The 268,108-nt window shown below is 63.1% G+C and overlaps 12 protein-coding genes and 2 long non-coding RNA genes across 31 annotated transcripts; 8 read left to right on the top strand and 6 right to left on the bottom strand.

Moving 5' to 3' along the window:
• Positions 1-624: 624 nt before the first annotated feature.
• TRAPPC2L (trafficking protein particle complex subunit 2L) lies at positions 625-5,919 on the bottom strand. 3 transcript variants are annotated; one of them, XM_080827591.1, is made up of 5 exons: positions 5,756-5,919; positions 4,192-4,362; positions 3,361-3,489; positions 3,076-3,155; positions 625-2,212 (listed from the first exon to the last, which is right to left on the bottom strand). In XM_080827591.1, the coding sequence occupies exons 1-5, from the start codon at positions 5,786-5,788 to the stop codon at positions 2,167-2,169; spliced, it is 459 nt and encodes a 152-aa protein (XP_080683717.1). In that variant the 5' UTR covers positions 5,789-5,919; the 3' UTR covers positions 625-2,166. The 3 variants fall into 3 exon arrangements, with proteins under 3 accessions (XP_080683717.1, XP_080683718.1, XP_080683719.1); XM_080827592.1 differs by having other exon boundaries at positions 3,361-3,456; positions 5,756-5,916; XM_080827593.1 differs by having other exon boundaries at positions 3,361-3,448; positions 4,190-4,362; positions 5,756-5,829.
• On the top strand, positions 5,854-30,336 carry GALNS (galactosamine (N-acetyl)-6-sulfatase). Of its 2 annotated transcripts, none has more exons than XM_080827588.1 (14): positions 5,854-6,046; positions 11,313-11,436; positions 11,911-11,985; positions 12,477-12,579; positions 14,967-15,110; positions 16,089-16,155; positions 16,235-16,362; positions 16,682-16,821; positions 18,819-18,922; positions 21,783-21,919; positions 22,639-22,741; positions 25,905-26,026; positions 27,717-27,834; positions 29,577-30,336. In XM_080827588.1, the coding sequence occupies exons 1-14, from the start codon at positions 5,927-5,929 to the stop codon at positions 29,661-29,663; spliced, it is 1,572 nt and encodes a 523-aa protein (XP_080683714.1). In that variant the 5' UTR covers positions 5,854-5,926; the 3' UTR covers positions 29,664-30,336. The 2 variants fall into 2 exon arrangements, with proteins under 2 accessions (XP_080683714.1, XP_080683713.1); XM_080827587.1 differs by lacking the exon at positions 5,854-6,046 and adding an exon at positions 8,358-8,470.
• Positions 30,337-30,441: 105 nt separating this feature from the next.
• Positions 30,442-33,019, top strand: APRT (adenine phosphoribosyltransferase). Its single transcript, XM_080827590.1, has 5 exons — positions 30,442-30,866; positions 30,962-31,068; positions 32,017-32,150; positions 32,385-32,463; positions 32,647-33,019. The coding sequence occupies exons 1-5, from the start codon at positions 30,787-30,789 to the stop codon at positions 32,787-32,789; spliced, it is 543 nt and encodes a 180-aa protein (XP_080683716.1). The 5' UTR covers positions 30,442-30,786; the 3' UTR covers positions 32,790-33,019.
• On the bottom strand, positions 33,018-37,844 carry CDT1 (chromatin licensing and DNA replication factor 1). The gene is made up of 10 exons (XM_080827589.1): positions 37,561-37,844; positions 36,877-37,098; positions 36,645-36,799; positions 36,044-36,241; positions 35,802-35,947; positions 35,563-35,663; positions 34,924-35,112; positions 34,544-34,672; positions 34,258-34,459; positions 33,018-33,832 (listed from the first exon to the last, which is right to left on the bottom strand). The coding sequence occupies exons 1-10, from the start codon at positions 37,789-37,791 to the stop codon at positions 33,669-33,671; spliced, it is 1,737 nt and encodes a 578-aa protein (XP_080683715.1). The 5' UTR covers positions 37,792-37,844; the 3' UTR covers positions 33,018-33,668.
• Positions 37,845-38,043: 199 nt separating this feature from the next.
• LOC308358567 lies at positions 38,044-41,876 on the top strand. Of its 3 annotated transcripts, XR_013968321.1 has the most exons (4): positions 38,044-38,203; positions 39,844-40,045; positions 40,506-40,636; positions 41,076-41,862. It is a non-coding gene; the product is annotated as an uncharacterized lncRNA (long non-coding RNA). The 3 variants fall into 3 exon arrangements; XR_013968322.1 differs by lacking the exon at positions 38,044-38,203 and having other exon boundaries at positions 38,887-39,997; positions 41,076-41,876; XR_013968323.1 differs by lacking the exon at positions 38,044-38,203 and having other exon boundaries at positions 39,595-40,045.
• Positions 41,877-51,297: 9,421 nt separating this feature from the next.
• Positions 51,298-103,505, top strand: PIEZO1 (piezo type mechanosensitive ion channel component 1 (Er blood group)). 3 transcript variants are annotated; one of them, XM_080827834.1, is made up of 51 exons: positions 51,298-51,631; positions 76,397-76,492; positions 80,631-80,753; positions 81,547-81,589; positions 81,689-81,827; positions 84,230-84,398; positions 84,522-84,735; positions 84,845-85,010; positions 85,098-85,211; positions 85,294-85,387; positions 85,958-86,058; positions 86,973-87,233; positions 87,684-87,795; positions 87,884-88,062; positions 88,140-88,288; positions 88,367-88,549; positions 88,837-88,940; positions 89,025-89,179; positions 89,277-89,453; positions 89,801-89,926; positions 90,005-90,205; positions 90,627-90,831; positions 93,403-93,507; positions 93,904-94,057; positions 94,208-94,451; positions 94,532-94,628; positions 94,718-94,889; positions 95,151-95,240; positions 95,317-95,411; positions 95,690-95,758; positions 96,267-96,367; positions 96,900-96,996; positions 97,091-97,150; positions 97,230-97,402; positions 97,484-97,590; positions 97,787-97,978; positions 98,068-98,326; positions 98,393-98,581; positions 98,727-99,027; positions 99,152-99,248; positions 99,336-99,483; positions 99,557-99,771; positions 99,847-100,005; positions 100,086-100,233; positions 101,666-101,854; positions 101,973-102,065; positions 102,155-102,327; positions 102,403-102,525; positions 102,599-102,678; positions 102,758-102,947; positions 103,033-103,505. In XM_080827834.1, the coding sequence occupies exons 1-51, from the start codon at positions 51,568-51,570 to the stop codon at positions 103,280-103,282; spliced, it is 7,545 nt and encodes a 2,514-aa protein (XP_080683960.1). In that variant the 5' UTR covers positions 51,298-51,567; the 3' UTR covers positions 103,283-103,505. The 3 variants fall into 3 exon arrangements, with proteins under 3 accessions (XP_080683960.1, XP_080683961.1, XP_080683962.1); XM_080827835.1 differs by having other exon boundaries at positions 88,837-89,179; XM_080827836.1 differs by having other exon boundaries at positions 102,155-102,525.
• CTU2 (cytosolic thiouridylase subunit 2) lies at positions 103,478-110,969 on the bottom strand. Of its 2 annotated transcripts, XM_080827833.1 has the most exons (16): positions 110,815-110,969; positions 110,222-110,296; positions 107,828-107,906; positions 107,593-107,652; positions 106,430-106,490; positions 105,869-105,978; positions 105,645-105,716; positions 105,421-105,458; positions 105,209-105,344; positions 104,930-105,061; positions 104,510-104,601; positions 104,291-104,385; positions 104,053-104,206; positions 103,872-103,938; positions 103,720-103,778; positions 103,478-103,626 (listed from the first exon to the last, which is right to left on the bottom strand). In XM_080827833.1, the coding sequence occupies exons 1-16, from the start codon at positions 110,877-110,879 to the stop codon at positions 103,506-103,508; spliced, it is 1,416 nt and encodes a 471-aa protein (XP_080683959.1). In that variant the 5' UTR covers positions 110,880-110,969; the 3' UTR covers positions 103,478-103,505. The 2 variants fall into 2 exon arrangements, with proteins under 2 accessions (XP_080683959.1, XP_080683958.1); XM_080827832.1 differs by having other exon boundaries at positions 105,421-105,716.
• A 154-nt stretch (positions 110,970-111,123) lies between these two features.
• On the top strand, positions 111,124-118,348 carry RNF166 (ring finger protein 166). 2 transcript variants are annotated; one of them, XM_080829218.1, is made up of 6 exons: positions 111,124-111,340; positions 115,292-115,448; positions 116,249-116,361; positions 116,649-116,763; positions 116,854-116,961; positions 117,350-118,348. In XM_080829218.1, exons 1-6 carry the CDS (start codon positions 111,186-111,188, stop codon positions 117,413-117,415), a joined length of 714 nt encoding a protein of 237 aa, XP_080685344.1. In that variant the 5' UTR covers positions 111,124-111,185; the 3' UTR covers positions 117,416-118,348. The 2 variants fall into 2 exon arrangements, with proteins under 2 accessions (XP_080685344.1, XP_080685343.1); XM_080829217.1 differs by lacking the exon at positions 111,124-111,340 and having other exon boundaries at positions 114,473-115,448.
• Positions 118,349-123,712: 5,364 nt separating this feature from the next.
• On the top strand, positions 123,713-133,373 carry SNAI3 (snail family transcriptional repressor 3; the record flags this gene model as incomplete). Its single annotated transcript, XM_080828319.1, has 3 exons — positions 123,713-123,788; positions 126,926-127,534; positions 129,537-133,373. The coding sequence occupies 3 exons, from the start codon at positions 123,713-123,715 to the stop codon at positions 129,716-129,718; spliced, it is 867 nt and encodes a 288-aa protein (XP_080684445.1). The 3' UTR covers positions 129,719-133,373.
• A 1,566-nt stretch (positions 133,374-134,939) lies between these two features.
• On the bottom strand, positions 134,940-148,040 carry LOC308358200. 7 transcript variants are annotated; one of them, XR_013968296.1, is made up of 8 exons: positions 147,706-148,038; positions 146,708-146,808; positions 146,305-146,449; positions 145,441-145,610; positions 143,104-143,301; positions 141,771-141,856; positions 141,490-141,636; positions 134,940-137,019 (listed from the first exon to the last, which is right to left on the bottom strand). It is a non-coding gene; the product is annotated as an uncharacterized lncRNA (long non-coding RNA). The 7 variants fall into 7 exon arrangements; XR_013968301.1 differs by having other exon boundaries at positions 147,608-148,004; XR_013968298.1 differs by having other exon boundaries at positions 146,305-146,808; positions 147,755-148,004.
• Positions 148,041-148,307: 267 nt separating this feature from the next.
• MVD (mevalonate diphosphate decarboxylase) lies at positions 148,308-156,518 on the top strand. The gene is made up of 10 exons (XM_080828868.1): positions 148,308-148,439; positions 150,927-150,997; positions 151,443-151,557; positions 151,913-152,059; positions 152,732-152,931; positions 153,127-153,201; positions 153,390-153,608; positions 153,951-154,066; positions 155,152-155,260; positions 155,808-156,518. The coding sequence occupies exons 1-10, from the start codon at positions 148,370-148,372 to the stop codon at positions 155,886-155,888; spliced, it is 1,203 nt and encodes a 400-aa protein (XP_080684994.1). The 5' UTR covers positions 148,308-148,369; the 3' UTR covers positions 155,889-156,518.
• A 1,250-nt stretch (positions 156,519-157,768) lies between these two features.
• Positions 157,769-165,359, top strand: CYBA (cytochrome b-245 alpha chain). Its single transcript, XM_080828870.1, has 6 exons — positions 157,769-157,912; positions 162,245-162,314; positions 162,799-162,873; positions 163,097-163,180; positions 163,725-163,806; positions 165,080-165,359. Exons 1-6 carry the CDS (start codon positions 157,855-157,857, stop codon positions 165,284-165,286), a joined length of 576 nt encoding a protein of 191 aa, XP_080684996.1. The 5' UTR covers positions 157,769-157,854; the 3' UTR covers positions 165,287-165,359.
• A 1,546-nt stretch (positions 165,360-166,905) lies between these two features.
• Positions 166,906-171,768, bottom strand: IL17C (interleukin 17C; the record flags this gene model as incomplete). The annotated part of the gene is made up of 7 exons (XM_080827779.1): positions 166,906-167,167; positions 167,529-167,857; positions 168,149-168,208; positions 168,423-168,588; positions 168,671-168,754; positions 170,200-170,287; positions 171,714-171,768. The coding sequence occupies 7 exons, from the start codon at positions 171,766-171,768 to the stop codon at positions 166,906-166,908; spliced, it is 1,044 nt and encodes a 347-aa protein (XP_080683905.1).
• Positions 171,769-172,838: 1,070 nt separating this feature from the next.
• Positions 172,839-233,186, bottom strand: ZC3H18 (zinc finger CCCH-type containing 18). 3 transcript variants are annotated; one of them, XM_080827887.1, is made up of 19 exons: positions 233,013-233,186; positions 225,306-225,904; positions 215,060-215,144; positions 214,320-214,391; positions 204,354-204,502; positions 203,937-204,029; positions 202,827-202,984; positions 197,118-197,235; positions 195,660-195,928; positions 181,881-182,072; positions 180,885-181,010; positions 179,076-179,180; positions 177,726-177,869; positions 177,330-177,389; positions 176,365-176,525; positions 175,942-176,138; positions 175,371-175,467; positions 174,288-174,384; positions 172,839-173,727 (listed from the first exon to the last, which is right to left on the bottom strand). In XM_080827887.1, exons 2-19 carry the CDS (start codon positions 225,888-225,890, stop codon positions 173,514-173,516), a joined length of 2,922 nt encoding a protein of 973 aa, XP_080684013.1. In that variant the 5' UTR covers positions 225,891-225,904; positions 233,013-233,186; the 3' UTR covers positions 172,839-173,513. The 3 variants fall into 3 exon arrangements, with proteins under 3 accessions (XP_080684013.1, XP_080684014.1, XP_080684015.1); XM_080827888.1 differs by lacking the exon at positions 233,013-233,186 and adding an exon at positions 226,721-226,749; XM_080827889.1 differs by lacking the exon at positions 214,320-214,391.
• Between the last annotated feature and the right edge of the window lie 34,922 nt (positions 233,187-268,108).

Genomic DNA, 268,108 nt, shown 5'->3' on the forward strand with positions numbered 1-268,108 from the left:
CGTCTTGAGGCGCTCACCACGCATGCTGGCTTTTTTGCAAGGTCCTGTGGGCAGTCTCCCCACCCCCCAGCGGGTTCCTTTTCAGTGTTTTCCTGACCCCTTCTGTGTGGCCGCTCTGCGGAGTGACCCAGGAGTTCCTCCTCTCCCGTGGATTTCAGGCCGAAGCCGACCAAGACGGAGAGGGGATGAAGAACGCTCCTGACTTGGTGGCCGCACGGGTGGTGAGGGCTCCAAGAGCTAAGAGCTGCTGAGGGGACTCACGTGGCTGTGCCTGGAGAAGGCCGAGACACACAGGCTCCCTGTCTGGTCCGGGGCAGAGGGAGGACGGGGAGCCACCTCCCAAGCAACGGCAGCGCAGCGGGCTGACCCGGTGCAGCCCAGCTCCAGGCTGGGGGGACGGGCAGGCGGTGGCCCCCAGGGAGGCTGGCCTCAAGGCAGAGGGCTGCAAAAGCCACCACAGGACGGTTCCACGGACAGCGAGCTGGCCAGCTCGTTGCCTCTGAGCCCTGCTTTTCTCAGGCTTAAAATGGCGCTGCCACCCAACCGCGTGTGGGAAAGCGCCTGACCGCAGAGCGCGCTGAAGGGCGCGTCTGGCCGCAGCTACAGAAAGACCCGAACAGCGGTGCCTTCCACAGGACGGCGGGTTACTTTATTTCCCTCTACAGAATGCTGACTGTGAGAAGTCCAGGCGCCAGTCAGCAAAACCCACGTTCCCTCTGGCTTTCTGCTCCCCGTCTGTAGGAGAGAAAGCTCTTCCTCGTGCATTCGAGAGGGCTGCCCTAGCGTCAGCCATCACATCCGAGACGCAGAAGGAAAACCATGTAGGCCGGGTACTCCACCGGCTGGCTGTGCCCCTTCCAAGTATCTCCCAGTACCATCCACTCACATGCTGTAACGACCCCCCGTGGGGGGTACGGAGAGGAGGGAGTATCTTCCGTTAGTCAACTGTAGCCAACAACGCTGGGGCTCTCTCAGCAGGGAAGCAAGCCGGCAACGTGCGGGCCGCCCGAGGCCACTACCCAGGCGGGAGTAAATACTACGAAGTGCGGCCGAGGGGGTACGGCTGGCACGAGAACCAGCGCCCGTTGGTCGGTGCCTCTCGGCCCTTCGCTAGGCCTCCCGATCCACCTGCGGTGGGAGGCAAGGTCGGGGACTTGGGTTTAATACCCGCTGCTGAGTTCTCCCTCTGCTTCTGGAACTGCGAGCACGAGTCCCGGGTTCCGCAGACGGGAAGGGAAGGCGATGCAAAGGTATCTGGCTTCCATCCGGACGCAGACAGCCTTCCCCATCGCCCAGGGGGCCCCGAGCTGCCTCCCTCCTGTCAGGGGCCTTCTCTGGCGCACTGAGGAGGAGAGGGAGGGACTCGACTCGCAGCTGTCTTGGGGCCCGTGACTCAAAGCCAGTGTGCTCACCAAGTGACTAAGGGGACTAGAGCCCGGGCCAACCGGGAAGGCGCCGTCACGTGCACTTGGCCGGGCAGGCCTCTGGGGCAGCAGAGTGCAGAAATCCAGTCACCTTCGGCTCCGTCCCCAGCGGGACCCCTCCCCCCAGCTCGGGGGCCTGGCAGGGCAGCGAGTGAGCGGGGGCTCCTCTAGCCCAGCCGGGCCCCAGCCGAGGAAGAGGCCTCTGGGACTCGCTCCACCCTCAGAAAGCCACCTGACACCCCGAGTCAAAGCTCCCGGGCTCTGTGAGGGGGGCCTCCCGAGGCCCGGTGCAAAACCATGCAGGGGCAGGCGTGTGGGCTGGGGCGGGGGTCTAGACCTGGCTCTGGCCACAGAGGCCTGCCACACCTCCCCGCCAGGTCAGCCCCCGGAACACAGGCCCACCCCCCAGTCTCCCTGCACCTCCGTCAGCTCCCCTGCAGCAGCAGCGTCTTTAGGTCCCGAAGCGCTGTGGGCTCCCCCACCACCCTCCCTGCCCCTCCCCGAGCCGCGCGGTGTCCTCAAGAGTCCCGCGCTACCCCCTCCAGCTAAATCCTCCACTGACACAAGGAAAACGCCAAATCCAATCCCAGAGGACGTTTAGTCTGCACGCAGCGCGCCTGAGACCGTGCCCCCGGCAGCACGTCTGCGAGGCTCAGAAACAGGCAAGCGATCGCGGATGTCTGCGCGACGATACGGTTGTGTTCCCGGGGCCTCTCCCCCACGACAGCGGCAGGGCTGTCGCTCAGCACACCTGGACCATCATGGACGTCACCATGCTATCGAAGGCCCTGTGGAGAGAAACAGCCATCAGAGCAGCCCCACTGGGGACCCGGGACCGGGACAGTCCCTCCGCAGTCATGTACGCTCGGGTGCGAGGCCAGCGCCCCGCCACCCCGGCAGGGGGAGGCTAGGTCTGTGCCGTTCCTGCAGTCCCACTGCAGCTGGATCTCTGGGGAGGGAGGGAGGGGCGGCGGCTGTCCCTGCGCCAGGCAGCCTGGGAGACACAGGATTCTCCGTGCCAGCACCTGCTTCTCTCACCCAGGGCCCAGGATGAACTGAGACACAGAATTGTGGCTAAGGGAAGGCACCACGGGCAGGGGTGACCCTGCACTGGGCCACCGCAGGATCCTCTCACCTGCTGGCTCTGAGGAGCCCCTTGGGAACCACGTGGAGGAATGTAGGGAGTTCCCAGGAGCAGATACGGAATGTGTGCACGAACGCCTCCTTGTAAGATCTCTGTGAAGTCCCCACGTCATGTCTGCGTCTATCGGAGGACTACGTGCAAGATCCCTACAATCCAGTTTCCTAACCATCCAAGTTCAACACCAAAGACAAAATTGGGCGGGAGCAGGAAGGCATTTTCTCACAAAGGTCCGGTAACATGCCTGGGCCCCTACTGGGTTCCGTGGAGGCCCTGGGACTGACTGGGCACACCTGGGAAACCGAGAGGGCAAGGTGTGTGCCCTGCACCCAGTCCTCGTCTGTTTTATGTGTCGGACACCCGCTTAAGAGTTTTTTTGAAAAACAGGGTTCTGCTGCGTCAGCATCACTGCTTAGAGGAACGACGCCCAGCACTGACACAGACCTTCCCTCCCGCACGCAGGGAACCGCGGCTCTCCGCAAGGGAGGGGCTGCACCACAGTCGGCTCACCGGGACTGAATGCGGTCCCCGGGGTTGTAGAAGGGGTTGCACATCACATCCGTGTACGAACTGTGCAGCTTCCGGAACATCTGCGACAAGAGCCAATGGCGTCGGTTCACGGTACACACGGCTGCTGCCAACGTTCTGACTTCTCAGCATTTAAAGTGGGAAAGAGAAAGGGCGCCAGCCCAGGCACTGCCCGCAGACCCCCCCACTTACACTGCAGGTCTCGTCCCACAGACACCCCCCCCACTTACACTGCGGGTCTCGTCCCGCAGATCCCCCCAAACTCACACTGCGGATCTCGTTGTCCCGCAGCGCCGTGTTGGAGGAATCCACCACCATGACGAACTTCACCTTGGAGTTGGTCACATAGCCGTACCTGCAGAGCTGGTTAGGGAACATGCGTTTCTCACAGGGACTCTGCGACAGCACAAGATACGGCATCACTGTGGAGAATGTATGAGCCAAGGGCCATCTGTGCACAGCCCCTGGCTCCAAGGCCGCTTTGGAAAAACAAGGACCCCAGGCTGGACCTGTCCCACAATACCAGGAGGACCCCACGGGACCCTGCCTAAGGGACCCACACCACGAAAGCCCACTTTATCCAGTAGAACAGTGGCTCTCGGGCAGATGTCCCAGAGGGCAAGCGACAACACTACTCATGGAACCGTCTTTGCGCTCCATGGGTTTCATGCCATTTATCCCCAGGGACTGGTCAAGTTGTGATGGTGGCCTGTGGGGCTGGGCCTGGTGACAGAAGAACTGTCCCTCCTCAGAGGCGGTGGCCCAGAGGACAGAGCCTAGAAAGCCGTCCTCATGGGAATGAAAGCGGAGAGCCCCCAGTTCTTCCACCAGTGTGCAGACTGCTACACTTCTCCAAGGAATTCGTGCCCAACTTTTCCCACATTATCCTCCCAAATAAAGTAAAAAATGGCGTGAAGTCTCTCAAGGGACCCTAATTCCCTGTTGGCTGAAAGCTCTTTCTTTCTAAGGGTTACTGCATCTTTCAAGGTCACCTGATCCTAAGTGCCCTTCAAAACCAGAGGCGGGATCTCCAAACGTGAAACCCTGCTGGGGGAGACCGCCTGCTGGCAGGCCCCCCACCAGGTATGAAGGATACACCTTGTGGTCCTCCGTGGGGTACAGCAGGCCCAGGTAGAGCTCCCTCTGGTCCACCAAGGCCTTCCCCATGGCAGAGATCTTCTCGTCCACCACGTCTAGGGACGTGTGCACCATGTAGTGGAATTTCAGCTCATTCTCGGTGGGGCTGCTGCGGATGTAAAGAGGGTAATTCTGCAAGAAAGGATGCCAGAACTGAGGTGCCGAGAAACCACCCTGGGTTCACAGGCCTCGAGGATGAGGCCCCAGTACACTCAGGACAGAGGACTGGCCAAGAACCAATTAGCCACAGAGGGACACACTCTCATTCTCTAAAACCTATTGCTTACTTCTCCAAACTGCTACAGGGGGTGTCCCTGGGGAACCCAGTCTACCCTGGAGGTTTACCTCTTGCCTGCACGGGGCATCACTGGTGGGCAGAAACAACGGGTTTGAGCACAGTGTGACAGTGGCTCTGTGGCTGGCAGTCATTCAGCTTCTGTGCAGGGCCCAGTCCCAGCCCATGCTCCCCTCCCAGCCCGTAAATACTAGCTACTCCCCTACTCCTGCCTACTGCAACGCCTTCACCTCAGCAGAGGCATTGATCTGCGCTCACTAAACCTCGCCGGAGCTCAGCTGGAACCTCCCTTCATCTCTGCATGGCCAGTTCTTTCCACCCTAACGCCACGGGTCAGTAGGGTCTTCCCAGGTCTCCCACATGCCACAGTTCACTGATTCTGTCCCGTACCTGGTGCTACACAGATACCATAAACACGATGCTGTCCCTGGTCTAACGGACAGTCCACGAACCCGCCAAATAAATAACACGTCACGTGCTAATACCGCAGAAGACGGCCCTTGAAGAACTTCCGTAAGGACCCCCTCATGAGCCCGGTCTTAGAGAAGACTCGGGACACCACCGCTTTGTGCTGCAGGAAGCCGTGTGCGTGGCCACCCAGCTCAGTCTCAGGGTTCAGAAACAGCTTTCTGGAGGAAATGACACCCACGGCGGCCAGCTAAGAAGGCGGCAGTGGGTGTCCAAGCGCACAGGCCCAGAGGAAGCAGAGCCCGTCGCGGGAGCTGCCGTAATCCCACTGGGTCGAGTGGCTGGTTAGGGGAGAAGGGGATGAGGCGACTGAGCTATCCCGACGCCACCCTAAGGCCATGGGGAGCCACCGCGGGGAGCCGGGGCCGGGCCGGGACACGCTGCGGCTTCAGAACGGCACCGCGGCCGCTGCGCGGAGAGGAGGCCGTCAGCCGCGGGGCGGGCGGCGGCGTGGCCGGACGGGAGCGCGCGGCGCAGCACGACGTGCACGAGCGGACAGCCGGGCTCGGGAGCCGGACGCAGCGGGGCCCGCGGACGGACGGCGGCGGCGCAGGCGGGGTCCGGGGCGCTGCGCTCGCTCGGGGCTGACACTGCAGCCGCGGCAGACGCGGCCTGGGCGGACCCCCCACCCCGCGCCGTCCCCACCTCGGCGCGGCGGAGCCCCCGGGGCAGGGGGGAGGCGGGGGCCAGGGCGGGGGGCCCGGCCCGGCCCGCCCCGCCCCGGCCCGCCCCCAGCCCCTCGGCGGCCGCCCGCGGACGCACCTCCTTCGCGATCACCGCCACGCACACCGCCATCTTGGAGGCCCGGCGGCCCGCGTCACGTGACCCCGCCGCGAGTCACGCGGCCGCCCGGGCCCCGCCCCCCGGAAGAGCCGCCGCGCGCCCGCCGCTTCCTGCCGCTGCGCGGGCTCCGCGGCTCCCGCAGCGGTTGCTATGGCGCCGGTCGCCGCGGGGACGGGACGGCGGCTGCTGCTGCTGGTGCTGAGCGCCGCCGGGCTCGCGGCCGTGGGCGCGCCCAAGCCCCCCAACATCGTGCTCCTGCTCATGGACGACGTGAGTGCGGCCGCCGGTCGGGCTCCCGGGGACGGGCCGGGCGACGGGGGCGGCCGGCGGGGCGGGGCGGGGCGGGCTGGCGGCGAGGACCGTGCGGGGGAGGGCGGTGAAGAGGTGGGGCTGGGGGCGCGCGGTCGGGGCAGGGGAGCGGCGGAGGGCCGTAGGCGGGGCGGACGGGAGGGAGGGGCCCGTGCGGCGCCCACCGGCCCCCTAGATCCTGGTCGGGCCATCGGCGGTCTTGCCCCGCCAGCGCCGGACTGAGCTGGGCCCCGCTGGACTGCCCAGGGGACGAGCCCTCCAGCACTGCGCCGTCTCCCAGGGCGGACCAACAGAGGGATGGCCCAGACCAGTTCCCCAGCACCCCCGGGTCCCCTTGCCTTCCCCCCAGGTACTGGGTGCAGAGCTGACCGGGACCCAGGCCCGTCTGCCGGGACGTCCAGGATGTGCCCTGCCCGGGGCTGTTGCTGTCTGCCCGGTCAGGCTGCTCTGGGTGGCTGGGAGTTCTGGCCATGGGTCAGGTTTGTTTGGGTCCGCTGCTGGGTGTGTGTGCAGCCCCGGCGTGGGCTCACTCTGGTCACTCTGGCGGACCGGCCCTGTAGGGGTTAGCGGGGTGCCTGGCAGGGGACGGAGCCGTCCCGCTGTGTTTGTGACTTTGTCACCCGCGCTCTTGATCACAGAGGTTGGCAGTGAAGTGCAGATTTTGAACTTAGCGTGAGGTGTCGGGGTAGAACGGGAGCACAGAGGCAGGCCCCGGGCACTTGGTGCCCCTCAGGGCCTGTCTCCCGTGCTGGCCTGCTCTCCTCAAACCCTTGGAAGGACCCCGCCACGATAGCAGAGCTTCGGCGTGCCTGGGTGGGTAGTGGAGGCCCCTGGAGAGGTTCAGGACGGGTCTGCAGAGAGCCTGAGGCCTGGTTCCGCAGCAGTTTTCAGCTCGGCCCTGACCTCTGGGGAAGGCCGCGGGCTGGGGCTTGAGTTCCGTCCCTGAGGGCCAGTGACAGGATGAGTTCTGCGTCTGTAGCCAGACGTCCACGAAACCCTAAGGAGTGGCGTTTGAGCGCTTCCAGGTTGGTGAACTCACAGAGGTGCTGGCGGTGGGACCTCCCCTCACCCTCACCCTGGGCGTCTCCTCCGTCTGCTGTTCCTGCCGGACGTCCCTTATGACAAACTGGTAGTAGGAAACATGGCGCGTCCTGGGGTGCACAGCAGATGGTTGAGCTCCACCAGAGGTATGGACGCCCGGGAGGCACTTGGGTGGCCAGTCAGTGAGGCACCCGCCTTTTGGTCTCAGCTCAGTCTTGATCTCAGGGTCGTGAGTTCAGACCTTACATTGGGCTCCATGCTGGGTGTGGAGCTTATGTACAGAAAAGGGAGAAAAAAGAAAAAAGGAAGAGAAGTACAGAGGCTTGGGCCTCCCAGCCAGCCTCTGCAGCGGGACTGGTGTGGCATCGCACCCGGCCGGTGGAGTCCGGTGCTAGCCCCTGGTAGCTGGGGTAGAACTGGACCATGGCAAGTTGAAGAAGTGGTTGCTGTGGAAACGCCCACAGTTAGAGTCAGAAGTATTTTCAGTAAAAATTGCTCAGAGTTCCCCCAAAAGGCCAGCAGAGAGCCTCATGGGAGCCTTTGGACCAGGGCCACGAGCCTTGCTCGGCTGCTGGGCTGTCCTGGGGTTAGCACTGAGGAGAGCTGCCTGTGACTTAGTTAAGCTTAGTTAAGCTGCTCTTAAGACTTAGTTCAGGAAAGTGAACGTAGGGTTTGTCACTCAGTAACTTCATTATGGGAGGGGGGTGCCTGGGTGGCCCAGTCAGTTAAGTGTCTGCCTTCGGCTCAGGTCATGATCCCTGGTCCTGGGATCAAGCCCCACCTTGGGCTCCCTGCTCAGCGGGGGACCTGCTTCTCCCTTTCCAGCTTCCCTGTGCTTGTGTTCCCTCTTAGATTGTCTCTTTCTCTGACAAATAAATAAGAATCTTAAAAATATGTAATTTTATCATTAAAATAACAATATGTTATTGTGAAAAGTTAAGGGTTCTTAGATCACGCTGAAAGATGCCAGACATCTGTCCGTGGTTCTGTTCTCTTGGGAATGACCGTAACCATGTTTCTCTAATCCCATGTGCATGCTCAGAGGGGTGCTGCTTCCGAAGCCGGTGCCGGGGCCCTCAGACCCCGTTCCGGCAGCGGCCGGGCAGACCTTGCTCCCCCGCAGATAGCCCGTCTTGGACGCGTGTGCTCTCTGGCTCACGGTGCGGCTTGTGCAGGCTGAGCCCGGAGGAGGCCGCCTTGAACAGGCTCCTTGCGCAGGCCAGACCCTGCCAACTGCTCGGCCCTTCTGATGCCCGCCCTGTCCTCCCATCCGCGGTGACCGCGGGGCACACAGCCAGCCGCCTGCTGCTTCCTCACCGGCGCCAAGAGCGTTTCGTCTTGAAGGTGTGTTGAGAGGATCGTGTTTCGAGTACACAGAGTCAAAATACACTCAGCCTTCTTCCGTTTCTTTTTGCCTCTTGGATGGGGCTGCCAGAAAGGGCGAGTATATGCAAGTGGTGGTATTTCTGTTGCAAGCGTTGGCTCAGGCCAGAGAGGTCCTGTGCGGTCGTGCGCAACCAGCACCGAGGGTGTGCTTCTCGGGGGCTTTGTGGGGAGCCCCCCACCCCCGCACCTGGGCACCCCACGCCAGGCAGCAGAGAACCGGAACAGCTGACCGGGGGGCCAGGACTGGAGCCAGGCCTCTCTTGTACAAGTTCCTCCTTGTGGCTTGGGGGTTGTTCGCAGCCGAAACACAAGGAAGTCACAACAGTTTTGGTCCTAGCTGGCAAACGCAGGTTAGTTCGGACATCTTGGTGACAACCGACAGGAAACACACTCACGGTGACTCAGGCAGAAGCAGACACCCTGGCTCTCCTGCTGGACGGGCCGGGGCCGCCGGGGCTTTGGGGTCCGGAGGCCCTTCCTGCAGCTGCGGCCTCACCCACCCTGCCGGGCCCCGGTGCAGGGCCCCGCGTGACGGCGTGGGTCGCTCCAGAGCCGGGCTCACCAGGGAGGGCCGGTCGGGGGGCAGAACGGGGGCAGTGGCGACGGGGCTCACCAGCCCCTTGACTTTCCTGGGGGCGCCTGTCAGAGGCCAGGACGGCAGCTGTCTCTCCGTTCCTCAGCGCGCTCAGGACCGGACGGGTCCCCCACGGATGTGTGCTGAGTTTAGAGGATGCTGGCACTGGTCTCTCCAGTGGAGCTGACTTTCCTCCCTTCTTCGTGGCTGGCAGGGCTGGGTTGGGCAGGGGCTTAGAGGCCCGCTCCCGAGCACCTGGACGCTGACTGTGTCTTGGTTCTTTATCTGTACGGCTGGGGGAGTGCAGTTGGGCTGAACAGAAGCAGCTCCGGGGGGAGTGCGGCGGGCCTGTAGGCGGGGACCCCAGTGGGAGCCGCTGGAGCCACTGAGCAGACCACGCGTGTCATTCCACGTGTGTTGATGTGAATCTGAGGGCCCAAGGTGACTCCTCATAGTCAGCAGTTAGCAGCTCTCGCAGAAGTCTCCGAGTTCTAGGGGAAGGGAGGCCGGGCCCCAGGAAGGGAAGTGAGTCCAGTGGCCTCGGGGCGGAGACGGCCGTGCCCTCCGCCTGCACTGTGGGAGGCTGGGTCAGGCTCCAACAGCTCTCGGGCCCTCCCGCACCCGACTGGGGCATGTGGGCCCTGTCCCTGCGTGTGCGGCTTTGTGCAGGGCCTCGCAGACTTTTGTCACTGAGGGACATCGTCTGCCCCCGGCTCAGCCTCCATCCTTCCTGTACCCGCGCCTCCCTCGGGGGCTTCCTCCCTGCTAGCGCCTGTGGCCACCAGACAGAGCAGCCATTTCAGAGATGTCAGACTAAGCCGTGCCAGGGGAATCCAGAGCTGAAAGGCCAAAGGAACCAGCTGCTGGCGGACTCGGGAGAGCAGGCCACGGCCTGCAGGGGCCTGCACTTTGCTGACAGCTGTGCGGGGACGGTGCGCGGGCTGCCGGTCTGGTGTCACGGGCTTAGCTGGGCAGGTCCGTGGGCTCTCGTGAGCTCAGTGCACTGTCCGGCCACGTACTGTCCACTTGAGGCCGTGTTCGTCGGCCCCTTGGCAGGTCTCTGCCTCCTCTCCCCAGCTCCCACGACCCACCTCCCGGCCTTCTGGACCTGCCTCTTCTGGCCTTTCCCGGAAACGGAACCCCACAGCGCGCGGTCCTTGTAGCTGACCCTGGGCCCCAGCGTCCTGATTCCCGGCTCAGCCGTGTCCAGTGTGCCTGTGCTGCTTCCCAGGTCATCACCACTGACCACAAACAGGAAACTCTCCAGCCCCCGCTCTGAGGGCAAGTGTGAAATCAGGGCGGCGGCAGCACGGGCTCCCGAGGCTCCGGAAGAAAGCCCTTCCTGCCACCGCCCGCTCCGGCGGCTCCCGGTGGTCCCAGGGTGCAGCCGCGTCCCTCGGCCCCTGCCCTCCCGTGCTCCCCTGTGTCTGTGTCCCGCCACTCCCTGTTCTTCTGCTTTGGCTGTCAGGTCTGCCTTAGTTCCATGAGTCCACATCCAGGCCAATCACACCAGCAGCATCTGTTTTTTTTAACGTGGGCTCCGCTAGCCGGATGCCCAATGCGGGGCTTGAACTCACGACCATGAGATCAAGGTCTGAGCTGAGATCAGGTCAGACGCTTAACTGACGGAGCCACCCAGGCACCCCTACACCTGTGTTTCCACATATGGGGCCGTGGGCAGGTTCTGAGTGGACGTGACCTTCAGCCCGGACCGTGCGGCTAGACTGCGGTCCGTGTGTCCACTGAGCGGCTGTCGGGTGCCTGGTGCGTTTGCTCTGGGCTGTCGTCAGTCATGCCTCTGTGGACACTCGTGTGGTTTGTGGTATCGTGCCTGGTGCTCGTGTCCCTTTCTCGCGGCCAGACCTGGGAGTGGAACATCCAGTCACGTGGCCGCGTCGCCCTGGGCGGGGGGGCCTCACCGTGCGTTTTCGGTCTCAGTTTGCGCACCAGCTCTTTCTTGGGGTGTGTTGGTTTGTATCCCAAGTTACCGGTTCCCCGGCAGCCGCAGGTGCTGGCGTCAGAGGCTGAGGAGCAGCAAGCACGTGGCCGTCCCCGCTAAGCCAGGCACAAAGCTGCTGACGGTACCCACAGCCCACGCCGGGCACCGGGGTGTAGTGAGAGCGCTGTGGCTTGTGGGGCACAAGGCAGGCAGCTCCTGGCTGAGCTCTCACGCCTCCCCCAAGACGAAAGGAGGCCTGTGCCACCTCTCCATGCTCTCTTCTGCAGATGGGGTGGGGCGACCTGGGAGTATATGGAGAACCTTCCAGAGAGACCCCAAATTTGGACCGGATGGCTGCAGAAGGGATGCTTTTCCCAAACTTCTACTCAGCCAACCCACTGTGCTCGCCATGTAAGTGGGGGCTGGCCCATGGGCACAGGGAGCGGGGACCAACACTCGGGCGCCTCCCGGCTTCCAAGCAGGCGGGTGCAGCAGCCCTAGTCTTTTCCTGTCGGGGTCCCAGCACTTTGGGGCAGCTGGACCCCGTGCTGTCACAGGCCGCGAAGGGCAGGGATCGTGTCAGGGGTTTGGAGGCAGAAGTTGCTGCCAGTGGTACCTGCTTTCCTTCTCTCCCAGAGTGGAGCGGCTCTGGGTGGTTCCGGACAAGCACCCCCTCCTCCCAGGACAACCGCTCGTGCTGGGAAGGTTCCTTACATGCCCCCCGAGGAAGGGAAGGAAAACCGGTGTTGGGGGGCGTGCTGTGCCGTGCACGTAGCCCGCTAGGCTGTCACTCTGGAGATGCCAACGGGAGTAGGAGCGTCGCGAGCTGGCCATGGGTCTGGCGTGGGACAGCACGCTCACGGCGTTTCTGTTTCCTCGGTGCAGCACGGGCAGCTCTGCTCACTGGACGCCTGCCCATCCGCAACGGCTTCTACACCACCAACGGGCACGCCAGAAACGGTACGTGGTGCCGCCGGCAGCACCTGCAGCACGGGGGACGAGGGCCCGGGCGGGGAGGGGGTGTCTGCCACCATTCTCATGCGTGACCTGGCGGCCACCGGCCAGCTCTGTGAGCGCCAGCTGCTTGCCTGGGCTCAGAGGCTGTGTGTGGGGGTAGCCCGTCCTTCAGAGCAGGCCGCCGTCAGAAACGCGCATCGGCGTCAGTGGAGAAGAAACAGGCTGGGTGCTGGTCCTCCCGGGGACTTGGTGGAGCGTCTGGGCTCCTTCCTGGCCACTGCTCTGCCAAGGACGGCCTGGGCAGACACCGCTTACGGCTCCTTCCCTGCTGCTTTCCTGTGCCCGGGGCAGCCCAGCACCTGCGGCTCTGAGCGGGAAGTATGCCAGGCCGGTCGTGCCCCGGGGTAGGAAGCGGAGGGAGCCCGTGCCGGGCCGGTCGTGCCCCGGGGTAGGAAGCGGAGGGAGCCCGTGCCGGGCCGGTCGTCCTCTTGCAGCCTACACGCCGCAGGAGATCGTGGGCGGCATCCCGGCCGAGGAGCGCCTGCTGCCCGAGCTGCTGAAGGGGGCCGGCTACGCCAGCAAAATCGTGGGCAAGTGGTGAGTCCTGACGCTCCTGCGGGGCGTGCGTAGCTGGTGGGCGAGTGCAGGGTGCTGTCTGCGGGGGGACACGGAGGGGCAGCCGGGAAGCGGAGGACAGTCCCTTAGTGGGGGATCGTGAGGGCCCTGCGGTCGTGGCGGCAGAGGGCCCCGGGGTATGCGTGCACGCCGTGCCTGCCACTGGGAGCAGGTTCCACAGGGATCCCCAGGTGTGCAGCCCGGGAGGCAGATGGGAAGGTCACAGGGTCTCTGCTCCCTCTCCCGAGCTGTGGGGCTCATGGAAGAGAGCCAGTCCACCCTCCCCGGGGAGCCTTTCCGATGTCCAGCCGTCCGTGCCTGTCCTTCATGGCACCGTGGCCCCTCTGCCCTTAGTTCTTCTGCCACTTGCTGGCACTGCCTTCTCGAGGATGGGCGCCCCGTGCACAGCACTGTGGTCACGGCAATGGGAGATCCATGGAAACCAGGACGCTGAGCGTCAGAGAATCCCGGTGATCCAGGGGCTGCCTGACGAGTGCTTTCTCACTCCTGAGTCTTGTCGGGAGCCATCCTGCCGAGCGGTGCTTGGAGGACGTGGTGGCAGAGCGCAGCTCTGGGGGTGCTTGTCACCAGCCCAGTCCTGGGCAGTGCCCGGAAGGCCTGGGGAGACTGCCAGGGCCATCTCTGTGGGGAGCCCATGGGAAGGATGGGCCCTATGATGCCTGGTCCGGCAGCTGTGCCCTGGGTCCAGCAGGCTTCCTGGGGGGGAGCAGGGGGAGAGTCGCAGTCTCAGCGGGGTCCATCACAGGGCTGTGGCCTGCAGTGACCTTCTTCCTGCCAGCCCAGTGCCATGGAGCCAGACTTCCGTGGCTTGAGCGAGTTTGGGGGTGGGTGGAGGCTGGATTCACACGAGAGCCCACTCCAGCTGCCTCGGTCCCGGGGGACTGCGGGGTCCCGGGGGACTGCAGCCCGCTCGGGCTCACCGGCAGGCCGCGCTGGCCCCACTGCTGTCGGGAGTCGACAGCCTAGCAAAAGCGGCCCTTGGGTTGGTCGTGTATGTCAAGTGGAGGCCGCCTGAGCTGGTGGGTGTGCGCGTGCAGCCGTGTTGGCCCAGCCAGCGTGTCCCCCCTCTGGGCCAGTGCTGGTGGGTGTGCGGAGACGTGACCATGCCGGAGCAGCGGCCCAGGCCGACCCGAGGCGCAGAGGGGGAGCACAGAGGGACGTTAGGTTTCTGCAGCGAACAGCCGCTGTAGCGCCCGTGCCCCTGCCCCCAGTGGAGGGCCCTACAGAGGCCAGAGCCGCACCGTGGCCACGGCAGCCAGGAGGCAGAGCGTTTGAGAACCGGCTATGGGAGCCAAGGCCCCGAGAGACACACTTACCGGCACCCTCTTAGACCCTGGCCCTGGGCACCCCGGTTCTGGCCCCACGTGGCCTACATACCCCCGCCACGCCATGCCGTGCCACACCCGCCTTGATCAAGTGACCGACCAGTGCCTGGGTATCTGCATGGGCCACCAGAGCACGTCTGAGCAGGCAGCTGGGTCTCCTGGCCGCCTGCTCCAAGGCCTCCCCAGGGCAGCAGAGGAGGGAGACCCTGCTTTCCAGCTTGTGTGGCCGTGAGAGGCCCGTAGGAGCCCGCTGGCCCCGTAGAGTTGCTGTGCTCCCCAAGAGCCCACGGGCAGAGTGGAAACCCGTGTGCCTACACCGTGCACTCTGAGCAGCAGACGGCTCTGGCTCAGGGGCCGCTGGGTCCTCCCTCGGTTGGCAGAACGGACAAAGGGAGGGTCGTGATGCCCGCAGTCCAGAGAGCCCCGGCTGGGGAGCGTCTTGGCCCTGGTCACCCAGCGGGCACACCCACCTCCGAGCTGGGCCCGGGCGCTGGGTCAGTGCGCAGCATTGGCAGGTCCCGGAGCGTCCCAGTCTGTGATGAGGCCAGGCCGGGATGGTCAGCTCCCCCAGGGCCGCGCGCATGGTTATCCGTAGCTGGGGGAAGAGACTCTTGGAGACCTTATCGTGAGGGGCTGGTGACTACCTCACCGGGGTATCGCCTTCCTCACAATCTTGGAGAAGGCGGAACCTATAGAACCGTCCGCAGAAAGGAAGAAGGAAGAAACCGGAGTGCGGAGAGCTCTGGGTGGCTTCTGGCCGGTGTGAGACAGCTCGCCGGGTGTCTCCCCTGAGCCCTCGCAGCACTCCAGAAGGATGCTTGAGCGCCCCTCTGTGCCTGGACACGTGCTGTGGCCAGGGCTGTGGGCTCTCGGCGGGGGTGGGCCGGGTCCTGGCGCCCACCTGGAGGAGGACGTCTCGGGGTGCCTGGGGCTCAGCACACACAAGGCAAGGAGCTGTCCGTGCTCAGGACTTTGGGGTACCCTGAGCAGGGGTCCCTAAAGCGTCCGGGTTCCCGTTTCTAGGCATCTGGGCCACAGGCCTCAGTTCCACCCCCTGAAGCGTGGATTCGACGAGTGGTTCGGGTCCCCCAACTGTCACTTTGGACCTTATGACAACAGGGCCAGGCCCAACATCCCCGTGTACAGGGACTGGGAGATGGTCGGCAGGTAAGGGGTCCCTTCCCACCCCACCCTGCACTCCGCGGGAGCTCAGCCCCGCCCTCTGGTGCTGCTCTGGGGGCGGGTCAGCGGTTCTGGAACGGCCTCCCCGCGCTCGGCTGAAAAGCCCGAGGTTCTGCCGCAGCGAGGAGGACCACGGCCTAGGGCTGCTGCTCGAGCCGCCCACAGGGGACTTTAGCGTGGGAGAGGTTAGGACCCCCCAGGTGTGTCACGCAGCACCGTGTTCCGCTCATGAGCTTTGGTTCCTGAAGCCGTTGGGTGGCCGTGGGCTCCGGCTCCAAGGTCGTCCACCTGCACCAGGCTGGCCTGTGGCCGTGTGCCAGGAGCCCACGGGGCTGCTCCCTTCCTCGGGAGTCTGCCTGGAGCTCTGCTGCCCGAGCCGGGTGGCTCCCCGTGTGCCGGTCTGGCCATGGGCCTGCTTTCACGGTGCCCGCAGTGTGGCCCCGCTTGGTCGCCCCTGCTCTGTCTCCAGCTTCGTCTGGCTGGACTTTCCTCCCTGCCCGCCTTTTGTGTTGCTTCACATTTTCGGTGGAAGTTCTTGCTTTGGGGCCGGAAAGCCGGGTGGGGCCCGTGCGTTTCCAGGACAGCCTCATTGAGGGAGCACGCGCCCCGTTGGAAGTGGGGTTCGGGGGTCCTGGCGCGCTTGTGTGCCCCGTAGACACGGCTGGCTCAGAGCACCTGTGCCCGTGAGCTGCCGCCCGCCGGCCCGGGGTGACCGCGGAGCTGCCTCTGCCAGCCTCCCTGTGTCCTCACACGTCGCTCCTCCCAGGTGGGGGCTGCCGCGGGGCCTCGTCCTCGACCGGCCCGGGGCCTCCGGAACCGTGCACACCTCTGGGTCGTTGACACACACGGGCCGCGCTTCCCTCCTCCTGTGAATGGGGCCGTACCCGCCTGGGAAATCGCGGAAGAGAAGGCTTGCTTGGCTTCCTGGAGGCGGATTTTTGTCTGGGTCTGTGTTATTTTCAGATACTATGAGGAATTCCCAATCAATTTGAAGACCGGGGAAGCCAACCTGACGCAGGTGTACGTGCAGGTGACGGACGCGTGGGCTGGGCGGGCGCGTGGGGGAGGCCGGCCCTCCGGGCGGTTGAGCAGGGCAGTGTCTCCCGCAGGAAGCGCTGGACTTCGTGCGGAGGCAGCACGCGGCTCAGCGTCCCTTCTTTCTCTACTGGGCCGTCGACGCCACTCACGCGCCCGTGTATGCGTCTCGGCCCTTCCTGGGCACCAGCCGGCGAGGGCGGTGAGTCCTTGGTCCCAGAGGCACGGACCCCCACCTGGAGAGTTCGGCTGAGCTTGGTTGCCTCCAGGGGTGGGGCACTCGGCCATCGGGTGTTCAGTTACCCTCACGGGGAGAGACGGCAGTTCTCGTGCTCGCCCGAAGCCGCCTGTCAGCCCAGTCTGTGTGGAGGAGGGTTGCAGCGGTGTGGCGTGTTCCGTCCTCGATTAACTCTGGGAACTGGGCTTTTCCTCTCCCTCTCCTCTGAAGCCAGCCCATCCGGTGTGCTGTCCGTCCCCGAAGTCGTGCCTTCTCTACTCACGGACGCCCTTTCTCCCCTTAGGTACGGGGACGCTGTCCGGGAGATCGACGACAGTGTTGGGAAAATCCTGAGCCTTCTCCGGGACCTGAGGATCGCAGAGGACACGTTCGTTTTCTTCACCTCCGACAATGGCGCTGCCCTCATTTCTGCTCCTAAACAAGGCTAGTGTTCCAAGCACCCTCGCCTCCCCAGATGGGGCTGCCCTTGGGATACTGGGATCTCTGAGGCTCCGTCAGGGCCACTCAGCCCTCCTAGGGGCCCCGTCCAATGGGCGAGATGCCTGCTCCCTTCCCGAGGGCCCTCGTCCAGTGAGAAGACTTTCGCCCAGGAGACTGGCTGGGGCATCTCCAGACCTCCTGGGAAGTGGTGTCTTGGAGGGCAGGGACCCAGCCCCTACCCCAGAGTGCGGACTTGGCTCAGCGAGGGAGCAGCCGTGGGGCCGTGACCCCCCTGGGGCTGCTCAGCAAACTCTCGGGCTGTTGCACCTTGGTGAGCAAGGGGTTCCACCTGGTGTCCTGTAAGCGTGTCTGTCCCTCCTCCCCTGTCATGGTGCCATATCTTTTTGTCCCATTTTCTTTAAGGTACTGGGGCCTCAGCAGGGCCCTGAGTTACTCAAAGGGCTCTGGAAGGAAGGCCACGGGGAGCAGGAAACCCCAGGGGGACAGGCCTCAGCAGGGAGGTGCTAGGGGACCGTGCGGTCAGGGGAGCCCTGGAGCTAGTATGGGTACAGATGGGTTCAGGTGAGAAGGAATCATGCGGGCACAGAGCACTCGCAGTTCAGGGTCTGGGTCTGGCTGGTCTGGGGCCCCAAGGGGCCATTCACGGCCCATGGAGGGACCTCGTCCTCACGCAGCCGCTCCCCGCACTGCTCTTGGTCCCAGAGGTGAGGGTGGGACCCTCTGCACCCCTCCCAGCAAAGACCCAGGGCCTGGCTGGACGCTGCTGTCCCTGCTGTGCCTCCCAGCTCTGCGCCAAGAGCCCCCAGTGCGCGGCCCTTGCCGGGCCCGCCAGCGGTGCCTTATCTTCACGCCCGAGGTAGGGGCCGGTTCCCACGCACGCCATCCACATGCTTGTTTGTAAGAGTGCAGACCCGTGTGCTCGCCTCACTGCTTGCGACGCAGAAGTGGACAAGCAGTGAGGCCTCGTCAGTGTGTCTGAGCCCCGCCAAGCCCCAGGAGCCGCGTCCGTCCGCTCTTCCTGCCGTGCCCTTGCCTGGGCCTCCGTCTGCCCGTGCTCGCTCGCTCGTCGCCCGGATGCGTCCTTCCCTGCTTTCTCTCGGGGTCTGCGTGCACTGATGCAGGGGGCCGGGGTGCGGGTCTGGCGTGGAAGCAAGAGCGCCGCCTCCCCTGTTCCTCCCGGGGGCCGGGCTTGTGGGAGCCCCGGGCGGCAGGTGGGGGTGGCAGCAACCACCGTTTGCGCTGGGCTCTGGGAGTGAGCCAGCCTGGCCAGGGCCCCCTCCAGCACTTCCCACGCGTGTGGTTCAGGAACCAAACCTGCCCTGCCCCCAACCCCCTCCCAGGACCCGGCCGGGGGGGGACACATTTTTTTTTTTTTTTTTTTTTAAAGATTTTATTTATTTATTTGACAGACAGAGATCGCAAGTAGGCAGAGAGGCAGGCAGAGAGAGAGAGAGAGAGGAGGAAGCAGGCTCTCTGCTGAGCAGAGAGCCCGATGTGGGGCTCGATCCCAGGACCCTGGGATCATGACCTGAGCTGAAGGCAGAGGCTTTAACCCACTGAGCCACCCAGGCGCCCCGGGGGGACACATTTTGATTAGACTCCCCACCCCCCACACAGAGTGATGCTCGAGGACGGGAACATGTAAGTCACACAGTCCCTGCAGGCGGCCGTGAACCCCACTGAGCTGCTCCCCAGGAACCTGTGTCACAGCCCCGCCTAAGGGCAGTCGTCACATTCTCCGTTTCTGAGCACTCGTGCTGCGTTAGGGACGCAGTGGTACTGCCTGATCGTGTCCAGGCATCTGACCTTGACCCGAGGCCTGAACTCTGTGGCCGGTCGTTCCAGCAGCGTCACCCCGAGGACCCAGGAAGGTTGGGGGCAGGCTGTGACAGATCCCTCCTGAAAGCAACAGGCCAGCAGGATGGACGCCCTGGGGACTCGGGGTAGGCGTCTGATGCGCGACGACTCTGTCTCCTCAGGCGGTAGCAACGGCCCGTTTCTGTGTGGGAAGCAGACCACGTTTGAAGGTGGGATGCGGGAGCCTGCGATCGCGTGGTGGCCCGGGCGAGTCCCTGCAGGCCAGGTGAGTGACGCTGGCTGCTCGTGGAGCTCAGACTGCCGGCTCCACACCAGGAGGCGGCTGGTGAAGGGCAGGTGGGGCGGGCACCGGGGCCTCAGGGGCGGTGTTAACAACTGCCATCCCGTGACGAGGCTGCCTTGTCAGTGAACATGGCGGTCCCGAGTTCAACTAAGTTAAGCAGGTTTCTTTTTTGCAGGACTTGTCAGAGCTTTAGTGTGTTAATGGACGTCATGAACACCCGGCAGGCATAGGGCATACTGAGTTCCTAAAGGCTTGCTTGGCCATAAAGTCTCCCCCGACCGCTGGTTCCCTAGCACCCTCCCAGACATTGGAGCCCTTTCCTGCCCCAGAGCTCGTTGCTCTGTCCCTGCCTCCACCAGGAACCCACACGCAGGGTCTTCTCTCACAGGGCAGCTCAGTTCAAACTGCTGATGAATACGGGGTCTTAGGGCTCACATTTTGAAATATTCCTCTCACGGTCTCTGAACTGGTCTCTCTCCCCTTCTGATGCCCCCCAGAGAACACTGGTATTGGTGCGGCCCTCACAGCAACACTACAAGGGACGTTGATTCCCCTGTGGTTTCTGTCACAAGTGCCGTGCCCCATGCCTTCCACGACACCCTCTTCCGCTCAGACTGGAGGTCGGGAGACCGGCCGGGCATCCTGGGCCAGGCTCACAGCGCCATGGGGCTGGTTCCTTCTGGAGGCTCCCAGGGAGGATCCGTTTCCTCGTCTTTCCGGGGTCCTCGAGGCACCCACAGTCCCTCCCTCCGTCGTCCAGGCCAGTTGAGTGTCACCTTGTCCCTCTGACTCTGGCCCCCCGGCCACTGCCCACGGCCAGGACCCCGTGCCGACCCTCCTTCCTCTGACTCCGGCCCCCCGGCCACTTGCAGGGACCCAGAATCAGCTCCCATCTTCAGGTCCGCTGCTTGGCAGCCTTGAGTCCCTCTTTGCCACGTGAGGAACACGCACAGGGTCTGGGAAGTGAGACGTGGGCCTCAGTGTGGGGGGCGTTACTCTGTCCCCATCACCATCATCAGCACTCCCATGCCACGTGTTAGCAAACTGTGGTCCAAGGAGAGGAAGTCACTCGTCAGGACCGCTGGCTGTCCCATGGTGGAGCTGGGATCAGACGCCGGGCGTGGGGCGTGGAACCCACCCTCCTGCCCAGGCTGCCCCACGGCTTCACCCTCTGGGACTGTCTCCATGGGGCCCTCTCTCCGCAGGGCCGGCTCCAGCCTTTGGGATCCCCCTCCTCCGGCCCTCATCTGCCTGGCTCCTCACCCCTCAGCCCTGCTCCCTGGAGGCGAGAATCCAGGAGCAGCCGGGCAGCCTTCCCCGCGCCGTGTCCCATGGCACACGCTGAAATTGAGCCTGACGAGTTGTGAGGCCTGTGCCCTGCAGTGACCACGGGAGGGCTTCATTTTAACCACTCTGGTTTGCCCACCGTTTCCGGTATTCAGGCCCCCGCCTGCCTGGTGGGGGGACCCGCTCCTGCGTGGGGTCTTAGCAGTGCCGGTGGCACCAGCAGGGACTCCGTGTGCCCACAGCAGTCTGATGGCGTTTTCTTAAAGACGTGACGCCTGTCGAGAGTGTTTGTCCTTCGGGAAGCTTCTCTGTGTGCCCCCAGCTATTCTGTGCTGACGAGAAGGACGTCAGCTGTCCTGTCCTGCCCCACCATGCCACCCACACGGCAGTCTCTCCTCCCTGTTTATTTTTCTTGGCAGTTAAAGTATTGGGATTTCTTGATTTTTTTTTCTTTCTTCTTTTTTTTGTTGCAAAAAAAGCAGCAGGGGAGAAGCCGTGGCAATGAGATAATGCCATTGGCCACCTGCTCCTGCCCTCTGCAAACCCACGCAGAAGGTCTGAATCGAACACCGGCTTCCCATTTCCCCACACTGGGCTGCAGAACCCACGATGCAGGCGGCCTTGGCCTGTGCGCTGTGTGTCCACATGGAGTCCCTCGTGGCGGGGGAGTCTCACGTGATCCCAGGGCATCCGTGAGGGACCCCTGGGGACCGGGAAGAGCGGCTGGAGGCCCCAGCCAACAAGATGCCCACGGATGCCCACCCCGCCAAGCTGAACAGTGGACTCTCCGGCCTCCCCGAGCCGGCCCTCACCCCAGCTCCAGGCTGCAGACGCCGGGTGGTGGGCTGAACCCGGGGGTCTCCAGATGAGGCAGAGCCGCGTCCAGGGAGCAGATGTGCGTCCATGGACACCAGCATGTGGCCCTCGGCCAAGAGTGCTCCTCTCCTCAGACCCGTTTCGCTGGGTGCCTCGACTGAGACCATCCCGTTTGGGCCAGGGTCGTCCCCAGCCAGCTGCCCCTCCTCCGTGCTGCTCTGGGCCTCGCAGGTCTTCTCTCCACCTGTGCTCTTACCTGACTTGGGAAGCTCACAGCGGTTCAGTGGTGACAGATGGGCTCAGAGAGGCCAGGCCTCAGCAGGCTGGACCCCACCGGTGTCTCCCTGCACCCTCTTCTCACCTCTGTCTCATTCGTAGTCACCACGGAAACGAGGACTCAGGAATTAGGGATGGGGCAGTTTGAATCCCCACTCGGCCCTAACCTCCCAAAGCCACTCTCCCAAGGAGGAGCTCGTCCCTCCCTTGCAGGGTCGTGAGGCCTGAGGGTTCGTGTGGCCGCCCACGCGCCCTGACCCGACCCTCCAGAGCGTGCGGGGCTCCCGGACAGCCTGGAGCGGGGTCAGAGTGCAAAGGCAGGGCCCAGAGGAAGGGGCTGGGCCCGGGGCGTGTGCACCCACATGTGGACGTCGGGCAGAGAAGGCTTCTGTCCCTGTGTGCCCCTGGCTGCCCTCCGGTCAGGGCGGGGCTCGCCAAGTACACCCGCGTCCTGTCTCTTCAGGTGAGCCACCAGCTGGGCAGCGTCATGGACCTCTTCACCACCAGCCTGTCCCTCGCGGGCCTGGCCCCGCCCAGCGACAGGGTGATCGATGGCCTGGACCTGCTCCCTGCCATGCTGTGGGGCCAGCTGACAGACAGGTGCGTGCCCGCCGGGCGCCAGCCCCCCCCAGCAGGGGACAGAGCCAGGCCTGGCTGACAAGGCTGTTTCCTCCCCAGGCCGGCTCAGGGCAGGGGGAGGACCTGAGAAGCGAGAGCCCTGGCGCTCCGAGACCACTCCCAGCACCCAGGGCATCGGGGCCCAGGCCCGGCACTCGGGGTGGAGGGAGTTCTGCCTGAGTGTCCGGCTGTCCAGACCCCTGGGGCCCGGCCTTGGCTTGGGCTTCACTGGTGCCAGACCCAGCTTCTTCCCAGCTTGAGACCAGCTGCTGTTGTGCTCAGAAAGAATCAGTTTCCCAGGCTGCTCGAGGAACAGGAATTGTGAAACGCTGAGTCTCGTGGCTGGGAAGGCAGCCGCCCCCGCCACAGAGCCGCCGAGGCCTGGGTTTGGGGTGGTGAGACAGCGTCAGGCGTTTTCAGCCGTGCTTGTCTTTTCTGTCTTGAACCCTGGACAAGAACTTGTTGACTCCGGGGGGAGGGAGCGCAGTGGTGGTGGTGGCTTAGCAGGCTCTCTGCCCCAAGGTGAGGGCCAGAGCCTCTCTGCCTGCCGCCAGCTTCGTGCCGGGGCCGAGGACTCAGGGGCCCGACCACCCCCGTGGCCTGGTGGACCTGTTCACCACTGTGCCCAGTGGGAGCCCAGCATGGTCGTTTCTGTGACAAGTTTCTCTTGCCTCCTGACCCTTTTCCTCCATCGGCGACAGGCCAGTATTCTATTACCGCGGCAACACGCTGATGGCAGCCACCCTCGGTCAGTACAAGGCCCACTTCTGGACCTGGACCAATTCTTGGGAGGAGTTCAGACAGGTGAGGGGGCTTGGGGCACTGTGGACTCTGCAGGCCCACCACCCTGCTCTTAGGAGGACTCCTCTGGACAGAGCAGGCCTGGACCAGAGGCCACTGCGGAGGACAGGTGGCCTCAGGCCTCTCATGCTCACCACCTGACTTGGCCCCCAGACTCACTGTGGCAGCGGTCCCCAACCTCTTCCAGACCACTCTCAGCACAGGGCATGGCGGAGTCCTGTCTCCCGGCCTACGCGCTTAGCACTGGACTCCCTCAGGCCCACTAGCCCTCCCAGCTCGCGTCCAGGGTCCCTGCCCCTGCTCTCCGTCCCACAGCTGAGCCTGCCTGCCCTTCAGGTACCGTGTCAGACATCCTCGGCACCTGGCCCCATGTGCTATCAGGCAGAGCTGCCCGTGGTTTGCCCTTTAGGTGCTCAGCGGCTAAGCGGTCGTCGGAGCACCCGAAAACCCAGAGCTCGGCTGTGCGGGCTCACTGCTCCCTCCCGGGGCTTTCTGCGGCCCTGCTGTCGGCGGCCCGAGAGTCCAGGTGGCGTGGGAGCGGGGTTCCGGGAGCCGCAGCTCAGGCCTCCCTGCGGCTCCAGGGGCTCTCGGGGCAGGGTCCGGGCAGCCCGAAATGAGACCCGTCCCAGCTTCAACCCAGGCCAAACCGCAGGAGAGCTGGGGGAGCTGCTTTCAGGGGTGTGGGGCCGGTCCAGAAGGTTCTGCGGGTAGAGCCGTTGACTGTGGGACCTGGACTGACCGTGTTTACGGTGGGGCCCGTGAGGATTGGGAGAGGCCGCTCTGCTGCGTGTGTCCTGCCGTCCTCCCCCGACACGTGGCTCCCGCTCCCTCCGGGCTCTTTGCTCGGCACCCTTCCGAGTTCCCAGGAGACAGGGCGCGTGCTCTTCTCCCCAGGGGAGTCCCTCCCTGGGAGGCAGCTGCCCGGGAGGGGAGTGGGCTCACCGTCGGCTGCTCTGATGGCCCTTCCAGGAGGCTAACGTGCTCGGGCCAGCTTTGTTCAGAAGTCACGAGACTGCCCGGCTGGGGCTGCCCAGCCAGGCCCGAGCCGGCTCCCAGCCTAAGGGAGAGGCCCGGGGCTGCGTCCCCACGGGGGCGTGCGGGTCTGTGGTCCCTGGCTTGGGAGTCACCCGCGTGGACCCTGCTAGCTTCCCAACTATACTCTTGTCCCTGGGGCCCGGCCACAACCCAGGTCAGGCTTTTCCATTCCCCAAGGGCTAGCTGAGCGGGGCAGGCCGAGGAGGAGGGATGGACCGGCTTCCCTTTGGCAGCCCGTGGCCCAGCAAGAGTGGGGTACACATGTGCACATGGCCCTCTGCGTTTGGGGGCCGTTCCCAGACTTAGACTAGATGCACGGCTCCAAGGGCCACGGCTGCAGAGGGACAGGTGCACCCTGGGCTCCGAGGAAGAAGGGGCCACGTGGGCTGGCTCGGCTGTGATGTCCCAGGGGACAGCAGTCGTGAGGGAAACCCCGTGCTGGTTAGCGGGGTGTTGGTAAGTAGTATACTTGGCTCGCATCCAGGTGAGGATTTGTGTTTTCTGTCTAGACTGGTGGCTGCCAGCTTTTTTCGTGCTGGAGGCTGTGGGCTTTCCCGTGGTCAAATCCCAGTGTGATCTCCAGCACTTCTACTCCCAGAAGGTCAGGGGTCACCCACTTTGGAACCCACTTGGGCGCGCATCCCCGGCTGTCTTCTCCGGCTTCCATTCTCCTTATTTTTCAGCCACTGGCTCAAGAGTCACAGCTCAGTGCGGATAAATGGAATTTCACGGGTTCCTAATCTCCCTGCTTTATTGAAAAGCAGAACGTTACCTGCTCTGCTGACCAGCTGTCCGTGACAGACGCAGGGGGGTTGGACACGGGGTGTGGTGGGTGCCCGTCGACTGCACTGGCCCCTGCAGAAAGCCTTCCCCGGCTGCCGGTTCTGGGGTTCGTGAGCACAGTTGTACCCCTGTCTCTGTGTACAGCCGTCTCTCCAGACCCTCCCTTAGGCCGTGTCCTGTGTTGGCGGAAGACTGGAGCTAAGCTGCTTGCGGGGCCCTGGGCTTACCAGGGTGTCAGGATTTCCTCGGGGGCACAGCTGGCTTTTCCTGTTCCAAGTCAGGGTCCCACAGCCTGCAGGCCTTGGGGACCCAGCTCCAGGCCGTGAGCGCAGTAGCTTCGGGAGGGAGCCCAGGGCCATCACAGCACCTGAATGGGGCTCTTGCCACACGCTGACCTCAGAGGCTGAAGCTGTCCCGCAGTGTCCCCCCAAAGGAGCCCCGAAGGCAGAGGTGGCCTGGGAAGTTGCAGAACTGGGCCTGTCTGGGGGGCTGGGGCCATACACCTGAGCCTCGATGCACGCAGTCTGCTCTCCGGTGTCCTCGGACGCGTCCGCCGTGGTCTGGTTCAGGCCCCGCTCTTCCCTGGCGTCTGGGCTGCCGCCATGGGCCTGTCTCTTCCTGGCCCCCCGGGCGGCCTGCAGGGAGCGCTGAGCAGCACGCACTGGGGTGGCTTTGCTCTGGAATTCAGTGACCGGCAGGTCCCCCCCCACGGGCTGCAACAGTATAAGTGGTAGCACTTTTCTTCCTTTTTTTTTGGAGATTTCGTTTTTTAACCAGTCTCTACACATAACGTGGGGCTCAGACAACTCTGAGATCAAGAGTTACACGCGTCACCAACTGAGTCGCCTAGGTGCCCCTAAAATATTTTAAAGAGATTTATCTCCCGAGGCGCCTGGGGGGCTCAGCTGGTAAGCGTCAGCCTTCGGCTCAGGTCAGCATCCCAGAGTCCTGGGATCGAGCCCTGCATCGGCCGGAAGTCTGCTGCTCCCTCTGCCCCTCATGCCACTCGTGTTCTTTCTCTCTCTCTCTCAAATAAGTAAAAATCTTAAAAAAACAAAAAATCACTTCCCTGCCCCGAGAAGGGGCTGCCGGCGGCATACAAAACACAGGCACGATGGCTCAGCGGCTCCGGGGCCAGGGCGTGGGAGAGACGCCATCCTACAGGAGGCAGCCCTCCATCATGCTCGGCCCTGGGACACTCGGGGCACGTCTAGGGACGCAGCAGGTGGGAGTGAGACGGGCCGGCTTGCCTCGGGGAGCTCGAGGCCGCTGTCTTCTGGGCTCCTGGGGCACACGCGTGCCCACACGCGCACGCAGCCCTCACCGCCCTCCCGGCCTCCCGTTTCAGGGCATCGATTTCTGCCCCGGGCAGAACGTCTCAGGAGTCACCACCCACACGCAGGAGGACCACACGGAGCTGCCCCTGGTCTTCCACCTGGGACGAGACCCCGGGGAGCGGTTCCCCCTCAGGTGAGCTGGCCCTGAGCAAAGGCAGGCGCTCGCTGGCGGGCTGGGCACTGCCAAGTAGAGGCACGTCCTGAGCTCTTGGAGACGTGGGGGGGGGGGGTTCTCCTGCCCCCGGAGGTGGTCCAGGCCTGTCCCCCGTGTCTGCCTCAGCAAACTGGCGTGCGTGGCCTGCCTCCTCAGGTGTTCCCATCCGCCTGGTCTCTGTCCCTCCACCACGGGCCCATGTGACCCAGTTACGTGACCCCCGCCCTGAGCGGCCTCTGCGTGTGGGGTGGACGAGCCCCTCCGTGCCCGGTGGGCAGCACCGGCGTGAAAGATCCACCCTGGGGCTCCTCCCAGCGAGGCTCTGGGGTGGGGCCTTGTGATGCCAACCGGGATGCTTGAGACACTTCTGGGCCCTTTGCCCGGCTTAGAGGCCAGGGACTGTGGGAAGGAGACAGACGGGCCCCACGCCTGCCCATGCCAGAACCTCACACGCGGCCTTACTGGCAGCGGGGACTTCGTGGGGACAGTGAAGGCGAGGTGGGGGGAGGTCATCCTGGATCAGGGTGGCCCTGCCTCCAGAGAGTAGCTATGGGAGACGGAAGAGGGGACACACACGGGGGGGAGGTCACACGAAACCGGAGGCAGAGATGAAGGGACCCGCACCTCTGCGGGGGCTGCGTTCCTGCCTGGGTCTCGGCCTGCAGCCTCCAGACTTGGGAGGGAAGAGACCCTGGGGGCCTAAACCCTAGTCTGTGGCCACGTGTCTCCGAGGCTCCGGGACACTTTCCGCTGGGAGCTGGGAGCCCCTCGCGGGTATCAGCAGCCACAGGTGTGGAGCCCAGGGCCATGTGCTCGTGGGGCTGGGGATCAAGCTAAACCAGGGGGAGGCTGGGAGGAAGCAGTCCGAGCCCCTCTCCTGTCCCCGGAAGTACCTTCAGAGCCAACACCCAGCGGGGCCCCGGGAGCCGATGGCAGGGCCTGATTCCGGAGAAGCCACAGGCCGCACCTCTGCCCGTGAGGCCTCCCGCAGCCTGACTGCCCCTAGCGTCACCCAGAAGTCACACATGTCCCCAGCACGCTTGTGCCCATGCTTCAGAGGACGAGAGCCAGGCGGACCTTGCTGCTGAGACGAACTACCTTAGTTTAAGCCAGGCCTTCCCAGTACATTCGGCCAGAGAAGGGGAAGGACTCGACACGGGTCGTGAGGCCTGCTCCGAAAAGGCTGCAGGCCGTGTGCGCGGCAAGCACGGCCTGCAGGACGGAGTGGAGAGCCTGAGGTTCTGGGCGACCTGGGAGTGCCGCGGCTGCAGACCCAGGGACCGTGGGGAGCAGGGTGGGACCCCTGCTCCTGCCACACACATCTGGGCCGGAGGGACTGGGAAACCGGGAAGGCCCCAGGTCTGCTTGGGGGCGCCCGCGGTCCTGTTGGTGCCCTCGGTGGTGTTGGCCGGGGCTCAGGCCCCGAACGCTGAGTCAGGGGTCGTGGCCGCTGTAGCCACTGTGCCTGCAGCCTCGTCTGTGGGGCAGTTCCTGAGGTGCATGCCAGCCCTTGGGCACAGAGGGACAGAGGTAGGGGCCACCGGCTGGTGGCTCCACTGGGGTGGTGGACTACTCGCTCCCCAGACCCCTTCCCCCGCTGCTTGGGTGGCCTGTCCCGCTGGCCGGCCTGGGCCTCACTCTCTCGGTGACCTGGTCCTCTTGCCTCTAGCTTTGCCAGCCCTGAGTACCTGCATGCCCTTCGCGGGGTCACCCTGGCCGTCCGGCAGCACCAGGAGACCTTGGTCCCTGGACAGCCCCAGCTCAACGTGTGCAACCGGGCCGTCATGGTGAGTGCTTGATATGCCGGGAGGGTGTCCCGGGGGCCGTGGAACGTCTGTGCAGCCCACACCCTCACCCCCCTTCTCGACGGGGAGCTGTCTGGGGTTGCAGAGACTTCCGGCAGCGGAGGCGACTGCTGGGCGGTGTGGCAGGACTCCGGTAGACCGAGGGCCTCCAGAGGCTGCCGGGTCTGCGGGCTGGACCCCTTCCCCTCCTGCTGCTCTGCGCAGACCCTGCAGGGGTGGCCGGGAGTCACTTGGCTCCCGGGCAGGTGTGGGCCAGGGCACTCCCGCATGGGGTGTGGACACCGTGGACTGATGGCCTGAAGGTGCTGTCCCTGGAACTGAGGGTGTCTGGCTCCCTGCTCCGGACATGGCTGATGCAGGTGTCCCAGTATCCGAAGCTTTGGCTTCAGACCCCACCGAGCACCGTCAGGATGCTTCCCAGCCTGACGGCCCCTCTCCCTGAGCCGCGCGTCCCGCAGCCCCGCGCGGTGGTTCACAGAGTAACTGGGCACCGTTGACACTGCCGTGTGGAGTCTGGTCTGCTCCGAGGGGCCAGGGCAGCATGGGGGGAGCGCACCAGGAGCAGGGTCGGGCCTCAGCCGCGTGTTCCGGGCGCTGAGCGTGACCCTAGGGCGGGCAGGGCTGCCTCGGTAGCCAGGGCCTGGGTGGGGTGGCCTGTCGCTGCTGTCCACGCCTGCGGCTTCATGTCCTCAAGCTCCCCACAGAAGGACGTTCAGAGCAGAAGCCCCCAGGGCTGCCTCCCTCCCTCCCTCCGTGGGGTGGTCTGCCTTCTGAACGCACAGAGTAGAGCAGGAAGGTACCCGTCTCAGGACCACCAAGGTGCCTGGGGTCCCAGGAGTCTGAGAGTCCCACGTGCCCACTCCAAGCTCCGTCTTTAATCTCACTGGGAAGGCGAGCTGTCCCCACCCCCAGCATGCTCTCTGTCAAGCAGTGCATGTGGTGCCCGCGTCCCTTCCCACTGTGTGATGTAGTGGGGGACGGGGTGGAGGGAACTGGCCGGGGCATGACCACAGCCACCTGACCCCTGGACCCACCCCCCCCAGTCCCGCAAGTGAACTGAAGGCAGCCCAGAGCAGTGTGGACCGGCCTCCAGAGTCGTGTGCTGGCTCCCCCCACCCCCAGTCCGGCTGGCTGGGCGGAGTCTGTTCTGCACACACCCTGTGCTTTGCTCTGTGTCCGAGGTCGAGAGCAGCTTCCTTCTCCAAAGCCTGGCCAGCTCCTCCTCCCCGCCTGGGCAGCCACAAGCCAGGTGATGCCATCCAGGGCAGGAGAGACCTTCAGCGGGCTTCTCACTGCCCTTGATAATCTGATTCAGGAACAGCCTGTGAGGCCCACTCGGGGCGGGGTGGGGGGGGAATGCCTCCAGAGTGACTTGGAGTCTCCCTACGGAGGCGCAGAGACCCCCGTGGGCAGTGAGAGGCCATGGCGAAGCAGGGAAGGCCCCTCCTCCGGACCATATGGAGGAGTGCGGACACTGGGCCGAGGGGCCGTCCGTGCTCCACTGGAACAGACCAGCTGTCCCCGCAGCTGACCATCAGAGAGCTCTCCTTGGATAGTCTTGAGCAGGCTGTGAGGGCCCTCCCGGGTCAGCCCTTGCTGAAGTGTGGCTCTGGGCCGGGGCTGCACCCTGAGGCCAAAGGAGGAGATGGGGCGGGGCGGGACTCCGGCCACTGCGGAGCCCAGATGTGCTCATAACCTGCTCTTCTTTCAATTCTCACTGTCAGAACTGGGCGCCCCCGGGCTGTGAAAAGTTAGGGAAGTGCTTGACGCCCCCGGAGTCCGTCCCAGAGAAGTGCTCCTGGCCCCACTAGTGCCTGCCGCCAGGAGGACTCTGGCCTCAGGGCTCCCTGCTGGACGAGCCCTGAGCCCTGGCTGCCCTCGGGCCGTGCCCACCCCGGACAGACCTCATCCGCAGCCAGCAGCGGGACCTGCTGACTCCTCGTGCCGGAGACCCAGCCCTGGTGTCCCTCGGCCCTCCTGGTCGGGCTGACCCTGCCACGAGGACCCACAGCCTCACAGCCTGAGAGCCGAATGCTGCCCTCCGACCTCCCTCTGCCGGCCTCCTCCAGGGCCCTGCCTCCATCCCGGGACCCAGAGGACAGGGCTGTGACCTGAGTCTCACCGTCACAGTTGGCCTCGCCAGTCCTGTGTTGGCCCCTTGGCCCCTTGGCCCCTGCGCCCCACTGAGAGGGATTGTGAAGGCGGAAGGGGATCCTGACAACCGCCAAGGAAGGCCTCCCTGGGCCAGTGGGGCCCTTGCCCTTCTTCCTTAGGGATCCTGACCCCCGGACCCTGTGGCGAGTCGGTGCCTGTCGGCTGCCCTGCCAACCCTCCTCCCCGGGGCCCGGGGCTCCTAGTGTTGCCTGGCGCGGGGAGCCTGAGCGAGCCGGTGTAGACGCCAACCGTACTGCGCCGCTGTAAGACTTGGGAAATGACGAAGAGGAGTTTTAGAATAAAGGATCGGGCGTTTGGCGGTTCCTTTTTAAGAGCTACGTTTTTGCGGAAGTCGGCCAGAGGGGAGCGGTGTGCCGTGTCCCGCCCCACGGCGGCCGAGCCGCCGCCCACCTCCGCGGACGGGGCGGTGCTCTCGGGTGGCCCGGGCCCTGCCTCTTCCCGGACTCTCGCGGGGCCGGCCCCGCCCCTCGGCACTTCCCCGGGAGCCCGGCCGGGCCTGCGCGGACGCCGCGGTCGCCCCCCGGCCGCGCAGCCACCCTAGATGCGGACGCGTTTGTTCAGGCTGCAAAAGAGCAAGCGCGTCGGAACAACCTTGGCACCTAAGATTCGGAAAAATACGGTAGCCCCGGCGAGCGGCGGGGGGTCCGCCCCACGGTGCGGCCCCGCCCACTGGCGCCCCGCGCAGGCGCAGAGCCGCCGGCCCCGCCCCCTCGCCGCTGAGCTTCGCTCCCCCGCTCGCCGACACGCGCCGGCTGCTCGATGGCGGACCCCGAGCTGCAGCTGGTGGCGCGGCGCATCCGCAGCTTCCCGGACTTCCCCGTCCCGGGGGTGCTGTTCAGGTGCGGCGGGGCGGCCGCGGGGGCGCGCGGGGCGGGGCGGGGGCGCGGGGCCCACGCCCGACGCCCGGCCTCACCCGCCTGCTCGCGCGCGCCAGGGACATCTCGCCGCTCCTGAAGGACCCCGCCGCCTTCCGCGCGTGCATCAGCCTCCTGGCGCGCCACCTGAGACAGACGCACGGCGGCGACATCGACTACATCGTGGGCAAGTGAACCCGGGGACGCCCCGCCCGCCCTGCCGCGGCCGCGCCCTGGGGTGTCCGGGGGCCGCGGGGTCTGCGCTCCTCTGCGAGCGGACGCGGGACGGACGCGCACGTTGGCTTCGGAGGGGCTGGGGGGCGGCCCCCGGGGGCACGCTGGACGCCGCACCGGTGTTTGGGTGGTGACCCTTGCGTGGGTGGTAAGGACGGACCCGCTGCGCCGCACGTTGCGGCCGGAGGGTGGGTCCAGCCTTAGGTGGCCCGGCAGACGGTAGCGTCCCCGCCCCCGCCACAAGTTCCTGGCCTCAGCTCCGGACACGTGGGGCCCCGCGGCCCGGTTGCCCAGGGAGTGTCTGACCAGAGTCCACGGGCCAAGCACGCCGGTGTTCTACTCTGGAGTGCTCTGAGCCCTGGGCCGCGCCCTTTCCCCGCGTCACCCTGGCAGGTCTGGTCCCTGTGCGAGTGCCCTCGCCTGGGGCTCCCAAGGCTCCCCAGGGACCACAGCTTTCCACTTGGCTGAGTCCTCCCGGCCGGGAAGCCCACCCCCGCTGCACCCCTGGACGGCGTGGGGACCCCGCTCTGCCTGCTCCAGACAGATGCTGCTTTTAAGGATGAAGAAAGGCGCCTGAGTCCCTGTCACGGCCCCTGCCAGCTCCGCTAGACCGGCAGCGGCACTGATGGGGGGAAGTCAGGTCACTTCCCCGAGGCCCAGCTGCACGTGCGCGCCGTGCGGGGCACACCAGGTCCTTGACCCCATCTCCCAGGGTCCCTGTGCGAGGCGGGGCTGCATCAGCGTTGCTGAGTGTGATGTCGTTGGTCTTCTAGCTGCAGCCGACGGCCGGGAGCCTTTTGCCTTTGCAAAGGCCCCGTGTCACTTTCCAGCACTGGCTCACGGGGATCTCAGGCTGCTGTGCCACACAGCTGCCCCTTGACACCCCAGCTCTCGCCAACAGGCCTGGACTCCCGAGGCTTCCTGTTTGGCCCGTCTCTGGCGCAGGAGCTTGGCTTGGGCTGCGTGCTCATCCGAAAACGAGGCAAGCTGCCTGGCCCCACTGTGTCTGCCTCATACACCTTGGAGTACGGCAAGGTGAATGGGCTGGGCGCCGCAGCCTTCCCCGCTTGGGGACCCCCCCCCCGGAACAGTCCTGGGGTCGGGGGGCACTGCCATGGTTGGTGCTCAGCCTCTGTGTCTGAGACACCAGGCTGGCCAGGAAACCGCTGGGTGGGTTGAAACGGGGCCCAGACTGTCGCATCCTGTCCGCATCCCCTCCCAGGCCATGTCCGGACACAGGCGGACCTCGCGCCTGCTTCCCCTTTGCAGGCGGAGCTGGAAATCCAGAGGGACGCCGTGGAGCCGGGGCAGAAGGTGGTCGTCGTGGACGATCTGCTGGCCACTGGCGGTGAGGGTCTCCCCACCCACTGAAGGCGGGCCCGGCGGAGGGGGAGGGGGCTAGGGCCGGAAGAGTGTGCCTCACAGGGGCGCGAAGCGGGTGGCAGCACTGTCCCGCTTACAGCGAGCTGCGGGTCTCTGCGCGGGCCCCCGGGAGCCTCCTCACCATACCGATCCCTCTCCCCACACCCAGGGACCATGCGGGCAGCCTGTGAGCTGCTGGGCCGGCTGCAGGCCAAGGTGCTGGAGTGCGTGAGCCTGGTGGAGCTGACGCAGCTGAGGGGCCGCGAGACGCTGGCGCCCGCGCCCTTCTTCTCCCTCCTGCAGTTCGAGTGACGCCGCCGCCAGGGGCGCTGGCCAGCTGCATGGGCTTTTTTTTTTTTTTTTTTTTTTTTTTTAAACGGTTTTGTGCAGTTGCCTTTCCGAAGTGCCTAGGCCGTCGTCGCGGTCCTTCCTGCGGCCTCTGGATCTGGAGGTGCCAAGGCCTGGAGCTAACAGTTCAGGCCGGGGCCCAGCCCCCTACGGGTGCACTTAACAGAGAGACGTGAATAAACTGTTTCGTTAGAGTGGCTGCTCTCGGTCCAGGTGCTGGGGTGGGGCCGTGGGACAACGTGCAGGAATCCCACCTGGCCGGCTGCCCGGGCCTCCTGTGGCCCAGAGCAGGCAGGAGACCAGTGCTGCCCGAACTGCTATCCAGTCGTGGCTCCGACAGGTCACACTCCTGGGCAGCTCACAACTTTGTCTCAGGTTCTAGATGCTGAAGTGCCCGTCCGTGTTGCTGGGGCTGGTTCCTTCTGGGGGCTCCGGGGAGGCCGTGTCCATGGCTTTCCCGGCCTCTAGAGCCTCAGGGCCGACCCTCCATCCTGAGCCAGCGGCGTGCTGCCGTCCAGGTTTGCAGTCTGCTGCCCTCCTGCAAGGGCCCGGGGGGACACCGAGCCCACTGGGCCATCCAGGATTCCCACATGGACGTCCCGGGGGCATTCTGCCCACTGCCTGCCTTCCTGCCCCACTTCCCTACACCCCAAACACTGCAAAGACCAAGTCCCCAACAGAAACCAGTTTAATGACAAAGTGCTGCCCCAGGGGAGGCCTACCACCCACGCTGGCCAGGGAGCCTGGTGGGGGGTGCAGAGGGGGGGAAGTGCACCCTGTTCCTAAAGAGTAAAAGAGACACAGCGGGCGAGGGCAGGGACCGGAAGTACGTGTCTGCGAAGTTCACAGCGCCACCTCCGCCCGGGCAAGGCAGGCCAGCCGTGTGAGGACGCCTGCCAGGTCAGCAGCCTTGTCCAGCTTGATGTAAGTGTCCGCACGGACACGGTGCAGACTGAGCCAGTCGGGCAGCAGTTCAGAGAGGAGTTGCACGTGCTTCTCCATCTCCCCTACAGAGGGAGGGGTGCATGAGGTGGGGGCCTAGACCCCGTCAGCAGGCCTGCCTAAAGGCCAACCCTCCCCCTCTCCCCCTGCCTGCCTGTCCATGCCCCCGAGAAGCAAAGGGAACACTGAAAAGATGAGGAACAGCTTTGCCAAGGAGCTGACCCTCCCACTAAGCCCCGCACAGGTCCCAGTCCCCAGGGGGTAGCTACCCTGGAGCTTGGAGGGAGCCAAGGGTCTCGTGGGCCATGGGGCCGTCCGAGCAGCTGCAGGGCACCGTCGGGTTGTGAAGGCAGAAGCTCGAGAGGCGGCCTCCGAGGCACTGTGCCCACCCCGCACACACCACAGACGCTCCACAAGTATGTGGAGTGGCCGATCCCCGGTGCCCACCCTCAGCCGGGAGTCGGGGACACGAGGAGGGCCCCGTACACACCAGGGCTCAGGGCCACGGGGTAGCTGCCCAGCAGCCTGCTGCAGGCCACATCCATGGGCAGCGCCGGCTTGCGCTCCGACACGAAGATGCTGCGCAGTACGCGGGCTAGCTCGGGCAGCCGCTCGAGCCGCTGCAACCGCTGCTCCTGCTCCGGCCGCCGGGTCATCTGTGCCAGCTGCTTCTGTGCCTCCTTGCACCGAATCTGTGGCGGGCCCAGGTCACGGTCAGTGGGAAGCCAGGCCTGTGCTGCCCCTGGCTCTGCCCCACCGGGACCCCCAGCGCTCACCCTCTCTAGCAGGTCCTGGGACACGCCCTTCAGGGCTGCAGGCGGGGTGGCCGCTGGGGTGGAGCCGGGGGACCCAGGGCGGCTGGGCTTGGCGGTTCGCTGGGCCAGGTCACTCAGGGCCTTCTCCATCTAGGGCAGGTCAGAGGGGAGGAGTGAGGAGGAGCCTCCCCTGCCGGGAAAGCCGTGAACACGGTCTCCCCGGAGCCCCCAGCAGGGCCGAGCCTGCTGCCCCAGGACAGAGCGGGCCAGCCTGCGCGCTGCGCGGGAGGGACGGCCCATTCCACCACCCCTGAGGCATGTGCCCCAGGACAGAGCCTACCTATCAGGTGCCCACGTGGAGGCGGGGCCGCCCCACCCCGTCATCCCAGACTCAGTCTCACCCTGGGCGACAGGAGGCCGCGGGCCCGGGTCAACACCTCCTGGGCGGTGGCCGGCTTCTCCACGGTGGGCGGCTGGGGCAGCTCAGCCGGCTCGATGTCGGGCACACTGTCCACATTGAACCGGGGGTGCCAACGTGTGAGCTGGTCCTCGGGCACCACCACGGGAGGGTTCAGGGAGGCCAGGAAGGCCTGTGTGTGAAGGGGACAGGGAGTGTGGGCTGATCCCGGCCACGTCCGTGTTGGGGCAGGCAAAGCTGCGGGGCTCTGGTCCCGGCTGGACGACCGTAGGTCCTGGGCTGGGCGACCTTGGGCAAGGTCCTGCGCCCGAGCTCCGGCTGCTCCGCCGGGCAAGGGCAGGACGCCGCAGCCGACAGCCCCCACTGAGCCTGTCATGAACCTCTAGGGGCCTGGGGCTGCCGTGCCGAGCTCCTGCCCCTCAGCCGGGGGACCAGGACGGGGACCCTCGCCCACCCTGCATCCACCCTGCAGGAGGCAGTCACGGGAGGGGCCCAGGGAACTTGAAAGGTCAGCCTCTCAAGAGGACCTATTTCCTGCAGGCAGGACTGAGCTGTCACAGGACGAGGCGACGGGGTGCAGGGCGGGCTAGGGACAGGCCTCCCGCATGGGCCGGGTACTCACCCTGTGGTGCTCGTGGACACGCTTCACCAGGTTCTGGCTGAAGAGCCGCCGGCGCTGCAGGAGGTGTGAGGCCGTGAGCTGGGGCGCCGTGCTGCCGGCCTCTGCGGGCAGAGTTCAGGGCTGAGCCCCCGGGTCTTGTAGGAGGCCAGGGGCCCAACCCCTCACACCCACGCTCCAAACCGTGTCACTGGCAGGGAGACAGGCTCCAAGCTGCGTGAACTCAGCCACGGCACACTCACCGTGGTCCAGCAGCGGCTCAATGGTAAGCTGGTAATCGGACCTCTTGACGCCGTCCTTGAAGGTGGGGATGTTACGCTCCTGGCGGAAGCGGTAGGAAGTTGGGTACACAGTTCTGATCTGGCCCACGTTGCGCTCTTCAAAGCGCCTACGGGACAAGGTACTGGGCTCAGAGAGTGCCGGGCAGGGCACAGGGCAGTCTCCGCAGGCAGGGGGAGGCCCCCGCCCGCTGCGGGTCACTCACTTGTGCATCACGTCCTGAACACCCTGCTTGACTTTGGCAAATGTCACGGTCTCGGAGCGGTTGTACAATAAGCCCACGATGGCATCCATGCTGCGGAACATCTCCGCCAGCACCTGGTACTTGTAGGGCAGCAGGAGGCCCGGAGGCCCCGGCTGGGCCAGGGTGTGGAAGCGCTGGTAGGCAGGTGCCTTCTCTCCACTGCCATGGAAGAAGCCAGGCGTCAGGGGAAGCACCACAGCCCTCCAACACCAAGCATAGGCAGGCAACGTGGCCCCGGAGACCCGAGGGCCGGGGAAGTCCCAAGCCACCCCCAACCCTGGTTCCCTCATCTCTTAAGAGGCACACGGTGACCACAGGGAGCAAGGGAGGACAGACTGGGCTACAAGAGACATACACCCCATAGCAACATGCCTTCGAAAGTGTCCGAAATTCACAAGGGCTCCCATGGCAAGAGCTGGCACTTCTCACAGATAGAATCAGGGTGCGGAGCTAGCCAGTGGCAGAGCTGGGAACTGAGAGCCCCATCCGTGCCTCTGCCCAGCCCTGTCCTCCTACCAGCCTAGCCTTTCCTTTGGGGCCTGAACGCCCACCCAGGACTCACCATGGCCCTGCTGGGTGCCCCTGGTCCTCCAGCACGCTGGGCTCCCCAGCATCCTTCCTCTGGGCACTTGCCCTCAGCTCCTGGGCCCGGGCCCCTAGCTCCCGTGCCCGCTGTAGGCATGACTTCAGCTCAGAGAATGTGACTTTTGAAGAGGTCTGTGGACACAAGATGCCATCAGCTGGCCAGTCACACCCACATCACTCGACCTCTCCCACCCTGGGTCCAGACTCACTTTCTTCTCCGGGGTGGCCAGGCAGGGCCGCAGACCTGCTGAGAGAGAGGCCTGCTCTGGGGAGCCAGGCACAGCCAGGACAGCTGGGGCAGTGGCGTCAGCCGGGGCAGTGGCGTCAGCCGGGGCAGTGGCGTCAGCCGGGACAGCGGCGTCAGCCGGGGCAGTGGCATCAGCTGGGGCAGCGAGGGCAGTTGGGGCAGCCGGGGCACTGGGACCGGAGACCTGGCGGGCAGGACACAGAAGGCGAATGAGGAACCAGACTGGGTGGTGAAAGATTGATTCCTCCCTCCCTCTCTTAGCTACAAAGGGGGCACAAGGCCCGGTTTTCGCTGGAGTCAAGCCAGAGGGGCCGGCCGTGGCCTGTCTGGGCTTCTTGCTCCTCCCGGGCCTGACCCCTCGCCCAGCCTGGCCGGCAGGCTGGACATTTACCAGCCCACGGAGCCCGGGCTCTCCTCCGGCCCCTCCAGCAGCTCCGTCCAGCACCTCCGCGCCCTCGCTGCGGAGCTCTGCGCCCGGTTCTCGCGGCGCCCACGGCACACCTGCCCCCGCCGTCTGCGGGGACCGGGCCCCAGGCCTTCTCCAGTGTCCTCCAGCGGTTCGGGGCCGGTTCTCCGCACGGCGCCCCGCGGGCAGCCCGCCCCCGGTCCGCGCCCCCGCCCCCGCCCCGGGCCGTCTCCCGCTCACCGCGTCGGCCGGCAGCCGCAGTCTCCGGCGTGCGGGCGGCGCGGGGTGGTCGCGCGCGGGCTCTGCGGGAGGGCGGGCGCGCTTGCGGCTGCTGCCCGGGGTGCGGGCCGGGGCGCCGGGCGCGGGCTTGGCGGGGCTCGGGGTGCGCCAGGCCTGCTTGACCCGCGGAGGCACGGCGCGGAGCCCGGGGCGGCGGCGCGCGAAGAAGTCGGTGAGGCGGGGCTGTGCCATGGCGGGAGCGGGGACAGGGACCGGGCTCCGGGAGGGACGCGGAGCGAGCGGGGACCCCGAGGCGCGGAAGTGGGGCCGCGCGCCGCGCCGATTTTCCCGCCGCGCCTGTCCCCGCCCCCCGCGGGCGGAACCACCGGCGGGAGAGGCCGGGGGCGGCCGGGAAATGGGCGCGTCCGGACGCATGCGCACTGACGCCCTCGCGGCTGCGCCGACGCGCGCATGCGCCGGCGCGCCCCCCCACTTCCGGCCGCCGGACTCCGGCGGGGAACGAGCTCGGCCTGGGGAGGCCGCGGGGCTGGGGCGGTCTCGGCGAAGAGAGCGATGGCTCGCCGCTTCTCTTGAGGTTGACAGCAGTCACCGTGGAGTGACGCTGGCCCTCTCGGCGGCTGCCAGACCCCGAGTCTCTGCGCGGGTGCGGGTTCTGTGTCAGCGACGCTGTTGTACCGGGAAGAGGGTCGGGGGGAGGGGGTGTGAGTGCGGGAGGGGCCGCTGCCGCCGCCGGGGTCTTGCTGCCGCCGGGGGGGGGGGTCCTGCTGCCGTCGGGGGTCCTGCCGCCGCCGTCGGGGGTCCTGCCGCCGTGGTCCTGCTGCCGCCGGGAGGTCCTGCTGCCGTCGGGGGTCCTGCAGCCGTCGGGGGTCCTGCCGCCAGGGGGGGTCCTGCTGCCGTCAGGGGTCCTGCCGCCGCCGGGGGTCCTGCCGCCGTCGGGGGTCCTGCCGTCGGGGGTCCTGCCGCCGTGGTCCTGCTGCTGCTGGGGGGTCCTGCTGCCGCCGTGGTCCTGCTGCCGTCGGGGATCCTGCTGCCGCCGTGGTCCTGCTGCCGTCGGGGATCCTGCTGCCGCCGTGGTCCTGCTGCCGTCGGGGGTCCTGCCGCCGTGGTCCTGCTGCCGTCGGGGATCCTGCTGCCGCCGTGGTCCTGCTGCTGTCGGGGGTCCTGCTGCCACCGTGGTCCTGCTGCCAGGACCAGGGCGCGCTGGAGGGGGCCTCTCAGTGAGGGAAAGGTGCCCAGAGGCGGCGGTTCCCGTCCATGAGCGGAGTGGGCAGCCCCAGAACAGCAGCCGGCCGGGGAGCAGGGTGGGAGGCGGCTTTCGGCGTGTTTAAGGCTCGGTTCTGTGACCGGCGTGTGTGCTCAGGGCCGCACGCTGGAGGCAAGCATGGACCTCCGTGGGAATGGACCTTTCCAAATTTAAGGCTGCTGTGCGTTATAGGGCGGAGCCGTGCGGGATCCTGGAACTGTAGTGACAGCCTCTTCTTAAGACCAAGGGCGACGAGGGGCTTTGTAAATCTTCCAGCTCAGAGCTGCTCATCGGGAGGGAGGCAGCCGTCTTCTCTCCCAGATACACCGCGGTTCCCCATCTAAAAAGTAAGGGAGCGCTTGGTCTTGGAGAGTACAGACAGCTAGCTGACCTGAACACAGGGGACATCAGGATCTGGCTCCCAGCCCCTGCCCTCTGAAGGTGCGCCGGTGAGCAGGAATGCCCCTCCCCGCCCAGAGCCTCCAGAATGCTGCGCTGTTTCTGCCCGCGTTACCTTCATCTCGCCACCCCGCCACCCACCAGCCTGGAACCACGGAGTGCTGGCTAGGCTCCAGCCCCCCAAGAGAGCTGAGTGAGGTGACGGATGGCCGGCTCTCCTGGCTGTGTGACAAGAGCACGCACTCCCAGGCAGTCCGTCTGCGGGGGACTCCTGGGAGGGAAAGAGTCACGGATTGCTGTGTTCTGGCTAGCTCCCCAGGGGCACTAATCTAGAGGTGGCAGCGGGCACTAGGAGGCCCTGAGTGGCTCTGGGGATAGCCGAGGGGTCTTGTAGGATGCAGAGCATGAATCTAAAATGTGTCTGTCCCGAATGGGAAGAGGCAAGTGTGTCTTCATTCAGTCCTCACGAGCAGCCAGTGGGCAGGGGCCTGGGGACCAGCTCCCAACACCACTGCCAGTGCCTTTCCAGTGCGCCTGGCCGTACCACTGTCACTTTGCATGTCTCGCCTGGTAAGTAGGTCTTTCTGGGGTGACTTCAGCCTCTGGGGAAGCTCCTTAGAAAATTCTTTGCCCACTTACAGTGACGGAGCTCAGCAGCCACCTCTACGAGGTGGGACCCCTACCTTCTGGTCACTGCTAACGAGATGAGAGACGCACAGCCGAACCAATCAGCTCCTCTCCTGGGATCCAAGACTGGAATTGGAACCACCATCCTGTCACGTCTGGTTGTGAGAAGTGAGATGGAGTAGGACAGTCGCCTTCCACCCTGTGTGTGGAGACAGGGTGATGAGCAAGGGACTGTGTGGCCTAGGGACAGCGAGCCAGACCCAGCAGCTGACTCAGATGGTTGTGATGGTTTCCACTTTGCTCTCATGGGAGACCCACAGCCTTTCGAGGTGGCCCGGCCTATTAGAAAGCAGCCTCTAGTCCCTCCCATATCTCTGCACCTTTTATCTAAATGGCCTCTGAGTGAATTTCTGTTTTTTCCAACCCCAGGAGGCTGGGGGAGAGCAGGGGCAAAAGGTTGATCCATATGAGGCTACGGTAATAAAGATACAGAGTCAGTAGTAAGGAAAGTGAACGCCCTTCTCTGCTCTGTTCTGCCCAGGCTCCCCCTGAAGTGTCATGCTGGCTTATAGATGTGGAATATTAAGAGAATATAGCCTGGTTAGAATGCCTTCAGGAGAGGGGAGCCAGGTAACAAAGACAAGAACCCTTCTTTCTGGAATCCTTTACCGTGCAGTGCCTGGGAGATCGGGACCTGTGCCTTCATTCGTGTGATTACTGACTGCCCACTGGGAGCTTGGCTGCCGAAGGCCCAGTACAGGCCAGGCCACTGAGGGTCCCTTGTGCACCAGGCTGAGAACAAGACAGGTGAGACCCCGCTCTCAAGGAGCTCACATTCTAGTGGAGAGAGACAGAAACCAGTTTTATTGGGGGAGGGGGTGGAACTTGAGAAAAAGAATATAAAACCTAGTGATGAGCTGGAGAGACGGGGGGCACTTTGGATCGGAGGGCTCAGGGAGGCCTCTTGGAGAGGATCACAGTGAAGGGCAAGAAGAAGGGGCCGTGGGAGCGTCTGGTAGCAGAGTGTGGAGCGCAGACAGCCATCACAGCCACCACCGTCATTTTAAGCACATTCCAAAGAATGACTGGAGTTGAAGTGCGTTCTGAGTTTGAGTTACAGACCTGTCTGCCCACCTGCAACCTCCTTAGAACCCACAAAGCAGTAGCCGGGCTCTGTGAGGTGTGCCGCGTGCAGGCCTGGTTCCGCATGCAGGCAGCTGGAATGCCTTCTCCATCTCACCCTCAGGGCGAACCTCCAAGCCGTAGCCCATCTGTGGATGAAGAAGCCAGGACTTGAAAGGCATAAAGCCGGCGCACCAGGGAGCCGGCTCTGGTTGCCCACCTCTGTGTCTCATTCTGTCACTCTTTGTCCCCTAAGGGACAGGAAGGAGCTGGAGAGGTGTGGTGGGATTCAGGCCTTACGGGTCCTGTGCGCCTGCAGGGAACCTGCCGCGTGCAGTCAAAGGGGAGATTTTCATGGTCTTGGCTTACAGTGCCGTGTCCCCAGCCAGATCTGGAGGCACCTTGACATTCAGGGAAGACATCTGGGTCTCAGCCATAATCGGCCTGCACCAGGCTCATTGTCCACCAGGCATGATGGGACGGTGGAGAAGCCGCTGCTGCACACAGGCTGAGTGACCTGGGAGGTGGCCTCTACTCCCTAAGCCTCACATCCCTCATCCTTATCAAGGGGAGCTCACGGAAAGTGCTCTCAGCAGAGCCCTGGGAAAGCGAACGTAGCCCCAAGCTCCCAAGCTCCCGAGTGACTGTGGCCCCATCACCGGCACACCTGCTTGTAGAGAATGTCGGGGTGGGGGTGGGGCATACTGTGTCTCATCCACGTGTGAGTGTCCAGCAGCCCCAACAAACGTGGCGGGGGCCACGGGCCTCATTTTACGCTTTCTCGTGGCTACGTTAAGAAAGTAACAAGAATCAGGTACCTGACAGTCGTTTTAAAGTAAATCCTTATTTTACCTGTCATATCCCAAATGTTATCATTTGAACAAGTAACTGATGAACTTTATTAATGAGCTATTTCACGTGGTTCACCGCCGTCCAGTCAACCATCACTAAGTCCTAGTACTGGTCACCCCAAGTGCTGTCCGTCGCGCCTCGCGGCACGCTCGATTCTCGCGAAAACGCCCGGTCTTTGCTCGGGTTTCATGAAAGCCGCCGCGGGAAGCGCACTGGGCCCGGGTTGTTCTGACCGCGCGACTCTCCCAGCAGTGCCCGGGAAGGGCCGGGCCCCAGCGGGCTGGAGGCTGCAGGGCGGGGTCCCCACGACCCGGCGGCCGTCGAGACGCCACGCACCCCTGGGGCTCCCAGACCCGGCCCGCGCAGCGCTGCGCCGTCAATCACGCGGCGGCACGGGGCGGGGCGTAACTCCAGAGGGGGCGGGGCCAGGCCTTGTCGGCGTGGCGCCGGGGGCGGGGCCGGGGGCGGCAGGGGAGGTGCCGCCGGTGGGGGCGGGGCCCGAGGTGAGGCCGAGCCCCGAGTTCCTCCACGGAGCGAGGGGGCGGGCCCGCTGCAGCGCCCGCGAGTGGGGCCGTCGGGGTCGCCTGGGTCACCTAGGCCGAGGGTCCTGCAGGCTCCCGTTCTGACCCCCGCTGCCCTGTCCTCTGTGGGAAGGTAGGAGCCCACGCAGAGCCCACCTGCGGAACGGTCGGGCCGGAACCCAGGGCCGTGCTCCGGGCCGAGCTCGCCGCCCTCCTCCCCGCGCCGTGGCCCCGGACCCCCGTCGGGAGGCCTGTGAATGTCCCTCGGCTGAGGACTTTGGGGGCTTTCCACAAGCCACTCCCGATCCAGGTGGGTTGGCCGGCAGTGCCCTGCGCGCCGGCGGCTCAGCCCTGCGCTGGGGGGGCGGGTGCTCCGCGCTGCAGAGCGGAAGGCATCTGCCCTGCACCCCGAGGGCTCGGCCGTGCGGACGGAAGGCTCCCCCGGAGCTCAGGAGCGCACTCTGCGGTGAGGGAGGCCCATTCGGCAGCGTCCGTTGCGCTCGCCCTGGTGCTGGGCACTGTGCGGGGGCCGGGGGACGTGCCCGTACCCACTGACGCATGTGAAACTGAGTCAAGGGAAGCCCTATTAGAAGGGGGCGGGCAGGTGGGCAGGGGGAGCGCTCCCGCCGCGCCGCCGCCTGTCAGTTGCGGACCCGTCAGGAAGAGGGACTCGACCTAGCGCGTGGACACTACTCTGCTCCTGGGGCCTGCGGAAGGGACGCTCGCTCATCACCTGTCCCCCCACAAGCACACAGGCCCCCTCCAGCCGTGGGAAGCCGCCGCACTCCAGTCCCGGGTCACCCGCCCGACTTCCAGCTCATGACGGCGCTCTGGACCTACCCTTTCCCTCCTCAGAAAAGCGTGTCTCCCCTTGGTTCCTCACACTCGCCTGTGGTTTTTCCACCGCTCGTTGGTCCCACACCGCAGTGCGTTTTTATTCCCCAGTGCACCCATCTTTCGCGGGTAATAAGGGGCGGGTCTAAGGCCGCACACCTTGCCCAGGTCTGTAAACAGGGGCCGTGAAGTCAGCTACCCCTGGGCCAGCCTTTCCCGCAGAGGTAGGCTGCGTGGGAGTGACGTTTCCAGGGGGACCTGGGCCACCTTCCTGCCGCCTGGCAGGGAGGGCCTGTGCTGACAGGAGAGGGCACGCAAGGTCACTTTGGCCTCACAGAGCGCTTTGGTCTTAGGGCCACGGAAGCCTCCACTCGGGAGTGGGGAGACCAGGTTTCGCCCGGACGGAAGCCTGAGGGGTGGGAGCCAGAGGCAGGCGGAGGCCGTCGCTTGGAGACACCCATGACTCTGGGGCCATCCTGGCTCAGTGGAGCGTGAGACTGGTCATCTCAAGGCTGGGAGTTCGAGCCCCACATTGGGTATGGAGATCACTTAAACATAAAATCTTTAAAAAAAAAAAAAAAAAAAAAAAAGTCCTCTGACTTTGGTTTAGAAGAGGTGAGCTGAAGATCAGGTCAGATGCCGGCCCATCCACCAACCTGTGTGTGCGGTCACGGGCTCATGGCTGCACGTTCCGGCGACACGGGTATTGCCAGGGCCGTGGCCCGTCCCTGGAGCAGGCTTGCGTGCAGGAGCGCTCAGGCAGCGAGACCCGGACGGTTCTGAGGAACAGCAGTGGGCGGGTGGCACCCAAGAACAGGACAGGCAAGGACCCCGGGCTGCGGGCGGGGATGGGAGGGACCGCGTGGCTGTGTGGCCCCGCAGGAATGGCCCGCAGACCGCCAACAGCCGGGGCACCGCCGAGGAGTTGCTCGGGCAGGCGCGGAAGGAAGCAGCAACCAGAACGGTGTGGACAGTAGTCCGTCGGTCGCTGTGGAGGGCAGGTGAGGGTCAGGAGGCTGTGAGAGGACAGACACGGGCAAGGAGGAAGGACGGAGTGCAGCCCAGTGGGGCCGCCAAGTGACCACACAGAGCCTTGAGTGTCTCTGGCCCGTGGTGAGGAGGTGGGGGCCTCAGGACAAGAGAGGGAAAGGGCAGATCCCGGGTCCCATGGAGGCTTTCTGCTTCGACCAGTGAGGGGTGCTGTCAGCCAGGCAAGCCCTGACCACACAGCACCACCCCAAAGTCTCTGGAAGGTGGGAGTGGGAACAGGGGCGAGGTCTGTGCCATTGTCAGATCAAGACCCTTTTCACCTGGATTGACAGAAATCAGGGCCCAAGGCAAAGCCTCGTGCGTGCCTTTGGATGATGGGCCCTGCAGGGAGCTTGTGAGAACAGGACACCGGGGGGATGAAGGGCGGCCATGGAAGACCCATCTGTCCTCAGTGTTGATGGTACAGCCACAGAGGCCAAGTAGATCACACCTGAGGACCGTCCAGGGGGAAAGGAGAGGTGTGGGACAGGTGTCCACACCCAAGCAGAGGTGTGGCAGAGAGCAAGGCATTTGGGGAACCCACGCGGCCCTGCGTGTTTTGCATAGGGTTACAGAGAGTGGGGTGATGTGGCCTGTGCCCCCAGCCCTGGGACAGGATGCCCAGAAACCCTGCAGGACCCAGGATCCTTAGAAGAGTGACGTGGTCAGGCTCCCTGTGCTCAGGACCTCCAGTCTCCTTCCTCTGCTCCCAGCCAGCGCCCACCGGTGCGAGAGGACACCACTCAGCCGGGGCCCCGCTGCCCACTGTCCAATTGTCGCAGGGAAGGGGATGGCTGACCCCTTCCCTGTCCCTGACCAAGCTGGTGGGAGACCTCGATCACCCCCGGGGTGGGGGCAACCCCCCCCCCCCCGCCAGGAGCCCTTGGTCAGTTCCATTCCAGTGACAGTAAAGAAAACCAGCTGCGCCTGAGGGCCAGAGCGGGACCGGCCGGAAGCTGGAAAGCACCCGGGCCGGAAGGGCCAGGGACCTCCTCGGCTGAACCTGCTTTGGGAAGTTTCCTGCAAAGGAGGAAGGCACGGGCTGTGCCCAGCTCCTGCTCCACCCTCGAGCTGCCCCAGCGGTCTCGAACCCAGAAGTGCAGGCAGGGAAAGGGCCAAGGGTAGGGGGCAGCCAAGTCTGCACACGGGCCAGGCCCTCCTCCTCCAGCTCCCACCAGGCTCCCAGGAGAGCCATGGCCCCATAGGAGGGCTCGGGAGTCGGCAGGGCTGGTGGCACCGGCGAGTGCCAAGGGAGGGGCGAGTGGAGCGCTGAGGGAGGGCGGGACAACCCCTGTGACTGGGGCCAGGACCTCCTGCTGCTCCCCCCACCCCACAGGCCAACCTTCCCGGGGGTTTGGAAAGCGCACTGCCCCGCCTGCCCTGTGCAGCCCCCCTGGGTTTGCCGTCCCTGGCTTCCTGCTCTGTGTCGCTGGGGGCAGTCAGGTCTCAGAATTTCCACCAGGAGCAGGACAAGGTGGAGAGTTTAGGAGCTGGGCAGCCTGCTGGGTGTGGAGAAACTCTGTGTCTTCTCCGCCTTCCCTCCGAGCTCGGTGTGATGGAGCATGTCCCTTGAAGGAACGAAGCTCCTGCCCAGAGAGGCCTCGCATTGGCCTGGCCTCCCTGCTGTGAGGGGCTCCCCGGACCCCACAGGGACGGGAAGGTCTGCCGCGGAGTCAGGCACTACTCTTCCCTGGACTCAGTTTGTTTTTTTAAAGATTTTATTTTATTTATTTATTAGACAGACAGAGAGAGCGCGCGCGCGCACAAGACAGCGAACGCAAGCGGGGGAGTGGGAGAGGGAGAAGCAGGCTTCCCCCTGAGCAGGGAGCCTGATGCAGGGCTCGATCCTAGGACCCTGGGATCATGAGCTGAGCCGAAGGCAGAGGCTTCCCCAAAAGAACCCCCAGGTGCCTTTTCTCTTTCATTCGCAGTTTTGTGCAGCGTCTGACGGCAGGTGTTTCTCACAGCTGCTCTTCCCGCCCTAAAAACCGGCTGGATGGCGGAAATGATCCCACTTCATGAGGTGGGAACATTGTCCCCAAGGTCAGCCCACCCTCTTCAACGCAGCATTGGTCTCTGCCACTCCTTGCCACCCCCTCTGCTTGGCCCTGTCCCCACTGCTGCCGGAGACAGTCGTCCTTCCTGCAGGCAGGCAGACAGGAGAGGCACCAGATCCTGTCGTGGGACAGGCTGCAGGGGTCTGGGCAGAGCCATCGGTCACTTCTCTAAGGCCTCTCGCTCGTGCCTGCCTGGGGATCTGTCAGCCCCAGGGGGCACCGGGCGCTGGTCAGACTCATTGCCGCTCGGGTCCAGGCCATCGGCCCCTTGCTCGGTCTTAGTCCCGCCCATCATTCCGTCCAGCCGTAGGCAGTTTTGCGGCTGAGATGGGGTAAGGAAAGTGCTGACGGAGCTCTGAAGGTTCACGTGGAAAGTGCCAATTACTCATCAGGTGACGTTCACCAGCCACAGGTGTGGGTTTCAGGACCTATTTGATTCCTGGTAGAAGTTTGTGAAGGGCTCTTGGCTGCACACACCTGTGGGCACTTCTCTGTGTCGTGGGCTCCAGTTCGGCCGATCCGTGAGGCCAGCAGGTGGTTTCCAGACCCGACCTGGTGTCACTGCTGACTCTGGTCCGGTCACGTCCTGATCAAGGACAAAGCTGAAAGGCGGCAAGGACGCAGGCCAGTTCTGGGTGGGCGGGGGGACGGAGGGGACAGTTCTGCGAGGCTGGCTCTGTGCGGCAGCTGGGTGGGCCCTGACCCTCCCCGGGCCGGTTCCCGTTCTTGGCTTCCAGGAAAGGGGGGACTGCGAGCGAATGTCCTCGGGGTAGTAGCTCCGCAAAAGCCCGTCAAGTCCTTGGCCAGCCGTCAGGAAAACAACGTTCGGCAGAAGGAGAGAATGGGGTTGGTCTGGGGAGCCTCCAGGGGTGGGGAGAGGAAGACTCGGGGTGCGCTGCTGAGAAACCACCTTAACCTGGAGTGTGTGTCCTCAGTGAGCTGCTTCTGGGCTAAGAACGCGCAGCGGCAGACTTACCGTCCTCGCCCTCCGGGGCTGCCGCTCGGCACCGCGGAGCACAGTCACGCGGTTGCACAACTCACCACCGTTTCCCAAGCTTTCTCATCAACCCAACAGAAACTCTGGCCCTGTTAAGTAATAACTCCCCAGTCCCTCCCTCGGGCCGGGGGCCTTATCGTCTAGTTGCCGTGTCGTTGTCCTGTCCCAGCCATTGCGAGCGAACGGGATCACACGGTGTCTGACATCTTCGCTTGGGACGGTGTGTTCATGGGTCATCGGCTGGGTGGTGGGCCGGCCCTCGCTCCTGGTTATGGCTGGGTAACCTTCCCAGGATCTGTTCATCGGCTCGTGGACATGTGGGTGGTGTCCTCCTGACGTTCGTGTTTGAGCGTGGGCAGATACAACGCCTGTATTATCCCTGGGGAAGAGTGAAGCCTGAGGGGTCAAGGCCCCTGCGATGGCCCGCGCATACCCTGGTCCTTTGTCCCTCAGGGAGCTGACCGCTCTTGCTCTTTCAAGACAAGATTATGAATTTCACAAAGAACAGTGACCTTAGTAGGACTGAGTTGTGGGGTGGTGGGACTTCAGGAAGGCTGGACTCAGAGCCTGGCGTGTTCTGTGCCAGATGACACCCCACCCGGGCCCCAGCCCCTCTGTCCTCACCTGCAGGGTGACGGTGGTGTGGCCAGACGCTTCCCACTCCCTGCTCCCCTGCCCAGCAAGGAGGCAGGTCAGAGCTTCTTTTTCTGGGGCCCCTGGGTGGCTCAGTGGGTTAAAACCTCTGCCTTCAGTTCAGGTCATGATCTCAGGGTCCTGGGATCGAGCCCCACATCGGGCTCTCTGCTCGGTGGGGAGTCTGCTTCTCCCTCTCTCTCTCTGCCTGCCTCTCTGCCTACTTGTGATCTCTCTCTGTCGAATAAATAAATCTTTAAAAAAAAGTTTTTTTTTTTCTGAAAAGCCATCTCTGGTGTGCTCAATTTATTTTATGAAAGGTGGTATTACACGCAAATAGCAAAAAAATCTAAGTAGTGCCAGTGACCATTACGTTTCTTCCCATCCTGACTGTGGGGCCTCGCGCCTGTGCTGTCTCTCCCCACCCCCACCTTCTCTCTCCTGCCTTTCCTCCCTCTGTGTCTTTACCCCGACCCTCTCCCTCATCCTCTCCCTGTGTCTCTCTCAGCCTCCTGGGCCTCCTGTGCCCTCCAGGGGCTTTCTTAGCTGTAACTCTGTATCTTAGACGCTCGCCGATACAGAGTTGCAACTCTCCTGCAGGGTACACTAATTTCTCTCCCCTCTCCTGTGGGCGCGGAGTTGGGTTACGCCCAGGCTTTTCCGCTCCCAATCCTGGGACGTGGGCATTCTGTTCCCCAGGGAGCACACCTGCTGCACAAGCTCTGAGGCCTCCCCTTTCTCTGCAGCCGCCGTGTGGGAGCCGGACGGGAGGGGAGGAGCACGGGGAGCCGGTCCCCGAAGCTGGGTGGGGGCTTTGGGCCTGCCTACTCTGGGACTCCCCTCCCCTGACCCTCATTCTCTGTGTCCTCCTGCTTCCACGCCTCAGAGGCTGCTCTTGGGAGACGGTCGGAAGCCTCGTATCCTAAGCCTTTGGAGGACTTAGCAAAGGAGCGGTTTTTGAACTTTTTTTTTTAAAGACTTTATTTATTTGACTCAGACAGAGAGAGAGAGTGAGAGAGGGAACACAGCAGGGGGAGTGGGAGAGGGAGAAGCAGACTCCCCGCTGAGCAGGAGCCCGATGTGGGGCTCGATCCCAGGACCATGGGACCGTGACCTGAGCCGAAGGCAGACACAGCGACTGAGCCACCCAGGCCCCCCTCCTTTTTCTTGTTTGCATTTAAACTCTTTATACAAATAGGGTTATCTCATGCCCCCCATATGGGAAACAGCTGGTCCCCCTGAAGCACTAGAAGGGGCAGAAGGGCCCACCCTGGGCTTCCTTCCTAGGCACAGACTTCAAAATCCCCGGTTTAAAGTACTCCTAGACCCCTCCAATGTCCGGGTGGAGAGCCTGCTCTCACACCTTACTGACCTCAGTTCTCTTACGGCACCCTTGCGGGCAGAGCCCAGAGAAGGGCAGGGGTGAGCCAGGACTCACGGGCTTGGGGGTGCCAACCTGTCCGCTTTAGGGGGTCTGCCTTCTAACACCGTGAAGGTGGTCTGCTGGGGCAGGAGCCCTCTGAGAAGCTGCGGGAGAGCTGGGTGGTTGGGGCCGTGGCCGGCAGACCTACAGACTGTCCCTTGGCGGCCTGTGCAGGTGGACGTCAGTGTCTTGAGTGTGGGGACCCCTACGATCACCCCCAAAGGCAGACCAGGCAGAGGAAAGAGTGAGGCCTCTCTCCAGCTCGTATCTGTTCTGCCCATTTCCATGGTGTTCTGGGGGGGCACTTCCTCTCCATCTGCCCTCTTCACTCCAGCCCGCGGCCCGGTGAGGAATGCCCATGGGAACTGAGGGGACCGACGATAGTCCTGCCTTCTCAGTCCATTTCGGTGTGGCTCTGAAATCACAGCCCTGCTGCTCGGGGCCACACCCCTGTGTCACAGATGCTCTGTGAGGCACAGAGAGGAGGGAGGCCTCCCAGGGTCACGTAGCCGGCAGCTGGCAGCACCAACGTGGGCTGTTTAGCCCTCTCTGTTGAGGTTGCCACTGCCACTCAGAGACCTTGGCCCCAACCCCTGCCAAGGGATGGCCCTTGCTGGCTTCCCTTAAGGTTGGCACCAGCTGTCTCCACTAGAGCCTGGGACTAGCCAGGATTTTCGGGTGGGTCCTGGACTCCCACACAGCTGGACCTTATGTCCCCAGCCTCCCACACAGCTGGACCTTATGTCCCCAGCCTTGGGGAAGAACCCCAAGGTTCTAGAAAAAAGCCAGGGTCAGACACAATGCCAGCACGAATTAAGCAGGCAGAAGAGGCAGGGAGAAAAACCGGTCAGCATTGAACACCAGACTTCTGAAAGTCTGTATTTCTCACTTTTTTTTCTTTTTTAAGGTTTATTTGTGGGGCACCTGGGTGGCTCAGTTGGTGAAGCGTTTTGCCTTTGGCTCAGGTTGTGATCCCGGGGTCCTCGGATTGAGCTCCGCATCAGGCTCCCTGCTTCTCCCTCTGACCTTCCCTCCCCTGTGCTCTCTCTCAAATAAAGAAATACAATCTTTTTTTTTTTTTAAGTTTTATTTATTTTTAAAAAAAGGGTTATTTATTTGGGAGTGAGCAGTGAGGAGGGGCAGAGGGAGAGGGAAAGGGGGTCTTAAGCCGGCTCTGGGCTGAGCGCCAAGCCCCAAGCCCCAGGTGGGGCTCCGTCCCATGACTCTGAGATCAGGACTTGAGCCCAAACCAAGAGTCAGAGGCTTAACGGACTCTGCCACCAGATGCCCCAGCATTTCTGGCCTTTGAAGAGTGGTCTGGGCCTGAGTTGGGGCTGTCACCAGGAGGCGGGTGTGGGGTGGGTCCGGGTTCGCCGCAGGCTCCCGGGGCCCCAACCACACCCGCCAGCTTCACTGACGCCCCTGTACGCCCAGGCTGGGGCCTAGGACCACACTCACGTGGGTTCTGCCCCTTACACCATGGGCCCTCCCCTTTCTCCTCCCCAAGCTCACCTCGACGGTGGCAAAGGCCAAACGGAGGGTCTGGTGACCGGCACAGCCCGGACGCAGACCTTATCTTCTACCGCAGGGGACGCCGGGCCCAGGCGGCGCTCCCGCGGGGGTCACTGTCCCCCTACAGCAAAGGGATCGGCGCAAAGCCGCTGGTGGGGGCCCCGGTACTGCAGCCCCGACCCCCCCCCACGGTCCCCAGGGGGCGCTGCGCGCTCACGTGTGCGGGACCAAAGCGAAAGTCGCTCCGGCCACGCGGGGCGCAGTGGGGCGTGGGGTGCCGCCCGGGAAGCCCCGGCGCTGCGCAGCCCCTCCTGCGCGCACCGCGAGCGGCGGGACCAAGCCCTTCCCCGGGCGTGTGCGCGCGGGGCTCCCGGGCGTGGAGGGCCGTCGGAGGAGCGCGGAGGCGGGCACGCCGCGGAGGGCGGGCGGGCGGGGGCCGAGCCTATAAAGGCCCGCGGGCCGAGGGGCGGGAGCCCAGCCGCCGTCCGGCCCTGCTCGGCCTCCGCGAGCCCCGAGAGCCGCGCGCTGCGCTCCGCCGCGGGGCAGGGCTGGCACCGGAGCGGGCTCGGCGGGCCCCGGGCCGAGGCGGAGGAGAGGAAGGCGGCGGCGGCGGCCGCGGAGGCGCCCGGGTCGCCGCCGCCCAGCCGGGGGTCCTGGCCGCGGGGCGCGGCACGTGCGACGACCCGCCCTGCGCGCCATGTCCCCCTAGAGCGGCGGCGGCAGAGCGACCCCCCGCCGGCCCCGCGGGCGCCCCGGGCATGGAGCGGCACGTGCTCGGCGCCGCGCTCTACTGGCTGCTGCTGCCCTTCGCGCTCCTGGCCGGTGAGTGGGCGCGGGCGCGGGGGGCTCCGGGCTGGACGAGGGCTGCGTCCCGGCTCCCGACTTGCCGGGCCGGGACGCGCGGCCCGCGGCGCCCGCATTCCAGAAGCATGAGCGCGCCGGGGAGGCCGGGAGGGCGGCGGCGGGGCGGGGGTGAGGTGGCACCGGGCGCCCTCGGGTGCGGGCCGGCGAGCGCGCGGAGAGCGGCCGGGGCCTCGGGAGGGACGCGGGGGAGTCGGGGCGCCGGAGGGGCCGGTGTGCTCGGGGGGAGGCTGGAACGCCGAGGAGGGGGGCATGAATCTCTTTCCCTCTTTCGTGTTAAAAAAAAAAAAAAGGGGGGGGAAAGAAAAGCGCAAACTTGCATCATGACTTCCTGACCAATCTGGGAGAAGGCGGGCTTCCTGCCTGGAGCTGTTTAATCCGGAGGCTTGGGAGCAGAACTAACGTCCGTCCGTCCGTCCGCGCCCCGGCCCGGCCCCACCCCCGCGGCCTGGGGCCGGCCTGTGCTGCGGGAAGGGTCCTGCAGGCTCCTCCCTGGCCTTCCCTTGCCCTGGCTCAGTCCCCAGGGCCTGCCCGGCGCTGGGGGAGGAGCAGCCCCCAGAAGGCTCTGGGCATTAGAGCCCAGGACCCCCAACTCTGGCATCACAGTTCCCCGCTTGCGGTGGGCGGCAGCGTCCCTGGGTTCTGCGGGCTCTTAAGCCCCACCCCCGCGGCCCTCCTGCCTCGTCAGTGCCCAGGGCAGAATGCCCGAGAAGGCCTTTCCCCCTTCCCCTGGTCCCCCGCCCCCAGCCCCTCCACGTGGGGCCGTCTCTGCCGGCTGGGAGCTGGAAAGCAGTCTGAGTCAAGGCGCTGGGAGAAACGGGGCATGGTTTGCCTTGTGGACGTCCCTCCGTTGGGTGGAAGTCCATCAGAGCGTGCTGGGTGGGGTGTTTCTTTTCTGGAAGCTCTTCCAGGGCCTCTGAACTCGCTCCAGGTGGGCCTCTGCCAACCTCCGGGCTAGGTGGGAGCCGGCCTCCCTGGGGGCCGGGGCGCGGGAGCGGCCTGCACTTGGGCTCCCAAACAGACTGTGTTTTGATTTGTAGCAGCGAAAGACGGCGAAACGGGGGACTTTTCGGGACAGGAATCAATGGCAAGCATTGAGGTCGGAGAGGAGAGTTTGAGTCAGCGGTGTGTGGACAGGGCGGCCCGGGGTCAGCTCAGGGGAGAGCGCAGGGTCACCTGGCCTGTTCGCTGTGCTGTCTGGCTTTGCTCCTCCCGCCTCTAGACAGCCAGACGGACGGACAAGCAGCCTGGACCTAGCTGGGGGTGGGTGGGTAGGGGAACAGTAAGCTTCTCAAAGGGCAGCTTCCCCTCTGCCCTGCAGTGCACCTGTGGCTGCCTTAGCCTGGCCTTGCCCGAGAGGAACCTGGGAGGCTGGGGGAGGCCGTGTGGAGGTGGTGGAGACCCCTGGTGCACGATGGTAAGCTCCTCCTGTCATGGGGCACAGAGTAGATATTTTCACATCTCGAGCTCTTCTGATACTGTTTCCAGCCGTGCAAACACGTAAAAGCCACAACTGGCCTGCGGGGCCGTACCAGGACAGGCGGTGGAGCCAAGGGGGCCCCGGGGCCCGGGTATATTGGCCTGATCATTAGTCAGGGCTCCTGGGCTCTCTGGCCCCTGGCTGGTGCCCATGTGGGTGCCGGGGGGACCCTCTAATTCTCTCGCTGCTTGTGGGCCCTACCCAAGGCAGCTGGGGAGCTTTTCAACTGCGGGTGACTAGTTCACTGCATCCTGTCCTCTGTTTCTCTGTAAACACAAAACTGCCCTCGGAGAGTCTCTTGCAGACACTGACCCAGGCCGTGTCCCGTGTGGTTCTGTGTCCGGGTGTGGTGCTTGGCTTCGGGGCTGATTCTTAAGCTGGGGGAGGGGGGCGGCCGGTGTGGTACCGACCGAGGCCGGCTCTCCCGTCCTGGGCGTCGGCAACTCCCTAGGGACCGTCCTGCTGTCCCGCTGGTGGGCAGGGAGCCATCGACTCTGCCGCTCTCCGTGCCCCTCCTCATCCCGTGATGGGCTTTGGCTGGAAACGGGTAGTTCCGCAGTGTTTTGAAACGAGTGTGTGAATGCTGGAGAAGGCATCGGGCTGTTAGTCATGAGTGCCCTGGGCCAGCTCCCGCCATGGCCGTGATGAGGGCGTGAGTCATCCCGGAGTGCCCCCCGCTCACCCCATGCCACTCCCTGGACAGCCTGCCTGCCTCTGACCCGTGCCGGAGACCCCCCAGCTCCCCGGCAGGGACGGTGGCCTCTCTGTGCCCCCTTGTTGTCTGCGCAGCCCTGGGGGCAGAGGACCCTGAGCTGGGAGCTTCTAGGGAGATGGGAGGAAGTTTCGTGACTGCCTTAGATGGGCCACGCCCCCTGACCTAACGGGGGCGACCAGAAACTGCCACCGTGGTCTGAAAGGCAGGTGGTAGAGCGTGGTAACTGCCACCGACTCCGGGAAACCCTGCGGCGGGGCAATATGGCTTCTCTCTGTCTGACTCCCACTGCACCCTGGGGCGTCACCTGTGCCACGCTGTCACTGAGAAATGCTCAGAATGGGGACACTTCCTTCTTTTCATCATGTCTGTCTGCACACCCTTGTGATCAGGCAGCGAGGCCGTGAGAGGATGGGGTTGCAGGGGGTCACCATGGAGCTCGTCCCGTTCTGCGGCCCGGCTCTGCAGGTGCCCAGAGCTGGGTGGCCGTGGAGCTGGGGGCGGCGGTGGGGACAGGGCAATGAGTCAGCCAGTCTGAGTGAGCCGGTGAACGGGACCTCAGGTGTGTGCGTGCACCTGTGTGCGTGTTGAGGAAGGGGCGGGGTCCGCCCAGGAGCTGATGACGGGTCACTCGTGGTCACCCCACGGGCAGGGGGACGCGGAGAGCCCCTCGCTGGCCCAGTACGGTCCTGCAGAGGAAGTGTCTTCTCTGGGGGTGGGAGGAGTCCCCGGCTCAGATCCTGGCCCCGAGGGCTGCTTCCTGGGCGGCTCCTGTTCTGACCCAGCACTAAATTTGCTGCTGGTGCTCAAAGGCGGAAAGAAGGAAGGGCGGGTCTTCTTGACTCTACCTTGATGGGCCCCAGAGCTGCTGCAGGGGACCGCCTCCTGGGGTGGGGTCCCCAGACGGGCCGGCCCACCAGCGGGCGGCGGAAGCCCCTTCACCACCGCCACCCCGGGGCTCAGGGGGAGCGTCCGCCCCCAGGAAGCCTCCCCCGGCCACTCTGGTTCTGAGACCCCCTTTGCCTTAGAATTCAACAAAATGCCGGTCTTTCCTGGGTTACCTGTTTTAGAAATACATAAACGTTGTTTATGTAGATTCTTTTTTTTTTTAACGTTCTATATTTTTTGGAAGAGAGCGAGCGAGCACCAGGGGCCGAGGGACAAGCAGACTCCCTGCGAGCGCAGAGCCCTGGGAGGTTGGGGGTGGGGGTTGGTTGGATCCCAGGATCCCAAGATCCGAAACTCAGAGGCGGACGTTCAACTGACTGAGCCACCCAAGTGCCCCCACGTCGCTTCTTTGTTTCTAACGTCGCTCTTTTTCCTTCTGGTTTGCAAAGCCCGTCTGGACTTCCTGGAGGCAGACACTTGAGGATTCCAGAAGCGATCACTGCGGCCGCACTCGGCTGTGCGGAGGGCCGGCTGCGGCCTTTCCGGGGGGCGGGCCGAGTGGGCGAGGCTGTCGGGGCGGTGGGTGGGGCCTGGTAGGACCACCTGCCTTGCACCCGAGCTCTTGACTTTTGAACTTCCCTGAGTTGTTTTCTTGATGAGGAACGGGGCGCAGTGTGGGGGGGGGGCGCTCACTGACTCACCTTACATCCCGCAGGTAGGACAGGAGGAAGCTGGGCTAGAAACGTCTTCTGTCCCGGAGCAGGTGAGCGCCACACCTGCTGGCGCGTTGGTCCCTTGGAGGGGACGTGGGGGCGGGGCGGGGCTGGGGGGGGGTGTCTCTGGGAGGTGGAGCTGACTCTGCGGGATGGGTCCGTGTCCTGCTCCGAACCTGCCAGGCCCTCACCACTCTCTGGGCTCCAGCTTCCTCGCCTATAAACTAGATAATAAAAGCTGGAAGGCGGCTCCCAGAGAGTCTCTGATCTCTGTGGTGTCTCGGGCTCTGGCGGGGCCGGTGGCAGGCCTCCCACACACAGTCCCCACGGGCCAGGAGCCCCAGAGCACTTTCCCACATGTGCCGGCGGTCAGCAGCCCACTTGGGGGTCTGGGGAGCTGCGTGGAGGGGCCACCCTCCCTGGGGCTGCCCCACCAGCCGCAGGTGGTTCCCAGGAAGGGGGGGGTGCGGTGTCCAGGGCAGGCTGGCCCCCAGCCACCGTGCGGTGCCCACCTGCGCCGGTTCTGGAGCGTTTCCCAAATTCATTCAAGCATTCCCTCATGCGGGTCTCGTGGGACTGAGCTCTGGGCAGGAGCCAGGAGCCTAAGTTCTGTGTGGGGCTAATGGTGGCGGTGGGTGGGGGGCAGGGCTCATTCTCCGTTTCTAACGAGGCTGTGCTTTCCTTGGCTGTCAGGGGTCATCTGGGGGTCCTCCCAGCGCCGGTGGGTTGGTCTGTAAGTGGCTTGCTGGATTAAGCACAGCGGGGAGGGAGACCGAGCAGGAAACTACACGGTAGGAAACAGAGTCCAAGCCCCGGCAGGGCAGGACTCTCGGGCTGAGCAGGGGCTGGGCAGGGCTGGGGGTGCCGAGGACCTGGGGAGGAGGGAAGTTGGCAGCCAGGCCGGGGAGGTGGTCCCCCGTCTGGAAGGAGCTGAGCAGCCGGCAGTGGCCTGGTGGATGGGGGTGCTGCGGGGGCGGGGGCTGCGGGGGTGGGGGCTGTGCGGTTTCCAGGCTCTCATCCCTTGATAGTGGCCGGTAGGAGGTGGGGGTGGGGGACAGTCGGGGTGGAGGCTTCCCGTTTTGATTTTCTGTTTGCTTTTAATTACACAAATCTTACGTGACTGCTTTCCATGGAACGGTGACATTTCCATCAGATAAGGCAAAGCTCCCTCCCTAGCCCTGAGCCTGTCTCCCCCGGGTGCTTTGGAAGGAAGCCTCCCTCTGCTGGGCCGTGTGTGGTGTGCTCCCATCCAGGCATAAACAGATGTGCCCTGGGGGGCCGCACCCCGTGGCTCCGTGTCCCCTCTGCCCCTCCCTGCGAAGGAGGCCCTCGGTTCCTGTGGCCCCTGATTATGGGGCGTATGGGTGCCTCCCCAGTCTGGGGAACCACACCCGCGCTGTCCTGGGGAGCCCCTCTAGGGGACGGAAGCCACGGAGCTTCTGTCCGGGAGCCGTGAGGCTGTGACCAGGTGGCAGCCCTCGGCCCTGGGGGGAAGCCACCCACTCAGGGATGCGAGAGCTGCCCCGCATGCTGGGGCCGTGGTCCGGGCCACACCGGCCCCTGGGTGACGCCAGGGCACCCTCAGGCCGACGTGCGTGGCCTCCTGCCTCCCTGCAGCCGGCTCGCAGGGACTTTGCTGAGTGGGGTGGGTCAGTTTTTCTGGTGTGTTTTAATGACATGATTATAGGGAGTATTTTTAGGTTCCCCCTAACGGGCTGGCTGTTTACCGGGCTCGGCGTGCGCGCTGTTTTTCTCCGTAAGTATATATAGTCAGGGTCACTTGTCCTTCCTTGGGCTCAGGCCGAAGAGGGACCGGCGGCCTCAGCCACCCTGTGGTTTCCTCTGCCAGCAAAGGGCGGCTGAACCGGCCCTAGAGCCAGCCAGCTGCGCAGGGGGACTGGGGCCTCCCGGTGGGGGGCACCGCCCCTCGGCTGGGTACCGGGCTCATCCCGCCAGCTCCCTGCCCGGCCAGCCCGGCCCCGCGGGGCCCCGGTGGGAGCTCGCTCATCCCTCCCCAGCTCGGAAAATGGGGCTCACTCTTCAGGCCTGTGGGAGCCACCAGAGGCCAGATGGGGGGTCCCCGGGCGGGTGGCCCCCAGGAGGAGCCTCAGCGGCCCAGGTCTGGATCCCTCGCCCGTTGGACCCAGCAGGGCCTGTGACAGGCAGCCTCTCCTTCCCCTGTGCGGACATTTCCACCAGCCCCTATGCCCCCTGCTCGCGGATCTGATTTCTCCTCACGGCTGGCGCGCCGTCTAAATGCATCACTGTAACCACATGAGAGGGAGCCTTTTTTTCCTTAGGATTTATTTATTTGTTTGAGAGAGCGCACGTGCTGGCAGGAGAGCCAGGCTCCCGTGGGGGAGGGACAGAGGGAGGGAATCAGGCAGACTCCCCACTGGGCCGGAGCCCCATCCCGGACCCTGAGATCCCCACCAACCACAGCCGGAGCCACCCAGGCGCCCCTAAAGGGAGCTTTTAAAGGGAAATGAAATGGGCCATTGCGGTGCCCCGCTTCGCTGGTCTCTGCTTTTCCCTTTCTGTGTGCGGTGGCCTGGGACCCGGATCCTTGAAGGCACTCCCCAGGGCCAGGCTCTGTGCGGGGGCGGGTCTGTGTCCCCAGGCCTCGGGCTGCACTCACACTGTCCCACGGAGGAGCAGCTCGCCCGGAGCCCTCCTGATTTTAGTCTAGCTGCGGCTCCACGAGAGCAAATGCCCTGGGGCAGCAGCTGCCTGGCCCCTCCTGCTGGCGGGTCCCTCAGGCACAGACGCCTGCACCGAGTCTCCGACTCACGTGCCCGCGACCACCTCTGCTCGTGTTCCTGGGTTTGGCCATGCACGTTCCCGCTCCCGTGGCCGCCCATCCGTGGCTGTGACGTGTGTCCCGTGGCTTCGGTCTGTGTCGCCCTGACACCAGGTGACCCTTGCCCCCTTCAGGGTCTCCTCTTGGGATGTGCCTTGAAAAGTCTCCTGCTTAAAGACACTGGGGTGCACGTCTTATCTCTGACTCGCGGGCGTGCTTTTGGGGTCTAGACTCTGGACTCTTCATCAGCGGGACGTGCTGCAGGGTTGTCCTGCCTACGGCTGTGCCAGTTCTAACCCTTCGACGGGCGGCGGCTGAGAGCGGGGGTCTGTGGCGTCCAGTCCCCGGAGCGGCCCGCATGGCTGGGCCTCAGGGTAGCCCGGCCTCCCCGGGGCTGCCTGGTGGATGCAGGGCGCGTCCTTCGGCGGCTGGAAAGGGACACTGCTCTGACCAGGCAGGCCTCCCGTGTCCCACAGACGCTGCCTTTCTGCACCGCCTGTTTGTTGTTCCTCCTCCCGACTCTCCCCAGGGGTAGCGTCCCTGGAGTCACGGTTCTGAGTCCAGGACAGGGCGACCCGGGGCCTGCAGACGCTGCTCACAGCGCACCCCCTTCAGTCCTCCTGCCCCCTGCCCCGGCCCCACAGGCTCTGAGCGCTCCCGGCACCTGTTGGCAGGGGAGTCCTTGCCCAAGGCTGCCCCGGCTCCGGCCCCCTCTTGTGCCTCGTGAACTGGCGCAGGCCTGCGAGCAGGGGTGTGTGAGCAGAGCCGCTGGAGCCCTGTCAGATGGGTGCCGTTTGAGGGTGCCCTCAGATGCCCCCGGTGGCGGGGGTCACACCTACCCACTGGCTCCGGAGCCCTGCGTGGTGACACTTCCTGTCCTCCCCGAAACCGTGTCCCAGACCTTATCAGCGGGCGCACCTTGCCAGCCCGGGGGCGGTGGGCGGGGTGGGTGGTAATCTCTGAGGGTCAGGAGCCCGGGCCAGTGGGGGGCCAGCGCAGGGGCGTGTGGTGATCCAGGGACCGTGGCCTGGGGGCCCCGTGGGGACCTTCCACAGTGGGCAGCAAGCTTGTTGCTCTGACCTTGGCAAGGTCACTGTCCTCATCCTGGCGACGGGCGAGTGTGACCTGCTGAGAGTGATTCTAGCCAGCATGGAAGCCACGGGTGGGCGCCTTGTCTGGGCTGGCGGTCCCACGCGGGATCCTGGACATTGGGGGTGGGTGGAGAGCCGTGGTCCTGTGTCCCTGTGTCCTGTGCCTGAGGAAACAGGGAGGACGCCAGGCCCTCCTCCCCTGAAGACCCGGCACCCACCCATCTGTCCCGCTCTCTGAGATTGCGGGGGGGGGGGGAGACACCCCGGGGGTGGGGCCGCCCTCAGTCCTTCCAGAGTGAGGCAGGCTCATGCTTTGCGGTGGTGGGGTGGCCCCTGGGGGAGGGAGCCTGCACTCCGCTCCCCCCACCCGCCACCGCTCCTGGCCTGGGAGGGAGGCTCCTCTCCTCCTCCTCCCCCACCGTTGCCCCGAACTGAGAACTGGGTGTGCAGAGCTCGTGCCCCGCGCTTCCCCGTCCTCCACGGTCAGGGCCTTTGGTCTCGCCATCTGTACTCCCAGGCTCCCTGTGTGGAGGGGAAGCTGAGTCACATGCCGGAGGGGGACACGCTCCTCGGGGGGCTCGCTGGGAGTGGAGAGGCCTGTCAGGCTGTAGGCCCGATGGGTCGGACCGTGACTGAGAGACGCTTCTGGCATCCTGAGGGGCCGGGAGCCACTGCGCCCCCCTTTGTGTCTGCAGGGGCTGGGAGCAGGGCCCTGTGGCCCCTGCGGGGAGGGCGGTGAGGCCAAGGGGGCCAGCCAGGAGCAGGCATGTCCCAGTTGGTGGCCTCAGGAGCTCCTGCCTTTGCCCAGGGTGACTTCTTGAGGCCGTGGGCGGAGCTGCGGGTCATCCTGGAGGGAAGGAGGCGGCTGCGGGGGCCCTGGGACCCGCTGACCGGGGAGGAGCTGGAGCCCTGCGGCCTATGGGCTCCCTCCGGCAGGGGCCTCGAGGTCCGGGCACGGCTTCTGGGGACACGGGGCCCGCGGCCCATCCAGCAGTTCCTGTCACTGGAGGCCGGTTTCCTCGTCCGGCTGCTGTCTGTGCTGGTGCTGGCCGGAGGCTGGGCCGCGGGAGCCCATGCGACTGTCCGGGATGCCAGGCGAGGGGACACGGTCCAAGCAACCTGGCTGGCCACCCTGTGCTAGGGTCCAGGATTCCTGCCCCCTCTTCCCAGTTCTGACCACGGGCGTGGCTGTCAGCCCTGGAGCCTCAAGGTGCCAGACCCCAGAGTCTTGGCAGTGGTGGTTTGGTCAGGCCGGTGGCCTTGTGGGGGGTAAAGCCTCCCTCCAGGATGGCCCCGGGGCAGCAGCGTGTCTGTCATGGCTTGTGGCACTTCTGTGCCACTTCTGTCCTGCCGTAGCCCCGCCCCGTGGCCCCATATGTGCAGGTGGAGAGTGGGGACCCCCGCAGGGGTGGCCTTGGGAGGGACCTCAGCTGGCTTCTGCTCCGTCCTGGACACTGTCACTGGGGGGCTCCCGGGAGCAGCCGCTCAGGGACTCAGGCTCGCGCGTGTCTGCCGTGCGTGTTCTCAGACCCGTGGTTCGTGACGCCCCCTGTGAAGCCAGCGGATGGTCCTCCGCGCGGGTCCTGTCGGACCCGGCTCTGAACCTGGCTCTGCCGCTGGGTGCCCTGGGACGAGGGACACAGCCTCTCTGGGCCGCGAATGCCGCTCCTCGGGAAGTGGGGCGTACCTGCCTGATGGGTGCAGGCGGGCCCTGGGGCAGGCGCTCAGCACCAGCAGCTGCCCCTCCGTCCGGAGGCCTCCCTGTGCCCCAGCTGCGAGCTGAGCGCCTGCCCCGCTTGGCCTCGTGGCCCTCTGGGTGACCCGCCAGGTGCGTGGGCCAGGGGAGCCTTGCGAAGTGGACCTGGGAGGCGAGGAGGGTGCCGCCTCCCGCAAGCCCTCACCGCCCCAAGCTGCTTGTGCACCCAGGAGCCCGTGACTCACCCCTGCTGGCGGTCCCGCGCTGGGGGGGCTGCGCCCGCGTCCCACAGAGTCCGGCTCTAATTAGGGCGCTCTTCACCAGGGCCCTCCAAGCACGTCCGTGCTCTCACCGGGCAGGAATCTGGGGCAGCTTGGTGACGTTCCGGAGCCCAGGTGGCTGCTGGTGGGGTGAAGACACCCAGCTTCAGGCCCCCCCTGGGCGGGGACAGTGGAACCTGCCGGGCCTGGCTGAGTCATGGCTGCTGGGCGCTCCCACGGGACAGCAGCGAGGACATGTCGTGGCTGACACTGTGGGCTGCTGGCAGGATGGTCCTTCCCAGCCCGGGGTGTGTGTGGCCCGGGGAGGGAGGGAGTGGCCGGGGCGGGCATGTCTCTGTCCACGCATAGAGCCCTCGCTTGGGGTGGTGGGTGCCCCTGACAGCTGGGGAGTTTTCGGGTGCCCTCCCACAAGGAGGATGCCTGGCCCCGTACACTGGGGACCATTTCCAGCCTTGGCCGGGAAGCTCTAGGACAGAGGGCTTGGCCTTGCGAGACAACTCCCTGCTCTCAGGATGGGGTTCAGAGCTGGTGGTGGGAGGAGCGAGACAGCAGCGCCCCGTGAGCCTGGCCCCCCTCCACCCGCCGCGTGCCCGCCGTGCTCGTTGTCCTCTGAGGTAGCAACCGAAGAATCAGCTTGAAGAGGAAAGCACGTTCCAAGTTCCACGGCTGGAAAGGACGGTGCCTGGAAGTCGGCTCTGGGGCCCCGGGGCCAGTCAGGGGGCATGGTGTGGGGCTGGCCTCGGGGCACCAGGGACTGGGGCCTGGTTTGGCGGGGATGGGCGGCGGGCGGCGCCCATGGCAGGTGCCTGTCGGGCTCTTGCAGGGCCCCGCCGGACCCGGGCTGTGAGGATGGCCTTGTGCCGTGGGGCCGGCGGAGTGGGTGGGGGAGGGAGCCCCCCAGCGGACACCGTGTCTGCTTATGGGTGGGGATGTCCCTGTCCTCAGGCCCCCCCCAGATGGAAACAGCATGGGGGAGGCATGGAGAGGAGGTTTCTGCAGGCCTGCCCGGCCCCCGACCCACTCTCCCCAGACCTCAACGGTTTCTCGCTGTCAGCCGCGGCCGCTGGAGGAGATGAACCTGAGCCCCACGGCCCTTCTGTGTGTCTCTGTGTTAGCCCGGACTCTCGGGATGTGGCAGCCTGGGGCAGGGCTGGCCTGATGCCGCAGCAGCGTCCTCCTCCCTCCTGCCCCGCCCCCTTTAGGAGCAGGGAGGGCTTGGAGCAGTGGTGGTGCTCAGGGGTGGGCAGTAAGGCCTGGTTCTGGCCCAGGGCTTCCCAGGACTGGATAGGAGGCCGAGTCTCCCAGACCTGCCGTCGCCCTGGGGCTCACACAGGCCCCAAGGGGGCATCAGCCGGCACGCTTCGCATTCACAAAGCAAACCGGACTGGTGTCGTAGCCCTCAGCGGCCTCCGGGGTAGATGGGGCTCATACCCGTTCCCAGGCCACCAGGTCAGGGATAGGTCCTTGAAGGCCGTGGCGGCCCTGGCATTTTCTGACCAGCCCATTGAGGGTGATGGCTGCCCCCGGACGCTCCTGGCTCAGGGTCCAGCTGAGGCTGGGGTGGAAACGAGCCGGCCAGCTCCTCGCTGCCAGGAAGGGCCCGTCATCCCCGGGCCTCCCCTGGGACCGAGGCTCTGACCCTCGGAAGTGGAGCTGGGCCGCAGCTGCCCCCAGCCTCCAGGCCGAGTGAGTCCTCCTGCCTCCCAGGCGCCCCTTCTCTGTGGCCTCTCAGGACCCCCTTGGGCGTCTGCCACTGGCTGCGTGGTTAGGAATTAGATTAGTTTCCATAAAAACAGGATGCAGTGGGTGAGCCAGCAGCGCGTCCCTTTTTTTCCAGGAACTGAACGTATAGCTCGGGCCAGGCCAGCCCTGTCCCCGCCTGCCGTCGCCCCCAGGGCATGGGGACCTCTGCTCTGCTCTCACCCAGGGCTCCGGGGTGCTTCCTCCAAGCCCAGGAGCCGGCGCTGCCCCTGGGCCCTGGCTTGGCTGGGCTGCGATGGGGGGCGGTCCTGGGCCCTGGCCTGAGACCACACCAACCTTCAGGCTGCGGGTCCCACTCTGCAGACCTTGGTCTGGTGGGTCCAATGGACTAAGGGGGCCGTGAGGGGCTGGGCAGGGGGCACGATGGTGGCGCTTGCTGTGGGGTTGGAGGCCTGAGCCGCCCTGCAGATTGGCGGGGTGGAGGGGGAATGGTCCAGCCTGATGCTGTCGCTCACTGGCTGAGTGGCCGTAGCCTGTGACTTCCCGTCGCCCCCCACCGCCCCCCCCGACCAGAGATGTGTTAGCTCAGCTCGGCCCCAGCGCATGGCGCGTCGGGGATCTCAGATGTGGGGGGGCGGGGGGTTTCCAGCGAAGCCTGTGGCTTCCCGTCCCCACTGCAGGCTCGGGCTTCCCGCCTCAGGCAGTAGGAGGGCGGTCGGCTGGAGCCTCTGGCTTCTGGTCCCTCAGGAACTGGGGCTTGGCCGCCATGGGCTCGCATTCGCAGGACCCCGCCGCCCCCCCTGCTTGGAGGCTCCTTGTTCCTTTCCCAGACCACAGCCGCGGCCTGAGCGCCCGCCTGCAAGTGACCCCTGATGGAGTCCCGGAGCTCAGCAGGGACCCTTTCTGGGGCTGTCCTGAAACCCACGAGTGTTTCTCCTGGAGGAGGGAGAGGGACAGAAGGCAGCCAACCGTCACCCGCACCGCATGAACCCCCGTGGCAGAGCACACGCCAGCCCGGGGCGCGGACGCCCGTGCTCCAGCCTCTCTGCGCTACCCCGTGTCCAAAGCTCCGCGCGGACGAGGGGGACGGGGGTGTCGGGTGGGCCGGTGGGGACAGGTCACACGCGGGGGCAGAGCCTGGTTGCTTAGGGCAGGGTGGGCCGGGTCCCTGCTGCAGCGGCCGGTTGTCAGGAGAGGACAGTGCTGACTCTTCCCTGGGCCGCGTCTTGAGGGGCTGCGTTTCCAGAGAGCACGCGGGGCCCGTCCCCCCGAGCCCGCAGCCGTCTGGGCCTGGGCGGCGGAGCCTGGCGGGCCGGCCTGCTGTCACCGTGTGGAACGTGACCCCGGGCAGGCCCGTCCAAGCAGCGGGACTGGCAGGACGGGGACGATAGGACGCCCTCCCTGGGGAGCCCGGTCGCACACACGAGGGAGAGACGGCGCGGCGGGCGGGATTCGGGCGGGGGTGGGGGTGTCGCAGTCCTGAGCCCACTTTCCACAGGCCGCCCCGGAGAACTCCTCTCCCAGGGGCCTCCCCTCGGCCCTGGGGGCTTGCATCTGGGTAGCTCCCGGACCGTTGTCTCTCTGCTCACGGTCCGCTGATTTCAGTACCACCAGCTTCCCCAGGTCGCCGCAGAAGCCGCCGCACCCAGCCCCAGCGCCCGTCACACACGCCTGTCCTGAGCCGGCACAGGACGCGGCTCTCGGCACACCCCTGGCCTTTCTGCCATGTCCCCTGACGTCCTGCCTTGTGACGCAGACTGGAGACCGTTTCTGGTCCTCACACTGGCCTCACAAGGGGCTCGTGCCCTCCTTTGTGGCCTGCGCTCTGGGGACAGGCTCCACGCTGGTGCGGGGGAGGGGCGTCTGCTGGGGGGAAAGGTGGTCATGGGGCTTTTGCCCGTTGTTGTCCCGTTTCACTAAGAGGGAGACCAAGGCCCAGCATGGGAAGGTGAGGCCAGGACCTGAGTCAGGCTCCCGCTGGACAACCATCCTCCCTCAGCCCCGGAGCATACCCTCCCCCACCTGGCCAGTGACCCCGCCCCCGCCCGGCAGCAGGAGGTGGCCAGGTGGCATTCCTCTGTCCTGCTGGGAAGGGCCCCCAGAGAGCAGGGCCAACCGGGCCCAAGCCGGACTGGACAGGCTGGGACTCGGGGTGCTGTGGGCTGGCTGAGTCATAGGGTGAGGCTCTGAGTCAGCACCCCAACCCTGAGTCCCAGGCCCACAGCTGGGGAGATGTGGCCCCTGGCGAGCCTGGGGTGGACCCCCACGTTTGGAAGGGCAGCTCTGGCCCTGAGTGGGGGACTGCGGGAAGGTGTGGAGTGACCCCGAAGCTGCCCCACAGCCGGGCCGCCACGGTGACCCCTACTGGACGCTGTCTCTGTCCTGGGGCCGGGGGAGAAGGTGCTCGCAGGAAGGCAGCCTGAGCTAGAGGGTAAGGGGACCCTGCCGTGCTGAGGACAGAAGGCCGTTGCCCTTGAAGGGGGCATCCCAGGTCACACTGTCAAGGTGGACACATGCGTCAGAAGAGTGGCATGGGGGCGCCTGGGGGGCTCGGTCGGTTAGAAGAGTGATGCTTGGTTTCAGCTCAGGTCATGATCTTGGGGTCGGGGCATTGAGCCCCGCGTGGGGCTCCTTGCCATGCCCAGAGTCTGCTTCTTTCCCTCAGCCCCTCGCCTCATCCACACTGGCACGCTGTCTCTACAGCAAATGCATCTTTTTTTTTTTTTTTTAAGGATTTTATTTATTTATTTGACGGAGAGACAGAGATCACAAGTAGGCAGAGAGGCAGACAGAGAGGGGGGGGGGAAGCAGGCTCCCCATGGAGCAGAGAGCCCGATGCGGGGCTCGATCCCAGGACCCTGGGATCGTGACCTGAGCCGAGGGCAGAGGCTTACCCCACGGAGCCCCCCCAGGCGCCCCTACAATAAATAAATCTTTATTAAAAAAAAGAGACAGGTGTGGCCAGTCGGTCGAATGGTCATGGTCTTGCTTCTGAGTTGGAAGAAGGATGCGCTGTGCCCTTCGGGTCTCGAGGGAATCTTCTGGAGCGTGGGTTCTGAGTCCATCAGGCGCATTCCCGTCCCCGGAGAGCTGGAGAAATTCCTGGGTGATGCCGGTGGCCTGGCCTGGGAACCCACTTTAAGGACCACGGCTGGACACCGCGGGTTATGGTCAGTTTTGGTGCAGTGAAGGATGTGACGGAAAACACTGCGGCCGGCAGGCCGGGGGAGGGCCCAGGCTCCTTGGCTGAGACTCAGCGTGGGTGGCACGCCCCCTTCCTCGGTCTCCCGAGAGCATTTCCACCCCAGGGCCTTTGCAACTGGACCATCCTCTGCGGGATCTCTGGGCCCAGGTCCCATTAGCCCCCAAGGGAAGGGCTTCCGGGAGGCTGACCTGCTGGCTCCCGCGGGCTTTGCGCTGACCGGTTCCTTCTCGTCCCGTGTCTCTGTGCTCCGCAGCTGTCTGCCGCTGCCCCCGGGAGACCGTGCACCCGGAGGCGGCGCTCCGACTCTCGTGCCCTCGTCCCCGTGCCTGGCTGCAGCCTGAGCCTCGCACGCCACGGGCTAGGCTGGGTGTGGACCCTCGTTCTGACTCGCTGCCCCGGCTGCCGGTGCTCACCCCGGGGTCCCAGCGGCTGCCCATGGGGCCACTGTCGAGGGTGAGGGATGGCGGCCCCCCAGTGCTGGACGGTGGGGTCTATACCTGCGTGAGGGCCCGGGTGGCCTGCATCTGCGGGGACGGGGTGCCCGGCTCAGGCAGAGAGGCCCCACGTGCTGTGGCCTTGTGACACATCATTCCTGTCAATTAGCCTGGAATTCGGGGTGGGGGTGGGGTGGCTGCAGTGTCTGTGTTTACTCACGACTTCCCTCAGTTCGTCCATCTGTCCGTCCGTCCGCTCCGATCAGCTTGGCTCTCGAGGGCTCTGGACTCTCGTGTCAGCCCGAGGGCTTAAGGCCTTGTCTGCGACCCGGGGCCTCACCGCACGCTCAGAGGCCCCCAGGCCTGGGTGACGGGGGGCAGGTGGGACACGTGCTTCCGTTCTGTGGATCGTTTAGTCTGTTATCTGGTTTTCGAGAGCGTGTGAGTGGGGGAGGGGCGGAGGAAGGAATCTGCAGCCTATTCGGCGCTGAGCGCAGAGCCGAGGTGGGACTCGATCCCAGGACCCTGAGGTCATGGCCTGAGCTGCAATCGAGCGTCGCTCCTCTAACCGACTGGCCACAGGCGCCCCTCTTCTCCTGAAGCCCCTAATGCTCTAGAGAGCCCCCTCCCCCCTCCGGAGCTGACCCGCCCATGTGTCCGTGTCCCAGATCCTCGGTCGCCGGCAAGGGCAGGCCTGTAGCTGCTGTCCCGGACGAGTCGCGCCGCCCACCCAGCCAGCGCGGCCCCTCCCGCACCTCTGAGTGCTCGCTCCCACGTGGAGGGAGGGTGGGGGCTCCGGCTGGCACCTGGCACCTGGCACCGGCCTGAGCTGCTGCTCCTGCCCCCGGCTCTGGACATGTCCTCACACTGCTTGGGGCTCAGCGTGTCGGGATGTCCCTGTCTGGAGCTGACTGTCCTGTGACCGGACGCGTGGGCCGGGGGTTGTCGTCCAGGGAGGAACGGGTGAGCACAGCAGTGAGGAGCAGGTCCCCACACGGGCGCACAAGGCCCCTGGCTGGCCTGGTCGGCCCGTCATTGTCTGGGGATGCCGCTCTGCGGGGAGCCCCATTCCTTGTGGCTAAAGGAGGCCAGCCCATCCCTAGGAAGGACTCGGGAGAGCCGTGACCTGGTGAGGGCCCTGGACAGGTCTGACCCAGGTGAAGACCCAGAGGGCTCTAGCCCCCTGTCCCCCGTCCCCCAGCGTGGTAGGGGGCTTCCTTTGAGGGTTGCTGGCCTTGGGGACACCATGGTGTGAGCTCCCCCCTCACTGTGGTCCCTTCCTCGGCCAGGCCCCGAACTCCAGGTGGCCCACAGTGAGGGGTATTGCCAAACCATGTCCTGGCAGACGTGGGTGGGGGCACTATGTGGGGCCGGGTCCAGAAACTTCCTTCCTGGACACCCCGCCCCCCACTTGTTTACCTGTGGCTGCCCCAGGTCAGAGCTCCCCACGGAATGTGGGCCCCACCCGAGGCCAGAGCCGGGCCTGGCCCTCTGCGCAGAGCACTCCGGCGGTGGCCTGTCCAGCAGGGCAGCCAGGTGCGGGACCCTTCCCGGGGACAGCACGTGACGCCCACACGACGGCCCCGGTCCCTGTTGCTCCCCCGGAAAGCCCGGCGGGTCCCGGATCTGCTGTGAAGGGAGCTGTTGCTGGCGGGGCGGGTTTCGTGCCTGTGCCTGGGGCCTTTGCCATCTGAGCACGTGGTGGGGCGTCCAAGCAGCCTCCCAGGGGAGAGCACAGAGATGCTGAGCCCTCCTAATGCCTGCCCGGCCAGCAAGGACGGGCCTGTGGCGGGATCCGGGGGTGACCCCATTTAGGACAGTTTGGGGTCGGTAGGTCTGCAAACAGTCCCCGAGGCCAGGCTGCCCGTGTTCCTCACCCACTGCCCTGCTTCCAGGCGCCCAACCTGCACGGGTGGGGGGGAGCATGCCATCCATTGGGTCCCCAGATCCTGGACCCCCAGGGGGTCACGCCCCCAGCCACACTGACAAGAGGGCAGCGCCACCCCTCTGCCCTCCTCCCCTCTCAGAAGCCATCTGGGACCGGGTGTGGCTGGGAGGGTGGCCAGGCCATAAACAGTCAGGGGCTCCCGGACCCGTGAGGACCGAGGGGCAGGTCTGTGGCTGGTGCCCACGGGCTCCTCGTCCCTCTTGTGGCCACCAGCCCCCCCTTGGGCCTCGTCGCAGCTTCACGGAGCTGGCGGTACGGGGAGGGCCTGGCTGACTGCGCCGGCCCTGGCAAGTCCGTGAGCCGTAAAACCAAACGTCCGGGCCCCCCGCTAATTAAACCCTCGGCCAGCAGCGCGGGGCCCGGGGCTCTTGGCTAGGTTCCAAGTAGGTAACACAGTGTCCTTGGCATTGCCGCCGGGGCCCCTGCTGTGTCCTGGGCCCCCCCACAGGGCCGTGCGGGTTCTCCAGCCCTACCCTCTGCTGACTCCGGGTCGGCTGCCCTCCTGGGAGAGGAGAGGGTCCTCGGAAGGGGCCCGAGTTGTAGAAGCCCTGGGAAGGGCTTCGGCGCTGTTCCTCCGGCGGGCCTGGAGCTCTCCACCCCGAGGCTGTGCCGTGTCCCCCCGGGACTGCGGGGCGTGCTGTGGGCAGGAAGCCCCAAGGCCGGTGTGTGGCCAATGCTGGACTTGCTCGGGGAACGGAGAGGGGACCCGGGTTGGCTCTCTGGGCAGGTGCGGCCGGGGGAGGGTTGGGACTCAGTCCCGGGGGCGTGTGCTGGAAGGCGCTTCACGGGGCGCAGAGCAGGGGTGGCCCATGGGACTGGGGGGCGGCAAGGTGTTCCCTGAGGGCCTGTGGGCCTGGCTCTGGCTGCCAGTGTGGTCGGTGCGGCCCCCAGATCCCTTTCCCGCGCTCTACCTTCTGCCCCTGCCCCCAGGGTGCCCGCCCGCCCACGAGGGGCTCTGCCATGTCCTGCCTTCCTGTCCTCGCCTTCCGTGACCACTGACCTTGTCCCCAGAAGGTGGGGGACGCTGGGCTTGGGGCTGCTCGCTCCCGTGCCCCAGGGCGACCTGCTGGTCATCTTCTTCCAGAAAGGTGGGGGAAGATCCAAACCTTTGGTAACCTCTGGGTCAGGGTCTGGGGTCCGTGTCTATATCCAGGTTTGGGGAAGTGTGGCCACCCAAGTGCCGTGGGGTCAGGAGGCTCTGCTGCGGGGACAGCTATGGTGGAGGGCAACAGACAGCCCCTCTGCCACATTTCTCCCCCCACACCGCCCCTCCACCCGCTGGCAGAAGCTGGCAGGGGTGTTCATGGGTTTCTTCTTCAAGCCAAGCGAGGCAGAGCCAGCGCCCTCCCCGGACACCCAGCGGGCGGTGGAGGCCGCGAGACTTGGACCAGGACACCCCACCCCCACCCCAGCAGCTGTCATCAGGGACTCTGACCTCCTGTCCCTGGGCCACCTGGCCTCCTCGGGGCTCTACCTGGCTGGCAGCAGGAGGCAGGCCTGAAAGGTGCCCACCCAGGTCAGGAGAGGCTGAGCCCTGGTGTCCTGGGGATGTGGGTGACCCGCTCCCCCGACCTGCAGGCCCCGTGGGAAGGAGCCCGGGCCACATGTGTGAGCCTTTCTGTGTGTGCTCTCAGTCATCCGTCTTTGGGGTCGGTTCAGTTGTGACCAAGTGGGGACACATGAGAACATTCTCCTGACGGGAGAGGGGGCCTTACGGCCCGACGCAGCAGCCCTTCTGCGCAGGTGGATACTGGCAGCGACTGGGGAGCGAACCTTCCAGAACCTCTCATACACTTCGGGGCGCGAATCCTGCTTCTGTTTCTGTTGGACACGTGAGGAATCTTCCTGTGCGGGTGTGGGTTCTGGGTGCCCCAGGGCCGGGCCCGTAGTCGCCCTCTCCTGCCCCGCGCCCGGCGCTGTTCCGTGGCCTTGGTCCCTGCCCTGTCGGGGTCCCCGTCCCCAGCTGAGGAAGTAGGCAGAGCGGGGACGGAACCAGCCGACCAGACCCTGGCCCTTGGGCTCCCTGGTTTCGCAGAAGCCCAGAGGAAGGTGAGACCAGTTTGCTGGTCCGCAGCCCACCTCCCTCCGGACCACCCAGCCCTCGGCCTCAGCCCGCGTCCCTGGGACCCAGGGGCCCAGGCCGGGTGCTCAGGGCCTCACCCCAGCGGGAGGAAGTGCCCGCCCTCCCTCTGGGCCCTGCTGCTGCTGGGAGGGGCTGCGGGGTAGGGGGCAGCTCTGCCCCGGCCTGGCGCCCCCCACCCTGGCCACCGATGGCTGCTCCGCAGACCCAGCTAGTCCCGACCGGTTGTCCCCGTCCCGTGTGTCTCCTGCAGGCTATCCTGTCTAGGTCCCCTGGAACTGCACCGTTCCTGAGGGGCGGGGGCGGGAGCCCCAGTCCTGGACTCAGTTTCCTCATTTGCGCATCAAGGCAGCCATCCTGCCCCTCTTAGGGGCCCCGGGACAGTGCTGACCACTGTGTGCCCTCTGCCATCCAGGCCTCCTGGCCTCTCCCGGGGACGCTGTCCTTTCAGCTTCCACGCCATTAGGGGCCATGGCATGACATCAGGGCCACTGCCCCATGTCAGCTGGGTCCCCCATGAGCCCCTGGGGTCCCCCATGAACCCCTGGGATCCCTGAGCCCACAGCTGCCTTTGCCCAGAGCCCTTCCACTCTGCTTCTGCTCCCTGCGGGGTGGCGCTGGCCTGTGTGTCCCGTGGGCAGTGCGCTTCCCCAGCCACACGTTTCCTGGAGCCTCCCTTCGCATGGGCCTGAAGACACGCGCCTGCGTCCCCGAGGACTCTGCTGGCCTGGGAAGTGCCCGCCTGCCCCACAGTCCTTCCGGCTGCACGTGCTGTGTCCAGCCTGCTTTACAGATAGGGGAACTGAGGCTCAGAACTCGGGCTCCCACAGGAGGGCTGGGGTGGGGAAGGTCTGGGCCCACCTAACCCACTGGCCAGCCTCGGGGGACACGTTCCAGGAACTGTGTGCCGAGTGGGGTCTCCCTGGGGGCCATGGGGTCCAGCCCTCTGCAGGGAATGTCCCCGCTGGGCCGCGTGGGGTCCCGCAGGCTTGCCGGCCTCCCGCCTCCCCTTCCTGACCTGGCAGTGGCTGAGACCAGGGGTCCGTGTCTCCCCTGTCCAGACCCCAGTTCCTTCACCTACAGGATAAGGGTCTGCTGGGGCGCTTGCTGGATGGGCCTTCTGGGCTCCGGCATGCTCCGCGAGGGTCTTTAAAGGGTTAAGCATGTGCTCTGGGTGAGGGGTCCTGGCAGGAGGGAGCCCTTTCCTGCCCAGCCGGGCTCTCTCTCCCCACCCCCAACCTATTGTTCCTGGCGCAGGAAAAGGCATATTTCCCCCATGAGGTCACTGGCCGCTCTGGTGGGGAGGTGGGAGCTGCCTAGGCAGCCTGCTCCCCTCCCCTCCCCTCCCCTCCCCTCCCCTCCAGCTCCGCGCCTTCCTTCTCTGCTCTAGCCTGGGGGTGACCAGCACCTCCTCTCACCTCCCCCCAGTCTTAGCTGGTCTTCAAGGCCAGAGGAAAGGCCGCCGCCTCCAGGCAGCGCTCTAATGCCTGGGCCTTCTCCGCAGGGACGGCCACTTCACCGGAGCCCTGGACACTGGCCGCAGAGCCAGGAGCCTGGACCTAAGTCCTGCCTGGACCTCCACAGGGGCCCTTCTCCTCCGAGACATTCCCCGTCCGCACCTGGACGGGGGGGACAGCTGAGCGGGCTGCCCCTGCTCCCCGGCCTGTCCCCAGCCCCTGCTAGCAGGGGGAGGGCTGTCAGCTGGGAACAGGACCGGAGCCTCTTGTGTTGCACCAGCCACACTGCTGCCCTGCCAGCGCAGGGAGCCAGCGGGCCACGGTCCCCGCTCACGCCCCCACCCCGGGCCGGCGTCCAGGAGGGCTGTCTGGGCGCCACCCGCCTGCCTGGTACCAGCTCCCTTGGCTGGGCTGATGACAAGACGAGTCAGGGACGGCTTACAGGCCTTCTCTGTGCGGGATGGTGTGCTCTGGTGGGGTGGCCGGGCGGGCGCCCCCCAGACATCTCAGGGTGCCTCGGAGAGCTGGAGACCTATCCCCTGGGGCACGCACAGACCCTCCCTTTCTTGCTGTGTCCCCATCTGCGGAGCTGGGCAGGTCATGTGTGTTGGGTGCATGAGTGAAGGAAGGAGTGAGGGGCTCACGGGCTGCAGGGTGGGGTCACCTGGCTGTCCCTGCCCCCCCCCCCCGGCCCTGTGACCTCTGACCCTGCTGTTCCCGACTCTTCACCTCTGACCTCCTGCTTTGGGCAGATGAGCTTCTCAGAGATGCTCTCCTGCTCAGGCGGGGTATGGGGCGAGGACAGGGCTGCACGCCTCGGGCTCCACCAGCAGCCGCAGGCGGGCTCGGGCGTCCCCTGCCCCCCGGGTTTGAGTCTCTGACGTCCTTGCTGGTTGTTTGTTTGTTTATTTTGGTAAAACACACAGAACATGGGGCGCCTGGCTGGCTCAGTCGGTAGGACACGCAACTCTTTTTTATTTTTAAATTTTATTTATTTATTCTGGAGTAATCCCTGCACCCGATGTGGGCCTGAGCTCACGACCCTGAGGTCAAGAGTCACACGCTCTTCACCCTGAGCCAGCCCGGCAGCCCCAGCACGTGACTCTGGATCTCGGGGTTGTAAGTTCAGGCCCCACGTGCGGTGTAGAGAGCCTTAAAAATGAAAAAAAAAAAAAAAAAAGATACAGAGCATAAAATTGATCATCTTAACCATTTTTTAAAAATTTTATTTTTTGAGAGTGAGAGCACGGGGTGGGGGAGGGGCAGAGGGGGAAGCAGGCCTCCCGCTGAGCAGGGAGGCCAGTGTGGGCTCCATCCCGGGACCCCTGGACCCTGGGATCGCGACCTGCGCTTAAGGCAGATGCTTCCCTGACCAACCGCCCAGGCGTCCCTGTCTTCCCCGCGTTCAAGCGCGCGTACAGCGACGACGACGGGCTCTCTCAGTATGGCACAGCCGGCTCCGCGCCCCCCCCGTCCCCCCCCCCCCCCCGTCCCCAGAACGTGAAGCCCCGCCCCCGCCCAGCCTTGGGCTGCTCCCGAACCAGGCCCAGGGAACGTGAAGGAAGGAAGCCTGTCCTCCCCTCTGGGCTGTGCGGTGCCTCTGGGAGCCTCCCCGGTGCCCGCACAGCAGTTGCCCTCCTGGTGTGCCCCCCCCGCCCCGCCCCTGTGTGCCAGGTGCCCTCCCCCGCCATGCGTAGCGGCCCCCCCCCCGCCCCCGCCGTGGGTGCTCCCGGAGCGTCACGCGGCCTGGCAGGTCGCGGTGAGTGTCTCAGGGCTGGGCCTACACGGCAGTCCTCAGGGCAGGTTAGTTGGGTGGATGAAGGACGGATGGACACTCAGACGTGTGGCTGGCCAGCTGGGCCATGGGGAGGACAGACGCCGCCTGGCTGGTACGAGGGCGGGGTGCCACCCTCTCTGGGGACAGGCCAGGGCTGGTGGTATGGCGTGGGGAGAGGCCGCACCTGGGCCTGGAGAATGCAGCCCTGGAAGGGACTTTAGAAGCGTTTGCTGTAAATGCTTTTCCCTCTCCCTCTGGGACCGGGTCAGATGGATTTTTTTTTAAAGGAAAATCCTCAGTTGCTGCGAAACTTACTTCTGGTGAGCCGGTTGCAACCCGCGTGGGTAGTGGAAGGAGGCGGCCCCGTCCAGTCACGGGCTCGGTCACCAGGGCCCAGCCCCGAGCTCTGCCCCTCGCCTCACCCTTCCGCCGAGCCCTCAGGCAGGTCGTGTGAACCCCATTGTACTGACATGGAAACTGAGGCCTGGGGCACGGTGCCACGCAGGCTGCAAGGTCAGGGGTCTGCCTCCCTCGCTGGGGCTCCTGCTGTCCCCTCCTCTCAGCTTCTCTGACACAGCCCAGCACCTGGTCGGGGCCAGGTGGGGACAGGAGACACACAGGCAGAGGCATGCGCAGCCCTGCTGTCAGCCTGGGCCCGGGCGTGGGGCGGGGTGTTGGTGGGGTTGCGGGGGACTCCATGGCCTGGGTTCTGGGGGAGCCAGACCCTGCCCCGGCACAGCGGGTCAAGAGAAAAGGTGGGAACAGGCTGTGGGCATGCGGGCAGCGGTCGCGGGTCGGCCAGGAGCCCGGCTGACGGCCACGAGCCCTGCGGGTTCCACTCCAGGGGGAGGTACGGCTGCGAGGCTCACTTGACAGCCAGCGACGTTGTGTGTCCACTGAAGCCATAAGGTTTTATTTTACTCATTTTTTGAAGATTCATTTGTTTTAGGGAGAGACAGCCCGAGTGGGAGGGGCAGAAGGAGAGAGAGTGTCCCGCAGACTCTGCTGGGCGCGGAGCCTCACGTGGAACTCGATCTCACAACCCTGAGATCGTGACCTGAGCCGAAACCGAGTCGGACGCTTCACCGACTGAGCCCCGCAGGCACCCCTGAATCTATGAAATTTTTAAAAAAGGAGGAAAAGTAAGTTAGCCAAGTCAGCCACCTTGTCCCCGTTTGCCCAAGGGCATGGAGGCGGGACGGCATGTGCCCGAGACGCATGGGGCAGAATGAGCTGTGGCTCTGAGTGACAGGTGACTAGTGTTTGTCGGGACACTGTATGACAGCGTGTGAATCCTGGGATGTGACAGGTCACAGGTTAGCGGGGTTGCTCTGGCCGCAGGGAGCTGGCGTCCAGGCGGGAGATGAGAGGTGACTGGGGGGGCGGTGTCGGGGGCAATGCCAAGGGCAGGGTGTTAGAATGATGCTTGGCAGTGATGTCCAGTGGGCTGGGGACCACTGAGGGGCTTGATGTCTGGGGGTGGTGTTGGGGACAATCGGGATAATGTCTGGGGTGATGCTAGGGGTGGTGTTGGGGACAATCGGGGGTGATGCTGGGGACAATCGGGATGATGCTGGGGGAAGGTGTTGGGGATGACCAGGGACTGATGTCCGGGGGTGATGCTGGGGGCGATGTTAGGGACTTGATGTCGAGGCGATGGGGGCGATGTTAGGGGCGATCAGGTGGTGATTTTAGGGGTGATGCTGGGGGGCGGTGTTGGGGACAATCAGGGGGTAATGTATGGAGTGATGCTAGGGGTGGTGTGGGGACAATCGGGGGTGATGCGGGGGACGATCAGGGGGTGATTTCTGGGGGTAATTTTGGGGGTGATGTTGGGGACAATCGGGATAGTGTCTGGGGTGACGCTAGGGGTGGTGTTGGGGACGATCAGGGACTGATGTCTGGGGGTGATGCTCGGGGTGGTGTTGGGGACGATCGGGGGTGATGTCCAGGATGTGGTGTTGGGGACAGTTGGGGGTGGTGTTGGGGACGATCGGGACTGATGTCCGGGGGTGACGCTCGGGGCGGTGTTGGGGACGATCAGGGACTGATGTCTGGGGGTGATGCTCGGGGAGGTGTTGGGGACGATCGGGGGTGATGTCCAGGATGTGGTGTTGGGGACAGTTGGGGGTGGTGTTGGGGACGATCGGGACTGATGTCCGGGGGTGACGCTCGGGGCGGTGTTGGGGACGATCAGGGACTGATGTCTGGGGGTGATGCTCGGGGAGGTGTTGGGGACGATCGGGGGTGATGTCCAGGATGTGGTGTTGGGGACAGTTGGGGGTGGTGTTGGGGACGATCGGGACTGATGTCCGGGGGTGACGCTCAGGGCGGTGTTGGGGACCATCGGGGACTGATGTCCGGGGGTGACGCTCGGGGTGGTGTTGGGGACGATCGGGGGTGGCGTCCAGGGTGTGCCCGCCCCCTGGTGTGGCTGTGCTAACCGCCGTCTCCTCCCTGCAGCCTGCCTGTCCCGCGTCAACGGCCTCTCCCTGGTTTACCTGCTGTTTTTGCTGCTGCTGCCCTGGTTCCCGGGCCCCTGTCGGCGCGGCGTCCCAGGTAAAGGGCTTGGGCGCTGGCTCCTGCCAGGTGGGGGCACTGGGGGCCTCGGAGCTCTTTGTCCGCAAGGACTGGCCAGACACGGGGGGGGTGTGGGGTGCATGTGCCCTCCGCAGAAGCCCTGGGCAGTCGAGTGGCCAGGGGGAAGGATGAGTGGCCCCAGGTTTCGGTTTCCCTTTGCTAGCCCTGGACTAGCTTCAGCACCTCCTTCCTGACTGCGTGTTATAGGGCTGGAGGTAGTGGGGGTCATCGGACGGATCCCCCTTGTTCCCGGGGCGGCCTGTCTCCCTGTGGGCTCCCTCTCACGTTCCCTACCCCGTGCCTGGCGGGGCTCCGGCCGACCCCTTACTTCCGGCTGCAGCGTCGCTCCCCGGACCCGCACCCCCCGCCCCAGGTCAGGCTTCTCCCGTGTTTGCTTGAGCTCTGCGGGGTTTCTCTGTAACCTCCTTGTCTGGGTCTTCCGCTCCTGGTGGGTGGGTGCCGTCGCCAGACGAACAGATGGGGGACGCCCTCGGGGACTGCACCCCCAGGAGGTGCTGAACGTGGGCTCGCGGCAGGGGGCCATCCAAGAAGGGCTGGGAGCAGAGAGGCCGGCTCAGGGGCCCCGGGCCGGAGGGGACAGGGCTGTGCCCTGCTCCCTGCCCCGTGGGCAGGCAGGCGCCCTGTGAACAGGTGCCGACAGGTGAGACGGGGGTGGATGGGGGTCCAGACGTGCTCAAGGGACCCTCGAGTTTGGGCTGCTGCCACCTGCCCGCTCTGTGCTTCAGGGTCCGGTTCCCCGGCTTTCGGGGAGGGGAGTGCGCAGGGGCACGTCCCCAAAGGCTGCTCTGCCCTCTGTAGGCGGGAAGGCCCCCTCTGTGTTTTGGGGGGGAAGAGAGGTACCCAGGCTCGAACAGGGGTCCCTGAGCAAAGCCGGCTGCCCGCAGCAGGAGAGCCAGTGCCTGGCGGAGACGTGTGGGGGAGCAGCCCCGCAGAGCCGAGCACCGGCTTGACCGGCACAGCTGAGGACCCGTGAGCGAGACAGGCCCGCAGACACGGCCTCCAGGAGTGCGGGTGCCGCTGGCTGGCTGCTTTGGGGTCTTGGGGGCTGGGGCAGCACCCCCTCCCCCGCTCAGGCCAGAAGTGGGGAGACCGGCCGGGCCTCCTGGGCCAGGCTCACAGCGCCACGGGGCTGGTTCCTTCTGGAGGCTCCAGGGGAGGATCCGTGTCCTCGTCTTTCCGGGGCCCTCGAGGCACCCACAGCCCCTCCCTCCGTCGTCCCGGCCGGCAACGGACCGTCGAGTGTCACCTCGTGCCTCCGACTCTGGCCCCCATCAGGCTCCCTCCTTGCTGGGGCGCCGGTCTTGCAGTGTAGGTGGGATTCTGGGAGCAGAGGACTGCGGGGGCTTCGGGGGGGCAGGGCTGAGAGCCGCCTGCGCCCCAGGCCAGCCCCTCGCCCAGGCCCGCCTCCCACAGGGCCCTCCCCTCTCCTCCCCTTCCCTTCCCGGAGCCAGCGCCCCTCTCCTGCCATGGGCCGTGGGGGGAGGTGGGCCCTGGCGGGGGCAGGGCCTGGGTGGGGAGACGCCCCTGCCTGACCTCTGTCTGTCCGCCCTCGGAGGCCCTTCAGGAACAGGGAGGCTGCCTGGTTTTTCCGGGTGGAAGAGGGGAAGATGGGAGACCTGCCCGTGCCCGGGAGCCTGCCCTCGCGCTTAGGATGTGTGGAGGCCGGGCCGAAGCGGCGTCTGCTGGAAGGTGTGACGCCGCCTGGGCCCCGAGGGTGCTGACCCCGGCCCCTGTCCCCCGTCCCCACCGGGGCATCCGCAGGGAACACAGCGGCCTGTGCCTGGGGAAGCGTGGGTCGCCTCGGCGCTGCTCCAGCTCTGTCCTCAGGCGGGCAGGGCTGGGGCGGGGCAGGGGTCAGTACCAGCCGTCCCCTTAACACTTAGGGACTTAAGACCCCGTCTCTGCCTTAGAACTCTGCCCCCCAGGAGCTGGTGGCTGCGGCTCTCCCTGGGGCCTGGCGGGGAGGGCCATGTGCTCAGCTCTGTGAGCAGGCGGCACGGTGAGGGTCCCTGTGTGTGTCGCGGGGAGGGGTGTGGGTCCCCCTGTGTGACTGGTCGTCCGTGGGGACACAGGCGTCCTGCGATCTCGGGCCTGTGGGGAGAGCTCCTGACCCAGGCTCTGCCCTGTCCCCCTCCTCCACCGCACCCCCAAGAGCCTTCCTGCTGCGGCTGCGGGCACCCCTCCCCAGCGTCCCGGAGCACTTCCTCCCAAGGCCCCCGTGCGCACCCCGAGAGCCAGGCTCCTGTCGGCGTGGGGGCGTGAGGTCTGCAGACAGCTGGTGTAGACACCACGCCTGGCCTGAAGGAGAGGCCGTGTGAGCGAGGCCTGTGGGGACTGCAGTCGCCGGCTGGGTGGAGGGGGCAGCGTGGGAAGGCCCAGAGGCGTTAGGACGGTGGTCCCTGAGCTGTGGCTGGGAAAGGGGGCCCCTGCGGAGGGGACTGTCAGGCCGGTTTTGGGGGGCTCCAGGATTTCTGCTCTTGGGGTCCCCAGCCTGCCAGCCCCATTCCTGCTCCCCGAGGGCCCGAGTGCTCCTCCCTGCTCCTGCAGGTGGTTTCTGGGCCCCCCGCGATGCCCACAAGGGGCGTGGGCTGCCAGGACCCCCCCAGCAGCCGGAGCCGCTGCTCTGTGCCCTGGCACCCCCTCCCCTGCCGGACCTCCTCCCACCCTCCGGGCCGCCCTTCATGAGTGGATCTCCGGGGGGCCAGCCTGCCCCCCTGAGGTCGCTGTGGAGTTCAGGTGGGCAGCACGGGACAGCCCCCAGCGTCGGTTAGTGGGGTCAGCGGGCCAGATCGGGCACGGATTTCCCGGCCTCCTGCCTCTCCCCCGTCACGCTCACCCAGCCCCTGCCCGGCAGGGAGCCGGAACCACGCAGCCGGTGCTCTGGGCTTGGTGGCGGCTCGTGGTCCAGGACACCGTGTGGCCACCCAAGGAGGGAGTTCAGGGTGAGAAGGAGAGGACAGTGGGGCAGTGGTGACGTCTCACACTTTGCCCCATGGTGTCTGAGAGGAAGCCGGTCAGAGGGGAGTCAGGTGGGGCCCCTCCTGCCGGGGGGCCCCTCCCGGACCCACCGGTTTCCGGGTGTACGAGGAGCCCGACAGCCTGGCACTTGCGGCCTCGGGCCCAGCAGTACTGCAAGGCCGACCCCAGGCGTCCGTGGCCCCAGAGCAGGGTGCGACTGTGGGGGCAAGCAGGGGTGCATGTGCTCCCACCGCACCCCCCTGCTGGGGCTCCCCAGGTCTGCAGGAGCGGCTGAGCCCTGCCCCGCCCCCCGCAGGTAGCCCCCGCCCCCCCAGTTGGGAGGCCTCAGCCTCCCCCCCCCCCCGCTCTTGGCCTGGTGCTCCGAGCAGAGCTGCCCAGCCAGGGCCGAACGCCAGATGTTCTGTTCATTTTCCGTCCGTCCTTCCCAGTGCTCTGCCCGCCCCACCCTGCTCTCCCCTTCGCTCACCCCTGCCCCCGAGGGTTGGAGGCGGGGAGGGACCTAGAAACGAGCAGCCATGAGGCCATCTGAGTGCCGCCTGGGCTGCTGGGGCTCCCTTGCCCTCTCTGAGCCAGGCTTCCCTCTGCAAGGCTGGGGGGCAGGGGGTGAAGGCCCAGCACTCGCGGGGTCTCTCCTGCTGGGCCCTCCCGGGAGAGGGGGTGGAGCAGGGACCCTGAGCCCTGCAGCCTCAGGCGGGAGCAAGTGTGACGCCTGTCCCCCGAGCCCGGGGTGGGCGGGGAGGTGCTCGGTGGCGAGGAAACCATCCACGGCCCGAGTCCTCACGGCAGGTTCCAGAGCTCAGCGTGGGCGTCGGGGTCAGCTTCCTGCACGGGGCGCGAGCTGCCCACCCGCTCAGAGCTGAGGTGGCGACAGGACTCCGCGGCCCCCCAAGCGCGGGCCGGGTGCGCAGACCTCTCCCTGCAGCCACGGCCTCCCTGCTAGTGGCCAAGGCACAGGGGGCCGTTGTCTGGGGCCGCCCCTGCCCACGCTGGGGTCCCGGGGCCCAGCTCCTGGAATCGGTTTCTCCCCCCACAAGTGGGCTCTGGGGGAACTTGGGACCCCCAGGATGATGAAACAAGGGCCCTGTCCCAGCCTCACACCTGCCCGCTCCGCCCGCAGGCCACACCGGCCGCCTCCTCCAGGCCCTGCTGGTTTCCAGTCTCCTCTTCCTGGCGGCCCACCTAACCTTCCAGATTTGCCTCCACACCGTGCCCCGCCTGGACCAGCTGCTGGGACCCAGCTGTGAGTGTCCCTGGGTCGGGATGGCCTTCCCGAGCTAGCCAGGAGCCTGGGGAGACGGGGTCTGCAGCCCTGGGGAAGGCCCCCCGCCCCACCCAGGCTGTGCCTCACCCGGGCCCTGAGTGCCCGTATACAGTTCCCGTCCACCCCACGTGGCCCAGGTTCGTGCCAGTGCCAGTGGGTCCTCATTCCAGACCCCAGAGTCTACCAGCATCTGTCTCTGCAGCGAAGAGACCGGCCGGAGCACCGGTGGCCCTCCTTGCCCTGCCCAGCCCAGCCCTCTGCCCTGTGCCCCGCATCGTGTGGACAGTGTCTGCGGCTGGTGCCCGCCCTCCCAGCTCCAGGCGGGCTCGACCTCAGCCCCGCAGACCCCGCACAGCCTCGGTCCTGCCTGCATCGCTCCCCTGCCCTGCCTCGCCCGGGCTCCCGCTCCCATTCCGCGGGGACGGTGCCCATCCTGCTGTTTAGAAGCTGGGCCATGGAGAGAAGCCAGGCGCCTCGTGGGTGCCCTGGCCCCGGTGGTTCCCGCATAGGCCTCCCCATTCCGGCCCCCACGACTTGGGCGTCAGCTTGCGGCTGGGAGTCCCCGTTGCGCCAGGCAGGACGCACGGGCCTTCGATGCCCCCGGCTCTCCCTGGCTGGGCCTGAGTTCCCCTACTAGTGAAGGCAGCCTTCTGCGAGCTGCCCTGAGCCCAGCCGTGTCCTGTGACCGCGGGGCTCCCAGGGCCTCTTGGCGGCAGGGGGTAGGGCTGCTTGGCGCTCGCTGCCTGACCCCGCTCCGTGTCTCTCCCTGCAGGCAGCCCCTGGGAGAGCCTCTCCCGGCACGTGGGGGTCACGAGGTAAGCGCGCTCCTCGCCCCCCCTGGGTCCCCCGTCAGCCTCCCCTGCCTGGCCCCTGCCTTCCCCGACCCACCCGTGGGCTCTCCCTGCCCTTCCCAGGCTGGACCTGAAGGACATCCCCAATGCTGTCCGGCTGGTGGCCCCCGACTTCGGTATCCTGGTGGTCTCCTCCGTGTGCCTTGGCCTCTGTGGGCGCCTCACCCGGGACGCGCAGCGGAGCCAGCGTGCCCAGGAGCTGGTGAGGGCTGCAGGCGGGTGGGGCTCGTGTGCTGGAGGACGGTGTTCCCGGGCTCTGTCCGTCAGAGGACAATTTCACTTTTTCTTTCTTTTTTTTTAAAGAATTTATTTATTTATTTGACAGAGAGAGATCACAAGCAGGCAGAGAGGCAGGCGGGGCGGGGGGGGGGAAGCAGGCTCCCCGCCGAGCAGAGAGCCCGATGTGGGGCCCGATGCCAGGTCCCTGAGATCATGACCTGAGCCGAAGACAGAGGCTCAACCCACTGAGCCTCCCAGGCACCCCAATTTCACTTTTTCTTGACACAAATATGGACTTTTCGTTGAACGAATGTGTGCTTGCTGTGAAGAGATGAAACATGGGAGGTGTGTGTCCCCTTTCTGGGACGCGGGGCCGAGTGGTGCCGCTGGTGTGCATTTGAGACTTGGTTCTAGCAGGGGTCCATCTCGGGGGACTTTGGGGACCCCAAGTCATGTCTGTGCCTTCAGAAACTGTTCCAGGGGGTCCTTCCAGGTCACAGGGAAGGAGGAACCCATCACTGCAGGGAGTGACCTGCTGGCTGTCGGGGAGCCCCCCTCCATGTTGGGGGCAACTCAGTCTGCCCCTGACCCCGCCTGCTGTCGTGCCTGTCCCTGTCCCCAGCCTACCGGGCAAGGCTGGCACCCCACTTTCAGAGGGGAAAGAGGAGCCTGGAGCTCAGGGTGCTGTTCCAGGCACTCGTGGGGCTTAGGACCACCCTGCTGCCGTCCCTCGGGGCACCCTCCCCCTGGTGGCCCCCGTCCCCTCCCTGGGGAGTGCGTGTGGGCTGCTCAAGCTACGGCTGCCTCTGGTTTCCCTGTTTGTGGAACCAGGGCTTTCCAGAACAGCTCTGCCGCGAAGGGGCTGGCTCGGTCTGAAATCTGGGGTGGGACAGGAAGGGGACAGGAGGGGACAGGAAGGGACAGCCGCTGCGTGTGGCCCTCACAGCCCAGAACTGCCTTGCGTTGGGGGCTGGACCCTGGTCTGCCCCGTGACTGGGACAGGCCACCTTGTCTCTGTCCTCAGTGGCTAATGAGAGCCTGTGCAGTCGTGTTGACCCGGGGTGGCCGGTGTAGACAGCCTCACTCTGAGGACCCTCCACGGGTGCAGGTTTTAAAGCCCAGAGTTATGTGTGCACACACACGACGCCCCGCGTGGGACAGCGTGTGCACAGAGTTGCCCGTCACACGCACGGACAGGCCTGCTCTTGGGGTCTGGTGGGCTGCGGGGGGACGGGGAGGGAGAGAGGAGAAGCTCCCGCCGAGGCCCCTGTGGCGCCGGAGGGAACCGCGAGGCCAGGGCTGGGGCCGGGACACCCCGAGCACCTGTCTTCCCGCCTGGCAGCTGCCTCCGCTGTTCCCACGGACACTGACTTTCCACAGGCGCTCAGATGCCTTCCCAGGGCCGCGGCCAGCTGTGGGCGGGGGTGAGCTCAGGCCTGGCTGCTGTCCTGCTCCCCTCTTTCCCTCGCCTGCCCCTTCCCCTCCTTCCAGGCTCTGCTTAAGGGCTCCTCCCTGGGGCCTCCCCACCCCCCAGGCTCTGTGAGGGCAGGACCCGTCTGGTCCCCACCCCCACGGGACAGAGGCACAGCAGAGGTTAGGGGACTTGCCCAGGGCCGCGCAGCTAGGAGGCGCGAGCCGGGATGGGAGCGGGTCGCCTGGCTCCTGTGAGCGCAGGCTGGAAGGCTGGATGAGGAGCGCCATCCTCTGGGAAGGGCACGGGCGTGGCGCCCATTTAGCAGGTGGGAACTGGGGCGGGGGGGGGGGTGGCGCTGGGCGCCCAGGGAGGCAGCTTCGCTCTGGGAAACCTTGAAGGGGGTTCAGGGAGGGAGGCCCTGACCTTGGTGAGGCCTGGCAGGCCGTCCGCCCCTTGCTGTTCAGGGACCCCACAGGCAGCAGAAAGGAAGCAGGGTCACACTGGGTGGCCTCGGGGTCTCCTCCGTACCCCCATTCCTCCGTGTAAGAGGAAAGTGCTCGTCAGCCCTGGGACCGAGGGGCGTGGACGGAACGGTGCTCCGTGAACTGGGGTACGGGGCTGCCTTGTGCGCGCTGCCTTCCTCCTAACAGGCCCCACTCGGGGCCTCCGGAGCCAGGGTTTCGAGGACACGTGTGGGAACCTGGGGGCCCCCGGGCGAGAAGGGAAGATAAAGAAGAGGCACTTGTGGGGTCTGGAGTAGCGTGAGGCCTGTCTGCAGGGGTCAGTGGTCTCGCATGCCGGGCGTGGCGGGAGCGGCTTGGGGTGGGCGGCCTCTGGGAAGGCTGGTGGCAGGCAGACCTCTCGGTACAGAGCGCGGCGTGGCCCACGCCCAGCCGGCAGCCCATCCCCTCTCCAGCGGGCGGCCCCAGTGCCACGCCCCTGATTTCTGCCCCTTCTCATGACCTTGGCAGGATGATGATGACAGGGAAGTGGACGGTGACTCCCCAGTGGGACCTCAGGGAGCCCCTGAGCCGGCCCCCACGCGGAGGTCACGGCTGGCCACCCGGTTCCAGATCACAGCACACTGGCTGCTGGTGGCTGCGGGGCGGACCCTGGCCATTGTGCTGCTCGCACTAGCAGGTACCCGGGGGGCCAGGGCCAGGGACCCCGGCAGCGACTGCCACGTGGGGAGGGTCTCAGCAGCCCGCCGAGCTCCCCACGGGCCACGGAGACCCCACTGCCTCCCCCCCCCGCCCCCCGCAGGCATCGCCCACCCCTCCGCCTTCTCCAGCGTCTACTTCCTCGTCTTTCTGGCCACCTGCACCTGGTGGGCCTGCCATTTTCCCATCAGCCCCCTGGGCTTCAGCGCGCTCTGTGTCACCGTGGGCTGCTTCGGTGCCGGCCACCTCGTCTGCGTCTACTGCTACCAGACGCCCTTCGCCCAGGCCATGCTCCCCCCTGCCGGCATCTGGGCCAGGTGAGGCTCCCCGCACAGGCCCCATCCCCCCTACGTCCGCCCCGGGCCCTGGCTGTCCGGTCCCCGGGTCCCCCTCAGCCAGCACGCAGCGGCTCGCCTTCCCCGGCAGGGTGTTCGGTCTCAAGACCTTCGTGGCCCACGGCAACTGCTCCAATGCGCTGGTCCTCGATCTGAGCCACGACTGGCCCATCTACGTGAGCCCCGGCGTCCTGCTGCTTCTCTGCTACACCGTGGCCTCCCTCCTCAAGCTGCGCCCGCACCAGCCCCCGGACCCGGTGAGCGCCCGGGGCCAGTGCCTCTGCCGGTCTTCCCCCCACGCGCCCTGTCGGGGGTGGGAGCTGAGCTCCAGCTGGTCTCTGCAGAGGAAGGAGGTGGCTGGGAGCGACGAGGAGCAGGAGGTGGAGCTGACCCAGGTGGACCAGTGGCCCCAGGGCCAGGCCAGGGCTGCAGCCACCAAGGAGGAGGGGGCTGCCCAGGTGAGGAGCCAGGCCTGGGCTGCGGCACGGGAGCCTGCCTGCCCGAGGGCCTGGCTCACGGGGTCTCACCTTGCCTCTGCAGCACATGCTGCCCCCAACCACGGGCTCAGACTGGAGCACCGACAGCGGCACCGTGCATGACCTGACCGGCCACAGCCCCGTCCGCCAGTGCCCCTGTGAGTGCCGTATGTCCCAGGCTGCTCAGGGACACCAACCTCTGCAGGTGCCCTGGTGCTGCCCCCTGGTGGCCAGGGCTGGTCTTGCTCCATTGACCTCAGCGGCCCAGGCCCCCCGCCCCCCAGCATGGGGTCAGGCTGCCTACCCAAGACCCTGCTGGAGGCTCCGGGTCTCCTACCCCCTCTGCACCTGCTGCCTCTCGGGCCGGGCACTTCTCTTTTTCCCTTAAGGCGCGATTTCCGTTTTGCGTGAACTGAGAGATGGAAGTGCTGGTGCTCTCGGGGACGGGCCCGGGCCCGGCTGGAAGGGGTCAGGGCTGTCTTGTCCGACCTGTCCCTTCTTGGTCTTGGAAACCAAGATGGTGAATGGGACTAGGGCCGGCCAGGGGCCAGCGTCAGACAGGAGCCCGGCCCTTTGCTGGCATTGTCTGCCCCTAGCGCCCCCTGCTCCACACTGGCCGCTGCCCTTGAGGGCAGAGTCTGTGGTGGCCGAGGGGCTCCCCCTGTTGATGGTGGAGCTTCCCAGCTACGGTCCAGCTCCCTGGTGACCTCTGTCCCCTCCCCCCTCAGCGCAGCCCAGGCTGGCAGAGCCTCGAGAGACATCTCCGCTACACAGCCTGGGTCACCTCATCATGGACCAGAGCTACGTGTGTGCCCTCATCGCCATGATGGTAAGTAGCAGCTGGCCCAGGCAGCCGTGGCGGGCCCCTCCTGTGGGTTCTCTGGGGATGTTCTGGGAGGTGGCTGGTGGCCCACGTCTCGCAGAGCCTGGTGCCTCGTGGTCAAGAACGGACCTGTGTCCTGATGGGCTGCGAGCTGCGTGGCGTGCGTGGGCATGTGTGCGTGCGTGCGCGGGCATGTGTGTGCGTGGGCATGTGTGCGTGCGTGCGCGGGCATGTGTGCGTGGGCATGTGCGTGCGTGCGCGGGCATGTGTGTGCGTGGGCATGTGTGCGCGCGTGCGTGGGCATGTGTGCGTGCGTGCGCGGGCATGTGTGTGCGTGGGCATGTGTGCGTGCGTGCGCGGGCATGTGTGTGCGTGGGCATGTGTGCGTGCGTGCGCGGGCATGTGTGTGCGTGGGCATGTGTGGGCGTGGGCATGTGTGCGCGCGTGCGTGGGCATGTGTGTGCGTGGGCATGTGTGCGTGCGTGCGCGGGCATGTGTGTGCGCGGGCATGTGTGCGCGCGTGCGTGGGCATGTGGGCGTGCGTGCGTGCGCGGGCATGTGTGCGCGCGTGCGCGGGCATGTGTGTGCGCGGGCATGTGTGCGCGCGTGCGCGGGCATGTGTGTGCGTGGGCATGTGTGCGCGCGTGCGCGGGCATGTGTGTGCGTGGGCATGTGTGCGCGCGTGCGCGGGCATGTGTGTGCGTGGGCATGTGTGCGCGCGCGCGTGCGCGTGCGTGTGGCGTGCGCGTACCTGCACATGCAGAGTGGCCGCATGCCCGTGTGAGCGTGCGTCTCCTGCCCCCGGGCTTTAGGCCGAGGAGGCGCGTCGGCCTCCCCGTCACGGGGCGCGGCTGGGGGAGCAGGGCCGGGTGTGGGCAGGCCCGGCCGAGCAGCCCCGCCCACCAGCCCTGGCCGGCCAGGTGTGGAGCATCACGTACCACAGCTGGCTGACCTTCGTGTTGCTGCTCTGGGCCTGCCTCATCTGGACCGTGCGCAGCCGCCACCAGCTGGCCGTGCTCTGCTCGCCCTTCATCCTGCTCTACGGGCTGGCGCTCTGCGGCCTGCGCTACGTGTGGGCCATGGACCTGCGTCCCGAGCTGCCCACCACCCTGGGCCCCGTCAGCCTGCGGCAGCTGGGGCTGGAGCACACCCGCTACCCGTGCCTGGACCTTGGCGCCATGGTGAGAGTCCCCCCTGATGGGGCTGTCGGCTCCCTTGCCGGCTCCCCCGTGGACACGGCACCTCCGGGAGGGCAGGGCCTGTCCGCTGTCCCGTGGGGTCCCGTGCAGCCAGTGCAGAGCAGCGGCTGTGTGGATGAGTGAATGAGTGATGACCTTGTGTCCTCGGGGGCGCTGTCCCTGCGTCCCTGACATGGCCGCTGCTGGGTCCCACGCCGCGCCTGCGTCTCCGTGGAGCTCATGTCCCGGTGTGAGGCCGGCGTGTGCAGGGCGCCACTGTGTCTGGACGTCTGTGCCCCTGCCGGGCGGGTGGGGTCAGCCGGATTCCATCTCCCCAGGTGCTGGGGGTCGGTCTGGGCCCACAGGGAGGCGGGTGCCCGGCGCTGTCCCCGGCCCGCGTGTTCATGGGGGGTCCGGCCGCCCCCGGTGACCGCCCCCCCCGCCCCATCCCAGCTGCTGTACCTGCTGACTTTCTGGCTCCTGCTGCGCCGGTTCGTCAAGGAGAAGCTGCTGAAGCAGGCGACCGCCCCTGCCGCTCCGACGGAGGTCGCCGTGGGGGACGCAGGTGAGGGCTGGGGCCGCCGGGGGGGCGGCGGCGGCAGCCTCCTGCCTGCCCAAAGCCGTGACCCGCTGCCCCCCGGCTCGACCCGCAGAGCCCAGGCGGGCGCGGACGCTGCTGCAGAGCGTGGGGGAGCTGGTGAGCGGGCTGTACGCCAAGTACTGGATCTACGTGTGCGCGGGCATGTTCGTCGTGGTCAGCTTCGCCGGCCGCCTGGTCGTCTACAAGATCGTGTACATGCTGCTCTTCCTGCTCTGCCTCACCCTCTTCCAGGTGCGGCGCGTGGGCGGCGGGGCGGCGGGGCACGGCCCCCACGCCCCCGGGTCTCACGGTGCCCCCCCCCCCCCCAGGTCTACTACAGCCTGTGGAGGAAACTGCTGAAGCTCTTCTGGTGGCTCGTGGTGGCCTACACCATGCTGGTGCTCATCGCCGTCTACACCTTCCAGTTCCAGGACTTCCCCGCGTACTGGCGCAACCTGACGGGCCTCACGGACGAGCAGTGAGTAGGGGGCGGGAGGGGGCGGGAGGGGGCGGGCGCCGCGGCGGGCGGGTCTGACCGCCGTGCGTCCCGCGCCAGGCTGGGGGACCTGGGCCTGGAGCAGTTCAGCGTGTCGGAGCTCTTCTCCAGCATCCTGGTCCCCGGCTTCTTCCTGCTCGCCTGCATCCTGCAGCTGCACTACTTCCACCGGCCCTTCATGCGGCTCACGGACCTGGAGCGCGTGCCCCCGCCCGGCCACCGCCTCCCGCGCTGGGCCCACAGGTGCGCGGCCCCCCGGGGCGGACGGCGCTCCAGGCGCACGGCGGGGGCTGGGGGCCTGCAGGATGCCCCCCCTCGGCACAGAGGAAGGAAGGGAGGGGAAGGGAAGGAGACCGGTGGGTTCGCACGTGCGGCCAGCCGACTGGGGGGACGGAACATCAGGCGGGGCGTGGGCGGGGCTTTCTTCCCCCAGCACACACCACCCCCTGTCCCCAGGCCAGAATGGGAGGGGCCCGTGGGGATGAGCGTGGCATCTGGGGTAGGAAGTGATGCTTCGGGGCCCATCCTAGGCAGGACCCGGTCAGTGGGACCCCACTGCTGCTGCAGGAGGACGCTGGGGAGGAGGGGCTGATGACCCCGGCTGGCCCCTGCCCAGCCATGCAGGGCCCGGAAGGTGAGTCCCACGGGCAGGCCTGGGGTCCCTCTGCCCCGACCCTTGTGGGCTCCCCTTGCCCACAGCCTCACCCCTGGTCTGCAGCCAGCAAGTGGGGCCTGGTGGCCGAGCGGCTGCTGGACCTGGCCTCCGGCTTCTCGGACGTCCTCGCCCGCGTGCAGGTGCTGGTGCGCCGCCTGCTGGAGCTGCACGTCTTTAAGCTGGTGGCCCTGTACACTGTGTGGGTGGCCCTGAAGGAGGTAAGGACGGGCTGGACACCCCCCCCTTTGGAGCACCGCGTGGGGACCTCCCTGGGGGTGCTGCCGCGCCCGCCCCAGCCCGCCCGCCGTCTCCCAGGTGTCGGTGATGAACCTGCTGCTGGTCGCGCTCTGGGCCTTTGCCCTGCCCTACCCGCGCTTCCGGCCCATGGCGTCCTGCCTGTGCACCGTGTGGACCTGCGTCATCATCGTGTGCAAGATGCTCTACCAGCTGAAGGTCGTCAGCCCCCACGAGTACTCCAGCAACTGCTCCGAGGTGCGGCCCTGGCGCGCCCCCACCTCCCGGGCCTCCGGGCTCCACGGGGACGGCCCTCGAGCTCAAGCTGGTGGGGACTGAGGCGGGCAGGGGGCCTCTCCCTCTGTTCGCCCACCAGCCCCTTCCCCGGGCCGCCTTGTCCCCAGACGTGCTGTCCCCTTCCCTGTTAAAGTCGGTCACAGGCTGACGGCCCACCTATGTCCCTGGTGGGGGTCACCGTGGTCTGGCCTGGACCTGTCCAGAGTTGTGGCTGATGTTGGCTAGGGGCCGGGTAGGGTGGGCCGTCCCGGGGCCACTGTCTAGCTCCCGGAGTGTGGGGAGCAGGTGCTGATTCTCCCCTCCCCCAGCCCCTCCTCAACAGCACCAACCTGCAGAAGACGGAGATCAGGCAGTCCCTGCTGTACCGGGGGCCCGTCGACCCTGCCAACTGGTTTGGGGTGCGGAAGGGCTTCCCCAACCTAGGCTACGTCCAGGTGAGCAAGGGGCCACGGGGTCACGGGGCCGGGGGTGGGGGGAGCCGGGTGGAGCGTGACCCCGGCCCCCCACCCCAGAACCACCTGCAGGTCCTGTTGCTGTTGGTGTTTGAGGCCATCGTCTACCGGCGCCAGGAGCACCACCGCCGGCAGCACCAGCTGGGCCCGCTGCCTGCCCAGGCCGTCTGCGCCGACGGCACCCGCCAGCGGCTGGACCAGGACCTGCTTGGCTGTTTCAAGTACTTCGTCAACTTCTTCTTCTACAAATTTGGGCTAGAGGTGAGGCCCCGTGTCAACCCTCATCCCCTCCCTAGGCAGGGCCGGGGGCCCGGGGCACCCTCTGGGTGGACTTTGCTGGACATCGGCAATGTGTAGGCCCTCCAGGGCCACCTCGGGGTTGGGGGGGCCCAGGGGAAGGACCTCCCAGAGACCGGACTTGCCCTCGCAGAGTAAGGGGTGGGGGTCTGGGACCTTGGCCTGATGCTGCGTCAGGCGTCTCCGACGGGCTTGGAACTTCCTGAGCCGCGGTTCCTCCCCACCCCGCCCCGGCCGTGCATGGTGGAGGTGGCACCTGTACCAGGACGGTATGGGCTGCAGGCGGCTGCCCCCACTCCACCCCCCAGTCTGCCCAGAAGTGGGGAGCGGAAGGTCCTACAACCCCAGCAGCTCGCTGTGCACCCCCGTCCCCCGCCACCCCCAGATCTGCTTCCTGATGGCCGTGACCGTGATTGGGCAGCGCATGAACTTCATGGTGATTCTGCACGGCTGCTGGCTGGTGGCCCTCCTCACCCGCCGGCACCGTGCCGCCATCGCCCGCCTCTGGCCCAACTACTGCCTCTTCCTGGCGCTGTTCCTGCTGTACCAGTACCTGCTGTGTCTGGGCATCCCCCCGGCCCTGTGCATCGGTGAGCGGGCGGCCAGCACAGGGGGGGCCGGTGTGCCGGGCGGCGGCTATGTTATCCCCGGGAGGGTGGGAGGGCTGGCCCCCTTCACGTCCCTTGGTGTCCGGGTGTTTGTTTTTTCCCGGCATGCTATCGGGAACGATTTGGAGCAATCAGGGAAGTTGGAGGTGGCACGTGACGGGCAGCTGTGCCCTCGTCAGGGGCCACGCAAGAGTCTGTGAGCCCCGCACCCTGAGGGTGGGCGCCTGGGTCGGGGCTGGCGCAGCCGTCCATCCTGCTCGGCCCCCGGACCTGGCCTCGTCCTCTGGGGGGCCGTGGTGGTGCTCTGCACCTGGCCGTGCTCTGCTCTCATCCCCTCTGCTCTGGGTGGTTTCTGGCCCGTGGGTTTGCCGGCTGCCCCCGCTGGGGCCGGCACAGCGCATGGGGTATAGCGTCCCTGGCACGGCTTGCACCAAGGAGTGCCATCGTCCGTTGGGTGCTCCTGGGTCCCCAGCCCCCCCAGTGCAGGGGCCACTGCTCCCTGGGCCGTCCGCATGCGCTGTGTCCACGTCCGCTGACTTCTGGGCAGGCCGTGGGCGTTCTCGCTGTCCCAGTGCACTTGTCAGCCGGCTGGTCCTTGGAAAGGTGCGCGGCTTTCTCCTCGCTTCCGCCGCCGCCACACTCCATCCGCGGCTCTGGAAGGCCCATCGCAGCTCCCCGTGGGCCCGGCGGGTCAGACGGGGGTGTTCGCACCCCACATCCCTGCCCCACACGGCAGCCGCTGACGGGATGGTGACCACTGCGGCTTTGTCCGGAATGTCGTAGAACTGACGCCACAGCACATCACCTTGCATCAGGCTCGTCGGCCAAACGCATTCAAGACTCTGTGTCTTTGGGTCTGTCCTTCGCTCCTGTCCCGTGTGCTGTTTTAGAACCGGGCACGCAGGATTGGTACAGCAGGACCTTCCCGAGTGCCCTTCGCCAGGCGCGCTGTCCCGGGCGGCGTGTTCTCCCCTCCGTGCTGGCCCAGCCCCGCAGTGTGCCTGTTAGGGCCTTGGAGCCTTCGAGGAGCCGGGACTGTGACTTGGTGGGGTGTCTGTCAGACCAGGCGATGACACCCTTCAGGCAGGCATGCCACAGCCGAGAACCGTCTGGCTCTACAGGGCCGGCGTGTGTCCTCTTGGGGGCCGTTCCCTGTCCCTCGGGGGCAGTGCTGACTGCGGGTTCCCCCGAGGCCCTGCGCACGTCCTGTTCCTCCCGGACCCCCGGGCTGACTGCAGCCTCCACCGGAGAGCCGCCTGGGGGGTCACTCGCTGGGTTTAATACTGGCGACTTTCTGCTTCTGCAGTTCCGAGTCCTTCATGTCCTTGGCATGTTCTCCAGCCCCTCTGACGTGTCCCCTGTCCCTGCTGGCGTGTCCTCTGTCCCCGATGGGTCCACTTGCTCTTGCCTGTGGGGACACTGGGTGCTGCTGCTTTGTCGTTGGTCCCGGGAGCCCCGGGCGTTGTGGCGAGCCCGCTGCCTTCCGAGCACACCCTCTCTGCACCTGCAGGTGGCCCTGCCCTGCCCGTGCCCTCTGTCCAGCCGGGAGCCCTCGCTGCCCCGTGGAGCGCCCCTTCCTGTCCCCTCAGGCTGAAGCGGAGAAACGAGATCCGGGCCCCCGGGGTGCTCGATGCTTGGAGTGCTTTTTTCAGGGAAAACACTGTTTCCCGGTGGCTTGGGTGGGCTCCTCTCTTCCCCGTTCCTAGGGGTCTGTCACACCCGGGTTGTCCGGGTGGACCCATCCCGCGTCCCCAGCATCCAGGGCACTTTCTGGAGCTCATAACCTGGTCACGTTCATTCTCCGGGTTCTGACAAGCACACGGCGGTTCCCTAAGGCCTCCCCAACACCCCAAGCCTGGGGTCGTGAGGGCCCTTCCCAGCCTGGGCAACCACGGATGTCTGTCCCCGATGTCACGGAGCTAGGATCGTGCCCCAGGGCGCCCCAGTGCTGGCTTGTTGCGCTCGGCGAACGCGGCCGGGGTGCATCTGGGCGGCCGTGGGAGCTGGTGTCTCATGCCGTTTCCCGCGCCGAACCCTGTCTGTGCTGGACGAACGGAGCCGTGTCCTCTCTGGGACCTGGCAGGCGCAGGTTGTCGCCGGCGTGGGCTCTCCACGGGGACCTTGTCGGGAGCGTCCGGCCACAGGCTCCCGTGTGGGTGTAGTCCTTGCTTCTTGGGGCCGCATCCGTAGAGTGTGGTCACTGACGTTCCTGCCGGGGCGGACGTGGGACCTGGTTTCTCTGCGTTCTCGCCGGCGGTTGTGGTGACCCTGTGTTTTGTCTCGGCTGCTCTGGGAGGCGTGTACCAAAGCCACCTCTGGGACCCTCCGTGCCCCCTCCACCGCCCAGCAGGCCTGCCTGGGACTCCCCGGCTGGCTCCCTGGAGGTTCCTTCCCTGGGGCCCGGGCCAGCGGATGCCTGAGGAAGGCGGGAGTCCCTGCTACGTGCTGCGAGCGGGAGAGGGGGTGTTCGGAGATTGTGGGGCACGACAGTGGGGGCGGGAGTGAGGCCCGCGGGCCTGCGGCGGGGTCCTCACGCGCTCCCTGTGCCCGCAGACTACCCGTGGCGCTGGAGCCAGGCCGTCCCCATGAACTCGGCGCTCATCAAGTGGCTGTTCCTGCCTGACTTCCTCCGAGCCCCCGACTCCACCGGCCTCATCAGTGAGTGTCCGCACCTCAGGCCCACGGGCCGCCTGCCGGCCCCACAGGAGGGCACGGAGGTTCTGCACGGGTGGGCCTCGAGCTGAGCCCCACCTTCGCCAGCCGGCCAGCCCACGACGGTGCCCGTCCTCCAGGGACGTCTCCTAAGACAGGCCCACCTCCCCCATGTATGCCCGGCCACACAGACCTGCGCCGTGGGGGTGGGGGTGGGGTGGGCGCGGGCGCCGATGCCTCCGCGGCGTGGGGACAGGTACCGCCGACGGGCACGTCCCCCGCTGTCCGTGCTCACGCGTGGACGTCGCGCTCCTCCGACGAATCCCCGCAGACACAGACGGGGGCTTCCGTCCGGCCGTGCGCTGTGCCCCACGCGGCCAGCAGTCTCCCGTGTGCCCGCAGGCGACTTCCTGCTGCTGCTCTGCGCCTCCCAGCAGTGGCAGGTGTTCTGCGCCGAGCGCACGGAGGAGTGGCAGCTCATGGCCGGCGTCAACACCGACCGCCTGGAGCTGCCGCCCGGCGAGTCCAGCGGCGTCCCCAACTTCCTCTACTGCAGGTGTGTCCCTGCCCCGCCCGCCGGCAGCACCCACGCGGGGCCGGGGCTCACGGGGGCGCCGAGGGGCACGTCCCCCAAGCGTCCCGGGTCCGAGGCGGCCGGGCAGGGGGCGGGGTGGCCCGGCCGCCGCGGTGACGGCCCGTCCGGCAGGTCCTACCTCGACATGCTGAAGGTGGCCGTCTTCCGCTACCTCTTCTGGCTGGCGCTGGTGGTGGTGTTCGTCACCGGGGCCACGCGCGTCAGCGTCTTCGGGCTGGGCTACCTGCTCGCCTGCTTCTACCTGCTGCTCTTCGGCACCGGCCTGCTGCAGGGGTCCGCGCGCACCCGCCTCGTGCTGTGGGACTGCCTCATTCTGTACAACGTCACCGTCATCATCTCCAAGAACATGCTCTCGGTGAGCCTGGTGCCCGCCCCGCCCGCCCCGCTTGCCCGCCCGCCCGCCCGCCGCCTGGGCTGACCTCCCTCCCGCCCCAGCTCCTGTCCTGCGTCTTCGTGGAGCAGATGCAGAGCGGCTTCTGCTGGGTCGTCCAGCTCTTCAGCCTCGTGTGCACCGTCAAAGGCTACTACGACCGTGAGTGGGCCGGGGGCGTGCTGTGGGCCGGGCTCGGGGGCGCGCCCCGCGGCCGGGGCCCCCCGCCCTGAGCCCGGCCCGTCCCGCAGCCAAGGAGATGCTGAGCAGGGACCGGGACTGCCTGCTGCCCGTGGAGGAGGCCGGCGTGCTCTGGGACAGCGTGTGCTTCCTGGTCCTGCTGCTGCAGCGCCGCGTCTTCCTCAGCCGCTACTTCCTGCACGTCCGCGCCGAGCTCCAGGCCACCGCCCTGCAGGCCTCCAGGTCAGCCCGGGCCCCGGGTCCCCCCCGGGCCCCGCGTCCCTGCCCCGTCACCACACGGTACTCGGGGCGCTGCCCGACCCCGGCCCCCCGCTCAGGCGCTGGCTGCGGGGGGCGCGGCCACAGGACGGCCCCCCTGCTCTCGTGCTGGTCCCCCCCATCCCAGCACACAGCAGGGGGCTGTCGAGCCGGGGCCGAGCCCAGGGGTGCGGGAGCCGTGCAGCCGGAGCTCGGTGTCCCCGGGGTGACGCCGTCTCCCCACAGGGGCTTTGCGCTGTACAATGCCGCCAACCTCAAAAGCATCGACCTCCACCGGAAGGCCGAGGAGAAGTCCCTGGCCCAGCTGAAAAGGCAGTAGGTGCCCTGGGGGGGGGGGGGGCCCTAGGCTGTCCTCGTCCCCTTGGTGCTCAGAGCCGCCTCCGCCCCCCAGGATGGAGCGCATCCGCGCCAAGCAAGAGAAGCACCGGCAGGGCCGGGCCGGCCGCAGCCAGCTCCGGGACCCCCCGGACCCCGCCCAGGGGCCAGGTGAGTACGCGGGCTGGAGGGGCCCCCGTGTCCCGGCGCGTCTGTGCCACGTGCTGTCCGTAGGCCTTCCCGCCCGTCTGTCCCGTGCCGTGTGGTCACTGTGTCCCTGCGGGCCACGTGGCCAGCCTGCCACTGTGTGTCTGCCTTTGCGGGCTGCCCTCCACGCCCCACAGCACCGCGAGGCTCCTCCGTGCGCACAGAGGCGGTGGGCGTCGGCGCTGCCCTCGCCCTCCCCGTGCCTCTCCCTGCCGGCTCACGTCCGCCCCGCCCCTCCACAGGGCCTGGCAGTCCAGGGGGCTCCTCCCCACGGAGTCAGTGGTGGCGGCCCTGGCTGGACCACGCCACAGGTACCACCTTAGCCTGGCCTGCTGGGCCCGGGCCCTGCTTTCTCAGCTGCTGCCTGCCTTCTGGACGAGGGGACTTGCTCTGTGGCCGCCTCTGGCTGTGCCCCCGGGCCTTCTGCTCAGGCCTCAGCCCAGCCTTGCAGTAGGGAGGGCCGGGCTGCAGTCCACGGGGGCCCCGCAGCAGGCTCTGTGCTCGCGTCCCCTCGTTCCAACGCCCAGACCCGGAAGAGCTGGTCCCCAGCCCCGCCCTCGTGTTCCTCTTGTCCTGTCTGGCGATGTGTCACTGCTCTGGCTTGTCTCCTAGTCGGCTGACCCCGGCCCACACGGGCTGTCCCTTGGCGGGGGGAGGGACACGCGGGCCTCTGCCCATGGGTCTCGGGATGCCGAGGGCACTCACACGCCTGTCACTGGGCCTGCCCTGAAATGAAGCTGAGAGGCGGGTGGGGGTGGGGGTGTGGAGCCCAGTGCCCTGGGGTTGGGGGGACGGTCCTCAGCCCCGCCCTGCCTGCAGTCATCCACTCTGGGGACTACTTCCTGTTTGAGTCGGACAGCGAGGAGGAGGAGGAGACCCTGCCTGAGGAGCCCAGGCCATCGGCACAGAGCGCCTTCCAGGTGCGGTGGGAGGGCCCCTGCCTTCCCCTGTCCATGGGCCCCTGGGGCTGCACAGCCCGGCGTGGGGAGGACACCCGCTCCCTGGCCGGTTTGCCCAGAACCGTTCAGACCCCCAGAGCCCGCCAGTCAGATGGGCGAGCAGGCTGTGGGAGGCGCAGGTCACGGGCAGCTGTGTGCGCCTCCGTCCCCGGCCTCCTGAGCTCGCCACTCCGACCATCCGGGCCTCGGTGGCCACCGGTGGCCTTGCCCCAGGGAAGGGTTACGCACGTCCGCCGGAAGGACGGGCCCGGACCTTCTTGCCTGTCTCTGGGCCCTTCGTTCTCAGGGAGTGGTAGCCGTCTGCGCGGGCAGGCGGTGTGGCCCGCCTTCCCGCCACAGCCCCTCGGGGCCGTTCCTGCCCCGGAGCAGGGAGCCGGCTGGCGGGCCCCAGGGGCGGCCGGACGCCAGCCTCCTCCTCAGGAGCTCGCAGGTGGGCCGAGCGGCGTCCGCCGTCCCGGGTGGCGGGGCGCTGAGCCGAGGGCCTGGTCCACAGATGGCGTATCAGGCGTGGGTGACCAACGCGCAGACGGTGCTGAGACACCAGCGGGAGGAGCAGGCGAGGCAGGACGGGACGGGACGGCCGCTAACAGGTGCGTGCGGCCGTGTGCGTGGCGGGGGGCGGGCCGCGCCGGGGCCGGGGGGGCTGGGGGGGGCTGGGGGGCTGACCAGCACACCTGTGCGCAGGAGACGGCCCGGGCCAGGAGGCAGAGCCAGCGGCCGGCCCAGAAGAGGCCACGGCAGCTGGTACGTGTGCCCGGGGGGCTGGGGGACTGGGGGGCTGGGGGGCTGGTGCCGGCAGCCTCTGCAGCGTCCTGCCCCACAGGCCGCGGCCACGTGATGCAGCGCGTGCTGAGCACCGTGCAGTTTCTGTGGGTGCTGGCGCGGGCGCTGGTGGACGGCCTGACCGACTGGCTGCTGACCTTCACGCGGCACCACCGCGCCATGAGCGACGTGCTGCGCGCCGAGCGGTACCTGTACACGCGGGAGCTGCTTGGGGTGAGAGCGTGTGCCCCCACCCACCCCCGGGGCCCCGCCCCCCACAGCTGCTGCTCTGAGCAGCCCCCTCGCCCCCCACAGGGCAGACAGGTGCACCGCAGCTTGGCGGACCAGCTGTACCTCAGTGAGGCCGAGGCCACACCTCCAGGCTCCTTGGGGGCCCGAGACGCACCAAGTACGGCATCAAGGTCGGTGCGGGCTGGCGGGGCACGGGGGGCAGCCGGGACCCACCCCACCTGGCCGGAGCCGGTGTGCTCGGGGTTGCGCAGACCGGGAGGTGCGTGGCCTACTGGCCCCTTGTGCGCTGGGGACCACGAGTCCCCTCAGGCCCTAGGGGCAGAGCAGAGGGCAGGCGGCTTCGGCGACCTGCCCTACCTCCCGCAGCGGGCTGGGGGCTGAGGAGCCGCTGAGCACAGCGACGGGGGACACGGGCAGCCCGCTGAGCACGGGGTACCACACGCACAGCAGCAGCAGCGAGGAGGTGGCCACGGAGCCCGGGGCTTCCCTGCGTGGCTCCCGGGAGCTGCCTGTGGGCGCCGTGGCCCGGACGCGCACAGCCAGCGAGCTGCTGCACAGGTCAGGCGGTGGCGGGTGTGCGAGGTGGGGTGCTGGGCCCTCGGAGCCGGGTCTGGGGCTGAAAGGGGGCTGGGCCCGGCTCCCCGCAGGCAGCTGCGCATCGAGGAGCTGGAGGAGGCCGCGCAGTTTGAGGCCGGGCAGGGTCGGGCCCTGCGGCTGCTGCGGGCCGTGTACCAGTGCGTGGCGGCCCACTCGGAGCTGCTGTGCTACTTCGTCATCATCCTCAACCACATGGTCACCGCCTCGGCCACGTCCCTGGTGCTGCCCGTGCTCGTCTTCCTGTGGGCCATGCTGTCCATCCCGAGGCCCAGCAAGCGCTTCTGGATGGTGGCCATCGTCTTCACCGAGGTGGGCCGCGGCCCTGGCGGGAGGGGGCGGGGCCCGGCCCCCCACGCTGAGCCCCCTGCCCCACAGGTGTCCGTGGTCACCAAGTACCTGTTCCAGTTTGGCTTCTTCCCCTGGAACACGCACGCCGTGCTGCGGCGCTACGAGAACAAGCCGTACTTCCCGCCGCGCATCCTGGGCTTGGAGAAGACGGAGAGCTACGTCAAGTACGACCTGCTGCAGCTCATGGCTCTGTTCTTCCACCGCTCGCAGCTGCTGGTGAGCCCCCGTGCCCGGGCCGGCGGGCAGGCGGGCCCCTCCCGGCACACGGCCCGCCCACCGGCAGTCCGTGGAGGGTCCCAGCGTGGGCTGGGTCGTCTGCACCAGCCGCCTCACCTCCGTCCTTCCCTCCCTCTCTCTGCAGTGCTATGGCCTGTGGGACCACGAAGAGGACCAGCTCGCCAAGGAGCACGACCGGGGCGGTGGGAAGAAGGGGGCTGAGGAGGAGCGGGCACCCCTGGGATCCCCGGCTGAGGCGGGCACGGGGCCCCGGGGGGAGTCGGTGGTAGCCCGGGCCCTCACCCAGGACCACATCCAGGCGGAAGTAGGGGACGGGCCCGCAGAGCCTCCCGTGGAGCTCAAGCCCCAAGACACAAAGCGCATCAGCCTGCGATTCAGGAAGAAAAGGAGGGAGAGCGCGGAGCCTGCGGAACCCCCAGTCGCTGGTAGGACGGTGCCGCCGGGGACCCGCCGGTCTGTGCGACAGGGGAGGCCAGCCCTGGGCGGGAGGGGGTCTCGGGCTGCACCCAGCCCCATGCGGGCTCTGGTCAGCAGTGCCCCCCCCCCCAGAAGGAGTGATGGCCTCTGGGAGCGAGAAGAAGTGGAGTCGCCCCCGGGAGAGAGTGACGGCCCTGGGGCTGCGGCTGCGGAGCTCCTGCCTGGCCATGTGCGTGGGTGTGGGCCGCTCCCGGGCGGGGGCTGGGGGGGCCCCTGGGACCGGCACCGAAACCCCTCTCGCCCGGCTCACCCGCAGGGCCCAGAGCGTGTACCAGCCTCTGCGGTGCTTCTTCCACGATATCCTGCACACCAAGTACCGTGCGGCCACCGATGTCTACGCGCTCATGTTTCTGGCCGACGTGGTCGACTTCATCATCATCATCTTCGGCTTCTGGGCCTTTGGGGTGAGTGCAGAGCCTGGCGGCCGCCCCACTGCCCACCCCCAGCTGCCCCCTGACCTCTGCTCTCCCCGCACAGAAACACTCGGCGGCCACGGACATCACGTCCTCGCTGTCGGACGACCAGGTGCCCGAGGCCTTCCTGGTCATGCTGCTCATCCAGTTCAGCACCATGGTCGTCGACCGCGCCCTCTACCTCCGCAAGACCGTGCTGGGCAAGCTGGCCTTCCAGGTCGTGCTGGTGCTGGCCATCCACCTGTGGATGTTCTTCGTTCTGCCTGCGGTCACCGAGAGGTGGGCGTTGGGCCCGGGGGCGCGGGGCTCTGGTCTTGGGCAGGGTGCCCTGAGCCGGCGTTCCTGTCCCCCCAGGATGTTCAGCCAGAACGCGGTGGCCCAGCTGTGGTACTTCGTCAAGTGCATCTACTTCGCCCTTTCCGCCTATCAGATCCGCTGCGGCTACCCCACCCGCATCCTGGGCAACTTCCTCACCAAGAAGTACAACCACCTGAACCTCTTCCTCTTCCAGGGGTGAGTGCGGGCGGGCCCGGGTGCCGGGAGGCCAGGCTGCCGCGCACGAGCCTTCCTGACGGCCGCCCCGCCTCGCGCAGGTTCCGCCTTGTGCCGTTCCTGGTGGAGCTGCGGGCCGTGATGGACTGGGTGTGGACGGACACCACGCTGTCCCTGTCCAGCTGGATGTGCGTGGAGGACATCTACGCCAACATCTTCATCATTAAGTGCAGCCGCGAGACCGAGAAGGTGCCCGGGCACAGGCAGGGGGCGGTGCCGGCCCCTCCCCAGGGGCTCGGGGGATGGTCACATAGGCGAGGCCCTGTCGGGGGCAGGCAGCCAGCAGAGTGGGCCTGACCGCCTCTCAGGCACGAGGGCCAGCCGCTGGGGCGCCGAACGTCCGCTGAGTGCTGTTGGGTGCGGGCGGCTGCAGGGGAGGTAATGGAAACAGGGCCCCCGGGGCACGTGGCGAGTTCAGACCCGTAGCGTGGCCAGAGCCGGTCACGGTCAGCAGGCAGGCCTAGGACATGCGCGCGCTCAAGACCCCGTTCCCACCGGCTCCGCAGACTCGTCTGTTACGGACGGTTGGGTGGCCACGCTGTGTGGCCCGCATCTCGCTCCTTGGTTCTGCAGCGTCAAGGCTGGTCCTTGTGGCCGGTGTCAGAATTGGGGGTTTTCTCACTGAGGAGCTTTTCTTCCCGCGACGGTGCTGCCCTGCGTTTCTCCAGCTGTTACACGTAGCCCGGGACAGCGGGTCGGCTCCTCCTTTCTGTTCGCTGCAGCAGGCGCTGCCCTGGACGGGAGCTTCTGTCGCCCTCGGGTGCGCACCCCGCAGCGGGCTGCGTCAGGGGGCATCTCTGGGTGTCACCGGGCGGGGATGTCCCGACTGTCCCCGGCAGCCGCCCCCTCCCCATCCCTGCCAGCACCCCTGACTCAGCGGGGGGTGGGGGGCTGACTGGGGTTTCTGGAGCTTGCGGGCCGTCTGCTTTGCCCCTTTTGTCCTTGGGCTGTTTGTCCTCTCGTTGAGTTCTACGAATTCTTTCTGTGCTCTGGACGGTCGACCCTTACCACAGGATTTCCAGCTTCTTTGTTCTCTGTGTTGTCTCCGCTTTAAGATTTTTTTTTTTTACAGGTTTGAGAGAGACATAGAGCCAGGAGCAGGGGGAGGGGCAGAGGGACTCTCACGCAGACTCCCTGCGGAGCGCAGAGCCTGAGACAGGGCTTGACCTCGCTACGTGAGCCCCACGGAGCCACCCCATCTCGCTTCCTTGATAGCATCCTATCGTCTCCTTTCTTCTAAGCTACGGTTTCCTTGTTGCATCTGAGCGTTTCCCATCAGACCCAGACTGAGGTCTTGGGGGTCCCGCTGCTCCGGCATGTGGCGGCCATTTGTCCCAGCAGCATCGCTGGAGACGGTCCTCCTCCCGGCGGAATTATCTGGGTGCCACTGAGCGGCGGGTCTGTTTCTGGGTCCTTGGTTCTGGGCCTCTGGTCTCTTGCTCTTGGACCTGCTCCGTCCCAGGTGCTGTAGCTTTGCAGCCAAGTGGGACACTGTGAGGTCTGGCTGCGTGGGCCTCTGGGTGAGGCTCTGGAGCCGCGGGTGGGGGTCCAGGACAGCGCCTGCCTTCAGCCGGGGGCGGGTGGGCAGAGCTGAGGCTCTGAGCCGTGCCCCACCCCGCAGAAGTACCCGCAGCCCAAGGGGCAGAAGAAGAAGAAAGTCGTCAAGTACGGCATGGGCGGCCTCATCATCCTCTTCCTCGTGGCCATCATCTGGTTCCCGCTGCTCTTCATGTCCCTGGTGCGCTCTGTGGTCGGCGTCGTCAACCAGCCCGTCGACGTCACCGTCACCCTCAAGCTGGGCGGCTATGAGGTGAGGCAGCCGTCCGTGCCGGCCGGAGCACAGGAGAGGGCCTTCCACGTGGGCGGCTGGCCAGGGGCGCGGAGAGGCTCCCTGCCCTGTCACAGCCCCCCCCCCACTCCCCCCGCAGCCGCTGTTCACCATGAGCGCCCAGCAGCCCTCCATCGTGCCCTTCACGCAGCAGGCCTACGAGGAGCTGTCCAGACAGTTTGACCCGAACCCGGTGAGTGGGCCCCACCCGGCAGCAGCGGGGGGCCGGGCCGGGCCGGAGGTGTCCAGGGGCCCCTGACTCAGAGGCTGTCCGGGGCCCAGCTGGCCATGCAGTTCATCAGCCAGTACAGCCCCGAGGACATCGTCACGGCGCAGATCGAGGGCAGCTCCGGGGCCCTGTGGCGCATCAGCCCGCCGAGCCGCGCGCAGATGAAGCGGGAGCTGTACAACGGCACGGCCGACATCACCCTGCGCTTCACCTGGAACTTCCAGAGGTGCGTGCCGGGCTGGGGCAGGGCTGCTGTGGGGCAGGGCCGCCGCCGGGGCTCACGCTGTGCCCGGGCGCCTAGGGACCTGGCCAAGGGCGGCACCGTGGAGTACACCAACGAGAAGCACACCCTCGACCTGGCCCCAAACAGCAGCGAGCGGCGGCAGCTGGCCAGCCTGCTGGAGGGCACCTCGGACCAGTCTGTGTGAGTTGGGGGCCCGGGGCAGGAGGCAGCGGGAGGGAGAGGCCGGGCCTGACCGCCTCCCTTTCCCTTGCAGGGTCATCCACAACCTCTTCCCCAAGTACATCCGGGCCCCCAACGGGCCTGAAGCCAACCCTGTGAAGCAGCTCCAGCCCAGTGAGTGTGCGTGTGTGACCGGGGTGGGTGGTGCGGGGGGGCGTGGACCTGGCCCTGACCGACCCCACCGCTGCCCCAGACGAGGAGGCCGACTACCTGAGTGTGCGCATCCAGCTGCGGAGGGAGCGTGGGGGCGCGGGGGCCGCCGGCTTCCTGGAGTGGTGGGTCATCGAGCTGGAGGACTGCCGGGCCCGGTGCAACCTGCTGCCCATGGTCATCTTCAACGACAAAGTCAGCCCGCCCAGCCTCGGCTTCCTGGCCGGCTACGGGTGCGTGCGCGGCCCCTCAGAGCCGGGTGGGTGGGCGGGCCCAGCTCCGGCAGCAGCCCCGCCTCACCCCGCCCCTGCCCCACAGGATCATGGGGCTCTACGTGTCCATCGTGCTGGTCATCGGCAAGTTTGTGCGCGGCTTCTTCAGCGAGATCTCGCACTCCATCATGTTCGAGGAGCTGCCGTGCGTGGACCGCATCCTGAAGCTGTGCCAGGACATCTTCCTGGTGCGCGAGACGCGGGAGCTGGAGCTGGAGGAGGAGCTGTACGCCAAGCTCATCTTCCTGTACCGCTCGCCCGAGACCATGATCAAGTGGACCCGCGAGAAGGAGTAGGAGCCGGGCTCCTCCACCCTCGCGCGACGGAGCCGCCCGGCCCGCTGCTGGGCGCAGACCCCCGGCCCCGGCCGCCACGCCCTGATGCTGCTGCCGGAAGGCAGCTGGGGGCCCGGCCTGGCGCGGGGCCCACACCGCCGGCACCCTGGGCCAGGGGCTCCAGCCTGCCCTTCCCCACGCGTACTGTAGGGTTTTCTAATTAAAGATGTTTTTATTTATACAATCACATGCTGCCCGTGCCTCCTTGCCCTCCTGCTCCGGGGGGCCCCCGGGCTCCACTCCCGCTGGCGGGTGCCTCATCGTCACTGTCCTCCACCAGATACTCCTGGATCTCCGCCGAGGGCCTGTGGGAAACCATATACTGGGAAGCTGCCCTGCGGGGGCTGGCGCCCAAAAGGTCCCCTCCGGCGCTCCCCAGCGGTGGGGCTGGGCCGTACCTCTGGCTTCGGAGCTGGGCCTCGGCCAAGATGTAAGGGGGTAGGGGGTCCAAACTGGGCTGCAACAGAAAACAGCCGTGGGCGAGGGGCTGTGTGGCTCCGAGCCCCTGGGGGGCCTTCCCCGTCACGACCGGAGGCTGGAAATGACTCACCACGTCCTTCATGTTCACGCGGCAGGCGTAGCACAGCTGCTCGATGACATGGGCTCGGGAGCCCTCCCTGTGGGAGCAGAGCGGTGCTTGAGTACCTGCTGGGGCCCCAGGATGACACGCCTGCCCTGGCCAGTGGCATGGGGCCAACCACGGGGCAGCATCGGGTCAGGAAGGGACTCACCTCCTGCAGGGCCTGGTCCCCCGCCAACAGTGTGGGGCCCCGCCCGGCCCCACAGCACAGCAGGGCCCTGTGGGTGCCCCAGCCTCAGCCTGCGGGGTGGGGGGCGGCATCTGCGAGAAATCCTGGGTCTGAGCCCCGAAAGCTGTGGCACTATCTGCAGGCAGAGATAGGCTGCAGGGCCTCTGGGGGCGGCACCCCCGACTCCCACGCCCCAGCGCCCCTCCCCCTCCGCACGCACCAGCACTGTCAACGTCCAGCGAGCACACACAAAGCAGGCAGCGGGGGCCAGCGGCACGGCCGTCCCTCGGGGCCTTGACCAGCTTCTCACTGGTCCTGAGGGGGTGGGGGACAGGGCCCAAAGGCAGCCTGAGGCCAGGCTCTCTTCCCGCCCAAGCGGTAGGGGGTGGGCGCAGCACTCACCCCCTCCACCCCACCGTGGGCGCGGGCGCACACTCACCTGTACACGGTGCTGACCGTGGAGGGGAACCGGGCCTGCAGCCGGAGCAGGAAACCCTCCATCAGCCGGTGGATGCTGGCCTTTTCGGAGGCCTGGGGACAATCAGATGGAGGCTCCAGGAGTGGCGCTCCCAGGCCGGGCCCAGAGGCCGCCTAGCGTGGGGGCCACAGCTTCACACCATCAGCCCCTGGAGCGCTGAGTCGGGGCTGGAGTGGGCCAGAGCTCCCGCGTCGGAGGTTCCCCGTCCCTGAACACAGCTGCTGCTGCACCCTCCCTGCCAGTCCCCTTCGGCTGAGGCTCCCAGCCTGCCGGCCTTGGCAGGGGCGTGACTGTGCTCCCAGCAGCTCTGGCCGCCGAGGGGGTGCCAGCCCCTCTGACCCCACGCCGGAGCTGGCCACCTGCTGCAAGCCCACGGCTCACCTTGGTGTCGATGGCCGGCGTGAAGACGGAGGGAACAGCAAACAGGCGGTTGTAGAAGGCGACCTCCTTCAGCGTGTGCTCGCGCATGGGCCGCACCACCACCACGTCGCCATGCCGCTCGTCCGAGAAGCCCTGCAGTGGGGGCACCTTCGTCACCGCGCCCAGCAGATGGGCTCACAGTCCTGCCTCTCCCGCACTGAGGGAGGCCCTGCCACGGACTCCTGACACGACTTCCGTGTGACAGGGCCCGAGGGTCCCTGAAGGCCTGTAGCCACGTACCGTGTCCCAGGCGAGAAAGGCCCCTCTCCCCAGTGCCAGGCTGGTCATGAGCCTGACAGCCAAGCGCGTACAGCTGTCTCCTGTCATCACCTTGGAGTAGCCGTGGGTCCGGGCCACGTGCAGGATCAGGTGGGTCCTGGAGAGCAGAGTTTAGGGTCTCAGCGGGCCAGCCGAGGCAGGGCCAAGCCCCCAGGGTGGGGCGGTAGACTCACCGCAGGGTCTGCAGAAGCTCCTCTTTGGCCGTCAATGTCTTCACAGAGTCAAAGAGTTGGGACAGAGCCTCAGTCTGGGCCACCGGCGGTGGCCCAGCCGGGTCCTGGGGGTCCTGGGTGCAGGGCTGGCTCAGCTGCTCCTCCCCCTGGGCTGAGCTGGGACTGTCCCTGACCCCCTCAGCCGCCAGCGTATATTGCTGCTGCAGAAAACTGTCCACAGCCACCTTGTAGGTCCCCACGGTCCCCACCGGGTCCCGGGCAGAGCAGCGCAGCACAGATGGTGGCAGAGCAAACACCTGCCAAGACAGGGAGAGAGCGTAAGGCCCAGGGCCCCCTACTACATGCCGGGAGCGAACAGGCCAAGGAGGAGGCCTGCGGCTGACCCCACCAAGTAGGCATGGGCCCCTCGTGCACCCGGCGGCCTGGCCTCAGAGACAGGCCCACCCACCTCTTCCAAGGTGACAATGTGCCACGGGAAGCCGAGGGTCTGTAGGATCTGCCTCACGTCGGTCAGGGTTTTTGCTCTGTCCTCCCGGCTCTGGCCACAAGCTGCTCCCTCTGAAAAACGCAGGCAAGGAGTCATGACGGCAGAGGCGCCCAAGGTGGGACAAGGCCAAAGTCCTATAAGCAAGTCCACGAAGCTCTTCAGCGGAAGCCGCCAGAGCGGGCCTGCTCTCAGGAAGGGCAGTGCTATCAGTGAGAAGTGGGTTTTCTCCTGCAGCACAGGGGAGGGGTGGGGGAGACGTGACGGACCACAGGGGCCCCAGACCCATCTGGGGGCCTATCTCAGGGAGCGAGGTGCAGGCAGGTGAGCGCCTGGCCCCTGACCCACGGCAGCTAGACCGACAGCCTGCCTGACCCCCACAAAGCTCTGCGAGAACAATGGTCCTTCTGTTGCCCCATGTGTTGTCTCCAAGAAGCGGCCCCACCCGGGCCTCATTAAGGTCACAGCATCAGCTGCGTCAGTGGCCTCATCCTGAGCGGCCAGGGCAGCGACGGCTGCACGTACCATCCACATACACGACCCCTGGCACAAAACGCAGTCTTTTGGCAGAATCTCGACTCAGGCCCTGGAGAGAAAAGGGACAGGACTCAGCCCAAGTCAGAAGCCAGAGGACACTCTCCCGGCACAAGCCACTCTCCGTCTGGACTGAGGCCCTCAGCGGGGGATGGGGGGGATGCTCCCCACCCAGAACAGACTGCCCGTCCAGACCAGGCACGGAGCAGGCCCCGTGGGCAGGCCCCACAGCCCGACAGGGCCAAGGTGGCCGCCTGGGCATCTTCACCGCCCCAGTGACACCCGCTCCTCAGTCTGTCCCCCCACCGACCAGTGAGGTGCGGCCTGCCTGAGCACCTCTGGCCGCTAACAGTGCAAGAGAACAACAGACTCATCAGGGCCCCCGGTCCCGGGAAACGGACTCTGGCCAAGGGAATGGGTACTCACACCAGCCCAGGCTTCCAGGGCCACGAAGTGAGGTCAGGACAGCAACACACCAGAGCCCCCAGGACAGACCGCCCTCCAATCTGTGCCCTCGCTCGGAATGCAGAGGGTCTGCGCATGTCCTGGCCCCAGGTCAAGGCCTCCCCGGCAGCCGGGGCCCTCAGGAGAAGCCTAGCGTCCTCCGACACGCTGAGGGACAGTGTGAGTGGGCTGCCGACTGCCGGGAGCCAGCTCCCCAGCAAGCAGCCTCCCCCATACACCTCCCTTCCCCACTTAACTTCACGTCCCCTGGCAGCCCCACTGCTCATGTGGGTCTCCCCCTTAAACTTCTCAAGGAAGCTGCCTGACCCCAGCCAGGCCAGACCCCTCTTGGGTTCCCCAAGGCACCTGCTGGTATTGCACAGTTTTGTGCTAGACCCAGGACCAGGGGGAGGCCTATGAACTCGGGAACACCTCAAGTAGCCCTCCATTGTGCCACCAACACGTTCCCAGTGACTAGGATTCTATGCAGTCAGCCAACGGTGCTGGTCTCGGGCACAGCCGGGTGCTCCAGACTCCGCCTCCGGTTTGTACACGGCCACATACACATCCGACAACCCTCCGGGCCACCGCAGTGGGGAGTGAGCTGCTCTCGCTAGCTGCAGGCGAGAGCCCCTCTCAGTGCTGGGCCCCCAAGCCTGCAACTTAGTGGGACAGCAGCCAGGGCCCTGGAAGACACTGGGGAGACGAACCTCGAGGACCTGCCAGACCATGGAGCTGGATGAAGGCCCCCCCGACCATGCCAGGAGTACCTACGGGAGAAGAAACGTCACTGGAGAACACCGCATAACCCCATGAGCGAGCACACCCTCCCCACCACCGCCGCCCGCACACACACCGGGATGGGGGAGAGGGCGAGAGCCGGGGTCTGAGGGGTTTGGCTTCCCAGCTGGGGACCATGCAGAGGAGTCACCCCCAACACAGTACCTTCTCACCCGGAAAGATCAACCGATTCTTCCCAAGCACGGCTCTAAACTTGTGGATGTAGAAGGCCCTAAAACAGTCCCTGCAACAGACAACCGGCAGCTGTAGCTGCGCTGCCCCGATGGGGACGCGGCCAGAGATGCTGCGGGTTCCATCTTCCTTCTCTTACCAACTTCCATCTTTAAAAGCAGCATCTTGACAGAGGCTCTGGCCAGAAACTGGCAAAGGAAGCCAGGGTTGAGGCATTTTTGCCAGCCGTGTCTGCCCCAGGACCAGCCCCGTGCTGTACAGGGAGTCCCCCTGCCTGGTCCCCAACAACCCTTACTAGCATGACCTGATGTCTGAGGGGCTCAGAGCCCAGGTGCCACCTGCACGTCCAAACACTCAGGAAGGCCCACCAGGCAGAATGGACAGACACAGGAAAGTGCAAGGCAAGGCCAGCCTGACCCTTCCCTAAGCACCATGAGGAGCCCTTCCAAAACTCCCACAGGGAGAAGTACTCTCCCTCGGGGTGAAGGGGGAAGCACTGAGCAGGCAGCAGGGGGACACCCCGTGCCCCAGAGCGCCAGCCTGGCTGACCGAGCTGATACCATGTCCACCAGAAATGCCTGGGAAGTTCATGCAAGGAAGTCCTGGCTTCTTCCCCAGACCCACAAAATGAGAACTTCCAGAATGAGCCCCGAGAATCTGCTTTCCTGAAAACCCTTTCACCTGATTCTCAGGCTCGGCTACGGGTTAAAATCACTCAGGCCAAATACAGCAGATGGAATGCACCAGAGTAAGGCCCAGACATCTGCAATTCAAAGCTTCCCGGCAACCCCAGCAGGGAGGTCAGGGTCAAGGACAGCACCCTGAACCATGGGAGAAATGCGGCTCCCTGAGAGCTGTCCCACACTGGCAGCTGAACCCCTAAATCAATCTTTGAAAGGAAAAAAAAAGACACAGCAATTCCCCTGCTCCCCATGAAGAAGCACCACTATGAGGAGTCAACCAAGCACCCCATATTCCTTTGTGGTCAGTAACTCAATGCGGTGTTTAATAAAATGCCACGCTCCAGGTGACCAGCCTCAGGAAGGGAGCCCCAAGAACTCACTCACAATCAGGGAGTGGGAAGGCCCCTAAAACACGGAAGCTTGCACGGGGCACAAGAGAGTCTGTGGCTGCCCCAGGCATGGGGAGCTCTGAGCCCAGGAGGAGCTGCTGCAGCCTCAGCCTCTTCTCCAGGACACTCATCACTGCCGATGCTCTAAGAGATGAAAGCCACAGCTGCTCCACTTACGACGTTCACTCTAGCGGCACACACCACGCTACTGGGCTCCCAAAAGATGGCTGGGGAGGAGAAAGCTTGGGGGAAAAAACCTCAGTCCCTTCAGTTTCTCTTTGGGAACACTCAGGGTGGTACCAAGACTCATGGAGACTAATTATAAAACATGAGCTGGGGGGCACCCGGATGGCTCAGTCGGTTCAGCGTCTGACTTTTGGTTTCAGCTCAGGTCATGATCTTGGGGTCGTGGGACAGAGTCCCGCACTGGGCTCTGCACTCAGCGCAGAACCTGTTCGAGAGTCTTTCCCCCCTCCGCCTCTGCTCCTCTCCTGCTCGCTCTATTAAATAAATAAAATCTTTTTTAAAAAGGGGGGGACCCCTGGGTGGCTCAGTCGGTGAAGCGTCTGCCTTTGGCTCAGGTCACGATCCTGGGGTCCTAGGATTGAGCCCTGCATCAGGCTCCCTGCTCAGTGGGGAGCCTGCTTCTCCCTCTCCCAGTCCTTCTGCTTTTGTGCTCTCTCGCTCTCTCAAATAAATAAATAAAATCTTAAAAAAAAAAAAAACAACAACAAGGGGTGCCTGGGTGGCTCAGCTGGTTAATCAGTTGGTTAAGCAACTGCTTTCTGCTTGGGTCATGATCCTGGAGTCCTGGGATGGAGTCCCACATGGGGCGGGGGGGGGGTCTCTGCTCGGCAGGGGGTCTGTTTCTCCCTCTGACCCTCCCCCTTCTCATGCGCTTTCTCTCTCTCTCTCTCTCTAATAAACAAAATCTTAAAACAACAACAAACCGTCCCCAGAGCACCTGCCCAAGATCTCAGAATGCTCTAATCTGCTCCCAGACGGGTTCCAGCTGCCCCGAAATGCTCATGCTGCCTATGCCTCACCTCACCCTCACTCTGGCACTTTCCCCTAAGTGCCATCAGATACCCTCCTGCCACCGGATCCACAGTGGGACCATGGGAGAATTAAGGGGCACCCACGCAGAAAACCAGGACCCCACACATGCACCAGAGTCACTGGGAGCGATGTTAGAAGTAAATGCTTCCAAAAGCAGGAGATAAAACCACAGACACGAGGCACACCCGGCCGCTGGGCGAGACGGCCTGTGCCTCCTGCGCACGTCCAGGCCTCACCTGCAGAAGGCGTCTCCCGCTCGGATCACCACCACCGGCGGGCCTTCCTTGCACTTCACACACTTCAGCTCACGGCTGTGGAGACAGGGAGGACAGAACACGGACTGCAGACCTCCCTCTGGGGACCCTGGGGAGGGGGCACCGCCGCTGTCGCCGCAGCTTGTGCACAGCCCGGAACCACCGGTATGAGGAAAGACACGGGCCGCGGGGCGATCTGAGTCGGCTCAAGCCAGCTCCGAAGCACAGAACGGCCACCTCTCAGGCCCTCAACGGACGCCAGGCCGGACGGACAACTCGCTCCGCGCATCGGCCGGAGCAAGCCACGGGGAGGCCGACTCCTCCTCGACGGAGGGCACAGCCTGCCAGAATGACAAGCGGCGGCGCGCAGAGGCGGCCCCTCCCTGGGGTGCTCGCCCCGGCCGGACAGGCACCCCCCCGGGGCTGCGGAGCAGGCTGCAGCCCCCCACCGGGACCCCGGGGCTTCTGGGCCCCGGGCTCGGCGGCCTCCCGGCTTCCGCAGCGCGGCGCCGGGCCCTCGGGACAGGGCTGTGCCGCGGGTCCGGAGCGCCGGGGCGTAGAGGGGCGGCTCTTACCCAGGCCGCGGTGGCGGCGGCCCCTCGGGCGCTGCGTCCCCGTAGTCCTCGCCAACCTGGCACATGCCTGCTCGGAGTCGCACGGGAGCAGTCGGCGGCGGCTGCGGCGGCGGCGGCGGCGGCGGCGAGACGCGCCTTAATAACGTCAGCGGGACGCAGTCGCTCCCGGCAGGTTGGGGGCGGAGCGCGCGCTGATGACGTCAGCGCCGCGGCACCGCGGCCGAGACGAGCGGGGCGGGGCGCTCCTTAATGACGTCAGCGCGGCGCCGTCGCGGTCCTGACGCGCGGACCTGGCCCGGCCGGGCCGGAACCGGGGCAGCGGCGGCGGCGGCGGCGGCGGCGGCGGAGGCGGCGGCAGGCCCGGCCCGGGGATGGCGATGTTCCGCAGCCTGGTGGCTTCGGCTCAGCAGCGACAGCCGCCGGGCGGGCCGGCGGGCGGCGACAGCGGCTTGGAGGCGCAGTACAGCTGCCCGATCTGCCTGGAGGTGTACCACCGGCCTGTGGCCATCGGCAGCTGCGGCCACACGTGAGTGCGCCGGCCTCCGGGAGGCCGCGGGGCCGGCACGCCGCTGCGGGGAGGGGGCCGCGCCCGCCCCGGAAGGGGCCCGAGGCCCGCGAGCGCCCGGCGCTGCCTCGGAGCCAGGCGCGCGGAGGACTCGGGCGGGGGCGCCGGGCTCCCTGCGCCGCCCCGGCCGTGTCCTCTGGGCGCGTTCCTCCGCGTCCGCCCAGCCTCCCGCCCGCCAGTCCCGGGCGAGCCGAGCACCCCGTCGGCGCTGCGGGCGACCTGCAGCCCAGTCTGGCCCCGGGCCCCCTGGGATCTGCGGAGGGCTTCGGCGGGCCTAGCCGGGTACCCGGGCTGGCAGGCGACCTCTGCGCCGGCCGCCTGCCGTGCGGTCCCCTGGAGACCAGGGTGGGCGTTTGTAAATAAAGGCCTCGTGGCTCTTGCTCTAGCTCTTCCTCGGACCCGCTGTCCGCTTGTGTTGGCCGGAGAGGAGAGGAGTTCCCTGAAGTTAGGAGAGAGACTTGTCTGGAGTCTGGTGCTGTTTGTTTTGATGGCGAGACCTTGAGTCATACCCGTCATTGAGCAGCCAGGCGGGCTGGCCCTGGGGACCGGACACCGAGCACCCTGCGAGGGTTTCCAGCTGAACGCGAGCCTCCGGGGGGTCCTGCAGGGGTGTTTCAGCCACAGAAGCCTGAGGACGTGGCTCTCCCCCCAGCGGAGAGCTGCCCGAGAGTCTTCTGGGAGCTGCCAGCCTGGCTGGACAGGGCCGAGCTCAGTGTCTGCTCTCCGGCCGCTCCTGGCTGAGCAGTACAGGGCTTGAATGCAATGAGCAAGGTGGGAAGCGAGGTCAGGAGGGCCCGGTGCCAGCAAGCTGGGCTCCTGAGGGGGCGGGTAGGTGCCCCTAGAAAGTCTTTCAAAGAGCAGCAGCTGACTTGGGAGGTTCCGGATACAAAGCGGGGGCTGGGTAGGTGTGTGCCTGCTCCTCAGCCCGGGTCGGCGCCCCCTCCTCCTCCCGGGTCAGCCAGCACAGGCACCTGCCCACACTAGGGGAGCACAGCCCATGTCAGGAGGGGCCCTGTGCCTCACGCTGCTGCTGACATCTTGTCGGGGGCAGCCTCTGAACGGGATCCCTTTCTTGGAAGCGCACACCGGTGGGCGTGCTTGGGGGTGCTCTGCTGTCTTCGGTCCATCACTGAGAGAACTGTAAGGCTTGACCCAACTGCAGAAAGCCCTTCCTGGTTTCCGGATGGCTTCCCCTTGGCACCCACACTTACCCAGCCCTGGGCCACAGCATTTCCAGCCTCCGGGTGTGTACAAATCTGTACAGATTTTTTTTTTCCAGATAAGTCTTTTCTTAAAATGTGGTCGTTAGACCGCAGCACCGCGCAGAATTGCTGTGAAAGCGCCATGTTCGCTAAACCCTTTCCCCACCCATGTTTCTCTTGGCAGAATCCGACCTGTCTTGTTTCTGAGGCTGGTCCCACAAGAAGCTCCTCCAAGGCGTCCTCCTTCCCAGCTCTCTCTTCTGTCCCTGTTTCTTACTTTTCCCCAGTGTCTCGTTTGATGTCCTGAAGGCACACGTGCACACAAGCACAGAGGACTTAAGGGCTCGCACTTTTCCTTAAAAGAGCCTCTGGCAGTGTCGGTGTTGGTCCCGGGTAGCCGCCTAACCGTAAACAGTCTGCCTCCACGAGACAGTTTCTGGTGGTGCGAGTGGCCGTGCGTGGGCAGCACCGGACAGAAGAGGAGAGAGGGCGTGGTGGGGGGTTTTCGGTCAGAAGGCCGTCAGTGGGGCTTGTGGAAGAGCCCCCAAGAGCTCCCCGGGAGCCCCAGAGGAGGGCGATCATTTCTCATCTTCGGGGGACATATGGAAGCAGAGGCTGTGTGGCTACGGACGACCCTCTGTGGACCTTCCCCTGAGGGCCCGTGTGTGTTGGGGCCGGCTCAGCCTCGGGCTCCCCTGGCCTCCGTGCTCCTTTCGTGCTCTCTCTTCAGCGCTGTCCCCTGGGGCCTTCCGTGCCCCTGTCCCCACATGCAGTCAGTGAGCCGAGATCATACAGAAATCAGCGCTCACGTCTTGGGGGGAACGTAGGGAATGAGGAGGACAGGTGTGTCCTGTGTGCTCAGTGTGCCACTGCCCCGTCAGGTAGGTGCTGTCACTATTTCCTTTGTACAAGAGGCCACGTTTCCAGGGGTCCCAGCAAAACCGGAGCTAGAGCTCTGGCAGTCGGGCGGGCTGGCCTCTGAGCCCCCCGCCTCCCCCCGCAAGCGCCCTTGCAGCAGTGACCCTGGGGACCACTGAGCCTTGATGGCCAGACACACAGACCCACAGGGCTGCGGGCAGGTGCTTCCGGGTGCAGAAGGGAGTCTGCATGCACCTTCCCAAGACCCCCACCTCTGCAACTCCCTCCTGCTGGCAAAGAGGTGCCTTTTGCCTTGACCTGTGCCTTTGTCGTCAGAGATGTGGTCCTGAGGCCAGCACTGACGATGTGGTAGTCCGTCCCCTGAGTGCTCCCGGGGCCGTGCTTTCTGCGTGTGCGTTTTACAGCTTTGTGGAGATAGACTCTCCTTGTTTGAAGCACACACGTCGGCGTCCACTTAGTGTCTGCTGTCAAGCAGGCATCCCCATCGCAGACACAGCCGCAGCCGTGGACCTGCGCTCCGTCCGTGGACGGGTCTGTTCTGGATTTTCCATGTCAGCGCACGACCTGAGCTTGGTGGTCCCGAGGCCCCAGTGGCCGTGTCCGGTAGTAGCTCTCTCGTGCTGGGGACAGGCCGCATCCATGTGTCCCTTACCCGTGGCTCCTGCGGCGGCACTGCCGTGCACACCTGCGGGACAGCAGCACACTCTCCCCCCCGTGACTGACGATGTCAGAGACTAGCGTTGGCCGATAGGCCGGTCAGACCATTGGAACGGCAGGAGAGGCATCCTGGAAGGCTTGTCGGAGCTCCGGGGGCTGGGTGCCGGAGCACCTCTGTCCCACGCCTGCCGGGGTGCCCTGCGGGCCCTCCCCCAGGTGAGGATGTGACTCGTGGCCCATCCTCCTTCCCCTGGAGGACAGAGGCTCTTCCGAGGGTCCTCGTGCCAAGCCGGGCCTTCTCCCGTGCGCACGCTCCTGCAAGTGGTGACCAGCAGGTGGGGGTGCACCGGGAGCTGGAGGGAAGGTGGAGGGCCTGGGCAGCGGCTCTGCTGGTGGCGGAGAATGCCAGCCGCTTAGCTGAGCGGAGCTGAGTGGCCCCCACAGCATTTCCTAAGAAGCTGGAGCGAGCGGGTCCTGGGATCAGGTTCCCGCTTGCTGGCTGCCGGGTGCTCTCCAGCCTGGTGTCCGCACGGACCGAACGCCGCTCGTTTCTCTGCGGCACTGGCGGTGGGGCTCGGGGTGAGGGGGGCTCGCTCCTGCAGCCCAGGTGCGTCTGTGTCCGCTGGCCGGCCTCTTGATATGTCCTCTCCAGGGACGGCGCCAAGAGCCTCAGGCCCCTGGGGCCGTGGGTGTCCCCACTCAGCAGTCAGGGGCCCAAGCAAGCCCACTGCCATCATCACGCCTCTGCCCTGGCACTGTCCCGAGGCTGGTGACACTCAGCCTGGAGCTCTGTGGTTTCCTCTCCCAGCACCGTTGGTGATCTTGCTCTCCAAAGCTTTGTGCATATACGGTCTCCGGAGGCCTCCTGTGTCCCCCGTGTCCCCAGAGCACCTGGGGCGCTGGCATCACCGCATGGCTATAAGATGGGCAGGCCGAGCCTCGGGCTGGGCGCAGGGCCGCAGGGCCAGCACGGCTCCTGGAGAGCCCCAGCCCCAGCTCCACCAGCCTCCTGCACATGGCAGCAGGCCCCAAAAACCCACAGCCCAGAGGGGACCTGGGGTCGTCGTTTAGCCGGAGGAGCAGGAGTGACACTCTCCAGAAACGACAGAGGGGAGCTGCCCGTGAGGCTCAAAGCAGCCGGCAGCCCTCAGGCCTGTGTCCCGTCCCCCTGCAGGTTCTGCGGGGAGTGCCTCCAGCCCTGCCTCCAGGTGCCGTCCCCCCTCTGCCCGCTCTGCCGCCTGCCCTTCGACCCCAAGAAGGTGGACAAGGCCGCGCACGTGGAGAAGCAGCTCTCATCCTACAAGGCGCCTTGCAGGGGCTGCAGCAAAAAGGTACCCGACCCCGGGGCCCCCCGAGGTGGGGGCGATGGTCTGCAGCCTGGGAGACGAGCTTCTGCTCCCCGCTCCGAGCTCTCCCTAGAGAGGAGCCCGTGCTCTGCCCCTCCCCCAGGGCCTGCCCACCCCCATCACCCCCGCCCTGGCCTGGGCTCTGGCTCTTAGGTTGTTGTGGGGCTCATGGGGGAACACGGGAACTGAGCCTCAGCCCTGCCGATGGCAGGGGCAGGGAGGGAGGCAGGGTCCCAGGCAGAATTGGGGGCCCTCTAGTGCTGACCGCCACCACCCACCTGGCCTGTCTCTCCACCCTGCCTGGAGCCCCTCGCAACGGCCCAGCCCCAGGAGCTGATTTTGACTGCCATCCCTCAGCTCAGTGCAAACAACACCGTAGAAGGGGCCCCCTGGTTGCTGTGTTCTAGAGCTCAGGGTCTGGACATCCTGGGGCTACCCTGGGCTCTGCAGGGAGGCCGCTGGCCTCCTTCCCTGGCACACAGGCTTTCTCCCGATGCATCTCTTCTGGCTTCTTCGAGGACTGCCCAGCCCCTCTGCAGCCCCCCCAGGGACCCCAGCTAAGGTACGCTCCAGTCCCGTAGCTGGTGGCCAGAGGCACCTGCCGACGGTTGTGCGGAGTCTGCGTTGCCTTCCCTTGGTGCCTCTTTCCTGGCAGGGCTGCGAGGCCCCTGCTTATGCGGCACCGCGGGCCGTGAACGTCAGGGGCAGGGACCGGCCTGCTTCCCGGTGGTCCTCGCGGCCTCTGGAGCCTGACCCCGATGCTGCCTCTGCCTCTCTCTTCCTAGGTGGCGCTGGCCAAGATGAGGGTGCACGTCTCCTCCTGCATGAAGGTCCAGGAGCAAATGGCCAACTGTCCCAAGTTCGTCCCCGTGGTGCCCACGTCCCAGCCCATCCCCAGGTAGGCCTTCCCCACCCGCGTGCTCAGAGCCCCTGTGCCTTGTAGGGGCGGCTTGTGCCTGTGCTGCTGTCCCTGCAGGAGGCTGTTGCGTCCCCTCCGCGGACAGCCTCGCTACCCTGCACGAAGGGGACCCCAAGGAGGGCCCGTACAGGTTGCGGAGTCACCTCGCAGCAGGGGACTGTGGGGGGAAGGGATGGGATCCAGAGTGTGGGGGGAGCCGGGCAGCCACACCGCGGGTGGGGGGCGTGGGCAGTGGGGCCCCCACTCACCTCCCGCCACCGCCCCAGCGCCGTCCCCAACAGGTCCACCTTCACCTGCCCCTACTGCGGCGCCCGCAACCTGGACCAGCAGGAGCTGCTCAGGCACTGTGTGGACAACCACCGCAGCGACCCCAACCGCGTGGTGAGTGGCCCGGCCCCCGGGGGCGGGAACGGGGGCGGGGAGCGGGGCTGGCTCCCCCGAGCGTCGCTTCAGCCCGCGCCCGTGTTGCAGGTGTGCCCCATCTGCTCGGCGATGCCCTGGGGGGACCCCAGCTACAAGAGCGCCAACTTCCTGCAGCACCTGCTGCACCGGCACAAGTTCTCCTACGACACCTTCGTGGTGCGTGCCCCGCCCCGCCCCGCCCCTGCCGCCCCGCCCCGCCCCCAGGCCGGTGGCCCAGAAACCATGCCCCCCGCCGCCCCCACCCTGCAGACCCGCCGCACCCGACCCCATCGCCCCGGCCCTAGTTGCTCCTCTGTCCGTCTCAGGCTCCGGGCCGTGTAGCCTGAGGTGAAGGAGGCCCCTCCTCCCAGACCCGTTCGTGCTCATCTCCAGGCGGGAGTCAGCCGGGCGGTGCCCTCGGGGAGGAGCCGGCTGTGGATCCCAGGCGTGGGCAGCCCGTCCCACCACCCCATGGCCCTGGCCTGACAGCACTGTGCCGTTGGGGGGGGGGGTCTGGCCCTGAGAGGCGCCCGCGCATCCCCCGCCATCCCTTCCTGCCCTCCAGGATTACAGCATCGACGAGGAAGCCGCCTTCCAGGCTGCCCTGGCCCTGTCTCTGTCCGAGAACTGAAGGCACAGCCCAGCCCCTGGACCTGAGCCCTCGGGCCTCCGGGGACTGGGCCTCCCGCGCCTGCGCGGGACAAGGGGAGCCTCCTGTGTTGCGGGACAGGTGGTCTCCGAGCCCGCCAGGGCCGAGGTCCTCGGAGGGTGGACGCCCGTGCTCCTGGCCGAGCGCGGCTGGCTCCCTCGGTGCTTCAGGCTGAGCAGGTGGCCCTCGCTGGGCCCGAGAGCGGGGGCGGTCTGTCTCCAAGCCATGCTGTCCTCCTCCGACCCAGTGCGCCCCCGCGGGGTCCCGCAGGCCTGTGCGGAGCAGGAAGCGCGAGGGGAGCCCCGCCCGTCGCGGGGGGTGGCGCCTCCAGTTCGGCGGCTCGGGACTGGCTTTTGTGATACTTAGAATTCTGGCATTTTTCTATACTATCCTGCGTGATGATCTTTCCACATTTTATAGAGCAAAGACCGAGCAGTTACTGCTCGTACTGCAATACCCGTGTTTGACTAGACAATAGTATTTTTATGGAACATTTACAAAATTATATTTTTTAAAAAAACAATCAAAAATAAACAGTTGTGGGGTCTGCGCGGGGGAACGAAAGGCGTGGACGCCAGAGCCAGAGCGCGCTCCGGGGCTTTGCTCCGACAGATCCTGGCGCTGCTCTGCTGGGTTCCCCTTCCTAACTGCCAGGAGGAACACCCCCGCCCCGGGCTCCCAGCTGCTCGCAGTGGCTCCTGACTGCGCGGTCGCCCCAGCAGCGCCGGCCTCCTCCCACCGGGGTCCTGGCCCCAGCCCTGGCCCTGCTGTCTTATCCCCAGGCAGACCCCGAGCCTTGTCAGTAGGCCACCCCTGGGGATGACAGGTGGGGACGGAAGACGCCGTCTTACTCTTTGGGTTCGCGGCATAAATTATTGCTCTTTTAGAAAAACTTCAATAAAACATTTCAAAGCATCTGTAGTGACCTTGACCGCTGGGTTTCATCTGGGAGGGTGAAAAGCGGGTGGGGGCTGGGGTGCACCGTGACTTCCCTTTGCTTGAAGTCTGCAGGCGTGTGTCTGTCCCCAGGCAGCTCAAGCACTGTGGGGGGACAGTGCCGCCACCTGCCCAGGCCCCTCTCTGTGAGCATGGTGCCTCCCCAGGCTGCCCTCAGCCCCAGGCTCCCCCCAGAACACGTCCTCTCTCTCGAACCACAACAGTTTGCTGGTGACACATCTTGGCAAAAGTGTGCCAGGGTGGTGGTTTTCACCTCCTTCCTTGTCAGGAGATGGGGTCGCCTGAGGCCAGCACACTGGACTCATTGAGGCCTGCTCTGGGGGCCGGAGGGCCACCTTTGGGACACCCTCAGAGTAAAGTCCTGAGTCTCTGAGCAACAGCCCCTCTCCCCACGGCTGGTTCTTGCCGCTGGGCAGCTCTCTGGGCATCCTCCTAGTGCCCCAGCATGTGACCTCGGCTCCCCAGCCTCCCGTGGGGGCTGGCGGGCGGAAGGAACCATTCAAGCAGGAGATGTCCGGGGCGCCTGGCTGGCTCGGAGCCTGTGCTCCTGGTCTGGGGGTTCTAAGTTCCAGCGCCATGTTCGGTGTAGAGATTACTTAAAATCTTTAAAATTACTTAAAAATCTTTAAATGTGGGATGTGCAGCCAGAGGTGGTGCTCTGGGCCGCCAGAGCGGCTTCCCCAGGCAGGGCTGTGTTCCGGGCTGTTCCTCAAGGCAGGCGGGACTCCCGAGCTTGAAGCCACGGCAGAGCCAGGCAAACCGGTCCCACAAGCAGCCACTCAGAAGAGCGGTGACAGGCTGGTCACCCTCTTAGGACCCCCTTCATTAGGGGCCTCCAGTCCCACCCTCCCCTCTTCAACCCCACTGGTCGAGGGAGCCGGTGTGGTGGTGGGTCCCTGCTGCCACCCGAGGACACCTGTGGAACTCTGCCCTCTCCATAGAGCCACGGGGTGACAGCCACAGGGTAGTGTCCACACGGGACCTTTCATCCCCAACACCTCAGGCCCAGTGACTCGGAGTCCAGGGCAGTCTGCCCAGGGGAGGGCATCGAGTGAACCCCAACACAGCGTGGGGGGTGCGGGTGAGCTGGATCTCAGCAGACCCCATGGCGTCAGGGTGGGGGCGCTCTGGCTGAAAGCCACGGCGCAAACAGCCTCCCTTTACTTCGAATGAATCCTGGCGACAGTGGGGCTGTCCTGCCAGGCCTCCCCCTCAATCCGCAGGGCCGCCTCCAGGGCTTCCTGCCGTGTGTGTGCACACGCGCACACACACACGCACATGCACACGCACACCCATCTCCCGCATGGCCACACAAGGCCAGACAGCGGGGCGTCCTGGTGCCCCACCCGGAGTGCACACTTCCCTTTCACCCAACGGAGTCCACACGCATCTGCGGCCTAGAAAGCATGTCTTGGGGCGCCTGGGTGGCTCAGTGGGTTGAGGCCTCTGCCTTCGGCTCAGGCGTGATCCCATAGGGCTCTCTGGTCGGCAGGGAGCCTGCTTCCTCCTCTCTCTGCCTCTCTGCCTACTTGTGATCTCTGTCTGTTAAAAAAAAAATTTAAAAAAGAAAGAAAGAAAGCACGTCTGGATCTCAGGCACCTACAGCCTCCTACAATAGCAGGCAGGCAGGACCCCTGGAGGGCACAGCCCTCGCCACCCCCAGGCCCCTGAGCGCTGGTGCCGTCCTCAGCCCGGGGGCCTGCGGGAGCTGAATGCCTGTGAGTCTGGCCCACTGCCTGACCTAGCCGGGGGCACAGCCAGCGGGGCTCCCATGGGGGCCTCCTGCCGACTGTGCGGGTAGCCACCCAGGCCGCAGAGGAGGCGCTCTGGACCCAAGAGGCCGGCTGCGGACTCCTTACAGGCTGGAGGACACTCCAGGCCCTGCAGTCAGTGGCTTCCAGAAGCTAGGAATCCCGGACCTGGGACCCAGGAAGTTCCTGTCTGGCCTGGCCGGTGCACCCCCCCCTCACCCCCGCCGAGCGCCTTGCAGGGAAGTTGCAACAGAGAATTGAGCCGACAGACACCTCTCCCGCAAGCCTCCAAGGACAGGCCGTGCTTGCTGGCCTCTGCCCCCCGGTGGCTGGTGTGAGAAGCACAGTGTGTGCTGTGGGCTTGGCTGGGGGCTGGTCTGCAAGACGGGGACTCCAGCCTCTCCTGGTGACAGGCAGCATCATGCAGGTGGCCCTCCCTTCTCCAACAACCTGCTGGGAAAGAGGGGCCAGCTCCATGGTGCAGGGAGGAGGCAGTGAGGTGCTGAGTGGGGAATTCTGCCGTGGACCCAAGGGACCCCTCTCCTTGAGGCCGCGGGCATCCTGCTGATGCCTGACACCCATACCACTTGGGAACAGCGCCTGCGGCCTTACAAACACACGTGTGCACACACATGCTTCATGTGTGCACGCGGCAGGCCACAGCCCAGCACGTGCACACACCCCCGCTCAGCTCCCCACTGCTTTCTTCCCCTGCCGCCCCTAGAAACCCTCCTCAGGGCCCAACACTGTGCTCCCCAGCATGCCTAGGACACCATGTCTAGGACTCTCCTGCATGCTATGTGCATAAGCTGTGTGCAAAGGGACAATGTCCCTCCCTGTCTCACACAGGACATGTCTCCCAGACCCTAGGTTAAGAACCAGCCTCAGCTGTAACAGACCTCAAAATGGAATGAGCTCCCCTTCTCTGGGGGTAACCAAGCACACATCGGCCACCAATCTGACCAGATGTTGGGAGCTGGAACATTAGGTCTCAATTTCCACAAGGCCATGACCTCGGACGGCCACAAGGTTGCCCCAAGTCAGGACATGGCGGCCACAGCCACAGCCCAACAAATATGCCCTACGCTGGGGCAGGGGCTCTTCGTCCCTGCGGCTGGTGCCCCAGTGTGAGGGGCCGCCCCTCTGGGGTCCTGGGACAGCTGAGCCCCAGCTAGGAGGTCCAGCTCCAAGCACTGTTCCAAGAGTCTCGGTCCCGGGACTCTTGGGGTCCCCTCCCCAGAAGCTCACCTCTCCTTCAAGCCCCAGGGGTGTGCATGCCCAGGGCTACACTGTTTGGGGGTTCACAATGCCCTTCCGTCTCACCCAGCAAGCGCTGCTGGACCCCGCGGTGCACACGCAGGCACTGCACAGGAGTGAGGGCTGGCTCCCGGCTGGGCCCCCATCGGGATGCAGTCTGATGGGGAGCAGGGCCCCCCACACTAGGTCGTGAAACCCAACCAGTTAAAAAGTGAGCACGCGCTGGGGATGTATGTGTACAGATGTACGCAGAGTCAAGCACAACCTGTCTTACTGTTTGTAAGGCAGGAAAAAAGACTATAAAAACACATTCACATGAGAAGAAAAACTATCGAACCAGAACTACAGCAATGGCTCCCTGGTGCCTACCCTAACTGCCAAGCGAGGCCAGGCACCTGATAGAGGCAGATGGGAGGGCCAAGCCCCGCTCCCAGCCAGCTGTCCTCCCCAGGGTCTTGGAGATCAAGGGAAGCCTGCTGTGATTTCTACTGGAAGGCAAGGACCCTGGTCCCTGCTCTGGTTGAAAGAGGGGCCGTTCCAGGAGACTGGAGGGAAGCGGGTGGGCGTGAGCCCTAATTGCCAGGTAAAGCGGCCATAGTGAGGATAAAAGGACATGGACCAAGAACAAAGGGACAGCGGCGCCCCTCCCTGGCCCTGCACAGGTGTGGACAAGAAGATGCCCGCGTCTTCCTCTGTGGGTCCTTCTTGGGTCCAGCCAGACACGACCCTGTGAGCCACAGCCAGTGAGTCTGCAGGACCCCAGAAAGGGCTGAGAAGTGGGTGCGGGTCTTTTGTTGTGGGATCCCAGGGGCCATTTCCAGGATGAGATGGGGAACACTCATTTCCCTAAGTAGTGTGGGCCTCTCTCCGGGGATGAGGGACGTCACCTTGGCTGATGGCCCACAGTGGATGACCGGGTGAGGAGGGGCAGTGTGGGCGGAGGGCTAGCAGGTACCTGCAAGCTTTCTCTACATCTGGGAGAGGGAAGAAGGAAGAAAGGGTATAAATAGAAGGCTCGCGAGGCCACAGAACAGGCGAATAAGCAGAAAGCAGCCGCGTGTCCTCTGAAATCCACACGCACAACTGCACAGGGCCAGGCTATGGCCCGCAGGAGAAAGGCGTGCCTTCTGTCCACGTGGCACCTGCCCCTCCTTGCTCTCACCAAGCCACAGACAGGGGAGCACACGCCTCGTGTGAGCCTGGGTGGGTCCCTACCCCGCACTGGCTAACCTCTCAGAGCCTCTCTCACCTGCAACACTGCGTGCATGTAAGACCCTGGGGGACACGGCCTTTCCCCCTTGCTTCTCCCGAGGTCCCTCTACCCGCTCACCATCAACTCCACCTCGTCGCCCCCCAAGCCCACAGCTGGCATAGAGCACCCGCCGTCACCCGCCACCCGGGCCTCCAAGGAAGGCAGGCGTGCTGCAAGGCCATGGGAAAACCCCACAGCTGTTGGGGGCAGGCTTGGCGCTGTGTCCCCTCACCCAGGGAACGCCCCATCTGACCCCCAAAGTCCTGAAACGTCCAGGGACCAGACACTCAGACGCGGCTCGTCCCGCTCTTTGTGGCACTGAAGGAGGGACACGGCTGCCCAGGGGCACAGACTGGTCTGGGCACAGGGCCCGCGCTTTCCCTCCCGGAGTGAACGTCCGTAACCGCAGCTCAGATCCCCTCGGAATCCCAGAGTCCCAGGCTGTGTCCTTTCTCCCCAGGAAAGGAGGCTCTGGAGGCGCGGCCCAAGTCCTAAAGCCTTGTCCTCGGACGGAAGGAGCGCTCCCCGGCTTTCACCCCCTGGGAAGGGCCACTCTCCCCCCGGCGGCTGACCCCCGCCGCCACCACGGCTGGCCGGCTGGGTCAGCTCTGGAGTCCGGGGCCCGCGCTCGTCGATCCCACCGCGGCCGGTCTGCGCGGGAGGCGCGGCGGGTGCACCCAGCTGGAGCAGGGGTCCAGCGCACGCCTCCACCGCCGGGTGGACGGGAGCCCCGCTCGGCTTCCGCCCAGCCCTGACCTCCGCCCTGTAGTCCACGGTGAGTGGGTGCGCCAGGCCCCAGGGGTCGGTGTGACTCGCGGCGCGCGCCAGGGCAGTCCCGTGGGGAGGACTCGGCGGCCACGCGCTCCCTCCCCCGCGGCCCGCGCACCTGTCCTGGGCGTGGCCCCGAAGCCCCGCCCCGCGACCCCGCCCCGGCCGCGCCTCGCGCTGGTTGGCCCAGGCGGCGCGCTATGCTAATGAGCCAGCCCTCCCGCCACCTGCCCGCCGCGCTGCCCGCGGGCGCCCGGCGGACGCGTCGGGGGACCCGCGTCCGCAGGGGGGACCATGCCGCGCTCCTTCCTGGTGAGAGCGCACTCCAGCCACAGGGTCCCCAACTACAGGCGGCTGGCGACGCAGAGAGGTAGGGGCTGCCGGGCTCCTCGGACTTCGTCCCCGGTGGAGGAGGGGGTATCTTGCTGGCAGAGCTGCAGCGAGCCCCCGGGCGCGTGGGTGGCCTGCGGGCGCCCCGTCCGCTTCGGGGGGCCTCGGCCCCGCGTCGGGCTGGACAGGCGCGGACTCTCCCCACCGAGAGAAGTTTCAAGGCCCCCAGTCCCTCTGGGGCTCTCCGCCTGGGGCCTGGTGAACCCATCGCAGCTGAGGGAGCCCCGGAGCCATCTTCCCTGGGGCAGGAGGTTTGGGTGGGTGGGTGATGGGGTCCCGCGGATTGGAGGGGAGAGAGACTGGGAGAACTTGGGGAGGCGGTCCAAGTGCTCCCCCAGAGCATCCAGAGGAGACCAGAAGACTGACCCATGGGCTCTGTGCGCCTAAGCCCAGCTTCCTCCCGGCCCCTCCAATGCCTCCTCACACCTCTCCCGTGGGTCACCTTCCCCCGGGCCTCCCTTCACCCGCGTGACGGTTCCTCGGAGCAAGCTGTGAGGGGTACTTAGGGGCTGCAGTCCTTCCCCCAACCCCAAGGGTGGCTCAGCAGGGAGACGCACGTCCGGGACCCAGGACTGTCTATGTATCCCCATTCCCTGCTAGGCATAGGGACACAAGAAGGTCCCAGGACAAAGGTCTCCCTAGAGTGACCAGAGCCATTCCCCACAGCTCGGCTGCTTCTTGGGGGGTGAAGACCCCCTCCCCTGGGGCAACTGCTTGGTGACTCAGACAAAGAGGGGAGGAGGGACACCGTGGAGGCCTGCGAGTGGAGGCCACCGCACTGATCCATCCTGGGGCCCACGGCCGCCAGGGGGTGCCTCCTAGGACTGGTCTCCTGAACTCTGCATTTTGAAATCTGTTTAATGAGTCACCACCCGTGGTTTTCATAAAATGAAACAGAACAGAAACCATCAGAGTGCAGGGCTCAGGGGAAGGAAACCTGTGCTTCAGATATATGCGTGTCTATGATGAGAGACGGACCTGACACGGGCCATAGTAGTGTTTCAAACCTGTTGTCTAGAGCCCGGCCTTAGCACGCACCTGGCTTTACCCTTTGTGCAGACCGTGCAGACCAGGGCAGCCAGTGACAAGGGTCAGACTCAGCCACCTCCCGTCCTCCTCCCTCCTCCTGTCACCCCCCCCCCCCGCCTGTGGAGAGCTAGGTGACCACTGTGAGCCTCCTCCTGCTAGGATGTTGTCTGGGGCCCCTCACTCTCTGATTTTAAGTAAGTGCCTTTTCAGGCCTCTCCCAGGGAATGTCTAAAACCAGAAGGAACTTAAAAGTCTCTTCTCCCAGGAATTTGAGTCCCAGGACCAGTAAAAACATCCAGCAGCCCCAGGAAATATGGAAGGCATTTAAAGGACCAGCAGAGGCGTGTGGCCGTGCCACTAGCATGGCTGCCTCTCTCCCCTGCCCTCCCCCCGGGGCCCCCCAAACAGGGTTTGGCTCTGAGATACCTGGGGCCAGGGTGGTGGCTGCATCCCAGAGACAGGAAAGGTGCCGTTTTTCCCCAGTAGAAAGGCCCCTCATGGCGCTTCTGTGGCGTCTTAGGCCCTCCGGCATCCCAGGGCTATCTTTTCAGAACTTCCTTGGCCTTTGTCTCTTAGCTTGCCGCTGCTACTCTCTCTGGAGGACAGAAATTTGGTGTGCTATTTTATAACTGGAGGATTAGGGGTGAAGTCAGGGCAGAGTGGCGGGTGGGAACCTTCCTTAAAAGTCCTCATTTCTCTACATCCTCACTGACACTTGCAACTGTTTTTTTTTTTTTAAACCTTTTTTTTTTAAATTTTTTTATTTATTTGACAGACAGAGGTCACAAGCAGGCAGAGAGGCAGGCAGAGAGGGGGAAGCAGGCTCCCCGCGGAGCAGAGAGCCCGACGCGGGGCTCGATCCCAGGACCCCAAGATCATGGCCTGAGCCAAATGCAGAGGCTTAACCCACTGAGCCACCCAGGAGCCCCGCAATTGGCTGTTTTTAAATTCTAGCCATCCCAGTGGGCATGACATGTTATCTGGTTGTGGCTTTAATTTGCATTTCCTTGACGGCTAATGGGGGCAAGCACCTTTTCCTGGGCTTGTGAGCCATTTATATCTCTCTCTCTCTTTTTTTTTTTAAGTAAGCTCCACGTCCAACATGGGGCTTGAACTCACAACCCTGAGGTTAAGAGTCACATGGCCTACAAACTGAGCCAGCCAGGCACCCTGCCATTTGTATATCTTGTTTGGAGAAACGTTTATGCAGATCCTTTACCCGTTTTAAAATTCCATCATTTGTCTCTCATTGCTGCATTGCAAGAGTTCTTTGTATATTCCGGATGCTAGTGACTTATCAGGTATGTGATTTGCAAATATTTTCTCCCCATCTGTGGGTTGTCTTTCTCGACCCAAAGCCTTGGCATGAAGGTAGAAACGAGGCCAGAGATTCATTCCATCCCATCTGGAGCACGGAGCGGGTCAGGGGCTGTTTGGACATTTGGGTTTGGGGGAAATGCAGGATGTAACTGCCCACTCACCCGTTGACTCTGGGGGCTCCCGCTGCTCCCATCTGGTCAAGCGTGGGCGTGCCGGACCCCAAGCGTGGGCGCGGCAGCCTGGGGACCAGCTGGCCCTGGAGGGTGCGGCGGGACCACCGAGCACCGCTGTCGACCTGGCAGCGTTGGCGGGAGGCTGTGTGCACCTCCGTCGCCATGGGTGAGGGGTGGCCGGGGGTGACTGGAGGCTAATTAGTTGTCTTATACATTGTAGCCGACTGCCAAGTGTTTGCTCTGAATCAGCGCTGTGTGGGAGCCCGGCGCCGCGGCTCTGAGCTGGCCGTGAGGTGGGACGGGGGTCAGGGAGGCCTGCCCTGCCTGGGTCGTGGGGGAACCTCCCTCGGCCCCATGAGGGCTCTTCTGGGAGCCTGTTGGGCACTTCTCTTCCTTGTTTTTACAGCACTGAGATCGGTCCCGTAGACCTGTGGTCACGTCCTGAGCTGACACCCCGCCTGGTCAGTCCGTTCCCTGCGGACTGAACTGCGATGACCTAGAGGAGGCCTGGGGTCGGACCAAGCAGGGCAAGTCTGAGGACAGAGTGTGGGGGCTCATGTTTACCTGTACCTTCTCTCTCTGTCCTCCCTTGCAGAAGTCAATGGTGCCCGTTCTGCCTGCAGGGGCCTGGTGGTGCCCGTCCTCCTCCCAGATAAGTCGGCCTCTCCCACACCTGCTGACCCTCCCCGGCCCTGGGAGCGCACCTCTGTCATCGCCCGCATCTCTCTGCCCCTTCCCCGCCACGAGGAAGCGCAGGGGGCCCCCGGGCCAGACCCCCTGCAAGTCGGCCCGGTGCACCTTTGGGCCGGCCGGGCCCCCAGCGTACCCCTCAAAGATAGCCTGAACCAGCTTAACCTGCCCCCGCTGCTGGTGCTGCCCGCACGGTGGCCCCCGATCCCGGGCCCCGCCGGGGACCCCGCCGCAGACGGCCGGCTGGGTGCGGCACGGGCCCCCGGCGGCTCCCAGTGCGCGCCCTGCGGCAAGCCCTACCACACGCCGGCTGGGCTGGCCCGGCACCTGGGGCTGCACTGCCAGCTGCGGGCACGGCGCTGCTTCTCCTGCAAACACTGTGACAAGGAGTACGGCAGCTTGGGCGCCCTCAAGATGCACCTGCGCACGCACACGCTGCCCTGCCCCTGCGCCGTCTGCGGCAAGGCCTTCTCCCGGCCCTGGCTGCTCCGGGGCCACATGCGCACCCACACAGGTGCGTGCGGGGGAGGCCCCGGGGGGCGGGGTTCAGGCCCGGGCCCAGACAGGACCGCAGGGGAGAGTCTGCGAACAAGTGGGCCAACACAGCCGGGCTCCCTCCAGAGGCTCTGGGGAGGGTCCGTCCTGCCTCCTCTAGCGCCGGGGAGGCCCGGGTGGCCCTCCACGGTGGCCATGTCCCTCTCCCCTATGCGTATTTGCGTCCGCATTTGCCTCTGTTGTGAGGACACCAGTATAGGGGGCCAGGGTCCACATACCCAGGGTGACCCCACCCTAACCTGGTCGCATCTGCAGGGGCCCTGGGTTCCAGGTCGGGTCACGTCCACAGGCACTGGAGGTTATGACACAGACACATCTGTTTTGAGACACACAATTCGCTCCACCACACCTGGCAAAGCACAGGACGCCCCCGGCTTCTGTGGGTCTGACTTGTCACCTTCCGCGGCCTTCCGGAACTCTGGAGCAGGAGGAGCGGGGCACGGGGAAAGGCGGGTGGCAAGCACGGGGGACACAGACTGCCTGAAGGGTACAGGTGAGAGCTGGGGCTTGATGAGGGCCCGGGAGCATCCCGTCCCGGGGGAGAGGAGGCCCGAACACAGGAAGGGAGAGGAGGGCAGCTGCGGACAGACAGACAGACAGAGACAGACGAGCCGACGAAAGAGAGGGGCATGTGCCCAGACCTGAGGCCCAGAGGCCTCAGCACTTCGACTCCGAGGGCAGGAGGTAGGACCACACCGCGCCCCAGGCCCACCAGGAGAGGGAGAGGGAGGCACAGACAGAGGCCAGGAACGAGACTCGCGGGCCAAGGCCCCGGCTGCCACGCATGCCTCCCGTCCCCGGAGCCTCCCTGCCCGTCTCTGTAACGAGGACTCTTGGAGTCCCAGCTGCGTGGAGGCTCGAAAGAAGAGTCTCGCAGGAGCCGCCGTCTGGGCTGAAATCCCATTTGGTTTTCCTCAGCTCCCCCCGCAGAGACGTCCCTGAGGGCCCCACCCCACTCTCGGGCACTCAGGCTCTGGGTCTGGGAGCCCAGAGGGTGGGAGGCCCCGCAGGAGACGGACCGGGCTAGAGGGTGTCCGGGCTTTGAGCGGCAGGGAGAGATGCTCGGGGGCCGTGGGGACTGCAGCCTGCTGCCTATCGGGACTCCGCAGGGCGGAGGGCTGGGAGTCGCTCCACACGGGCAGAGGACAGATGAGCCCCAGTGGTCCTCTTACACTTGTTAGGGCTGTCCCGGGGGCCCAGCTCCCAACGGAAGGACTTTGTGCAAATCCCCAGGCACCCTGATTGGAGGTGCTCTGGAGCACACAAGGTTCCTAAGACGCTCCTGAATGCCTGTGTCCACCGCAGGGCTCAGTCCTTCCAGCCCGCCTTTCGGCCGGTCTGGGAGCAGCACCGCTTGCCACCCCGTCCTTCCACGGTGGGAACAGCGGCCGGGAGGCCCCCAGGAGGGCTCTGGCAGAAACAGAGAAGGATCTGGTGACTGTGGTGATTACAGCAAAGACCCACGCTAGACCTTTCCTCTTAGGGTCTTAGATGTGCAGTCCTGGCCGGGTGTGACCGTCCACCCTGTTCCCAAGCAGCTCTGACCTTGACGGTGTATGTGGGCCTGTTGGTCCTAGGGTTTCCTCCTGGAGCGGGGGCTGAGGCCCCCTCCATGACTGCTGGGGAAGGCGCTGAAGGAAGAGAACCCCTTAGAGCGGGCACGGACATTTGGAGAAGATGGAGAGCCTTATTCATGTATTTTTTTATTTGAAAGATTTTACTTATTTATTGGGGGGGAGCAGAGGGAGAGGGAGAAGCCCAAGCCGACTCCCCCGCTGAGCCGGGGCTCCGCCCCACAACCCTGGGACCATGACCTGGGCTGAAATCCAGAGGCAGGTGCTCACCAGGGGAGCCCCCAGGCACCCCGGGGCTTGTTCATTTGTAAACACGACCCACGGACCCAGGGCCAGCTCCCGTGACCAGGCAGAGGGACCCTGACCCAGCTCCCCTTCCTCCCCCAGGCGAGAAGCCCTACACCTGTTCGCACTGCGGCAGGGCCTTCGCCGACCGCTCCAATCTCCGGGCCCACCTGCAGACACACGCTGACACCAAGAAGTACCAGTGCAAGACCTGTGCCAAGACCTTCTCCCGCATGTCGCTCCTGGCGCGTCACCAGGAGTCCGGCTGCCGCCCCGGCCCCTGAGGAGGGTGGGCTCGGTGCAGGTAGGAGGGACAGGACGTCACCCCAGGAGCTGACGGCTGACCTGCCGTGCTGCCCGGCCCCACACTCGCTCGTTGGGTGTTTCTCCTCTCTGCCTGCTGCCGCCCACCCCCATCCCGGACCAGAGAAGCCTGGAGGGCTTGTTAGGGTGAGTGACCGAAGATGGTGACCGAGGACTGTCCTATGTTTGACTTGCTCTGGTTTCTGCTTCTGTCCTCCCAGCGTTAAAGGCCGGTGGGGGACAGCGGCCAGCGTGGCCCGCACCTGCCGTGCCTCCGGTCTCCGTGGAGAGAGCTGCCTCAGGGCTCCCCTCTGCCGGCCGCCGGTCGGGACTCCGGGCTCAGCTGTGTCCTGGCAGGGATGCACGCACACCGCCCCCGCCCACCTCCCCAGGCAGCCCCAGACAGAGCGAGGGCCCCACCATAACCACAGGGCAGAGGACAACCACGTGTCCTCTGAGGCTCTGAGTCAAGGGAGAGGCTGAGCGTGGAGCTGTCCCCGAGGGGCCGCAGGTGGATGACGTGGCCCTCCGGCCGCAGAGTGGGGGAGGGACGGCGAGGGCGCGGGGCCGTGAGACGTAGGGATGAAGGGCAGGACTGGTGGGAGGCGGCGGCGAGAGTACAAGCAGGAGGCACCGTCTTCGGAAGAAAGAGGCCAGAAAAGGGAACAGCATTAAACAGGGAGGGAGAGCAGCCACGGGGCGTGGACGTGCCGAGGAGGGTGTGAGCCGAGCTGGGGAAATCAAGGCCCAGGGAAGCGGCAGCCGTGGGCTGTGCGTGTCCGCACCGGCAGGGCGCTCAGAAGGCCGTCTAGTCTGCGTCTGCACACGTCTCTACGGAGGCCACCACGTCGCCCAGGGACTGTGTCCGCGGCCGCCCGTGGCACCGTCACCTCCCCTCTGCCTGCCCTTTCCTGAGGCCGCAGGAGTCCAACAGCTGAGAGGGGGCAGACCTTGACACTGCCCAAGACAGGCCTCTCAGACTCGGATGCCAACAGGAGACCCCTCCCCAGCCTCCCGCCCCCACGGGGCAGCCTCTTCCCACCTCCAACCGCCCGGCGGTCACCTGCTGGGCTGGTCCTCCCTCCTGCCAGCACATCTTGGCGTCTCCGGCTGGCCCCGGGAGGGCGGCCTGCGTCTCACGGGGACTGATTGAGTTCTCGACACCCGGAGGGGACACCTGCTCCTCTCTGCAGGAGGGCTGGCCAGCTGTCAGCAACGCCACTTCTGGCCCAGGCTGAGGGACAAAGTCAGGCACCTTGGTCCTGGCCCCGAATGGGGCCGTAGGGCAAGCGGCAGAGGCCCCCGTCTCAGCCCCAGGCCCTGGGGCCCTGCTGAGGAACATCCACCAGGCCCACCCTGGGCACAGGGCACCTGCGGATTCCACTGGAGGCTCCTCTGGGGCTGCTTTGACGACGGCCATCGGAGGAGACTTGGGGACACCCCAGAGGAAACTTGACCGTGATCTTGGGCTTCTCAGGACCAAGGGTGACCTTGACGAAACTGGCCACCCAGGAGCCCGAGGCTCCAGCAAGTACCAGACTGTATCAGCAGGTGGAAGGAAGACGCCCACTGGGAAAGCCTCGCTCACATTCCCGGCTGCACCGCTGCCTTCCCTCCGCAGGGATCAGCCGTGCCCCGAGGGACAGACAGTGTGAGCGGGAGGCTTAGCTAATATATCCGCGTCCTGGGGCTGCGTAACCAAGTTCCCCACACCGGGCAGCTTGAACCACAGACGTCCCCTCCCCCACAGTCTGGAGGCCGCAAGTCTGAGACCCAGGTGCCAGCAGGGCCGGTTCCTCCTGGGCCCCTCTCTCGGCCCCGCTGGCTTGCCGGCACCTTCCACATCCTCGGCTGGTAGACCCATCCCCCATCTCTGCCTCCGCCTCACGTGGCGTCTTCCTGCCTGCGCGTCGTCTCTGTGTCCAAATCCCCCTTTTCCTGAGGACACCTGGCCTACTGGGTTAGGACCCACCCCGATGATGTCGTCTTAACTGGATCAACTCCAAAGACCCTGGTTCCAAATGGGGCGACATTCTGAGGTCCTGGGGGTCAGGATTTCAACACCATCCACCCCCAACAGCTGACATGAGCAGAGTTTGCCAAGAGACGCCTGGGGTCAACTCCTCTGTCCCCAGTCCACAAAGGTTTGGTGGGTGGGCGCAGTCGATTTAACTGACGGATTTACTGGAAACACTTCCTGTGCCCATTCCCACCGCCTGTCCGTCGTCCCGAGCGGGGCCCTGCGCTCACAGGGCGGCCCTCCCTCCCAGCAGTCTCCCAGAGCGCTGGGCTCCTCGCTGAGAGGGTCAAGCCGGCGATCGGCCTGTGTCCCGCCATCTCACAGGAGGCCTTTTTTTTTTTTTTTTTTTTTTTAAATAGCACCCAGATGCCTGAAGGAAGCTATATTGTAGATTGTGTTCTATTTCTGGGCCCCGATGTCTAAATGAGGCGATGCACCTGTTGGATATGAAGGGAGGGAATTTCGCGGCTCTAAAATAAAGTCGAATGCTTGCCCTTCTGTACTGGCCCATGGAAAATGCTCCTACATTTATATCTGGACTGGCAGAGGGCAGGGCGGTGGAGGCTGGCTTGGCAGACGGGGTGAGGAAAGGCCTGAGCGCCTGCCGGGAAGCCAGCGCAGGATGAATGGGGGAGACGGCCCACCGGGAGCGCGTCGGCTGTGTTCAGACCACGGGGAGGCTGCGCGGCCTGGCCCGGGCAGCTGGCAGCTCCCCTCCCCGTGCCCCTGCCTTTCCTTGTCACTGGTCATCAGCTTCACCTGGGACACCCATTACAAGGTTGGCTTTCTGGAGACCCCATCCCGACACCTACAGAGTGGGAACCAGGAAGGGGGTCCAGGCCTCGTTTGCGTCTGTCCCGGCGGCGCGGGCGTGGCTGGGCTTTCTGCGGGAGCTGCTATTTGGGTCCCTCCGGGGCTTTCTTTTTCCTGCCCAGACTTTGCTGAACACATTTTCCCTCTTCACCATAAAGAAGGCCTTTGGGTCCCACCCCGTCCGAGGCAGGAGCAAGTGCGGGGGTGGCCGGAGGCCCCGGGGCCGGGGAGCTGGGGGCCAGTGCTGTGGCCGCAGTCCGTCCGGTGGACGCTGCACCGGTTCTACCCGGCGGAAAGCAGAAGGCTAAGAGGTCAGGGAGGATTCCGGACAAGAGGAAAACCACGTAACGGGCCCTCCAAGCTCGGGGACCCCGTCTTTCAGCGAGAGAGGAGTCCCTGGGGGGCAGTGTGAGGGTGACGGACAGGGTCAGCTCTAGACACCCAGCCAGGAGAACCACCGTGCTTGGACTCAGATGCCAGCGCCCGGCCTCCGCGGGCTCAGGTCCTAGAAACAGGTGCGACAGGGACACCCAGTCTCTCCGTGGCCCGGTCCCCGCTCCACCCCTCATTCAAGGAAACCTCTCTCCTGAAGCTACAGACACACTAGGGCTAGGCCTTCCCTCCCCAAAGTCCAGAGGGTTCCATAAATATCATTTTGGCCCGGAATATTCGGGGGGGTTCTCTAGAAGTTTGAAAATAGCCTGCTTGTTACTATCTATATTCAGAGAACCCACTCCTGGCCTCCACTTGGGGGCTAAGTATAGCTCGCTGGCAAGGTTCAATGGAACAAAAGTTTCCAGACCTCTGTCACTTGCGCACGGCACGACATTCCAGGGAGGACGCTGCCAAGACTCAGAGGGGGTCCAAGGAGGCCGGGACAGCAGGGCGCCCCCGAGCGGGGGAGTCTATGGGACTCACTGGCAATCAGGGTGTCCTGGCTCAGTCCCCAGGTGAGGAGTTCTGATCCTCGCTGAGTCAATCCCACTGTAAGGCCTTGGCTTCCACGTCTGTACAAAAAGGAAATCATGCTAAACTCGATTTCAGAATTCAGGGGCAGACCAAATACATATAACAGCAAAAAAAAAAAAAAAAAAAAAAAAAAAAAAAAGACACTCAGGATTCCTCAAATAAAACGGAACAGCTAACTTCAGAGAAACCCTTATTGCATGCACCTCCCGGCCAGCGAGTTCTGGCTCCCGCTCTCCCCTCCCAGCTGCCTGCCCAGCTCCCTGCGCTGCTGGGAGCGTCCTCAGGGCCCCGCACACATGGGGCAGGGGCTCAAGGTCACAGCGGGGCCAAGGGGGCTGCTGAGGGGCAGAGGGTCGGGGCCCGTCTCAGCAGCTGGGCACGTACATCTCTGGTATGTGCAAAAGTTCAGGGCTGTGTCCCCCATCGTCCATCTGTGCTACGCCCCCAACCCCCAGGCTGACCTGAGGGCATCCGCCACCCCCCCAACAGTCTCCCCACACCTCTGTCCCTCGGGGCCTCTTCCGTCACGGGTCCTTCGGGAGGACGTGGAATCACTCGGCCCATCTGGCTTCAGATGCCGGTCCCCTTCCCTCCCCTGGGAGCAGGCCTAGGCTCCAGAGGTGACACAGTGACCTCGGAAACCGGAGTGTGTAAGGAAGGCGGTGCCGGAGCCACCGGGGACTGAAACCTGCATGTTCACCGCGGGGTGCAAGCGTTCTGAATCGGCCAAGAAGAGGCTGGGTTAGGGACAGTCCGAGCCCTGATCCCGCCTGAGCGTGAGACGAGGTGCAGCCGCTGTCCCTGTGGCTCTGGTGACCGTGGTGGCGGCTGTGTCTGCCCCCCTCACAGAACCCACCCCGCAATGCTGTAACACTCACAAATGGTCTGCACGCTTCCCTCCACGGCGGCTACGAGGGAGACCCCTCACCGTGAGCGCGTGCTGATGGCGCAAGAGCTGCAGGGCGGCTCGGCGCTGGCATCTCACACGGGCCCGCCAGCTCGCTGCCCCAGGGCCCTGGCATCTCCCCACCACGCACTCGTGGAAATCAGACGCAGCCTAAGGACGTCCTGAGTTGTACTCAACCTCAACCCTGGGGGCCGGCCTCTGCCGTGTTCCGAGTGAAGACACGGGAGGCGTGCGGGGCCCGTCACCGGGGTGCGCGGGTCGTCTCCAAGGAGGGCACGTGCCGCGGAGACGCAGGCCTGTGCACCTGCAGGCATCTTGTCAGAAAAGAACTAAGGGAGCCTGTCACTTCCGGGAGAATGAACAGGACTCCTTGCCCATAACACCTACACATTGAAGAGAAAATGACCATTTCGGAAGCTTTCTATCTCTTGGCAGCTTTCATGCTCAAAGACTTTTCTGATGAGAAAATGATTTTCTTTCTTTTTTTAAAAAAATTTAATTTCTTTTTGGTGTAACAGAATTCATTGTTTTGCACCACACCCAGTGTTCCATGCCATACGTGCCCTCCCTAATCCCCACGGCCCGGCTCCCCCAACCTCCCACCCCCCGAAAATGATTTTTTTTAATTATAAAGTGAAGCGTCAATATATGGACGTTCTGGGTTAAAGAGTGAACCACTGTTTTCCCCACGACCGATGCGGACACTGCGACACCCCGCCAGGCCGGAGACCCCGAGGATGGGGCAGGTTTCCGTGGACCGGAGCGCGGGAGGCGTTCACCAAGAGGTCGGATGCCCCGTCGCAGCTCGCCGGGAGGCCGCGTCACCACAGAGAAGCCGCAGGCGTCTGCAGGAGCTGGAGTGCGTTTCTGTCCCGTCCGTGGGGTCCAGCAGACGGGACAGTCCGGCCGCTCCAGCCAGGACACCAGACACCCAGATTCGCAACAATGCCAAACCACGCCACTGTCCTAAAGCTGCTCTGGGAAACAGTTCCCGTTCGCACAGATGTGTCAGCACCTGGTGGGTTTCTTACTGATGATTCTGAATGAACGTAGTTCAAACATCGTTACATCAACTGAACTCCTAACGCGGGGCAGTGTACGGGCACCGTGTGCACAGCTCTCGGCTGCTGAGCCTGGGGCGTGGGCACACTCGGACAGCCAGCCCGAGAACCGCGCACCCACGTGCGCTCCCAGGTGGGAGCAGGAGCCCGTGGGGGTGCACGGCTGCCGCCCAGCCGGGCGCTGGGAGAGAAGCTCGCACCGGGCACGGCGAGACGCGAGAGACGCCCCCGTCACTGCTCCAGGGGGGGCCTCCTGCTTCCCGGGCCGTGCACGCGCCGCAGGCGCCAGGCTCATCTGCTCTGTCCTCCTGCCACCGCCTCAGCTCAAGCCCCGCGCTCCCAGCCTGACCCGCGAGAGCGCCTCCTGGGCCCGGCTCCCACGTTCCATCCACACCCGCCTCCCCCGCGCCCAGTGCAGCGCCCTGGCAACCTCACGTTCAAGACCACGACCGTAGCGTCCTGTGGGAGGCCACCTTCACCCTAAACCCTCCACGTGCCGGGCCTGTATCTGGCTGGGACAGGCGCTCGGCAAACCCAAGGGAATGAACGAAAGGGCACCTGGCTGGCTCGGGTCACGACCCCAGTGTCCTCGGGTGGAGCCCTGCGTCGGGCTCCCTGGCCAGCGGGGAGTCTGCTTCTGCCTCTGCCGCTCCCCCCGACTTACGCTCGCTCTCAAAGAAAATCTTTAAAAAAACGGGGGCAATAAAGGAACAGACGGGGGACAGGGCAAGGCTCAGTCTAAACCAGCCTTTATTTCTGTTTTCTTCAGTCCATTTGCGGGACTCCTCTCATAGCCGTGGCTTTTTCTCATCCTTAGAAAGGAAGCTGCTGGCCACGGCACAAGCGCAAGGACCACCATCAGGCCCTGGGGGCGGGCGCAGCCGGCCGAGCTCCTGCAGGCCGGCCGAGCTCCTGCAGGCCGGCCGGGCTGCAGACACTGGTGCGGGCGCCGGCAAGAGGGCGGGCGGCGAAGGCGACGGTGGAGACCGTCCCCACCGTCAGCGGCGTGGGCAGGGGGACGCCAGCCGGCCGGCTCCAGCTGACAAGGCTTCTGGCCGGGTGCACGCACGGAGCGAGGACACACGAGCTCACTTCGCAGAAGCAGAGGCCACAGAAGCAGCCGTGTCACTCACTCACTGATTTCAACACCCGAAACTGTTTCTTCTGGAAGGAGGCAGCACTGACCTGTGCGCTTCTGGGGCCAGAGACAGCCAGTACTCACCGTGGACCGCCGCGGACGTGACACCGGCAGGCCCTTCTCCCCCAGAGAGGCCGCGTGGTGTGCTGGCGGTGGTTGCCGTTTACACCTGCGCGCTCTGGCTTCAGAGTCCGTGATCTCAGCTACTAAACCATGCTGCGGCTCAGCAAGACCTTCCGAGCTCTTCTCTCGCGAGTCAGAGACCAGAAACGGGGCAGCTCAGGAGGCAGAAGCTCTAGAAATGGCAGGCCTGGGTGTGCAGAGACGGCTGGAGGGTGGCCGGGCGCGTGCAGGAAGGGGAGCCGCCCTGGGGCCTGGAGGAAAACACCTCGCTGACGGGTCTGGGGCTAGAGCGTGGGAAATGGGGTTCTCCTAACACCTGCCCAGGGGAAGACAAAGGGCCATAAGCAGCGGTGGGGGGCGGGGGGCACCGGAAAACCACGTAAGGACAGCAGGATGCTCAAAATTTCACCGAGCTGACTGGGCTTTTTTTTTTGTTTTTAAGATTTTATTTGACAGAGAGAAAGCGCAAGAGGGAACACAAGCAGGGGAGTAGGAGGGGGGAAACAGGCTCCCTGCGGAGTAGGGAGCCCGATGCGGGGCTCGATCCCAGGACCCTGAGACCATGACCTGAGCCGAAGGCAGATGCTTAATGACTGAGCCCCCCGGGCGCCCCTGACCAGGCTTTGAGGAACAGGACAGAAAGGCCAGGAAGACCGAAGAGGGTGGAGGTCGAAGGATAGTGGCCGGGATTCCAGGAGTCCGAAGGCAGATTCAGGAAGGATTTCCCCTGAGCCAGTGACGCTGCCACTCACAGCTGGACTTGGGGACCAAACAGGTAGCAGGTGACCTGCCCACCACAGCACCGGGCACCCAGCAGGTGCCTGATATCTGGCCTCCACACTCTGGGACTCCCAGCTCGGGTCCTGGTTCACAATGAGACCTTAAACTGTTCCTGCCAGAACACAAACCTTTCAGGGAAAGACCCGCAGGAAGGCACCAGCAGGTGCGGCTGGCAGGCACCTCCCCAGACCAGCCCGACACCTGTAGGAGCAGGTGTGCACGGGGCCGGGTGGGAGGCCCCGGCCACCGTCTAGTGAATCCACAGACTGGCCTGCAGAACGCCCTCTTCCCCAGTGTCTGGGGACGACAACGCACCCCAACTCCAGGACGCCGGGGCCGCCCTTACACACTCCACAGGTGGGGCTGAGAGCGCCGAGACTCTCTCTCCCTGTCCTGGGGCTGCCGGTCCCAGACAAAGGTGTGGGCAGGCTGGTCCCTCTCTACGTGGCCTGCAGACTGGCATCTTCTCCCTACGTCCTCTTGTGGTCCTCCCTCGGTGCATGCCTGTGTCTGATTTCCTCGTGTCCCCCAAGCCCTGGGATCTGGGTCCACCCTACTGACCTCACTGTAACTTAATCAGCTCTTTAATGATGCTCTCTCCAAACACAGTCACATCTTGAGGTCCTGGGGGTCAAGATGTCAACGCATACACTTGCAGAGGGCAACTCAGCCCGAGAGCTCCCTTTCTTTTTTTTTCCCCCCGCTTTGGTTAAAAGACTTTATTATTTATTTATTTATTTTTAATAAACATATAATGTATTTTTATCCCCAGGGGTACAGGTCTGTGAATCGCCAGGTTTACACATTTCGCAGCACTCACCATAGCACATACCCTCCCCAATGTCCATAACCCCACCCCCCTCTCCCGACCCCCCTCCCCCCAGCAACCCTCAGTCTGTTTTTTTGAGATTGAGTCTTTTATGGTTTGTCTCCCTCCCGATCCCATCTTCTTTCATTTTTTCTTTTCCTACCTCCCCCCAACCCCCCCACATCGCATCTCCACTTCCTCATATCAGGGAGATCATATGATTGATAGTTGTCTTTCTCCGACTGACTTCCTTCGCTGAGCGCTCCCTTTCAAAACCATGGATCTTCTATCAACAGAGAAACGCCAACATGCCCCCCCAGGCACCGGTGCGCCGCGAGCAGCCCTCCCCGGAGTCAGACTCCGGGGCTCTGAGGTGGGCGCTGTCCCCACCCCCGTTCAGGGGTGGGTGGCCCAAGAGGTGGACGGAGCTGCTCAGAGGCTCCCGGCCACAACACATGGGACCGGGATCGGAACCAGGCAGCCTCCCCCAGGCCCCAGAATCCTCAGGCCCCGCGCCTGCCGGAAAGCAGCCGTGCAGGGACCCGAGGGCCTCAGGTCAGGCGAGCGTCTCGCTCTCTCCCACGGGAGAGTCCCTGGGTCCGGCTCAGGGGCCCCCACGTCCCTGCTCCTTGTCCTCGGCACCTTCCCCAGCTGCCCCCGCACACGTGCCTCACGATGCATCTCACGAATCCCCCAGACTAAGCCCAAAGCATAAATGAAACACGGACTAAAACCTGTACCCACGGGCACCTGGTGGCTCAGTGGGTGTCCTGATCCCGGGGTCCTGGGAGCGAGCCCCGCGTCAGGCCCCTGCTCAGCGGGGAGCCCGCTTCTCCCTCTGCCCGTCGCTCCCTTCACTTACTCTCTCCATCTCTCTCTCTCTTAAATAAAATCTTAGAGTAAAAACCTGGACACGACGTCCTGTCTTGTGCTCTGCCGATGGAGAAGGGCAGTGAGCACCCGCCCGGTGCCCGGCACAGCCCCCGTCGGCGGCCCCGAGGAACAGGGCTCGGGAGGAAACGGGAGCCCCCAGCGGCCAGAGGGAAAGCAGAGACGCGAACCTGACGCCTCTGCCTGTGTCACGGTGGACAGGAGCACTGTGAGCGGAGTCCCCCTGAGCCAGGGCCGCGCAGACAGGGAGAGGCTCGGGCCGCGGCGCACACAGACACCATTCATCCCGAGACTTCCTGTCGGTGGGACAGACCCTGGTGTGGATGCGGCGTGGGGGGCCCGTGCTCAAGGGGCTGCTCTGCTGGGCTCATCTCAAACTCTTCCAGGTTTTGGACAGGGGACCCACACTCTCGGCTGGCAGAGCCCTTAGTGACACAGCTGGTCCCGTATCTGAGGACAGGTGAAGAGTACACGGACGACTGGATGACTCCAGACGGAGGGAGCCCAGAGCTCCCCGTTTCCTTACTGACACGCTCCCCCGTCCCCCACTATCACCGGGGCTCTGTCGCCCGCGGAGCCGCACACCGTGCTGCCTTCACCGCATCGGACTCTGGGTTTATGCCTGGTTCAAAGAGCTCACCTGGGTTCAGCAGTCGAAGGGCAAATATTTCCGACGCAGGCCATCGAGGACAGTGTGACCCTGACACGACGAGCACAGGAGCTGTCTTCTGACGCTCTGAGAACCCTCTGAGCTCCGTCAATCTAAGCCAGTCCCTAGACCGCTCAGTTCATAACCGCCCACCTGGCAGCTCACACACACGAAATCGGGGCATCACTAGGCAGCCGCAATGAGCAGTGACCGGCCTACGGCCATATGCACAGACATGAGGTGTGGGGGCTGACGGGTCAGGACACCTGTGCACACCTGAGAAGCCCCGGTCTGCTCCCTGGGACAGACACACCTAGCCGGTCTCCTCCTGCCCTCGTCTGTCTCCCCTACCTCAGCCCTTCTCCAGGCAACCACACAGCTGCCTTCTGTCACACAAAAGGCTGCTGGCACTTTCTTGAATTCTTAGCAGTGGGATCTGCCATGATTGTTTGCACATATTGTCTCCTCAGTCCCAACCCCAAGGCCTCAACACACGACACGTTTTCTTCCCAGACTTCTTGAGGCCTGAGACTCCCTTTGCTGACCCTCCAATGCTGGTCCAGAACTTTCATTATAGACCACCATGGTCTGCATTTTAAGAGATGACAGATGTCAGAGAAAGAGGATACAGACAATCATAGTCTAGATAACAAATGACACGGACCGTTCTGGTCTACAGACAACAGAGAACATGGACCATCACAGACTAGAGACAACAGACGACGTAGGCCATTGTGGACTGCAGACAACAGACGACAGGGACTGTCCTGGTCTACGGATGACAGACAACACAGACCATCCTGGTCTACAGATGACATGGACCGTCAAAGACTGGAGATGACAGATGACAAGGACCGTCCTGGTCTACAGATGACAGATGGCAAAGGCCATCACGGACTACAGACAACAGACGACACAGACCATCCTGTCTACAGACGACATGGACCATCATGGACTGGAGACGACAGATGGCATGGACTGTCCTGGATTATAGATGACACAGGCCATCACAGACTAGAGATGACAGAAGACACAGGCCGTCCTGGTCTATAGATGACAGATGACACGGACCTGTCACGGTCTACAGATGACAGACGACACGGACCATCATGGAACAGAAATGACAGATGACGCAGACTGCTACGGTCCAGAGACGACAGACGACACGGGCAGCCCCAGTCTAGAGATGACACAGATGACACAGACCATCATGGTCTAGAGATCACAGACGACACGGACCGTCATGGTCGACAGACGACAGACTATCAGTCTATAAACAGCAGATGCGCAGACCACCACAGCTGTAGATGACAGATGTCGCCGTCTAGGCTGCAGCAGACAGTGGAGGTCACTGACTACTGTGACAACCGTTCAGGGGTCTCCCTGCTCCAGCTCACCCCTGCGACCGATGAGCTTTGCTCAAGATACAGTTATAATTGTGTCAGACCTTTCTCGAGTTCTGTGGGGCCTGAGCATTCCCAGCACCTCCGGCAACACGCCACCTTCTCTGCTGTGTCCTGCTCGCTCCAGCACCCGTCTCACCTCTGCAGGGAGGCTGTGACCTTCCCGAGGACAGGACTCCCCTGGCCTCACCTGGCACCGTGCGCTGCCGGAGGGTCCCTAGAAAGGCTTCACGAATGAACAGAGAGGCGCGCATGTGAACTTCAGCAGAGCTTAGAAGAGAGTCACAGGATTTACAGCCTGCGTTCTGTGACGATGAGAAAGTCACACAGCTGCTTCCTGGGGGGACAGAATGAAGGACAGTTTTGGAAGCTGGAAAAGGTGGCTGGGGGTGACCTCGTGCCAGGCCAGGGCACACCCACTCTTTAAATACTTCCTGTTCCATCTCTGCCCCGAGCCCTGCTACCTCTCACCTTCCTGCGATGTCGGCAGGTGCCAGGAGTCTGAAAGTGCTCGGCTCTAGCCAAGGAGGCCCTGGATCCATGACTCTGAATCCTCCCTGTAAAGGAGAGAGCGGGACCCTTAGAGACGTAACTGTGTGTGAGAAGAGCCAGGCTCAGAAGCCACGCAGTGCCCGCAGCAACAGGACGGCAAGAGAAGCACGGCCCACCCACCAGCCTGCATTCTGGTGAGCAGATCCGGGAGGGAGGGTGGCCCCAAGGAGTTCAGAGCACTGGTCAGGATCCCAGAATGAGTGGTGGAGGCGGGGGAGTCATATTTTGATGCCTCAAGTGACCACAGGACCTGTGCTCTGTGCATCAAACACTCCTTAATAAACAGGAAAACTTTACAAAGGAACAGTGGCTCTGGGAGAAGAAAGAGACGTCAGGAAGGGGGGCCGGTGCTTCCTGGAGCTATCATGGGGCAAGGTCCCATCCCTTCTGCCCTGAACACGGGCTCCTGAAGGTCTCCAGGATGCCAGGAACGGGTGTGCCAGATCGTCCCAGCCAGCCCCCAGCTCTGGCCACTCTGCCTCACATCCATTCTCCAGACGGGACCGCTGGTGAGCTGCGGCAGGTGCCCAGGGTAATTAAAGGATACGAGCATGCCTCACTGAGCTCCCTAGCAATTGGTGTTCAAGACAAGTCCATCATGAGCATAAATGAAACAATTCATGTAAGGACTCAGTCCCCAGTATGCAGCCTGGAGCAAAGTGCCCGGAGATGGGCAGGCCAGGCAGCTGAAGACCCCTGAGAATCATCATGCAGGAGACCCAGGAGTGCTGAGCTCTGGTCCCGCTTTGGTCCCCAAGCAGTGCCCAGGCCCAAATTCCCATGCCAGGCTGTGATCGCCTGCTTCTGCTGACCACACTCCCACACCAGCACCCGGCACAGCACTGTGACACAGGGCAGATCCCTGACGGACGGTGACTGAATGACCAGTGAGGCCCTTCATGCTTTCCTGAAACGCCAAGTGCTCAGGGAAGGTCAGGTCCTGGAGCCTGTGGCCAGGAGGTGACCCTTGGCCCTAATGCCCCACCTTGCATAGGGTCCCCGCTGACAGCACACGAGGACCCCACGTCTTTAGTTCTGCCTCAGGCAGCTCGTGGAGCAGGGATGGGCCAAGCAGCAGCCACTGAGGACAGTCACCCTTTCTTCTGTCTCCGAGCCCTGCACTTGGCAGTTTGCAGTAGAGACCATGCTCTCGGTCCACAAAGGAAGACACTGGGGCCACCGCAGCGAAGAAACTTACATACGTACCCGAGTCAGGTCTGCCCGACTCCGGAGCCAACGCACTTCTTCTCACCTGTCTTTGTGACTCACGGCGCGGCCTTCGGACCAGCGGCTGTCGTCACTGGCATCCCCTGGTGCTTGCTAGAAATGCAGAGGCCGCACTCCAGATCTCCCGAACCAGGATTTCCACAAGCTCCCGAGAGGACTCGTGTGCACGTTAACCCTGGAGAAACACCGCCGAGACTTCCTCTCATCAACACTGGGAGATGACCTGAAATAAGGGGACGTCTCGGAATGCAGACCGGAACCACGACGAGAAGCAACTTCACACCCGTTAGTTAGGACTGCGGTTATTAAAAACAAAGAGGACAAAGAAAATAAGCGCTGCGGTGCCTGGGTGGTGTAGTCGGTTGAGTGTCGACCCTTGGTTTCAGCCTGGGTCGTGGGGTTGAGCCCTGTGTTGGGCTCTGCGGTCAGTGGGGAGTCTGCTTCTCCCCCCTAAATAGAAAATATTTTTAAAAAAAAGAGAAGAAGGGGTGTGGAGCAACTGGGCTCTTTGTGCACAGCCGGTGGGAATCTACGACACGGCTGTCACAGGAGAACACCACAGCAGCTCCTCAAAAAAACTGAGAGAGAATTCCCGTAAGACCCGACAAGTCCGTCTCCGAGTATCTGCCCCAAAGCACTAAGGGCAGGGGCCTGAACAGACACCGGGACACCTGTGTTCACAGCGGCGCCGCTCACAACGGCCGGAAGGGGGAAGCAAGCGAAGCATCCCTCAGAGGCCGACCGGAAAAGCGTGATGCGGCCTGGCCCTGCAGGGGACTGCAGCACTCGGCCTTAGGAAAGGTCATGACACCTGCTACACCGTGTGGAGGGGCCCCAGGGTGGGAGGGGGGTATCACACTGAATGAGAAAAGCCGGACACCACAGGACAAGCACTGTACCGTCCCACTCACAGGCGGTCCCTGGGAGAGTCGGAGCCGTACAGAAGACGGGGGTACCAGGGGCTTGGTACAGGACAGGGAGTCGGTTTAATGGGGACGGAGCTCGAGCTCCAGAAGGTGGACGCGCTCCGTGAACGAGTGGCGGCGCTTGCGTTACCTTGAGTGAGCTCAACATCCCCGAGCTGACCCAAAATGGTTAAGACGGTAAATTTTAGGCTATGTATATATATATTTTTAAGATCTACTTGTTTACTTTAGAAAGTGGGGGCAAGAGAGAGAGAGCACAGCAGGAGGGGCAGGAGCAGGGAGAGAGGATCTCAGGCAGGCTGCGCGCGGAGCACAGAGCCCCACATGGGGCTCAGTCTCGTGACCCTGAGATCACCACCCGAGCTGAAACCAAGAGTCAGACGCTCAACTGACTGCACCACCCACGTGCCCCTGGGCTATGCGTATTTCAGCGCAATTTTTAAAAAATGCTTTAAAATAAAAGAATCTGAGGAGGAATGTGGCAGATGCTTTAGGCTTACAGAAGTACACTCTGCTCTTCATTCTTGGTACTTGGCCTTGGAATGTCAAGTTTTGGGGTGCCTGGGTGGCTCAGTGGGTTAAAGCCTCTGCCTTCGGCTCAGGTCATGATCCCAGAGTCCTGGGATCGAGCCCCACATGGGGCTCTCTGCTCCGCGGGGAGCCTGCTTCCTCCCTTCTCTCTCTGCCTGCCTCTCTGCCTACTTGTGATCTCTGTCTGTCAAATAAATAAAATCTTTAAAAAAAAAAAAAAAAAGAAATGTCAAGCTTTACTCCCTGTTTTCCACATACCTTTGAAACACGTGAATGGAACAGACAGAAAATCAGAATAATGAGGCCTCTGTGGGGTTAACAGGCATTAACCCCACAGCCCATATAACCAAAAGCTGAGAGTGGGAAAAAAATACGTTTACCCAAGAGGCCCTATGAGGGCCATTCAAGGTTCTCCGTTAAATAAGGGAGCCTTTGCCCACTAACATGTGCTCAGACATTTAGGCCCACTTGCCTGAACGGAGTACGGTCTACATAATCATAGTAACAAAAACAAAGGAATACCCATTTCACTATGCGGGGACGATGGGGAGGAAGGGACGTTGTTGGGGTAGAACAGAACCCCTTCTTTTTACTCAGTGGTAACCAAAAGACGCTATTCAAAACTGAAAAAAGGGGGGCACCTGGGTGGCTCAGTGGGTTAAAGCCTCTGCCTTCCGCTCAGGTCATGATCCCCAGGGTCTTGGGATCTAGCCCCACATCGGGCTCTCTGTGCAGCAGGGAGCCTGCTTCCTCCTCTCTCTGTGCCTGCCTCTCTGCCTACTTGGGATCTCTGTCAAATAAATAAATAAAATCTTAAAAAAAAAAACCAAACTGAAAAAAGGGATCAGAGAAATTAGAAAGAAAGAATATGAGCAGGTTATTTAGAAATATGGAGGAAGGGCCACCTGGACGGCTCAGTCGGTGAAGCGTCTGCCTTCAGCTCGGGTCATATTCCTAGGGTCGTGGGATCGAGCCCCGCATCGGGCTCCTGCTCCGCGGGGAGCCTGCTTCTCCCTCTGCGTGCAGCTTCCCCTGGCTGTGTAGTTTCTCTCCTTATTTTACAAATAAGTAAAATCTTAAAAAGAAAAAGAAATATGGAGAAAAACAACAGATCTGAACAGTGGCTGCCTTTGGGGTACCTGGGTAGCTCAGCTCCTTAGTCACCTGACTCCTGCTCTCAGCTCAGGTCATGACCTAAAGTCCGGGGACCGAGCCCCACTTTGGGCTTGGTGCTCTATGCGGAGACTGCTTGAGATTCTCTCTCCCTCTCCCTGCCCCACTAGCGCTCACTGTCTCTTTCAACTAAAAGGAATCTTAAAAAAAAAAAAAAGTGGCTGCCTTTGGGAAGCCAAAACCTGGAGGTGGTAAGTATGCCAGATGGGTCTAGTAACTAAGTTTCAAAATCACGCATATACAACATTATCTTAATCTGTTCAGGCTGCTATAACAAAAAATCCCAGACTGGGGGGCTTACAAACCCCACCGATGTCTCACAGTCCAAGACTAAGGTCCCGGCAGATTCCCCGTCCGGGGAGGACCCGCTTCCCGGTTCAGGAGTCCGTGTCCTCACAGGCAGAAGGAGGGAGGGCACGGGATCGGGGCCTCTGCTGCAAGGGCTCCAACCCCATCACGAGGCTCTGCCCCGCTGACCTCACGGCCTCCCACCGGCCCCCGCCTGACACCATCACACTGGGGGTTCATGACATGAACTCGGAGAACTTCATAAAGGTCCGTGCTGATCTTTCCACTACTACTATGGCAGAACGTACATTCCTGAGGCTCACAGGTGACCTGTCTTCAGAGAATACCCCCGAAGGGGTGCCCAGAACGATCTATCATGAACCTTTCACAACAGTTGTGGCGGCTTTGCATGAAACGAACTCGATGGCAAGAACACCTTCAAATAACAAGCACCTGAAACGCAAACGCAAAGCACGGTGAGATCCCACGCTCCCCGTCAGACGGAGGGGCTGCGTGCGCTGCGGTGGCCGGGTTTCCGCGACTGATTCCACTGCCTTCTGGGAACTTGCCAACAGCTTTCAAAACTGCCTGACACATTCTACGTGGCCTGGTGACCCCAACTGAGGAAGCTTCTAAGGAACACCAACACCGACACAAGACGTCCTACCTGAGAAGCAGCTCGCACTATTAAAAGAATCGGTGACCGCCTACCTGCCCACCAACAGGCGGTGAGTTGGGAAGAAGGCGGCACATCTAGACAACAGAACCAGGGCGCACTCCTCTACGGAGTGGGGGTGATCTCCAAGAAGCACCTACGTGGGAAAAGGCGTTGGCACGTATGTATCACGTGTGAACCGGTGAGGGAACAGGACACAAAACACGAGCACTAACACTCCTGGGAAGAGGAGGGCTGGGGTGGCCGGGTTTGCTCTGGTCCTCCCAACCTGGCCGGCATCTCAGCCACGGCAAGGGTAACAGTGGCGGCTGATACAGGGCGGGGGACATCGGGAGCTGGTGCCGCAATGGCTACGAGCTCCCGTTTAAGACAAGGAAGAGGTCCGGTGGCTATAGGGTGGTCATGGCTGTCAAAGGGGAACCGACTCCAGGCCACAGAACCACACACTGGAAAACAGTTAAAAGGCTGTTTTACACTGCAAATACTTTACAGTAACAACTCGGTGCACCCGTGGATATGGAGATCCCTCTGAACAGCGAGAAAAAACTCCCGGCTTACCCGGAGCTTTAAGAAGAGGGAGTGAGTGGGGCTCCTGGGTGGCTGAGGGGTTACATTGCACCTCCCGGCTTCTGTTCAGGTCATGACCTCAGGGTGGTGGGATCAGGGATCAACCCACCCCCCCCAGTCTGCTGGAGATTCTCTGCCTCCTCCCCTCCCCCATATAAGTAAGTAAGTTTTTTAGGAACCGGGGGCCTGAGGTTTGAAAGGGACTGTCTGAAGCCACATCCCTAGTGCCCGCCCAACCCAGCACAGCTCGGGGTAGGGATGCGGACCCCACAGGGACGCCAGACCGCTGGGGCGCAGGGGACTCCACGAGGGTCAGACCTATGGGCACTATGGGGCACGGGGACCCCGACGGTCAGGCGTGGGGAGACCTGTGCGCCCCGCGGGACGGGGGACCCCGGGGGTCAGGCGTGCGGAGACCTGTGCGCCCCGCGGGACGGGGGACCCCGGGGGTCAGGCGTGCGGAGACCTGTGCGCCCCGCGGGACGGGGGACCCCGACGGTCAGGCGTGCGGAGACCTGTGCGCCCCGCGGGACGGGGGACCCCGGGGGTCAGGCGTGGGGGTGCGCCCCGCGGCGCCCGAGACTCCGGGCCTTGCCCTTCGGCTCCGCCGGCACCCACAGCGCGGTCACCCCGTCTGTCGTCCGGAGCTGCTGAAGGCGTGTGGGCGCCTGGTCCCGCTGAGCCCAGCCCGGCGGGACAGGCCCTCGGGGTGCGGCCCCCCCACCGCGTCCGGCCGCGGGAACCTCTACCCTCAGCCGCAATCCAGAGTTGCTCGGAGGAAGTCCGACGCCACGCGCCTGCGCAGATGCGCGGTCCCAGGTCCTCCAGAGCTCTGCGCCTGCGCGGTCCCTGCTCCTACGCAGAGCCCTGCGCCTGCGTGGAGGGGATGCCCGGACAGATCTCCGCGCTTGCGCAGAGCCTGCGTGTGATGGCCCGCCCACGGGGGCGGGCTCAGAGTCGGCAGTCCATCGTTCGATCCCCTTCATTGGCTGAGAAATGGAGCGGTGGCGGGGCCCACCGCTGATTGGGCGGCGTGCGAAACAGAGGGTTCCTGCGAGCCAATCGCAGGGCGGGCGAGGTGCGAGCCGGGCCCCGCAGGCGGCTGAGGACTGAGTTGCGGTGTCTTGGCCATGGCCTCTGAGAAGCCGGTGGTGGCGGTGACCTGCACCGCGCCGGTCAACATCGCGGTCATCAAGTACTGTGAGTGCGCGGCCCGGGGCGCCGGACACGGCCCATGCGGGACGTCCACCCCCGAGGGGGCGGGGTGGGGTGGGGGACAGTGTCCCCGCGGGGGCGAGACGGGGTCGGGTGACTGTCCCCGCGGGGGCGGGATGGGGTGGGGGACAGTGTCCCCGCGGGGGCGAGACGGGGGCGGGTGACTGTCCCCGCGGGGGGCGGGACGGGGTTGGCGACAGTGTCCACGCGGACGGCGAGCCCCGCGGGGGCGGAGTGAGGGCGGGTGACAGTGTCCCCGCGGGGGCGAGACGGGGTCGGGTGACTGTCCCCGCGGGGGCGAGACGGGTTCGGGTGACTGTCCCCGCGGGGGCGAGACGGGGTCGGGTGACTGTCCCCGCGGGGGCGAGACGGGGTCGGGTGACTGTCCCCGCGGGGGGCGGGATGGGGTCGGGTGACTGTCCCCGCGGGGGCGGGATGAGGGCGGGTGACAGTGTCCACGCGGATGCGCAGCCCCGCAGGGCGGGACGGGAGGGGGGTGGTGTGTGACAGTGTCCACGCGGGACGGGAGGGGGGAGACAGCGTCCATCCGGAGGGCCACGCCGGGGGCTGGGGACCCACGGTGTCCCGCAGCCGGCCCGGCCCCTCCCGTCCCCCTCACGCGCTCCTCTGCAGAATGCTGTGAGCGCCGCCTCTGCGCCTGTAGCTTTGAGGAGTGGCCCTCGTCACTCACCTGGTTCCGGAGACTCCCACGGGAGGCCGCTCACGTCGTTACTGGTCCTTCTAGTGCCGAGTCCTGTTCCCTGGTGGGGCCGCCCCACGCGGTCCTCAGCGGCTGGGCCGCTTCCAGGCCGAGCTTTATTGCGGATGGAGCAGCCGCTGCATCACTGGGAACACAAGTTGTCCCTCTTCCGGGGCGAATGCTGGGTCGTAAGGTGGTTGTATTTCAGTTTTTTATTAAAAAAAATGTTTTTTAAGATTTTGTTTATCTGAGAGAGAGCGTGCATGGACAATGGGTGGAGGGGCAAGAGGAAGAGGGAGAAGCCGGGTCCCCACGAAGCAGGAGCCCCACTCGGGACTCCATCCCGGAGTCCTGGGATGGTGACCTGAGCTGAAGGTGGACACTCTGCCGTGTGAGCCCCACAGGGGTCCCTGCTTCCCCTCTCCGTCTCTCATTCCCCCAAGGTTCTCTGATTTTATCAGGCAGATAAATAAAATCTTAAAAAAATAAATAAATAAACAGAAACGCCCCCGCCACGTTGCGTTACCACCAGCAACGTCTGTGTGATCCCAGTCTTCAGCCGTTGCTGGTGTCCTCACTGGTTTTTATTTGAGTTTTTCTGACCGGTGGGGTGACATCTGGTTGTGGGTTTCCGCCCAGGGCCTGGTTGCTTACCTGCGACCCATGTGTCCCTTTGGGCAGTGTCTGCTCGCGTCCCCGGGCCACGTCCTGCTCGGACTGTGTGCTTTCTCCCCGGGGAGATTCGAGAGTTCGCCATCTAGGCGAGGCTCTAACCCTCTGCTGGACGTGCGCCAGCATCTTCCCCTTAGCTTCTCCTCTCATCCTCCTAACAGGGTCTTTCAAAGTTTTGAGAGTTTTGCCGAAGTCCAGTGTATCAGGTTTTCCGTGACTAGATCATGCTTTTGGTGTCAAGTGAGACTCCTCTGCCTGGTCCTACACCGAAAGGTTTCCTCCCGTGTGTGTTTCTAAAGGTTTTGTAGCTTCTCGTTTTAAAACGAAGTCTGTCTCCACCTTGACTTGTTTCTCTGCGTGAGGTGTGAGAGTCGGTGGCGGTCTGTGTCTGGCCGTGGATGTCCGGGTGTCCGGCAGCATGTGCTGAGAAGACCGCCCCTCCCCTTTGCAGCGCTTCTGTGCTTTCTCAAAGACGAGCTGGGCGTGTTTGTGCAGGCCCCTGTCTGGGCTGTCATGGATCACCTGCCAGGCACAGTCATTACCACCGCCTGTAACTGTCCCCCCTCCCGACACCGCACACGCACTGTGTGTGCTTCACAGAGAGCTCCGCGACTTCCCACCCGTGGGACTGTTCCCTCGTCTGGTGCACTGCGAGAGGAGGCGGTCCCATGTGTCTCCAGGGCCTAAGCGCAGAGAGCTTGCAGGAGTTTCAGTAACCAGGGCACTCCTGCGTGGGGGGGCGAGAGCCTTACCGTTAGAGTGCTCAGGGCCTGGAAGGCCACTCCAAGGCAATTGGTTGAGTGGATGAAACAAGATAAAACATGCGAAGAGCTAGGGGCGTGGACGGGCCTCCAGCTCTGCTCTGGGAGTGGGAGCCCAGCGAAGTGGGGGAGCAATCCAGGAAGACTTCCTGGAGGTGAGGGCCCAGCAGGAAGAGGACGTATCCGATGCCACGAGAGAGCACGGTCCCGGCAGATGGGGGAGCAGTGGGATGGGAGTGAGGGTAACTGGGGAGCACTGGTGGGAGGAGTGAGGGCAGCAGTGTGCTGGTTTGCAGGGCTGGGAAATGGACTGGCCTGGCCTTCGGTTGTCTGTTCCAGGGGGAAAGCGGGATGAGGATCTGGTCCTGCCCATCAACTCCTCTCTGAGTGTCACTTTGCACCAGGACCAGGTTGGTATGGGTCAGCACCAAACACCAAAGCAAATAATCACCAAACTTCTGTTGCGCTCGTGTGTGACGGTCGGTAGCGTCACTTTCCAACGAGTACCAGTTCCACCTGCCCTATTAGGCCTGCTCTTCCCGCGCGCTCCCATCCTCCCTGGTCTCTAGAGGTCCCTGTCCCCTCCTCCTGGAGCCACGCCCAGTGGCTCCGCTGTGGCCTGGAAAAGCATGGGCTGCACCCTGCGAGCCGGAGCCAGGCTGGGCGCCGAGCCTGCTGCAAGGCTCGAGGCCTTCCTCACCGCCTGGCCCGGCTGCCGCGGCCTCAACAGCCCTATTCTCCAGGGAGGCCGTCCTTGCCCCTCAGTGGGTGACCGTGAAGGGCCATGTAGGAAGGCCCTCCCCGGCGGCGCTTAGCCGGCGCCCGCCCTGAGCTGGCCTGTGTGTTCTTTCCCAGCTGAAAACCACCACCACAGCGGCCATCAGCAAGGACTTCACCGAGGACCGGATCTGGCTGAACGGCCGGGAGGAGGACGTGGGGCAGCCCCGCCTCCAGGCCTGCCTGAGGGAGAGTGAGTGGCGTTGCGGGAGGGGCGCGTGCGGCGCTGGGGCCGGGCCGGGGGGTTCCTCGCTCCGCTGTCGGGCTTGGGTCTCAGTGCACAGAAGGTGCTGCTGCCTCTTAGCTCCCCCGACTTCCCACCACAGCCCAGCCCCTTGGGGAAAGGGGGACGCCTTTCGGCGCGGCCGGAGCGGGTGTGGGGCGGGGGCTGGGGTCTGGGCCTTTGCCCCGAGGAGGAGGCCCGCACCAAGTCTGGGGCAGAGGCCCGGCTTCAGCTGTGCCGCTGCCCCTTCCTGACCTGTGGCGGGTGAGATGTCGGGAACAGGTCGGGGTCACTCTGCCTGTGACCGTCTCCCCCGTCCCTTCAGTCCGCCGCCTGGCTCGGAAGCGGAGGAGCGCCGGTGATGAGGACCCAGTGGCCCTCGGCCTCAGCTACAAGGTTCACATCGCATCCGTGAACAACTTCCCCACGGCTGCGGGCCTGGCCTCCTCAGCGGCGGGTTACGCCTGCCTAGGTGGGTGCCCGCAGGAGCCCAGGGCCCCTCGGGGGGGGTGCTGTGGCAGGCGGCACCGCTCGCTCGCCGCCTCCGGGGATCCGGGTGCCCAACTCTTCCTGGGGCTGCGTGTGTAGAATCCTCTGGGTTATTTGTGTCAGAGACCCATCTCCAACTTGCTTAAGCCTAAGGTAGGAGCAGTTTCTTGGCTTAGCTGGCTTCAGGTGCAGCTGGCTCCAGGTGCTCTGACGGACTCCTTGGCAACTTGTCTCCCTCCCTCCAAACCCCTGCTTGGCTTCCCTTTATGCTGGCTCGCTCTCCAGTAGGCCCTCCCCACCTGGGGCAAAGCTGGGCACCATGTGGCAGGCGGCAGGCTCACCGTGTGTGGCCTAGCCAAAACCCGGCTCAGCCAGCTCACGTGCCACTGCCTGAGACGCCCTCGATGACTGGCAAGGCCAGGAGGACACCCAGTGCTGGGGGCAGAGAGCTCACCTCTCGGGCCCCAGCTCTGTATCCTGGTGTCAGCCACTCGGCCAGAGCAGCCCTGCTCCCTGGTGGCCCGCACGGCCAGCTGCCGTCCTCATGCCCGCTTTTCAGGCCTCTCTGATTGGTCTCTGCTCCACGTGCTTTTCAAAGTCTTCGTCCGCACTGCACCCATCTGAGCCCCCTGTGCCCTTCCCCCTGTGCCTTCAGCCTATACGCTGGCCCGGGTCTACGGGGTTGAGAGTGACCTCTCGGAAGTGGCACGCCGGGGCTCGGGCAGCGCCTGTCGGAGCCTGTACGGTGGCTTCGTGGAGTGGCAGATGGGGGAGCGGGCCGATGGGAAGGACAGCATCGCCCGGCAGGTGGCCCCAGAGTCACACTGGCCGGAACTCCGAGTCCTCATACTTGTGGTGAGTGAGGCTGGGGGGGGGGCAGCTCCTCCGGGCCTGTGGGCTCGCTGCGTGACAGAAGCACCTGCCCCAGCTCTGAGTGACTCCCCGCGGCAAAGGGGCTGCCGTTCCCAGGCGGGGGGTGATGGATGGGACGCGGTGGGTGTTTTAGGCTGGGGGCTGCACGTGGGGTCCAGGCCATTTCTCCCGGGGCAGGTGAGCGCGGAGAAGAAGCTGACGGGCAGCACCGCGGGCATGCAGACCAGTGTGGAGACCAGCCCGCTGCTCAGGGTAAGGCTGGCGCCGGGATGGCCCAGGGCGCGTCCCGTACCTCACGGCACACGGCGGGCTCCACCCGCGTCCCTCAAAGCCCTGCTGGTCTGCCCGGCTCAGCCCCCCGGCGGAGCTGCTGGCCGCCCCGCCGAGCCGGGACTCCGACCTGGGGGGCGGCCGGCGCCTCACGGGACCTCGTCTTGCAGTTCCGGGCTGAGGCGGTGGTGCCCGCGCGCATGGCAGAGATGACCCGCTGCGTGCAGGAGCGGGACTTCCCGGGCTTCGCCCAGCTGACCATGAAGGACAGCAACCAGTTCCACGCCACCTGCCTGGACACCTTCCCGCCCATCTCTTACCTCAGCGACACGTCCCGGCGCATCGTGCACCTGGTGCACCGCTTCAATGCCCACCACGGGCAGACCAAGGCAAGGCCGGGCCGCTCCCGCCGGCTCCCCAAACCCGCGGCGTGTTCCCTGCGCTGGTCCTCGGGCCCAGAGCAGCTGCACAGCCGGGCCGCAGGCCGGCACGGGCTGGCCGAGACTTGGGCTTCGCGGCTCCCGCTGGACCCGGCCGTCGGCGGGCGCTTAGTTTCTTGGCCAGCGTGGGGGTGCGCGGCTCCCGCTTGGCACTTAAAGGCGCGGGTCCTGAGCTGGTGGGCAGAGGGGCGGCGGCTTCTCTCCAGGCAGCGCGGGGTCTCCGGGGCCAAGGAGAGGTGGGAGCTGGGCCAGCCGCCCTGCAGACACTCACGCTGGCCCCGGGGCTTCCAGGTGGCGTACACGTTTGACGCGGGCCCCAATGCCGTGGTGTTTGCCCTGCGCGACACCGTGCCCGAGTTTGTGGCTGCCGTGAGGCACTGCTTCCCCCCCGAGTCAAACGGAGACAAGTGAGTTGGGGGTCCCCCACATTTGGGAGGCGCGGGGGGAGGAGCGGAGTCTCCTGCTGAGATCTGGGATGGTGGCCCCCGAGGCCGTGGTGCTCAGTGGGGGGTCCCGTGGGAGTCTCAGTCTCTGACACACCCCGAGCGGTGTGTCACCAAGGGTCCCTCCCTGTGACCATTACGCATCACAGCCTGGTGGCCACACGTGCAGGTGCGAGCGGCATCATGGTTTCTGGGGGTGGAGCCCATGTCCCTTCCAGTCGTCTCAGTGCAGGGACACCTCGCTGCTAGGGGTGCGGGGAGTGTGTGGGGTCGGTGTATGTGTCACCGTTATTGGGGGGACACTGACCTGTAGTGTGTGGGGGCTGGAGGGCTGGCTTCCTCACTGGATGGACAGACCCCATGACCAGGGACAGCCCCCGAGGCAGCCGGCGTCTTCGCGGGAGACTGAACTCATCGCTCCTGTCACCCCATGGGCGGCTTGTGGGTTTGCGCGTCCTGGGGAGCGTGGGCTCCCACTCGGACTGGGGTGCTGCTTCTTCGTTTCTCAAAGACTCTGTGTATTTGAGAGAGCGAGAGCTTGGGTGGGGAGAAGAGCAGAGGGAGAGGGGGAAGCAGGCTCCCCCCTGCACGGCCCGACATGGGCTCGGGCCCGGGACCCTGGGATCATGACCTGAACCGAAACCGAGATTTGGTTGCTCGGCACCCTGAGCCATGCAGGCCCCCCACGAGGTGCTCCCTTTCTGACCTCCGCCCCACCCGGGCCAAGCAGGAGCTGCGGGTGAGGAGTGGAAGGAGGAAACCAGAGTCCCCCACTCCTGATGACCCCAGCAGGCGCGCGCTCGCTCGTGCCGGGCATCGTGCGTGAGGTCAGATACACACCACGGAGCCGTCACCCCTTCCACAGCCTGGGAGGGCGCGCTCCGCGGTTGTCCCCATGCTGCTGTGCGCGCGGCACTGCCACCTGGTTCTGGGGCTTCTGCCTTTCCCCGGAAGGGACCCCCGCCCCACGCCAGCTGCCAGTCCACTTCCTGTCTCACGTCTGCGGCCTCCGCCCGTGGCCTCAGGGCCTGCCACCTGTCTTTCCCCAGGTTTCTCAAGGGGCTGCCTGTGCCGCCCGTCCCACTCTCAGACGAGCTTCAGGCGGCGCTGGACGTGGACCCCACCCCCGGCGGCGTCAAGTATATCATTGCCACCCAGGTGAGGCCCAGGGCCCGGCTGACTGAGGGGGCGCGTCCAGCCCCGCGGGCTCAGCCCCTGCCTGCCACCGGGTGAAGGGGCGCCCTTCAGCCGCCGTCTGTCGTGGCCGGAACGCTGAGACATAGAGACGTGGCCTTTGGGTTTTCAGAGTTTGGTACCGTCTGGCTTGACCCTTTGCTCAGTCACCCTCCAAGTGGGTGTGTAAGGACCCCCGGCGTTGTGAGGCGGTGTTCCCCATGCTGAGGGGAGACTTAGGGAGACACAGGTGCTGGGGGTCCTCGGGGCCTTCCCGGCTCACCCCACTGGAGCGGGTCACAATCCCTGTTTGAAGGCATTAGCCCACATTTAGCACCGAGACTGGTCTGATTCTGATTCCTGTGACCTGAGCCCCCAGGCCCACGGTCTCTACCTTGCACCTGGGACATGCTGTCCGCCCCACATCTGGGTGATGGAGGCCAAGTGACGGGGGGGGCCCGCTGTGGGGCAGGATGCTACCGCGTGTGTTGTTGGCTTCTGACCTGTACTTACCTGCCTCCCCATCGGACAGGTGGGACCCGGGCCTCAAATCCTGGAGGACCCTCACGCTCACCTCCTGGGCCCGGACGGCCTGCCCAAGCCGGCTGCTTGACTGCCTTCCCCGCGGGGAGCTCCGGCCGTCCCTGGAAGAAGGCTGTGTCACTGGGACGGGGGCGCTGGGGGCGGCAGCCGGTTGGTCCGTGCTTGTTGGGGCTCCAGGCCAGACCCCATGCTGTGGCCGGGTTGGGTCTGTGGAGTGACCAAGCCGTTGGGGGAACACTCCCCTCTCTGTCCCCGCCAAGTGCCTCACCTCGCCCCAGCCTCACCCAGTGCTTTGCTGAGAAGAGAGCGGGTGCGAGCGCCAGGGATCCGATTCTGGGTGCAGAGCGGGATGGTGTGGAGCGGCTGGGCATCCCTTCAAGGGGCCCCCTAGACTTACTCTCTGAGGCCACGCCCACTGCCCCAAACGGCAGCTCTGCTGAACGTGACGGGGAGTCGGCACCCCTCCTTAGAGCCAGACGACAGGTCACAGGCCTCAGGGACCCCCCACAAAATCTTCAAGCCTCAGCTAGCCCCCCACAACTCCTCGGCCGGACTCATGCCATGCGGAACAAATGAAATGTTTCTTTATAGAAAGACCCCTGGTGTGTCTCTAGCGGGCGACGGGAGAGCAGTGCCAAGGTGGGTGCGTTACACGGGAGCCTGTGGGCTGCTGGGAATAAAGCCATCGGTGCTGACTGGGACAGATGTGTTTTATTGTGTTCCGACCCTGGCACTCTGGGGCCCCTGCGTCGCAAGGCTGGGAGGGTATGGACGGAGCGCGCGGGAAAGCTGCCTTCTGCGCCTTTCACTGGCCTGGCGACTGCTGGCTACAGGGTGGGCATTCAGCATGTGGCCGTGAGCCACGTCCGGTGGCTGACACGGTCTCTGAGGCTCTGATGGGTGTGAGATGTGGTTTGGGTCTGGCTGTAAGTCCCTGTCCACGCAAGAAGGTGCGACGTGGGTTTGCTGGTGGGAGTGCTGGTTAAGGACTCAATTCCCCGCAGCCCAGAAGTTTCTGCGCTCTGAAGCCATAGGAGTGCCGCCCCGCGCTGTTTCTGAAACATCAGTGCAGGGCAGGGTAGGCTTCTGGGAGGAGGTGGACCCCCGGGGCCAAACCTCCATCCCTCCCGCACCAGGGTCAGGGCTGGGTCTGGGGCCGTGGGGGCGGCTAACGCACCTGCTGGGCTGTGATCCTGAAGGGGAGGGTGGAGGGAGATGGCCAGGACCATCCCTGCCCTCTGGGTTTCCCCAGAAGCTGGGCAGGTCCTGCCCTCCGGACTTAGTCCTGCGAGCAGAGGGTTGCCTGTGGTTAGACCTGAGCTGCAGCATGGCTGATGAGGAAGTAGGGGCTGGGCCTGCCACTGTCCCCCCTGGTGAGGACTGGCGCCTTGCTGCCTTGTGGGGCATCCGTGGTGTGGCTGCGGTGAAGGTTCTAGGCCTTGAAAACCTAGGAACCAGCCTGCCCACACCTCTTTTGGGAGAAACCCCTGCTGCCGCCGGTGGGATCCTCCGACTGGAAGGTCCGAGAAGCTGAGCTTTCTGCCCTCCTAGGCAGGTGCCTCCACCCCACAGCGTGCTCCCCCGGTGGCCCAGCCCGCCGGGGATCACCTTGGTCCGAAGAGGCCAGGCGATGCTTGGGAAGTGGAACTGATGGTGCCTAAGGGGACAGTGGCGGCACCCCTCTGGCGCCTGGAAGGAGCCGGGGGAGGAAGGAGGCCGAGGCCTGGGCCTGGGCGGAGGTGGGCTGGCTGGGGCTGCAGGGAACCCCGCCTGGGAGGGAGGCCCAGCGCCGGCAGGGCCCCCCACGCTCGGTCCCTGCTCTCACCGAGAGCGGGTCGGGGCCGGCCCCAGCGGGGTCCCCACCTGCCCGGCGGGGCGGGGCCTGCTGCCGGGGGCGGGGCCGGCCTCCGGGGCGGGGCGGGGCGGGGCGGGGCGGGGCGGGGCGGGGGCGGGGCCGGCCTTCGGGCTGGGCCGGCGGCGGCGCGCGGCCGGCAGTGTCGCAGGGATCCCGCCGAGTCGAGGTCGTCTCCGCCACCATGGGGCAGATCGAGTGGGCCATGTGGGCCAACGAACAGGCGCTGGCGTCCGGCCTGAGTGAGTGCGCGCCGAGCCCTCGGGCTGCGGGTCGGGCCGGGCCAGAGCGGGCGCCGAGACCCCGGGCTGCGGGCCCGGGAGTGGGGACTGAAGGCTGGGGACCTGCGGCCGCGGGGCGGCCCGGGGTGGGCTGCGACCAGCGGGGCAGTCAGGGACCTTGGCCTGCGGAGGAGGTTTGGAGACCAAAAAGCCCCGGCTCCTGCCCACCCCCCAGCTGTCCCTCTACTCCTCCACCCCCGCCCCGACCTCTACCCGGAGAGAGGAAGTCGCAACCGGGGAAAGAGGCGTTTCGTCGCTGGTGGTTTCCGGGGAGTCACTGCCCCCCCGGGGTTGGGTAAACACAGCAAGTGGACAGCCCGTACCCCTGCTGCCCAGGGCTGGGAGCCTTTGGCCCAGCGGCGGAGAGGGGCTCCCTCTGGTCCTGGGTCCTGGGGGGGCAGGTGTTCAGCTCGTGGGGCCCTGCCCCCAGTTGCACAGAAGGGCTTCTAGGATTTCATAAGGGAGCTGGAAACCCCCGAGAGTGACCCGGTTCAGCTCAACTCCCAGAGAGACTGCTTCTGGGGTGGGGGCAGGGCCCCCAGGCACCATGCCCCGAGTGCGCAAGAGCTCTGGTAAGGGAGCAGTGGGGTGTGCACCCCAGCTCTGTACTCACAAGCAGGAACCTCTCTGGACTGGGTGGGGCAAAGCTGAGTCAAGAGGGGCCCCAGAGGCTCTGCCTGCCCCCCTCCAGGGACCTGCCAGTCCCAGGAAGGGCCTGTGCGCCCAGTGTGGAACATGCAGATAAGGGGGCGTCTCAGCCGCACACCATTCCCCCCGGACCACACCCCACCCCCGGCCTCCTGCACCTAGGGAGGGAGGAGCACAGGCAGAGGATGTCTCCCCTGCCCCACACCGTCAGATCACATTTTAGAGAGCGGGGCCTAGGATGTGCTGTACGTGCAGGCTGGTCCCACTTGCTGTGGGCATCTCCAGTGGCTGAGGACTCAGTGGGTCAGTCACCTGGTGCTCCTCACGGTCCGCAGGCTGTCCACTGCACACCAGCCTCTGGTTCTTTGGAGGCCCACTGTGAGCAGGCCGGCGTCCTGGCCTTGGCTACCGCCTGCGGCGCCGTGGGGCCCACACTTCTCTCGTGTCCGCCGCGCGGATGGCCAAGTCGGGGGTGGGCTCAGCCTTCTCCATCGTCAAGTGAGAGTGCTTGTCAGAAGGTTCCCCAGGGCCTGCTCTGGTCCCTCCCTGGCTGACTTCTCTTCCGGGTGTGAACTGTAGCCTCCAGCGACGGCTCAGGCCTGGTGAGACCCTGACCACACACAGTCACAACCCACAGATTTTTCCATTGTGGGAAGTCCCATCTGACCCGATGGTGGCACCTGCCGCTAAAAGCCTTCCTGGGGTTTTCTAGTACACACACCAAAAGCCAGATTCTGGCTGCTCCAATCCCTGAGTGTCCAGACCCTTGCCCTCTTCGGGACTCGTCCACAGCCTTCTGTTCTGATCCCGGATCCTCTGAGCCGACCCCAGGGCCTTTGCTGAGCCGAAGCGTCTGTGGCTGGCTGGCTTCTGCATTCGTCTCTCAGCTCACGGTGCCACCTGCTTGGAGCAGACTTTCCGGGGCTCCAGGCGGGAAGGAGCCCTAGACATTCCATCCCGTCCCCCTCTTCTAGTCTCGATGTTTATTTCTGTTCCCCTGACAAGACCATGAGCCCCGCAAGAGCCGAGGCCTCATCTGTCCTTGCCGCTGCTGGGTGCTGCACGGAGCAGGGCTCTCTTGGCGATTGGGGGTGGTGCAGCAGTCCTCCCTCCTTCCTGGTGAGTCAGTGGTGTCTTTGCCTCCTCTTGCCGAGGGCAGGCAGCCACACCACCGCTCGGGAGGGGAAATCACACACCCAAACACGAGTGAGCTGGCTGAATGCGGAACAGCGCCCTTCCCCCTCCCAGCTCCCCCAGATGCTGACCGGCCAACAAAAAAAGTTAATATGTACTAGAGCTCAGCGGCACCACTGGTAGGAAATCTGCTGGCAGGAAGCAGAGTGAGGTTTCGAGGTGGTGTATCCGGGCCGAAGGGAGGGGTGCCGGGGGAACGGGGACCCTCTGGGGCTCAGGCTCTTACCTGGTGGGATTTGGGGGCCTCTGTGTGGAAACAGGTGAATCCAGGCTGCACGGCTAGACCTGGCTGGGCCACATGCACGAGAAACAGAGTCGGGAACAGTCCCCTTCAAGGATGCTTGGGACCTGCGGCCAGGGCTGGCTTAAGGAAGCCTGGGACCATGCAAAACCGCGCAAACTCAGGCCTGTGCTGCGTGTGGGGAAGGGCTGAATGTTTTCTACCCTGGGCCAGACCAAGAGATTGCCATGCACTGGGCCCAGGCCTGGAGAAACCCCGAAGCCCCCAGCAGAGGCAACGTGAAAGCTGTCTGCAAGGCTGTTTGCTCCCTGGGGTGCAGGAGACGGCGGCAGGAAGCCGGGCACTGCCAGCCGCCTGCTCCGCCCCCCCACCCCCTGCCCCGCCCGTGGAGGAAGCACGTGGCCCGGGGTGGGTCCTCTGACACTGCGGCAGAGCCGGGGGGCCGAGGCACCTGGAAGACCTGAGAACGTGAGGACGCCTCGATGCCCACCAGTATGTTCCAGACCCTCAAGGGGAGAATAGAGCAGAGGGTACAATGAAACAGGACAAAAAGTGAACCAATGCAGAACGTCAAGAAAGAAAATTCATTAAAGGTTCATGGGTGAGCTGGATGCACTGTAAAGATAAGAGGCCTCGTGGACGCTGGGACTCGGAGCCTCGCAGCATGCCGCGCACACCAGAGACGGGGTTACTGAGGAGAAGCTGAGCCCTGTGCAGGGGTGCAGGGGTAGGGGTGCAGGGGGGCAGCAGTGGAGGGAGGGAACCTGCCCCGTGGGGCAGTGGGGGTGCAGGGAAGACCCTCCCCATGGTCAGTGGGTGGGGGAGACCCTCCCCGTGGGCAGCAGCAGGTGCAGAGGTGCGAATCAGGGCCCTGTAGGGCGAATGCTGGGAAGCAGTACGAAAGGGTAACGGGCGAGCATTTTCCAGAAATGGAGAAATCTCAGATTGAAAGAAAGCAGAGTCCTTTACAGAATAAAGAAAAACAAATCCCTTTTTGGACACATGGTAATGAAATTATAGACCATTAAAGAAAAATCTTAAAATTTTCCAGAGGGGAAGAGTGGCTTCGAGAGTCCGACTGCTGGCAGACTTCTCCAGCAGGGCCGCCGGAAGACAAGGGAATGAGATCTCGGGTGCGGAGGGGAGGGTGCGTCCCAGCCCCAGGCCGACTCACTCAGAGGGGGCTGCTGCCAGGCCTCCCGGGGGGCTCCTGAGGGACACCGGTCAGCGGGGGGCGCGGGGTCCCGCAGCAGGGCTGGCGGCGCGGAGGGGGCCTCGGGGCATGAGCACCGATCGTAAATCATGAAGTAATCCTGCCGCGCGCAGCTGGGGGGTGAGGCTGAGGGGAAGCTGACGTCCACGTGTGATCTGGGAAGAGAAACGTGAGATTTCAAGTTGGAGCGCGTTAGCCGGCGGTGGGAAGGTGACGCCAGCGTCCGTCACACAGCGCGGCTGGACCCGCTCATCCGTAATCGTGCAAGAGCGCCGACTCCCAGAGGGACGAGCTCCCGTGCTTGTAGCCGGAGAAACCTCTGGGAGTTCTGGGGTTGCGCACGCAGGTGTGCGAGGACTTAGGTCTCTGCCTCTAAAATGGCTACGGTGCAACGTTTCGTGTTGCAGACACGTGACCGCAAGAGAACAGGTTGTAACAAAATAGTTTCTGGGGAGGAAAGGTCCAGCCCTATGTCGCCTCCAGCCGGGGGAGGCAGCAGCACGCAGGCTGGGAAGAGCCGACAGATGCCGGGCCCAGGAAGGGGCCGGGGGTATCAGCACCCGACTGCCGCGGTCTGGGTGGGACGGCGGGAGCGCCGTGCGCCCGGGAGAGGTCGTCCATCCACAGAAACACACAAATAACAATCATCTCGAGCCACGGAAAAGCAAACACGAAATGGCCAGGCGTCGCAGAGCCCTGCAGCGCGGGGGCCTGGGTGAGGACCAGTCCCGCCAGCGCTGCCTGGGCTCTGAGCAGCTGCGGGGATGGGGACCGGCTCCGCCCACGCGCAGTGCTCTGCCGGCCCGGCCCTGGCCCCGTGCCCAGCTCACGGGCTACTCCCTGCCCCACACCACCCGCCGTGTCCCCTGCACGGGCAAGCGTGTTGTCCCACCGCAGAGCATCTGTGGGCGACTGCTGGCCTCGCCGAGGGAGGGGGAGCGCACGGGGAGAGCTGGGGAGGGGGACTCCTGCTAACCTGCTTCTCCTCTGTCCACAGTCCTCATCATGGGGGGCGTCGTGGCCACGGCCGGCCAGTTCACCAAGTGGTACTTCGGCGCGTACTCCATGTATCCTGACAGTGTAGACCGTGGGACGGGGTGCGGGGGGCAGTGGTGCTGGGCTCCGGGTGCAGACATGGCTGCCCCTGGGGCCACGGGCACGTCACAGTTTCCCTGGACCCCCGCAGACGTGGGGAAGGCGGGACGGGGCTCAGTCGCAGTTTGGGAAGCCAAGACTGGGAGCGGGGGAGTGACTGGCGTGAGGCCAGGAGGCCTGTGGCCTGGCGAGAGGTGTCAGCAGCCCCGAGACCGGCACTGAGGCCTCGGGAACTCTGGGGAGCCCCTCTGTGCCCCCCTTCTACCAGCTGTCCAGCTGGGCCGGCCTGGGATCTGTCGGCGGTGGGCTGAGCCCCCCTGGCCCAGTTGGGACAGGCCAGTGGGCACCCAAGTGGCCAGACCCGTTGGAAGCCGCCTGGCTGTCTCCCAGCCGTCCGGCCGCCAGCAGGCCCCCCCTCTGTTTTCTGAGCCCGCTGTTCCTTCACGGCGTGTTCAGTGGCGCAGGCGTGTTCGTCTGCCTGCTGGAGTACCCCCGGGGGAAGAGGAGAAAGGGATCCACCATGGAGAGATGGTGAGCACCTGTGCCTGCGCTGGGGGGCGTCCCCAGGGCTGGGCCACCCCACAAGGGAGGACTCGCCTTCTGAGGCCATAAACGCCCTCCTGGGCAAACAGGCCAGAGCCCGCCCTGCTGCTGTGGCCCCTCGGTCTCTGGGAGGGAGGAAGCCGGGGTGCTGGAGGGGCAGGGAGACGGCTGCTGAGCGGGATACAGTCTGTCTCTCTCGCCCTCCGCCTAGTGGACAGAAGTACATGACCCAAGTGCTGAAGGTGTTCGGGCCTCTCACCAGGAACTACTACATCCGAGCCTTCCTGCACCTGGGGTGAGCCTCCTCCCGCCTCCCCCTTCCCCCGGGGACCAGTACGGCCCTGGAGTAAACCCTCCCGACCGCCTGGCTCAGGTCAGCCCCGTCCCGGCCCAGAGGGCCTTCCGGACCTGGAACCGGGGCTTCCCCAGGCCGGCTCCGTGACCTCGCGCCGCGTAACGGCTCCCGGCCACGCCAGGAGCTTACCCGGGAGTCGTCGGGGGCTGATGAGGTTCCCTGGGTGGCTCTGCTCACTGCCCGGGGCGTGCGCCTGCTGGCTCCTGCCGGGGAGGCCCCAACGCCCTGGGGCCTTGACGGCCATGTGGGCATCCTCCTGGCGTGGTGGGAGGGGGCCCAGCCCCAGCACCCCAAGAGTTGTTAAGGTTCAGATGAAAGCAGAGGACAGCTCCAGGGGCCCAAGCGTGCAAGCCCAGCCTTTGGCAGGACCGGGCGCGCCCTCCAGCCGGGGTCCTGGGGGCCACGCACGATGTCTGCCTGGTCCTGGGGGTCCGGGGGTGCAGACCCCTCCGGACCACCTGCCTCCCCCTCCCCGCCTCCCCAGGCTGTCAGTACCTGCCGGCTTCCTGCTCGCCACCATCCTGGGGACAGCGTGCCTGGCCATCGCGAGCAGCATCTATCTGCTGGTGAGTGCTATGGTCTGTGGCTCGCCCCGCAGGCCCTCACCACCTCAGTCCCCAAAGCCGGCTCTGCAGCCTGAGTCCTCACTCGTGCCGTGGCGGGGTCGGTGTGTCCGTGGCCACCGGTCACGGGACGTGTAGCGTGCGCTAGCTCCTTTTTCTGGGCCTTGGCCCTGCTTTGCAGACCAAGAAGTAGAAAGAGAGAGAGGTGACGTGGGTGGCCCAGGGTCACACGGCCAGCCACGGCCCAACCATATTTTTCTCGTCTCGCCCATCCTTGCTAACTTGGGGTGCTGTTGGGAGCACTTCCTGGGGAGCCTGTTAACGGTACAGATGCCACGGGGATGTTTTCCAAAGCTGCCCCATGGGGCCTGCCCAGGGTTGGGACACGTGCAAAGGCCCCGAGGTAAGGCTGCACGTCACCTGGTCTTCCCAGAAGGGCCAGCGGGCTCGGGGCAGGACGGCGTTGGGGGAAGCTCTGCCGGGCACAGGCTCTGGGCCAGATTGTGTCTGAGCTTTCACTTAGAACCGCCCATTTTTTTGAGGGGGCTTTTGTCTTTTCCTGATTAACTTGCAGGAATCCCAGGTTATGTTTTCAGTGTGAGTGTTCTGTGCGTGAATTTCAGACCCTGAAGACTTTCTCTGCCTCGGTGAGGGGCCTGTTAACGTTGGTCTGACACCCTTCCCCGGGCGGGACAGAAGTTTGCTTGCTTGCCTGCTGGTCTGTACCTTTCGCAGACGCCCTTCCCTGCCCGTCAGGCGCGTCTCTGCCCTCTCTCGGATCCTGGAGTTTTCCTTTTCAGGGTAGACAGGCTGGGATTTAACTCAGGAGGCGGGACCACAGGTGCTCATTCATTCTTCTGCTTCCTAAGTGACATCATGTCACAGTTTTTCTCTCAAGGATGGTGAGGCACAGATGAAAAGCACGCGTTCCCCAGCCCTCCTGGCCTGCTGAGGGCTCCGCGTCCAGCAGGAGCCCATTCTTTTCCCTCACCCACCGTGGCTTGTGCCCCGACGAAGCCTCCCGCCCTCCCCGGCTGCCCCCCCCCCCCGCCACTTCTATCCTGCGGCTGGAGCATCCCCATGAAGGGCGTCCGGGTTGCCGTCCCCACTGTGGAGTCCTGCCGGGAGAGCGAGGCAGCCGGAGTCTGGGGTCCTGGCTGTCACCCCGGAATTAGTGGGTTCAGACCCGGGTCCTGCCCGGTTCCAGGGGGCTGGTGGTGGGAGCGGAGTTGGCCTCCGGGAGGCCCTATCAGTCCAGCTCCTCCGTATCCTGCAGGCGGCCGTCCGTGGAGAGCAGTGGATCCCCATCGAGCCCAAGCCCAAGGAGCGGCCGCAGGTCGGGGGCACCATCAAGCAGCCACCCAGCAACCCCCCGCCCCGGCCCCCAGCTGAGGCCCGAAAGAAGCCTGGGGAGGAGGAGGCGGCAGGTGTTTCCAGTGGCCCCCAGGAAAACCCGGTCCCGGTGACCGACGAGGTCGTGTGACCCGCGTCTCCATTTGTCCCCCAAGTAGCCTCCAAAATAAACCAAGGAGGGCAGGCTCCTGACTCCGTGTGCACCCCACTCCCAATCCAGGCTCCTCCTTCCGCATAAATCCCGCATGGGCTGCTTCTCGCCCCCTCTGCCTCCCTGCCTGCCCGTCCCATCGGGCCACTGCCAAACCGCCAGGCTCCCGCAGCCCAGGACAGACGCCACCTGCAGCGCGCTGGTCACTGCCGCCACAGGGATGCCCCTGGGCCTCCTGGACCTTCGGTTTGGAAGGTCCTCCCCTCCCTGTCCCCAGCTGTCGTTCCTTCACCAACAGATGGTGTCGCCGCTGGTTCTGTGTGTCCGTGGCCCGTGGGGCTCTGCTCTCAGAGCCAGCCACGTGGTGGAAACTCAGTCATGCGCTGAGGGAAGCGTCCTCCAGACCCCAGACAGAGGCCGCCCCCAGCTCGTTCGCACACAGTAGGCATTCTTCAGGGGTGAAAACGGCTGGGCAGGCAGGGAGGTGCTGCAAACTTCCCTTAGATGGGCTGGGGAAACCGAGTCTCCAAGGAGGGAGGTCATCGCCTCGCCGGAACTGCGCAGGCTCTGATCCCGGGTCCAGGGGCAGGGGTGCCTGGCCTAGGGACTGTCCCTGGCTGGCCAGGTCACTGCAGGGGGTGGGGGGCAGAAGCCCCCAGGGGGGCATCTGGGCATCGAGACGGGCCTTCGGATTTGTCTGGGTCTCTGGTGGGGCTGCAGGAGAGACTCAGACACTTGGAGGGGAAGGTGGGCTGCACAGGCCTGTCCCCCTGAGCTGACATCCCCGGCCATGGGGCAGGGGCTGGGTCCCCTCGGTGGAGGAGGGCCTGCCCGCATCGTGGCCAGACCGGGAGCAGAGCCCCTCCCCGGGAACCATGGCCAGAGGTGTTGGCAGGCGAAACCCACTAGGGCCCTCAGGGTGCACACGTGTCACGCACTGGCCACCCTCAGGGTTCGCGCACAGACATTTCTGGAAGGATGCAGGATCCGGGGCCAGCGGCTGCCCTGGAGGACCAGCTGCGCTTCGGGCCAGGCAGGGGTGAGGGTGAGGAGGGTGCCTTCAGCCACTGCCCCCTGCCTCCGACGCTGTGCTCTGGGGGCATTTGTCAATTAAAAACACACTTACACTTAGAATAAATGATTGTTTTAGAAATACAAGGGTACTTGTTCTTGGGGGTGGGCTGGGAAGGGGAAGCTTGGGGGCCGGGACCAGCCTGAGGCTGGTGAAGGTGTGAGGGGAGCCCGGGGAACCACCGACAAGGAGGGGACATGAGAACACATTTTGTTTCCGAAGCTCTTGAAGAATAAAATGATTCCTTCTAGCCCAACTGTTTTTGCAGAAAGGGTAAACCGAGTCTCGAGACGGGCCTGACCGGCGCAGGGTGACCCCGCAGGCCCAGGGACACAGCTCTTCAGGGCCCCTTCTCACCCCCGAGGCCTGGAGCCTCCGAACCTCCCCGGGGACCCCAGGGGGCAAATAAATAACCAATAAATACCCATAAATAGTAGGGACCCTCTTCGCAGAGACCCCAACTGTCCAGTCTGTGGGGGAGACCCACGGCCTGCCCGATGCCACCCAAGGCAGCTAAGGCCTCCAGTCACTGTGCCGACCTGGGCAGGACGCAGGTGCAGCCCACGGGCACGCGGATGAACTCCGCGCGGAAGGAGAACGCTCCGGGCGTGGGCGGCCCCGTGGCGTCCCGCGAGCAGGGCTGGCGCCGGAGGACCAGCAGCGTCTGCTGCAGCAGCACGGAGTTGAGCGCCGCCGTCTCTCGGCCCGTCTTGGCGCTGATGCAGCCCCGGCACAGGCACTGGGCGAAGGCCAGCTTCTGCGGGTAGCGGCTCTCATCGGTGTCCACGCTGTGGGGACAGACGGGGTGAGGCCCCTGCCCGCCACCCCCGGCTGTGCCTAGCGCTCAGGGTGCCCCCGGCCCGACGTGGGCTGAGGAAACCAGGCTGCAGGGCAGGTGGCGTGGGGCCCCGTTCCCACCCGCCCGGCTCCCCCTGCAGGGGCTCCAGCGTTCATGCGGAATTGTCCCAGGGGCCCCGGGGGTGGAGGCTCCCGGCAGTCTTGCCAGGGGCTCGGGGGGTGGGCCCTGCCCTCCCGCCGGGGGGTGACAGCTCCTCTAGCTGCGAAGACACCCAGGCTCAGAGAGGGGAGGGACTGGCCCAACCCTACGGGGCAGGGACCCCAGTCCCCCGGGAAGTCCACGGCCCTCACCGGTATCTCCAGGGCGAGATGGAACGCTGGTGAATGTCGGCTTCCAGCACCTCCTCAGGCCGCAGCACCGGGCACTGGGTCCCAGCCGGAGGCCCGTCATGCCGCCTTCTGTGGCCCTCCGCCTCCAGGCTGGCCACCAGGGCTACGGGCAGAGCCTGCTCCCACTTGGCGGCCCGAGCCAGCAGGTGTGGCGGGGCCTGGCCCAAGGGCAGCTCCTCGGCCGAATAGCAGCGTGAGGTCCCGTGGGGGTGGGCTCCCCCCCAGAGCTGGGGGCCGTGGCGGGCTGGGCTGGCGGGCAGCCGGAGCAGAAGCAAGAGGCCGGCGAGGAGCTGGTGGACAGGCATTGGGTGGTCAGGTCAGGGGGTGCCCAGGGAAGGGGGCAGCCCCCTGGCCTCCTAGCTTGCCCTAGATGGGGTGTGGCCCTCCCTCTACAGTTGGGGAAACGGAGACCCAGAGGGAAACTGAGCCCTCCGGCCAGGCTCCCCAGAGCACCAGAGCTGCGGGGTCCTGGCTCTCTCCTGTCCCCAGATTTGGGGTTTCCCTGGACCCGGTGCCAACATCCTCTGCCTGGGGGCTGGCGGCACAGTGCAGGTGGGGGCGTGGGGGGAGCAGCGGCTCACCAGGCTCACCATGGCAGCCGAGGCGCGGGGCTGAGAGAGGCAGGTGCACTCGCTGCGGGCCTGGAGGCCGCCGGGTGCCCTTTATACCTCCAGCCACACCTGGGGAAAATCCGGAGCCGCTTCCTCCTGGGGAAGTGCCCGGCTGCACTTCCTCCTCCACTCCCAGGCCCCACCGTGCCCTCCTCCCACCCCACTCCTCTCCCTCCCCGCCCAGAGGGACCGTGCCTTGCAAAAGGAACCCAGAAGCAGAAGCTCCTTTGAGGACCGGGGGTACCTGCCGCTTGGCCCTGCCCTGAGTGGCAAGCTGGGACGGCTTGGACTCATCTAGGGCTCGGGCTCCTCGTTCCCCAGGCTGGGGACGAGCCGTTGGTCCCGTTTTTTTCTCTGAGATGGTCCAGGAGGGGCCCCGTGTCCGCCTCCAGCGGGGCCGGTGGGAGAGTCTGGAATAGGCTCCGGGCGGGGGGCCGGCCAGCGTTTCGGGTCTGGGCTGGCTTTCTGCGGATTTGCTCAAGGAAACCTCACCCAGAAGCCCGGGACGCGGGGGAGGACGCCTCGGAAACGTCAAAGAAGCTGCATTTGAGGAAGTTCCCCCCCCTAAGGCTGCGGCTGCGGTGGGGGGGAGGGGGCTGCCTGACCACCGTCCAGGCCCCTTGGTTATCCAGAAAGGGACAGCTGGAAGCGATCTTGCGTGCAGCTTTGGCCACCACTCCCTGGGTCCCACGGCCACCCCTAGGATGAAGCGTCCCCCAGCTTAGCAGGGTCGGAGGGCAGGGGAGTGACTAGGCTGGGCACCAGGCAAGCACCATTCCCTAAGTCTCCAAGACCCCCTAGGGGAGCCCGGACCTGCCCTCCTGGTCCTCACAGGCGGCTGCACCTGCGAGGGGGCTGCCCTGTGGCCCTCGCCCTCCCGGGGAGCAGGACGTGGTCAGGGGAGACCCTGCCCCTCGCTGGCCTGGAGGAAATGCTCCTTCCCGACAGATGGCTAGATAGATGCAGAGTTCCCAGGGCTGCTCCTGCCTACGGAGTCCTGGTCCCTGGTCATCAGGGCTCTGCTCGTATACCTTCTGCAATGGGGAGATCACGACCCCTCCCCCCGCTTTAGTTCGTACAATAACGGAAATCAAATTGTGGGCAGGGTCCGGTCCTTCCGGGGTCTCCAAGGGAGGACCGCTCCCCCCTCTCGGAGCTCCTGGGGCTGCTGGTAATTCCGAGAGTCCCTCGGCTCGTGGCCGCGTCACGGCAAGCCCAGCCTCGTCCTCACACGGCTCTCCCCGGGGCCGCGTCTCTCCTGTGCAGGGACGCTGCTACCCTCATTCAGAAAGGTCTGAAGAACCAAGACCCTTCATTCGTCCCAGGGACGGGGGCCAGGACGTCAATGTCTCTTGGGGGGTGCAGAGTAGAACCCAGGACCCCCTCTCCAGGGCGGAGGCTGGAGGCTTGCTTGGTGCGCCCGCGCAGGCCAGCTTTCCCGGACGCCCCTCCTGGGCGCCCGACCGCCGACTGCTGACGACTGACCGTTGCTGCCTCCTGTCTCGGGAGAGTTCTAGTCCCTCTCGTGTCCCCCCAGGAGGCCGTGTGAGCCCCTTGAGGGCAGAGGCGGTGGAGTGGTCCCACGGCCGCCCTGGCATAGAGCTGTGCCCAGCGCCTCGGGCTTCCATAAATACACCGCAACGAGGGGAAGAGGGGCGAGCCTGGTTCCTTGGGGAGTAACACGGGGTGACAGTTTCCCAGTTGCGGGTGCTGGAAGGGAGATGCCCACTGTGCCGTGGTCTCACCTTCCTTTGTGTGTGTGTGTGGGGTCTGCGCACACGCACACGGGTGTCATTTATGAAACGAAAAGTAAGATGGTCCCTTCTGCCGCCACTGCCTGGTGGGTGCGCTCTTGTGGGGGCACCGCAGGCTGCACGGGGCACACACGCCCCAGCCTTGCCCATCCCCCCACGCCAGCCCCCCATGGGCGGGGGCAGTTTCCAGGTCTTCTGTGCCTTTCCAGAACAGCTCACGGGTGGGCACCCTGCTGGGAGGAGGAACCCTGGGACCAGGCCGCGCACCTGACCCGTTTCATGGTGCCGCCACCAGGGGCGGCTCCGAGTGGTCCCGACAGCCGGTCCGCAAGGGGGTGGCAGGGGGGGAGCTGCCCTAGGGGACGAGGGGCAGGGCCCAGGGGGTGGGGGTCCTGGCCGGCAGTACTAAGGCCGGAAGGATGCAGGGCGGGGGCCTGGGCGGCACCTCATTCCTGCGGGTGGCTGAGGCAAGCGCGGAAGTCCGGGGTTGGGCAACACTGGAAAGGCGCCGCCAGAGGAAGACTGGAGGGCGTCCCGGAGGCGATGTCCCAGAAGGCCCCGCCCTCCAACCACGCCCCTTGGACCGCGAGCCTCCTTCAGTCTCCTGCTGAGTGAAGCTGCCAGCTGCCCTGGGGGGGGGCGGCTGACAACTGAAGCTGGGGAGAGCTGGGGGCTGGGCGCGTGGGGGAGGGCGGGGGAGGAGGCCCAGACGCCCCGGCAGCTGCTGTGAACGACCAGAGAGAAACCCACAGAAACCTCACTTTCAGCAAACGAGCAGCCGGGTGAGCCTGGCATGTTCACTCATGACCTTGGAGACTGTATCTCACAGTTGAGTGACAAAATTAAGAAATAAAAACCCCTTCTGGTTTTTTTTTTTTTAAAGAGTTTATTTATTTATTTGACAGAGAGACAGATCACAAGTTGGCAGAGAGGCAGGCGGAGAGAGAGGAAGGGAAGCAGGCTCCCCGCTGAGCAAGGAGCCCGATGTGGGACTCGATCCCAGGACGCTGGGACCATGACCTGAGCCGAAGGCAGAGGCTTTAACCCACTGAGCCACCCAGGCGCCCCTGTTTTCTTTTTCATTATCCACTTAAGAAAGACGAGGAGAGAGGCTGCGGTGGGGGTTGGGGGGGTATTAGCAGGAGCCAGGTGGTTAGGGAAGGCCTGAGGGGACAGGCCGCGTAGACTGGGACCATGAGAGTTAGTGTGAGGAGTTAGGTCAGAGTTCTAGGAACAGGAAAGAGCACGTGCAAAGGCCCTGGGGTGGGAGAAATGGCAAGCAGGTGGGGGTGGGTTGGGGCAGCACGTGTAACGCAGCAGGGCTGCTCTAGCTGTGAAGACTGGACCTGGACGCAGGGGTCAGTCTGGTGGACAGACATGGAACTGGAGGGACGGCCCTTAATCACGGCCACTATTTACATGTTAACCGCAGCCAGGATCTCAGCCATCACGCTCCCCGGAGCGCAAACATCTCCAAGGATCCATTACATAACAAGGCTTCCTTTTTCCAGATGCCTGGGCTGGAATGTTCCTTCCACAAAATTCTTGGCACCCGACTGGGCAGGGGGAGGGTTGGCTCAGGCTGTGCCCCTTACCCCTCCCAGGACAGGTACTACTGAGTCGGGCCCAGAGGCGCCATGGGCCCAGACAGCTCATGCTCGTTCACACCGGGCTGGGTTGAGGGAACCAGGGCCATGGCTCCAGCCTCGGTGTCGGAGGCCCAGGCCAGGTCGGTGGGGCAAGGAGAGCTACGTGCAGACAGGGACGTGTGGTAGGCTCACCTGTGGGCTCCCAGCTGGCCTGTGGGGTGCAGCGGCCCGGGAGTACAGAGCACATGGGGTCAGGATGGCCCCCGACGTGCCCGGGCTTCTGGCTCTGTGTCCTCGAAGGCCTCCCACTCAGAGAATGGGAGTTCCCTTTGTACCCAGCTTTGACCCAAAGGCAGATCAGATAAGCCTTGAAAACCTGCTGAGACCCAGGAGCAAGGTCACTGGCGTAGGAGGCCCCAGACACCCTGCAGGACTTGGTGGCCTCATGGAATGCTGTCCACCCCCAGGCCCCCACGCTCCCACGCTCCACCGGCCACCCAGCCTGGGCAGAGTGCCTGAGTGCAGCTCAGCGGGTCCCCAGTGCAGGAGAGAAGCCCCGGGGCTGCTGCCTGCTGACCCGGCCCAGGGCAGCAGCCTCCCCAGAACCAGGGTCAGGGGGCGGCACAGGCCCCAGGGGGTGTTCTGTCCGCCAGCACTTACAGAACTTGTTTTAAAGCCATCTGAGTGCGGAGGGGTGCTGACACCCCCAGACGGTGTGGGGGCCCCTCAAGGCCTTGGTGCCCCTCGGTGAGCTCACTCCTCCAAGACGGGGCTGCGGTGAGCACCAGGGCTCCTCCTCATTGGTCTTGGTGGGATGGGGCTCTCCAGGGCGAGCAGGGGCTGCGGCGGGCAGGAGGACGGCCCTGCTCAAAGCTCCTCACAGCGTCGGGACCCCAGGGCGGTCCTGGGCTCAGGACCTGTCAAGCCTGCCTGTGTGCACATGGCAGGGGAAGGGGGGGACGACTGTGCACACCAGCTTTGGGGCCGGGGGCCGGCCTAGCCCGACAACCGCCCTTCCTGGCTCCTCTGCTCCGGGACCCATTTGAGGCAAGACAGGTCACCGGCACGAGTAGAGGGGGGCCCCGGTGTTCAGGATGCCCCGCCAGGCCCAGGGCCACCACAAGCACGCCAGGTGCCCGCCCACGGGGGCCGAGGGGCAGAGCAGCGCCAAGGGCGTCTCCTTAGTAGGGCCTCCGGGATGCCCGCATCCTCAGCCTCCATGAGCCGACGTGGGGCGGGCGGCTAACATGCCGGGGGGGGGGGGTGGTGGTGGTGTGTGTGTGCCAGGCCCAGGGAATCATCACCACCAGGGCAAGACGGTGCTTATCAAAATACTTTATTTTAGGAGACCCCTCAAAAAAAGACCCTCCACATTAGACAGACGCCCAACAACACCCTCAGCCTTTTTTTTTTTTTTTTTTTGGTCTTTTCTGTATTTTTTTTTCCTTTTTAGATCAACTAAAACAATCTGAGGCTTAAAATAAAAGACAGGAAGTGTTTCCCGATCGGACTTCAGTCAAGAATATAGATCTATTTTCTGACCCGGGCCGGGCAGGGGTGGGGAGGCGGCCGCTCAGGAGCTCGCGGCGCTCCGGGACGCGTGCGGAGGACGGGGCGCGGGGCAGGCTGGCTGGCAGGGGGGAGGGAAGCCGGGCAGGTGGCCCTGGGGCCCGGGACTGCTCATTTACATGACCCTGACGCCCAGCCCCGGCTCCTGCCGTGGCCGGCCGGCCGGCCTGCCTGCCTCTGTCCGGCGGGACCTCTGCTCTGGGCCGGGGCTGCTTCCGTCGGCCTGGTCGGGAGAAGACCGGGATCCAGCATCCTCTTCATCACGGGTGGCTTCTTTTCCAGCTGAGAAACTTTTTTTCTTTTTTTAATTTTTAAAAAGATTCACAGCCAAAATGAGACACGAACTTCAAAATCCAAGACGGCTGTGCTCGCGCTAGTCCCAAACCCACGAGTCGCCCCCGCGGCGGGGCCGGCCGGCGGGGCCTACACCTTGCCGGGGATCTTGGCGCGCTTCCGCGCGATGGCGTCCTCCACCGCCTTCAGCTGCTTGAGCAGCTCCTCGCGCCGCGACAGCGTGCTGGCCTTCCCCGACTTCGTGCCGGCGGACGCGGAGCCGGCGGGGCCGGCGTCGGACGCTTTGCCAGGGACACTTGTGACCTTACTGGAGCTCTTGGACTGGGGGGACGGCTGGCGCTTCCTGTGTGGGGGGAAGGGAGGCCGTCAGAGGGTCCGCCGGGCGCCTCCCGCGGGGCGAGGACGCCGGACGGCGGCGGCTCCCACCGGCCTTGCTGGCGTGCGCGCCCCCCCCCCCTCCCCGCGCCCTCGGCTGCGGAGAGCGAACGGGGCGCGGCGTCCAGGGCTCGGCTGGTGCCCTGCTGACCCGTCCCTCCCGCTTCTGGTCCCTCTGCGGCCTCCCCTTGCGGTGGGGAGAAACCCCATGCCGCTGACCCAGGAGCAGCCCCGAGAGCCGGGGTGTGTGGGGGGCTCCAAGGTTAGCAGAGTCCGGGACCCACCTGGCCCATGACCCTGAGCAGTGGGGTGGTGGGGAAGGGCCTCCCAGATGACCTCCTGCGAGGAGGAACTCTCCGCCCTGCTTCCGGGGCCGACGGGGAAGGTGGGAGAAGCTGGGAGCACCAGGAAGCCTCGTGCCAGGGGCCCCTGTTCTAGGACCTGCTGCGGGGCAGCAACGCTCTGGCTGGCCAGCCCTGAGGCCCCGGCGCCCGTGGGGTCCGCTCAGGGCACGGGTGGGGCGCTCACCTGTCTGGTGGGGCCACGGGCACCTTAGAATTCTGGCCTCTCTGCCGCTCTGGCTTTGGGGAGCCGAGTCTCCCGCCGGACTTCCGATCCCGAGAACCTGGACGACACGGGCGAGGTAAGACCATGCTCCCAGCCGAGAGTGGGCTGGTGTGTATGGACAGGGCTGGGACAGCCTGGACGGAGGCCAGTGACCCCGGGCCAGCGTCGCTGCAGCTCAGTCCGGCCTGTGCGTTCTCACAGGAAGAGGCAAAGGGCAGAGTCGGTCAGAAGGAAGGGACAGGGCAGCGCCAGTCATGTTGGAAAGCGAAGCTCCGGGAGCCCACGGAGGCTGAGGTCCAGACAGGCCACCGAGCTCCCACTTACCCGACACAAAGACCCTCATCACTCACACCTGCGAACCGGGAACAAACAGGTAGGAGAGGGTAGGAAAAAGAGGTAAAACCAAGAAGCCGGGGTGTTTGCCGCCCCGCTGTCAGGCGAGCGCGGAGGCCTGCGTGGGCGGCAAGGGTGGTCGGCGCCCGCGGAGCACACAGGCTCTCGCGGCAGCCGCCTCTCGGCCCCGGCGGGTGCGCACGTTCCCGGGCTCGGCGGCACAGGCGAGGGGCGCCCCCTCCTGCTCCCGACAGGCCCCCTGCCCTTGCTTAGGGAGGAAGGACGGCTCTGCACCAGCGATCAAAGCCGGCCGGGAAGACGGCCCGTGGACAGCTGGGGTGGAACTGCGGTGCCGAGCCCCCCCGCCCGCCCTCTGCCGCCCCCGAGTGCACGTGCCCCTGCCATCGCAGAGAGGAGGACTGGAGCCTCCCGTCTGTCAGCCGGACGCAGAAGGCATTTTCAGAGACGAAAAAACAAGGACGATCGTTTTTTGTTCGTGGAAAGTAGTTATTTTTCATAAATAATGTTATTAGTTTAAAAATAAAATACTTTGTTACTGTTACCTTACCATTAATAAATGTTGACACCTTCTCCCAAGTTTTAACTTCTAACACCTTAATATTGACGGACAGACCCACACGAGCCCGTCCTGATGAGCGCACGGGCCCCGGCCCTCTGCCCCGCGGAGCCCCGCCGAGGCGGGACGCTCACCTCGGTCTGGGGATAAGTTAGCCCGCTTGGCTGGAGGAGGACTTTGCCTGTCTTTGTCCGACGGTTCATAGCGCTTCCTGCTCCCTTTATCGGCCGCCTGGAACGACAGAGGGAACACAGTGAGGATGGCGGGCCTGACACGCTGGCCACTGGGCGGCACCAGCCCCCGCAGGCAGCAGGGAGCACAGCGGTGCCGGTCCCACCGCTCGAGAGGCAAGGCCAGGATTTCAGGCCTTCATTCTCTGCGGCGAAGGTACCGCAGACACTGTTCCCCGGGGGCCACCAGCCCTGGAGAGCACCCCAGGGAACTCAGCATCTTGCCCTCAGAGTCGAGGGAGCCTTGGGGTCGTCAGCTCACACAGGCCCAGCCACGCGGAAAAGGGCTGGGGAGAGAAGCCACCACCCCCGGACACTCTCATCTCCCAGGACATGCTACTGGGCTTCGTCTCTACCATCAGAGCAGCAGCACAAGTGGGCCGTGTCCAGCCACCGCCGCTCACTGGCCCCCGGAAGTCGGACACCCCCGGGGGCTGGACTTCCGGAGCTGCCACCAGCAGTGTCATGGCCTCACCTTGTTCAACAGCGTCAGTTTGATCTCCTTATGGGCGACAAACGTGCCCTGCTGGGGCTGCCCGGGGGGCACCTGCTGGGGGGCCGTGGGCTGCTGGGGTTTACCGCCGGCAGAGGGCCTCGAGGACTTGGGCAGCTGTGCGGACGAGTCCCTTTTCCGCTTGTCCTCTTTGACCCCATCTTCTTTTTTAGACTTTCCTGCCAACAACAAACGCTAAGTCACAGTCGCCATCCCGGCACGGTGGTCTCCTGTGGGCCTCCTGAGGGGGGACGTGCTCTCAGCCAGGCCGCGTGGCCGTGGGACAGAGCCGGGAGGTTCCTGCACTTTCCCGTTCACCAAGTGAGGCAGTGCGCACACCCTCTTTCCACGAGAGCCTGCCCGCCTCTGCAGCCACAATGCCCAGGACACGAGGACCCCCTGTACCTTTCTCCTTCTTGGTCTGGGCTGGGGTGGGGGACCGTGAACTTGCTGAGGACACGGGGCTGGCCAGGTCTGCGTACATGTCGTCTGAGTCCACGCTGTGCACTGAGCTACTACTCGACGTGGCACTGGACACCGAGGAGACGCTACTCACGCTCAGGGACCTGGACACACACAAGCACGTCTGTACCTATGCGGCCCTAAAGGCGAGACGGCCGGGGGCCAGAGGCCACGGGGGCCGGTCGTGGGTGTCCACGCCCACGTTCCCCAGCCTCCGGTTTTGAGAACATGCACCAGCACACCGGAGACTCCAGGGAGTACAGTGGAAGGATTCAAGGTGCCCCACGGTGAAGGGACGCCCCATCACGGAGTCGAGGGCCCTCGCACAAATAAGCAGCCACCCTGTTTGCTGGGCAGGGACGTATGACGAATGACTAAACGAGAGTGAGGCCGGTGACGACAGGGCCGAGGGCCCAGGTTACGAGGCCCGAGAAGGGGAGGCTTTGCCCTGCAGCCACACCAGACCCCGGAGCGGAGGCTGCCCTGGCCCAGCATGCGGCTCTGGGAAACACAGGGATGGCGGCCGGCTCGCGGGCGCTGCGGCCACGGCTCCCGCAGCGATGAGGATGTGGACTTGGCAGGCCGCGGAGTCCTGGAGGCTCAGAAAACACCGGAAGGCCCGGGGGAGAGAGCAAGGGCCCAGTTCTGTTTAGAGACTGGGTCTTTAAACCTCTCGGAGGAAGCTCTGGGCTGCCTGGAAATGCAGGAGCGTGTCCGCTCCGGGAATCTAAGCACTGGCGGGAGGCGTCTTCGCTTCCGACAGCTCAGGCGCCGCGTTCTTTCCTACTTGACTGGCCGGCCCCTGGGCGCCTCGAGCACGACGGGCGGGCCGGCGGGAGGGCTCCCGTGTGCGGGCCCGAGGGGGAGGCGGCCAGGGTTCAGGGGGCCAGGGAGGGGCTGACAATGACCTGGATCTGGAGCTGGAGCCGCTGTAGCTGCTGCCGCTGCCGCTGCCGCTGACCGTCCGCCTGCAACACAGAGAAGGGCCTCCGTGTGGCTGCCGCGGCCCCCGACCGGCCGGCTCACGGGGCGTGGGGCGCCGCGCGCTTCCAAGCGCGATTTCTCCTCCAAGGAAAGACGCCAGCCTTCTCCTCAGCGTCCCACAACAGCACTGCCCCGTTCTGGGGGAGACCTCGGTGTCGAGGGGAGCCTGCGTCCCGCACGACCACACCTCTGTCGTCGTGATTGGGGGAAACTGAGGCTCGGGGAGGTGCCGTGACAGGAGAGCCACACAGGACAGGGACCGGCAGGCCCCAGCCTCAGCGACTTGCCCCAGGTGACCAGCCTGAAGCCCATTTACTTACCTCCTGGGGGGGCTCCTAGCCGGCCGCTCCCTCCTCCTGGCTTCCCGCGGGTCTCCCGGCTTGGCGGGCTCGGGGGCTGGAGCAGCGGCTTTGGGGGCCTGAGGCGGGGCTGGAGGTGGGGCTGGCTTCTTCACTGACTTTTCTCTGTGACGGGAGACAGGGGCAGGGTCAGAGCCGGCCCCACGGGTGGAGGACAGGTCCACGTGAAGAGCCCCGAGAACCACGGAGCGGGCGCCGTGCTTCCTCAGCCGCGTGCCCTCCCCTCCGGCCGCCGGCCCCACTCGCGGGGCAAACCTCCAAGGCCGCCAGGACTGCTCACGTGTGGGACCCGCACTGCAATATGAAGAATGACCCCAAAAGCTTTTCTGCGCTGTCAGTGTGGGGCGAGGGCCCCGCTGACCGTCCTGGTGCCGGTGTAAGCAGCAGGGATCCGCGTCGTGGGCAAAGGCGAGCCGCTTAGCACGGCGACGGGGGCGGCTGAGACGCGCGCACGTGCCGCCTCCCGTGTTCGCGACGCCCCGTCACACGGCCCGGTCTGGACGGCTGCGAGCCCGGGCATCAGTTACGCCTGCACACCGTTCCCTCCGCGGGAGTGGGCAGCTCCGGGTGCCCACACGCTCCCGAGGGCTGCTGGCAGCCTCCATTCCGGGTGCCCATCGGCAGCGTGGAGCGTTTTGGCGCCGTCCACCTGGCGAGCACCAGGCTACTGGCCGCTAAGTGAATCGCACACGTGAGGACAGGGGACAAAGCAGGGGGGTGCTGGCGCCTCCGACGGGCACCGGCCTCGCCCCCAGGGTGCAGGGTCAACGCCACCACTGGCTGCCTTTCAGCGCTCTGCTCGGGAAAGGAGCCTGCTTTCCCTTTTGGGGGGGGCGTGGGCATGGCTGCAACCGGACGGCAAGCGCCGGGAGTTTCTAATTTGCCACGTCAGTCACAGCTGTTGATGAGGATCAGTGGGACCCCCTCCTGGAGCAGCACGCGTGAACGAGGCCAGTCTGGCAGGCCGGCCCTGTCCGCACACCCTGGACACGGCCCTGGAAGCACGACGAGAACCACCTCCCTCCTGCCCGCTGGGAAAAACAGCAGGGCCTGCTCCTGGCAGGCACAGCGGTCCGACCCCAAGGAGCACGGCCATCAGCACGGTCCACGCAGGGGTGCAGGCGTGCCGAGGTGAGCGTGGCCTTGAAGTCCACAGGCCAGGAAGAGAGAGGCTACGTCTGTGGCCTGTGGCCCCCAAGCCTGATCCCCCGACACCTCTGCCCACCCGCCAAGGGTTCTCCCTGGGACTTCCTCACGGAGGCGACAGGGGAGAGGAGGACAGCAGGCGAGCCTGCCCCACGGGGCACTTACCCTACTTTCCCCGGCGGCGCAGCAGGCTCCCCCTTGGCTCTAACAGAAGGTCTGTGTGGGGACGGCGTTGGAGACGGGGAGGGAGACGAGGAGAAGGAGCGGGACCTAGGAGGACGCAGACGCATGAGGAGGGAGCACCGCAGCGCCCCGTCTGCAGGGGAGCACGTTAGGGATGTCGCCGCGCTCCACAGAGAACGCTACTGCAAGGCTCTCGTCAGCTGCCTCACGGCCGAAACGGCTTCCGGGCAGCTCTTGGTGCTCCCCTGCGGCACACGAGACGGCGAAGCAGTGACAGATCCTGCCGGCGGCCGTGAGGGCGGGGCGGGGAGGGCACACACTCTGCGCTGCTGGGAAGTCCAGCACGGACACGGTGACACAGGCAGGACGGAGGGCCGAGCGGGGGAGCGGAGCCCTAAGGCCCAGGGGGCTGGAAAGTGGGGTGGGGAGGGCGGGGGCGAGCAGCACGAGGGAGGGACCGGCCAAGGCCGGGCGCTGCGCCTGTGGCAGCAAACGGTGACGGGCTCCAGGTTCAGGTGTGGGCGGCAAGGACGGAGAGCCCCAGGACAGGGACGCTGGCTGGGAAGTTCTGGAGGCTGGCCTGGCCAGGCCGACGACTCCTCTGTCCCGGGATCCAGCACTGCACCCCACGGGAGGCAGGCTTCCAAAAGGCCCCTGCGCTGGCGTTTCCTTCCTACTTAGAAACTGTCGCGCACACGGCCCCATTTTCCACCAAGCAATGGCACCGGTCAAATAAGGTGGGGCCCCTGCAGTCACACACCCTGATGTTTTAGAGACAGAGGGGTGCGGAGGAAGTGCCTGGGTCCTCCCGCCTGACGCTCCTTGGCTGGGCTGGGGAACCCCCCCAGGGGACGGACGCCCCCGCTAACTGCCAGACGGCCGGAGCCAGAGCACAACCCTGCGCCCCACTGTGTGCGCGCAGCCCAGGCACCACCTGTGACAACGGGGTCTCTCGTCTCATCCCCGCTGTGGCCTTCCCGGGCAGCTGCGGTGCCCCATGGAGATGGTGGAGCTGGGCGGGGGGTACCGCGTGGAGGCCCCCACACGGGCAGCCCTCCAGTCCCCACCGTCCTCTGGCCTCGCACTTCTGTCCTAACTAAACCCTGAATGGCAGGAAGGGAAAGGAGAGGGGCCGGGGGTCTCCCCACGCAGGTGTGCCCTGGAGGCAGGACACGTGGGTGCACGTGCAGCGTAGGCCACCTGAACGGGCGGCAAAGGGCAGCAGCCGACACAGAGCCTGAATAGGCCTGTTTGTTATGTTAACCGACGACTGTCCCTACACACACGACAATGGAGAATCCTCTAAAACGCCAGTGTCTCTCTTCAGTGGGAAAAACACACGTGTTGTCTGACCTTTCTAGAGGCGTCCACAGAACTTCCTGTGAAGACGGAAACGCCCTCGGAGCCCTGCAGTCAGGGCGCGCACACTTTAAAGTCGTAATTGAATGAGAATACGAATCACCGCCCGTGGCTAGTGGCCCAGTGGACAGTGCAAGTCCACAGGACGTGGCCACACAGTGGCTTGTCTTCTGGCTTTAGCGCACGCACAACACAGGCCGTGGGGGGCCGCTTCCGAGCCGACTCCCGACACGGGCCCCGTGCGCTGAGCCCTCGGCGCCTGCAGCTTGTTATCTGGCGACCTACACACATTTCACACACTCCTCAGAAGCGACCTCGAAACGCAGCTCAGGACGTTCTGAGAACAGCCGGGTGCCTGGCAGGACGCCGGTGCACAGAGCGGCCGTGCCCAGACGCGCCCCCACTGCCCGCAGCGGCCGGCCCCGCACGTACCTGGACCGGCTGCCTGAGAACGAGCTGTGTCTGGAAGACCGGCTGGAGTAGGAGCTGTAGGAGGACGAGCGGGAGCGCGAGCGAGATGAGCCGGAGCCAGAGTATGATGACGACCGTGACGATGACCTAGAGTGTCCAAGGACAGGGATGGGGGAGGGGCCGGTCTTCCTCCACCTCCAGCCTGGCCACCGCGGCTGACCTGCTATCCTCAGGTGCGGACCCAGGTGACATGGCGACACGCCCACCTGCTCCCGCCACCCCCCACGTCCTCCGTCCCTGCCTGTGCACACCCAGCCACCTGGCCACACAACTACTCCCACCCACCCTCTGGACACCTCTGTGGGCATGCTGCAGGCCAATCCCCTTTCTGGTGGGAATAATGTTTAGAAAGCAAGACGTGGGTAGGTGTGTGCTCACTACTGCTGACGGACAGCATCCAGGCCCTGGCTGGACAGAGCCCCCCATGCGGTCACACGTGGATTCCTCTCTACCCATCTGTGTACGTAATGAAAGCCCTGGGTCGGCACTGACCTCCCCAGTCCCTGTCTAGCACGGCGGGCTCCTGCCGGCCTCCCACCCCCACCACAGGCCTGCCTGCTTGTTCACACCCAATCACCCTGCAGCCCATACAGACAGCAGCAAGAGAGGGGCTGCCTCCATGACGGGGCTCATGCCGTCCTCCTAGCCTTCTGCCTCGTGGGGTCTCTCCCAGAGGGACTGTGTGAGCTCTGCCCCCCTCGCTGGCCCCCTCACTGGGTCTCCATTCTGGGTTGCCAGCATCCTGGCTGAGGTCAACCGTTCCTTTTGGGGGTGTGAAGCCTTAGGGAAGTTGTAAGCCTTGGTTCTGTCTGCCGCTGACGCCCCAGCACCCCAGTTACTCAGTGAATCTCTTCTAGACAGATGCCCCTCGAGCCCTGCTGACTGTCCTTGGGCCAGCGTGGTACAGCCCTCCGGCAGCGTCCACGCCCCGTCACCGTGACCGGCCAGGCCCCTTACCTGGAGGAATTGGAGGCGGAGGCCGACGAGGCTGATGTTTTCCGGCGCCTTCGTGCCCGGCTAGGAGAGACGGACACCCCGAGTTTCTTCTTGGGAGACTTGGACCGGCGCCAAGGGTCCTTCCACTCATCTGCTCGCTTCACCTGCGGTCCCGCGGCGGCGGCCTCCTTCTTTGGTGGCTCAGCTTGACGGCTAAAATCAGAGGTGTTAGCCACTCTGGGATCGCGCTCTATGACAGCAGTGCTGTTGGGTGAAGGGAACCGAGAGGCAGGATGGCGGCATCGCGCCTGCTTCAGGGGGAGCCTGACAAGTAACAGGCCACCCACCGGGGCCGCAGAGCTCACACCACGGGTGGTCTCCACGCAAGTGTCCTTCCTGGAGGAACATGTCTTTCTCCTTCACGGAAACGAACCACACCGGTACTCACTTTTTTGGGGGTAACGACTTACAGAATTCCCCACCATACTGCAAACTGTGGGAAGGATGGGGTGGCCTTGTCTACCATGTTCTCTCTAGAGCCAGCACACAGCAGGTGCAAAACAAATTCTTCGTTTAAGGCCAATAAATTACTTGTTGCCCTCCACTGATGGCCAACTCATCTTTGACGAAGCAGGAAAGAACGTTCAATGGAAAAAAAACCAGTCTCCTACACAAGTAGTGCCGGGAACATGGGGCAGCCACACGCAGAAGATTGAAACTGGACCATTTCCTGACACCACACACAAAAATAGACTCTAGATGGCTGAAAGACCTCAACGTGAGGCAGGAATCCATCAAAATCCTTGAGGAGAACACAGGCAGCAACCTCTTCGACCTCAGCCACAGCAACTTCTCCTAGGAAACATCCCCAAAGGCAAGGGAAGCAAGGGCCAATATGAACTACTGGGACTTCATCAAGACCAAAAGCTTCTGCACAGCAAAGGAAACACTTAACAAAACCAAAAGACAGCTGACAGAATGGGAGCGGATATTCGCAAACGACATATCAGATAAAGGGCTAGTATCCAAAATCTATAAAGAACTTATCAAACTCAACACCCAAAGAACAAATAATCCAGTCAAGAAATGGGCAGAGGACTTGAACAGACATTTCTGCAAAGAAGACATCCAGATGGCCAACAGACACATGAAAAGTGCTCCACATCACTCGGCATCAGGGAAATACAAACCAAAACCACAATGAGACGCCACCTCACACCCGTCAGAATGGCTAAAATCAACAAGTCAGGAAACAATGGATGTTGGCGAGGATGCGGAGAGAGGGGAACCCTCCTGCACTGCTGGTGGGAGTGCAAGCTGGTGCAGCCACTCTGGGAAACAGCATGGAGGTTCCTCAAAAAGTTGACAGTAGAGCTACCCTACGACCCAGCAATCACATTACTGGGTATTTACTGTAAAGATACAAACGTGGTGCTCCGAAGGGGCACGTGCACCCAAATGTTTACAGCAGCAATGTCCACAATAGCCAAACTATGGAAAGAACCTAGATGTCCATCAGCAGATGAATGGATAAAGAAGAGGTGGTATATATATACAATGGAATACTATGCAGCCAGCAAAAGAAATGGCATCTTGACATTTGTGACAACGTGGATGGAACTAGAGGGTATTAGGCCGAGTGAAACAAGTCAATCAGAGAAAGACAATTATCATATGGTTTCACTCATATGTAGAACTTAAGGAACAAAACCCATGAACATAAAGAAAGAGGAAAAAAGAGAACAAAGCAAACTGTAAGAGAATCTTAATTCTAGGAAATAAACTGAGGGTTGCTGGAGGGGTGGGGGGGGATGGGGTAACTCGGTGACGGGCATTCAGGTGGGCACGTGATGTGATGAGCACTGGGTGTTCTATGCAAATGCTAGACACCCTGAATACTATATCTGAAACTAATCATGTACCACGTGCTGGCTAACTGAATTTAAAGAAAACATTTTAAAAAACGCCCTAAGGATGCATTAAACTGAAGCATAAAATCCCTGCTATGTTGGCCCTAAACCCCAAGAGTGTTTACCATATAAGCTCACAAGCTTGTATTACTGGAAAAGTAATCGCGGAAGGAAGTGAAACCTGTCCATTCCAGCCTGTCCCAGGCCAGCCCGGGGCTGCCGTCACCCCCTACATCCTGTGCTACTCTCGTCCTAAGAACGCGGTGTGGGCTTCTTCCTTAGTGACCACGGTGGCCCAGCTCGGCCAGTCTGCAGATCCTCTGACAGGGCAGCAGGGCAGAGAGAAAGCGAGGGACAGACTCCTCTTCTCACCATTAACTGTACTGGGAGCTCCGGTAGCAGAGAGGGGGAGAAAGGACAGAGTGCCGCTGCCCCTCCCCTTCACAGCCCGGCAAAGAAATCCACTGAGGGTGCAGTGGTGGCCAAAGCAGGCCACCACCGTCTCTGAGAGTCAACGTTTCCTCCCCAGGGAGACTCTCACACGCACTCTGGGGGTAACACTGTGGGCTTCATGGTGAGCTGCCCTTTCCCCCGGAGGGGCCGCCAGCCCATACACACTGAGCCACCAGCCAGCGCCTCCTTCCCTCTGAAAGCCGGTACCCGGCCTGGTACCCCGCAAAACAATAGATCCCCAAAGGGTGGCAAATGGGGGGCCCTGATTTTAATTAATTTGTACGTAGACAACCATTTTCATTTTTTACTTAATTTCTACAGTTACTCACTAGGACAAATGATTTGGCTTGTTTTATGGAAATGATGTAGTTTCTTCTTAAAATGTATTTAACCCTAAAAAGTAAAAATAACAAAAAATATAAACAGTGTCCACGAGCCCTAGATACAGAAAACTATGCTGGCGGCACAAGAATGAAGCGGTTTAGGGAGCAGCTGAGGGCGGGGTCCCTTCTGCAGACCACCGGACTCAGATACTGCTGAGCTGGGCTGCGGATCTGGGGACCCAGACCAGGGAGCAACAGTCTCCGACTTGGACACAGAACTGGAACCGTCCGCGTTAATGGCAGATGTTTTGGCGAAAACGACTGAACGGACACCCAATGAAGAGCTCCTGGGAAAGCCCGGGCGGAAGCACGTGCGGGCACTGGGGAGGGCCGGCGGAGGCAGGAGGCGCGCCCTCGGACTTCTGCGGGTGGCCCCGTGGGCCGGCGCGGCCGGGGTGACGGCAGCCGCGTCCAGGCTGTCCGCCCTTCTTCACGGTTTTCTTTGTTCTTTACAAAGTTCTCCACACTCTACCCCATCCTGTTTCACGCCTATCACAGAAAACCCCCAAAGGTTATTTAAGAAATGTCTCCCCTCCTGCAGGGGAGAGCGTCTGCTATGCCGACTGGCACACATGCCCGGGAGTTTTACCAATACTCGGTCTTAGCGACGCGTCCTCATCTCCCACGAGACCTCCCTGCGGAAGGAAGGGGCTCCGGGGCTCCGATCGGCGCCGCAGGGCCAAGTGGCTCTTCTGGCCGCGGCTGCCGACCCTCAGCGGCCTCTCAGCCGCACACCGGCAGGGACGGGAGAGGAGATGCCCTGCGCGGGTGACCAGCCGGTAAGGCAGCAGGGCTGGTGCGCCTGGCGTCATGCGGGTGCCCGGCCCCGAGGCCGACCAACTGACGAACGCTGCACCAAATGGAATCGGAAACCCCGTGGGCAGGTCAGCTGATCGACAGTCTGAAGACGAGGGGCGGGAGAGGCGGCGGGAAGGGCTGCGGTCAGCAGGGGCAGCGGGCCAGCATTTGCATAAACCCTGCTCCACAGAGAGGGGAAATAGGCCTCGCTCTGCCCAAGGAAGGGACCTTCCCGAGCCCTGTGACCGCACACTCTTATCTTCCAGGCTCTGACACTCCGCTCGAGGCCTGGAGAGGGACTCCGGGGAGCAAAGGTCAGCTGCAAGCCCTGCCAAACACAGACGCCACAACACAGCACCACACCGGCCCGACAACTCACAACACGCCTTGCACGTCACATCAGGGGTCGGAGGCGTGAGACATCAGCGACATAAGGCAGCGACATCAAGGTGTTTGGAAACTCCGAACAGAGCGGCTGCCAAGTTTGGGGACAAAGATGAAACGAGAGAAAACATAAAGGTGTTCTTCTAAAATCGAAAGGCCTAGGCATTCAATACAGGTCCAGGAAAAGGGACTGAGAAGTGACTGAACTCTTCACACTCCTGTCACAGCACCTTTCATGGGAGAGCCTGGCCGTGACTGCATTCTGGGAGCCTCTGGGGGGCTTTCGATGAAAGCCTGCGCTGTGATCACCTCCCCTAACCCCTGGGCAGAAACCCCCAACGGGGATCCATGTGGCTGGGGGCTGCCACACTCCTCCACGGGACTTCTGGGTGGGCCCCCAGTGCACCCTGCTGAGCACCATGCCCGGGGGACGCCCGCCAGGGAAGAGACTCCAGGTGCTGGCAAGGCACCCCTCCCTCTGGGATGCTCACCTTGCGTGGAAATCCCACTTCTTCCTTGTCTCGGACTGTACTGAGTTTTTACGACCCACCCCAGCGCGCTACAAGCCCTCTTCTAGCCTTGGCCAGGCCATGGGTCCCTCTCGCAACAGACACACAGTAAGAAGCGAGAGAACTTAGAGCGGCTGCTCGCGGTTCTCATTCTGGTGCCCCCCATGCCCTGACGGAAGCCTGCAACGCAGGCCGACGCACGCCCCATCAGTGAGGCACACAGCGGTACCCCGGAACCCTGACACTTCCAGGGGCCGAAGCCGGGTCCCGACCGAAGGGGCCCAAGGGCGGGTCACTGCTGTGGACGGTTCTCCCGGGGCGGGGGGGGGGGGGGCCAGGACAGACAGCCTTTCCCGAGTGAGAGGGCATCCGGTGACAGACCCACCACGTTCACTCTCCAACTAGGAAAACATCCTTGAACTCCATCCGGAGCAAGTCAACCTGAGAGAAACGTGACCGGGAGCAGAGGGGACAGGCACGTTCCCACCCATTTCCACTTTAACTTCCGGGTGAACAGAGAGAAGAAGAGCCTCCTGCTTCGGGCGCTGGGCCTGACCGCGGCAAGGCCCGACGTTGCCCGAGGCTCCTCACGGCTCCCGCCCCCGCAGCCTCCCCCGCAAGAACCCAAAGCTCCCCCTGGGGGCGGGTCGCGCTCGAGGAGGCCCAGCGGCGCGTCCTTCTGCCTCACGGCCGCACCCGTGTCCACGGGCATTTCTCCAACTCCTGCCGACGGCAGATGTGCGGCCTCAGACGCGAGGACACGGGGGAACGCGACCGTCTGCCTTTTGTCTTCGGCAGTCGGGCAACTTCAGGAGCTTTCGGTCGCTTACGCCCCGGGCACAACGACCTTCTCGGAGGCAAGCAGTTCAGCCGTGCCGGGTTCGGACGAGAGGTCAGGACAGTGAGCTACGGTTTACTGCGTCTCCAGACGAGTGCCTTTTGCCCTAACCAAAGACCACTGACCGTGCTGACGCCAGGCGCAAGAGCGGCTCCGAGCGAGCGCCAGCGCCCGGCTCGTCAGGAAGCGTGAGACGCCGCGCGCCGGGGAGCGGAGTGGGAGCCTGGGCCCACCTGCCGGCCCACGGCCTCGGGCCAAGGCCCACCTGCTTCCGTGGGGCCACGCACAGCCTGCCAGGCTCCTGACGGCCATCTGGGTGTGGTCGCCGGACCCACTCAGGGGCAGCAAAGGGTGGGACACCACCACGCTGGTCTAGGGCCGAGTGATGGAGCACAACTCGCCACGTTCAAGTTCATGAAGCCAACAAACCGCAGCGCTGAGTGAGAGACGAGATGAGGAGCCACGATGCCGCGGCGAGGGTGACGGGCAGCTGAAGCGGGGAGCGCCGCTCAGACAACCGGGAGGGAGATTCACCAAACGCAGAGGGGAAACCTAATGTGTAGTTTTTGTAAAAAATACAGCAGACCGGAGCGAGGGTCACCTTCTCTCTAGGGCGGCAGATGGCCGTGCAGCCTCGGACGTGACACACAGGGCAGCGGTTCCGGCGCAGCTCACGTGGCTACAACCGACCTCCCTTGCTTTGGTGCTTCCGGCCTCCGAGGGCGAGTCCGGAGCAGTGGGGGCCTCTGGGAGGGGCTCTGGGAGCCCCGTGGAGACGTGAATGCCTGCCCACCGCCAACCCACCCTGAGCCCCTGGGGGCCTCACACTGGATGCAGGCCCCTGGCACCCTGAGACGAGAAGCCCTCGGCGGAGGCGGCGGGCAGGAACAGGGCTCCCTCATGAGGACGGAGGAGAGCTCAAGCTCCCGGGAAGCGAGGCACCTGTCCTCTTGGCCCCAACGGGCACCAAACCTCACACGTGCATCTGAACATGAGTGAACAGCTTTAAGCAGTCTGGGCAATCCCTCCAGGAAGATCCCAATTACTACCTTTATCTAGAATGAAATTAATTTGCGTATGCCAAAGAGCATTCTAATTACCACCCAGCTCCACCCGGGGCGGCACGCCCACTGGCTCGGCTGTAAAGATTAGAAGGTTTCACAAAAGGGATTTCCCTCTATTTACATAGATGCGTTCTACAGAACTGCTCACAAGGTTCTGCTCAAGGCCTAATTCCAGAAGGGAACCCTAAAGGGGGAGAGAGACCGCTGCCCCGAGCCTTGGCTATCTAGAGGAAAGCTCGTCAGAACCCCCGGAGGGAGATGTTCCACAGAAAACACTTGCCAAGCAGGCCTGTGGGAACGGCCCAGCTCGGGCGGGGCAGGCGGGAGAAGGGCAGGCGAGACGGCAGACAGCGGTGGGGGGCAGGGGGGCTGGGGGGCTAAGACCCAGGGAGCCGGGCACTCTGCCGACAAATGGTCCTCGCCGCGCCTCACCCCACGGTGCCGAGTCTGTGCCCCGCTTCTGGGCCGTGGGCATCTGGGTTTCAAGAGCTCTCGCTGGCCCCAGACAAACCACACTGAGTCGATCCTCACCAAGTGCCATGTGTGCCCGCTGGACTCTGCAACGAGCAGTCCTGGGGCCGATCCGACCCCACTGCAGTCCTTGAGCACCAGCAAAGATGAAAGCTTCCCCCTCCACTCTGAATGCAGTCATGACTGTCTCCTCCTTGAGGCGAGGAAAGTGCTTCCCATCCAGCTGTTGATGTAAAATTCCCACCCCATCCTAGGTGGGTAAGTAAACTGATCTAGAAAAGGGAGCCGACACAAAGGTATTACTGCAGGGAAATTCAGCCGCCTCCTAAAGTGGTCGCGCCAGCTCCGGTGCTCAAAGGGCAGGGAACAGGAGGACCGTGCTGGAAATCCTGCTCTGGGGAAACCCTAGCCCTTCATGCTGGCACAGGGCTGGCGGGGTTCCAGCCAGGGTGATCAAAGACGGGGTTCAAGACTCCCCGGCAGCAGTGAGAGGCTGAATCCAGACCAAGGAACAGGGCGCGCCTGCCTCTGCCCACAGGAGCATGAGTGAGGGTCTAGGGAAGGAAGGAGGGGGATGCGAGCTTAGCAGAAGGAAGCAGACACCCGGGGAGAGCAGGTCTGCCTGGTTTGGTGAGAAAGCTGCATCTCATTTTAAGAAGAATCCACGTAGTCCCGCCTCCTGAACCCACCCCGCTGGCTCAACGGTCCTCCCACTGACCCTGCCCCTCACCCGAAGGCCCGAGGCTGTGCAAATGTAGGGCTCGAGGCTGGTCTTCACAGGGATCTGGTGCTTGGGGGCTAAGCCAGTACATGCTAGTGCCCTTCGAGTGGTCTTTTTGGATTCACATGGACACCCCCTGGAGGGGCCAGGCAGCACTGGAAACACGAAGGCTAGAAGAGCGTCTGTCCCACGAGTTAGCAACAAGCAGAGACGGACACAGCCACTTGCGCAGCTGTCCTCCCTCCAAGAGGTGCTAAAAGCACACGCAGGTGTATAAAAATGTCCCTGAGCTGGACACACAGACACTTGACTTGGAGATACCTGGCTTCTCGGAAACAAGTAGGACATGTGAAGGAGGTGGGGGACGGCAGTTCATAGCCAGAGTACACAGGGGTAAACACCCTCGAAAGCCGTCCAAGCGCTGGAGTGGACCGGCGGATGTGCCTCGGGACACCACAGAGTGACGGGGCAGAGTGACAGCCTCGATATCATTTGCCCATCTTCCCTGTGTCTCTCCTTTCCAGACCAGGCATCTGGATATGCATGAAAACAGCTTTTAGGCATCTGGAGAGCAGAACTCCGTCTGCAATTTCATCAGTCCTACAATGTTTGCTATGACAGATCAAGTAAAAAGGGAGGCTACTACCAAACCCAAAACTTGCTTACAGCACCATCGAGTGTCTGCGGTCTCCAGCTCTGGGCTGGGCCGCGACCAGGGGCCGATGCCGCAACAGTAACATGACAAAGGAGTGCTAAGAGCCATGACGAACTATCTAGCAGGGTGGGAGCAGGCAGGGAGGCCCCTCCGAGCAGCAAGATGTGAGCCACGTCCTGGAGACACGGAGGGACGGCAGGGGCAGGGGATGGCCAGGGCACAGGCCGGATGACCAGCAAAGTCAGTGGTGTGAGCAGAGGGAGCTGGGCCTCCTGGTCTGGCAGCACTCCCAGAGCAGACACAGCCCCACCGTGGAGCCCACACTGGACTTGCCCTGCGCATCTTGGGGAAAAGGGCTTCTATCAAAACGGGGCTTCGGGGACACCTGGGTGGCTCAGTTGGTTGCGCGACTGCCTTCGGCTCAGGTCATGATCCTGGAGTCCCGGGATCGAGTCCCGCATCGGGCTCCCTGCTCGGCAGGGAGTCTGCTTCTCCCTCTGACCCTCCCACTTCTCATGCTCTCTCTCTTTCTCTCATTCTCTCTCTCTCAAATAAATAAATAAAATCTTAAAAAAAAAAAACCAAACAAACAAACGGGGCTTCGACGGCCCAACACCAGGAAGGTGAGAATCAAGTGCTGCCATTCGCACGCAATTATACATTCAGGACAGCGTAAAGAGTGGCCGCCGCAGCCCGGACGGTCATAAAGCTGTCGGAAGATTGAGCAGTCTCGGTGCATCCCGAATATGTGATCACTCTGAATGTTCTTTAAAAACATTATTTTGCCCAAAGTATGAGAAAATACAGCAAATTACTGAGGACAATTTATCGCGATCTGGAGGAAGAGAAGAGTGAAACCCGGAGCTCATGCAGACTGAGCACCCTGCCGGTTCCTGCCAGAAACACAGCTGCACAAGAAAGGGGCTGGTCTGAGCACAGAGAACAGGAGCCTGGCTTCATCCACCAAAAAACTGAAACTAATAAATGAATTCCGTACAAAGGAAACAAAGGATACAAAGTCAACGTTACAAAAAAAAAATCTGTTGCACTGTTATACACTAACAGCCTGAAAAAAACAACAAAGGAAACAATCTCATTAACAACCGCATCAAAGACAGTACACTGGGGGACAGCTGGGCCGCTCAGTCACTTAAGCAGCTGCCTTCAGCTTGGGTCATGATCCCAGCGTCCTGGGATCGAGTCCCACATTAGGCTCCTTGCTCGGCAGGGAGCCTGCTTCAACCTCTGCCTCTGCCTACCAGAGCTCTCTCTGACAAATAAAATCTTAAAAAAAAAAAAAAAAGATACACTGGGGGTCCCTGCGTGGCTGAGATGGTTAAGCGTCTGCCTTCCGCTCAGGTCCTGATCCCGAGGGTCTTGGGATTAAGTCCCGCGTCAGGCTCCCTGCTCAGTGGAAGTCTGCTTCTCCCTCTCCCTCTGCCGCTCCCCTCCCTACTCATGCTCTTGGCCTCTCACTTTCAAATACAAAAAAATCTTAAAAAAATAAAAAATACATAGAGATAAATTGAGCCAAAGGGGTGAAAGAGATAGACACTGAAAATTACAAGACGTTAACGGAAGAAACTGAAGACCATACAAATAAAGGGACATATATCCCATGTTCACGGACTGGAAGAAAGGATACTATAAAAATGTCCCCTAGTACCCAAAGCCATCTACAGATCCAATGCAATCCCTATCAAAATTCCAATGATATTTTTCTTTAGAAATAGAAATAACAATCGTACAATTTATATGGAACCACAAAGACCCCGAAGAGCCAAAGAGCCAGAGCCAGAGCAAAGCTGGAGGCGTCGCGCTTCCCGATCTCAGACTGTATCACAAAGTCTGAGTCATCCCAACTGCACGGTATCATGTAAAAACAGCCACAGATCAGGGCGCCTAGTGGGCTCAGCCCACAGAGTGCAGGACTCTTGGTCTCAGAGTCGAGTTCAGAGTTCAGAGTTCAAGCCCCATGCTGGGTGTAGAGGTTACATACAAAAACCCAAAACTAAAAAACAAGAAGAGACACAGGGCAATGGAACAGAAATGAAAGCCCAGAAAGAAACCCACACATATACAGCCCATCACGACACAGAAGGCAAGAACATGCAACGGGTAAGGGCAGTCCCTTCAATGAACGGTGTTGGGGACACTGGACAGCCACGGGCAGAATGAAACTGGACCCCCATCTCACACTGTGCCACAAATAACTCCAGGTGGATTAAAGACTCAAAATGGTGGGACGACCCAAAACCATGAAGTTCCTAGAAGAAAACACAGAACAAAAGCTCCTTGATGCGCATCTCAGTAATGTCTGTCTGATCAGGACATCTGCGCACAGGAAACAAGATAAAACATAAATAAGTGTGACCACTGTACTCTCCCCCGAAACTAGTAATACAACATGTGTTAATTAATGGAACTTAAATAAAAAATATATATCTGAAGATGGAAAAATAAATTAATAAATAAATAAGCAGAACCACATTCAACTAAAAAGCTTTTGCACAGAAAAAAATAATAATAAAACGAAAAGACAACCTACAAGAATGAGAAAAAATACGTACAAACCATCTACCAGATAAGGGGTTAACACACAAACTATGCAAGAAATTTGTACAATTCAACAGCCAAAAGAAATCTGACTTAAAATGGGCCATTTCCTGACCAGACATTTTGTAAAAGAGGACATCCAGATGGCTAACAGGTCTGTGAAAAGATGCTCAGCACCTCTAATGATCCGGGACACGCAGGTCAAACCCACAATGAGGTATCACGCTCCACCTCTTCAAGTGGCCGAAATCCAAAGGAGAGCTGGTCACCGTGTCAGTGAGGGTGAAGGAAAGGGAAGCCGGCATGACCCAGCCACCACTTCTGGCTAAAAACCCAAAGGAAATGAGAACAGAAAGAGACGTCTGCACTCCCCTGCTCGCCTCAGCATTCTTCCCAACAGGAGCCCGCGGCTGGACGGACGCACAGATCAAGGAAATGTGGACGGGCCGCACGATGGGGTACAGCTCAGCCACGGAAAGGAGGCTGTCCCGCCCTCGGTGAGGACTCCGATGGCGACCGAGAAGTGGGGCTAACTGAGTCAGTCAGACAAAGAAAGCCTCTCTGTTCTCACTGTGCCTGCTCACTTACACGTGGAATCCTTTTTTTTTTTTTAAGAGTATTTATTTATGGGGCGCCTGGGTGGCTCAGTGGGTTAAGCCTCTGCCTTCGGCTCAGGTCATGATTTCAGCATCCTGGGATCGAGCCCCACATCGGGCTCTCTGCTCAGCAGGGAGCCTGCTTCCCCTTCTCTCTCTCTGCCTGCCCTTGCCTACTTATGATCTCTGTCTGTCAAATAAAAAAAAAAAGAGTATTTGTTTATTTATTTCAGAGAGATAAAGAGAGAGAGACAGCAAGAGAGGGAAGAAAGCAGGGGAATGGGAGAGGGAGAAGCAGGCTTCCCGTCTATCAGGGAACCCAACGCTTGATCCCAAGACGCTGGGATCGCAACCCGATCCGTGGGCAGGTGCTGAATGACTGAGACACCCAGGCGCCCCTTCTATGTGGAGCCTAGCAGAGTCGAGCTCGTGGAGACCGACAGCAGAACGGTGGGTGGCACGGGCTGGGGCTGCCGGACATGGGGAGCTGCTCCCACTCCCAGTCAGAAGAGGAGTAAGTCGGGATCTCGTGTAGCCCCAGGGGCTGCAGCGAGGGATTCTGTCTTGTGCACGTGAAAGCTGCCACGAGGGTAGATCTGACGTGTTCTCCCCACGCACGGTGCAGCGGTACCGGTGCGGACGGACGGAGGAGGCCGTTCTGTAGCACGGAGGCAGGGCCACGCATCACACCGTGTATTTTAAGTTTGTGCAATGTCACACGTCAACACATGTCAAGTGGCCTAATAAAGTTGGAAAAAATGTAAAAAAAGAGGCTTTCCCTCAAAAAAAAAAAAAAAGAGAAAATGGACATCATCAAGAAAGCAAAACTGAGAATACAAAGTACGGTGAGGGGGCAGGCACGCGCAGGAGGGTGTTGGACAAGGCGTTTGTACCCAGAACACATCCAATTCAGAATAAAGACAATGAGCAAATAATAAAATAAGGGAAGTGGGGAAAAGGATCTGAACAGACGTTTCTCTAAAGAACATACACCAAGAAGCACATGAAAAGAGGCTCAGGAAAATGAAAATGAAGCCACAGTGAGCTACCAGGTCACACCCGGCAGGACAGCCACCACCACCACAACAAAGGTGGACGATGATGAATCATCTGGAGGAAAGTGGAGCCCTCACACATTCCTGGTGGGAATGTAAACTGATGCAGCTATCTAGGAAGATTCTAGAAATTCCTCAAAAGGTTAAACACAGTTATCACATGACCCAGCAGCTCCTCTCCGAGTTGTATACCCAAGGGAAACGAAAACATTCCCACACACAACTTGCACGCGAATGCTCACGTTCACAATAGCCGAAAGGCAGGAATAACCTAAGTGTCCATCCGCGGCTGAGCAGATAAACAAACGGCCGTACGCACACATCCACACCACAGAGTAGCAGCCAGCCGCAAAAGGGAGCGGAGTATGGGTACATGAACTTCGGAAAGCATCTTGCCAAGCGAAAGGAGCCGATCACAAAAGCCCGCACGCGTGATCCCATTTACGTGCAATGTCCAACAACAGCGAACCTACAGACAGAAAGTGGGTTGCTGCTGCCGGGGCTGGGCGGCGTCTGGGGGTAATGAGTGCAGCGCCTCAGTGCTGAGTGTCCTACACACCGCTGACCCTGCCTGCTTCCAAGAGACGTACTGCGGGGCGTGCACATGTCCTCTCATGAGGCCGCAAACACAGACAAAACTTCTCCAGTTCCATGATTTTCTGAGGACCACCTGTCCCACTCTAGTACTCAAATATACATATGCACGTATTTTATTTTTCAAAGATGTATTTATTTTAGAGAGAGAGAGAGAGAAAGAGAGGGAAAGAGGGAGCAAGTAGTGGGGGGGCAGAGGGAGAGAGAAAAACCTCAAGCAGACTCTGAAGCAGACACTGAACACAGAGACCGACGTGGCGCTTGATTCCAAGACTCTGAGACCACGACCTGAGCCACAATCACCAGCCGATGACAACAGACACCCCGGTGCCCCGTGTGTATTTTAAACAAGGGCTGTCTGAAGGCCCAGAACCTGCCCGGCCTCTTGGGCTGCTGCTGCGCTGCGTGTCATCGGTGGCCACCCCCGCGGTCACCCTGGCAGCTCTCCTGATGCAGAGCGCCAAGGCGAGCACCCAGAGAAGGGCTGCCTGGAGGCCTGCCCTCCACCGGCAGACATGAGAGCCCACACCGTGGCCAGCCACCTCCTACCCTCGCTGCCGAAGCAGGGGCTCTGGGAATTCACAACTTTCCTGATTTAGGGTGACGGGAAGGAGCACCTGGCGTGCGCTCCCACCGTAACACACCCGTTCCGGGAGGGGGCGGCACCCGCCCCTCAAAACACACCAGCATTTCTCAGCAACGATTACGGGCATGGGGCTACGGCCAGCAGACAGGACCCGTGAGCAACTGGCGAGCCCCCTCCTTTCCGGGCCCGGGGCCACAAACCCAGAGCCCAGGGGGCGGATGGCCTACCTTGGCGGCTGCGGGGAACGGGGCTTCGGCTTCTCCTTCTCCTTCTCACGCTCCTTCTCGCGGTCACGGTCTCTGTGCTGCCGGTCCTTCTCGTCCCGCTTGGCTCGCTCTCTCTCCCACTCCTCCTTCCTCCGCTGCCGCTCCTTGTCCCGCTCCCGCTCCCGCTCCCGCTCGCGCTCCCGCTGCCGGCGCTCCCGCTCTCGGTCCCGCTCCCGCTCCCGCTCGCGCTCGCGCTGTCGGTTCTCCCGCTCCCGCTCGCGCTCCCGGTCCTAAAGCCAAACACACGAGCTGGGTGGTGCCTGGCACCAAGGCCACGGGGATCGATCTCAAGTGCTCACCCTGTTCCCAAATTTCTCCTTAAAACACAGCGTTACGTGGTGAGCCGGAGTCCAGCTTGGGCCCCAAGCTAGCGGTTCAACACTACCTGCCTCCCGCCTCAGCCCTGCCAGCGAGGGCTGGACATGACCCAGCAAGGCCTCCGGTGGGCTCTGCCCGAAGCATTCTGCTCAAGGGAGTCTGGTACAGAGGGGGTGCCCCAAAGTGCTGGCCCTTGCTTTCCTAAGCACAACCCTTCAACACCTTTCTGAACTAGCAGTCTGCGCTCATCCACCCACTTGCGCTAATAGTGCAAGTTAAAACGGTAACGCCCGAATCACAGCAGGAAGATGGGTTTCAGGCTCCAGGAGGCTGTGGGAGGAAATGAAGCACATGTCTACCCTTCTCCTGGCCCGAATCATGGACATGGTAAGGGAGAGAGGAGGCAGAAAGGGACTCTAACAGGACTTACCGACCTTCCAGGCTGCCCGGCCTGGCATGAAGCACTGTACGCCGGCAGCCTGGCCCCACGGACACGCTATCAGGGAGAGCAGCACAGGATGGTCGGCCATGGTCCCACCATCCGTGGGTTCCCAGGAAGTCACCACCCTTTGTCCTCAAAGCTCCATCACGAAGACCGCCCTACTGCTCCCGCCCACCCTCTTCTAAGCAGCAGCTTTCCCATCACCCTGAAAACATCAGGGACTCAAAGACTGAAACATCCATCCATCGAAAAATACCAATACAGAATGGTCCTCCAGGAGACCACCACGGCACAGCTGGGGAGAGGCCCAGGTTACGCCAACAGAGGAGGACAGCACAGTTACAAACGGTACCATTAAGGAGCCTGAAGGAGGAATCTGTTCAGGAGCGTGGAACACACTCCATGCCGGTTTATATTAACGTGAATAACCCTAACCACAAACCTAATTTTTAAAATTTAAAATTTCACACCACAGTAGGAACACAAACTAAAAGAGGTCTGTCTGCAGACCACCACCAATTTAATCTCTGGATCTGAACTGCTTCTCCACAGAGAGTTAATCTGGACTTGAAGCTGGTCCACTGGGCCAACACGACTAAGCCCGTCCGAAGTCCCACACAGCGCAGAGGGCTCATCGGGGAGCCACGCGGCCCACTCACCCGGTAGTTATGGTACGGCTCCGTCTCCGTGTACTGCACCCGGAAGTTCTCGTAGTGCCCGCCGCGCCAGAAGCGCTCGATGTCGTAGTCGTAATACGGGTCCGCGTAAGGCTCGAGTCTGAAAACAGAGCCCAGAAAACATAAACCTTACCACTTGGGAATATTAACGCCAGAACATGACATCAAATGTCAGCGAACTGAATCCGACACCACGTTAAGAGAACAGACACCGTGACTCAGGGGGATTTATACCAGGAGTGCAAGGTTGAGTCAACACGAGGAAATTCCTGCCTATACCACACACCGCGACAGACCGAGAAAGAAAAACCATGGGACTGCACTGACGGCTGGTGGCAGCGTCTGGGACGAGAGTGCCCACCCCCGGTGGCAGTCCTGAAAGGAAGCGGTGGGGGCGCTTCCCTGACGTGGCTGCACACACGTGTCCACTGTGGACTCAAGCGACCCCTGGCTCGATGGGAACAGACGGGCACTTCTCTAAGGCCAGGCCACGGCCTTCATGAGCACCCACCGGCGGGACAGGGGCCCGGCCGCTGCAGCCAGGAGGCAGCAGACCCGGCGAGGAGGAGAAGGATCCACACCCGGAAACTGAGACACAGTAAAGCCAACGCAAGCAGCCAGAGGAGCCCCGTGAGGCAGACCGAGACCACATCATCACCACCCAGGAGGCCGAGCAGAGCAGTCTGCGCTTACGATAGTCAGCGCGACGGAGGGTACTGAGGGACAAAGCATGGGTAACGGGAAATGAGCAGAACGTATTTCAGGAAAACTTCACAACACTCTCGAGAGGACGTAAACAAACGGAAAAATGTTCCATGCTCACGGACTGGAAGAGCAAACACAGTTAAAATACGTACACATACAGACAGCCTGGGTTGCCCAGTCGCTGAAGCGTCTGCCTTTGGCTCAGGTCATGATCCTGAGGTCCAGGGATGCATCAGGCTCCCTGCTCAGTGGGGAGCCTGCTTCTCCCTCTCCCAGCACCCCACTTGTGCTCTCTCTCACTCTTTCTCTCTCTCAAATAAATAAAATCTTAGAAATAAGCGAATACGATATCTACACAGTCCATGCAATCCGTACCAAAACACCACCAGCATCTTGCACTGTTGGTGGGAGCGCGAGCTGGGGCAGCCGCTCAGGGACACAGCGTGGAGGGTCCTCACGACATTGACACTAGAGCTCCCCGATGACCCAGCACGTGTACTACCCGTTATTCACCGAAAGGATACAAAGATACAGATTCCAGGAGACATGTACACCCTAATGTTTACAGCAGCTTTATCGACAACAGCCAAACTATGGGAAGAGCCCAGGTGTCCATCGGCAGACGAACGGATACAGAGGATGTGGGGTATACACACAAAGGAATATTACTCAGCCGTCGAAAAACAAAATCTTGCCATTTGCGATGATGAGGGTGGAACTAGAGGCTGTTATGCTGAGTGAAATAAGTCAGAGAAAGATAATTATCATACGATCTCACTCATGTGGATGATTTCACTTGTATGTGGAATTTAAGAAACAAAACACAGGATCAAAGGGAAGAGAGAGCAAAATAATGTAAGACGGAATTGGAGACAGACACAAACCATGAGAGACTCTTAACAGGGAACAAACTGAGGAAGGCAGAGGGTGGTCTGGGGAGGCTGGGAACGGGCACTGAGGAGGGCATCTGTTAGGATGAGCACTGGGTGTTGTGCAGAAGGAACGAATCACTGATTTCTCCTCCAGAAACCAATATTGCGCTGTATGTTAACTACCTAAAATTAAAACAAAAGCACAGAGAAAACACTGGAAAGACACAAAAACACGTGTGAATAGAGATGATGTTCCCTGTGTTCGGCGAGACGACCAGACACTGCCAAGAAGTCAGCTACCTGTCGGTTAATTCCCAGACGCAGGGCCCTCCCAGTACAAACAGTAGCGAGCTGCTGCGTGAGCTAGACGAGCTGGCCCCCGGGGCGCTGCGAGACACAGGCCAGGGAGATTAGTCAAGAAACACACGCCCTCCGGGACACCACGTTAGGAGGCCTTTCTGGGGAGGAAAGGAATGGCCCACGGGAATGTGACAGGAAGTCCAGAGACAGACCCCAGCAGGGAGGATAAAAGGGCCTCCCACAGGGACGAGGCAGGCTTGTCATCGATGGGGAAGGGACCACTGCTAACCACTGGGAGGGTGAGGAGACCACCACCTTACTACCCACAGACCCAGACGACCTGCTCTGGGGGTGCCTGGGACCCCAATGGAGGAACGAGGAAATGTAAACCCAGCAACAGACGGGCGTTCTGCCAGGGATGTCTTGGCTCCAGACCAACTCTCCCCTTTGAGTACGGTGGCGGGGGAAACCGAGGCACCTGCAACCCGGAGACCTGCCAGTCGGGGTAGCCCTCGAGGCCCCCGCCCGATGGCCTCCAGCGAGTAGGCTGCTTTCTGGGAGGCCTCTCCCCCCGGCTCCCCGGGACCCGGCAGACGCCCCCAAGGCTGGCTCTGCGGGTGACGTGGCTCTTTCATTCCAAGCAGCCAGATGTCTTCCGAAGCGCCTAAGCCGCACGCGACCCAGGTCAGATTGAAGACGAGAGTTGGGCGTGGCCGAGGCCGGGATGCAGGCCCCGCGGCGACAGCCCCGTCGCAGCCGGCCGAGGCCCTAGCGAGCACATCCCCCAGGGGGCATGAGGGTGCGCGTGCTCTCTAAGGAGGGCTGTTCTGGCCATTCGTGTTTGGAAAGCGGGGTCCGCAGCGTGTGCGCGGCGGCCCCTGTCCTGCGGGATTGCTCGGCACCGGAGGGGCCGGCCGTTAGGGCCCTGGTCCATGGGAGACAGCGACTCGGAGGACGCCCCCCGGGAAGGGCTCCAGCCCAGGTCCCCGGCTGCCGAGCGGCTCTGCGGCCGCCAGCTCCTGCCAAGGACCCGTTTCCTCGCGGCAGACCCCCGGGGCCCGTGTGCCAGCACCTGCCTCCTGCGAGCCCGGCGCCGCACCCCTGCTCCCCGCCGGCCCGGCTGCTGGGCAGAGACGCTCCTCCGGCCTCCCTCGCTCCTTTCTGAAGTAGCCTCCACGCCCACCGTGGGGCCTGAACTCCCGACGCTGAAATGAAGAGAGGGGGCTCCCCGACGGAGGGGACAGGCCTTCCCGTCGGAACCCAGCACCGCAGCGGTGGGAAGAAACTCGTCCCGTCACGACCTGGGGTCTGCCTAGAAAAGCGCTATTTTTACCAAACGATCCTGCTAGACACATTCATTCCGATACCAGCGTGAAGAAAACACCCGTTTCCCGACCTTTCCGCCGCCTCAGAGCTTCCTCGCGGCGCACACCCCCGCGGAGGCCCATCCGCCCGCACTGAGGCCACCGGCGCCCCCGCGTGACAGCGACTCAGCTCTCCGTGCGCACCGCCGGGTCGGGCCAGGCAGCCCAGGCCCAGGGAACGGGCGTCCGCGGCCTGGGAGCTCGGGGGAGGGCGGCAGAATCAGCCGCAAGGCTTGGCAGTAGCCAGCGCAGTGCCCCCAGCCCCGGGCGCTCTGACGCGGGCGTTTCTGACAACCCCCGCCCTGGTGTGCTGCTGGCCCCGGCCATCCCGGAGCTCAGCCCTCGGCCCTGTTCCCGCCTTCCCTGCCCGGCACGCGTAGGGACCTTGGTCACGGAGCTGTAGCGCTGCTGGCTGAGGAACACCTCAGCCGCGGGCACCCGGGAAAGGGGAGCCGGTCATGCTGGGCTTTTTGAGTTCTCCACGGATGCCCTTGAACTGCTGTGAAGTCACCTGCCCGGTGTCTCCGCCGCCCCGCGCGCTCACTGTCAAGTGCCTTCTGTTCTGCCGGCTGCTCCGCGAGAGCCCGGCCCCCGGCACGTGCCACGGGGGCTGGGGAGGCCGGGGTGGAGAAGGGCCCTCTGCGTCCTCGCCCTGCCCACTGCCCGCACCACTCCCGCAGCCCGGCCTCCTCGCCCACCCCAGAGATGTCAGTGTGGCTGGCCAGCGTCCCCTCCTCAGTGACCAGAGTCCTAGTGCCTCCTCCAGCCTCTCCCCTCCCTCCCTGCAGGGGGTGGGGACGCTGCTTCCAGTCTTCCTGGACAGCAAGTCTTTCGGTTAAATGCTCTCTATTAAAACAGCCGGTGGGGGGCATCTCCTCTACTTAGTGAACCCCAGCTGACGCAGCAGAGGTGGCTTCCCACCTGACCCACGCCGGGACCCTGTTCCCAGAGGTCCTCACTGACAAGGTCTGGTCGGGGCCCGGCACACGCATCACAGAAGCCCCTAGTTCATGCTAAGGCACTGATGTCCAAATGGCCAACACCAGCAAGCACTTGGCTTGAAGGCCCGTCTTCCGAGGCTGTAGAGGCTGAAGGCCCTGCAGCGGGGACTGTCCCCAGCCCAGGGCGGGGCCAAGCACGGCTACAGAACCAGACCTGCCACCACTGCTCCCCAGCAGGCACACGGCGAAGCCCCTGGCTCTAGCCAGGGCTGGGAAACACAGGGTCGGGGTGAACCTCGAGGTTCTAGAGCTCTTCTTTCAGTGCCCAGATGACCACACTGAGGGAGCACCCTCTGCTCCGTGTCGTCCTGTGCCCCGTACACACACGCGAGCTCCCAGGGCTCTCCCCTCCTCCCACTCCCCACAGGCCAAGATCATCACCCGCCTTCGACACAAGGAGAACGTGAGGGCTCGGGACAGGCCGGGGGCCGCACGCCCTGGCAGACTGCTCCCGACTGCCGTGTTCCTGTCCGGGATCGAGGTGCCTCCATGCCCGGAATCAGGAACCCAGAGGTCTGAACTCCATCTTTCAGTCTCTACCCACTGACCTCTGAGCTGTCCCCTGCCATGACAGGCAGGACCGAAGAGCTTCCTCCCCTTCCTTTCTGCATACGGGACAGGAGGGCCCTGAGACAGCCTGGTGGGTGCAGGGCAGGGCGGCGGGGTCCCGAAGCACGAGCGCCGGATGAGCCCCACCCCTCTGCACCACCTCTACCACCGCAGGCCCGGCCAGACCCCGGCGACCGGCCCTTCCCGGCAGCACATGGGAATGCACGTCGCTACAAGCCCGACAGGAGGCTGAAGCCGGAGGCCACACCGTGCTTGGGAGCCAGGCCCACCCTGCGGCGGCTGCTCAGGAGAAACCTGCCTGATCCTGCCCCTCCGAGCGGAGCACAGCACAGCCGGCCTTCCCCCGGGAACCGGAACGCGGGCGGATGAGAGCTTCACCTAACGCTCCACGAGTCCTAAAGTTCTGACTCAGGGCTTTCAACCATGTGTGCCTGGGGAATGAGTCTCTGAGATCCCAGCAGTGGGACATCGGGGAGGAGAAGCAATGAAAAGGGCCATACCTGCCCAGTTCCCGGGCTCTGGCGCCGAGCTCAGGGGTGCCGGGAGGAGGGCGGGCAGAGGCAGGCCGACGGGGCTCCAAGAACGGGTGCAGAAGCTCTCTGAGCTCGGAGAACGCGCAGGCAGCCGAGCCCTCCCCAGGTGCACGGCCCTGCCAGGGCTGACACACTTCCTTCCCAGAGCAAAAAACCAAGGAAAGTTGATACAAAGAGTCCGAAAGGACCTTGGGGACGCCATTCTCAGTCCAGGAGAGGGACACGCATGGGCCCCCGATGCCTGAGGGAACCTACGTGTTGCTGCTCTCCAGAGCCCGGGGCTCACACAGCGGGCGGCAACGCTCACTCTATCGAAAGGAAAGGAGGACGCAGAACTGGTCCTTACACTGTGTCTCGGACATCTCTGGTGATCCGGTAATTCCAATCTCGGAAAACTTCATTCTCCTTGTCAAACTCCCGTTCGTCTTCGCCAATGGTCACCGTAAACCTTTTCTCTTCAAAATCAGGCTCCTGTTCTTTTCGAATGGTTGCTTTTTTTAAAACCTACCATTATAAAAAACAAACAAACAAACAAACCAACCAACCTACCATTATAAGAAGGAAGACGTTAATGCTGGTACTGTCAGGAAAAGCAAAGGGCAGCCTGTCCTGATGTGACCCACGGAGCCCCGGCCAGCAGGGCAGAAGTGGCCCGCGAGAGCGCGCCAGGTGGGGGAGATGCGCCCCTGCTCCAGGACGGGAGCGCGCCGTCTCTGCACCCGGCAGCCGGGACGGGCCCGCTCGGCAGTGCCTTGGAGCTCGCTCACGTTCCAGAAAGGGGAACTGGCATCTCCTGGAAACAGTCCTCACACTGAGCTGGGGAACCCAGACTGTCACTCGGGGAAGAGGCCCAAGTGTGGAGGGGAAGGGGAGGCCGCTTGTGGCAGAAAAGCCACATGAAGCAGTTCCGGTCTCAGAGGAAAGGCAGGATGGGGCGGGGGGTGTGCGCTGAGCGAGGGAGGAGAAGGGTTTTAGTCTGTCACTTCACTGGAGAGAAGTGAGGACCCAGAAAGCAGGCCCGGTGCCGACAGACCACAAGGCTGACAGGCAGCCGGGGCCAAGGTACCGCCCGGAGCCAGAGAGCAGGGACGGAGGGGAGGGTGTGCGTGAGCACCTGGCCTCCTCGGGAGAGGACGGGCTCCTCCGCAGGCGGGGGCCCCCCATGCTAAGTCTCCGGGGAGTGGCCCTGGGCAGCCGGGGGCTGCGGCACTAGCCAGGGTGGGGCCCACGACCGCCCGAGCCACAGGAAGGCAGCGGGCCTGTGCTGTGACCTCGCGCACCTTGGAGAGATCGACAGACATCGGTTTCCATTCACAACTCTACAGAGAAATCACAGAAATAGACCCCTCGCTTCAGAGACTTGACTGGGTTTTCAATCCCTGTCTCTGAATCAAAGCATTGTTACTTTGGCTCAAGGAACTGCTGCTAGCATTTTCTTCTTGGGCTGTCTGGTTACCTCCTTCGCGTGCCGGAGTCCTCGTTCCCAGGCACTCTCCGTGGGGGGCTCTGGAGGGGGTGGAGGCAAAATTTCATCAACTACTGGCCCACCCTATTAAAAAATGAGAAAAGAGAAGTTGAGAAAGCAAGCAAAACTTTAAAATTTATACAGAAATGGGAGCAAAAAGCCCAGCGAGAGCATCAGCTAGCTGCATGGCACCTGCTCCCCAGGCCTCAGTCTGGCCCGACCCGCTGCCCGGCCTGAATCTCTGATTACCTCCACATGGAGACACAGAAGCCTCTGGAAGGCGACTCAGTGACTGTGTGACGTCACAGAAGTGCCCTTCACACAAGCTGCTAACGGGCTGCAAGCTGAAGATTCAGAGAGCTTAGCTGTCCCGCCTGCTGGCAGTCAGAGAAAGAGGGGTTCACGCACCCATGGGTTGGCAGGCATCAGCGGGTGAGGTCCAAGAGGCGGGGCGCCATTAGGCGGGAAAGGTTCGGCTTTGGTGATTAAGGAGTAGTTGCCCTTGTCGTTGACTCCGGGATGTATAAACCTACAGTTCATTCCCCACGTGCAGTTCCCTATGGAGACAAAAGCCAGGTCAGGAAGGGGAGAAGAGAACCAGGGCGCACAGGTCAGCCTCCTGCCTGCTCTGCGTGCAGCGGCAGCCTGGGGCCCATGCCAGGAGCAGCAGCTCTCGGAGGGCCTGGGGGGGGGGGACCCGTGGGTGCTCCAGGGCTCCCTCCGCAGCCCGCGCTGCCTCATTAGCTGTGTGTGCCTGAGCACGGGCAGGCCCCAAGGCAGGCGGCTGCGGCGGCAGAGCCAGAGCTGGGCCTCCCGGGCCCACTCCTCCCAGTGAGCGGAGCACAGCCACCACCAGCCTTGCCCGGCCCCCACCTCCACAGACGCACAAGTTCCGTGCAGGCCGCCTGGAAGGTCTGCGGCCACAGCCCGGGCTGAGGAGCTTCCCGTGAGCAGGACCTCCTAAGGGCCCCCAAAAGGCGCTGGGCTCGTGTGGTCGAGGAACCCGGACCCCGCTGCTAAGTCACTCTGGGAAGAGTTCCTCTCCCCCTAAGAACAGCGAAGTCCTAGAGCTCACCAGACGATCCCAGGCTGCCCCCTGCTCTGTGAGGCGGTCTCCCGCGCAGGGGACGCGGCACCCCCAGAAGGGCTCCGAGGTGCGCGTGCGAGATCCTCGTCCTGACCCCAACACTCGGTCACCGCGGGAGTCCCGCCCGTCTGCTCAGGGCGTCTCTACCAGCTCCGTAAACCTGCACTTCTCGCACCAGAAGTCTCACAAACCCTTCCAGGGTATCTCTGTGCTTAAAAATGCGTGAGCGACATAAGACACGGAGGACTGTAACTCCCTGGCTGTTCACACTTCACACAAGATATTTTACAAAGTCACCTTTTAGAATTATTCCATAACAGAACACCGAGATTATTCAAGGAAACCACCTGACTTCTCAGAGCAGAAGGCAAGAAGTCCAAGTTTTAATTTAATCGTAAGGGAACCACTTTCAAAAAGTTTCACATGGTGGGGAGGACTCCTGCTCGGGCAGTGGAGCGCACAACCTTGATCGCAGGGTCAGGAGTTTGAGCCCCACGGTGGGCGTAGAGATTACTTCAAAAAATAAATAAAACACATGAATAAAAATAAAATTTAATTTTTAAAACATGTAATGTCTAGGGGTGCCTGGGTGGCTCAGTGGGTTAAAGCCTCTGCCTTCGGCTCAGGTCATGATCCCAGGGTCCTGGGATCGAGCCCCACATCAGGCTCTCTGCTCAGCAGCGAGCCTGCTTCCTCCTCTCTCTCTCTCTCTCTGCCTGCCTCTCTGCCTACTTGTGATCTCTGTCAAATAAATAAATAAAATATTAAAAAAAAAACAACATGTAATGTCTATATAAGCACAAATATGGCATAAATATCTGAATAGTTTTTAAAACATTTTCAAGGGGTTCACAGATAGTTAAATATTAAACCATCTTTTAATATATATTCCCTTCTAAATGTAATAGTCCCCTTGAACGTTTCTATCAACAAAACACATTTTTCCTTGTATAATATAAATTAAAGAGAAATAATCATTTGGTATTTGGTATTTAGGAAAGGACTAAAATTTACCTTTAAGGCATCATGAATATTTAAACTTGGATTAAAACCAACCTAATAACACACTGAGCTGAATTAAATGCAAAATAAAGTGTGCTTAAAATTAATTCTCTGGAAATGCAAAAATGACTTTTAAAATTCTTAAGAGCACTGGGGAAATCACACTTAAGTCAGAGGTTAGGAACCACCATACAACGAGGAGTTCAGATCCCAGAGTCGCAGAGAGCTTTACCAAAAACAGACCCTGGATGCAGTCCCTCATGTACATAAGCGATTTCAAACGCTGCCAAGCCCTTCCCTGTCTCACCGTCACAGAGCTCGCCCGGCACCCTCACTGCTGGGAGGGCCAAGACCAGCGGAGGCCTCCTGCAGACAGTCTGCAAGGGCAGGAAAACATTACTAGCCTAAGCCCCGAGTTCCCATAACTTTTTTAAGCTAACATACATACCTGGGTGGTAGATAAATGGGTATTTGGTAATCTCTGTTCTTTTTTGTACGTAAAATATTTTATTGAGACTTTATTTATTTTAGAGAGCGAGAGAGCGAGGGGGAGGGAAAGGGGAGAGGAAAGACGCCCAAGCAGACCCCATGCTGAGCACGGAGCCGGAGTGGGGCTCGATCTCACGACCCTGAGATCATGACGTGAGCTGAAACTGAGAGCTGGATGCTACCCAGGCGCCCCATATGTAAAATATTTTCAAAATGAAAACAAACATCACCCAACGAGCCTCCAGACAAAAAAGATCTTTTCTTGGTGCCACAGGCAGGGGAGAAGAGCGGACGGGAAGACGTCAGGCAGGAGTGCCAGAGGCAGGAGCAGCAGCCGGTGCCCCCCAAGACGTTGTGGGGTGACAGGAGCTTAGCCTCGTGGACCGTGTGCACCTGGGTGTGCAAAGATCCTGGCCGGACGTGCCGTGACTCCTAGCCAGCAAACCCGAGAAGGCTGTGCTCCAGGCAGAAGGTCTTCAAATACCTACCGCCAGCACAGACGTCCAGCACACGCAGGCGAGGGAGCATGAGAGCTCCCAGCAGACTTCTGGTTATTTTACGATTTTATTTAATTTTTCAAAGATTTTATTTATTTTATTTGTTTGACAGAGAGAGAACCAGACAGCACCAGCAGAGGGAATGGCAGAGGGAGAGGGAGAAGCAGGCTCCCCGCGGAGCACAGAGCCCGATGTGGGGCTCGATTCCAGGCGCCTGGGATCATGACCTGAGCCGAAGGCAGAGGCTTAACCAGCTGAGCCACCCAGGCGCCCCTATTTTTTTTTTTATGATTTTAAGTCATTGCTACACCTGATGCAGGACCTCAACTCAAAACCCCGAGATCAAGATTTGCACACTCCGCCGACGGAGCCAACCATCCACTAGCCTTTTAAAAAGTGAATTTTTATCTGTGTAGAAAAAAGCCTGGAAAGAAATACCCCAAACTGTTGGATGGTAAAAAGACTTTCATCTTTTACTATCCTCTCTGTCAGTATGTATTACTTTCATAATCTAAGAAAGCATTTTGTTTAGGGAAAAATATTCTCTAGAAAATGGAGGAAAAATCTTGCTATAAAACTGTATGGTCTTGTACTTCCAAAGGAAGCTTCACAAATACAGAATTTATGCGGACTGTGCCTCTGATCAGGGGAAGAAACAGGTTCCTAAGAATGTGAGGACCCCGGGCAGGGACCTGGGCACAAGCCAGCAAGGAACAAGGAGACACGGAAGCGTGGTCACAGCGGCAGGACAGGGGACAAGATTCTTCACGTTGGCATATACATGGCTTCGAAGGCACTGATCGTGTTTCTTAACTGAATGGCAGGCATCTTAGTAACTACTGGTCTCTATCATCATGTACGCCACTGCGGACAGTGTTATTTTAAATACACGACATATTTATAGGTAAGAAACAGAAGTAACATAAAAACACATCCAAATACTCTAAAAGGGATTCAGCGAACCCTCCAGGCTTCCGGGGCCTTCTGGCAGAGACGGTGAGCAATTTGCTGGGGTGGGTCAGTCAGTCAGTCGACGAACCCACCGGTTTCCCCTGCTTATGTCACACGCCGTGTTGCCCCTGCTTCTCCTCACTAAATCACAGATCTATGAAAGAGGAACCGCGTGCACAACACCCGCACACCCGTGACCAGTGAGACAGGCACAACCTTTGCAGAAAACCTACAGGTTCTTCTGCAGCGATCAGAGGAACTGCACCCAGAGACGACGGGACACCAAAGCCACGTCTCCTGTGTACGGCAGTAGCCCACTGCTCACAACCACACACCTGACAGATCAAGGACCCAACCGGCTTCTCCTGCAGCGCGGAATGTCAGGAGAAGAAAGCCACATGTGCGCGTGCTGGGTCCGGACACGCGAGATGTCTCGCTGTCGCTCGGCCTGGCGGTCAGTACGGCGCAGGGCTCGCATCGTTTACGGGAGCCTCGCTGCGTCGCGAGGGAGTCTGCTACTGTTATCTCTAAATAAGACACGGTGGGCCCACTTCTGGGAGTCTGAGTAACTCAGAACAGAAAATAGCGGGACTATAAAAGTCAAAAGGTTTAAAGTGCTTCATGGTTTTAAGAAATTACCACTGAAAGGAAGGCAGAATATGAAAAAACCGAATCATCCAATATCAAGGACCAACCTAGAATCTACAAACGTGTGTCCTAACGAGCATCAAGTCCACGGACCGTCATGGGCAAGTTCCTGAGAGAGAACACGAAGGAGCACATTCCTTTCCCGTTTCACAGACAACCGGTCACCTCTCGTGGTATCGGAGATAAAACCGTAACTTCTGTAAGGAAACCCTGCACTGCGCCAGGGGAGAGGATTCCAACAGTGTGTGGGCGGCTTCTCTGTAAATGAGGTAGACTTGAAACCAGGAGTTCTTTAACGTTTAGGTCTTAGGAGCCCAAAGAATCACAAATGGGTCCCATCTATCGGTGTTTACTATAGACACGAAGACTGAAGAAGTTTAAAAAGACACAGTACATGCCACGTGTAACTTATGCCAACGATACAGTAACATAAGTACTCATGAAAACCTTTACAAATACTCAGTGACCCGAGCAGCCTTCCCTCCCTTTTGGCAACCCTCTCCAGCTGGCAGGCCGCGGAGACAGCGGCGCTCTCGTCACCTTCCCCTTCCAGTTCGCCGCGACGGCTGGTGTGGCTGGAGCAGGTGAAGGGAAGCCAGCCTCACGCCGAGGCGCAGCGGGGCTGGGGAGGGGACTCTGCCACCTCCGCAGAGACTCTCCCGCGTCCTTGAGGCCACCCACACGTCAAGCAAGGCTTCTCGGCCGTCAGCGGCCGTGCGGGGCCTGGAACCCTCTCGCCGAATGTTTCCGACTGTTGCGCTGGTGCCCGCTGGTCCACCTCGCGCTGCGAGCGGGCCTTCTGCGCGGGTGTGACTCTGTGACGCCACGCACCGGTCACTCGGAAAAGTCATCAAGCACCGCAGGTGGACAGTCAGGCCCTCCAAAATCCCGACTTTCACGTAAGAGCCCGAAGCTCCTGCTTAGCAGCAGATACTGGCAGCTGCTCTCCCGCAGGCGGCAGGCTCACTCTGTTTCAGGGGACACTGAGTTCTGTGTCACCGCAGCGGTCCCTGCTCACAGCGCAAGCCTCGCGGCCTCCCTGGAGAGGCGGCCGGGCCTCCCTGGGCGAGAGAGGGGCTCCGGGGCGCCCCCATCTCGTCGCGCAGAACGTGGGAAAGACCAGCACTGCGGGGTCTTCCTGGGGCCACGGACATGTTCTACTGGACTGTGGTGACGGCCACACAACTTGGTAAATTTAATGAAAGTTATTAAATTGTATGCTTAAAACATGAGTTTTAGGGCATGGATAGTATACCTCAGTTTTTTCTAGAAAACCTGCGCTCAAATGTAAAATTCAAGTATAACTCTTACTGTTCTCTTAGCGCCGCCATTACACGGAACTGCTGGCAGCGAAGCCCGGGTGTGTGGTCGTCAGCCCCAATACCCGCTCACGACCACAGAAGTAGTTTTGACCTCAGGGTCCCTTCAAAGAATTTCAGAGCCCCTAGGGGTCTGCAGACCACATCTGAGGACCTTCTGCTTTAAACATAAAGAGAATGCAGGGATTCAAAAAAGGCAATGAACATTTCTCTGAGGAAGAGACTGTTGGAATGGCCACTGGGCTCATGACGAGACAGTCAGCACCACTAATCACTATGGAAACGTAAACCAAAACCACCGCGAGATACCACTTCTCGTCAGGATGCTCACTACCAAAAAGTCAGATCACACTAAGTGTCGGAGGCGGCCCCGGATCCCCGCGCACCGTGGACGGGGAGCCGACGTGCTACTGCTCCCGCGGAAGAGAGTACGGAGGCTCCTTGAGGAATTAAAAAGAGGATCACCGTATGATCCAGGACTCCAGTGCGGGGTACACAGCTCCAAAATTCCCAAGCAGTGTCCTGAAAACACATGCACACCCACGTGCACGGCAGCAGAAAGATGGACACGACCCATGTCCACCGCTGGATGAATGGATACACAAAGCACGGTGTACGCACGGTGGACCACTGACCCAGGAAAGGAAGAGCGCCCGGGGGGCTCAGGCGTTGATTGTCTGCCTTCGGCTCAGCTCATGATCTCAGGGTCCTGGGATCGAGACCCGCATCGGGCTCCCTGCTCGGCGGGAAGCCTGCTTCTCCCTCTCCCACTCCCTCTCACTGTGTCTGTCAAATAAATAAATAAAATCTTAAAAAAAAAAAAAAAAACTCTGACACCTGCTAAAACACAAATGAAGCCCAAGGACAGCAGGACGAGTGAAATAAGGCAGTCACAGGAAAACAGGAATCGTGTCGTTCCGCTCACACCGGGCACCTAAAGCAGACAAATTCAGGTAGGAGAACGGTGGCGGCCGGGGCCTGCGGGAAGCAGGAATAGGAAGTGACTGTTAATGGCCACAGAGTTTCAGTTTTACAAGAGGGAAAGAGTTCTAGAGACGGACAGGGTGACGGCAACAAAGTGAACACGCCACGAACGTACGCTCCGAAACGGTTAAGATAGCAAACCTCACCTCAGGCATATTTTACCAAATTCTCTGTGTGTGTGTGTGTGAGAGAGAGAGAGAGAGAGAAGCGGTGGAGGGACGGAGAGGGCGGGGGAACGGGAAGGAGCAGGGACAAGGTCTGGCCCACAGAACGGGCACTATTAACGGCCAGCTCAGTCGGAAACCTGAAGTAGGCCACAATTTAAAGAAAATGTCATTTAGGCCTTTACGGCACTTTATATATCTTGATGGTTCAACATAAATACACCAGAGGTAGAAACACCCCGCAAACGAAACACTGGTGCTTAAGAATGTTTCCATTTAGGGGCGCCTGGGGGGCTCAGTGGGTTAAGCCTCTGCCTTCCGCTCAGGTCATGATCTCAGGGTCCTGGGATCAAGCCCCGCATTGGGCTCCCTGCTCAGCGGGGAGCCTGCTTCCTCCTCTCTCTCGGCCAGCTGCTCCCCTTGCTGGTGTTCTCTCTGTCAAATAAGTAAAATCTTGGGGCACCTGGGTGGCTCAGTGGATTAAGCCGCTGCCTTCGGCTCATGATCTCAGGGTCCTGGGATCAAGTCCCGCATCGGGCTCTCTGCTCAACTGGGAGCCTGCTTCCTCCTCTCTCTCTGCCTGACTCTCTGCCTACTTGTGATCTCTCTTTCTCTGTCAAATAAATAAATAAAATCTTAAAAAAAAAAAAAGTAAAATCTTTTTAAAAATGTTTCCATTTTTATTTCCAAGTACATTTCATCGTTCATGGTCACAAATACCAATGTACCCATTTGGACAATTAATGATTAATCTGCAGAAACCTTTTAATAGGAACATAACTAACAAATTTTCTTAGAAAGAATTTTCAAATTAAGATAGATCTCACATACCACAAAATACCTCCATCTACAGAGCGTAATTTAGTGAGTTTCAGTACAGATGCAGGAGGTACGCAGCCATCGCCCTACGAGGAAGCCCAGTACTCCCTGGCCATCACCCCCGCCGCCTGCTCCCACGCCCTCTCTCCTCCCAGGCTCTGCAGCTTAGACAATGACTAACCCCTAACCCAGTTCCTGCCTCGATAGATCCATTCTGGGCGGTTCGCACAGACGAAAACGCACAAGCGGGGCCCTTTATTGTCCGGCTTCTCTAAGTGGCAGAGCGTCCTCCGGGTTCGCCTGCGCGGCGGGGTCAGCTCTTCCCGAGCTCCAGGCTGGCGCGGCGGCCCCCCGTACGGACAGACCGCACCGTGTGGAACCACTCGTGAGCTGGCGGACACCTGGGCTGTCTGCACCTGCCGGCTATTTTGAACACTGCTTCTACGAACAGTCACATGCAAATTTTTGTGTGGATGCACGTTTTCCTTTCTCGTGGGTGGAGACCCAGAAGCAAAAGTGACTGGGTCACCGAAGAGCTCTACCCTCTCCTGTTCTCGGGGCCGCCGCCTGTCCTCCGGCGCCTGCACCGTTCTGCGCTCCTGCCAGGGGGAAGGTTTCAGGTCTCCGCATCTCGCCCAACACAACAAATTCTGTATTATTATATTATTATTATTTTTTAAAAAGATTTTATTTACTTGTCAGAGAGAGAGAGAGAGAGTGAGCACAGGCAGACAGAGTGGCAGAGGGAGAAGCAGGCTCCCTGTGGAGCAAGGAGCCCGATGTGGGACTCGATCCCAGGACGCTGGGATCACGACCCGAGCCGAAGGCAGCCGCTTAACCAACTGAGCCACCCAGGCGTCCCAAATTCTGTATTATTTTTAAAGTGACTTCTCTTGCTAATAAACGGAACGTACACGAACTCATCTCAATTTAATACCAAGCTTAAAAACTGAAGGTAAGCAAAAACATTTTCACCCAAAAAACTTGCATAACTAAGAAAAGAAGCAAGAGATGTGTTCTAGAACCCCCAAAGCATCAACCATTTCTTTTTGTACCGTATCACACTACTCTGTAGAACGAACAAGTGTGGGCAGGAAAGGTAAAAATATACTTAGAAGCAAAGTCTGAAACAAGTTACCGGTTCTGCGCAATCGAGCCGCAGAGAAGGCCGACTGCCGCTAGCCTCAGATTTCCCCGCAGAAAGCCCTGCCTGTTGGCCTTTGTCTCTGAAACCCAAGCTGGGCATTTCACTGGACTCTGGAGGGACCTCCCTCCCGTTGCGAAGTGGCCCTGGGGACCATAGGGTCCACGGAGACGGTGCCCAGTCCCTGCCCACGAGGCAAGTCCTGAGGACGCTGACCTGCAGGCCCGACAGCAACGTCACTTGTATGCTGCTCCATTCTGGAGATCACCTGAGTGCTGCGACCCTGTGCACCACAACCTCCGTGGCACGGACGGGTGGCGCTGCCTCCTGCCGGCGGAGCCCCTGGCTAGTCCTGACGGGCCGGCCCGGATGCTGAGCCACAGTCTGACCACACCACACGTACATCTATGCGAGCACGTATGTACTGGTCTCCTCTGTAATCTAGAAATTTCAGAGGCGCACTGACATCATTTATGCCCACATAATTATGGAAAAGAAGTCCTCTCTTTCCTCCTCTGCGTAAGTTAAAATTTTCTGAAATGTTAACATTTCAAATACCAAAACTTTTTTTTAAAGCAGGCTCCATGTCGAGCGTGGAGCCCAAGGTGCACTTCGAACTCATGACTCTGAGATTGAGAGCTGAGCCGAGATCAAGAGTCAGACACTTAATCGACTGAACCACCCAAGTACCCCTCAAATACCAAAATTTTAAAGAACTGTCAAGAACTGACTTCCTAAGACATACCACACACTTTGCGTTCTCAGGGTGCCCACACTGCCCACAGCATCACCGGCGGCCACGCTCCTGAGGGCAGAACGCACGTGGCCGCACAGCGGAGCTCACCACACGCACGTCTACCTCCAAGGAGTCTCCTCTCGGCAGAAACCGCAGCCCGCGTGTACACGGCACAGGCCCGGAGCGCGCCCCAAAGAGGGAGCTGACCCGGGTCCTGAGCGCATCGGCTCCCTGGTCCCCGCGCCCCCTCTGCACCGCGTCATCCTGGGTGTCGGGAGAGGGCCCTCCAGGGGCCGCTCAAGGGCAGAGCCTGCCCTCTCAGGAAGAAGAGACTCCACCGTCCCCTGCTGTCCCCCCTCCCCGTGCCATCCACAAGGCCCCCGTGAGCCTCCAGTGCCTCTAAGAACGGCGGTCCACGACCGCTCTCTGCCCCTCAGAGCCTCTCCCTTCCTTCTGGCTTCACATCAGAATGCTGGATCCAGGAGAAAGAAGTCTGGCCTCCGGAACAGAGAGTGAGTATCGTAGACTTTGTACCTGTCCCCTGGCCTCTGAAGGGCATGGGATGTGACACTGGCGCAAGAGGAGAGGACAATGCTGCCACAACATCTGGAAAAGAAGTACAGGAAGCCCTTGTGAAATCGCCGGGCCGCGAGCGAGGGCGCCCAGGGCCAGAGTGAGCGGGACCAACACAAGCATCTTCCTACCTGTGCACGGACAGCGCGGAACTACAAGGACCGCGCCCCAACCACTGCCGCGCGGCACGGCGACCCTCGCGGCCCGGGGCTCGCGTGCCATTCCCGGGTCTGCCCCGCTCCGCGCCTCTGCCGCCTGTCCCAGCCACCTGGCTCGCGCCGCACACGCTCCCGGAGCGGAGCGAGCGCCCGTGCTGCACTCAGAGCCGCTCCGTTCCGAAGGAAGGGTGTACTTCGGCTTTGATACATTTAGCAAAAAAGTGGCAACTTTCCTTACAGTTGAGGAAAAATGTCTGCACTGGTGCCTGGGACGTCTGGCCTTAGGGAAAGGGAATGATACTGTCGCCATGAGAGCTATGGTTCTCTAGAAACAGGTGGGCCTGGAACCACAAGTGTGAAAGTGGCGAGTCTGGCCCCCTCCAAGTCAGTCAAGTGAGGCAAAGACCCACGAAGGACTGATGCCAACACTGCCACCAATGGTCACGGTCTGGCCCCAAGAACAGCCTCGCACAGCTTCAGAGCTGAACCACCACCAGAGTCCCGGGAAAAGCCAAGGCCACACCAGGCCCCCTGGACAATTACCTTTCATGAAGAATCGGCAGGTGGGACGCGGCCTCACCTTCCTGTCGCTGGGGTCCTTTACTTCACCCTCCTCCAGATCATCATCCTGAAATAGAGGACAACAGCGCTTAAAAGGGAATCACCTTAACAAGAAAGAGGAGGTGGGGGGGCACCGGCCAACAGGCGCGGCTTCCCCCGACCAGAGGACATTTCTCAAGGCTGGTGTTCGGCCGCTCAACAATTCACGCGCGTCTTCCCAACCCAGATTCCTCAGCTGGCGCGACGGGGCTGTGTCGAGCTCGTCTCCAAGACCGAGGCACAAAGAAGAACACCAAGTAAAAACACCCCGGGACGCAGGCAAGGCAGGGACGAAGCAGGGTTTCACCACGGCTCCCTGCATGAGCAATGCTGGGCAGAAAACGGTTACACTTCAGGTTTTTAATACTCCCAACGTTTCAACAAGATTCACAGAGCAAAATATTTATGCTCTTTTTTAAAGACTTATTTTCATTTATTTTAGAGAGAGAGTGAGAGAGAGAGTGCATCGATGGGGAGAGGGACACAGAGAGAGAGAGCCGTAAGCAGACTCCCCAGCGAGTGCGGAGCCCCAAGTGAGATCACGGACGGAGCTGAAATCAAGAGTCAGACGCTCAACCAGCCAAGCCAGCCAGGTGCCCCAGAAAATGTTATGTTCTTAAAACTAAACAGTGTCGGGGCGCCTGGGTGGCTCCACTGGTTATGTGTCTGCCTTTGGCTTGGGTCCTGATCTCAGGGTCCTGGATTGGCTGAATTCCATGTTAGGATCTCAGCTCAGTGGGGAGTCTTTTTCTCCCTCTCACTCAAATAAATAAAACCTTAAACAAAACAAACAAAACAAAAAGAAACCAAACACTCCAGGGCGCCTGGGGAGCTCCATCAGTGAAGTGTCTGCCTTTGGCTCAGGTCATGATCCCAGGGTCCTGGGATCAAGTTCTGAGTCAGGCTCCCTGCTCGGTGGGGAGTCTGCTTCTGCCTCTCCCTCTCCCTGCCGCTCCCCCTGCTTGTGCTCTCTTTCTCTCTCTCTCACTCATATAAATAAAACCTTAAAAAAAAAAAAAGGAACAAAATGTTCTGGTATATTTCAAAGCGGCTCCTTTAAAACAAAAATTAAACACCCACGTCCTGTAATTTAAAAGCCTAGGGCTGGGGAAGAGGGAGGTCAGTCAGACCCAGGCCCCCCTCTCCGTAGTCCAGAGCTCCTAACCTTGGCTGTCAAGTCTTGACATGATGCAGGGGCTTTGAAAACACGTGAGCTTGGGTGGGTCTCGCCCTCGGGGATTCCCAAGCGCAGCCGGGATCCCGACTACTGCTCTGTGCCCTGGCCAGCCGCCAGTACCCCAGGGCCTCAGTCCCAGTGACCTGCAGCGACACCCGCCTGTGTCCCTCAGCTGAGCCCACAGCCCCAGGGGTCATCTGCAGTCCAGAGCGAGTATGCAGCCACCCCGCCGACATCTCTGTCGGGAGGTCCGAGATGGCGCCCCCGTGTCCTAGTCTGTTCCAGGCCACCCGACCCAGGGGGGTCACACGGGGCAGGCTGTGGGGGTCACGGGAGCATCTCCCCTCCCCCGCAGCATCGCGCTCATCCAAAGTGCGGCCCGCCTCCACCCGGCCTGGAGCCACTTCCGGCCTCGTGCCCCACTCTCTCCTGACTGCCCACACGCAGCGACCCTTCGGACCCCGGCTCGCCTTCTTCCTTCTCCGCTTCTGTTCAAGTGCAGCTCGTCTCATTTTCAGAAGGCAGCTGAGTCTCTGGCCTCGGCTCCCCACCCCCAGCTCCCTTTGTGACGGGTCATGGCCACCACCACGGCCCTGCCCGACTGAACAGGAGCTCTCCCAGGCCGGACTATGTCACGTCCAAGCACAGCGTTGGGCTTGTGGCCAATGGTAAGTATCTGTTTAACGAAAAAATACTGAAGTCAAACCCTGGGTTTCCGATGACTTATCTTTAAAGCTTAGGTATTTGTATCATTTCTGCCTTGAAAATATTTACTTACTACAAAAGCATTTTAGCGGCGCCCGAGTGGCACAGTTGGTTAAGTGTCCAACTGCCGGTTTCGGCTCCGGTCATGGAGGTCAGAGTCCTCGGGCAGGCTCCACGGCCCCTGCTGGGGTCCGTGCTCAGGGTGGAGCCTGCCTGAGCACTCTTCCTCCCTCCCCCCGCCCCTCCCCACTGCACACATGTGCACTCTCTAGTAAGTAAATCTAAAAACAGAACATTTTATAGTGAAAAAAACACCTGTTAGAAAGTTATATCCCTTAAAAAGCAACAGAATGACTTTTCTTTGAAAAAGATTAAATAATTTATTCAAGGACTTTTTTAGTCCCTAGAACGCATTCACCGTCTGACTGAGGCCCGTCCCTTTCGCGCACCAGCACCGCCTCCCCACTTCCCAGCGCAGGACGATTTCCCCACGTCTCAGAGGGAACGCGCACCCTTCACGTGCGGGACAGAGCAGCGCTCTCCTCTGGCCCGCAGCATCTTCTTTTTACGACTGTCCTCACGGAGATGACCGCTAGGCTAACCCTTCCTGTGCGGTTTACACAGGCTCAAACGGAGAGCAGGGTCTTCGATCATTAGGAAAGCGAGCTCTTTTGAAAGATTACAAGCCATTCAAATCTCTCTGCTTCACTTGGAAATTAAGGCACAGGAGCGGAGATGAGGAGAGCAGGTCCGCAGTCAGCTCACAGCAAGGGCACTGGGTGAGATGTAAGGAGATGTTTCTGCAAACCTGGGACTTCCAACACTTGGCAGAGCAGAAAGGAGAACCAGCCACCCATCTCCAGACCGGTGAGTGGCAATGTGAGCCACAGAGAGCAGTTCTGTACGGCTGCTGGAAACGCTCTGTGACAGACCCAGCAAGGCACGGCAGAGCACTCACGATGCGACGTCCCCCCGGAGATCCCCTGCCGGCCGCTGCCCCCCGCCAGCCCCCACACCCGCTAGGATGGAGATGGATGCCTGTCCCTGGTGCTGGGCTGGGTTTGTGGGCTCCCCTTCAGTTAAAAAACCAACGAGAACAATCAATAAGTCACTAGGCAATGTAATATCCTGAAATTTTCAACAAACCACTTAGTAGGATGGCTTTTCAAGTGATGAAACATTAAAAGAAGTCGTTAAACCCTGCAGAGTTTCACGCAGATGCTGCTGAAGAAACGGGACCTCTAGAGTCAGTGTCGCACCGCCCTGCTGCATGCGGCTGTCCCGGCGAGCGCACCACGCACGCGGGTTCTCTCAGAGCACCCGATCGCGCGGCTGCAGGCAGGGACAGCAGAGAGTGGAGGACAGGGAGGGGCCCCAGCAGTTGGGCCGAGCAAACTGGTGGATGTACACACGGGACAGCGCTCCTGAGGCTCTCCGCGACCCCCACCCAGATAGGCTGACACAGCCCGAGCATGGAACCCGGGGCGGGGCGAGGCTCTCCGGGGTCTGCAGGCCTCAGCAAAGCCAGGCTGGCACGCTGGCCTCAGAGCGTCCTCCGGGAAACACACACGGGGCACACTGGACTCCAATGGCTTTATGAGACAGGACTGGGGGGAAGGCCTGGGCTCGCATCCTGACAGTGCGGACAAGGGCCTCCACTTCGAGCCCGGGAGCCCTTGAGCGGAACTGGTGGCCGTGCTCAGGGAGCTCCGTGTGCAGCGTCTCGGGGCACCCTAGCAGCGAGAGCTCAGGACGCAGTCACGACGAATGCGAAAGGACCCAAAAGACGACTGTCTAAGCAACGCGGCCCAGCCATACTTTCTGCTCCGTACAGGTTTTTACTTTCCTTTAAAACAAACCAACACAAACAACGCGTGCACGTTATTTCTCTGACAGGAAGTGGCTTCCACCACGGCAGCTTCCGCACGAAGGGGGGGTGAGCAGTGGCTGGGCTCGTGGGGGGCGGACGGGCACAGGCCCCCGAGGCCACCCACCATCTCCGCAGGTCCTGGCTTCTGCGTGGGCAGGAGGGCGCAACAATACAGACCCATCATCCCTTACCCGAAACCCTTGGGGGCAGACATGTTTCGGGAGCTCAGAAACATTCTGGCTTTACAAAGGTGGTATAAGCAGGGGTCTGAAACGGCTCCCCGTAAATGACACAGACCTCCCTCTGTGCGGAGACACGGGATAAGCCCCACAAGCGGTAAATATAGGACACACAGCCTGGAAGAGCGAGGAAACGCTTCTGTCCTCAGAGCTCTGGGACTCCCGCCGCTCGGGGTGGGAGCTGCGGCCGGTGCGCCCGCGCGAGCCCGTGCTGACCAGACTAAAGGACACGGGGGCGACAGGCCTTCAGGCGGCGGACCTGGCACTCCCTCTTTGCTCAAAGACAGCGCAGGCAGCTGCCTCTGGGGCTTCAGCAAGGCCGCTAAGCATGTGCATGAAGTGACATGGAGAAGAGCAGACGCGACCCACGTGCACCACCTGGAAGGAGCCAGGCCCTTGCGGAGGGGAGACCCTAAGCCACCAGAGGGAGTGTGTTAAAGGGACACCTTTCGTAGAGGATGTCAGGTATCTAGACACAGAAGGAACAGGCAGATCTAAACAGGAGGAAATACAAAATACCCCCTGCAAAGAAAATGTTTAAAGTAGTTTTCGCACAGGTGGCCCGAGAGCGATCACCTATGAGCCAGGGGCGGGCTGTCCGCTCAGGGCTGCTGTCCTGCTGTCCCTGGCAGGCCATCCCACCAGCGTGAGAGTCACCGAAGAAGGCAGGTTTGGAACAAAACACGCAGTCCACCGTTCCCCAAAGGGACAGCACCAAGTTCTACTGACCAAATGACGAAAAAGAAAACCACAGCCAATGAGCAAACAAAGGGAAGGATGTGCGCACCAGACGAGGGGCCCCTCGTCGAGTTGGAAAAGGCAGAATCCAGACCCACAGGCACGCGTCTGAGGGCTCCTCCCACCCGGGCAGGAGGACGAGCTCCGGCAGGACAGCGGGTGCAAGCAAGGACAGGCCTCCGCACGGCAGGAGTGGGGCCACCGGGCTCCCTCCGCTCTTCTGTGAGACACAGACGCAGAAACAAAGTCACGGGTGAGTCTGTGATAAGTTTGGCTTCCAGAACAGGTGGGGGACGACGGATTAACTAAGGTTCCCTGGGGCTTGGAGGGCAGGGACCCTCGGCGCCCACTCCACATACGAGCCAATGCTGTGTGTAAACCCTCGAGGCCCGACCACGGCAGCATGCGGCACTTCCAGAAAGTGTCTGTGTCGGGAGACTGTGCTGGCAGCGCATCGAACATATATAAAGGTCATTCGAGATCTTAGTCACAAATTGTGTGGTTTAGAAAAAAGAAATTCATGGGCTCATGCCCAAATCGATGTCACCATCAGGAAAAATATTAAGAGGGCGGAAAAGCTGGGGCGGGTGGGGTGACCCGGCCACACATCAGGTCACCTATCCTTGGTACCCGAAACCTAAAAGGGAGAAAAAAGGCACGAAGATGTGTCATGACAGAGGAGAAGAGCACTTGGCTTTTCAGACTCTTCCACTCAGCTGTCTGGCAATTCAGGGCCGGGAGGCTGCAGGGAGGTGCGGGTGGGCTCTGGACCGCGAGCCAAACTGCCCGTTTCCTCTCACAAAGCAGCCAGGTATGAGCGGGCTTGAATGCGACCAGCGAGAAGCCCTTTGGGACGTTCGCCTTCCAGGAGGCCAGAGGCTACTTCGCAAGGACTCGGTAAAAGGGACGAAGCGAAAGGACTGACAAAACCAGGCTGTTTCCAGAAGGAAGCGCACACCTCTGGCTCCCTCTCCATCAGGGTCACGGGCCTGGGACAAGGAGGAGGACCCGGCACCAGAACGCTAACGGGGCACCTTGAGAAGGACAGATCTGGGAACGGAACGTCTGCTTGGTGGGGATACGGGGCGACGCTGCAGCAGGGATCAGTCAGGGAGCGATGAAGGGCCGGGATGGGGCCGGGGCTGACGGACATGCACCCTGGGCCCCAGCAACTGTGCTGAGGGCCGGCGCCGGTCACCCGCACCCAGGACTTGGGCTGCTCTCTCTGTGGGAACGGCTCTCCAGGGTAAGCCTCCCTTCTGCCCACGGCCACTACATACTTCAACAGCACTCAACATTAATGTACCCCAAAGTAACAGGGGCTCACCATCTGCTCGGCACGCAGTTTCTGGCTGCCTACAGTGGGCCCGTGCTGGGGAGACCGACGTGAGCCGCCCAGATAGGTTCTGGTCTTCGGGGACTTGCATTTTTGGAGATGGGGGGAGGGGAAGCGACAGGAACAAACACACCAGTGGCCTGAGTGTGTAGAAGTAAACAGAGTCCTCAGCCAGGGGTAACAGAGCCCAGGAGGAGGCAGAGCCCCCACAAAGGAAGCAACATTCATGCTGACGGCAAGGGGTGGGGGGCAGCTGGGAGCGCAGCCGGCGGGGCCAAGAGCGGAATCAGCAGAGAAGCTCCTGGAGGCAGCCGCGCTCCTGTGAGAGGGTCCGAGTCACCATCCGCGACGCCGGTCCTCCCCTTGTTGAGGTCCGCCGGTCTCCAAGGGAGTGGGGGTGGGGTCCTGCTCTGCACGCTCACACCCCGGGCACAGTGACCCTGGCACGCCACAGGGCCCCCCGGGGCTGTGACCAAGAGGCCCCATCTGCGGCGTGGGGAGACTGGGTCCGCACGGCGGAACGAAGCCGCGCTCAGGTGTCCTCAGCAGCACTGTTCCAGCGCGGCGGGGGGCCCCTGACAAGCGGGTGTGACGGAGGGCAGAGCCGGCCAGCCGGCCAACGGTAGGATCTGAGGGACAAGAAAGCCAAGCTAGCTTTTCATTCCACATGCTTCCTCCAGGGAAACTGGCCAACCTCCAGGCAATGGGCACTTTCCAGGGCTGGCTCGGTTCAACCCAAGGTCCCACCACTACATCCAAGTGGTGGCAACCCCACTGGCGCGAGGCCAGCAAGGTTCTCCAGGACCCGCAGGGAGACACCTGACCCCACAGAACCGTGGAAAGGCAGGAAAGGAGCTGAATTTCCCCCAAGACTTATTCCACAGCTGATGCGAGAACTTGCACCTGACCGTCTCTGAGTGGCAAACAGGCTGCCAAGGACCCACAGCTTCCTGGTCACCAGGAGACCTCATTTCCTTAGGACAGAAGCAAGCCACGGCTTTTCTCTCCGTGACTCCGAAAAACCACATTCACACGCAATCTCAACCAGTAACTTCATCTTTTACCTAAAATCTCACCCAAACTGACGAGCCTGAGTCTCACAGCATCTCTTTCGTCGGTAACCCTGTGGCAGAGGCACATTGTCCAAAACCGGAAGGGAAGCGCAGCTCAAAAACCTAGGGGCGCCTGCCTAATCACGTCCTGACAGTACCCTTTAAATGAAGCTCCAAACGAAAACGATCAACTCAGCTGTGAGAAGGTAAGAGATCTAAGATACTCAGCTTACAACCATATAGCAACCCCCCCCCCCCCGTTCTGTTCTTGTGAACCAAAGTCAGACAGGCAGGGTTTAAACCCTACACACTTACCAGGCACAGACACGGGCCACCACAGTTTGAAATGGACGGAGCCCCGCCGCATCAGCAGCTGGCTAGGAAGTGCAGTGCTTACCGTGAACCAATGGCTAAGTACTCCCATAGCAGCAACCTTTTCCCTCCCCTAAACCAGAACGTTTTTCTTTTTTTTTTAAAGATTTTATTTATTTATTTGACAGAGAGAGATCACAAGCAGGCAGAAAGGCAGGCAGAGAGAGAGGAGGAAGCAGGCTCCCTGCAGAGCAGAGAGCCTGACGCGGGGCTCGATCCCAGGACCCTGGGATCATGACCTGAGCCGAAGGCAGAGGCTTTAACCCACTGAGCCACCCAGGTGCCCCCCAAACTCAACTTTTAAAGGTCATGATTACAGAGGCACCTGGGTGGTGTCTGCCTTCGGCTTGGGCCGTGATCCCAGGGTCCTGGGATGGAGCCCCACATCGGGCTCCCTGCTCGGCGGGAAGCCTGCTTCTCCCTCTCCCACTCTCCCTGCTGGTGTTCCCTCTCCCGCTGTCTCCCTCTGTCAAATAAATAAATAAAATCTTAAAAAAAAAAATAAAGATCATGATTATAAAAGGAGCGTCTGGGTGGCACAGTCGGTTGAACGTCCAACTCTTGGTTTCAGCCCGGGTTGTGAGATCAAGCCCCTTGTCGGATCCACGCTCGGTGGGGAGTCTATTAGGACTGTCTCTCCCTCTCCCTCTGGCCCTCCCCCTACCACAAGCGCACGTGTGTGCACTCACTGTCAACTACATAAATATATCTTAAAACAATCATGATTACTAAAGAGGTAAGGATAGACAATGGGGAAAAGTGTCCTCAACAAATGGTGCTGGGAAAACCGGACGGTAACATGCAAAAGAATGACACTGGGCCACTTCCTTACACAATGTCCAAGAAACAAACTCAAACTGGACTGAAGACCTAAATGTCAGACTTGAGCCCATAAAAATCCTACAGGAGAGCACGGGGTGATTTCTCTGACATCGGCTACAGCAACATTTTTCGAGATATGTCTGTAGAGCGGCAAGGGAGACAGAAGCAAAAACGAACTACTGGGACTTTACAAGATAACAAACCTTTGCACAGCAAAGGCAACAGCCGACAAAACTAAAAGGCAACCTGTGGAACGGGAGAAGACACCTGCCAATGATATACCCAATAAAGGGTTAGTATCTAAAATAAAGAGCTTACAAAACTCAACAGCAAAACCCCAAATAACCCAGTTAAAAAGTGGGCAGAAGACATGAACAGACAGTTCACCAAAGACGACACACAGATGGCCAAGACACATGAAAAGATGCTCCACATCACTCATCATCAGGGAAATGCAAATCAGATCCAGAATGAGACGCCACCTCACACCTGTCAGAATGGCTACAATTAGCAAGTCAGGAAACGACAGATGCTGGCGAGGATGCGGAGAAAGGGGAACCCTCCTGCACTGTTGGTGGGAATGCAAGCTGGTGCAGCCACTCTGGAAAACAGCATGGAGGTTCCCCGAAAGGTTAAAAATAGAACCACCCTACCACCCAGCAATCGCACTACCGGGCATTAACCCCCAAAATACAAAACACTAATTCAAAGGGATGCATGCACCCCTATGTTTACTGCAGCATTATTTCCCAGAACCAAGATACGGAAAAGAGCTCCCATGTACATCCATACATGAACGGATAAAGAAGATGTGGTGTAGACACACGATGGAACTCTACTCACCCGTAAAAAAGAGGGAAATCCTGCTATTTGCAACAACATGGAGGGAGCTACAGAGTGTAATGCCAAGTGAAAGAAACCAGAAATAGACAAATACCATATGATCTCACTGGTAGGTGGAATTTAGGGAACAAAGGAGCAAAGGGAGAAAGAGAGACAAACCCAGAAACAGACCGGTGACACCAGAGGGGAAGGGGTGGGGGACGGGTGGAAGAGGTGGCAGGATGACGGGGTGCACTTGTCTTGGGGGGCACTGGGTGATGTGTGGAAGGGCTGCATCATTACGTTGTGCACCCGAAACTGGTGCTACACTGTATGTTAACTGTCCCAGAACTAATTAAAGAATAACAGACCACGATTAAAGTCCTTCGATCGGATGATGCATCATAAAACCCGACCTATCTGCGTCGGAGAGGGTATGTGAGTTACCATCTCTGTAACCTGAACCGCAGAGTATTTAAGTCAATTATAACCAAGTGAAATGGTTTGATCAAAGGCTGAGGTGTTTGGAGACAGCCTCCTATGATCCACTCCTAAGGATCTTTCCGGGGACACCTCCAGAGATGCCTGGCGCAGCCGGCGTCCTTGTCGGAGGACGGGCTCAGGGACAGAGGTAGCCTGGAGAACAGACAGAGCTCAAAGGAAGCTCGGAGCTCGTCGTTTGGAGCGCATCAGTCTCAAGGACCTAACAGAACTGAAAATCCACGATGGTTTCAGTTGAACGTGACCTCGAGTATCATCTAAGGATAGCAAAAATAAAAGGAGGAACGATCTCCACTCGCCACACAAACCCGGAGCTCAAGAGAACATCCGGGTTAGGCGTCTAAATGCCATCCGACAGCAGCAGCGAAGGGGAGGGTCCGCGGAACTGCCAGCTACCAAGCGGGAGACCCAAGTTCTCTGAGTCTAGCCTACTCCTTGTCCTGCCTGGTTTCGGGCACTCCCTCCTCACCACAGGGACTGCTCTCAGAGCAGTCCTGACTTCCCAGCCCTCACGTACCCTGCCCCACCCCAACCCCTGCCAGCCCAGGCACTCACATCAAGCTCCCCATCGTCGAGCTCCCCATCATCATCCTCCTTGTTTTTCTCCTTGGCGGTCTCCAGGGGCTCCTTGTCTTCCACACTGTGAACGCCTGTCGCCCCCTCGTCCCCAGGAGCTCCTTCCCCCTTGTCCTCGTCATCCTCGGCGCCGGCCTTCTCGGCCTCGTCCTCCTGCCCAGCGGGGGCTGGCTCCTCGGGGACCTCCTCATCATAGTCTAACTCATGCTCGTCCAGGTCCCTGGTGACCGACGAGGCCTCGTCCCTCAGGTCGCTTGTGCGCTCTTCCTCCCCTCCGTCCCCCTCCTCCCCAGGCGGGGGGCTCGTGGGGCCCCTGCTCAGACCCTGGGCCTCGGACTCCCGGTCCTGGTCCTCCTCTTCCGAGCGACTCTCCTCCTCCTCCTGGCTCAGTCCCGGGGCGGCACTGTCTTCATCCTCCAAATCAGAAGCCCTCCCCACAGCTCCATCCAAGTCTGGGTCGGACCCACTCTCCCTCAGAATGTCATCGTCCGAGAGCCCCTGCTGCTCCTCCTCTTCGTCCTCCGGAGAGCGAGGGTCCCGTTCAGGGCTCTCGGCCACATCCATCGGTACCCACAGTTCTGCAACAGAAAGAGAACACAGACACGCAGCAGTCAGCAACGCAGAAAGTCCACCTGGGCCTGGTTTTCTTGGCCCCGTGCTCATCCCCGACCTGCAGGGGGGACCAGGACCTGCACCTCTCTCGGTCCCGCACCGCTCCTCCAAACCCCAGACTGCACTCCACAGACCACTGCTGCTGGCGGTGCCGCCAGGGAGGCCACGGGCTGGCCCCGCACACGTGCATCCACAAGGCTGCACGCAGTCCCTAAGCTGTGTGTGCGTCACAGCTCGGCGATCTGGCTGGGACCTGGAGCGCTCCTCGCCACAAGCACACCCGGCAGGTGAACAGAGAGTGAGCAATGAGACAGGCAGGCATCGCAAGGGAAAGGTTTTTGGGTCCTTAAATTACTTTTAAAATTCAAGAAAAGCTGCATTGTGGAATGAGGCAACAAAATTGAAGGCACGCTGGTGTCTTTCTAGAGCCACGCTCAAGGGTCTGGAGCAGAAACCCTGGCCGGCCTTGTCCCAGGTCGCGAGCGAGCTCCTGTTCCTGAACGCACCTCTCCAAGTATGGCCCCAACTGCCCCATCAGAATCTTCAAACACACAGACCTTGGGCCTTATCACCGATCTGTATGCTGGGGCCACCAACAGATGCTCAGAAAGTGGCATCCGTTTGTGCATGCTGAGATGACCTCATGGAAAAGTGGAGAACCACCATTCTAACCGAGCTACGCCACGGAAAAGAACTCTGGCTGAAAATTGTATGCATCTGAGTAGTTTCGTATGTTAGAAGAATGTTGTTTCAGAAGACCTTTTCCTTCCATTTTTACTAACCTAGACTTCATGATAAAGCAGACGTTTTTCGTTTTCCCACCTCCATGCCCAGTGACAGGACATCGTTCCGTCTGTTTAAAGGTAAAGTGCAGAGAGTGGGACAGGAGCACACAGTCAGCATTCACCAGTGCAGCCTGGAGCTAGTCACTGCGGAACTAGTTGGAAATAACGGGACCAGTGAGGGGCTCAGTGTTTACTTGGTTCTTCGAAATTTTAATTTAAAATAATGCATGTCACACATACACAGCTTGGTACTTCAGCAAGATCTGGAAACACACCATATAATTACGTACTTTAAATAGAAAGAATTATTTTGTGCATTCATGTAACTAAAGACTAAATACGTATCTTTCAAGTTTATACTTTTGAAAGGAGAAACTGTGTTTAAAGATGCATATACTAAGAGATAATATCTTAACCTACAGTTAAAGATACTTTTCTTTGCAGTTAATGGAAATTATTACAAGTGAGTACACATTAAGACAAATCACTTAAAATTCACCACTTTATAAATCAACTAAATGGTTAACAATAATAGAAGTTCACGAACCAATCCATTCACAGCCACAGTTTTAAAAATGATTCACTTTTCAGTCTTCCTAACTGCACTATTCAGAGGTAGGATGACTGGTGAGAATTGTTAAAAAGTCAGGCCTCAAGAGGCACCTGAGTGGCTCAGGCAGCTAAGCTTCCGGCTCTTGGTTTCGGCTCAGGTCTTGATCTGAGGGTCATAAGGATGAGCCTGGCACGGGGCTCGGGCTCTGCACTCAGCGGGAGTCTGCTTGAGATTCTCCCTCTCCATCTGCCCCCCAACCCCCCCGGGCTCACACTCTCTCTCTCTCTCAAAAAAAGTCAGTCTTCAAACGATGGACTCTGCTGAAAATCAAGTAGCGCCCTACCCCCGGGGGGCAGAGCCTGTCCCTGTGCACAGCACACCTCCTGGCCACAGTAGCGATGAGCAAGGTGCCCAAAAGCTAAGGGCTTTCTGATCTCAGCTGTTGCACAGGGCCTGGAAGGAAGGGGGTCACAGCAGCCACTCAGGGCCCCTTCCCCTTTACTAAGGAGTAAGATTTTCCTTTGTGTATGAGTCCTATGCCCATCTTTGCATAGTTTTATCACACCATATATAAGAAACCTTCCTCGTGGGAGGGCAGTGGCTTTCGTCTCCCCAGCTGCTGAATCTAGACATGTACCCTGCGGGCAGCCAGTCACTTGGAGCTGGTCCCTGAGCCTCAGACATCCTACTCGAAACCCGACAAATTCTTCTTTTCGCTTAAGCGGGGAGAGGCAGAGAGAGAGAGGGAGAGAGAGAGAATCTTAACCCCATGCGGGGCTTGAACTCACGACCCTGAGATCATGACCTGAGCTGAAACCAACAGCTGCATGCTCAACCGACTGAGCCCCCCAGGTGACCCCCAGCAAATTCTGATTTCCACCTTTTTTAGTCCAACGGCAACCCTAAAAACAAAATGACTTCTTACTTAAATCAATCAAATGTTATCTCAAATTACACGTCCTCTCAAACTAGTTTAAAAATTTGCAACGGACAAGTCTGCTCCTGGACTCCCAACACCCGACCCTGCTCATGGCCACAAGCTCCCCCAGCCTGCGAACAGCCCTTTGCTGGGGCTCGGATGCAGATGGGTTTGCACTTCGGTTTCGGGGTTATGATTACATCCAAACTGCTTTTTATATTCTGCGAAACTGAAATCAAATCCTCGAGTAAGAAATGGAAGAAACAGAGCATCTAACTTCAAATACCTGAACCAGTGCAAAAAGTGGGCCAGGCCAGCGGGCAGTTTACCCCTTGGTGTGCTGCAGTGTAATGGGGTACACAGACGGCGCAACAGCGTGGGCTCTGCGTTAGAGCTGAACCCCAGCCCCCCTGCTTCCCAGCTTCGGGATCCTGGGCCAACTACGTACACTTGCCACACCTCAGTCTGTCTCTTCCCCTGAAATACGGGCACAACAGTATCTACTTTACAAGGCTGTTGCAACAATTAGATGAGATAAGCTTGATAACATGCCTGGCAAGGGTTCCACATATCTGAATTTAAACTGAATTAGTGAGAAGACCAGTAAAGGTAACCCTCACCTTCTAAGAACCAGACCCCTATCGCTCCTGACAGACACATTTCCAGTCTCTGGGCGCACCTGAGTAATTCACTCGCGGTTTCACTCGACAAACAGCTCTCGACTCCACGCGAGACTCTATCATTGCAAGGATGTCTGCAGTGAAGCTGACAGCCATCACCATCCGCTAAGAGACGACCCCTGCATCAGGCACCTGAACGATCCCTCACGTCAGCCTTCCAAATAAGCCATGTTCCCCGTCACGGAGGAGAGCCCAGGCCACACAGCCACTGAGCAGGTATCCTGGGACTGCAAATCAGAGCTGCCCCTAGAGCGTGCAGTTGGGAACAGAGCCTTGCGCTGCGTGTGAAATGAGCCGGTGCTCCCCGCTGGGGAGCCAGCCCCCGCTTTTTGCTATTGTTTCTACAGGAAAATGGAACCTGAGTTCAAACTGATCTTACAAACTCTTTTTTGGGAACAGAACCCACACATACTGGGGACTTCTACTGAACCAGTAGATTCTGCCCGCTTTTCTTTTCTCCTTTTTGACATTTCGTGTTGCTCCGTCTACAGTTCTCTTAGGCCCTCCAGAAACAAGAACATCCTCATCCACACGGAAAAGGTAATGCACCATTTATATAGTCTATTAGTTAAAACAGCTATGAACATATGGAGGTCCGACTTGTGACACCAGCCACTTATTTTAACCCTGTCTGAAGTTTGGATCTTAGGCATGTAAACTAAACACGAATCCAAGAAAAGAAACCGCAGAGGGGCGCACCTTTACACGGGCACCCCGGGAAATGCCGACTGGAATCACAATCCTGAGAGGCCGGTGTACTATGGCAGGGCAAGTAATTTTAAGAAGTACTGAGTACATGCCCCCGCAGTTTAAATTTTGAGTATCACTTCAACATGCCAAGGACACAAAGGCCCTGAACTTCCTGACTCTCAAAGGCAGTTTCCAGTGCTGACCAGAAGGGGGCAGGGCAAAAGGTCCTGGGCGCACCTGCTACTAGGAGGGTGGCCTGCTGTTCTAGGGTGGCGGTGCTTAGCCTTAGTGGAGCATGGGCTGTTTTGAGAATCTGATGAAGGGGATGGGATGGCTTCTCTCCCTAGAAAAACCTGAATGTATGCAACTTATCTCCCACTTTCGGGAGCTCAAAATCCCCTGAGGTTTACCTACTACTCCCAAATTGAGAACTCTTGCCCTAAGTATATTATACGTTGCTCTAGTACATATCCAGACTGACCACGCCACGCCCAACTATCTGTCTGCAAAGTCTGCTGGCAGATCCCTCCCCTCCATAAAGTACCTGAGTAGAAGGCTTCGGACTCACCTCTGTGTTTCCCAAGCTCAGTGAACAGCTAGCCCTTAGCGGCAGTGCTCCATGTAAACTATCGTCTAAACTGGGTCACACCCGAAACTGTAAAGGGTCACTAGTAACAATTACAACAGGCGGCTCAGTCGGTGAAGCCTCTGTCTTCGGCTCAGGTCACGATCCCAGGGTCCTGGGATCGAGCCCCGCATCGGGCTCCAGCCCCGCATCGGGCTCCCTGCTCAGAGTAGAGATGGCTTCTCCCTCCGCCTGCCACTCCCCCTGCTTGTACTCCCTCCCTCTCTCTGATGAATAAGTAAAATCTTAAAAAAACAAAAAACAATTACAACAGGCATGAAGAGGGGCTGCCCTAGGCACAATGGGAAACACAATCACCCTTAGGAGCTCTAACAATTTCCTGAAGAGTCCCGTCTCTTCTCTACCGATGCGACCCTTGGGATTTGACAGTATGAGGCCGCACAGAGGTGAGTACCTTGGAGAGAAAAATGTGCCCGAGAATCTACCTAGTAGAAACAACCCGAGTCACAGCTTGCGGCACAAAAGAGAAGTGTCACTGGGGGTCAGAAGATGGTTTGTGTTTCAGGCCTGGGGCTGGGCTGTTTCGCAGTCTCTCTGGGCATCTACATCCCATTTTGAGATGAATTCAGTCTGGCAACCACCTGAGCGCACACGTGAGGTCCGGTGCTAGGGAGAACACACAGGCTATCGCACGCAGACAATGACACGGAGGGTCCTCTCGTCCCATCTGCACCAACTCCCAGTTCATGGTTTTTACTCAGTTGTTCTTCTCACGTGATCGCCTTGTAACTGAGGATTCCTGGCGAACTTTAGAACTACCTCTTTGGTTCTTTGACCCACAAGATGGTGAACTTGCCCAGAGAACTGAATGACAAGTGTCCGTCTCTGTGTTTCCACTGCTGCATTCAGCAGACGACGTTCGACAAATGCTTGTTGAGTAAGGAGCAAAATCTTGTTACTTGATAAACTACCTGTTGCATCCCAGAAAGAAACCGGAAGTGAGAGCCCTGTTTTTAGAAGACCACCCCAGAACTCGACATGCAGTGGGTGCTGCCTCATGTCCCAGCAGCCACTCTGGAAGGCTGCACACCGATTCCACTGATAATACTGAAGTGCAGACCATTTTGGGAACTTCTCTGCTTGACTGACCTTTCGAACCTGCAAAGTTCTTTCCTGGTGCTCTGGGAGAAGCAGGTATCCCTCCTGTCAAGGCAGGTCACTTTGAGAAATCACAGGAAACCATTCAGAGCCTGGTGTGGTAGTACATGAGGTAAGCTACCGAGCCAGGTAAGACAATCGCTGCTTAAACATGGGGTACGACTATTAATGAGACCAATTTTATCATATGGCTTTCGTATTTATTGCCAATACAGAAGTTAGAAGGCGGTTTAGGCAAAGGAGCACCCATGAAATATAAGCATAACCTTTTAGGACAACAACTTTTAACAGAGCAATCCCTATTTGAATGTTTAAGTTCTGGTACCTCTGGTTAAAAATTCTGATTCATGGGGCGCCTGGGTGGCTCAGTGGGTTAAAGCCTCTGCCTTCGGCTCGGGTCATGATCTCAGGGTCCTGGGATCGAGCCCCACATCGGGCTCTCTGCTCAGCAGGGAGCCTGCTTCCCCCTCTCTCTCTACCTGCCTCTCTGCCTGCTTGTGATCTCTGTAAAATAAATAAATAAAATATCTAAAAAAAAATTCTGATTCATGACTTCACGGATTACAGCATCTAAAGGAGGGACGTTAAAGAAGATGACAGACTTCACCCCAAACTGACTAAACTTGACCCCAAACTCCCCCAGGAAAGCAGCACTCACCTTGAGACCACGGGTAGCTGTGAAAAAGTGAAAACCCTTCTTCCACACAAGCAAGCTCATGGCTTACCTGCTGGCTGGCTGGAATGATCCCACAAAGCTTTCTTACAACATCGGGGCGTTCCTCCCAAAACCAGAGAGGAGTACCAGCCTTTGGCACACACACGCGTGCTCAGACTGTAAAATTCTCCAGCAAAGACTCCAACTCCACTCCACGAGAACAGGAGGGAGGGGAGTCTCAACGAAGAGATGGTGAGACTCTGCTGGGCCCCCAGGCAGCACGGCAGGTACCAGACACCCTCTTCTTCCAGTTCCCCCAGGCGGACGGAACACTGACCTACTCCGGCAGAAGAGCCTGCGGACCAGAGCTCTCCGAAGACGCCCGACCACTCTACGCGGCAAACGCGCTGTCCTAAAGTGCTCGAGAAAGCTTAGGCGGAGTCCTGGGCTCTCCCGGCACGATGGCTACAGTTTGTCCGAAGGACTCGGCATCCTTCGGGCTCCTCGCTAAAGGAGCAAGAAGTTCATACCTAGCGCGGCGCGCGCGCTGGGGCTCGGCCAACACACCCAACCTGTGCGCGCCGAAGCCGAGGGAGCAAGTTCCGGGAGGCTCCCGAGAGCTCAAAGTTCCCGGGGAGCCCATCCCCAGGCCCGGCCGGTCTCCTCGGGACGGTGCCCCTGCGTGCCTCGCCCCTCCACCCCCGCCGTGGGCGGCAAACATGTGCCACGCGAATGTCCCGGAAGAGAAATGACAGCTTCGGGAGAATGGAGTCCACCGCGGGGCGCGGAGCTCCGGGCTCCAAGCGGGTTCCAGGGCCGCCCGGGCCGGCGAGCCGCGGACCGGACGCGGGATCGTGCCTGTTTCCGCGACCCCTGCCCACGGCCTGAGAGCCACGCTCGGCCGGGGACAGAGCCCGGAGCGCTCCCCGGAGGCGGAGGCGCCGGGGCTCCCGGGCCTCGGCTCCGCGCCGCCGCCACGCTCCCCGCCCGGCCGCCTCGGCCTCCTCCCCGCCGGCCCGGCCTCCCCGCCGCCGCCGCCTCCACTTACTTCAGCGCGAGGGCGGGGAGGGGGCCACGGCTCCGCTGGCGTCGGGGCGGCGCGGGGAAGGCGTCCCTCGGCCCTTCCGCTCCTCACAGGCTCCGGCTTGAGGCGCGACGCGGGCGGAACAAACGGGCTCCACTACCCGCGGGGGCCGGCCATTGTGCGACGTCATCAGGCCGCGACGGTCGTCCTGCGGGCCGGCGGGCTTCCCTCGCTCGCCCCGCCCTCCGCCCGCTTCCTTCCGGCCTCCGCGCGGCCGCCTCCGCGCGGCCCCGCCCCCGCGGCGCGCGCCCGCCCGAGCCCGCCACGGCGCAGGCGCCGCCGAAGGCCCCGCCCCAGGGTGTGTCTCCGAGGCCGCGCGCCGCCGGCCGCCTGACCACGCCCGCGGGGGGGGGGCGGGCCCCGCCGCGCGCTCACGTGACGCCGCGCGCCGCCGGTTCCCGCGTGGGGGTCCGCGCTGCGGGCGGGAGCGGCGGCGGCGGGCGGTTTCGGCCCCGCGGCCGGAAGTCCCGCTCCGCCCGCCGCGTGGAGCGCGCGCACCCCGCACGCAGCGCGCGAGTCCGGGCAGCCCGGGCGCGGCCCCCCGCGCTCCGCGGGCTCCGGTCGGTGCCGCCCAGACCCGGCCCCCGGGGAGCGTCGAGGGTGGACGCCGGGGCGAGGCTGGGACCGTCCCGGCTGTCGTGCGGGTCGTCGGCCCCACGCGCTGTCCCTTCGGCCGTGGGTGCGAGGTCCACGGAGCGGCTCCCCGGGGCCGGGGTCCCGCGGGGGGTCAGACGGCGCTTTTTGGGGAAAAAAAATTATTTTTAGGTGACGTGTACCCCGGCGGGGGGCTCGAGCTCGCGACCCGGGGAGCAGGAGTGGACGCGCCACGCGCGGAGGGCGCCTCCGGGTCCGCGGGGGAAGGTCGGGGCGGAGCCGAGAGCCCGATGCGGGGCTCGATCCCCGGACCCCGAGGCCGTGCCGGGCCGAAGGCAGAGGCTCCACCCACCGCGCCCCCGGGCGCCCCCCGGGCTGGGGTCTTCACCGTTCCGGGGAGGGGCCCGTGTCTCCCTTTGGCACTGGACACTGCGAAGTCTGTGGCCGGTCCTGGCGCGGTGAAGGGTGTGGGGAGCCGCGGGGCGCAGCGGGCCGGCCCCGGGGAGCCGCGGAAGGAGCTGCGCCCTGGTCCGCCTGCCCCGCTGCGCCCCGCGCTGAAGCGTCTGGCCGCCCGTGAGGTTGCGCGAGCTCGGAGAGGTTGGCCCGGTGTTACCGGAACGAACGGGCGGGGGAGGGAACGGGGCGCGCCCGGAGCTACCGTGTGGCCCGGCAGGGACCCGCTTAGCGGACACGAGACGGAGCACAGACACCGGCACACCCCCGGGAGCTGCAGCCGCTTTACGCACAGGCGCCGCAGAGGGATGCGCCCCGCATGTTCGCCAACCGGTGACAGAGAACCGCGGTCTGTGCGTGCCGGGGAGGAGGTTCAGTCGGGTAAAGCCGGGAAGTCTGTACGAGAAGAGAGCGCGCCGAGCCCCCCCTCCCCCTCCACGTACCGGGGGGGCCCGAGAAGGGGGCACCTGCTTCCCTAGAGGACGGCTTCCGCCAGACCCTGGCCACACCGGGACCCTGTTCTGACTTCGGCCTCCAGAACGGTGACGGATCTGCCCAGCTCCCAGTCCGCGCTGTTCTGTTTGGGGCGCCCGACCTGACGAATTCATTCCGTGCACGTCCGGAAGAGGCAAATTCCTAAAGTCAGAAAGTGGAGGGTGGTCGCCAGGGCCGGGGGAGGTGGGCTTCGGAGTGACCACTGCTGGGAACAAAGCTTCCTTTTGTAGGGTGACAGAAATGCTCAGGAATTAGTGGTGATAGGCGTGTACTCAAAACCACTGAATTGGATACTTGAAAAGGGTGAATTTTGTATGAGTTATACCCCGACAAAGTTATTGTTTTATTTCATTTTTAAAAAGTTCTTATGTATTAATGTGAGAGGGAGAGAGACAGAGATTGTGACAGAGAGCACAAGCGGGGAGGAGAGGGAGAAGCAGATTCCCCGCTAAGCAGGGAGCCTGACGCGGGGCTGGATCCCAGGACCCCGGGATCGTGACCTGAGCAAAGGCAGGCGCTTAACCCACTGAGCCACCTAGGGGCCCCAAAGCTATTATTTTTAAAAAGGAAAGAAAAGGAAAGTAGAGGCAGACTCGGTGCGGGGGAGGGGGCAACGCTGGGTGGGAGGGAGGAGAGAGAGGAGGTGGGAGGAGGGAAGAAGCGAGGACTGGGGAGGCAGGCAGAGGGCTCTGCCGGAGAGGGAGAGGTCCGGACTCTGTCCACGGTCCTACTTCCTAAACAAATCTCCAGCTACCCTCCCTTTTCTCCATCCACCGTCATAACCTGCTGGGGTTTAGGCCACCACTGCAGCCCCTCCCCTGCTCCCCAACCTCTCCCAGACACCAGGAGCCTCCTGATGGTAAACTCACTACTCCAGCCTGAGGCCCCTCCAGCAGCTCCCTCTGCCCCAAGGTAAGCTCCAAACCCTGGGGCGTGATGCCCCTGCTCCTTAACCTGTCTCCAGCCCTTGTGCCCCCCTCGTGCCTTCAACTGGTTGCAACTTTACTTTGCCCCAGGCCTTTGCACGTGCCGTCCCTGCTGTCTGGGATGCTGCTCCCACATTCCCTGGCTTGAACTTTGATCATTCTTCAGCCTCATCAGGATGGACCTTCTTCCAGAGTCTCATCTGTCTCAGCAGCATGACTACAAGCTCCTGGTCAGGCATTGAGCTGCCAATCACAGTGTGTGAAGCATCTGGGGTGTGTGTGTGTGTGTGTGTGTGTGTGTGTGTGTGTGTCGGGGGCCAGCGTTCAGAAAGACAGAAAATGGCTGAGAAGGGATCAGAACCCAGTCTCTGTGAATCTAAATACCATGGCTCTGGACCACTGTGTCTTGAGCCATAGGCCCCGGGTGTGAGCATAAAAGCAGTGTCCTTGTGAGCCCCAGTTTCCCTGCTTTATAAAGCCAGGCTATTCACACCCGCTGCCTCCTTCTCCCGAGGGAAGGAGGGGGCCACGAGGTGGCAGGCACACATCGTCACTGGATCACAGAGCTCTCTGCTCACGCAGGCCGTGTACGGGGCGTGGCTGTGACATCCTTGGGAGGCAGCCCCCACGGCGATCTCTGTTGTACAGTAGAGGAAATAGAAGCTGTGAAGCGCGGAGCTGGGACCTCACCCAGGGAGTCTGACCACAAACCCCAGGTGTTCTGTGTCTCAAGGTGAGATTACTCTGGCCGTGACCATTCTGAAGGAGAAACACAAATCTCTTATTTGGGGAAACCGGGTCATTTGGAGTCAGCCGTCACTAGTGGTCGCTCTGATGCTAACTGGCAGGCGTGCACCCCTCCACGGCCAGTGTGCTGGCGGGCGTGGTCCCATCTGGCCAGGGTCATGGGGTTGGTCGGAGCCAGCAGGCCCGCCTGAACATCACTTATGGGCCAAGGTAGCTGGTAGGACCCTCCCAAGCCGTGACAGGTGTTTGCACAGTGATCATGGGGGTCACCGAGTCTGAGTTGAACAAGAGTGACAGTCAACCCTGGGCAACAACCACTTTGGAAAACCACGGGCACATAGAGAGCAGTGCTCTGTGACCAAACAAGGCAAGCCTAGACAGGTGTGCTCAGAGTGGAGCCCCTGGACGGCAGCAGAACCCTGTGGACCTGCTAGGAATGCACATTCTCAGGCCCCGCCCTGCGCTGCTGTGCCAGAAACTCTGGCTGTGGGGCTGGCAGGCTGTCTTTTCACAGACCTGGGGATCTGATGCCCCACAGAGGGCCGAGACCACAGGATTGGACTCTCTTGCCTGTGGCCACAAGGAGACACGAGCAAGGATACTGAGAGGACATTTCTTGATAATAACCGAAAGAACAAAGGGGAGAGAACAGAAATGGCCCAGATGTTTATAGCTGAGTGCAACATTGTATAATGTGTTACACATTGCAACAGATGAGTCTCGCCTGCATGTACACGATGTCTATAAGGATGGTGCTGTTTTCTCTCCACTCTGGGAAGCTGCTTCAAGCATGACGTTGACTGCCCCATTGAGGAGTGATGGGGAGCCACAGTAGATCTTGAGCAGGGGAGTGACATGAAGAAAGGTGGCATGTTGGTCATCTTAAAGCTTCATCCGAAGCTCCTACATCTGAGTCACCCGCGGGGTCTGTGGCTTTTCCTCTTGGTGTTCAGTGATCTGGTCATGCTTTGTAGCACACCTTGTACTTCTTGTTGATGTTAGACACGGTGGATACATTTTTACGGGGTGCTGGGATGGCCTTATCTGCTCCCAAAGAGGGTAAAGGTTTATTCGTCCGAGCGGCTGGTTTCAGCAGATCACTGGGCTCTGTTAAGTTTTGCTTCTAGGATTCGCAAGGGCTGCTTGTTTCTGAGAGTGTGGCCCGCCCGTACTCCTGGGAGTGGAGCATCTGCACTCTCAGAGGACGGTCTGCACTGTCCGCAGCAACTCCGTGTCCGCAGGCTTGATCTGCAACCCGCTTCTCCCGCTTTCGTGCTGCTGCCACCCCTCCTTCCGGCTCCCGGTCTCCCCAGCTGCTCGTCTCTGCCTGTTCTCACGGTTTCCCCAGCACCGGCAGCCACCACGCCACGGGGTTGCACTCAGGATGCTGGGCTCCTCTTCTCCAGGCTTTTGCCTCACGTTCCAGATGGCTTAGACTCTGTCCGCTCAGCTCCGCGGGGCCGTGCGTGCAGCTGTCTCCCTCCCAGCCTCCCACAGGGCGGATGCCGGCTTCACCTTGTTTCTCTTTGCTCAGGGGTGATAGTCGCCCAGCTGCGCATGTTGGCGGCCCTCCAAATGTGTACACGCAGGTATTTCAGCACGTCTGGGTTTTACAGCTGTCTTTAGAGGAGGGCGTGGGGTGGGGGTCTGGAGGGGGTGGGACCTACATTCTCACTTCTTCAAGGTAGCAGTGCCCGTGCGAGCCGCTGCTGTTTTCCCAAGATGCCACCAGAGGGCGCGCCAACCCCGGTGTTCTCCGCTCCCAGGCCTGGGCTGGGGGCTGATGGGTGCTGCTCTGGCTGCCAGTGCCCCTCAGCCCTTCTCATTCTCCGGGTGGCCCCTTGGATGACCTCAGGCTCCTGGACGTTCCAGTGCTATCCATTCCCACCTGGCGAGGGGCACATGCGCGCACACACACACACACACACTCCCTTTCGTCTTCATCCAGAAGCTCTTTCTTCAGCTTCATGAGAAAATCGATGGAGAACACATTCCTTTTCAGCCCTTTTATGTGTTTGGGACTCACTTCTGGGAGACAGCTACGGATGCGGCTTGCAGGAAGGGCCCCCTGGTTCTGTGTCGGACCCTGACTCCTGCGGGACCCCTGCCTTCTCCAGGCTTTGTCCCTGATTCCCAAGGGCTGCCCAGCACTGACTCTGCCAGCCTCTTCCCTTCCTTTCCTGGAGATGTCCAGGGATGACCCTTGGTCCCAGCCGAGCCGCGGCTGCCAGCCCCCTCCTCTCTGGTGTGGCCGAGTGAGTCAATGAATGAATGATTGCATGAAAGAATGTTAGTTTAGTTCCCAACTCACAGCCTTTACCAAGAACAAGGACTTCTTCCCCCCGTAACAGCGTGGGCACAGCACTCTCGTTCCATGCTACTGTGCGGCCCGTGGTTTCCCCATCCCAGCTGTCAGGGACGCCCTCTCTAGAAGACAAGGGGACTGTGGTGGCCAGTCTCCAAGATGGTCCCGAGGAGCCCTGGCTGCTGGACTCGTGCTCTGGAGCAGTCCCTTGATCTGGGCTGGGTCATGACGGCTTAAGCTGGCAGGGGCGGGGGAAGGCACTGTGAGCTCTTGGGGCCCTGAGGTGCTGTAGGAACTCCGGCTTCTTCACAGGCACATCTGCATGGAGGGGGCCAGCTTTGCCATCCCGGCTAGCCCAGACTGCTGGTCTTCCTCGTGAGACAGCAGGTGCACAAGCACTGGCCAGGTTGTTGACCCAAGACACCTGAGGCCCCACCATCACCACACACAGAAGACCACCCAGGGGAGCCTGCTGCAGCAGTGTGGACAATGAGGAAGTGCCTGTCCTTGAGGCCCAGCCCCAGAGAACCAAGGCCACAGGGACTGCCGCACCTGGGGCCCGGGCTCTGCACCCACGCGGCCCCCCAGCCCTGTGATGACTTTGCCACCGGAATACGACTTGCTTTCGCTTAGTGCCAGCCTGCCTACATCTCTATGCCGACAACCTCATACCTCCACCCCCAACCCTCTTTTATACGAAAGCCCCCCGAGCTTCCAGAAGCACCTCCCACCTTCAGCAGAACCCACGGCCGAGTACCCGAGCCCGCTGCTGAAGTACTGGTCAACAGCCGGATGGCATGACTGTCCACCAGCCAGAGGGGTCACAGCCGTGGGGCCAGACATGAACCCTTCAGTTTCTGGGCCATGGAAGAGGTCCAGAAGTCCCCAACAAGAGTCCAGCTGGCTGAGGTAGAGGGTCCTCAGTTATGGACAGATGGTATGGGAGTCGTGTGGTCATTTAGCACTGAGACAGCAGGATACCTGCATGCCTCTTTGGGGGCCCGCTCCGACACACACCCTCCCTCGCCGGGGCCCCTGGGGTATGCCCCAGGAGTGCCGTCTGCAGCACACGTTTGGAATACCTCCTTCCCTGAGCCTCCACCTCCCAGCTGCGGGTTTTCACCAACTGCCAAGCTCCTAAGTCTAAGGACTGAGAGGCGACACTCTAGGAAATCTCATTGTGGCTCATCCCCAAATCCTCGCTCCCAAGAGCATGGCAAAGTGGCCTTTCCTGACCACGCCTGCTCTGGTCCTTGGGACCGAATGTAGGAACACTGCCACGAAGACGGCAAATGTTTTTTGTCATTTTTCCTAATTACAGAATCAACCCACCCTTCCAGAGGCAGACCGTTAAAGAAAATAAGGGGATCTGGGACCTGAGTATGTACCAGGATCCAGGCATTTCCAGAGTCTCGGGGAAGGAGTGGCTGCCCAGCCCTGTGGCTAAAGATACAACTTTGTAGAAGGAGAGGTTTGGGTTCAAATCCCCATTCTGCCTGCTACAACCTCACCTTCCTGAGACTCTGCTTTCCCTTCTGAAAAACAGTGGTACTAACAGTTGCCAGCACATGGGGATGGTTGCAACAGCCACACAATACGCCAGAGGCCGTGCCCAGGCCTGGCACATGGCACGCTCCTGGAGGATGGTTGCTGGTAGATGTGAACCCATTCGCGAGTAGGAGGCAACACGCACCAGCTCTTTACAGATGGCTTTGGCTTACTCTGTTACAGACGTCTTGCCATGCCAATCGGTACTTCTTACGACATCGGGTTTTTTTTCTTTTTAAAGTTTATTCATTTATTTGAGAGAGCACACACAGAGGGAGAGGGAGAAGCAGGATCCCCACTGAGCAAGGAGTCTGAAGTGGGGCTTGATCCCAGGACCCTGAGATCATGACCTGAGCCGAGGGCAGACGCTTCCCCACTCAGGTGCCCCACGACATCGGTTTTAACTGATATTCTCCTGTGGGGACACAACATCGAGTTCTTTCCACTCTGAATGGACATTTAAGCTGTCGGTGAGTGGTCTTCTTACAAACAAAGGCTATGTAACTGCTCCATAACGCCAGGAGACGCCACTGGGGGTTTCTTGGGAGGTTGCTGGCTGCAGGGCTCCTGGGGCACACGGTCGGGGGGGGCACAGCATCTGTGAGATGTGGTCTGTCTACAGTGCAGGTGGGCTAGTGGCTGGGAGAACTCAGGGCAGGGTGAAAGCGCTCTCTACACAGGTTCTGGGAGGTTCCCGGAGAGGAGGAGGACTCCCCAAGATCAGGGGCAAAGGGGGGTGGGGTAGAAGAAAGGCCCAGTGTGAGGCTGATGTAGCTTCTCCTCCGTCAATGGCGTCCTGCCCTTCAGGATCGACGGAGACACCGTGCACACAAACAACGCGGCATGTGGGGTGCAGCAAGGGGTCCTCTAACCGTAGCTGCCCCCGCTGATTTCATCTACTACTGTTAACTGCACAGCTGGGTGAGCCGCCTTCCCTCTCTGCACCTCCGTTGTCATGTCCACGGGCCTTGGAGGAGACGGGCTCGTAGGCACTAGATAGCTTTCTCTTCCGAGATCACCGTGCCGGTGGCTCCTTCTGGAAGGCTGCGTGATAAGGCATCGGGTGGCTTCAGCACCAGCGAGGGAGGACAGCGCCAGGAGCTGTCCATGGGCTGAATTCAGGGGGCGGGGGGGTGGGGTGGGGTGGGGGACCCCCACTGGAAGAGGACTGCAGAGGTGCAGGCCGCGGGGAGGAAGCAGCAGGGATGGTGGGAGACGGACACATGTTTGTGTTCTGCGCCTGGGAACGACAACCCTGCCATGCGATGGTGGCTCGCGGGATCACAGACTTCCCAGAGGTTCCGGCAGCCACGCTGAGGGGCATGAGGGACCGGGGCCAGCCCTGTACGAGGGCCTTCAGCCAGCTTTCCTCCACCCCCTCGCATCAACCTCTCCCCTGCTCTCTGTGGTCCTGAATTCAGTCAGACCCTGGAAATCACAGTTTTGGGAACAAGCAGATGAAAATGCCACTCAGGCTGAGCTTGTGTGCAGGAATGTTCTAGCTGTGTCGTCTGTGAGTCCCCCAAACTGGAGACCACCCAGAAGCCCCCTGACAGCCCATCGTGTGTGGACACGCTGCAGAGAGTCCCACAGCACAGTCTCATGCAGCCGTGGAGATGGGTAAGGGACAGTCACACTTGGCAGGGACGCATCTCTCACCCTGATGCTGGGGTAAGCAGGACGTAAATCCTTACGTGTGGTTCTGGTTACAGAGAGCTCCCAGGCAGGTGACAGGAAGAATGGCATTTGGGGCTGCAGGCCAGGGAAGTGGTGACCGTCTGCAGAGGGAGGGCAGGGGCGGGGAGGGCGGGGCTCTTTTCTGTTCATTCAACCATCGGTTTATGTTTGGCGGACTTGCTCCTGTGCTGATCCCATTTCAAGATGAAAAAGCACAAGAAAGTCCCTGGGGTGGGGCCATTGGACTTTCGTGGGGAGAGGGCTATTAAAACCCGATTCAAGGGCAGTGTCACTGGTCGCTCAATCCCTGGCCAAGAACTCGCGCACTAACTGTCCCTCCCTGGTTCTGAGGCCTGTGCCTGCGGCTCCTTGAACTCATGACCCCAGGCCCCCGAGACGAAGAATTGCGGCTCTCCAGGACTGAGCCAGCCACGCGCCCCTGAGATCTGCATCTTAAATGCCTTGGAAGAGCCGGGCCCTGACCGTATGGGGGAAACAGTCTGGGACTTGTGCTTCCTGGGCCAGCGGACGGGTTCCTTTGTGGCCTCCTCCCAAGGGCTAGCCAAGAGAAGACGCCAAACATACCCCTGTGGGGCCCCCTGCAGCAGAGGACCGGGGCACCCCTGCTTCCCATAGTACCTGGGCTCGGGCTCTAGACCTGCCTCTCAGCCCAAGACAGCCGTTCCCCCTCCCACGCCTCAGTCTCCCCCCGGCACACGCTGCAGTCGTTCCGTCCTCTCCACAGCACAGCGCTGGACGCCTCACCAGAGCTGCCTGCGGACTGCAGACACCAGAGCGCTTCCCAGTTAGTCCCGGCCTGGCCTCTCAGGGTAAGGGGCCTGTTTGCGCCCTTCCCACCTCCTCCCTGGATTTCTGCCTCCTCCTGTTAGCCCGCCAATGGCTCAGCTGGCTGGCAGGGTCCTTCTCGGCCTAATAAACGCCCAGAGAGCCCCTTCCCCTGGCCTGGGAGGGGAGGCAGGGATGGCAGAGCGGGTGCCCTGCTGGGGAAGCTGCACTAGCTCCCGGCGGGTTGGCTGGCTTGGCTGTCACTCCTGCAGGGGGAGGGCGAGGGGCTCGCAGGAGCAGGGAGACGTTGGCAGGGCCCCGTGCGTCTGTGTGCGAGCACACGGCGCGTGTTCGCCTGGCACTGCAGCCTGCAGGACGAGAAGCCTCCGTCTGTGGAATGCCTGTGGTGTTGGGGCTATCGTCCCCCTCTCTCCGTCTCTGGAAGGAAGAAGGCGGTGAGGCTCCATCACTGGGCAAGTTCTCCACGTTTCTCCTGGGGGCTGGGAGCCAGTGGTGGCGGCCTCCCACCTGGTGGAATGCTTCCTGCAGAAAGGCTAGCGTGCAGGCGGGGGACGTGGAGAGGCCGTCCTGGGCCTGACCGAGTACAAGACCGCCTCAGTCTTCCCGGTGCTCCTGGTGGGTGTGGCAGGCGTCGTGGGCATCGCCGTGGCGGTCATGCACACCACCACTTACTGCTACCTGGTCGGCCTGGCCCCGGCTGGCCTCACTGTGTTGGTAGCCCCGGGGCTGTCCAATGTCTCCGACAGCCTGGCTGGGCAGTGGGTCTACGGGCGCGCTGGCTGCCCGGCCATCATCTACTTGCGGTGCCTGGGCCTCGGCGTGTCCTCCTGCCCCATCCTGGCGTTCACGGTGGAGAGCTGGGGCTCCCCGGCCCGGCCCTGCAGGCAGCCCCCTCACCACAAAGTGATGCAGCCAGGCTCCCTGGCCGCGAGGCTCAGAAGCTGAGACTCCGCTGGGCAGGAGGGCCAGGGCCCCTTTCCAGACAGGGGAGTGGGGTGGGTCCCTAGAAGCCCCGGCCCGGGAGGCAGGGGTCAGAAGGGCTCTTCTCTCATCTCTGTGCTGTCTTGCCTGGAGGTGCCAAGGCAATCCTCTATCGCTGGACCTCGGTTTTTCTACCTGGGAAGTGGGCATCTGGACTGGACATTCCCTTGGGTTTCTCCCCGCTCTGATTTCAGTCCCAAGAGGCAGTGTAGCCCAGAGTTAGGCATGTGGTCCCCAAAGCTTGCTGATTGGGTTCACACCCAGCCCTGCCCCTTCCTGCCTGCATGGTCTTGGGCAGGTGAACCCAGAGGCTGGGTGGCATGTCCAGGGCCACACAGAATTGGGACATAATTGAGGCTTTCTGACATCCAAACGCTGGCCTGGTCCTGGTTCTCCTGGGCTTTGGCTGTCTGGGCTCCTGCGGCCCCCATCTCCTGCCCATACTGTTTGACCCCATGGCCTGGACATGGCAGGGTGGGGACTGGGGTCCAGGCTGTGAACCTGGCCGTGAGGGGCGTGTGATGTCACTGGCTGCCACAGTCGGTGAGCTTTGGAGGTGCGCAACTAAACACCCACCAGGGCTCTCGCAGAGGTCAAAGGTCTTGGAAAGGGCCCTGGGGTCCTTGGGCCAGCAGCAGACACGGCTGAGCCTGGGGGCCTCTGCGGTGGCACTTCGCATGCGCCCTCCACACGGCCACCTGGTTCCTGGATCTTCTCGGCCCTCCAGTCCTCCCGTGACAGGAGCAGGCTGGGTCGTGAGCATGTGCCCCCCCCCACGCACGCTCACGCACACACGCCCACACCTGTGCCCACACAGGACCCCCAACACGGCCACCCCGTGGCTGCAGGCACGTTGCCCTCTGCCACCCTATGTGGGTGCAGACCCTGTGCACCGTGGCCCAGGCCCAGCGGATCATGGCAGCTGCCCGGGCATCACGTGCGTCTGCTGCCCGCTCTGGCTCTCCCTGGTGGACCTGCCTGGCGGCGAGAGCCGCGGCCCACAGCGTGGCTACGGAGTGGCCGGCAGCTTCCTCCTGCTGGCCTCCCCCGTCCTTCGTCACGCCCTGCTGGAGGCCGCCTCCTCTCCGGGCTCATCGGGAGAGTCCTGCCCCAAGCCGGGGGCCAGGCGCGGCGAGACCTGGCGGGAGCGGGGAACCCAGGAGAAGCAGCCCCGGCGGCCAGGGGGGGGCCCCGGGTCTTCCAGGAGGCAAGCGGGGGAGGTCCCCAGGTGGGTTGGATGGGGGTGGCCGGAGGGGGACTGGCGGGCGGAGGGCAGGGAGAGGCGCAAGGCAGAGCCCGGCAGAGAGGGGATGCGGGCGGACGCAGAGTTGTTCACCCTCCAGCCCTCCAGTCCACCCACCCGCTGCGGGCCCTGCCCGGACGCTGGGACTCGGGGCCACAGGGAAGACCCACATGTAGGGGGGACACGGGACTCAGGATGGGGCTCAGGGACAGGCAGGGAGGCCTCACGGAGCTGACAGCAGAGTACAGGTGAGGATGGCAAAGGGACGGGCCAAGCACGTACCAGGAAGCACTGGGGCGGCAGAGAGACGCCTGGAGGTGGAGGCAGGCCTGGCGCCCTGGGCCGGGAGGGGGCGGTGTGAATGGCCGGGGGCTCGTGGCTCTGACTGCAGCGAGACGGGGCAGCCACGGGGCTCTGAGACAGTGGGACCCCCCACGCGGGGAGCCTGAGACAGGTGCATGCTCCGAGACACGGAGGGAGAGAGAGCACTGAGCAGAGGTGACACCTGTGACCGAGCCACAGTCTTTCGAGGGGAGAGACAGGCAGCCACAGAGAGAGGGACAGGATCAGAGTCAGAGAGGGAGACGGACAGAGCCAGGCACATAGAATGGCCAAGGCCTGTGTCCACTCTCAGGAACAAAGCTCTGGACACACAGGTGGTCACACCTCCTGGGGCAAAAGCCAGCGATGACTGTACGGTCCCCCTTCCTCACCATAATTCGAGAAGGCAATTGCTGACATCCTGATGCTGGAAGCTGGAAAGGGAGGCTCAGAGAGGGTCGGGGGGCTGCCCAGGGTCACACAGCAGGAGCTGGGATCTCACCTGGCCTGGCAAACAGCAGCATCACACCCTCCCCCTGGAGATGGCGGCAGGGAAGGGCCCCCTGGAGACCTCCCCTCAGCTCCGGGCCCCCAGGAGGCTCCCGGCGTGGGTCAGTCTGATAGCATCCCCCAGAGGCCTGGACGGGTGCCCCTGCCCCTTCCTGATGAACCCAACTCCCGCAGACATCCTGGTCCCAGCAGACTGTCCTCAGTTGCACGGGGGTGGGTTTCAAATCCCCCACAGGCCTTTCTGGGTCTGTGACTCACTCCTTAACTGAAGGATGGGGTGGGGTGCAGGTGGGGGTCCGGCCCAGAGGGGCAGGGCTGCAGCTGGAGGGGGCATTGGACAGTCATGAGCATGGATGGGTTTCGGGGAGGTCTCTCGCTCTCCAAGCTCTGCTTCCCCATCCCTGAACGGACCACCGTGATGGTGCCACCGCCAGGGGAGCTGTCCCGGGCTCGCAGCTGCTGGGGCCCCCAGCATCAGGGTTTGGCAGCGGGGAGTCTAAGCGGAGTGGGGGCAGGGTGCCCCTGGGGATGCAGGGCGGTGACCAGGAAGCCCCCCAGACAGCCTGTCCCGTGACCTCGTGCACAAGGCAGCGCACAGGGAGGGCCTGGCACGCTGCCCGCTGGTGTGCTAGCAACAGTCTCGTCAGTGCTCCCCTGGTGGGAGTGGTCGGGGCCCCCTCCTGGGGCCTGTGCTTGGTGGCCAGCCTGTCCCCCTGTCCTGTGGGTCACCAGGACGCTGGTGGTGCTCGTGCACTGTTCCTGGCACCGTGCACACGGGGTCCGCACAACCTCCTGGCGGCCCGGCCCTTCCTGGTCCCCTGGTGCTCCTCTCCTGTCATACCTGTGTCTCCACCGACAATGCCTCAACCCCCTCATCTATAGCCTTGTGTCCCGGAAGTTCTTCGAGGCCTCCTGGCGCCTGTGCCGAGGTCCATCGGGGGGGCGCGACAGCCTGGCACACAGCCCCCAGCTGCAGTGCGGTCCGAGAGCCACCCCCCCCAGAAGCTGCAGACCACCGGGAGTGAGGGCTGGGGTCATCAGGCCACAGGGTTGCCATCACTGCCATCCCCCACAGGAGCCCTGGGTCAGCGAGGTCTGAGGGCAGTGCTCCTCCTGCCTGGTGCCTGCCCCTCCCTGCCTCTCCCTGCCTCTGCTCCCTCTGTCAGCTCCTGCATGGGGTCTACCTGCGCCCTGGGCCAGGACAGGCATAGACGCCCCTTTAGCCCCTGGGCCCCCTGCGGCTTCCCTCCCCAGGGGGCAAGGACAGCAGGACGGCCTGGGCCCAGGTGCTTGAAGTTCAAGTCTGGACTCCATGTGGGAGTCTCTCTCTCCTCCTTGGGAAGCAGGGGAGGGGAGAAACAGGACGGAGAGTCTGGAGGACCACCGGCCTTCACCAGGGTGACGGTGTGACCTTCTACGCACCAGCACTGTGTTAAGCATCCTTTCCGGGGAAAGCCCTGGCGGGTGTTAAAGGCCGAGTGTCCAGTGTTTGTCAACACTGTCCTCCACTGTGTGGGGCCTGCCCAGGACCGCGTGCCCCCTGCAGAGAGAAGGTGCCCGGGGCCACATCGAAAGGCCCCCAGCTTCCCCCGCTGACACCCAGAGATACTCCATGGGTCAGGGGAGCCAGGCCGCCCCCATGCCCTGGTGCCCCAGCCTGGAAAGCATCTCCCCGTGGAAGGGTCTGTGGGGCTGGCCCCCTCCCTAGCCCACGGCCATGCCCCTGCCCCTCCCAGTGAGCTGGGCAGGAGCGGGGGTGCTGGGGTGAGCAGGGAGCCCCTGAGGAGGCAGGACTGTCCCCGTGGGGTGCTCCTCAATGAAGGGAGGCCGAGCCCACCACCCTCACCCCAGCAACGGCCTCCTGAGCGGGACTCCCACTGTCCCGGTTATGTGCGTGAGCCCCGGACACCTTAAGGCAGGAAGCCGCTGTGTCCCCACCTCCGAGATGGGCACGTGTCCCCGAACATGTCCCTATTCCTTTGGAGAGCACTTTCCTCCTGGCCTCTCTGGGGTCGGTTAAAAGCAGAATTTCTGTAGAGTTGTTGGGAGGAGGTGTGCTCCGCCCCCCCACCCCCTTCCCTGCCAACAAAAAGTGACTTCCAGTCGTCTGGGAGCTCAGCAGGCTGTCGGCCAGGAGTGGCCTGCTCCCGCTCCTGCCTTTGTCTCACACACAGCCGTCGGGGGCCCCCAGAGCTGGCACGCGCCAGCCCCTCCCCGTTTCTGAGCAGAGGCCCTCGTGCGCCCCAGCTTCTGTGTGCTGGTTCTGGTGCAGGGGCCAGGACAGTGATCGCCTGTGGTGTCCTGGGGACTGGGTCAGGAACGCAGAGCGCTGGCCGGGGCGCCGAGGCCTGGGCGTCTGTGACAGACAGTTGGGGAGCAGCTCGGCGGCCCCCGCGATGAGCCACAGGCGCCAGGAGGGAGAAGACTGGGACTGGCAGCCTGCGTTAAGAAGCATGCGGGGTGGAGGGGTGGGCTGACGGCCGGCCCCCAACCCCCAAACGTCCAGCGCCCGCTAAAAGGCAAGGCCTCCGTCCAAGGCGCGATGCTCTGGGTCTGTTTCCCGCCCCAAGTGGCTAAGAGTGGAAAAGCGCCAGTGTGCGGAGGCGTCAGCAGGGGTCACAGCTGGCCGTGAAATCCGCACAGACATGGGCTGAGCTCTCATTTCTCATGAAGTCCACACCGCTACAGCCTGGGCAGCCGCGTCCCGTGACGCCCGCCGGAGGATGCAGGCGCAGTGGTCAAGCCCCCGCACCGGGAGGGTGAGCATGTGTCCGGAACATGCCCAGAATGTGCGTCCAGAGAGTGCGGGAGGACAAGCCCCCAGGGCCGGCGGAGGCTGGGGGAGGCCTGGGGCAGGCTTCATACTGTCGTGGGGCTCACATGTTAAGGGTCATTTGACGCTCACCACCCGCCTTCTGCTCTCCAGTGGGCGTGTGCGGCCTGCGTGGGGAGGGGACAGGCCCCAGGCACACAGACAGACCGCGTGACCCTGGCAGAGGCCGCACCTGCTCTCCCCTAGGGGACAGCGGTGAGGACAGAGGGGGCGCGAGGGGCTGCATGCTTTCTGGCACAGCGTGGGGCTCGGGCAGCCGTGGGCCTCCCTCGGGGAAGTGGCTGGACTGGCTGGGCCCCTCTGAGCTTCTCAGGACGATGGAGAACTTCACCTGTGCCCGAGCAGCCCGAAAACAGGGCCCGTGAGGAAGCTTCCACAAATCTCTTGTTTTCCGAATCCCCGGGGGCCGGCTTGCTGCAGAGACCCCCTTCCGCTAACAACTTACAGGACACTCCTCACGGCTCCATGAGACCCACAGAGGACTCCCCGGGTCACCTGGGACCAGGCCAGGCCAGACCCTGCAGCTCCCCGTTCTCGGTCTCACGGTCGATGCGCTGAGACCTGCTAGATGTGGGGACGGCCTCCTGATCCGCTGACCCGGGTTCCCCGATTGCAAGACCAGCCCAGCCGCGGACCACCCTGTCCCCTGTCTGTCCCTCCCCCTGCGAGCCCGGGCAGAACCCCCTGCCAGGACACGAGGTCTTCAGCCCCCCGAGCGCTCCCTATTGCAATGTCCCGCCTGGAATCAAGGTCTGCCGCCGGCTCCGTCTGGCGTCCCTGAGCGGAAGACGCTCTTGGCCTCTTGTGCCTTTCCAAGCAGCCTCCGCTCCCCCAAAGCTGGGCACCCCCACACCCTGTCTGCCCACGGGGCTCTGTTGGAGGCAGGCGGCGCTCCGGTGGCCCGTCCTCGCGCCCCGCCCCCACGGCCAGCGGGGCAGGCAGGTGTGCCCCGTGCGTCCCCTCCGGCGCCCGAGCTCCCGGCAGGCCCCGAGGCCCTTTCCCTCCCGCTTCCTCTTGGCCAGCCTCGCCCGCGCCGCGGCGGCCGGCACCGGCGTCTTGGTGTTTTCCCGACAGCGTTTGGTGGTCTCAGGACTGGGGGAGTCATTGGCGGTAGAGCCGCCTGAAGTCCTCGGGGGCACAGTGACGCCACGACGCACGCCGGCGGCCGGGCCCGTGTGGAGGTAGGACACCCGTTTGCCATTTCACGGCTCCGCGTCCAAACGAGACGCGCTCTTCGCCGCAGTTTCCGGGACGGCTGGCCCCGTGCGGCCGAGGGGAGACTGCGCTCGGCCCCGAGGAACTTTACAAGCAGCCGTGGGGGTTGCCCCTGAGGGGATGCTAGGAACCTCCTCTAGGAAGCCCCGGGGGTAGCTTCCAGCCTGATGCCCGCCCCGCCCCCCGCCCCTCCGAAAACCCTGATACTTTCCGCCTCGGACCCAATTGCTGACTTCCGGGGCTTCTCTCTTGTTCGAGACTGGAAATGCTGGGGTATGAGCAGTTGGCTCGTGCCGTTGAGTTCTTGCCTCTGGGGCTGGAGGCACAAACGTCCCCTCACGCTGGGTCCGGGTCTCACGGGGGCGGCGTGTGCGGTCAGGTGGGCCTGGGGAGGCCCCTTTCCTTGGGGCTCTGCTAAGGCGTGGCAGTGCCCTGGGTCCGCGGCCAACGTTGGCCTGGGTCAGAGCATTCGAGGGGAGACCCTGCCCTCAACAAGCCTTGGGGTCTTCCCGCTGCCCTGTGTCCTGAACAGAGCTGGTTCTGGGGGGTCCGAGGGGCCTGAAAACCCACAAATTAAATCCCAGAGAAAAGCGCAGGGCAGGACGTCCATCTGGGAGACAGACTGACAACGTGAGATACATGCAGATGAGCCCGACGCGCTCCCAGCGCCCTTGTTTTGCGCACCTGTCGATGGCCCCATGCCGTCCTAGAAGCCCGGTGACCGCCACGGGAGCCAGCTAGGGGCGGGCAGGATGGCGACTGCCTTGGTCGGTTCAGGAACATTCTCGGCCCTCAGCAGCTGCCCGCGGTGCCCTCCCGCGCTCCCGCGGCAGAACGAGCTGTGGTAGCTTCAGAGCCCTCCGCCGGCACCTGCTGTTCATTCCAGGTGCGCATTTTCTGAAGGCGCCACCGTCTGCTTCTAGGAGCGGGGGTGACCTCTCCTTCCCCCTCCTGCAAGGACTAGGTGCTGATGAGGAACGTGGGGACCCTGGTCCAGGCCAGGCTGCGGGCCGCGGGGGCAGCGGGGGAGGGACGGGTGCTGCAGCCCTAGGAGGAGGGGGTGGTTCTCGGCGGGTGCGCTCCATCCAGCCCGGGCACGGAGTTCCCAGGGCTTTATCAGGGAACAAGGTTGCGTCCATCAGGCTTCTGAGCGTGTCCGGCGTAAGGAGAGGGATCTGGCGGCTCCAGAGGAATTGTCCGGGAGGTGGGAAGTTGGCATCCGGGGGCAGTGACGCTGCCTCGGGCACCCACCGAGAAGGGCCTGGGGACTTGCCCAAACTCGAACCTGTCCTGTGGTGGGGCCTGGGGTCAAGGGGCTGCTCCCGGCCCAAAACAGACAGCGGCTGGGCGGGCAGGTGCGAGGGGCCGGGGCGGGCAGGTGCGAGGGGCCGGTGCGGACACGAGCCCCCAGCCCTCTTCTGACCCCCAGTGGCAGCTCCCAGAATTACAGCTTGGAGGGACGGCGGCAGGGAGACATGGGGGGGGCGTTAGAGTCGCGTTGTTAGCAGGAGGGCTGGGCAGCCGGCGCCTCTCCGAGCCTCGGTCCCTCTGGGCAGGAGGATGAGAGAGGAGAGTCCTGGAGTGCACAGTTGTGGTCAGGGGCCCGTGGAGGCCACTTCCTGTGCGGGACGCAGGCCCCAGACAGTGACCTGGGAGGGAGGCCTTAGCAGAAGCAAGGGGGTCAGAATGGAGGGTTGGACTTGTGCGGTCGGGGGCCTCAGAGATCCCCCCGCCCCCACCTTGCCTGGCCCTGTGCAGGGTAGGTGGTCTTCCCAGATTCCTGCCCACAGAGACGGGCGTGGGGGCCTCCAGGGTCCCCCGGGCTCATGAGGCGCGAGGGCTCCCATGTCTCCCAGCCCTCACTTCCTTCTTCAGCAGAGCAGGGCTCAGACCCTCGACCTGGGGTGGGGGGTGGGGTGGGTGCGTGTTTAGCCATCCCCAAAGTGTGGCCCATGGAACCCTCAAGGTCTGTGACACCAAAAACCATTGGCCTTGTCTCTTCCACAAGCTGACCTTCGCCCTGTGGGGACAGGGTGGCTGTAGCCCCAGGTGGAGCTCAGGGCTCTGCCTGTGCCGTGAAGGAGACGCAGCTTTCCCAGGGACTGTCCTACCCGAGGCCACGACAGATACCGGCGGTTTTAGGTCTTGAACTTTTCTTAAGATTTTATTTATTTATTTATTTACTTTTTTGTTTTTATTATGCACTACGTTAATATGCTGCGTCACTTTCTAGAAGGGCTAGATGGGCGTGACCGAGTCATTTTTCATCAATCAGGAAAATGCTCCCTTAATCGATATTCTCCAAACCCTTTGGCACGTAGTAACAATTAACTCCACAGATGAGCCTGTCTCTTTGCAGCACACTCCACTGGCATGGGTCATAGGCAGCTGTTTTCTCCTTGCCCCCGGTATTGGACCTATGGGTGTGCGCCGCGGCTGTGCCGGGGGTGACCAAGCACGTGGCCGTGAGGTCGATCCTGGGCAGGATCTCGAGCCACATCGCACTGCGCGGTTGCCAAGGCCAAGAGGATTTTATTTACGAGCGAGCACGAGCAGGGGGAGCGGCAGAGGCAGAGGGAGAAGCAGGCTCCCCGCTGAGCAGGGAGCCCGATGCTGGACTCGATCCCGGGACCCCAGGATCATAACCTGAGCCGAAGGCGGACGCTTCACCGACTCAGCTACCCGGGGAGCGCCTTGAATTCCTTCTCATGTTTTGTAGCGATACGATGGGAAGTCCCCCCAAAACAGTGGCATTGACCACTGGTAGCAAAGCAGGGGGATGAGCGCACAGTGTGGCGGACGGGGCTGCCCAGGGGCGGGGCCGTGAGGGGCTCCGGAGGCTGAGCTGTGCGGCCGCGGTGTCCTGCTCTCCTTCCCCGCGTGCTTGCCACTCGCTTGAGCGAAACATGCGGTACCGGTGCAGACAGACGCGCTCGGAACCCGGAACGGAACACCACAGGGCCCGCAGCTCCACTCCAGGGCGGCTCCCAGGGAAACCGGAAGTCAGTCCCTCCAACAGGTGTCCCCGCGCAGAAGGTGGACACGGCCGCAGCCCGTCGGCGACCAAGGGGGTTCACGAGGTGCGCGTGGAGCTCAGCCGTGCGGGGAAGGCCGCTGAGCCCTAAGAAGGGACGGACCACGGACACATGCGGCACAGGGGAGCCCGGACGACGTGCCGGACCACGGAAGCCGGGCCCAGAGCGCCACGTGACCTGTGATGCCATTCCTAGGTCACGTTCAGAAAAACCCTCCACCGAGGCACAAAGCAGACGGGCAGTGGCCAGCGCCCGGGGAGAAGGGAGTGAAAATGTCCCTTGGGGGACATTTCAGTCCCTTGGGGGCTGAAAATGTCTGGGACGCAGCATGGTTCACTCTGGGATGGGTCACCTGACGTGAAGGTCTGGCAGGAGGAGGGAGGAGGGAAAGAGCCCAGGGCCCATTCCCGGGGCTCCGATCCCTGGAGGCTGCCGGGCTGAGCCAGTCCTTCCCAAACGCGGCTTCCGGCCGGCCGTGGCCTGGTGTCAGAGTTCGAGTCTCCCACCGTGAAAGCGGTCCAGCTAGCGCTCCTGCAGAGCCTGGCCGATGTGCTCGGGGGTCCGTCCCCATGACCCGGGGGCAGGACGGCGGCTGCGGGGCTGACAGCGGTGGGGGCGTAGGTCACGGAGCTATGCAGCCAAGTCCACGTTCCCTAGCAGGGCCCTAGGCTCTGAGCCCTCTGCCCGCCCCACGTCCTCCGCGCGCCCTGCCTTTCCGGGCCTTCCCTACCCTTCGAAGTTTCTGAAGCTTTGAGAGGACGACCGTGAGCGCCACCCGACGTGGTTGTTAAACAAGAGTGTCTGTGGGGCGTCTGATTTACGCACGTCAGCAAACACCTTTTTTCCAAATACAGTCACATCTGTGGGTTCTGGGGCGAGCATCTATTTCAGGGGCCGCTCCTCCGTGGACCACAGCAAGCGTGGACGACCAGACCAGACTGTGGTCTGAGGCCGCCCCGTGGTCTGTGCTCCATGCCACGAGATGAGGAGTATGAGCCGTGGCCCTTTAGTGCGCGTCACGTGGCTCCGGGTGTGTCTGTGCCTTAACGTCTCTTCCTCCAGCGGTGTGGTTAGCTCAGGCAGGGCCCCACACCCGAGCCACTCGCTGTCCTGCGCCCCACTCCTGAGCCCTCTGAGCTTTCCTGTCCTTTCCCTATAAAGGGGGCTACACGCAGAGGCTCCCCTGGGTGCCCTAGAGCAAGACGCTGTCTGCACAGGGCTCGGTAGCAGCCTGGCCCACGGCAGCTCCTTGCGATGGGCAGCTCTTAGCACGGAACAGGGCTGAGAGCCCATGCGGGAAGGAAGGCCTGGGCTCCTTGTGAGGTCAGAGGAGCGAGTTCTGCCCCCAAGTGCTTTGTGAACGGAGGTGTGCTCCTCGGGGGGGGGGGCTGGGGGGGCTTCACGGTGGGACCGCAGGGCTGGATGTGCGCCTTGGCAGTGACCTACGTCACAGAAGCCAGCTGGTCTGGAGCGAGCCCCCTGGTCTGCCCGTGCTCAGCTGCTCGGTGGGCCCGGCAGGTGCGTCTGCTGCGTCAAGGCGGCTGCCCAGGTCACGGCCTGCAGAAAGGGAGAAAGCCACCGATCTGACCAGAGATCAAAACCCAACTGCAAAACCAGACACTCGAGGCAGAACAGGGGAAGGACGTGACTCCAGGTTTCCCCGGAGTCACGCACGAGTGGCCAGTGAGCTCCGAGGTGATGGTCGTCACGCGTCATCGTGACATCTCCGCAGCCCTGATGATGGCGGCCGAAACCCCAGTGCCGTGAGGACTTGGAGAGACTGGGAATTTCGTGCCCCATGAGGAGGCAAGGAGGTGCGGCTGCTGTGGGAGACGGTGTGTGTGGGGGTCGTTCCTAAGAACACGAACGCCGAGTTCCCGCACAACCCAGCAGCCGCAGGACCGTGTGCGCACCCGTGAGCCCTGGGAGCCGGGTCTTGGAGACCTCTTTGCACCCCATGATCTGAAGAGCATCACTCACAGCAGCCCAAGGGCAGAAGCAACGCGGAGGTCCATGTCTGGATGAGGCACCGAGCAGAGTGTGGTCCGTCCGCGCCATGGCCTAGGACTCAGCTGTCACCGGGAAGGCCATGTGGACACCGGCCGCAGCGCGGGTGGACCTGGAGGGCACGAGGCCCCGTGAGGTCAGCCCGTCACGGAGACAGACACGGCAAGGTGCCACTTGCATGGGGTCCCCCAAGGAGTCGCCCCCGGAGCCAGTGATGGACAGGGCGCCGGACCTGGGGAGTTAGGGTGTCCTGGGGACGGAGCCGGGGAAGAAGGAGACGTTCCGTGGCCGGATGGAGGCGGCTGAGCGTCCTTGCACCCTGGGGCTGTGCGCTTGGCAGTGGTGAAGGCCGTCAGGCTGGCGGGCGTTTCTCTGCGGCAAACAGGTGTTTAGAAAGGGGAGGCCGTCAGATGCTCTCTGGGGGGCTCTTGGTCACTGCTCTGCTCTCGAACCGAGGCCAGCTACGCCAAGCATGTCGAGGGGTCCCTTGGGCTCCCTCTGCCGATGCTGGATACTTGGGGGTGTTGCTGTGGTGACACAGCAGCGGGCGTCCACAGACTCTAACTTGAGCTCTGCATGCACCTCCGCCCGGGCTCTGGGGACACCGCGGGATACGTAAGACCGTGCCGGGGCTCCCCTGACCTCCCACCTAGCAGGCAAAGCCTAGGAGCTTCGAGGGTCCAGGGCATGGGGAGACGGGAGGCAGGGGGAGAGAAAGCCCCTGGAGGAGGACGCAGAGAGGAGGAATATTTAGATCTGGGACAGGAAAGTGGGAATTCAGACAAAATTCTGCTTAAAGCTTACGTGCTCCATCCGGCCATAATTCAGCAGGACGGAAAAGGTCAGTGTTTGCAGGAGGAGGTGGAGGGAGTGAGACGCTGCCGGGAAGGGGCTATGGGACGCCCGGGCTGGCCGGGGGTGAGGAACGTGGGGAGGGGTCCAGGCGGTGGGGGCAGCAGGCACGGGTGGGTCAGACGGGCGCCACCCGGGAGGGGAACGGAGGCCAGAGGCAGCAGGAGAGGGAGCTGGAGCCAGGGTGGACGGGACAGACCAAGCGGAAGTGGGAGTGCTTCGTTCACTTGCTCGGTCACCTTAGCACCACCGCGAGGGGACACAGGCGTGGGCGAGGGACCCTGGGCATCACGTCACCTGCGCGAGAGGAGCCTCCAGGCGAGGCCTGGCCTGGACAGGGGGTCGGGGGGGCCTAGCAGCCCCGGGATACTCCTATAGGGACGGCATCCGGGTCTAACCAGGGGCCCCAGTGACCCGTTCGGACACCTGCTCCTGTCCTCGCTGAGGGCTGTCAGCGTTTCCTATCTGCTGACTGTGTGGCCTGCACGATGGGTGCGTGTGCGGCTTTCTCGAACGGCGAGACCGCGGCCTCCACGCCTGTCTCGGCCGGTTTTCCATACCAGCTTTGAGGGCCAGGCCCGAGCGCCCCTTCCCTCGCGGTGCTGAAAAGCGTGGCTTTGAGGAAAAGCGTAGAAGACAGGATGACGGCTGTTGGGACCACAAGCCTCCCCGGGTTGGTCCTTGTGTGCGGGGTGCAGTCCGGCCGGGGCGAGTCTCCCCCACGGCCCTGCGGGTGGGAGACTTGCTGGCGGGGGGCTGGCCACCCGCGTAAGAATCGGAAACGCAGGTTTTGTCTTCAGGGAGGCTTGTGTCTGACGTGGGAGGTAGCATCTGCCCGTAACTAGCGATCGGTCTGGGTCTAAAGTTAGGGCTTCCTGCAGCTGCGGGGGGAGAGCCCCGACTGCCTGACACAGCAGGACCGGGTTCTCCCCTGTCCCGGCGGCTGTGAGTCTGCGGTCCCGGCGCTGGAGGCTTGGGGGGCGGGGGGCCGTGCTGTCCTCCCCCAGTGCCTGCAGGTACGGCCATCCTTGGCGTCCCCTGGCTCGTGGCCGCCAGCTCTGCCTCGTCCCACGGGGTGCTGTGTCTGTCCTCTTAGGACCCCGTGGTGGGATAGGGCCCACCCACCCCAGCACGAGCCCCTCTTAACCTGATGGTCCCCTGCACAGACCCTATTTCCAGAACGGTCACAGTCACAGGTGGGGGGCGGGTAGGATGTGGACGTATCACTCTGGGGGACACAGTTCACCCCACCACGGTCCCCACATGAGGCTTCTGAGGAGAGGTAGGATTTGGGTGTGGAGATGATCTGCAAAGCCTCCCCAGGCAGAGGGGGCAGCACGCAGGAATGTGTGGGGTGCTGTGGTGGGGGGAGTGGGGGGTGTCGTGGGCCAGTGGGTGTGGGGAGGGGAGGGTGAGGCTCCTGGGACAGGGCTTGTGAGCATGTGTCACATGTCACAAGAGGAGTCAGACCCTGGAGGGATGCTGTGGGCTGGGCGTCCCACATCAGAACCCCTGCGTCCTGGACAGATGGCCGGCTGCGTCCCCTGTCCCTGGGGAAGACGGCAGGCAGCCAGGAGAGCCAGGGTTCAGCCCTCCCGGCCTCATGACTCTGAGCCGTCCCTGCTCAGCGGCCGCGAACACATTTAAAACAGGACAGATGCCCGTCCACGGATGGGCTCCATCAAAACGTGGCTTATCCACATAGCGGAGCAGAGCCGCGACACCGACGGAGGGGGAATGAGGGGAGCCAGGCCCGAAGCTCCGTGTGCTTGATCTCATAGGCACGAAATGCCCAGAACAGGCAAACCGTGCGGCCGGGAGGTGGAGGAGTGGAGGGTGGGTGTGGGGGTCGGGGGACGAGGGGAGTGACGCCAGTGGGTACGGGGTTTCCTTGGGGGCGATGGAATGGGAGGTGGTGTCGCATGTCCCGGCTGACGGCCTAGATGCTGCTGGATCGTGCACGTGAAGTCTTGACAGTCGCATCTCATCTCCATGACGTTCTGAGAGGAGACGGGAGTGGGGAAGCCACCCCGATGTCCCTGGGTGGCTTCTGTCCTGCTGGGGCTGGTAGGAGCAGAACACATTTGCCCATGCTGGTGGCACAGTGGAGTTTGGGGGGCACTAGGCCCGGGCGGGAGGGGGATAGAGGCATGCACAGTGCTGGGGGGCAGGAGACCCCAAACCAGGACGTACCCCACAGCAGGAGACAGAGGAAGCAGAATTTGGGTGGGGCGGAGCCGGCTTGGAGGGAGTGAGCAGGTGTGGGGACTTCGGAAGGGTCACCCGCGGACACGTGTTTCTGGGGCGAGGCAAGGGCATAGCGGGGGTTCAGTGCACGAGAGGGTCCCGTGTCTTCTCGGACAGCGGGGTCCCCATCAGGGTCCCGGAGCCGCCCGCAGGCCTCAGGACGGGACAGGACCAGGGCCGGCCCCAGGGGCGCCCTGGTCTCTAGGGACAGCTCCCCGGGCCCCTGCGGGCCCCTCGCCCCTCCCCAGGCCCCTGAGCACTGCAGAGGTTCTCGCTGCTATTTAAACGAGTGTTTCTGAGAAAACTGCATTACTGATGAGCTAACACGGGTGACACGACTTGCCTCCGCTGTTCTGAGCATTTGAGAATCAGCCCAAGTAGTTCAGACGTGACCGTGAACGTGAGATGGTGGGGTGACTGCGTTTGGGCCGCGGACTCTGACACGGGACCTATGTTTGGACGGAGAAACGGACTTTTAGTCCGTTCTGGTATTTTTAGCGTATTTTGAAACCTACACCGCTTCTCTGTCTCGCGAGTTCTTGTGGCGTCTGACACAGTCACAGCAGTACTGGGGGGGGGGACGGAGGGGGGGTCCTTGCTGGCGCTGAAGCTGCCTGCGCCTTCAGTCACTGGGACCGTCTGTTTCTTCTTCCGTGAGACAGAGCGGGGGCTGGGAGCGTTCCGGTGGGAGCAGACGTTCCCGGGCCCGGGCCCGCGGACCCGTGTGGGGAGATTCTGCAGCAAAGTGAGGAAAAGGGAAGTGGGGGTTTCACAAAGTTGAGTTAATTTCTTATAAAAAACTGTCTTTTGTCCTGAGTTCTGTCTTCTAACATTTTTGATGCCAAAATGTGTTATTAGGAAACACTGAAATGGTTCACCAGTGGTTAAATTCGGTATCCGGAAAAACAGGAAAGAAAGAGGTCAGGCCTGTGTGACCCCAGAGCGGTTGCTGGCCATTCCGTGGTTGGTGATTTTCTAAAGCCTGAAACCGTGCTGTGGGGGGCTCATGTCCTTCCGGCGTCCAGCTCCGAGACCCAGTGCCGACCCCCTCGGATGGGCCCCAGAGGGCCCGGTGGGGAGGGAGGGGCTGGGGGCCCAGCTGTCGGTGTGACTGGATCGCGGGGGCAGTGGGCAGGAGGCCCCCCAAGACTGGGCCACTCAGGGGTCCATCAAGCTCAGTCCCACTCCGTGCTGGGAGCCAAGGAGGGTCCCTGGGGTTCCACGGTCGACGCTGTGTGGGAGGAAGGCGCCAGACCCTGGGGGAGGCGAGGGGACAGGAGGTGGGGTGCTGGCCCGGGAGTGGGGTGACTTCAAGGGTGACTGTGGGTCTGCCGCCGATCTGGGAGGCTGTGGTTGGAGCCAGTGGCCGGCGCTGTGGCCCCCAGTGACAGTGCCTGTGGGGCTGGTGGGACCCTCCCATTTACAGAGCAGGCCAGGCTGGCTTAGGGAGTCAGCCTTTGTTTTCTTTGTTTCTAGAGCAGGGTGAGGGGGGCAGTGGGAGAGGGAGACGGAGAATCTTAAGCAAGATCCTGGCCCAGTGTCCCCATGGAGCCACCCGGGCACTGCTGGGGAGTGGGCCTGGGGCTCCCACCCCTGGGCTCTGGAGTCCCCATGAGGGTCACCTGTCTGCCAGCTGTGTCCCCCCCATCCTGTCCCTCTGATCCCACCCAGAACGTGTCCTGTTGGAACAAGTGTGCCCCAGCTCTGCTCCTGTCCGCCCCGGGCTTCAGGTGCCCAACTGCCCCGGAACCTGCAGACGTGGACAAGGTCGCTCCTTCATTACGTGTTGGACGGGTGAGGGCACCGGGGTCCTGGAGTGAACACCCCACGTCGGGGGGCTGGGTGGGGCCCAGGAGGGGACGAGCCGTGGTGTCTGAGGCCAGAGGTCATTCCTGTCATTTCTAGACTCAGAGGCTCTCCAGCTTCTGTTTTCTCACCGTCAAGATGAGCGTAGAAGTGGCAGGGATGGTCAGAGGGTCTGCACAAGGGATTCTCCCAAGTTACGCGACGGCCAAGGGCCAGCGGGGAAATGCACATCAGGACCGCCGTGAGACCCCACCACACGCCCCCGAGGACGGCGGCTGGCGACGTGGCGGGGGGACAGCTGCCGCGCCAGACCGTCTGCCGGGTCCTGTGTGGGGGAACCGTTGCGTCCCCGTGGGTGCGTCCCCCCGCGTGAAACCAGAGCCACGTCCACGCGAATGCTTGCACGTGGGTGTTTGTGTCCACGTTACTGGTAACAGCGAGACAGCGCCGGCAGCCGCGGTGTCTGTTACCTGATGAACCCCCGGGACGTGGTCCACCCGCACAATGTGGTCGTGTCCATTTGTAGACCCGCAAGGCCCTGACACGCACTCTGGCGTGGAGGGTGGCTGTGAGCTACGCGGTCCGCGTCCGTGAGGTGCCCATGACAGGCAGGTCCACAGGGTCGGAACGCAGGTGGCCCAGGGCTGGGTGGGGACAGGCCAGGGGGCGGCCGCTGAGGGGCACGGGCTCCTTGGGGTGGTGATGGCCACTGAATGGTCCACTTAAGTGGGTGGATTGTGTGGCAGGTAGGGGGTATCCCAGGATAGTTGCTAGGAGGACCAGCTGCCCCAGCCTCCCAGCATCGTCCTCAGACACCAAGGATCCGCACATCGGGGCTTTGGAGAGCTGGTCCCCGAGGTGCCCCGCGGTTCGGGGCATGGCTGGGCGGAGCTGGGGGCTCAGCTGTCCCCTTGGAGGGGAGGCACAGTCCGTGAGACCCTGGCTCCGGAGGGTGGGGGGCTGCCCCCGGGGCCCTAAGGATGATCATGCAGCCCCACGCAGGGTGCCCTGTCTGCGTGCCCTGCACCCATCACCTCCAGTAGTGGGCGGGGCTGGTGGTGGGGGGACCCCAGGTTCTCCGTAAAACTTCCCTCCCCCCACAAGTCCCCTCCCCCTCCCTCCTTCCTCCCCCTCCCTCCTCTCCCCTCCCTCCTCTCCCTTCCCCCTCCCCCCTCTCCCCTCCCCCCTCCTCTTCCCTCCCTCTTCTCCCTTCCCCCTCCCTCCTCTCCCCTCCCCCCTCTCCCCTCCCCCTCCTCACCCTTCCCCCTCCCCCCTCTCCCCTCCCCCCTCCTCTCCCTTCCTCCTCCCTCCTCTCCCCTCCCTCCTTTCCCCTCCCCCCTCCTCTCCCTTCCCCCTCCCTCCTCTCCCCTCCCTCCTCTCCCCTACCTCCTTCCCTCTCTCCTACGTTCCTCCTCTCTCTCTCCCTCCTTCTCCGCCACCCCCCCTTCCTCCCTGTCTCCTTTCCTCCCTCCTCTCTCCCCGTTCCCGCCCCTTCCCTCCCTCCTCTCCCCTCCCCCCTTCCTCCCCCTCCCTCCTCTCCCCTCCCCCCTCTCCCCTCCTCTCCCTTCCCCCTCCCTCCTCTCCCCTCCCCCCCTCCTCTCCCCTGCCCCCCTCCTCTCCCTTCCCCCCTCCTCTCCCCTCCCTCCTTCCCTCTCTCCTACATTCCTCCTCTCTCTCTCCCTCCTTCTCCGCCACCCCCCCTTCCTCCCTGTCTCTTTTCCTCCCTCCTCTCCCCTCCCCCCTCCTCTCCCTTCCCCCTCCCTCCTCTCCCCTCCCTCCTTCCCTCTCTCCTACGTTCCTCCTCTCTCTCTCCCTCCTTCTCCGCCACCCCCCCTTCCTCCCTGTCTCTTTTCCTCCCTCCTCTCCCCTCCCCCCTCCTCTCCCTTCCCCCTCCCTCCTCTCCCCTCCCTCCTTCCCTCTCTCCTACGTTCCTCCTCTCTCTCTCCCTCCTTCTCCGCCACCCCCCCCTTCCTCCCTGTCTCCTTTCCTCCCTCCTCTCTCCCCGTCCCGCCCCTTCCCTCCCAGGGGTGCAGCCCGCCTGGCAGTAGACTCCGGCCACTTGGGTATGGGCTGGGGGAGGAGGGAGGCCACCCTCTTTGCCCCATGGTAGGGACAGGGGCTCCTTTTTCTGTGGAGGCTGAGGCTGCCCCAGAGCCCTAGGTTAGGGCCATCAGGAGTGCAGGCCAAGGTCGCTAAGCACAGAGAGGGCTAAATTTGAAGCCAGGATGCCCAGATACATGCTCGGGGACTGCAGCCACAGCCGTGCGTCTGTGGGCCCGTGGGCGCTGACGGGACGACGTGGTGAGGCCCAGATGACATGCGCTCGTACATGTGGTGACCTTCACTCTGCGCCCTGGACGTGGGCCAGCCGGCGTCCTGTCTGATTCTGCCCTTCAGTGGCTGTGGGACACTGTCCTGACATGAAACCGTGGGACCCCGCGATGTTCTGGTCCCTGAGGCTGAGCTGCCTCCCTCCCCCTTCCACGCCCCCCCCACCCCCCCGGGGTGCCTCATGGACCTCAAAGGCCCTGGGGCAGAGTTTGGAAACCACCAGGATGGTTGAAAGCCTAGGGACCTCCTCCCGCGTCCCTAGGGCGGGAGTGTGGCTGCGAGCCTGCGCGTCGGGGCCGAGGGCTCATCAGCACCCGCGGCCCCGCAGTGCCGGCCTTCCAGGCGGTCGGTGGCCGCGGGGTCTCCGAGGACCGTCCTGCTCACAGCCTGGACATGCCGTGGGGTCCGGACAGGCTGGAGGCTGACCACTGGCAGGGAAGGTGGACGCCTGCCCTTTCAGAAGCCCCTCGGGAAGCAGGGAAGGCGGCTTCCTCCTCAGGGACTCTGGCTGGAGCAGGCAGAACCGTGGCTTCCCAAATTCATGGCCCCACAGAGCCTCCGATGCGTCCTTGTGAGTCATCTGTCTGCAATGAAGCATCGCGGTGAGGTTCCCCCGATCCAGGTGGCCTGAACTCCCGTGAGTGTGTCCTTACAAGAGACATGGGAGACACGGACGGACCCAGAAGAGGGGACCTCCTCGGGAGGCCGAGAGCAGAGAGACACGTCTGCATGCCGAGGGACACCAGGCACGGCGGCCATCGGCAGCGTCAGGAGGAGAGGCCTGGAACGGACCGTCCCTGGAGGCTTTGGGGTGGGGGGGGTCCTGCCTGCACCTTGATTTTGGACTCTGTCCCCCCAAACTGGGAACGAAGACATCTGTTCTTTGGGTCCCAGGACACACATCTGGGGAAAGGGGCTGCATGGGGAGGGGCTCAGAGGCAGGGGAGGCAGTACCCCCTGGTCCAGGCTGACTTCTGGTCCTGTGTCCTTTCCCCATGGCATCCCCAGACGCCCCGACCCTGGGCCATGCAGAATAGGGAGTTCCAGCCTTCTAGAACCTTCCTGTGGCTCTAGTCCCCGAGGCCCTCTGCCCGCACGCCCCTCTTGGCGTCCTGGGGGAGCCGTGTGCCTAGAAGGTCCCCACACACCCAGTGGTTTCCTCAACGGCCGCCAGATCGAGGCACCCACGATCTGGTGGGTGGGGTGCTCATGCCCAACGCTCTGATTTTCTCTTCCACAGAGTGACGGGCTGGGGGTCGGTCGTGTGGATCCTTGGTTCCCGGCGGGCAGGTGGTCCGCTACCATTCACGCCCTTCCTTGGCGCTGCCCGGGCGCCGTCACGGCCGTGTTCCTGTGGGTGGGAGGGACGGTTGTCTTCTTCCCGGGTGAGGGTCCCAGCGTTGGGATGGACCAGAGCTTGCCACGTGTGGTCTGGACATGGGCGTCGTCCTCTCCCCGAGCCCCTGCTGGTGCCCCGTGAAGGCGGAGGCACCCAGGGCTTCCCAGGAAGAACCACCCTCGTCTCGCGACGTAAGAAAAGGAGAAATCTGTATTTCTCCCCGTCACGTCGGGAACGTCTTTATACATTGAGAAGCTGTTCCACGATGGCTGGAAGCATCCCCAAACTCTCATTTCACTTGAACGCCACAAATACTGCCCACCGTCTGCCTCGGAGCCACGGGCTAGCCGTTCACGTTCCAAAAGCGTCTTCCCGCTGCCCACGTCGGCTCCGTCCTCCATCCGTCGGTCTGTCGGGTGCCGACGGTCCCCGGGATCATCTGGGACTCAATGCCCCCCCCCCCCGTCCCTATGGCAGCCGTCGCACGCGTTCTCGTCCATCACACGGGCAGTAAGAAGACTGTGCCCAACGGTGGAGATTTAATACAATTACTAATTTTCACCGTTCGTCATCAAAAGCTTCTTAACCGAACCTTGGTTGTGGTGTTTTCCTGCAAGCACAGGGCGGACAGCGGCAGCCACCCCCTCGGGCTGGGCTGCAGCCTGGATCCGTGGGGCCACCATATTCGTGCCCAGTGGGTCGGGCCAGGATCGTGCAGAGCCCCAGAGGGGGTCCCGGGTCCCCCTTGGGTTCCCTGGAGCACACTCCGACCTGGAGACAGCACGGGTCGTCTTCTTCCTTCCTACCCTGGTCTCGGGCGGGGCGGGGGGACACAGCTGGCGCTCCCGGCTGCTCCCCAGGCCCCGCCGGCTGTTTCTGGCGTGGGTTGTGGTCCAGGCAGGGGCTCGGAACCCAGCCCAGAGCCTCTGCGGCGGTTCTCTCCGCCGCTGCACCCCTGCCCGCCTCTGCAGGGGAGACGCCTTCGTTCTGGCAGCTGAGGCCGTGGAGGGTTATGGGTCGTCCCTCTGCCTAACCCCCTCTGCCCGGGGCTGTGAGCGTCCAGAAGGCTCACGTTGCATGACGCAGGGGCCTGGGCCGAGCTGGTCTGCTGCGGGTTCCAGATGCCCTCTTGCCCCCAGCTTGCGGCTAACTCAGGGAACCCCAGGAGGGGTGTGGGATCCGGGTGCTTCCACGCCCGCGTAGGGCACAGCAGCCCGTGGCTGGGGGAAAGTATGGCAGGTTTCTTCCCAGCTCGTCCTAGTCAAGCCGAGGTCACCAGGAGGCTCACTGCTCTGCCTGAGGCGGCCGGTCTGCCTGGGCCTTGCTGGGCCTTTGCTCACTGTCCATCCTTGTCTCTCTGGGATTGTCGCCCACCTCAAGGTCACCTGACCAGCCAGCTTGATGCCCCTTTTCTGTGTAGGCAACATAACTAGCGGGTTCTGGGGAGTAGAAGGCAGACAGCCTTCCGCCCATCGCACCCGGTTCCTTGCAGCTTTCCATAGCCCAGCTGTGTGCGCCCCTCTGTGCACCGTGCCCTCCCCCCGTCTCGTCGTTGCTAAGCGCTCTCCCCGCGGACTCACAGGGCCAGCCCCACCGTACTCTGGGGTGCGGAGATGTGATTTCTGTGGAGCTGAGAGACGGCTCCCTTTCAGCAGGACGGGACGAAGTGGCTGGTCCCGCTCCGGCTCAGACCTCGACATGATAGATGGCTTTCCCGCCAGCTGCCGGGAGCCGGGGCGGCCCACAGGGACCCTGCGGGACCTCGGGGAGCCTGCTTCCACGTTCTCATTGTGAAGTGTTAGAAACCTGCCCACAAGTGATGTCACCGCAGGGAACCCTGGGGGAGCGCAAAGGTGACCTTCGGGAAGCCCAGAGAAACCCACGGTGGGCCACGCCCCAGCGCCAAGGAGCTCCTGCGACCGAGCTCCCGGTGCAGGCGGCTGGGTGCGTCTCAGTCCCTGCCCGGGGGTGCGGGCTGCGTCTTTGGCCCCAGGCTCAGGGCGTGTGCCGCTGGCAGAGGACAGGGAGCAGGCCGTGGTGGCAGACGCCCCACCAGCTGGGAGGGGGCCGGGCCCCGGGCTGGCTCGCTCTCCTCTCTGCCCGCCCGAGCTCCGAGTTCCGGGGCTGAGCACAGGCCGCTGGAGGTGCGCTCCTCGTGGGGGCCGTGGCTTGCAGCAGGGCTGAGGCGATCTCTGCGGGAGCCCGGCCTCTCCAGGGGGTACCACCTGTGCAGTCCCCGGGTGGAGGCCTGGCCTGGTCTGGGGAGTGGCCGCAGACAGGTTGGGAAGCCCGCTGCCTTTCTCGCCGTGCGACTGCCCGGAGAGCCCTTAATGACAGAATTCCAAGTCCTGGACCGAGGGCTGCTGAGACGTCTCTGGATGGGGGTTGCTGGGGCCCCGTGCACTGGGGATGAGTCGGGGCCGTCTGGGTTGTGGTGGTGAAGAAGTGACAGACCTATGGGGCCACATCAGCGCCGGGCTTCATCCTGGGTGTCCCGCTGAGCCTGGGCGGTGGTCCCTCGGAGACGGGCGGGCTCGGCCGTTGGAGTCCGCGTAAGCAGGGACTGTCTGAGCCTGCAGGTGCCTGGGGCGTGGCCCTCCCTTGATCCGTACAGCATCTGCTTTGACTCTGATTCAGAGATCCGGGTCCCGCTCTCCCGGTGGGCGGTCAGGGTCACCGTGTCCCTAAGAAACATGGTCCTCAGATTTGGGGGCTGTCCAAGGTTATGCACTTGGAGTCCTCAGGAATGAGGCGCACGCCTGCACTTCTGGGGGGGGGGGTTAAGAGCACAGACCCAACCGGGCCCTCTCCTCCCTCCTGCCATACAAAGCTTTTAATAAATTTCGGGTCCCCATATGCATGCCGTTTCGAGCTTCTTCCTTAGTTCCCTAATGACCCCCACTGATCTGACCTCCGACCTTGTGAAGGTGTGTGGTGGCCGTCCCCAATGGCCGGACTCTACGCGGCCTCTCCAGACCCTTGTGGTCCGCCGTGCTAGGGCGGGGTTGGCCTCCTCCAGGATGCGGGCTGGGGCAGGCCCCTGTAGACCCGTGAGCATGGAGCCCACGCTGTGGCCACTTCTGGGGGAATTTCATCCTTACTGAGCGGGTGGTGCAGGCACCCGTGCTCTGGCCATGAAGTCTGTGCCACCGCGTGCCGGGGTGGGACCCATGATGACCCTTGTGATCAGGGGATGAGTGTGACAGCCTCATGGCGGGCGGTGACAGGCCGTGGGCCACGGCCACATGTGGGTTTGCGGGGACCCCTCCATCCCGAGAGCCCTGTCAGCCTTGGCGGTCCTGCAGACACAGCGGTCAGGGAAGGGAGGCTCCGTGTCCTCCCTGGGAAGGTGCCTTTACCCGGAAGCCCACTCGTGGGTGGGAGGGCCACGGGCGGAGCTCGCGAAGGGCTGAGTGTCCCGACAGTGGCGGCTGGCACGGAGTCTGACGCCCGCAGGGGTACCCAAGTCCCACGAAGCACTGAGTGGGGGGGACCCATTCTCATGCCTCCTAGCTCCCATGAGCTGTGCCTGGGGGTTTGGGAGGACTCTGGTCTTTCTGGGGGATTGTATTTTGGGATGGGCGGGTGTCCTTCCGGCTTTGTGGGTGGCTCCCCCGGCCCTCCTGTTCACGTGTAGTCTGGACGTCTGAAGGCTCCTTCCCATGACGGATGAATGGCAGAGCGGAAGCGAGGCAGGGCGCTGGGACAGGGAGGGGATGAAGCACGGGCTCCCCGGGCGGGTCGTAGGCTGGTCACCCCGTCCCAGGTCCCAAAGGGGGGACACCTGGGTGCCCTCCCTTCCCTCTCCCTATGCGTGATACAGGCTCCCATTGGGCTGATGACAAAGGGGCTCCCAAGCTCTGAGCGTCTGCTGTGGGGGTCTGCCTTGCCAGGGACGCACGTGCAGACCCTCAGGCCCGGGCCTGGATCGCGTGTTCCCAGGCTCAGGGACACTCTCCTACGTTGTCCCCAGGAGTGGAGGGGTGGCTGTCCCATGCAGGAGGGGCTGGTTCTGGCTGAACAGGACGGGAAGTAGAGGGGAGCCTAGGGCTGCCTCCACTGGGAGCTCCCGGTGAGACTGAAGGGCAGGCGTGTGTGCGAGGCTGGGCCAGGGGTTCAGAGGAGACCCTGGTGGCAGAGAGGAGGCCGGCTGGCCGAGGGTGTCCACGCACCGGGACAGGGGCCGGGGCTGCCTGTGTTCCTCTGGTGTTCGCTCCTGTGACAGCCGGTCCTGCCCCCGCCCCTCGTCCTGCTGCTCCCTCCCTCAGGGGCTGTAACCCTGGGGTCGCATCCAAAGCCTTTGCTACTGCCTGGCCTGCCTTCTCCGGTGCTCCCCTCACCCACGGCCCGATACCAGCCTGGGCCCCTCCTTTGCCGGCTGCTCCTGCTCTGTTCTCCCATGTTCTGTCCCAGCGGGGACCACAAAGCCTCCCATCCGCAACCGGCCGGCCTGGAGCCTCTCCCTCCCCCGCCTGGGGGAGAACAAGGGTCAGCCTCGGCGCGTGGGACAGGGCCACAGGCTCCCCGGCACCCGGCCTGCTGGCCTGTAGAACTGAGTCGCTGCTGACCCCTGCCATCAGGAATGCCCGCCTGCAGGGCTTGCCAGAGCCGGGTCTCCCGCCGCCACACCGGGTGAGTGGGCAGCACGGGGATGCCTGTGGGACGTGCTGGGCGGAGGACAGCGATGACCAGGGCATGGGGGACGGCCGGTTAGGAGGAGATGGGGTCAGGTGGTGACCTTGAATGGGGACCGTGTGCCGTGCGTGCCAGGAGCTGTGGCTGGACCTC

Source organism: Martes martes (assembly GCF_963455335.1).
Source record: "Martes martes genome assembly, chromosome: 17".
Lineage (NCBI taxonomy): Eukaryota > Metazoa > Chordata > Mammalia > Carnivora > Mustelidae > Martes > Martes martes.

What these genes read in the sequence shown, in the direction of transcription:
- TRAPPC2L (XM_080827591.1), bottom strand. Translation starts at nt 5,788, where the DNA reads ATGGCGGTGTGCGTGGCGGTGATCGCGAAGGAG. An exon ending in ACCCCACGGAGGACCACAAG is followed by an intron (nt 3,490 to 4,191) that starts GTGTATCCTTCA and finishes GTGCTGTCGCAG; the next exon opens with AGTCCCTGTGAGAAACGCAT. An exon ending in GGGACAACGAGATCCGCAGT is followed by an intron (nt 3,156 to 3,360) that starts GTGAGTTTGGGG and finishes CTCTTGTCGCAG; the next exon opens with ATGTTCCGGAAGCTGCACAG.
- GALNS (XM_080827588.1), top strand. Translation starts at nt 5,927, where the DNA reads ATGGCGCCGGTCGCCGCGGGGACGGGACGGCGGCTGCTGCTGCTGGTG. An exon ending in TGACGCAGGTGTACGTGCAG is followed by an intron (nt 16,156 to 16,234) that starts GTGACGGACGCG and finishes TGTCTCCCGCAG; the next exon opens with GAAGCGCTGGACTTCGTGCG. An exon ending in TGGGGCCAGCTGACAGACAG is followed by an intron (nt 21,920 to 22,638) that starts GTGCGTGCCCGC and finishes CATCGGCGACAG; the next exon opens with GCCAGTATTCTATTACCGCG.
- APRT (XM_080827590.1), top strand. Translation starts at nt 30,787, where the DNA reads ATGGCGGACCCCGAGCTGCAGCTGGTGGCGCGGCGCATCCGCAGCTTC. An exon ending in ACACCTTGGAGTACGGCAAG is followed by an intron (nt 32,151 to 32,384) that starts GTGAATGGGCTG and finishes TCCCCTTTGCAG; the next exon opens with GCGGAGCTGGAAATCCAGAG. An exon ending in CGATCTGCTGGCCACTGGCG is followed by an intron (nt 32,464 to 32,646) that starts GTGAGGGTCTCC and finishes CCCCACACCCAG; the next exon opens with GGACCATGCGGGCAGCCTGT.
- CDT1 (XM_080827589.1), bottom strand. Translation starts at nt 37,791, where the DNA reads ATGGCACAGCCCCGCCTCACCGACTTCTTCGCGCGCCGCCGCCCCGGG. An exon ending in TGCGGCTGCCGGCCGACGCG is followed by an intron (nt 37,099 to 37,560) that starts GTGAGCGGGAGA and finishes CCTGCCCGCCAG; the next exon opens with GTCTCCGGTCCCAGTGCCCC. An exon ending in CCCCGTGGCCCTGAGCCCTG is followed by an intron (nt 33,833 to 34,257) that starts GTGTGTACGGGG and finishes CTCCCTCTGTAG; the next exon opens with GGGAGATGGAGAAGCACGTG.
- PIEZO1 (XM_080827835.1), top strand. Translation starts at nt 51,568, where the DNA reads ATGGAGCGGCACGTGCTCGGCGCCGCGCTCTACTGGCTGCTGCTGCCC. An exon ending in CGACTCCACCGGCCTCATCA is followed by an intron (nt 93,508 to 93,903) that starts GTGAGTGTCCGC and finishes GTGTGCCCGCAG; the next exon opens with GCGACTTCCTGCTGCTGCTC. An exon ending in GACAGTTTGACCCGAACCCG is followed by an intron (nt 102,066 to 102,154) that starts GTGAGTGGGCCC and finishes TCCGGGGCCCAG; the next exon opens with CTGGCCATGCAGTTCATCAG.
- CTU2 (XM_080827832.1), bottom strand. Translation starts at nt 110,879, where the DNA reads ATGTGCCAGGTTGGCGAGGACTACGGGGACGCAGCGCCCGAGGGGCCG. An exon ending in CCGCCGCCACCGCGGCCTGG is followed by an intron (nt 110,297 to 110,814) that starts GTAAGAGCCGCC and finishes CTGTCTCCACAG; the next exon opens with CCGTGAGCTGAAGTGTGTGA. An exon ending in TGGTCTGGCAGGTCCTCGAG is followed by an intron (nt 106,491 to 107,592) that starts GTTCGTCTCCCC and finishes TTTTCTCTCCAG; the next exon opens with GGCCTGAGTCGAGATTCTGC.
- RNF166 (XM_080829217.1), top strand. Translation starts at nt 115,041, where the DNA reads ATGGGCAGGCCGAGCCTCGGGCTGGGCGCAGGGCCGCAGGGCCAGCAC. An exon ending in GCAGCGACCCCAACCGCGTG is followed by an intron (nt 116,764 to 116,853) that starts GTGAGTGGCCCG and finishes CCCGTGTTGCAG; the next exon opens with GTGTGCCCCATCTGCTCGGC. An exon ending in TCTCCTACGACACCTTCGTG is followed by an intron (nt 116,962 to 117,349) that starts GTGCGTGCCCCG and finishes CCTGCCCTCCAG; the next exon opens with GATTACAGCATCGACGAGGA.
- MVD (XM_080828868.1), top strand. Translation starts at nt 148,370, where the DNA reads ATGGCCTCTGAGAAGCCGGTGGTGGCGGTGACCTGCACCGCGCCGGTC. An exon ending in CCAGGCCTGCCTGAGGGAGA is followed by an intron (nt 151,558 to 151,912) that starts GTGAGTGGCGTT and finishes CCGTCCCTTCAG; the next exon opens with TCCGCCGCCTGGCTCGGAAG. An exon ending in GGCGGGTTACGCCTGCCTAG is followed by an intron (nt 152,060 to 152,731) that starts GTGGGTGCCCGC and finishes CTGTGCCTTCAG; the next exon opens with CCTATACGCTGGCCCGGGTC.
- CYBA (XM_080828870.1), top strand. Translation starts at nt 157,855, where the DNA reads ATGGGGCAGATCGAGTGGGCCATGTGGGCCAACGAACAGGCGCTGGCG. An exon ending in GGCGCTGGCGTCCGGCCTGA is followed by an intron (nt 157,913 to 162,244) that starts GTGAGTGCGCGC and finishes CTCTGTCCACAG; the next exon opens with TCCTCATCATGGGGGGCGTC. An exon ending in CGAGCCTTCCTGCACCTGGG is followed by an intron (nt 163,181 to 163,724) that starts GTGAGCCTCCTC and finishes CCGCCTCCCCAG; the next exon opens with GCTGTCAGTACCTGCCGGCT.
- ZC3H18 (XM_080827887.1), bottom strand. Translation starts at nt 225,890, where the DNA reads ATGGATGTGGCCGAGAGCCCTGAACGGGACCCTCGCTCTCCGGAGGAC. An exon ending in TTCTCAGGCAGCCGGTCCAG is followed by an intron (nt 179,181 to 180,884) that starts GTACGTGCGGGG and finishes GCGTCCTCCTAG; the next exon opens with GTCCCGCTCCTTCTCCTCGT. An exon ending in TAACTTATCCCCAGACCGAG is followed by an intron (nt 174,385 to 175,370) that starts GTGAGCGTCCCG and finishes CGTGTCGTCCAG; the next exon opens with GTTCTCGGGATCGGAAGTCC.